Source organism: Styela clava, chromosome 2 (assembly GCF_964204865.1).
Source record: "Styela clava chromosome 2, kaStyClav1.hap1.2, whole genome shotgun sequence".
Lineage (NCBI taxonomy): Eukaryota > Metazoa > Chordata > Ascidiacea > Stolidobranchia > Styelidae > Styela > Styela clava.
Window position 1 is genome coordinate 6,967,467 of NC_135251.1, and position 252,616 is coordinate 7,220,082.

The window sequence follows — 252,616 nt, forward strand, 5'->3', positions numbered from 1 at the left end:
TTCTGAAAATGACTAAAACTAATGTTTTATAAGCATCGTTTTGTTTTAGTTTTAGGTTTATGATATTTCATTTTTAATAAAAAACCATCCTTTCATCTTATCACTGTAAAATCTTCTATTACAGCATGGCTTTAATTGTAACGCTTAATTTGTGTCATGACATTTTGTTATTCAATATAAGGAAACAAATTATATAAACAAATAAGGAACAAAAAGCGGTCCACATTTCAAAACCCAGGTAGCAACACTGTAGGTAGCAACTGTGCTATTGTTTTAGTATGACATCAGTGTCATGAACTATGACATTTTGTTTTTTGAGTACTCCCGTAGTATGTGTACCAGATAACAATAGGCCATAATTTTATTGCAATTCCTCCTCATTTTAGGTCTATTACAATTGGAGACTGTCTGTGTTAGCCAAGTGAATATATCCCTTACCCATAGATTTCTGTCCCTTTAGACAACTTAATGCACAACAGGCAACAAAATTAGTTACCTCTATATTGAAGTTACATTTTCTGGAGCGCCATCTTTTGAATATATTTGAAGTAGATAAAATTGTTCGCTTATACCATTTTCCCCCTTTTGTTGATAGTTATTTTGTAAGGTAGATGCTTAGATCTCACATAAACTTCGACCTGTAGGTATTTACTATGGAGATCAACTCTCCCCATTGCTCATTGAACATACACCACCTATCCCATGGGATCCAGTGCTTGGTTTAGTTATAGGATAGAATTCCACACAATAATGAATATTTTGCAATTTTTTGCAGTGAAATAAAATTAAAAATAAAGCCTAAAATGGAATTTTATGGCAAAACTGTGGCTCAAAAAATTCGCAAACAAGTCATCAAAAAAACGGATGCTTTTGCTATTAATTTAAAAAATGTGCCAGAAGATTGGGAAAACGAGGAGATTAAGAACACGTTAGAAAAATATTTGAATCCAAAAACCGATCCTATTAGATCAGCAGACCCTTCAAACGAAAATGAATCAGAATCATGTCTGCATCAAACCCAGTTTGTAGCATCAACTTATAAAGGATGGATCTACTTCATTATGCTTTTGACACCATATACTGCTGGGATTATACTATTGTTCACTGGATATTGGTGGGGGATAATAGGAGTCTTGGCTTCTATTGTACTGTTGATTAAAGAGATAGTTAACCCCAGTACGACCAATGATATGAACGGTTACTCGTTTAAATTGAAACTTTATTTTGCATTGATGCAAGTTCCACCACGTGATAACAATTGCTCAAACATTAAATTTATTATAATTCAGCATCAAATTAATAAAGACCAGAAAGTGGAAGAATTTTTCAACCGAATTATTTTGAATAAATTTCAAAGCTCTATAGAAATCGGCAATGTTGAAAAACTTGTCAAATGGAGCAAAATTTCCCAGAGAAGTGAGGCAACATATGACGACTACTCTTACATGATGCATTCTCGAAAGGTCATTTATGAACAAGTTCCGATTTGGGTCATTGTTTTGTTCATAATACTGGGCATTATCGCAAGTCTTGTGGGTGCCTTTTATTATCGGAGCATTATAATGGCAGCTATTTCAACATCTTCAATAACAGCTTTTCTAGCATACATTTATAGATTCTTGACAATTAAGGATAAAAATATCAGCATCAAAGATAAAGCAGAGTGTTTGGAAAATATTCGCCTTTTTCATCGTTTCATTAAAAATGAAAATGTTTACTTTGTAATATTGCTCGATCAAGCCTCTGCTTCCTGGGACCAATGCTGCATCTTTTTAAAACATCTGAAAGACTTGGAACTAAATAATTTAGTGTTGGTTGTCAACGAGGCACCAGCAACATTTCCTTATGAACTTCAAAGTTTGGATCCTGGATTAACTATATACACGCCTGTACATTCCCATACTATATTAGTACATAGACAAACATACATGGATTACCTGAGACACCTGAGGGAAGTGGAATTGGAAATTATCAGATTACTCCTCAGTTTAAAAACAAAATATCAAACGAACAACCACCGAAGTCGTCTCATTTCGATCATTTCGAAGTTCCCTAAAAATAGTTCTTTTTCCTTTGGAGATCTTTAATGTCAGAAAGTAAGTTTTGGCTGTGAGTAAAATAATTTCAGGGTCGTGTATTGTAAAAGAATAATTTTATTCGTGAAAAGGGTCATGCTTATTGAGAGTAGTAATATTTTATTATATGGCATTGAAAATGCAACATACATTTTAACATAAAATTATTCAACGTTGTGAACTAAGAGATTCTCTGCTTGATAAATGTTATCTTCATATTTTCCCTACATAGTCATTAATAGTGTAATTGTGCTTAGTGGTCTGATCTATTAGTCAATACATTCGTTAGCAGTCTTGGATTAGCCGGTAAATAAACTTGGGATTGAACCTACGGAATCTCTCTTCGGACTCGGAATAAAATTAATTATTACCATAGTAAAATAAAGTCGAAGATTTTGAACATAATGAAATAAAGAGTTCAAACGCAATAGTAAGTGTCATAATCTATTCCTGAATAAGTCAAAGCCCTCTGAATTTTATATTTCAGTAATTACAGCCCGTAAAGCAAGACAGATATATTATCCCCAAAAATGGGAAGTCGATAACACGGCAAATATATTTTGACCTATGTATTTTACATCTCCCAATGTTTGGTAGGCTGTATTGTTATCCACTAATCCCACGGGTTGCTCAACGGATAGGTTTAATGCTGATTGTTTTTTGTCTGGAATTGTTTTGTTTTTCCATCATAAAAGCACAAGTGCTTATTTTATAAGATTTGATTAGGTTCAAGTGTTTTCAATATACCCCATTAAAATCTAGATAAAATCATTTTTTCTCACATCTTCTGATTACTGTTTTATGATCCTTTTTTTCCATCCTAGCTTTCCATCACTTGTATAACCATATATGGCTTTATTTTAATCGAACGTTATTTGCTTAAACTTTCCGTGTTTTTCACGAGCCATGTCTTTATCTATACTTTGTAGAATATTGTGCTATAGTTTCATCATATGCTATGCTTTAATAAAAAATCAGCAAGATACGATTACATCATGTTTTTATTTGCTCTTTTAACATCTCAAGATATCTACAACTACTAGGATCTTAGATAAACTCAGGTTGTATCAGGAAAAAATGCAAAAACAGACATGTAACTATATTTTAGCTAGTCGTGTAAATGGGCAAAATCTGTACGATTTTTGACCGCAAAATCGTTTTGAGTGCGAGTATAATAAATACTTTTTTTTCTCTATTTTTTCATTCTACTTTGTATCGGGGATTTAAGGACATTATAGAAAAAAAAATTGTCAACACTTATCAACAGAACTACATACAACTTATTTTTTGTATTATTTTCTAACAGTATTGACAACGATGAATAAACAACAAACCTACTATCCACAGTAGTAAAGTATACCGAAAAATAAAACAACAACACAAATAAAAAATGAACTCTAAAAGGAATCAAAACTATAAAACCTATGATAGTATGATAATATCACATGCTTTTCACTTTATATGAAATAATTATATAATCTTTTGAATAACTTATATAAAATGAATAACTGTGTCGCGATTCAAAAAATTATAAAACAAATTTAAATTCACCGGGAAGAATGCAATCAATATAAAACAGGTTATAAATAATTCATAAAAGGAAAACCCCGCTGGTGGGATTTAAAAGTATGAGACCTTGCAGCTGCTACAATTGCTTACGTCGAAGTTTGAAGTATCCGAACTTGACCCTACAAGATATTTTTAATCTTGCAAACCCGGGTTAGTATGAGCTCTCACTCGTTTACTCGTATCAATAAAAAAACATGTCCAAAATTTTGGTCCCGTAGTATGTGAATCAAGATGACGGACACCGGAACGTAGTATATGTACCAGGTTAGGGTTAGGCCATAATTTCAGGTACAAATACTACGAGAGTCACTTGGCTAGTCCTTGAACTCGTAATAGAACTAAAATAAGTAAAATTGAAATAAACTTATGACCTAACCCTAACTTGGTACACACATACTACGTTCCCGTGTCCGCCAACTTGGTTCACATACTACAAGAGTACCGAAATTTTTCCAAATACTTCAGCAATGTGGAATTCGCCGCCTCATAGTCTTTTTCCATATTCTATTGACAAAATATCCTTCAGGTCTCTAATTCAATTGTCTTTACGGACGGGGAATTTTAGGTCATACTCCTTCATTGGCCCAGTAGCTTTTGGCACTTAAATGGTTGCCCGAATCTAAACGGCTCAATCCTGATTTTGAGCAAATTACTCCAGAAAAAAGATTATAAATTTAAAGATTATAAACAAACGATTGACTAAAAACAAGAATTTTGTCTGAAATGAAATTTGTTGTGCCTGATTATGATATTGAATATTGCAATAGACTCGAACAATATACGGCATAATAACTCATGAAAAACTAACCACTGGGAAAAAAAAGTTCAGTATTTATTTGATTTACGGCACAAAAGGACTGACTTTTGTCTTATTAGAACTACGAGAAAATAAAGTGCGAATCTAATCATACATAAGTGAGGCGGATAAAAAGCTTTTGGACACGTGGGGGATTCTCAAATTACCTTCATTGAAAAAATGAAATTACCAAAGATCACGGTATAAAACGAAAGTTGTAACAAACAACAATACAAGAACAACAACTATATTACAACATCACATCCATGTATGCCCACTTTACCGTAAGGCATTTTAGTGTATTCATCCGCATAGTATTCTTCCTCCAGCAAAGATTCATTGTCAATACTATTTAACCCAGAATCATAACTCATTGGTATCTTGTACGTTTCTTGTACGTTTCTTCCTCATCTAAAACATCTTCAATCCGAAGATCGTTGTGGTCATCCTTCTCGTTTACATGGCCAGGAGAAAAGTCTATGACACTTTGACCAAGTGATGTTTTCATTGTACTGTTTGTATTATCTTCTTCGTTCCGCTTTTCACTTTCAGCACTGAATGCCAGTGTTAGAGATTTAGGTAAAGATTCGTTCATTTCGTTTTGACTTCTTCGGTATTTGTTCAACATGTTCCGATTCCATTGCTTCGTTTTCATTTGCTTCCAGATTGATTTCATGTTGCAAACTTGGATCCAATGGAATCTAAAAAATAAAAAAATAATAAATCTGACGAATAAAGAATAATAATGGTAATTTAAAAGTAAAGAGACCTTTAATAAGAGACCATGCGAAACAGGAACTAAAGGGAATAAAAAAAGACTAGAAAAAAAAATATACAAAAAGGTAACAAATAAGAAATATGACAAAACATTGAAGCAGATTTATGGAGCATATTCGAAAGGCAGAAAATATCAAGAGATCGCAGAGTAATCAGAAGTAATTCAAGTAGATCCAATCATCTTTAACTTAAAAAGATTAATCTGATGAGTTTTAAAAAAAAACTTTTTTTCCATCGAACAACAACAAAAATTTTTTTTTTTCAAAATGATCTATAAGTTTGTTTTTTGCTAGATAACCACTGAACATTTTAAAACAATTGGTTCAGCAGTTTTGAATTGTGATGACGTCATCACACAAAACTTCAAAGTGAAAAACGATCTTCACTGAGCCTACAGAAATTTCTTAAATACATAGAGGTAATGGACTATCAAAAAATATAATCTTCGACCACCCAAATTTTTAAAACAATTTGTCCGGTAGTTAATGAGAAGAGCATAACAACAAAACAACGAGAATATCGGTCAGAGACCGAAACTTATTGATTGAAAGTTAGGGGATCCCCCAAAACATCGCTCTTACTCCATAGTGACACCTTGTGTCCCATCACTAATTAATTAATAACTCGCTAATCATACGACATAATTATTCCAAAATCAATAGGCTTCTGGTCCGACATATGATGAATGCACATGCGAAATCTGGAGCAGATTCGATCTCGCTTTCGTGAGATATCGCGTGCATCTAACAGACAGACAGACAGACAGACAGACAAACAGACAAATACTTATCAACATACTTACCGATTAAAATAGATAAGTAATAACAGTAATAACAACAGCAACAATTTAGAAAAACGATACATAGTTCTAATCAGTTATTGCTTACTTGCTGATGCCTTGTCATTGGACTGTGTGAAATTTTATTTGTTCTCGTAATATGAATCGTGTCATTCTTGACCGGCATTCTCAGGATTAGAGGAAGGAGATGAGTTTTCTTGAACACCGAACCTAGATATTATAAACACAGAATCGTATTGATATTAATTATATGGTTACAAAAGGATTTGAATGAAATACGTGGATAAAATTAAAATGTAATAAAATAGTTTTTAAACAAAAATAAAAATCTGACTGGACTGGTATTTATTTTTGGAAATCAACCTATGATAATATGATAATATCACATGCTTTTTATTTTATAGGAAATAATTATATAATCTTTTGAATAACTTATATAAAATGAATAACTGTGTCGCGATTCAAAAAATTATTTGCTCTACGTTGATTTTCAATCCACTCAAACATAAAAAAAATGAACCGGGGAATATACTGTATAATAACAAATCAATCAAGTTATCAAATACATGATTCAGATTGGATGAACAATCTCTAAATTTTACCTAATCCCACTATCATTAACCTAAAACACAAATAAATTGGCGAAAAAACTTTTAATCTGAACCACAGCAATGTTTGTAAAAAACAACTCACCGATTTGTTTATTGTCCTCCGTATTAGGAGTTATTGAAATTGTATCAGAATTATCACTCGTCATGTCATCAGTGCCATTCATGTGTTCAACCTGATTTGATTCGGATATTTCAGTTATAATCTGATTCAGACCAATGGCATCGACCTTCAGTGAAGTAGTCTTTTGCTTTTCATTTTGCCCGAGACTTGTTTTCTCTCATCTAGTAAATTTATTGTTAATCTTTTTATTAGTATTCGGTGCAGTCAATGATTTGCTCGTCTTGGTTCGTTCTAATCGTGGAACTTTTGGCTTAGCAACACTTTCGTCTGCGTCAGGAATCGTTGCAGAGGTTTCGAATCCTAATTACGTACAAAAATATAAGTAATTCAAAATCATCAGATATGTTTCTGTTGAAAGTAGTGCAGACAAATTAATTTCTCCAGAACTGCGGATTAGCCTGAATATCATCAAGATTCAAAAGCTTATGTTCAACCCAAGCAAATATTCAAAACTTTAAAAGTAGGACGAGTTGAAAAGGACCCAATAAAGGTCGATATATAAAGTGTCAATAACATCTAAAAATAATTAAAACTGCTAATGGGATTTATCGATACCATATATTGTTTTGGTCCACACAGATGTATTAAATGAAGTAAAAATAATTGAACAATTACTGATTCAAAAACAGAAACCTAGTCAAGATTTATTGAGAATTGACTTCATAACAAAATGAAATCGTAAAGGGACTTTATGAGTAGTATCAGTCAAAGATGTCGTTCACAAGCGAGTAAGAGTTACATTACTGGTATCAGTCATGCTGAGAATAGTTTATTCATTCCATCGGATTAATCATTCGCATTTTTGAATTTCAGAGTTACCTTATTGTTATACTTTAGTTAACTGAGTTATATCGAATACACATAGAAGCATTTCAATGCTGTTGACTTTCAGCTCATAATGCTGAAGGGTAAATAGCCGGGAGAGCACTTAGATGGTTTAAAAAATAGGGCTCTAATGTGATTGGTGAGTAAGAGTTAATATCCTTTGCGTATTCGTCTTATCGTGGACTAAGTCAAAACAAAAGCAATAAGAAACTTTTGCGTCGTTTTCAAGCATGATATGTGCTTGTCCGATTTTTGGTGTTCCCGGTAGCACGTCATTTTTCTGTAGCATATTTTCAATTCTCCGAGTTTGATGTCAAAAAGTATTTGAAAGCTAAGAAAAATACAAAGAATCTGTTATTACTTGAAAGAAACTAGTTTGAGCTAGAAATCGTTTTCTGCGCGTAAACATGCTATCATTCAAACAATGATTGCGCTTGCTTGAAACTGATAGCGATGTATCTCGAATATCTAGTGCTCCACTGCGCTTCAAAAAGCTAGTCTGGGCTTGTGGGAAAGGTGACGTAATTCTCCTTTTTCTTGTCGATTTCGCTTGTATTTATCACAGCGATTTCAAGACAAAACTTTATTCGCATCTCGAGAAACAGCTGGTATAAAGCATGAATAAGCTTACCAACAAAATCTAAGTGAAGTTTCTCGCACGTTTTAACGAAAAGTTATGACATTTTTGTGCAGCGGTTTACAATAGGCTCAGAGGGAGGGCGTTTGAATTGGACTAATCACTATTTTCTGCAGGCTTTGCTTCTGAAAAATATGAAAAACTGGAAATTCATTTAATGGTTGTGTTTCGTATTCTCATACGATCATATATCAGATAGAGTAATTCAAATTCATATTACGTTATGAAATAAATTGTCATTGTATTATGAAATACATAAAAACAATTTTCTAAAATTACCAACAACATTTTGTCATGCTTCAATTTTTAAATTTTCTACATGTTAGCATTCTGATAGTTAAAAATATTCTTCATTGTAGTTAGGAAAACGTGTTTGGTGTTCTGCTACATATTGGTTAAAATATAAAAAATACAATTATCTAAAAATATCTTATCTCTGAATTAAATAAGCAATGGAAAACAAATGAAAAGAATATTTTGTTTTTATACCTAACAAGAGATATATGCTTAAATATATACAGAAAATTCAAAACGAAATGTTTTACCATCATTTTCCTTAAAACTAAACCTTATTTCGTGTCCCATGGAGAATACAAATGTATGCTGTCTCATCCCAGCCCATGACACCATTCCAATTTCAACGGAAAAGCCTGGATATTCGGGAAATATATATTCATCCGTTTTCAAAATTCTACTATTTCGATAAATTAGATATAAACTATATTCTCTGGATTGGTTAACTTAGGTTGAGTTTCCACATAGTTCAGATGTGTAAGCTTTCAAGCATTTTTTTTTCTGTATTTCTTTACCAAGAAAAGCACAAAAACAAAAAATAGTTTGCTCAAGTACCGTTAACTCAATCTTGGCTAGCGAAAATTCCGTTATCCAATAATTTGAACTTGCTGAATTTTCATGGTTTTGGTAGCAAATTATACGGCTGAGTGGCCAATCAATTGGATTTCAATGCAATTCATGACATAGGGAAAGAACATCGACCAATTTTAGAGAAATATAATTTCTGGAATATAAAAATTATATTAAATAACATTTGAATTTTGTATAGTCTTTGATTTATCAAGCTGTACTATTAATCACTTGGTGAAAACAATTGGCTAAATGTAAATCTTTTTTTTTTTTGTGCCATTCTATTGTGTCTTTTTAAAAAAACACTTTAATTTTGAAGTTTCACTTTGTTTGCTATTTTTATATAATACAAATTACTACAACTATTGATATACGACATACATTATAACTAACAATGATTGATGCAGCTTCATAAGCTATATTAAATGAGTAACAAATGTACAAGTGATTTTCTGCTGGAAATGCTTTTTTATATTTTATTTGCTTGCATAGCCAATGTAGTTTTAACAATAAAGTCTTTCAGTTTGTTTAAGCTTTTTCTGTTGAATCTTTCTCTAAGTTTCCCAAGACTAATGTACATATCTTGTAGCTTGCTTTGTTAACCTACCATACCCCTAAATTAATATTTACAATGCAATGTCTTAAATTTAATTTAGCATTTTTCTGTTGAATTCAAATCTGATGTAAATATCTTGCAGTTTGTTGTGCATAGCATTTTACCATATTCATACACTAATTGCTATGCCTAGATAAAAATCAGCAGATACTTTTACAATTTGTTTTTTATTTGCTCTATTAACATCTCAGGACACGTACAACTACTAAGATCTTAGGTAAACTTAGGCTCGTATCAAAGAAAAAAAAACGGTAATAAAAAATACATCGAACTAAAGAATGCAATCCTATTTTAGACCGCAAAATCGCCTTGAATGGGAGTATAATAAATATTTAGAACTCCAAAAGTATGCGCACCAATATGGCGCACAACCTGACATAATATGTGTGTACCGATTAGAATTCAGTTTCTGCGACATCTTGGTGCGCATACTTCTGGAGCACCAATTAGTTACCTTCAGCTATTTTTTCATTCTCAATCCCATGGGTTACTTTGGGAACATTCTAGGGAACGAAACTTATTAATCAAACTACTACAAATTGTTAGTATTATTTTCTAACAGTATTGACAACGATGAATACACAACTAACCTAATATCCACAGTAGTAAAGTATACCGAAAAACAGAACAACAAAAATAAAAAAAGAAATAAAAAGGATCACAATTATAAAATAAAGATTCGAATATTCGAATGATGCATTTAGTATAGAACAGGTTCTAAATGATTAACAAAAGTCAAATTTTATTTGTGGAATTCGAAAACTCGGTACCCTGGGTTGAATACTTAAGATTTTTCCCAACTTGTCCTTACAAAGAAGTTTTGTGTTATCAAATAGGGTTGGATTTTAGCTTTTATCTGTTTACTGGCAGTGTACAAGACAAACAAATTGTAAACCCATCTTTTTACGAAGAACTCCAGTAAAGTGGAATTGACCTCAAAGCTATTTATCGATCATATTAGCATGAACTACTTCAAGCATTGCGTCAATCTGTATGTAGTAACGCGGAATTCTGCACCATAGTTCTTTATAGTCTTGGCACTTTGGTGTTCGCCTGTAACTTTGTTTAGAAATCAATCTTCTATACATTCGAATGAGTATTCGTAACTTGCTTTTTGAGCAAATTTCTTCAGAAACAAGTGGGAATGTGAGTTTCTACATGCAGATAATGTACAAACAATAAAGAAAAAAACAAGACAGAAAATTAAGAATAAAATCTTCAGATAGGTAACAAATATAAAAACGCAAAACAACAGCGAAACCTTTGAAAAATTCCATAATTTTTTTTTTCAAATATGCAAGTTTTAAAAAAACATACGAAAGAGCTAAACAGTCGACAATTCCATTTAGTCTGAAATGAGATTTATTGGGCCTTTGGTTACTGCTTTTGATATACCTTGAGTGTAATAATAGTAATATGCTTATAGCAATTTTAATCTTTTCTTGCAAGACTAAGCACATAAGGACTAACATTTGTTATACTCAAACTACAAGAAAGTGAAGAGCGAATTTGATCATACATAAAGTAGACAGATGAAAAACTTTATATGTTAAGGTGGACTCGTAGTAATGTCACAAATTTACACCTCTTAAAAACGAAATTGCCATTGATCGCGGTATAAAACAAAAGTTGTAACGAACATAACAATACAAGAACAACTATATTACAACATCACATCCATGTATGCCTACTTTGAATCTGCCGTAAGGCATTTCAATGTATTCATCCGCATAGTATTCTTCCTCCAGCAAAGATTCATTGTCAATACTATTCAACCCAGAATCATAACTCATTGGTATCTTGTACGCTTCTTTCTCATCTTCATCTAAAACATCTTCGATCTGGAGATCCGTTTGCGTTTTGTTCGTATCGACCTCGTTTACATGGCCAGGAGAAGATTTTATATTGTCTCCTGATTCCGGACAACTGTCGTTTGTCTGTTCACTTTCTTCACTGAATGCCAATGTTGGAGATTTAGGTAAAGAGTCGTTCATTGCGTTTGATTCTTTTGGTATCTGATCAACATATTCCGAGTTCATTGCTTCGTTTTCATTTTCTTTCTGGTCACTCACATGTTGCAGCATTGAATCCAATGCAAGCTACAAAATAAAAAAGTAATAAATCTGACGAATAAAGAGTAAGAATGTTAATTTAAAAGTAAAAAGACATATAATAGGAGACCATGCAAAACAAGAACAATATGGAGTAAAAAAAGACAAGAAAAAATATATATACAAAAAGGGTAACAAAAAAGAAATATGACAAAAACAATGAAACAGATGTATGGCACATATTCCAGAAGCACAAAATATCAAGGGATCGCAGAGTAATTAGAAGTAATTAAAGAAGGCCCAATCATTTCTAGCTAAAAAAAAATTTGTCGACTAACAACAACAAAAAAACACTGAAAATTTTAAAACGATTGGACCGACAGTTTTGAATTTTGAAGACGTCATCACACAAAACTTCAAAGTAAAGAGTGAATCATACTGAGCCCGCAGAATAGCCGCACAGCCCACAGGTAATATAATAATAGACTTTAAGCGAAAAACACAATATTTAACCACTGAAAATTTCAAAACAATTGGTCCGATACTTCATGAAAAAAGTATCACAACAACACAACAACAATAAGATTACTAACAACAACAACAATTTGACAAAACGATTCATAGATCTAATAGTCAGTTAATGCTTACTTGCTGATGCCTTGTCATTGGACTTGGTGAAATCTTATTTGTTCTCGTAATATGAATCGTGTCGTTTTTGACTGGCATTCCCAGGATTGGAGGAAGAAGATGAGTTTTCTTGAACACCGAACCTGAATATTATATTATTACAAAATTACATGACCTAATTGGTGAGTTTTTGTAAGAAATAAAATATGCTAATAACACATGGTTTTGATTTTATGTCTGATATAGCATGTGGCACGAATATACTACTAAACAGTTTGAATGAGTTGACAAATTCTTTCATGGTTTGAAAAATTACTGCTTGTCATGTTATTCAATCCACTCAGCCATAAAAACTTGAGCCATGAAAAGTACTGTGTTTTAACGAATCAATCAAGTTAATAACTACAAGCTTTGAAAGAATAATAATTGTAATCAGATTGAATAATCTGATCATCCTCATTCTCAAAAATCAATGAATAATCCTTTCAATCTATCTAAAACGCAGCAATATTTGTGAGTAATAAGTAACCTACCGACTTGTTTGCTGTCCTCTGTATCAGGAGTTATTGAATTTGTATCAGAATCATCACTCGTTATCTTATCTGTGCCATTATTGTCTTCAACCTGATCTGATTTGAATGTTTCAGTCGTGAATTGTTCCAAACCAATTGTATCGACCTTAGCCGAAGTAGTTTTCTGCTTTTCATTGTGCCCGAGACTTGTTTTCTCTCTTCTAGTAAATTTACTGCTGATCTTCTTATTTGTATTCGGCGCAGTCAATGATTTGCTTGTCCTCGTTCGTTTTAGTCGTGGAATTTTTGACTCGGTAATGATTTCGTCTGCGTCAGGAATTGTTGAAAGTTTTCGTTTCGAGTCCTGATACCAAACACAAAAATAAGTAGTTTAAAATCATCAGATATATGTTTCTGTTGAATACACAGTAATACAGTCTAAATTAATTTGTCCTCATCTGCGGATTAGTCTTAATAGATGTCATCGAATATTTGAAATTTCATGTTCAACCCAAGTCAATATTAGAAGCTTTAAAAGTAGGACAATTTAAAAAAGGGCCCAATAGAGGTCGATATATAAAGTATCAATAACGTCTTAGAAATGTTTAAAATTGCAAGGGGAATTTATCGATACCATATACTGTTTTGGTCCACACAGATGTATTAAATGAAGTAAAAGTACTTGAACAATTACTGATTGAAAAACGGAAACTTAATTGAGAACTGACTTCATAACAAAAATGAAATTGTAAAATATCTTTATGAGTAGTATCAATCAAAGATAGCGTTTACAAGCTGCATTGCATGGCTAAAAGTTCAAAATACTACATAACTATTTACAATCTTGTACGGAACTATTTAACCAATTTATATTCAATAATCGAGAAAGCAATTTTCTACTTTGGATGCTAAACGGCCATATTCAATATCGTACCTTTGGTGATTCCTTTACAGCTTCCCCTCCAGTAGAATGTTCCGAGTTTGAACTTGGATGAGAAGAACTAGCGAAGTCAAAACTTATGCTGTCTCGGAACTTCCGTAGTCCAGAAGCCACATTCAGACCGAACACACCAGAAAACCAGGGAGGGGATTTCCCCCCGTGAGATGATGACTTCAAATTGTGACGACGAGCAAAATCAGCTCTCACCTAATCAAAATTAGAAGCATATTACATTATTAGAATTAATCGCACTGAGAATAAAATATTCATCTCGTAGGATTAATCATTCATATTTTTGAATTTCTGAATTACGTTTCTTCGCTTTGTACTTTAGTTAGTTAACTGAGTTATATCGAATATATGTAGACGTATTTCAATGTTATTGACTTTTACCTCATAATGACATTATGGGTTTTTTATCTCCATTTTCCGCTCCTAAATTAAATGACCTATGCTTCGTAGTACCCGAAAACAATACAAAACCGAACATTCATTAAATGATCGCCCATCGTATCAAAAATTATATATCAGATAGAGTAATTCGAAGTCAGATTACTTCAGAAAATAAATTGGCAGTTGAATACGCAATACACCAAAACAATTTTTTAAAATTAAGAGCAACATGTTGTCATGTTCCAATTTTTAAATTTTATACATTTTAGCATTTTGATAGTAAAAATATTCTCCATTGTTGGACGAAAATGTTTGGAGTGTTGCTACATATTTGTTAGGGACAGGATAGAATAGGATTTACATATTTATCCCCGGGGAGACCGCTTAATCATATGGAAAACTACGATGGTGGAGGAATCCGTAACCCACCAGCGGTAACGTGAACCACCCTACGGCAGGGGTCACCAAACTTTTTTGACCGCGGGCCGGGTATGACTCAAACTGTGTTGAAACGGGCCGGACAAATATTTTTGTCAATGTAATACAATAAATTCACAAAAGTTGGGAAATTCATTCAATTTATTCAACAATATGTATTCTACATTTCTGAAGACTTGAATATTAAATTCTATCTATATCGCAGAATATAGATCGAGAACATCCTAGGAGAACAAATATACAAGATTTCTATATCTAGACAACTATCCTGAGTTTAGCTGTTATCAAAACGTTGCAGTCATGGATTAGGAATGTTACAAAATTCGCCTTTTCGCGCCAAAAAATGTACGCATTACGTACCATACGTACGTAAGTGCCGTTACGCCGTGTCGGAATACTGCTCATAAAAAACGACTGCGGACTGCCTGCTGTAGCTTTGAATTCCACGAAATATTGACATAATTAGATAAAATAAACAACTATTATCTGGTATTTGATTTTATAAATTCCCCAACATTCGGAGCTTTTAAAAATTACGCTCAAGTTATACGTAGTGCAAACTAATGATATTGTCCATGGGCACCAATAAAATTTATGTCGACGTGTGTATTTCTTTCCTAACTTGATACTTACCAATTTTTATGAAGTTTGTACTATCAGAACATTGTTAATTATTACCCCCAATGAATCACTGTCAAACTGTCATGCACAACTCCAGCGTTTATTTGCACGATCTTTCGGCGGTGTCAAGACCGTTGCCAGAATAAAATCCTGAAATAGTCTCAATATTCCATAGTGACGCAATCGAAAGGTTAGTGATTGATATATATGTACATTCATATTTATTACAGTTCTTATCAAAAAAGTAATAGAATCTTTATGGAAAAAATTGGCCTGTCGGGCGGTTCTAAAATTCCGATATCTCCGTAAACTTGGTATTGTTTTTTCTTTTCACTCAGATCTATCCAATGACGCAGTTTTTATTTAAATCGGATGAACTTTAATTTTTTTGTAACATACCTACATGAATATCCGCATTTAGGCAGTACAAAAGTTAGTGTGACTTGTGAAATTGGAGCAGTACGCGAGGGATTACAGTTACTGTTAGCGCGACGTGCACATTCGGCATTAATTTCAGCACAAGAAACGTAAACAGTTTCGCCCCACGAGTGCATCTTTCACAGAAACGTTGCGTACCCGGTAGAGAATTTTAGCCTATTTTGTCACAGCTATTTCTACACTAATTTTTCATTACTACTATTAAAACTACAATCCCTAAGGAGGCAAATGATGATTGACTTATTTGATTCATACTTAAATTTCCCAAACCCAACCAAAAACTAACGAATAGCATTCAAAATCGCAAAAACGAATTATTGTTTACAACCACGACTGAAAATATGTCAGGGTGACAAAAGTCTCTGAGCGGATGCGGAAAAGAACGACGATGCTCGGGAAAATTTCTCTTGGAAAAAAATTTCGCTATTTTTTACGTGTTATTGCGGGCCGGATAAAATGACGCAGCGGGCCGGATCCGGCCCGCGGGCCGTAGTTTGGTGACCCCTGCCCTACGGCGTCGGGGAGTCCAGCAATCCCCTCACACATAATTGAAATATAATGAAAACGAATTTAAAATATATTTACCTCTGAATTACATAAGCAGTGGAAAACAAATAAAAAGAATCCTTGGAGAGAGTTCGTCGTCGCAAAAAGGTACTGGAACAGTAAAGTATCATGGCTCAGAGACAAGAGGCCAAATAACCACGTCGTACCAAGAAGTGGAGACAGAAAGATACTCCCTTTTACCGCGTTTCTGGATGTAATGGGGAACAAGATTAACAATTTACAAAAGTATGTCGCAGAAAATTTATTTTTGTTCTATGATAGTAGTCAAATTAGCCTATTTATCAGATGACAAAAAGCCTCAAATTTTCCCGTTTGAGTCATTAATACAATAAATTTGAATATTGAAATTATCATAAATCTCAACATTCAAAAATATTTGTTTATTTAATCAATCAACGTTATTGGACACGAAGTGGACATAACGATCGTTTCTATAATATGTTTTGTTCTTGTTCTTGTTGAACCAATTGCTTTGAAATTTTCAGTGGTTAAAGATAAAAATTTTCTTCAGAAGGCTATTATTTTTTTGTGTGTGCTATGACGTCATCAAAATTATTGCCATTAGGTGGCGCTACGTGTCCATATATTTGAGCGTGGCTCTCCTGTTTAGATTTGAGATCATTTCACAAAGTTTTGAAACTCAAGTTTCTAAACTAGGATTATTTAGGATTTAAAAATTCTCGTTTTTCAAGGGACTCACAAATTTGTAAAAAAAACACTTGGTATTTAACTGGGTATCATAAAATTTGAATCTCAAAAATTTGAATTGTTTCACAATAAAAGAACATTATTATCTAGTACTGCTCTTGTAGCATCATATGCATCTTGTTACTCACTTGACTTTGCTGATTCTGACATTATTAGTTTGGTCAGGTTGGATTCCCACAATGACTCGAACAACAGAGACCAGGATAACAAAATTGATAAAGATCACAAGTATTGCAGGCGCAGCAAATGCCCAAATAGAATTGTCAGATGGTGATAACCAGCAGCTGCAAGAAAGTATAAGTTTTTAAAAAAAAACGTAGTTTCAAATCTCGCGCATTTTGAAAGGGCAGACAACATGACAACGTGATGAAACCAATGTCCAAAAGAGATCGTACATTTTAGTTCTTACTTTTGAACTTAGGTGCAGTGCAGTCTGGCATATGGTGTGTTAGTAAATTTCTTTGATATACAGTCAATATCCAATCTTTCAATGAATTTGATACTTACATCTTATTTGTTCCCAGCTGTACGTTCAAAATTCCCATGGAAATCCCCATGACAATAGCGGGGATTCCCCAACCAGCAAATACATAATACTTCACCCAACGTCGAGCGGAGACGAATACAACAACAACTTGGGAATAAAGAAACAAGCCTGAAAAAAAAAATTATTTTAAATAGGCTATAATGATTCTTCCAAATTAACCGATATTCTTCCCAAAACATTGTTTTTTAATTTAATTCATCTAAATACTCTCCTCTGTGACATATGGGAACACTTTACTGATGCCAGTCAATCCATCAAGTATTTACTAAACTAAGGGTGTTCTGCAAAGGCAATATTACGCGACCTTTATGTCTGTATTTTTGAGTATCGCTCCTTTGTTTATAAGACTTACTCATGTTCACATCTGATTACAACAAGTAACGGAACTGGCTACAATCAGGTCCGGTTACCACTCCGTAACGTTCAAAACTATAAAAGTTTTTGATATTATTAAATTGCTCAGTTTTATTTCTATCACGATTATCTAAAAATCATTCCAAAGTATATTTTAGCATTCTGTTAAACGTAAACCATTTCTCCTTAGCCATACTATTACCTTCAATCAGCATCCAAGACAAAACTGCCATATTGAAGTAATACAGCAACACTGTAACTAATATACAGCTGTATTGTTGCCCTTGTGCAAGTTCTTCAAACATAAACACTAGATCAGCTGCACCTACTGCAACTCCAAGATTAAAATGAATCTTCATGTTCTCTGTGTGAAATCTGAAACGATGTTTTGTATATGATGTGATCATCAGTAATCAGTAATTCATTTTTCCATCATACTAAAGTACCTATTGTGAACAAACTATACAAAAAGGGTGCTCCGGAGTATGTGTAACAAGATGGCGCACAACCTGAACATAATATGTGTACCAGGTTAGTTTTCCGGTTGTGCGCCATCTTGGTACACATACTTCCGGTGAGCCCAAAAAAAGTAAAATGGTACCACAGGGTAAAGGAAGGCGCGAGACACCAAGACTGATTATCGAGCAGCGGCAGCGTAAATGTAGAGATAACAAACATAAAGTTCAATAATTTTAAATGACCCCAAAGTAAAGTAATATAGATAGAACAAGAGAGCATTGTTCTAATATATAGGGACACGAAAGCCAAAACGAAACGGTAATAAATCCTTTACAGCGATAGTCTGGCCAACGGATCTTTGATATGCGGATTGGATCGTGAAACCGTCAGAGTGTGTGGAGTTTTTCATTTTGATGACGTCATCACACAAATTTCATAAAGCCCATAGAAATTTTGAAAATAAATTAAAATGTTAGCCTTCTAATGTTAATCCAAACCACTAAAAACTTCAACCAATTGGCCCAGTAGCTAAAGAAAAAAGTGTTTCTTCTAATAACAACAACAAAATGAAGAAGAATGCTCAAAAATAGCAGAATAATAATAACAAAACGATAGGTCCAGGTCCATTTTGTGCCCAACTATCTAAATCTATCTTATCAGATTCTCACCCTAGACACTGATTTTGAATGGCATCGTTAAATGAAGGAATTTTGATTTAGAATTGTACAATACGTTCCTAACTGATTTTGAAGTCACATGTAAACATTTAAAAAAGGGAGAAGTTAACTATAAATTCAATGCCCAGGACAGCAAATTATGTTTTATAATATGTATAATTAGAGTGTTCGATATGTTCCATTTACAGAAAATGGGTTTCCTGGATCTAAAAAAGGATTTATGCTTTTCAATGAAGGTTCGCCGAAGACTTTTAAGCCGGATATTTAAAATATTGGTTTAGAATAATTATATAAATAATAATAAAAACTCCCGAATGTAAAATCATACTTCAACATGATGAAAGCTCCACACATGACTAGGACTCCTCCTAGAGACAGAGCACATCCAATGTATGAAATCCAGCTCAACGCTAAGTTATGTAAAAGATAGGAATCGTCTTCCACACTGGTATCAACCATCTGAACGGAATGAATCTAGTTAATTCAAATGACTATCAAAGCTTCCATTCGTTGCTATATCATTATATCATAAATAAATCAATTTCAATCTCAATCTTCCATTTTTAAATGAACACAAATTCCTATTCGAATGATATTGAGTGAGACGAAGTAAAATAGATCACGAGTTGAAAAGACTATAAAGCATTGTTACTTATCGATTGTAATCGGTAAGTATGTTGGTAGGTATTTGTCTGTCTGTCTGTATGTCTGTTTGTCTGTTAGATACACGCGATATCACACGAAAGCAAGTTAATTTTGGGCGAATTATGTCGTATAATTAGCGAGTTATTAATTAATTAGTGATTGGACACAATGTGTCACTATGGAGTAAGAGCGCTGTTTTGGGGATCCCCTAACTTTCGATTGATAAGTCTTCGGTCTCCGACCGATATTCTCGTTTTATATTTCGTCTATATTTTATCAACATATGCTTGAGAAGTAACTATCAGTAGAGGTTACGCGAGACTTACTCCCAATTCTTCCCCAATGCCTTAGCGCTGGTGAATCCGTACGCGTATATTGCAAATGCTGTAGCAGGAATGAACATGACCATGCGATGCAATTCAACAGTCCTGCTGCACACTGTGACAACGGTATTTCTGTAATGTTTCGCCTGATTAAAATCAGACTTCCTCAGACAAACAGTTTATAGGACTCTTGAATTGCAAAGAATCTGATGTGATGGGAATGTGGTAAAAAATCGTCCAACACAAACAAGCTCTGTTATTCACCTTCAGAAGAACCGCAAAGCTAGTCAAATGAACGCATTTACAGATGGTATGAGTTTCATTCGTCAATTCTAGCTCGCATCCTTCTTTCGACCAGCCACCAGGTGACGAACCATCTCTGAAATTAAAAAAGCAGATGTTAAAAATTTCAATGCTTAATTTTTATTCAATAATTTAGCAGATGCCAGTATTGACTAAAATAGCCAGTATTGACTAAAAGTATTTACTGGTGTCTGTATTTAAGTTTTTTTGTAATAAAAAGGCAATGCTAAAATATATGGACACAAATACCAAAACAAAGTATTACAGGTATCCAATCTTTCGCAGTACTGGTACTATAGGCTTCTGGATTTGGAATGGACACCATATCGCAACGAACGCAAACACAATAAATAGAGAAGGTCATTTTTAATTTTGATGACCTCATCAAACACAAAGAGCGAATTTTAGACCCCACAGAAACTTTAGAAATAAACAAAGGTAACGACAACAACAATTAATAATAACTAAAAATTCCAAAGAAATTGGTTGAGGTAATTGAAAAAAAGACGATCCTTTCACAACAAGGACAACATAAAAAAGAACATTAAAGATACCAACAACAACAACAAAATTACAAAACTATCCATAAGTTCATGTTGTGTCCAATAAAGAACAGTTGCTTTATTCATCTTCCCAATTAACACATAACTCTATATAGACAAAAACTACTATTTACCCTTCTTCCCAATATACACAATGCAGAGACTCTTCTATCGTATTAGGTGCGGTCGTTCCTTCAATTGGTGAGCCCGAAGAATTATCAGCATTTTCCGGGGATGTCGTGCTTTCTGTAACCGCCAGATCCTCCCCATTTTCTCCGCCTTGGGTGAAAATAATAACTACGGGATCGTCTTTGAAAACGTGCTTTGCCGGTTTGGGATGAACACTAGTGGTCAGTACAGCGCTATTCACACGGTGCGTTGTTCCTTTTCTGGGATATTTTCTAAATTAAAAATAATACAAGTTCAATATATATTGTAAAGACAAAATATAATAGATAAGCAAATAATATATAGGCAATAATACGGCCATAGCGTAGACTCAAATGCTCTTTGAATTTAGGGATTCCTGGTGACTCCTGATAGGAGTGCTACTTTTTGGATAGAACACTTTTGATCAGGTGGCTAGCAAATATTCAATTTCGTATGAGTGAAATATATCAAAAGAAGCTAGTTTGATCTGGCCCTTTGAATATGATTGCAGTTTCAGTTTAACAACAAACGGGCATCGTTCCAAACCGAAATCTGTCACCTGCCTTTGACATTAGTCCATGGATAATGGATTTTTTCACTGCTAATGCACGGCGAAATTAATTCTATATAAAAAATAAGATCATCTGTGATAAATAGCTTACACGTCAGCATCACGTGATGGTATGACGTCACTTAAGCCTTTGTATCTGACATGCGTCACAACTGATCTGTTCCGTAATGCACTCCTTGGAACCATGATGATATCACCAGCGAGTACGTCATCTCTTTGTTGTGGCGAAACTAAAACATAAAAAAGAGAATCGAAGCATGTTTCAATATGCATATCGTCAGATATCAGTGGCTCCCACCCCGCACAGGGCCTTGTAGCGAAAGACGTCAACAATTGTTGTATAGTAATACCTATGCCTCCTAATGAATCTGTTATGGTTACAATGATTTTAAAGATTCTTTTCTGAAAAAAAATCCGGTTACCCAGGTAAGATGAACCATTGGAGCAAAAACTGGGGATAGCCGGCGTCAGTATTTTCTTATATGTATTAACACTGGTTTTAGCAGTAATTTTCTTCCTATTTTATGTTTTGTTAGTATCTCTGGACTTTTATGTAAGCGTTATTCATATCGTTTCGTGTATATTTCGTTATGAGTGATGGCAGATGGGTAAGTTGAGAGAAAGAAAATTATTACAGTCATTTTTAGTGTCAAGATAATATGAGGATGAAAGAGATAATATAAGTTTCCACAATGAGTCTTGTTTACAAGGGCATTCTGAAACCAAATATTAAACGAGTACTTTCTCACCAGTAGTTACGACTCGCCCTTCAACACTTTTCTTTTGGGTTGTTTTCGACGGAAAGATATACATAGTATCTGTGTCGATTCCAAACGTCCCCTTGTCGGATTCTTCGTCTCCTTTTTTGTCCGTTTTTGTTTCAGTTTTTTTGAGAGATGCCATCAACAAAGCCTTCGAAATTGCTGGATTGATTACAGGAAATTCGACAATGTCCATCCACATTCCTAAAAATAATTTCAGTTTCATGTTCTCAATCATCTAGTGTAGTGGTTTACGATTGTAAACAAAAATTTGAAAATCTCTTTTTCACAATGTCAGCTGATTCACTGCGCCTAGCACGTCGTGTTAACTTGCGACTATATTTTAACACATGTACTTTAATAATTGAAGGGCAGAAATATATGTACATGAGGTGAATATTGATTTTATGAGTACTTCCCCACGGTTCGTTCACGATATGGTACTCAAAACTAATTTTCGAAATTCCATAAAGTGGTGCATTTATTTTTATAATTGTTTCAGAACAACGGACCCATAATGTACGGAAAGGTAGGAAAAATATAAAATAGGCTTCGTGAACGTGATTGGTTCAGTATCTAATGAGAAAGCGATAATCCTTTTCAGAAATAAAACACAGAAATCACGACAATAGCAGCATAATGAACAACATCAGCTTAGTAAAACGATTCATAAGTCCAAAAATGTCCTGGTACATTAGCAGAGTATTAATATATTCGATATCATGACGTAAAAAAAATTGTTATCGGTTGCCGAATATACAAAACTCCTACCTATGTTTTCGGATTCCGCTACTATTGAAGTTGAATTGTCGTAAAATAAAAGTCTCTCGCTGACGTCACGTGTGACCACTTCAGATGACGTCACTATACCAGCGATTCCGGTGACATTTGGGTCCTTGTAAAATGAAATATGAAATTATATAATACAACTAACTATGCGAGGATTTATAAAATTAAAATTTATTGCTTTATTGTTTTAGAACAGTCGGAAACGTGTTTATCAGTCAATCTATTATGACGTCACGGATTCGGGAGAATTGTTCCTTATACATCGATTTTGTTATCATTCCATGAGTCAAAGATCAAAAATAGGTATCTAATGTGACCGACGTATGTTAACTTTCGTTATAATTTTGTTTTGGTTACTTCAATGGAACATTATTCCCTTTTTATAAACAGCAAGTCCTTATGCATTTTTTTATATATCCTTAATAACATGGCTATAGACGAGCGAATTCAAATAAACTGAGACGTACTATTGTGGGAGCATTGGAATCTTTTTCGTTCGGCATCACCAATAACTAATGAAGTAGGCCCTTGCTAAATTTTTTGTTCATGGGGTATCATTATGTTTGATTTACTTCTTTTATATATCAAACTAATTACGGCGAATTTAGCAGATTTAAACTTGGAGGGAATTTGTGAAAACCACTGGAGTGAACCTTTTAAATACTTGTCGTAATATGGCACGTCAAGCTTGAGTTAGTTCAGTTAGAGCTGTCAGAGGAATAGCGCGATTCGATATGAAGAATTCGAAATAGAATAGAAACTCGATATGATACATGAAGATACATTGAGCTTTAGAAATGACCAGGAAATGGAATAATTTCACAACAAGAAGTGTTACACTATACGTGTTTTGTTAGAAATTCATTTCATTGCTTCTCAAGTGCGGATGACATAGTCATAGACAGATTGCTAAGTTTTCAAGTCGAGAGGACAAGATAGTGTATGACGTACTGCTCTTGTTACAATCGTATTTAAGTAAAGTATATACTAGCAAAGTACAAAATTATTCAAAATTATCCGAATTATCAATGAATAATCAATGTGCTTTCGAGTATCCACGACCTTAGAAAGTGTCTGAAGTGATGCCGTGATGCTCATGTCGCATTGGTATTTCAGTGTGTCTTATTAAAGAACAATAAACGAGAATATCGGTCGGAGACCGAGGACTTATCGATCTAATCTGCGGTTTTTATTTCATGACTCTATAGTGACACCACGTGCCCAAACACTGATTAATTAATAACCCGCTAATCATACGACATATTTTATCCAAAATCAATAGGCTTCTGGTCCGAAATATGATGAATTCACATGCAAACTTTGGAGCAGATTCAATCTTGCTTTCTTGAGATATCGCGTTCATCTAACATACAGACAGAGAAATACCTATCAACATACTTACCGATCTTAAGATCGATAAGTAATAAATTATCCTGGATTAGAAATGTATTACTCACTCTTTGCAAGGATTTCCATGATTGCTTGTGCGTCGGTTTCATCATTGAATCACTGACGTTGACAAGAACTTTGGCGAAGTTTTCACTGATTTCTGCGGTTGCATTGACTATCGGATTCAGATTCACTACAAGCTGTAAACGGGTTTTTTGAAAATAGCTAAGTATGGCGCTGCGTAATTGAGAATTAAACGAGAATATCGGTCGGAGACCGAAGACTTATAGATCGAAATTGCGGTTTCGGTTCATGACTCTATAGTGACACCGCGTGTTCCATCACTAATTAATAATAACTCGCTAATTATACGACATAATTCATCCAAAATCAATGGGTTTCTGGTCCGAGATATGATGAATGCACATGCAAAATTTGGGTTCAACCACGTCTTCGTGAGATATTGCGTGCATCTAACAGACAAACAGACAAATACCTATCAACATCCCTACCGATCCAAAGATCGATAAGTAACAAAACTTGGCAGTATTGTATTGTTCGGCTCACATACTCTAAGACACAGCAATGCCTTTAGGTGAAGTCGCTAAAAATTTCGAAGCGAAATTTATATGCAGCTGTGAAATCTAAGTCTGTTTTTGGACCCATTTTTGTTTCTGCGGGCCCAACATTTTGGTATCGATCTTCTGGTTATCTGAATTCAACATTCGAGATTATTTTTCTATTTGGAGCCAAGATGATTCAGTTACCCGAACCCAATGATTGTTTTTTTGCGTATCCAAGAATAGTATTTAATGTTTTTATACGCAGATTTTGAGTAATATGAAATTCTTTTACGGACCCAAAATCTAATTTTATTTCATGGTATCATATGCGACTTAAGAAAATGTCCATCTCGTGGGAAACGAAGGCCTATAAGATGCTGAATCACGCGATAGACGATGGCTTCACTCCCGGTTACCAACCTACCTCCATCATTTGACTCATGAGATCCAACTCTCCAGGTGATACCGGAAATTCTTTTCCACTCCCATCGTCTTCCGGTTCAGAGTTCAACGAGTTACCAAAATCAGAAAGTACCTCGGTCGCTTCATCAACGCTAATTTCTGTAAGATTTTGTATACGATGCATCTGTACATAAAAAACAGCAAAATATTGTGACCGCTAGGTGTCAATAAAGAATCGCTTGAATGGTATTTCAAATGCTACGCTTGAGTGGAATGGAGTACCAAGATTTTTATATTTATCCCAGGCAAGAAGGGCTTAATCATATAACACACTGCGGGCTACTGTCGGCTTACTAGTTCAGGTCAAGTGAGAAAATAGCTGCGAGAGGTAATTGTTTCAAAGGGTGGGGAAAGCCGTAACTGACCTGGAGATGGCGGAAGCGTAGGCTAACTGACCCATAACCTGCGGCGTTGAAGAGTACGACAATCTTCTCGCACATAGTTACTCCTACATGGAATTCAAACTTGCTGAGCGGTGTATCAAACAAGTTTGTGAAAATAGGTTTTGGACGGTTATACGGTCCCGATCGCTAACTGAATACCCTCATCAGTAGAGTAGAGCATTTTGGCTACCATATTTAATTTTCCAAGATACACTACATCGAGCATAATGGGTATCCCCGTAGGGTGTGTACCAGGTTAGGGTTCAACCATAATTTTATTATTTTTCTTATTTCAATTTTATTACTATTTCGGGGACTGTCTGTGTTAGCCAAGTGAATATACCCCCTGCCCATAGGTTTCAGTCCCTTTACACAACTTGATGTAGAGTAAGCGAACAAAATTAGTTATCTCCATATTGGTACAAACACTACTGGAGCGCCGCATAATATATGATCAAACAAAAAAACGAGAATATCGGTTGGAAACCGAAGACTTATCGATCGATAGTTAGGGGATCCCCCAAAACAGAAACTGCAGTTTCGATTCATCCACTCTTGTAACTTGCGCACTGCGCATCACACACACACACTCGGCGGGTCTCAAAATTCTCTCGCTTTACAAAAATCTAGATCACTATATCAATAATCGATTGATAACTCGCTAATTATACGACATAATTCGCCCAAAATCAATGGGCTTCTGGTCCGAGATAAGATGAATGCACATGCAAAATCTGGAGCAGATTCAATCTCGCTTTCGTGAGATATCGCGTGCATCTAACAGACAAACATACAGACATACAGACAAATACCTATCAACATACTTGCCGATTAAAATCGATAAGTAATAATTGAACCTTACCTTGTGTTCTAAAATCTTATATTCCAAGGTTTTTCGTTCATAATATCCCCAATTCGGGTAGACGCCAGCTTCGGTTAGGGGAGCAGTCGGCGTTCCGTACTTTCCAGGAGGCGCGTCTTCCCGTGCGTTCTCGTACGTTCCACATCCTGGTTTGCTCTTACGAAAACTGAAACTTTTGCAATAGATTCTCGTCTCGTCTACGCAATGTTTGGCGCACTCTTCCACGTCATTTGTTTGCAACCAGAAGTTATATTCAGCTAAAAAAAAAAGGATTTTATTTTAAAAATACGGAATTCAAGCCGGTTTTGTTAATTTTTGTTGTAAACCTTTTTCGAAGGATACCAAAATATTTGATGTTTTGTTTCAATAATCTCTCGAATGAAATGAAATCAAAATGAACTACAATTTTCGCATGTACCATCTATTTTTCTAGTTTTCTTCAATATGAAAACGTAAAGCGAATATTTTGAAAACTTTTAATTCATCCACATTCAATTATGAGCTAAAATGATGTCATATATTTGCACAAAAGACGTTTTGTGGTGTAGTTACACCAAGAGACTGCATAAATTCATTTGTTTATTTGAACTACAGACAAACTACGGATTTGTAACTCGAAAATGATGTTATTTAAAAAGGGACTATCATATATTTATTGGACACGTTTAGTGGACATAACGATCGTTTTGTAATTATGTTGTTCTTGTTGTTCTTTGACACGTTTTGAAGAAATCGCTCTTCTCTTTGATTACTGGACCAATTGCTTTGAAATTTTAAGTGGTTAAAAATAAAAATTTTCTTGAGAAAACTATTACTTTTTTTTTTGCTATGACGTCATCAAAATTATTGCCATTAGGTGGCGCTACGTTTTCATATATTTGAGCATAGCTCTCTTGTTGTAAAGATGAAATTAATTTTAATATTGCAATTATTTATGATCATAATACTTACACATTCTCATTCCAGGAATGTAGATGAAGTCGCCCAGAACTGAAAACAGAATTATAGATCAGTTCGAGTTAGATACTTTGATGAGTTCACTATTTATTTATTTCATTTTAGAGTGTTTTCATTTCTACAAAACAAGGTCTTGAACAGCAGATGGCACTCTAAAGATTAACCGACTTTATATATATATATATATATATATATACAGTACTGAGTTTTAGCCGGTTCGCACCGGTTCTATAGAACCGTCTCACGGAATTTTATGAGATCAGCGAACCGGTTAGAATTACTGGTTTATTTGCCTAAGAAATATAACTTTTTGTAAAAGAACCGGCTGAAAATTATGACTTTTGTGATGGAACCGGCCGACAAAAAATTTGAATCCCACCACTGTATATATATATAGAGTGTCTATGAAGTCTTAAAATTTTTTAAAATTGCAAAGGGATTTATCGATACCATACATTGTTTTTGCCCCACAGACGTCTTGAATTAAAAGAAAACACTTACAAAAATACTGATTAAAAAACAACAAACATGATCAAGATATATTGAAAACTGAATTCGCAACAAAATTGAAATTGTAAAGGGATTTATGGACACCATGGTATATTTTATATATCCCTCTGGCATTGCCTCAAGTGAATTAGGTTCTCAAACAAAAGAATATTCCTGTGATCGGGAAGTAAAGAATCATTCTACTCAAATTGTGTCATTTTGAGTGGAAATTGTAGCTGGCTGGGTAGCTGCTCGGCGAATTACAGCCAAAATATAGTCGCAAAAACCGAGATTTAACGACAGTTCCTGATGATTTTTACTTTTACTAAGAGAGTCATATGCTTGGATATTTTGAAATTGAATGGTACCTCTAGAGCAGTGGATCTCAACCACTGATACACGACAACCTTCCTACCGGTCCGCGCAATATATTCTAATATTATATCTCCATTGCACAATACAAAGCATTGGTGGCCTTCCCTTTTTTTTTTTTGTGAGTTATAACTTCTATTGATGCGTAAATCAAACTTGATCAGAGCTTCTGCGCCTTTTTCAAGCCCTGAATGCCTGGGTATTTCGATAAAATAAATTATTATTAAATTGAATTGTGTGCTTTTGAATTGCATTTCCTTGTTGTAATTATATTCGTTTTATTATTTTTTGTATGATTTTGAAGGTTCACCAGTCCGAGAAATTAGTTTCGAAATTTTACTATTCCGCAAACTGAAAAAGATTGAGAACCACTGCTTTAAATATGAACAAGTGAGTTGTAAGCGCCAGTAACTTAACAATCAGTAATCAGTAATTTATTTTCCCACCATACTAAAGTACACTTTATGAATAAGCAATACCTAAAAGATGAAAAATGGTCATTCAGGATGAATGGAGGCGCGAGACACCATTATCGAGCAGCGACACCCATGATTTCTAACAGTATTAGATAAATGAAACAATGATAAAAGAAGTTTTCGGCAAAATAAGTCAAGGCGATCTGGATACCCAGAACACGCTAGAGAAACGGATGACGCCTCCGAGCACCGTCTTGTGAGTGATGAACGGACGTAACAATCACATTATTGCTGATTGGCAAGTAAAGAATGTACATTGTGCAACCTTTGATGCCGACGCAACACGATGCCAAGAGTCAAGAGATTTTTGACTTTGGTGACAACAGGAATAAAACAAAATTGTAAGTAAGTAATTGTAAGTAAGAGCCAAATTTGAAGTCGGGGCTTGGAATGGAATGTCACACCGCGGATGAACTTAAATATAAAGTTTTTATTCTCTTGGGCTTTTAGCATTGGTTACTTAGAAATTAGAACAAAGCATGTTGCCAAGTTCTTATCGATATTGAGACCGTGCTTGATATTGCAGATCTGCTCAAATTGGGAGCCGTAATCGGAGTTTAAATTTATGTCATTCGCGGAGTTGGGATTCAGAATAAGTGCCGATTTTAAACTGTTTGTAATCGGATTTAAGTTTTTTAAACACCATAGAACTGGTCGAATGTTACTAATAATCTATTATATTTCCAAGAAATTTTGGAAAACAAACCAATCATTTCAGCTGCCATTATGTTTTTGAAAGAGTTTTAATATCTGTTCTGATAAAAAACGGCCCAGCAAAAAATACAACCGACTGGTCTAAGCTAGTTAGTAGTCCGTAGAGAAATGGGATATGCCTGGAACTTTTGAAACAAAATGACGAAAAAGAAAGTACAACCGGCATTTCACAAACTCGCCCTGTGCAGCAGTAAAGTTTTACACGCCCTCGGCCATGAGTTGGATACTGAAGTCGGGTGTTTGGGTTTTACCACGAGTTTAGTGCCTAAGATTTTCAATTCAACACTTCTAAAATGACACCAGGAGACCAAAAAAGATACTCCCCAAGTATGTGAACCAAGATGACGGGCACCAAACGTAGTATGTGTACCTGGTTAAGGTTAGGCGATCTTTTCTGGTACAAATACTACGGGAGTCACTTGGTCCCCAAACTCGTAATAGCACTGAAATAAGAAAATTGGAATAAAATGTTGGCCTAACTCTAACCTGCTACACATTCTACGTTCCGTTGTCTGCCTTCTTGGTTCACATACTTCGGGAGTACCCGAATAAGTTGGTAAATGACTTTTCAAATCTGATGGGCAACTTTGAATTCCAGAATAAAAAGAGAGCGAGTTATCCTTGCTACAAACGAGAACACTGAACTAAAGAGCGCATTTTTCTATAACGTCATCACACAAAAAAACGAGGCAACCATAGAGGCAACAGAAAATTTCTGAAATAAGTGACAGTAATCTAGCGAAACATCCAATCTTCGACTAAATGTTTGGAAGTAAAAAAATTATGAATTTTTTGTACAAAGCCTCCGCCAAAAATAAAACACCGAAGTCAACGCTTAAAATAGGAAAATTAGTAATTTGTTCAGTTAGGATTCGGAATGCAGATTTCGCTGGAAATCCAAATTCCAAATCATATTTTCCCAAATTTCACATTTTTGCATTAGTGCATTAGTAGCACAGGCTTTGAACAAAAGATCCTAAACAAATTCTCAATTTTTCCAAAAATAAAATCGAGAGCCTCACTCAGGGTGTAATAAATTGGGTAGGCAATTGTCAAACCGAGAAAATTCCGAACTTTCCAAAATAAAGTAGCTTATTATATAGCTGTGGTACATGGCTAAGTATAAAAGACGTTGCATAAAAATGAGATATGAACACCCTCAGTATCTTGAAGTCTTTTTCAAAATTAGCAGTTTTTTTACTCTAATTAAGATCTATCGCCATCGTTTCGTGCGGTGTCGTACACACTTTTGAGAGAATCGTAAGGGCACTTGAGCCATTCGCTAAAAAGTTACCAATCAGCGCTTTTATCTAATCCAATACTTACGATTTTCTAAAGTACTTTTCGCTACCACAGAACATTCCCGCCAATCAAAGAAATGGACGATTGTTGCGTAAGGTTCCTACTTTATTACGTGGAAAATGATATTTACACAGCCGTGGTTTCTCTTTGTTAGGTCATCAGTATGTCACAATCAATCTATCTCACATTTGTTATGCTGTCACAATGAGTCACTACTTTGACATTTTGTTTTTCATCTTGTGAGGATTGTTTATATTTTTACGAAATTTGATCTTTCTGGACGATGCTCCCAGTTCACATTAAAATCTCCCTTAGTATGATTTAATTTACGAGTGAATAAAAATGGAAGCTGAGCTACCAGACAACAAAGTTCAAAAGCTGGAGTGCTCGGAGCAACATTTACAGTTTGGCACATCTTGCATGTTTTATGTTGTAAATTGTATAAACTATAAATTAAAGTGAAGCAAGTTTAATTTTATTCAAACACTATACACATAATAATATGCACTCTCGTATTTGAATTTAAAATTCCTGAACTCTACTGGCGGAAACCTACGACGGCAACTTTTCCAGGTGGTACAATTCTAAAGATTTGCAAATTTAACTAACAAAATACTGTAATAACAGAAGTTACACAGACTAATTTCAATTATTTGTCTGTGATGTTTTAGCGTGCAAAACTGTGATAATTAAATTTTAAAAAAATTTTAATTCATCCTCTACCGGCACACTAACAACATTGTCAACTGTCCTGGCCCCGGGAGCTATTCGTTTACTTTTTAAAATACTGAATATTTTTAAATACAAAGCAGCAAATACTTCTGAATCATTAAACAAAGTAATTTCAGTTTACATAGGAACAATAATCAGTCAGTAACAATGTGTTTTTTTGTTTTTATTTTCATAAATTCGTCGTGGGGCTCCGTAAATAATAGTCGATCTCTTCACGCGCTCCATAACACCATAAGTTTGAGAACTCCTAATCTACAATATTGTCAGTAAGTTGGCCAAGACAAGTAAATCGATCAGGTATTGCCACAGTTTATCGAGACATTTATATTGACACTCATTTGACATGGAAATTCACTCATTTGAAGGTTTTATCATTCCTTGGGTGAAAAGAGCCATTAATGAATTATGCTTAGACTGAAGAAGATTTTGTGCCATTTCCCAAATCAATCTACATTCAAATTATTGGCTTATTTTGAGTCTCGCACGAAGCTATATCGTCAGCAGTTATACCAGATCCACGCGGATATTTGCTCATTATACCTTCATGTTCAGCGCTTTGACACTTGCCCAATCCCGGAAACCGGAAGTTGCCCACGTTGCGTTTGTTCAACACGAAAACTTTCATAAAAACTAATCTATTAATAATTCAACTCACCATTTGTGTCTTCTACTGCTTCCGCGAACGATAAATCCGGACAGACGATCACGATGAATATCTGAATAACAAGCGAACAGATGACTGAATGCAGCGTTTCAAATCTGGGAGAAATTCGTTTTCTGGAGGAATTTAATTGTTTATGGGGGTAGATACAGAAACATTACTTTGTATTCGAATAGTCTTAATAATATTGTTCAGTTATTATTAAAGTAATAATAAATGACATTGTATAAGCAATTCAAGCCGTTCAAACACACACGTAACACTAACTGATGGCGCACTAAAGATTGATAAAATAACGGAGTTGTTATGCATAGTGACAAATGATGGAGAAAACGAGATCTGAAATAACTAATGAAAGAAAACATCGAAAAGGTTTGGAAACCATTGACGGGGGTAATAAAGAACCAATAGTCTATTTCGAGATACGTATTCCAAATATACCCGACGTTCGCAAATGCGCCGGCGGTGATTTTCCCATGATATTTCCTACAGTGAAATTTCCTGTGGCGAATTTTGCTAGAACCGGTCAAGTCTACTTGAGTAATATGCGACGAACAAACCATTTAACAACGAATCTTTATGCAGTGCTCTTTTTTCATTCTCGTAAAAGTAATTGAGAAATTTATGGATTATGTTATTTGGTTTCACTCAGCATTTTCACTTGGAATAAATAGAACTTCTCTAGAAAACTGTACCGGAATTTGTATGAATTAATTGTTAACTTTAAATATAGGTTTCTTACCATGATCGGGAGCCATTTCTTGTCGGTTTTACGTCCAGATTCCATTCAGGCACGGTTCAATGATTAGAATATGACGTCAGAAGTAATGATAATTCTACATGACTTTAATTTAGATTTCAAGCATTCTTTTAACTATATCTGATGCAAAAGAATCAGTTTGCTATCAGTAAGGGTTATGTAGTAATAATACCTTTCTTCAGTGCTTTTGCACCAGAGTTGATGGCTATTCCATGTCAGAGGTGTGTTCAGGAAGGTCAGATACAAATAACTTGGTGAAACCGTGGGCCGCACCTACATAACCCTTCTACTAGTTGCATGCACAAAAATAGACATTGGTGACAAATTCGGGATTGAAAATACTCGCAGTTACCCTATTACACCAAATTAAAAACTGTTTCGCGGGACGCACAATTTTTCCCTAATGGGCCTCATTTGGCCCCAGGATGCACACCCCTGTTCTAATTAATTCAAGAGACTTGATTCATGCTTTAGGAATGTATTTCATCACCTGATTGAGACCAGGCAACAAGTGTATATATATTTTAACTGTGGAGGAATTCTGAACTTTGTAAGATGAAGCATTACATATAAGATTCGTGTTAATAATGAGCGACAACTCAGATGGAGCTAGTCATTTGCCGATTGGCGCTACCTACAACATTTAGTGATCAAGCTAATCTTTGGGCGAGTCGCTATAATAATATTAATAATTATAAGTATAATATAAGTTTATTTTACTCCATAATCAGCATAAAAGACGATCAAATAATTGATAAGAGCAAAATAAATAAATCTGATTGCAGAATCGGGAAAGCGAACGAAAACTTAAATGCGGTTCAAAAGGTACTTGTGTTAGATTGAAAGGTGTTGTCGTTCCTGGAAAATGGTTGAAAATAATTCAATTACTTTCGTCGCGATTCCCAGAAACTGCAAGCGAGATTCACAAGACGAGCCCCGGGGAAAGTTTGATGAGCTCTAAATTCTTAAACAAAAGTCAACTTCTTTTGCTCGATAACCATTACTTGTTTATTGCGTCTCCTTTCACGCTGAAATAAATTATTTTTATTTTAACCCACTGTTTTTTGACTTTCGTATTTCCGGTATGTGGAAAAAGTAAACTACTGACTGACTGACTTCCTTGTCTAATATAAATAAATAATAACTCTTTAGGTACCACACCTAGTACAACTTCAAAATCTACAATATCGCTTGAAATTCCAAGTTTACTTCACATGCGCACAGTTTCTCAGAACTAAAATTTCCACTGTATCATTCATTCATCGTAAACAATTATAACTAAGTCACCTTCAAAAATTGTGAAACACTTCCAAACCTCGCCAGCACTTTTCCTAATTATCCGTGCCAAGTGGGGAGAGAGGCCAACCCAAATTCTTGAAGAAATTTTCAAGTGTCTGTCGCGAACGCCTGAAACTACTTGTCCAACGTCGTCAATGGCTCTTACGCTTTTTAGTGTGAATATGTTAATCTATCGACTATTCCAGTGGTAAGAATGAGAAGTGGTCCAATTACGTGCGTTGGAAGGCCATTGCATGGACCCTGCCCAGGTGTGGGCAAATTACGGTTCGCGGACGGGTCTGGCCCACAGAAGAATTTGAACCGGCCCACTCGTGCCGGCTGAAACTACTACTATAGTTTTTAATGATATGAATTTGCGTTGGAAATATCGATGGAAATATTGAAAAGCCTGAATTGATTAGAAAAATTGAATAGCCTGCCTTTAAACACAGAAAACGAATATGCAAGTTCATTATTTTCTTCGTACAGTAGCTTATAATTATGCTCGTTTTACCGTCCGATCTTTATTAAGGGCCCGTTTGAATAGCCGCCCGTGTGAACAGAACATAAAAATAAATAAGGGCCGGTGCTTGAATACCCGCCCGATGTAAAAGCTGATTTTTCAGTGGTAGAGAACAATAGGAAATAAGAAGCGCTTTTGTCACAACGCAGTTAAATTTTAAGCGCCGGTAGATAACACTCATACCTTAGGCGTCCAAGTACATAACAGATAGCATTGATTAGGTAACACCATGGTTCTCATACTAGGCGTTGCGACGCCCAAGTGCGTCGTTTCAATATTGATAGGGTGTCGCAAAACTTTTCTTCTTTTGCGGATTTGTACCTGCGAGGCGTAGAAAAAGTCAAAATTTTCGTTATTCTCGTTTAAATCATACTTGAGAACTGGAAATAACAATATATTAATTATTGTAACGATCGAAAATAACAAGCGCTCGTGCTTGAATAAGGGCCGGTTTGAATAAGGGCCCGGTTTGTGAGTTGGTTGAAAAAATATGAGCCCGGGCTACAAAACGAGCAAATACGATATGTGTAAATTTTACAAAGTTGTTTTATTAATAAAGCTACCAAATTTAGGCCAAGGAAAGGAAAATGAAGTTTGTTAATTTTGTTTTGCCATATATATATAGATCCTTCAAATTGTGGGTGTTTTGTTTCATAGTTAGAACATAAAAAGTCTATATTCCGCACACAGTCGTTGCTAAAGGAAAAATACAGTCTGGTATTACGTTTCGCTAGACTTTTCTCAAATCATATATTGTTTTATATTTAGTCAAGGTAGTAGTTGACTTAAGGCCGGTATACACGACAGTGTGCAAACTCACCGCACCGTATTTTCTTTGTTTGTTTTATTTTATTCGTCTGCGGTGGTCTGCGCTGAGTTTATCTACGTTGGCGAACGCTCGAGTAGCGTTTTCTGAACGCAGTTCGCCGTACTGACAGTCTTGCTCCGCTCGTCTTGGTGGTTTCCGAAGGGAAACTGGTTGTTTTTCATGTGATAAGTGAAAGTTTTGAACTATTTTCCTGGTTTTCGAGTTGGCTTTTATAACTATAGGCTTCAGAGTGTAGAGTTCAGAATTACTAGTCTTAGATGACCGTATCACTTCGTTCTATCGATACCAAGATAATATTGATTATTGTTTTTTATTGCTTCGATAACTGCGTTTCGTTAGTAGGGCTGGACATTTCGAATCGAATAGTAAATTATTCGAATCGGTTCAGAGCAATATTTCAAATCGTCGCCATCTTGTTTTTTTCCTAGCGCCAATGGTCGACGTGAATTCCTCCTTTTTTTTATTGAAGTCATATTTTTTCAATGCAATTATGACATATGACTATTTTCTGGAGTGAGTTAATGATAAAAACGTGTTTCTTATTGTGTGTAAACGCTCAGCAAACTGTCTGAGTGATGTATTTTACGTTGCCAGTAATTCATATGTTGAAAGGACCAATTACAATAAAAAAATCGCATATAAATATATATGCGATATATATATATATATAAATAATCGCATATATATATCTCTCAAGTATTCGAGATTCGATTCGAAAAAAATATTCGATTTTGAAATCATCAGGTATCCGAAAATGCCCAGCCCTATTCGCTACACAAAATAGAAATCCCTCTTCTGTCTGCGTTTCAGAACTTTTTGGCGTCCCCAGGTGGTGAACTTTTTAAAATATCATATTTGTGAGGTGAGGTACCACTTCTTCTTGGCAAAACCTTCCATCTTGTATACATTCTGCACGTCTTAAACCTTATCTAAAGTTTTGTTTGCTCTCCTGATTTCATAATCAGTTTTTATTTATTTTTTTTATCATCATTTTATTGCTATGCTGATCATGGAGTCGAAATAAACTTATGTCAGTGACTAAATGACCCCGTTAACCAGAGGAGAGGCTGTGGTTCGCCCGGGATAAATCCTATTCTATATACCTGAAACAAATAACGAACGTGTTCTCGAGATTTGCGAGACAATCTGAATCATCGGTGCGAGCCATTCGTGAAGTGAGATTGGAAATAAACCAGGTAAACATGTCGCGATCTAGCTAAGCTTCATTTGGCTCGGCGGCTTTGTGCATCGTTCTCAGCGTTAGGAACACACTCGCCACCTCACCTCTGAAAACCCTACTTGGGTTCGCATGTTCATACTCCGAAGAGGGGGTAGTTATGTGCAAGAAGATTGCTGCACTCATCACCATCGAAGGAGGTGTTGACATAACCGTCGTTCGCCTTTCTCCGACACGAAGTCCACGCTTTTTGAAAACAAATAACTGGCTAACTAGTCCAGTACAAGGCTTTAACTGGTAACCGATTAACTGACCGTGGTTCGCCATATATATTTACGCAGTCTAGTTGACTTTCCTCCAGAATGAATATGTAGCAATTTCTTCTATCCTGATCACACAAACGAACTGTATGTCAGTCTGTTGGATTAAGTCATGCCCGCATATTGCAAGGTAACTTTATCACTGAACTATACAAGGAACAAGAACACTGCACAAAGATAGGCAAACTGGGCCCAGGGTCAAGAAAGTCAGAGATGCAGAACAAAAACCACTAAATTTAGAACAAAGAGCAACTGGTGAATGTCAAAATGCGCTGGATGAAAACAGATTTGATCGTTATTCTATTTAAATTCATTGACGAGGGCCTACATGATAGATGAACACATTACTTATTAAATTCAAGGTCCAACCTTTGAGAACATTGAACAAAATTTATGATATAAGTTAATCCTAGAATTATTGCATTAAATTTTGTTTGCTTAAGCATCCTAATTGGCCTTTGCCCCCTTAATTGACCCTTGACCCCTTATTCCACAACCATATCCTCTTCCTCATCTTTCTTAGAATCTGATGATTTTGCTTCGCTCTCTTGCATTGCTTTGGCAAACCCTTCAACATCTAAAAAGGTTGAGAATATATTTACAGTTACAGTATTTGGAAACTGAGAAAAATAAACAGGATGAAGGGGCTCAGCTGTTGCCACTCTGTAGTGTTAGGAACATGTTTGTCATTAAAACTGTGATGCATAATTATATGTGAAAAGATTTCTGGAAAGCAGTTAGTTTTGCATGATTCCCTTTCATCCCATGCGGGAATGGGTATGTGCGAGAGGATTGCCGGACTCCACGTCGCCGCAGGGTGGTATTGCGAGACGGGGGACGGTTGGCTGTTAGCACATTGTAGTGATGAAAACACGCTTGCCACTACCGGTACCACGTGAAAAAAAGGTACCAGTGATTACTTATCGATTTTAATCGGTAAGTATGTTGATAGATATTTGTCTGTCTGTATGTCTGTTTGTCTGTTAGATGCACGCGATATCTCACGAAAGCGAGATTGAATCTACTCAAAATTTTGCATGTGCATTCATCTTATCTCGGACCAGAAGCCTATTGAATTTGGGCGAGTTGATAAATAATTAGTGATGAGACACACAGGTGTCACTATGGAGTAAGAGCACTGTTTTAAGGGATCCCCTAACTTTCGATCGATAAGTCTTCGGTCTCTGACCGATATTCTCGTTTGTTATTTGGGCCTAATTTTATTATAGTTTAAAATCTCGGTTGAAATATCAACCTTCAACACAACTAAATGTGTAGTAACTTCATGCTATATTTAATTTGATCACAGTAATTGATCTAAACACAGTAATTCCTTACTGAGACTGCTTGTCATGAGTAGGGCTGGGCATTTTCGAATACTTTGTGATTTCAGAATCTAATCGAATAATTTTTTCGAATCGAATCTCGAATACAGAATAAATCACTCAGATAGATTACTAAGCATTCACACACAGAATAACAAACACGTTTTATCAATAACTCACTACAGAAAATATTCATATGTTAGAATTTTGTTGAAAAAATATGACTCCAATGAAAAAAAAAATCAGGGAATTCACCTAGAGCAGAGGTTCTCAAACTTTTGATGTTGCGGAGCCCTTGAAAAGGTTGACCATTATCCACGGAGCCCCAAAATAAATGTTAAAATTGTTACTTTCCAATTAATATTCCTGGGTAAGTTAAAAGTACTTTACTTAATTTGAATGCAACACCTTTTTAATAGGGTTAATACAAGTCATAAATGAATCTAAATTTCAAAGATAAATTATATATACTAAAGCTATAAATTTGACACTTGACAAACATATTAATAAATTAGGGGTCGAATCTTTTCCCTTTTGACATTTTTGGAAGACTTAAAAGGCGCTAAAAACGCGCGCGATTGCATTTTGTTACAATCGCCGATTGTTTTCGTCAGTATGGCGTGTTTTAAACCTTAAACATCTTTACGCCGATGTTTATTCTTCCTAAATCAAAAATTTCCATTGACATATACGTGTATTGTTCCACAATGACAACGATAATTGCTTTTTTGTTCTCGTGGGGAATTATGAGTTCAATGTAAAAAAACATGTTATCATATTATAGTCATCGGCGACGAAATACTAAAAATAATAACTAATAAAGAGGTAAATCCGCAACTCGAATTTCTTGATTGGAAAGCGGCATTCTAAAATATTAAAACTGAAACTTAAATGGGAGATAACACTATAAGTGTTGTTTCAGCAGACTTTTATAGACATTGTGAATCACAAAATTTAGTTTTATGTTTACTTTGGTTATTCATCATAGTAACTGCGAAATCGAAACACAGTCAATTGTGCATGCGTTGTACCTTTTACCGCATGCAATAAAATAAATTACAATCGTTCATATTTTGCCCAGACCTTGGGTATTTTATGTTATTGGACACGTTTAGTGGCCATAACGATCGTTTCAATATTATGTTGTTGTTGTTCTTTGACACGTTTTTAAAAAATCGCTTTTCTCTTCGAATACTGGACCAATTGCTTTGAAATTTTCAGTGGTTGAAGATTAATTTCTTCGCTAGAAGGCTATTACTTTTATTGATTTCAAAATTTTGCGTGAATTCTATGGAATTTGATATTTCGTCTAAAATTTTGCTGTATTATTTTTTATCCATGGGAACACGGATTTTAGTCAGTGTCATGACTGGCTGTACGTTTTGATTCGGCAAAATTCTTGCTACTGGAAATTCAGAACTTTTTTGAGGGTACCGGCTCTGGTCTAACGTGTCCATATATTTGTGCGTAGCTCTCTTGTTTTAGAATAGTATTCTTTCATTTTAGTATTCCTAATAGTAATCTCGAATCAAACGTGAGTGACGATGAGCACAATTAGAATTATTACGACAAGGCACTTTAAATGCAATTTAAATGAAGAATGTTGCGTAGAAATTTCCAATTCCAACTTTGAACCCCTCCCTCTTAAGAATCCTGGCTGTGCTCCTACTTATAAATAATGTCATTTTTTAATTCCGCCTTTTTGCCATATTTCGAGGCTATATTGTTGTCCAATTTTATCAAAGCTGTTATTGCTTCTTTGAACAGTTACAAAATTAGCCAAGTCAGTATTTTGAAAAGTAACCGAATAGCTCGCGGAGCCCCTGGGTTTCTCTCGCGGAGCCCTGGGGCTCCGTACGGAGCACTTTGAGAACCTATGACCTAGAGCATTAGCGGAAAGATAAAAACAAGACGGAGGCGATTCGAAATTTAGCTCTGAACCGATTCGAATAATTTACTATTCGATCCAAATATTCGATTCGAAATGCCCAGCCCTAGTCATGAGTAAGAGCCTTGCTCAAACTTCTTTAGCAGCTTCGTACAATACAGTTTAAAGTGGTCGTATATCACGTCCATATATTTACCCTGGGTGTTAAATATTGTCTCATTGTCTTATGACTTGTTAAGGATAAGATAAGGCGACTTATCATATGGTGAACTGCAGCCTCTTGTCTAGTTACCATTCCATGTCGCGTATGGGATTAGTTATTTGTTTTTTGGAAGCATGGACTTGATTATGGTGGAAGCCGTAACAGACCAGCGGATACGTTAACCACCCTACAGAAACGAAGAGTTCAATCCTTTCGCAAATAATTATCACCCACAAGATTCAGAGTAAAGGAAATTAGAGGTGCAATGGCAATGGTATTCCTAACACATAGTTTGACGCGTCACACTGCCAAATTGTAAAAAAACAAACCTCCTTTAGCAGCCGCATCCAATGCAGTCTGGGGCAATCCAAATTGTTTCAATACAGGACCAAGTTGTCCAGTGGCCAGTGCTTCACTGAATGAAGACATAGCCTGTCTGAATTGTGGTGATTTCACTGTTGCTTTTAACTCATCTGCAGTAGAAGGAATGGATTCTCCTTGAGGTAAGAACGGCTTCAGTCTTTCTTGAACCTGTCAAAAAGAGAATGATATAATGATGACCCTAAAATACGTACAATATTTATAGTGTTACAAAAGAGAAAGTTGAAAACAATAAGCCATGTGTCGAAACTAAATTTAACTACAATCTCAACAAATCCCTTGGGCTATTTTTAGCAAAAACATCAAAATTTTTTTTTTTTTGGTTGTAGCAGCATCAGGAGGGCCGAATTGAAGTACCCGATGGGCTGGATTTGGCCTGTGGGCTGTAGTTTACCCATGTCAGGTATAAATCTTACCTCAGGATTGGCAAGTATTGGAACCATAACATCAGTTGTTATTGCCTTTGACAAGTCGACCGGTTCTGGAAAACAAGAGATGTGAAAAATTAGTCGACTTAATCTATTTTTGACGTACAAGCGAAGATGCAATTGTTTGGATTAGAAGTCTCCAATAAGTGCGCCATGTTGATTAAAAGAATTGTCTTAAACTAAGTAAAATATGATTGAATAATTTAAATAATGTGTATATTAATCAATAGTTCCATTTAACCGTTCTATCTTGTTTGCTTCCTGTTTTGCAGTGTCTGCTTTTATTGTTACGAAACAACAGAGATAGACACTACTTGCAGAAATTTCGTGAGCTGCAGTTTATTCATCTGCTGAACAGAGTTTAGCGAACATGAGTGATTTTCTTAGCATTTTAAAGGAGAATCAAGCAGAGATGGGAAAGAAGGATCTACTTTTTGCCTTTATTCCCTAGGACCACGTGTTTCCAAACTAAAGTACACATTAACGATCAAAAAATAAAGTTTTATTCAAAAACAGCATTTTATTCATATGAGCGCGCCGTGACTTTTTTTCCCTGATAATTTTGTGCCACTTGAACGAGAAGTTTAGGAAACGCAATTCCAAATCACGAAATTTTTGTTGACAAGTTGACAAATCAGTACCTTCCATCGCCATTGCCTGTTGTTGGACTCCCATCTGTGATAAGATATTCTGCAGCTGGCTCAGTTGTACTCCAGATGCCGCGGCATCACTGACAGGAGTTGCCGGTGTTGCAGGTGATGGTGTCACTGCCGCTGGAGTTGTTGAACTAGAGATAGTATTGGTAATAGGTACAGTGATTTTGAATTAGTTCATAAACAAAAAACACTGCTTCAAAAACAAGTAAGTTGCCAAGCACTACTCCATTACACTGTTAAGAACCCAACCCTTCCTGGTTCCAATCCTGCCAAAAATTATACGCGAGAAGCTACATGTAACTCCTTATTGAAAGACTACTAAGTGCGAGAGAATTGCCGCTGTCCATATTGAAGAGGGTTCATATAACCGTTGCTACTTTAACCATCAAGCTAAGCCTGACTTTGGTTAGGTATTGTGATTGATTGAACTTATCCCTCCAAGTCGGCTTTGGTTGTCAAACTTTTGTGCAGAACGTCCTAGATTACCAAAACTCTCTGGTACAATTAAAAACAAACAGAAGTTTAAGTGTCGAATATATTGTCTTGATTTTCAGGAAATTTATAGGTATCTGTTTTTTTCGGGTTACCCTGTGTTATATTGTTTATGGAGGCACTCTATACGAGGAGCAGAAAATTTAAGACTAGCCAGTCCATCGAAATATTTAAGCCAGCCAACTCGTGTCTGCTGAAATTATGAGTTTTTATGGATATAAATTTCTGTTGAAAATAACTTCATGATGCCCCTGATTGTTACATTGTGCTTCTTATTATTATATAAACGTTAGCCTAGCTGTTGGAGTAGCTAAATAAAACTGTTTTTCATTTAGAGTTTTTCATATTGAGTTTTGGGTCTCCGACCCAGAAACCAAGTCTATTATCTGTAACTGGCCCACTCAGTAAATTATTTGCCCACCCATGCTCTACACTAAGCCTTCTCACTTTATCCAAGAATACACTACAAAAACATATTCAAGAGACCTAACGTTTGTGTGAAGCATCCTGGATTAGTGAAACTTTTGGGTAAGATCTTACACAAACAGACGTTCAAGCGAAAACAAAATATAAATATTGTATTTAATTTTCGTAGAAGTAATCAAGAAATTAATGGGTTCTGTTTAAGTAAGCCTTCTCACCTTATCCTATCTGTAGTTACAGACGTAGTAGTAGCAGGCCTTGCAGTTGTTCTAGCAGTTGTCGGTGTGGTGGAGGCCTGAGTCCGGGTCGTTCTGTTGCTCCTACCACCACTACCCCCACCGGCTAAAATGGAGGGATTTCATTAAAAAAAATGAAAATTTGTCAAAATTTTATTTCATAAATTGGCAAAAGTTTTATTTCATAAATTGGCAAAAGTTTTATTAAGAGAGAAAACTTGATTTCTAACCAGCTTGATAGTTATACTTCACTAAGAATTTTGAATGTGAAAAATCGTCAGAATTTTATTTCGGAAAAAGAAATGTATGCCAGGTATAGCTATCCCACATAATTGAATGACTGTTTAGGAATGCTCGCCGGCTATAATAGGAAGATTTAATCAAAGAATCAAAGTGTGAAAAATCTGTCTAAATTTCAATTCTGAAATGAGGCGATACTGTGTATTTTATGTTTATTAAATAACTTAATGTTGTAATGTTGTAAAAAAGAGAACATAAGTTAGGATTTACATTCAATAAAATGGCCATTTGGGGCATGCCTGCTATTGTACCCAGAAGTTATGCAAATAATATTCATATGCAAAATCTACACAGTGTGTGCCAAAGTACAACAAAAAAATACTATTACTGTTTTACACAATTCAAGACGGGTTATTATTTATTTAAGATGACAAGATCATATGGTAAAACACTGCTATGGTTCTGTTCAAGTGATTATCCTGGTCAAATTGTACAAGAGTTTTATTTGTATATTTCATGTCTGTTGTCCTAATATAATGCAGCTGTCCTAAACTGCAGTTATACTTGTTGGGGTGCATGTCGCACATCTGTTTTTCAGGCCAGAAAGGTCTTGAACATGTATGCGTCTCCGTTATACCGTTTAATTATTATGCATATACTGTTACACTCTTTGAAGCAAATAAACATACATACATACAAATATATAGATAGTGAAGAGTTAATCACCCCAAACATATGAATATAATGGTGCAGGAAGCTGCAACTGACCTTGGGCTCTTTCACCCACATATGACATAAAGGAATGTAACTCACCTCCGCCTGCACCAAGTAGGCTGCTGAATCCACCCAGGTTACCCATTCCCCCTCCCGCAGCCATCAGTTGCAGAAGCTGATTGTTGTCCATGTTTTGAAGAAGATCCTGAAATAAAATAAAAACGAATAAACATTCTTTGTTTGGCTAAATCAGGGTTTTCTAAACTAGAGGTCTGTGATGACTGCACAGGGGGTCTGCAACGATATGAAAAGAGTATAAAACATATACAAATAGATCATAATCTTATCAAATTGCTGTTAGCCTGCCAGTATTTAACTTCAGTATGTATTCATACTTTCATTGATTCAGTCGAAGGAAACATTATCCTTCCTCGTAGGATAGGCACAGTCACAGATATTAATTATTATAGAATGTATTCGAAATACTGAATTATTCAGTTTTGGCAATCTAAAGGTATCAAAGATACATCATAGCTTCAAAGGTAACAAAAATTTATAAAGATTAAACCATTTCAAACCTGAAATCCTCCTTGTCCAAGTTGATCAATTCCTGATAGATCCGATCCACCACTGGACTGACCAGGAGTCGGGGGGTTGTTCAAACTATCGTTCACTTTCTTACTGTGCTCTTCATCCTTGTCAGTTTTCGGTTCCTTGAAAAAAAATTTAACAGCTCCGGTTAAAAACAAAGTGCGGGAATACGGATGCACTAAAGCAGTTGTTCCAGACTTTTTGACACCTTCCTTCGGTTATTTTAGAATTCTTTATTCCTCCCATACTATGCATAGAAACTCTGTCCCCATTATTTGTTCTATGTTAAATGGATCCTTAGCTAGTAGCTAAGTGGCTCCATTATTTTTGAAACTCACTTTGCCCATTTTATAACTTTTCATTTCTAAGTATGAAATCTGTTTTATCACCTTTATTAATGGAAATGAGCTAGAGATATATGCAACTCGATTTCTTGCTTTTTCACAATTTGAATAACTTATAATTAGTGCATGAAGGATTATTAACGTTTGCTGTTACAAATATTTACGAAGCCTCACAATGAATTATAAGAAAACACATTGATACACTCTTATTAATGTAATTTATTGCATTTAACGTCTCTGATGTATTTTCTGCTCGTCAAATTTTATTAATGCTTTTTTTGCTTCCTGGACAGTTACAAAATTAGCCAAGTCAGTATTTTAATGAGTAAACGAATCACTCGCAAAGCCCCTACGCAGGGATGGCCATTTCCGAATACTCAACTATTCCGAATACATTCTAAAATAATGTTTTCGAATCTGGAATTCCAAATACATTCTAAAATCGAAAATAACACATTTTTGTTTTAGTTGATTAAAACCCAGTAAATTAGGAAATAAGCTTTAATAGAAATATCAGAATGAAGCCACAAACCAACAGTATATGTACACAAAGTAATTGATAGTTTATAGCTATCAATACAAAATAATAGCAACTTGTGACACAGTCAGTTTATTAACATTATTCCCTTTGTACAAATGACCATATGAAAAGATAGCCAAGGAGTTGTCTGACGCTTTCTATCATTGGTACCATGACATTACGATAATAGTCGAGTCTATTGACAAAAATACTACTTGTATTCAGATAATTGTGTATATTTTCTGAGAGTAATAAAATTTATTGGCACTACAGGCAACAACAATCGAAAATCCATTATGCCTTTAAAAATTCTAATATTTAGGCCTGAGGTATTCTACTACCTACCAGTATATTGTTATTATGTGTAACATAATGTTGTGTTTGGAATTAGAAATAAATTAGTAAAGAATAGATGACCACCACTGCCAGCGCGCAGCCAAGATTTTTCGAAATCGGAAATTCCCATTGCCGCAGGTAACACCCACCTCGATTTTGCGCTCGGTAAAAGAGCCGTCTTTTAAGCGAATAATGATCATTCTGTTACGTAAAATATTCAATCCATGACAACTACGAGATTCTAAAATATCTTTATATATTAATTTAATGTGTCCAACGTAACTCGCGGTTGCTTCTTCTTACGCCAAAAAAAACAAAACATTACTATTTGGTCCACGGCAATCTGTGACCTAAAATTACGAGATAAACTGCCTGATGTATTTAATTTTAATACGTATTTTTGCAATCTTGCCAACTCGTTATCGCCGTTAGAAAAATCTCAAATAATGATATAAAATCCTGTTAAGTGTAGAGTATAATTCATTTCATACAATGAATATACATATAAAGTTTAGCAGTAAATTAAAAATACATATTCATCGCCACGATTATGCCACCTCGACTTTTACAACAAATAATATAACAACGAATATATATTTTTCTGTTGTGCAAAGTGATGAATTCGTGACCGACACGGGCATATTTAAAATGTCTTGCTTTATTAATTTAATTGTCTTCAATTTAACCTGCGGTTGCGTCGACAAAATAAAATCCTCACCATTCTTATATACCATTGCAATCCGCGGTCATAAAAATGAAAACGTGAGGTAAACTGTCCGATTAAATATTGATTTGATCCGTATTTTGCGAATTCGGCAAATATTTAGATGTACTTGTTAACAGTGACTCCGCTCAATCGAAATGCTGCCACTCTGATTATTTTTAGATCAAACTGTTCGAGAAATCCATAAATATGCCTTAATATCTCAGGGTAAAATTTATTTCATCACAATAAAATTGATTGAATATACTTTAGATTAATTATATTATATACATCCTCACATCCCGGGAAAAAGTCGCGTTTCAAACCCTATTATCGTATCGTGTTTTGCGATTTTCACTGCCTAGAAAAGAGTTTTTTAAATTTTCGCAGCCTCAATAAAACTTACATTGTTTACGGTTTTATTTTCAGTATTCTAAATTGCCGCTTTTCAATCAAAAAGTTGCGTTGTCTTTAGAAACTCGCCGCCGATGAACGTATTTACCAGATTCACAATTCCGTGCGCGTACAAAAGTAAAATAAATGTTATCGTTATCGTGGAACAAATTTGTGGAAAATTTCCGTTTTAGAGTAAATAACACAATCTTAAAGGCGTTTAGTAAATAACACAATCGTAAAGGCGTTTACGGGCCTAAATAACACGTTACGCTGATGAGTGATGAAAACAATCACGCGCAACTTTCTATCGAGAATGTGTTCATTCAACGGAAACGTCTTGAAAGCGGCGTCGAAAATGTGTGACGTCACACAAATATCCGATATTCTTATGAACGTGAATTCCGATATTCGAATGACGAAATATTCGAATACATTCGAATACTTTATTCGAATTGGCCATCCCTGCCCCTACGTTTTTCTCACAGAGCCCCGGGCTGCAAATGGAGCACCTAAACCATCTTGGTTTGCACCAGAGTTACAAAATGGGGTGGTTTAGAAAACCAAACAAAAACTACCTGCATCCAGAAGAAAAACTTTCGTGATGAAGCCTTGAATTTGAGAATGTACACACGTCCAGTCGTACATTGAGAAACTCTTTTGAATTCACAATCATCTGTAAAAATACAATGAATTGAATTGATGGCGTTCAAACTGAAGCTCCAAATAAGCAGTCTATGAGTTATGGGCAGCATAATTGTTTCACATAAATAGGAATTTAAACAGAATGTTCAAATCACTGGAGGGTGGGGGGGGGGGGGTGATTGCTGGACACATCATCGCTGTAGTTGGTACTGCTGGGATGTTACAATTTCCTCCAGCCTTGATTCCCTGAAAGACCCTCACTATTTGTGATTTCAAATGAAATGATTTAAATGGGCTGAACTTTTATTCCACCATTCGATTTCTCTAAGCGGGGGAAATAACTTTTCACAATATGTGACAGGATACTTCAGTACAATTGACTCTAAAGATTTCATTACATGATTTTTTATACGCAATGCTTATTCACACCTTTCCCGTTGAATACAATTCTGTATATGCATCTATGAATAACTAACAATAAGTAAGGCGCTATTTTTGAAAACATCTCAATCCTTTGACCAAAAAGAGAAATATCAGCGAGATTATCCTAATAAAATAAACAATAAAAAATGACAGTAAAATAACTATTTTTTGACATGTCAATCATAACCCCAACCTGACTACGCCATTTAAAAATTACATCACTACACCATCACAATCACATCATAGTGCTTGCCAAATATACATACGATCGCCCGGAATGGCATTGGTGACATCGATAAAGAACTGGCTAATGTCAGCACTCTCTCTCACACTTGGGAATGTCACAACGAAAAAAACAGAAAAATAGCTGTTCCATTTCAGGTGCTTGTCTGCTCGTCTTGGATGACAGTTCGTACAGTTTGAAGGGCTCTATGACTACAATGTCACTGTGACGTAATTTTTGGATGGCGTAGTCAGGTGGGTTTAGGATTGATACCAGAAAAAGTTTTCATGCTACGCCCATTAGAAGTACGAAGGTTAAGTACGAAACAGTGCGTTACGTATGAAACTACATGAGACTCGTCATCTTACCAGGGAAAATGATGAGATCATCTTCTACTTTTCCACTTGTTCGATCCTTCCAGCAGAAATGAATCAAATTGTCATCAGACTGGTGAACGTAAACAAGACCTTTTCTTTTGTCTGGATTCACCATGGTGCCCTGAAGTTGTTTGTAAAAAAAATTTGTGGTGATCTATAAACTTTTGACTAATTATGTTGTAATAACATACAGACATATTTTCAAGTTTGGTCAACATAGTTAGTAAAAAATAGCATTCCAAGGAAAATGATGGTGACGTTTTTAGATTGCACTTCTTTGTAGTTTTTTTGTGCAACCTTATTTTACAGCAGTTTTACCGATATTGAGGGACGACAATGTCCAGGCGACCCCGAAAGGAAAGGGTATTTGTTCATCGACAAGGATAGGATAGGATTTACAGATTTATCCCGGGGGAGAGGAAAGCCGATAGGACGGCTTATCCATATGGCGAACCACGGCCTCTCGTCCGGTTACCATTCCAAGTCGGGTATAGGATTAGTTTTTACTGTATTGTTTGTTTTCGGAAGCATGGACTTGGTGGTGGAGGAAGCCGTAACCGACCAGCGGTTACGTGAACCACCCAACGACGGCGAGGAGTCCAGCAATCCTCTCGCACATAACCATCCCTGCATGGGATTCGAACCTGCGAACCCACGCAGAGTAATTAGAGGTGCGGTGGCGAGCGTATTCCTAACGCTTAGCCCGTTGAGCCACACCGCCGCGCCAAAATGCAGAAATGGGATTCGGTTTGTTGGTTAGTGTCGATATAGAGTGTGTCTCGTAAAGGAGGGGTTGATAATCCCTGATATAATTGATGTGTTTTAATGTGGGGCTATACATCAGTATCGAAGAACTGTGCATACTAAATGACATTTACAGATTTAAAAGAACAGAATTTTTTTTATGCATTGATTGACACACAGTCTACTGAAACTTTGAAAAGCATGACCCAAACTTGGCACTCAAAATTAATATTAGCCTAGTCTAAACCGTTTTATCCACTTTGAAAGAAAAAAACTAAAACACACCTTCATAAACATCTTTCCAGCTCTGAATTCCACCAAATTCTTGGAAGAGGAACGACCTCCTGCAGATGATGTGTTCGCGAATAAAGCCATATCTTTGTTGTCACTTTATATTTTCAAAATTATCGCAAGATTTTAAACGAATATAGAGACCGAAACTCTTAACAAAAGTCAAATAAATCGCCAAGAACTGAAGACCGCGTAATCAAAGTTGCTTATTCATGAAGTGATAAATGCTGTTTAATGTTATAGTGAAGTTACGATGCAATAGATGTTACTCGACTTTTGACCTAAGAAAATTCTTTCACACTTCGCCATTACAAAATTTTTGATTCTTATTTTAACTGTGTTCTTAGGAATTAACACGCTTTTCTCTATTTATTTTTTACTAATTGAGGTATCTAGTAATATTTTTACACCATACTCTTTATTAAGGAGTCTTCGATTATAATATCTTCTCGTTTCTGTTTTCCATTTTTGGTCAGGGTACGCGTCCAAAGATTTATTTTATTCGATTATTCAATGAAAAAAAATTTAAAACTCTTTTTGATGTTGCAATTTTACATTGAACATGTTATGTTCCTAAAAACTACATTATCTCTAAAATAGGAAAATTATTCTTAATAACTTTAGATTTTAATTTTATTACGTGCCAGATATTTTTTATACAAATGTAAACTTCGTAATAAAAGGCCTCAATTTTGTCAATTTTCATGCGTGATAAAAAATATCATCAACTGTGAAAAAACTATTGCAACTAAAAATGGTAAACTGTCAACCCATAAGAAGAAGTGGAAAACTATTATAAGCTCGTTTTAAAGTGTTATTGTGTCTATTCTGTGTGAATGTGATGTTTATATTAATAATAAAAAAATTGAATTCGAACCGAATATTTAATTTGAAAAATGGTGATGAGCTTATATGCAGATAAGCTTTCAATAACTCAAACCTACCTGAAAAGCACTATAATATCGCCTTATACAACTACAAATGACAAAGTTTTTAATTTTATTCCAGGATATACAAATGTGAAATGAAAGCAATACCGGCAAGTTAAATTTAACAAAACATGCACTTTTAGTGATATCTAGCACAAAAGGAACGACTAAAACATGCAAGTCCATAGAAATGTTTCCAGTCCTGATTCACAAAGAAATATATTCAGTTTTGCAGAGCCTCATGCTGTTTTTTAACTTCTATTTTACGTCACAAGATGAGATTGCTATTTATGAAAAACAAAGATGTCGATAGAAATTTTTCCAGCCCTGATTCACAAAGAAATATATTCAGTTTTGCAGAGCCTCATGCTGTTTTTTAACTTCTATTTTACGTCACAAGATGAGATTGCTATTTATGAAAAACAAAGATGTCCATAGAAATATTTCCAGCCGATTCACATAGAAATATATTCAGTTTTGCAGAGCCTCATGCGTTTTTTTACCTTCTATTTTATGTCACAAGATGAGATTGCTATATATAAAACAGAGATGTAGGGCTACCAGGGATTACAGTAGGGATAGGACATACCTATTTATCTCGCAGAAGACTGAGAGCCGATGAGGCGGCTTAAAATCATAGAACTAATATTTAGTATTTCAAGAGATATTAAAACAAGAAAATTTTTCAACCATTCTTTCATTTTATTGAATATAGATTTTCCCCAGATTACAATAATTATAGTAACAAATTAATTATCAAGCATGTTTGCTAATAAGTTTGTAAAAACATTAAATGTAAATCAAAGCACACATAAAAAAATGGAACAGAGCTAATGAGTGAAGCTGCAAAAAAAATCTACGCTATGCAAAAAGTCTGTCACTTCTATATGGAACAATATTAATACATGAAATGGGAAAATTGATTGTTCGTTCTGTTCGGTACTGGTATTTATGATTCTTCAATTGGATGGATGCTTGAACAGTCAGAGAGAGAGAGAAAAGAAAAATTATTGACATATGTTTTTCAAAATCTCTAGCAAGTGCGGATGGGGGATAGAGATTTCATTTTTATTCAGGGTAGAGAAAAAATGGCTCAATAAGAATCACAGGAAGCTGACTGGCCAGTTCAATTAATCATATGGGGAGCAGGTGGGTTATAAAACTCAAAATTGCCAAGATCATAACAGCTAGCAGTTCCGATGGGTTTTCAACACTCTTGATGTTCTAAAAAGCATTCAAGCAAGAATTGCTTTGTACGATACAAAACATGCTTTTTTTATATTTAAAAAAAAAGGGGGTTGGGGTCGGGGGGTCACACACAGGAACCCAGGCTACGCTCTTGATAGTGACTCACAGATAACGTCTTGCCAATCTATTGAGGGAATGGGGATATTAAACTAGTTATTTATTCCATCTGTATGGATTAAGAATTGCTGGTGAGCATTGTCAAGTCAACATTATGTAAAAATACCACAAACAAGTAAAAAAAGATTTTCTAAAAAATCTTTCAAAAGATTGTGAAAAAGAATTATTTAGAATAGAGAAATGACAAAAGCCATCGTGATCTGCACTCACAGACGAGGAAATTGAACAACAGAATAATGCAGAAATAAATAAGAAGTCTGGAGGTTATCAAGTGCGAGGCACTGTTCGATGAAAATCACCATAAGCTTGAAGCCCAATTAAAGAGCATCTCAGAATGTATGTGTCACGAACAGCTGCAAATTATTATGGATTGAGCGTGGAACGATTACCATGTATAACGTAAATCATTCTATATGAAATGAGTCATTCTGAAAATTGTAAAACTAAATCTTTTTCTGTCAGATTGACGCAAAAATATTAAATAATGACACTTGAGTAGGGAAAAAGCGTTACAAGAAATGAGATATGAATTAATCGAAAAGATTATGAAGATAACTCGATCAAAATTGAAAAATTGTCAAACTAAATCATTTTCTGTCAGATTGACACAAAAATATTAAATAACGACACTTGAGTGGGGAAAAAGCAAGATTTAAATCTGATATATATTAATCAAAAAAATTATGGAGATAACTCGATTAAAATTGTCAAACTAAATCATTTTCTGTCAGATTGACACAAAAATATTAAATAACGACACTTGAGTGGGGAAAAAGCAAGATATAAATTCGATATATATTAATCAAAAAATTTTTGGAGATAACTCGATTAAAATTGTCCAACTAAATCATTTTCTGTCAGATCGACACAAAAATATAAAATAACGACACTTGAGTGGGGAAAAAGCAAGATATAAATTCGATATATATTAATCAAAAAAATTATGGAGATAACTCGATTAAAATTGAAAAATTGTCCGAGAGAAACTACCGTAATCCATACTTTATGGCAAAATCCAAATATTGTCAAACTGAATCATTTTCCGATTGATGCAAATATATCAAAGAACTACAATTGAGAATAAATTGGGAAAAAAGAATTACAAAATACAAGATATAATTTCGAAGTATATTAATTAAACAATTATGAACATAACTCAATTGAAATCCGAAAATTGTCAAACTAAATTATTTTCTGACAGTTTGATCAGAAATATCAAATAATGACAATTGAGAATAAATTGGAAAAGCATTACAAAAAATGAGATATAAGATTTTCTATTAAAGCGAAACTGGATTAATTGGAATTGAAAAATTGTCTGTAGAGAAACAGATCTATGCTTTTACAAAATCTTTATAGGCCGTGCAATTTATTATATCAGGGTTTCTCTGAGAGCCATGGCTTTCACTGTGTGTACAGTAATTGAAAGTGAATTGCAATTGATTTGATTCATTTTTTATTTATAAAACTTGATATTTAAAATGACTGATGGGAATGTAATAAAAATAGAATAATGTATTTCCATATATAAGAAGGGTCTCTTATGTATTGAGAGTTATTGGGGGGGGCATGAGTCGTGCAAGTGAGAGAATCCCGGTATCAAATCATCCATGTTTGAATTGGTCATTCCTGAGAGGCCACCACTAGGTGGCTTTCTTCTGTTATAGATAAATCTGATGAGAATTGATTTGGTCCATGAAGGGTCGCGTTACATAATCAGTGCTGAAATACAAAAATAAAGTTATTTTAAAGCAGGGGTCTCAAACTTAATTTACCCAGGGCCCCTGGAAGCAGAGACTGGGTGGGTGGGCCGCATCAGCTTAGTTTAAAAATTCAAACCTTTTTTTCTCTTCATTTGTTTCCACCAAGTGTTTTACCGATGGACAGTGATGTCTCACCACATGGAAACATGGTTACAATGTAACAACATAAATTTGAGCGTTAGTGATTGTGACGTCAAAATTTCGAGAACTCATATTAAATGTATCAATCATGCGAACTGAGCTAAGTGACTTGCGGGCCACACTAATACAAACTTTCATACTAAGGCAGATGCCACAAACTATCGTCCTGCAGGCCGCAATTGGCCCCGAGCTGCGAGTTTGAGACCCCTGTTTTAAAGAATTATTGAACACACAACCATGTAATAAAAATTGCTAACCACTACCTCACCTGAAATAAAAGATAAGGCCAAATGCGATAGAGATTGGTAAAGCAGGTAGGGCTTGTCTGAATATAGCAAGGAGTATCAGCGTAAAACATAACCCGATAAGAATTGCAACGAAACAAGCCAACGTTGTGTTCCAATCTCCTGATGCTGAGGCTTTTCCAACAAGTACACTGAAAATATTAATAATATGTTATAGATTTTCAAATTTTTATTAAGATAGCGATCCTCACTCATAGGTCATGTGCACTCACTCTCAAGTTAAAAAGACTCGTCTCTGAGCAAAGATACATGTAATCACTCCGCAGTAAAGAAGACTAATCTCTGAGCAAAATTACAGGCACTCACTCACTCACTCAGAAGTAAAGGAGACTCATCTCTGGGTAAATCTATCCGCACTCATGCAGAAGTAAAGAAGACTCGTCTCTGAGCTAAGTTATAGGCACTCAATCAGAAGTATGGGAGACTCATATCTGAGAAAAGTTACGGGCACTCACTAGTAAGTAAAGAAGACTGATCTCTGAGCAAAGTTACGGGCACTCACTCAGAAGTAAAGAAGACTCATCTCTTAGCAAAGTTACGGGCACTCACTCAGAAGTGAAGGAGACTCATCTCTGAGCTAAGTTACGGGCACTCACTCAGAAGTAAAGAAGACTCATCTCTTAGCAAAGTTACGGGCACTCACTCAGAAGTGAAGGAGACTCATCTCTGAGCAAAGTTACGGGCACTCACTCAGAAGTAAAGAAGACTCATCTCTTAGCAAAGTTACAGGCACTCACTCGGAAGTAAAGGAAACTCATATCTGAGCAAAGTTACGGGCAATCACTCGAAAGTAAAGGAGACTCATCTCAGAGCAAAGTTATGGGCACTCATTCAGAAGTAGAGGAGATTCATCTCTCAGCAAAGATATGGGCACTCAATCAGAAGTAAAGGAAACTCATCTCAGAGCAAAGTTATGGGCACTCACTCAGAAGTAAAGGAAACTCATCTCAGAGCAAAGTTATGGGCACTCACTCAGAAGTAAAGGAAACTCATCTCAGAGCAAAGTTATGGGCACTCACTCAGAAGTAAAGGAAACTCATCTCAGAGCAAAGTTATGGGCACTCACTCAGAAGTAAAGGAGATTCATCTCAGAGCAAAGTTATGGGCACTCACTCAGAAGTAAAGGATACTCATCTCTGAGCAAAGATATGGGCACTCACTCAGAAGTAAAGGATACTCATCTCTGAGCAAAGATATGGGCACTCACTCAGAAGTAAAGGAAACTCATCTCAGAGCAAAGTTATGGGCACTCACTCAGAAGTAAAGGAAACTCATCTCAGAGCAAAGTTATGGGCACTCACTCAGAAGTAAAGGAGATTCATCTCAGAGCAAAGTTATGGGCACTCACTCAGAAGTAAAGGAGATTCATCTCAGAGCAAAGATATGAGCACTCACTCAGAAGTAAAGGAGATTCATCTCAGAGCAAAGTTATGGGCACTCACTCAGAAGTAAAGGAGATTCATCTCAGAGCAAAGATATGAGCACTCACTCAGAAGTAAAGAAAACTCGTCTCTCAGCAAAGATATGGGCACTCACTCAGAAGTAAAGGAGATTCATCTCAGAGCAAAGATATGGGCACTCACTCAGAAGTAAAGGATACTCATCTCTGAGCAAAGTTATGGGCACTCACTCAGAAGTAAAGGAAACTCATCTCAGAGCAAAGTTATGGGCACTCACTCAGAAGTAAAGGAAACTCATCTCAGAGCAAAGTTATGGGCACTCACTCAGAAGTAAAGGAAACTCATCTCAGAGCAAAGTTATGGGCACTCACTCAGAAGTAAAGGAAACTCATCTCAGAGCAAAGTTATGGGCACTCACTCAGAAGTAAAGGAAACTCGTCTCTCAGCAAAGATATGGGCACTCACTCAGAAGTAAAGGAGATTCATCTCAGAGCAAAGTTATGGGCACTCACTCAGAAGTAAAGGAAACTCGTCTCTCAGCAAAGATATGGGCACTCACTCAGAAGTAAAGGAAACTCATCTCAGAGCAAAGATATGGGCACCTACTCAGGAGTAAAGAAGACTCATCTTGGAGCAAAGTTACGGGCACTCACTCGTAAGTAAAGGAGACTCATCTCTGAGCAAAGTTACGGGCAATCACCCAGAAGTGAAGGAGACTCATCTCTAATCAAAGTTACAGGCACTCACTCGAAAGTAAAGGAAACTCATATCTGAGCAAAGTTACGGGCACTTACTCGGAAGTAAAGGAGACTCGTCGCTAAGCAAAGTCATAGGCACTCACTCAGAGGTATGGAGACCCATCTCTGGGCAAAGTTATGGGCACTCACACAGAAGTACAGGAAAAAACTGCGATAAAATACAATTTACTACTTCAATAATGTTGCCCTAAATAATATAATTTAAACCCAAACAAAGTTTAAATTGCTAATACAGCTAATTAATGTGAACCAAACCCTGACTTCCAGATTTAACGGTAAAAAATCATTTTACCTGTAAAATATAAAATCTCCAAGTCCGAGCTTTACTCCCTTGTCTTCTTCTTCTGGGACTGGGGGTGGAGTTCCTTGGGCTGCTCTCGCTTGTTCACGACTCTCGTGGGATGTGGCTACTTCAACCTCCTGTAGGAAGATTGAAATTTATGAAATAGGGAATGGAAAACTGTTGAATTAGATCCAAAAACTGGAATTTACTGAAGTAAACACAGAGAAGTAAAGTTGGAAAACATATGAATAGCTTTAATGAGTTGCTACACCACCATGTTATTGAAGAGAGGTAAGAATGAATGGAATGGAGACTGAGGAACTACTGAATAGTACTGAAAAACTGAATATTATTGAAGAAATTAATAAATTTAAATGGAATAAGTTGTAAGTTGTGACTCTTATATCAAGTCGTGTTTTCCTTTGTAGATCCCCAGTTCTTTAAGAAATCGTATGGAGCAATGAATCAATGAAGATTACAATCAATAAAGAAAGAGACTTTGATAATGAATCCCTTCTTTCGAATAGGAGATTTGATACATGGTAGAGATGAAAAAAAAATAAAAACACGAGAAGCGAAATACTAATCACCTGATCAGTTCTTGTTCTGCTCCATCGAGCATCGAATCCACCGCTTTCATCCGGATTTTCATCATCAGATGGTGATTGGTCACGATTTTGCTTAAAGAGGAAAAAGAGAAATCATGCAAATGATGTGACAATAAAAGAATTGTCTGAGATAGCCTAGTGCGAAGTTTCCCAAACTTTTCGGGCCGCAGACCCAGTGGTGGGATTCAAATTTTTCGTCAGCCGGTTCCATCATACAAATGTCATATTTTCAAGCGGTTCAGTTACCAAGGTTACACAGGTTACCCTGTGAGACGGTTCTATGGAACCGGTGCGAACCGGCTGAATCCCACTACTGCGCAGACCCCTGTTTGTGAATCTTTTTTTTTTGACGCACCCCCATCCTAGACCATATCAATTTCTATGCCTAACCAACGAGGAAGGATAACGTTTCCTTTGACGAAATAAAACTCATGAAAGTCGGATTCAATACATACTAACGTAAAATATTGGCTGGATAACCGCAATTGGATAAGATTAGGATTTATTTATATATGTTTCAGGACTATTTTCATATCGTTGCAGACCCCCTGTGCAGTCATCACCGACCCCTATGGGTCCAGGAGTCCCAGTTTGGGAAACCCTGGCCTAGTGCATGGCTTCTTGGACTGGGTCCTTGAACCCCTGTGAGGGCCACAAACACAGACCCTTACTAGGTATACCATTCTTGATAACTATATTAATTTAAATTAACTTGACTGTGATTTATTTGATTCTTTGACTGAAATGCATTTATTATTTTGCTTCCTACATTGCTATTGAACATGATGAGCAAAATAACTTATGGAAACATGTTAAAAGCAAAACTAGGTAATTTTATTGAAGTGCAGGGGACAGGGGAAATGTTGAGTCTTTGAATAGGGGATACGAATCATGGGACTATGTTAGCATCGCAGGATAAAGATATCCGGCACATACCCACGCCCCCCAAGGGTGCAATAAACTGGCCGATAAAGACAAGCCAAACAGAGTTCCGCATAAGTAGACTTACATATGGAACAGGCTTTTCAGATTTAAATATCTCTGGCAAAAGCTCAATTCCCACCATATCACCAAGAGTGCAACAAATTAGCTGGGCAATTTTTAACCTAAAATAGTGACATGTTACTTGTACAAAAGCTTGTTTGAACTGAAAGCTCATGAAGAAAAAAACGAAAAAAAAAATGTAGCAAAGAAGTCATGCAAAATTGATATATATTTTATGAATAAGAAGCAATAAAGGCTTTAAGAATTTTGCTGTCACAAGCGACTCATTATATACCAGAGTAGTTCCAGATAGTGAACACAGTTCATTTCATTAAACCATACCTGATGACTGTTTTCTTCACCATTCTGGGCCATGGATATCGTCGGCCACATCATTGCAGATGAATAAATCAATGCTGGAAATATTGGTTCGTCTCGCTCTTGTGCCAGCTCAACGAGAACTCGGAGTGGGCCTAAAAGATAATAATGCACAAATCGAAACCACGATAATTCTTTAGTTTGAGTCCTTTTCGCCACACTAGTGTTTACATTAATACTTCTGACTAATATTTGTGCAAAAACCAATGAAAAAATTTTGGGGTTCTAACCGGGTAATGGGTGGGCCAACAACAAACTTTCTCAACCTGCCAATCGAGAACATTGTTTTATTACATCGAAATACGTCTGTGCGCAGTAAATCTATGCGTGTGTGCAGCCACTGAAAGCTGTGTGCGCGCGCACACCTTAGAGGGAACACTGCCTATGTGTAATATTTGCAAGCATGTTAATAAAATCAAGTGCCATGAAAATAACCTTTTCTGGCACACTCGATTCATTTATTGGAGATAGTACTGTAAATTTGAATACACTGCACATGATTATGGTATGGAATGTCAAGGTAAGGAATGTTATGGTAAGGAATGTCACGCTTGTTTCATTTATTTGGAAAGACGTAGGCAGTTTCCATCTGTGAACTGCACAATCTGTATACCACACAAGCTTATGGTGTACTTGCCAAAAGAAAAATCCTTTGGCTCACCGTGTCATACGTTTCCAGGTCCAGCCTCTGTATTAGAGGATACTTGGTTAACAAAAAAGCATGAAATCGAACCCACCTCTAGGGCACAGCACGGCCATAATATCATAAACAGCAACAACAGCAAGAATCAACCACGCTGTCCATTCCGGTAAATATTTTATGAAAACCAGAGCCATCAATGCTGAGACGATAATCAAATATGCTTGCTGGAGCAAGAGAGGACCTGTGGATGGATATTAAAGCAAATGTTATAGACGAGGTAAAGTAGCGACCAATCAGATTTCTGTGAGATTAACAACTTGTCTTTCTGTTACTTTGCGACGGCGGATCTGTATAATGCAAGGATGCTCTAGTAAGAATAAAGATAACTATTCTAAGTGATTCAAAATCCTTGCTTTAAACTAATACAAATATATTCTATAACTATCAGTTAAGGCTATGTGAGGCATCCTCCCCCTATGCCAGTGGTTCCAAACCTTTATAGCTCATGGCCCCCTTCCAAATGCTTTCACAAAGGTACTCATGAGCCCCTCTGTTTGTCATTGCAGTACTATTTAAGGTGTTACTTTTGTTGGTAGATCCTGCATCCCATTAGGTCCAAACGATTCATGCTCATTAAAGGGAAAAGGTCCTGTGAAATAACCTTGTCAAGCAATAAACTAGAAAGAACTGCGAGTTTTCTTGTGAAGAGAAAAGTAGAATCAGCTTTGCCCCTGGCATTGTGGCCCACTTTAACCCCCCTGGGGGGACCCCCGATTGGGAAACGCTGCTCGATGCATTAGTGCAAGGATTCTGCGGAAGAAATAAATATGTAATTCAAGAGCCTTGCTATTTGCTTTGCACTAACACAAATTCATTTGCACGTTTACATTGTAACGTTTCGCAATTGTTACAAAAATACATTTCTGTTAGCGTACAGCAAGAGTCTTGAAAAACATTGTATAATCATGTTCATTCCATTATTTGCAATAAACGATATCCAAACAGACTTTGGTTTGGTTTCAGACTAAAGATATAAAAAAATTAATCAGTGTTCATCGCCTCCAAATTTGCAATAAAGATCTAACCTTTCCAATGTATGCAGGCCATCCCAACGACTCCAAAATTCCAGAGTACAATTGATATAGTTATGTAATCCATTGCGACATTGTACGCTCTGAAAACTTCTCCGAAATATAAGTAAGCGAATAGAAACAGCATCAAAAGAGATGACACGACCAGCCAACCGTGAATTACCTTGTAGCATCTGAAACAAATTATTATAGAAAAAAATAATGAAGGAGACTTTTAAAATAGCGTTATCTATTTGGCAGCACCCTAGAATTACAATCTTTCCACTTTTAGTTGAGGGTCATTGAACCTTACTTTGAGCAAACTTCCAAATATTCCATCAGTACTCTTTTCACTTTTAGTTGAGACCTCAGGGTCTAGCTTTGAGAAAACTCGCAAATTTTCTTCAGCACTCTTTTTATTAATTGAGGGCGTTGCTCTGAGTAAACTATAAAAACCTTACCTGTACTTATACAGCAGAACCAGTACAACAGTCATCACGAAAATCACTCCGATCATTATCAAAGAATTTAGAATGGTTTCCCAAACAACTTGTCCTGTGTCTGCATCCTCGGTATGAAATGGAGTGTAAGCGAGGTAGATATTGTCACTTTGGTCGGTGTAGTACGAAACAGAGCTGAAAATGAACAATTTACAATGGAATTATTTTTGTGCATTGGTCAGTGTAGCGCAATACAGAGCTGAACTCAACAAATTGTTGATATCATATGTGATATTATATTTCACCAGCTATTGTAATTGATTGTTCAGTGCACTGTGAAACAGAACTAGAAATGAACAAGTTGTTTGTTAAATTATGTTTTCATCAACATTACAAATACTTTTATCAAACCTACCCAGATTATGAAATTATGCTCCCAATTAGACATTAGTATATTATACTGATGGAAATTTTAAGCAGATAGTGAATTACGTATACCTAAAGTTTCTGGAAAAAAAACTCTGGGCATAAAATATTTCGTCTGCCAACTACCCTGACAGTAAACGGGTGAAAGCTAACCAAATTTGACACAGAAAATGATTTTACCATATTATCAACTTTCGTCTCCCAAATACCTAGTCAGATACTTACCTAATTGTAGCCACAACGACCGCCATACATAAAGTGACAGGCACGAATAGTGAGATGACGGTACTAGCTCCGTATTTCATCGCCATTTCTTCTTCTTGTTCCTCTAAAATTGAAAAATTTTATTCAAGTTAATAAATAGAACAGTTCTCAACTTGTTCGGTAGGGCAGAACCTTAATGGCTCATCCCAAGGGCTTGAGAAACCTCTGTACAATACTTATGGCACTGTAATATAGGCCAGGGGTGGGCACAATTTTTTAGTATAAGAGCCGCATGCTGCAAGTCAGAACTTCAAAAGAGCCACAGAATTTGTGAATTCATCATTATTAAAATACCATAAACAGAAAAAAAATTCACACAAGAGTCTAATAACAATAAATAGATAAACAAGGCAGCTATGCTCAAATATATGTACAATTTGAGCTCATTTAATTTGTGTTTCCTTATAGCTGATTTACGAGGGTAGTCTTGTAAGAAGTTTTCATGATTCCTTTCATGGTGCCGTTTAACATTGATGACTTTATTCTGACTTAGTAGCTTATGGCAGTTTAAGCACAAAGGTTTATTCTCCTGACTGGTAAATGCGTATTCTTCTTCCCATTCTGACTTGACAACTCTGTTTTCATCTTCGTACTTTCGTTTTTTAATTGAAGACATATCGCACAGTAACTTAGACTCACTAACCGCAATCAAGCTGCAATACCGCCGACGCATCAATAAACATTGACGATTGTGACGAAAGATTTGCCGACTTGAATCCAAATGCAACGCTACAGCGAATTTCATATTTGAACATAATTTGTCTTAATCATTGACGAAAACTTTTTTACGACTTAAAATTAAAAGAGTTTACATCAAAGTTTTTCTTTTAGTTAAAATTAGGATAATAATTTGTTAGCGAGAAGAGCCACACAAAAAGTATGGCGAGCCGCAGTGTGCCCACCCCTGATATAGACTGTATGAACTATAAAATATACGTGAAAGCAAACTAATACTGACAAAACAAAATGATCTTGAAATTTGATTATATATATATATATATATCAATATCGACTCTACGATTAGAATGGAAACTTGCAGAACATCTGGGGTGCCACAGAAACTCGGTTGACAACTTCTGATATAGAAGATCAACAATGTGACAAATACGTCTTTCTACTTGTTAGACACCTCGTACCAGTGCTACATGCAGAGCAGACAGTCGCTCAAAAAAGGGAAACCACAACTTTGGAATAAATCATTTTGTCCAAATGATGAATATGAATAATATTAAATCTCTTTAAAATTGTTTATATTCAATATCTAAAATAATTGATTTAAGCATATTTCAGAAGAGTCACATTTGAAAATTAAACATCTGAAATCTGATGCTTAAACATACTAAACAAAACAGACAAAAATTAGAAAGTCTCTTCTAAATCAAACAATGCTACTAAGACAAGGCGCTACTAAAACAAGGCGCTACTAAAACTACGATGCTCCATGAAACATGCAATTTTTTTTTTCCCTACACGAAGTTCCTCACGACTCTGGATTCAGCTCTGCTCGACGATGCTAACCAATCATGCTCTTTTATTTCCAATAGAAAATATTCAAACCATTGAAATTTACAAAAATCACTGCACTGACCTTCTTCCTGCGTCCTTTCCCTTCTTCTTCGTCTTTGTCGTGGTTGAGTGCTTTCATGCTGACCTTCTTGTTGTGATGCTGAATCTGATTGTCTTGAAGTTGACGGCCGTGGGCGACTGTGACAAAATATGATAATATAAATATTTAATAAATAACCGGATACATAGGAGTATAGCTGGGCAGGTTTAAACCAAAAAATTGAGGGTTTAGTATAGTACCACATGTAGGCCTACATCCAGACATCTGGCAGTCTTGCAGGTGTGGCGAATATCATTGCATATCAGCAATTTCATAAATATCACGAAGTGAAATTTCACTCATTTATTCAATTTTACTATATCGAGGTCTTGATGGTTTGCTGTTGTTATTATGCTAGTTGATAGCAGTAACACCTATATATTCACCATAATTCACTTTTCACTTTCAACTAAACATTTTTCAAGCAATGAGATGAAACAAGTGATGTCATGGAGTTGACAACAAAAAGTTGAATGCATAATATAACTGCAAAATTTCAACCAAATTTCATCAAAAACTTCATGGCATATTGTCTTGCTAACTTCTCTCTGTATTCTAGAGATATTGATCTCCACATTCATGCAAAATTGATTGTACAACGAACTTCAGAACTTTTTTCAGGAAGCAGCCAAATTATACAGCTTGACTGGTTACCGGTACGGTACATCAGTTCATGTCAGTCATAATGTATAGACGTCACAGAGTAACAAAAATTCCTTACTATTAAAATGTTATAAAGAATAATGAACAATTAGTTGTACCGTATTACCGGTAGCCCACAATTATGAAATTTGTTACATCTTTCTGTCTTTGAAATTACAAAACACTGAAACATAAAATTAGGAAACAAGACTATAAGACTGTAAGAATGAATATAAAAAGCATTACCGGTACCGGTAGATATAAAGTTTACTGGATAACACTAACCGTACCGGTATAAAGGTGTAAAATTTAAAATTTAACTCACACTTCCACATTCGCGCTATCCACATTATTATCCATATTGACGTTGATTAAACGTGTCCTTTCGTTCAGCAAAGCAGTGTCCGAGTCATCGCTGGCGTTACTCATGTAATACAGCCAATGAGGGCTCCTTGAAAACCTAGAATTTCGTCTCGGAAACCTTTTAGAATCAGTGAATCGGAAACACCCCCACAAAATAGACAGAAACAAAAAGAATTAAATGGATAAAAAAAAGGTGGTTGGAGTCAAGATTTAGTGCCAGATTTCTCGAAACGAGCATAAACCTTTGATAATACGCAATCACAATGATTTAATTCTTAAAATTGAATCAATTTTAAATATCTCATCAAATCAAATTGTTTTGTTATCAGCCATTAAGGTGAATATATTCAATAAAAATATCACTTAATACCAAAAACACAATACCAAGTTTCGGGACTCAAAAGCAGTTGGCACGTTAGTTGCGAAGTAACCATTATTCTATCTTACAAATTAGACAATATGATGTTGAAAACAAATTGCCAAGAATACTTAAATGTATGAATAAACTCTTTATAGGGAGGAACAAACGCATGTTAGTAAACCATAAACCCGCCTGGAACAAAATATCGTATATGTTTGTGACGTCATAACGCAATGTAAAAAATCGTTAGAAACGCGTTAAAATATAACATTTGCATAAAAGACGTTTTCTGATATGGACTAGACGGCGGCATGCATTGGTCAAGGAAGTGTACCGGATGAAAAAATATTACTTACGGAGAAAATTCATCAACTTTTGAGGCCTTCGCCAAGGCCGCAAGATGGCTTCTCAAAGCGAGAGGTTCAGCCTTGATTTTGAATACGACGAGGTAAGAATAGAGCCAGGATGAGTCACTACGGATATTTTTCTGTCGCGAAGTAAATACCATCAATCGCTTATTGCAAAGTAGACTTATTAATTCTTTCGCCAAATTCTTGGTGAGCAGTGAACAGTGTAGGATTTAATATTTTTGCAGGTTCTCTTATGTATTGAGCCCATTAACAATATATATATTCCCCCATTTTAGAAAACGTATGTATCTCACTACGTAAGCTGCATCAACATAACACGCTTTACATAAATCTAATAATATAACTTTGGAAACCCATTTGCTGCGGTCGTTTAATATCTAATATCTGAAAAAAAACAAGAACGGGCCCCATGACTTTCCCACATTTCAGGGACGACTTCGCGCGAACACCTTGAATCCCCCTATTGGTTGTAAGTCTTGTTGTTAAAGGGATTGCCATTGAGAAAAACGTTTTTTTCTCAACCAACCGGTTTTCAAAATATCTGCACTTGAAGACGGTTAGGAGAGCTACATAGGACTGTTTCCATTATTTTTGAGTCTAATGGGACCCGGTATTTCACCAAACAGTTTGCTGTTTTCTTTTTTATTGACGGGAGACGTTTTATTCCATATTTCTCTACCCCGTCGGATCTCTTCCAGCAAACTTGGTAAACTCAAGACTAAAAGGAAACGCGACTTTCGTGTCTATATATTTGAGCAATGCTAGTTTATTGATATTGAAGTTTTTATAGTTCTTATTTGAAAATAGAACATAAAAGACTCAAACAACACCATCTTTTGTGTACGTCATTAACTGCTGAACCTTCCAACGAGAATTCACTGAATCTTCATTAAGTTAGGACAGTGATTTTCAACCTTTTTTCCGTAGGCGTAAATCGAAAGAACCCCTGTGCCCTCGATAGTTCATTTGTATTTTATTGTCTGAACTGTAAATTTTAAGTATATACAAAAGCAAACCTAATAAACAAAATAACTTTTTATGTTTAGGAAGTTCAATAATAGTGACCTATCAGTTTTAGTCAAACAATCAATATAATATAATAATATAAGCTCTCGGATTTGAATGGAAACTTGCAGAACCACTGGTCTGTATTGGCGGGACCATAGGTTTCCGTGAACACCGATTTTCAAACTCGGCGAAATGGGGTGCTAACTTAGACAGCATTTTTATGGGAGTTGCTGAAAATGAAACGCCTTAAGACGTGAAGAATGTCTTTGTTTTTAAATATATGTTGGAAAACTTCAAAGTTTTTTTGTGATTTTTTTCGCCAGTTTTGTTGATAAACGTGCTAAATAAGTTATGTTTATTCTTAGGGTCCAACGATTGAATGGGACCTCTATGAAAATGACGCGGAAGAAATTATGGTAAGTGTTGACTTTGACTAAAATTAAGCACTATAGCCTTTGGTTTAGCATTTTAGCTAACATCCTGTTGGTATACCAGTGCAAACGCGGATTCCCCAGTTATTCGCTGGTCTTTTGCCTCATTTAATGCACGGTAATTTCTAGTAATAATCGATGTTAGTTGGCTAATTTCAGAGTTCATATGGTAATCACCATTAATATCAGTAATTTATAAACTCTCTTTCTCAATCTGTTTAATTAGGTGTTGGAACCTTGGGCGTCGCTACTTGATAACCAGTTTTGATTTCCCGCGGCTTCCCTTTCCCAGTAATGTAAATATTATATGTATATATATAGATATTGCATGATTTTTTTCTTTTTACTTGTTGGAATAAATAACTGTGACTTTACCTGACTTACCCGGCACAAACATAGGGATCGAACATAGGTGACTTGCTTCAGTCTGTCAAGACGCTTCCTGGGGTATTTCCTTTGTACGTTTGGTTGTTACAATCGTCGTGTTTTATCAGACCGTGTTATTATATTGAATACTAAAAATCCTATCTTCATTTCCCAACTGCGCGATACCTAGGATTCAGGGTTAAAGTAGCAATGTGTCTTTAGCGACGTATCTGACTTGATCCGTTTCTAACATATACGATGTATTTGTCATAGATCATCACGTCTGAAGATACCACTGCACAGACAGAGCTCACTGAGATCCCAGAAAGCGACCATACTTCATATGGGTTCGCGCTAGATGTCTGCAGGGCACTGGTCGTCGTATATTGCTTAGTATACTTTACTGTTGTGGGTTTTATAACATGGAAATCGTACCAATTGGAACCAGAGGCGGATTTTTCGTCGGACAAAGAAAATAAAAGGAAAATATAAATTGACTTGTTTTTGATTTTAAGGCTTGTCGTGGGAATACGCGGTGCATTGTGATAGGTGTTGAGAACGGTTCCATTACATTTGAACCCATGACAATTGCACCTGTATGCTATTGCACCTATGGAATTTTTTTTGTTTTTCGGATAGTTGAACTCATACTAACCCTAACCCATGGGTTTTAGCACCCGCATATAGATTGAACCCGTGGATATACACATGGGTTCAAATGTACGGTCACCGTTGAGAACATGCTTGCCATTGTTAGCTGGGTTTCTTGTGTGGTTTCGCAGGTGTCACAATTTGGTGATTTTACCGTGGTTGTTTGATCAGAGGTCTCCAGATTCCGGATTGGTTATTTAACAGCAACAAGACACTTGGAATAGCAGAAGCAGTAGGAGTCTCATGATGTAAAACGGTTACTAGACCCGGCTAAAACAGCCTCGTTCAAGGTTCTGCACGATAAGGCGGCGGCACACATCCGCACAACTTGCAATTTGAGTCGCTTTCTTTCAAGCCTACTTTCACTGGCCTTTATTAGCGCTGAATGCGAAGTATAGTGGCGTCGCCTGCTATCTTCCATGCGTAAACTATTGTGGTGGTGTGTTGCAATGCGGTAACTGTTAATTACCCCACACGGCATGTAGAATCAAATTCCAGGGTCATTCTGTATTCGGAAGAGGTTCAATTTAGTATTGGCAGTCATAAAAGCAGAAATAGACAATGGTAAAATTAGTTACCATTACTTTTACAGTTGCTTCGATATTCGTCAAAAAATTGTCAATTTGAAGATTTTTACACTTGTTTCCAAGCTCTAATGCGGCAATACACTTGAAATAAGCATCGAAAATTTTGTAAAGGTAAAATATAGGAAGAATTTTTACGACGTCAAAAGGCGGGAAACATCCATCAAGAACCAGGGTTAATATTTTTAATCGAAGCGATGCATAGTTTGCAAGCCTGAAGTCCTTTCGTAATAATTATTGATATTAAAAATGTCCTACATAGCTTTTCTACAACACTGGCTGAAAGTACAGGGCGAGCCCCCAACAGGGCGTTCCAGAAGTGTGTGTACCAATGTGGAGGTAACTAATTTTGTTCGCCTACTTTACGCCAAGTTGTGGAAAGGGACTAAAACCTATGGGCAGGGGGTATATTCAGTTGGGCTAACACAGACAGTCCCCGAACTCGTAATAGAACTAAAATAAGGAAAATTGGAATAAAATTACGGCCTAACCTAACCTGCTACATGGGAGTATCGAAAATTGAATGGATTTAAGAGAACACTGGAGCGCTACCTTTAGATTTAGTTAGTTATAATTTTATTACAAGAAAAAAATAACAATAAGTCAGCAATAGTGTAGAATAGAATGAAAAAACGAGAAAAATTTGCGCCAAAAAAACAAAGAACTCGTGAGTCGAGTGTGAGAGGCGGGTACCAGCAACGGTGATTTATTGTAACAGATGACCAATCAGGGAAGAGGTTGAGATCCAATGAGTTAATGAAAAGTTGACTGATAAATCAGGGAAAGATCGTATATATAGGAAAGTATAAGCCATCTCAACAAGCTGATATTGCTGACCCCATGTCCCGGAATCAAGTATGCTAAGAGTCGGAATCAAGGAATTTCTGGTGCTCATAATGGTTTGACAATCAGATGAAAATTTTGACACGGTTAACCAATGTTTGCTGATTAGGGAGAATTGTGAAGCAAAGAAAGCGACTTGAAAAAGCAAAGGGACATCATAAGTTAGGAACTTGAGTTGGGATAAATGTATAAAATTGTTGTAAAAACGTATGAATTGGTATACAAAGCAAAACTGTTGCCAAACTACTTAAAAATGCGCAAATTTCGCACGAATTGTAGAAAATTTTACGAGTTTATTAACAGTAATAAAATGAGAAATAAAATCAAAGCATTGTAGTTAGGAGTTTATCTCCTCTGCCAGCACAAAGTAAAATAACATTCTGTAGCTTTTCCTCGGCGGCTGTTCGTCGCAAATATAGTTTATATTCTTCCATTGAAACTGAGTCGTTAAGTTTAACTTCAACTTTTTTAGGATATTTGATGGGAGGGAATGTGATAAATTCCTCTTCATCGCCGCTAGTGGTGGTCGATTCATCTGATTTTGGTGGAGCGACTAAAATAGATAAAATGAATTGATTCATTGAGCGCTTTTACACTTACAACCAGAACAAAATCTCTACTCTTAAAGACCTAGTCCATAAAAACGCGTTATTTCTAGGTAAATGGATATCGGTTTTCATATTTTGTATATTCGAAAATCTCGCATTCCAGTTTTTAATAAATAAAAGGGGGCTCCCGAAGTATGCGAACCAAGGTGGCGGACATCGGAATGTAATATGTGTACTAGGTTAGGGTTAGGCCATAATTTTAGGTATAAATACTACGGGAGGCTCTTGGCTAGTCTTCGAATAAAATAAGGAAAATCGGAAAAAAATTATCGCCTAACCCTAACCTGTTACCCATGTTACGTTCCAATGTCCGCCATCTTGGTTCGCATACTTCGGGAGCACCAATAGAAGGTTATTAAAATGAGAACCTGTCTTGTTTTGGGTGAACACGGTATATAAGTTGCTACTACCCAATTTACTATACTCCGGGGTGAGTTGGTACCCATGGGCCAGGGTGGTCCAAACTCAGGCCCGCGGGCCCTATGTGGCCCGCCGCTTCATTATCTGTGGCCCGCATCACATTCGGAGAGTAATCAAAAAATCGCATTTCGTGTTCTTTCGTCATAAAATTAATCAGAAAAATCTTTTGACATATTGTCATCACTAATGTCACTGAATTAAATAGTGTTATGGCTAGCTGAGGCAACTAGCGAAGTTGAATGATGTGATTGTCGGTCGAAATTGTTATCTGGCTTTCTAACTTTTTGGTCGGGAATATATGCTAACAATATGGGCATCGTAGAAAACTAAAAATCAAATGCGGATTCTATTAGCCTGGGATGGCTATGTCTGATAACTACGTGTTTGTACAATAAAAGTGCTTGTTTTGTATTGCACTGTTTACCTATTCTTGGTACTATTGTGGCCCGTGAACAATGCAAAAGTAATTTTGTGGCCCGCGGAGCCGACAACCTTGGACCACTTTGCATAGGTGTTGGAAATCTTTCCTGTTTTTTTTTTTTTTTATAAAAATAGCTAGTTTTGATTTTATCGCGCTTCCTTCAGTTATTTTAAGCGCACCGTTCAATATAATAAAAAGCCAACTTCAAGCTTATTGGAAACGTAGTGGACATACCGATCGTTTCAATATTAGGTTGTTCTTGTTCCTGTTCTTTGACACGTTTTGAAGAAATCGCTTTTCTATTTTATTTCTGGACCAATTGCTTTGAAATTTTAGTGAGTAAAGAATATATTTTTTGCTAGAGGGCTATTACCCTCATTTTTTGCTATGACGTCACCAAAATTATTTGGTGCTACGTGTCCATATATTTGAGCATAGCTCTCTTGTTTTAAATGGCATGCAGTCATCGTGAATGATGCCTAGTGCTAATAGTCATTGAAAACCTTTCCCCCTTGGGCCCAGTTTGAGAAACGCTGAACAATGCCTAGGTATACTCACGTATTTTCAAATCGACCAATGAATGTTTCTCAGGGCAGTCAATCGCCAATCCGTTCTTTATTAGGAGATTACGAGTCGCAAAATCACGGAGTTCTATCAGCCATCTGAGAAAAAGAAAATTCGATGAATCTACAAACCAAATAATCGAGACGATTCGCGAACATGGGGTAATCCATTTCTGACCAGCTAAAGCAGGGGGTGCCAACCTTTATTCTATCATTTGCCGGTTGTGCAATGAACTAACTGTATTTTCCACCATGTAGGATGTCCATAAAGTCTTTTTTTCAATTGCAAAGGGAATTTATCGATGCCATGTATTGGTTGGCCCTCACAGATGTATTAAATGAAGTAAATATACTTGAATAATTACCGATTAAAAAACAAAAAAACCTGGAAATATATATTGAAAACTGACTTCGTAACAAAATTAAAATTGCAAAATGACTTTATGGACACCCTGTAGATCAAGGGTTCTCAACCTGGGGTTCGCGAACCCCCAGAGGTTCACGGAAAGATTTCTAGGGGTACTTGAGTGGCAGTTGAGTTTTTGAGTATTTCATTTTTAATATCCGTTAACAGAGGAAAACGCATGCCAATTGAAACTCAGCGTAGATTTTCCCTGATCTTGCGTTGTTGTGATTGTGACGCAACAATGTGAAACACACGGCTTTACAGCCAAACTGTAAAATCTAAAAAGATAATGTGTTGCGACCACTGTAGAAAGTGAAATGCTTATTGAAACTTGAGAGAGATATCAAGAATTTATTAGTTAAGCGGAGGACAAGGGAAATAACATCAACACGAATATTTAAGTTTGTTACAGCAGTTGATCAATAAATTGTTGTTGCAGCAAATTGTTAGTGAATATATCACAACTTTGTTTGGTGTCTAATTACCGGGGGTTCGCGTTGAATTTTTTGTGACTCGGGAGGTACTTAACAGAAAAAAGGTTGAGAACCTCCTCTGTAGATAGACAAACACAAAGACCAAGAGACTAATGTTGCCACTGTGTAGTGTCAGCAAAATTGCAGCCAAATGTTGAAAACATTTCATTTCTTCTTTTACTTTTTTATAATTTAATGTTAGACTATTTCACAGGTGTCGCTACTCGATAATCACTTCTGGTTTATCGCGACGCCTTTCATCGCGGATTGTAATTTTTTTTCCTCATTTTGTATGTAAAATGTGTATTTCCAATGTGGTGTTAAAATATACTACTGATTACCGATAACTGAATCAGTCCGCGCATTAGTTGCAGAGGAGAGTAATTTTCCTAACATGAACAACGACAATATATACTTTTGACACGGACCTCCTGATCACGGTTGAAAGCACATGAAGGTTCAACAAGAAATCTTGCAATGGCAGTGCGTAATACTACGCCGAGTAAAGGAACCATAAAATTATAAACGCAGCTGTTTAACAACACGATCCATAGTTCCATCATATGCGCACCGCGCTAAGCGTTAAAAATACTCTCGCCATCGCAACGCACCTCTGATTAACCTGCTTAGGTTCGCAGGTTCGAAATCTGCAAGATACAATAATGTGCGATATGATGGGCGGTTCACGTAACAGCTGGTCGGTTACGACTTCCTCCGTCATCAAGTTCAATCAAATCCAGGGCTACTCATCTGTCGGACCGCGGTCCAAATTTGGACCTTTTGACCATTTATTTGGACCGCGTCTGCTTGTTTATTTTGGCAGCATAAGCATCGTTTGGTAATTTTAGATGATTTTGATACAGATTAAATACACAGCTATACAGTTTGTCGTACTGGTATCGATGTGCGACATTTGTGTCCATATTTGCAAGCCATTCATTGCTCTTGTATTTAATTGAAAATTGCATTTGAAGTGTCGTTTATTTAATGAAATAAATTTTCTGTAATGTCCTGACCCCAGTAATTTTGAAGTTTCGTAAACGGACCTTTGGGGTGAAAATAGTTGATTAGCCCTGAATTCTAATCCACTGGTCGACTAATACCGTACCGGACATGGAATGGCAACCAGACAAAAAACATGGCACGGCATATAATTAAGCCATATTATCAACTTATTATACACTTACTATTCTACTACATGCTTACCTGTTGTCTAATCCTCCTGTTGCGAGTTTCACGTTTACGTTTTCGAACTGAACAGAAACAACTTTGCCGGATTCGAACGCGCCAGGAATCGCCTTCTCTATCGCCCGTTTCACGTCCATGTGTGTCAGATCGACACCCTGGATGAAAAATATTAAAGTAGGATAGGATTTTTATATCAATCAGGGGAGAGGAAATCGTTTTGTCGTCACAGAAAAATATATTCCGATCAATCTAATAGTATCAACCCATTATTTACCAGTAGTTACCTTGTTCGTTGCAAAAACGCCTAAAAATAGAATCAAGATTCAGGCCAGATTTGATAAAGTCTACTTACTGGGTAGTCGAAACAAACAACTTTCGGTCGACTTGGAGGCATTTTTAGGAACTTCCGGATAACCGGTAAATCTTGTAACTCCTGCATGTCTTCTTCAGTGGGAACCGGAGGCGACTCTGGACGCGGAGGAACCTGAAATACAAAACAAATGTTTACTTTATTGTTTAGAGGAAAATCCAAGTGCGCATTATCCTCATTAACTTTGGATATGTGAAAGTTCATTTTTGACAAATAATTTTTATTCATACTTTTAGAGGTTACTTTATTATTACAAAGGGTGTTTAGGATGTCAAAATCTTTGCAGGTATTTAGTTTTCCACGAGACGCTTTTGCGTTAAAATGAAAGTTCCAGACACTGAATATATTTAAGCAAAATGTGAAATATATTTTTTTTAAAAACCGGGTCTCAGTAATTTTGAAGTTATGTACACGGATCGCGAGGCGCGGCGGTGTGGCTCAACGGGTTAAGAGTTAGGAATACGCTCGCCACCGCACCTCTAATTACTCTGCGTGGGATCGCAGGTTCAAATCCCATGCGGAGACGATCATGTGCGAGAAGATTGCTGGACTCCTCGCAGCCGTAGGGTGGTTCACGTAACCGCTGGTCGGTTACGGCTTCCTCCACTATCAAGTCCATGCATCCGAAAACAATACCTGGCTAACTAATCTCTGACCTGGGCTGGTAACCGGACGAGAGGCCGTGGTTCGCCATATGATTAAGCCGTCTTATCGGCTTTTCTCTCCCCCGGAATAAACATTTAAATCTTATCCTATTGGTCTATCCTACCCAACAAACGCACCTTCTTAGGTTTCATATTCATGTCAGATTTTCGTAGAGTGCTCGATCGTTTCCCGCCCAGCATTCGACTGCTTCGTTTCTGCAGCATCCTTGTTGCAGACCCTGTCTTACTCGTTGTTGCTTCCACTGAAAGGCGACGACCGCCAGAACTATCTCCTGATGGAATAAGAACTCCGCGTTTCTGAATAATAGTCGAGAAGTATGTGAATGTAAAAATCATTTAAATTTGGGTGAATTTGAACGCAAATGTGATAAATAACAGCTGGCTGCATTATTTTAACAGAACGCTAGGATAATTAAAAAATAAGTAGATGAAAAGGCGCTCCCGAAGTATGTGAACCAAGATGGCGGACACCGGAACGTAGTATGTGTACCAGGTAAGGATTAGGCAATAACTTTATTCCAATTTTTCTTATTTTAGTTTTATTACGAGTTCGGGGACTAGCCAAGTGACTCCCGTAGTATTTGTATCTGAAATTACGGCCTAATCCTAATCTGGTACACATACTACGTTCCGGTGTCTTCCTCCTCGGTATATAAACTTCGGGAGCACCAAATATGGTAAATTGCTAATCAAATTACCTTGATATAAATTTATCAACAGTTTCCCTAGTAACCAATTACGTCATGACTTGTGAGATCATCAAACAGTTGAAGCTGATTTTCCTATCGTCAGCACATTCCTATATACTTACGTTTCTGAATAGATTCATATTCGTTGTTTGCCTCCGATTCGGTTTTGGTTTTCCGGTTATAGAAGCGTTCGGTAAACCATTGGACCGCGACCTCGATTTTGAAAACAGTTCTCCGATACCGTTATCTCTCGCCACCTGATTTGAATGAAAATATTCTGCTCCTCTTTGAGAGTTGCTAAAAAGTAATACAATATTGATAAATTCGCTGTATTGGAGAATAAGCCAGCCTTTTGGTACTGCCGTAGTGTATGTACCAGGTTAGGGTTAGGCCAAAATTGTATTCAGATTTTCCTCATTTTAGTTCTATTACGAGTTCGGGGACTGTTTGTGTTAGCCAAGTGAATATACCCCCTGTCCATAGGTTTCAGTCCCTTTACACAACTTAATGTAAAGTAGGCGAACAAAATGAGTTACCTCCATATTGTTTTTTCCGTATAATTCAGGGGTTACTCATTGAATTATCATAGTTTTTGAGAGTCAATATTTAAAAAAGTCCGCAATGTGGAGCGGGAATTCTTTAGTTAGAAATTTAACCTGCTGAGGCAACGCATAAGCCCTGAATCACTAGGTCAACGCGTCCACCGATGCGCATAGTTCCGGCGAAAAGTTAAAAATCAGGTAAAAAATAATATTTCTAGTCCAACTCACATTGACGCAATAAACCTTCCTTCGCCGTTGTTCGTTATTCCTGTCTTTCTAGTTTCGTGTAGTTCCGGAATTCCGTCTTTTCTTTTAGCGAATTCTTTGTATTCCTGCAGTAACTCATCCGCATTCTGTGTAATGCAAGCCGTGTCCGACTTGACTAAATTCTGTAGAATATATTAGGGTTATTCGAATTTTCAATTTCAAAGAGACGCAGGATTAGACCAGAAATTTATGTTTATTTCGACGCAGAGAATAAAGCGATAAGGATTTTTGTATCGGGCCTGGTTCGGGGTGCAAGATGTGAAATAGCTTGGTAAAAAAAAATACGCAGCAATCATAACACAAAAAGACTAATAAATTTACTGATTTTCTTCACTTGAAGGCGGTTGCAATATTGTGGCAAGTTCAAGGTTACAGAGATAGTTCGAAATCTCCGTGTTCAGTTGGCGTCGTAAGATGCATTAGCATCGGCAAATAAAGCTGAATTGGATGGTGATATAGCGAATCTAGTTTAGGGTTACCATACCGTCCGGAAAATTCCGGACATGTCCGGAATCTAGGGTTAAATTTTGCGTCCGAGAAGAATTTAAAAAATGCTTAAATGTCCGGAATCAGGAATTTCACTGCATCTGCAATCGTACTGTGCATACTGCTAATACAGAACATTGTTGTTTCGTACCGTGCGCATATTTTACCTTACCGTACCGAGGTCAGGAACTGTCCGGAATTTTGCTTTTCCAAATATGCTGAACCTAATCTAGTTCAGATATTTGTCTAAAAGCAAATATTTTTGTAAGGCTCCACGACTTCATCGTGTCAGCTTCTACTTATACTTAAAAAACTGTCATATTTAGCAAGAATTGAAATTATTCTGGTTCGGCATTGTTCACCCACCCAACTTACGGTTCTCAAGCGAGGGGGCGCGCCCCACATTGGGGTCGTAGACAATTTTTTTAGGGGGGGGGGAAGCTGATTAAAAATAAAAATATTTGTTAGCTTCTATCTTGCCCGCTTTATTTTAAATATTTACATTCCTTTATTTTAAATATTTACGTTCCGTCCCCGTATTTTTTTCAAAAAACTATCTATAAACTTACTATCTGTTATTTGTAGTGTTAGATAGTTATTTTCGAAATGGGCGAGAGACTTGACAAATTCTGAAAAGAGGCGAGGCTTAAAAAGTTTGAGAACCCACGTGACCTAGATGAAATAGTAAGCAGACTACAATTCTAACACATACCATTGGTCGTTGCTGAAGTCCCAACGTTCTTCCCCGCTCCTGATTGGTTCGCACTTGTCCCGACTGTAACACACCCCCTTCCACACCTGCCAATTGTCCTGCTGCACTGTCCGACCATCTTCTCCTACCAACCCCACTAGGGGCAGTTCTTAGGCTTGTGCCTTCGGTTCCACAACTGTTTCTTCTGTTTTCAAATTCGACTTTTTGGAAGGAAATTTCGGTTATGACGTCATCCATGTCTCGCCCAGCAGTGCATGCTGGAATATTAGTTGAGATGTGGAGGTCATCTGAAATGAAATACATTTCATTTTATTTATAAACAAGAGTGCTATGCTCAAATATATGAACACGTGGCGCCATATAGAGGCAAATTTTAATGACGTCTAGCACACAAAAAAAACGAATGTCATGCAGCTCACAGGAATATTTGGAATAAATAAAAGTAATAGCCTTCTAGAAAAAATTTAATCTTTAATCACTGAAAATTTCAAACCATTTGGTCCAGTAAACGAATAGAAGAGCGATTTTTTTCATAATGATACCAAAAAGAATACAAAAAAAAAGAGTGCCAGCATAAAATGCAAAAAATTCAATAAAAGTGATGTCTCTATGAATGGAGACTCAGTTTGACTTCAATTCGTCACCATTGATGTAGCCATGTGTAAGAGGGTCTGGGGAGCATACAGCATTCGCAGCGAGACACAAACGTCTTTCGCAACACAATTTTACTATATTCGTGAATGATTCACGTATAACTTGACGTTCTTTATCTCACTATCAATTTTAGCTTCGGTCGAACCAAAGGAAAACAACTGAGAACATCAACCGCCAGTGCCGGAACCTTTTTAACCGAAGATCAACAAGAGAGCTGTGCTCAAATATATGGTCAGGTCACGAGGTGCTGCTATTTTTTATTCTGACACATAAAAAACGAATCTCTTCAAGACATAAATTTTTGAAATAAGTAAAAGTAATAGCCTTCTGGCAAAAAAATCAATCTTTTACCACTGAAAATTTCAAAGCAATTGGTCCAGTATTCGAAGAGAAAAGCGATTTTATAATGACGAAGGAGAAGAATAAATACAAACAAAAACAACAACATAATATTGAAACGATCGTTATGTACACTGACGTGTCCAATTATAATGAGATTTAATTATGAGGCTTCAGATAACTTACCGACTGAACGTGCTAGACTGTTGAATGCCATGAATGATATTCTTTCCTTTTTCCCGTTCGTTAGCTGGCGTTTGTGAGTAGTGACGTCACGAGATATCTGAGGTAATCTCATAAATGTGTTCTGGAATAAAACAAGTGAACATGAAAATTAAAAATATATCGTCCCTCTTGTAGGACGTAACAGTGACGTCATATTATCAATGACGTAATCGGAATAAGTAATCCAAGTGCGTTTGTGAGTGGAGACGTCACAAGGGCTGATAAGAGGCAACCTAGAAAGTTTGTTTTGAAATGATACAATAAAATTAACAGCATGAAAACAAAAAATATATTCTTGCACGACGTAACTACGACGTCATATCGTTAGTCATGTCATCGGTAATAAATAATCCAACAAGTACCATATTCATCATTTTTCCTTTTACAATCCATTTATCGTCAATGATGTCATAATCTCCTTTATAACTCGACCAATGGGGTCCAAACCTCACCCTCATGACCCAGTTTCGTCGTTTTTCTACCATTTGGTTCTTAATCGGGGGTAACACGTTACCGTACCCCATTTTAATAAATAGTCTTGCAGTGTAAATAAATATGTTAAAAAATTTTCTAAAACAATGTAATAAGTATGAATAACAAAGTTTCAAAAAAGTAAGTCCACAAACATCAAAAAACTTTTACAAAATCCACCCGCATAAAGGCGATCTACCCGCATAAAGGCGATTAAAACAATTGGTCTAGTCACCTCTAGTGGTTAATGAAGAAAGCGATTTTCACAACAAAAAGAAGAAAAAAATACCAACAAAGTCTACAACAACATAATAACAAAACTATCCATGTGTACACTTTGTGTCCAATAATTTTGTTTATTGCTCTTATTATATTAAATTATCTGATTCACACATCTTCACTTAGTGCTGGTCAGGGCGTTGAAAAATTAGTTTACACGCTTGAGAAGCAGTCACAAAAATCGAATTCAGCAGACATAAAAATTAAACTTTGCGACTCTCTAGTTACGAAGAAACCGCCGAACATTTTATAATTGTTCCGTTATAACTTTTCCTATTGTAGTATCTTCCATAACTATTATGAATTTGCCGTCTAATCTCTAAATTATTCCTTAGGTTAAATCAAACCTACTGCTGACGGGAAATAGCAGTAAACAGAAATCCAGGTGCACAAAACTTCGTCAGTTACAAACACCAATAAATTATAGTAATAATAATACTAATATATATAACTGCATCCTACAACCTCCATCTGTAACCTCAAATATAAACTTTAAAACCATAGTCTCGTAAATTTGTTTCCGAGAACGGCTGCGCCTATTTTGTTTGTTGTCAAAACGCACGATTACAATATGACGCACCCGATTCACAAACAGATAGACACCGCGTAAATAATAATATTGACGGAAATCACTGTTAGAAATGGACGAAATTACGCAGGTGCTTTGGTTTTTTTCCAATCTAAATTTATATTCCCCACTCATAAGTATGACAATCAATAACAGTTCTATAACATGATTAATCACTAAAGTACGCAAGAAACTGACACTCACTTCCCATTTAAAAGCTTCATAAGTCGATTCCGAACACGATTGGACGGATAATAATTTTCCGAACCGGCGGTTCCTGTCAATTAAAAACATTTTGGGATGGGAGGAGAGGGACGTTTCATATTTTCTTTTTTAATTCGGCTCTGTACGAGCGGCCGCTGATACGTAAAAAGTCACTATTACCGGAAAAATCGAAATCTAAAAGGGTCAGCACTGCCAACACAATTCATTACGTTCTAGGAAAATTCGCCTAGGTCAAAAAAAGGTCATTTTGCTATAAAACAAGTATTTCTGATAAAAACTGTTCGGTTTCTGAAGTACCTTTTTATCAACAAAAAAGTCATTTAAGAGCATACCCTTTAAACCTAACTGTTTTTATCAAAACTACTTGTTTTACAGCAAAATGCTCTTGCGGCAATTTTTCATGCGGCGACTTCTTCAATGTGGCGAAATTTCCCGCGGCGAATTTTTCGGACACAATTAATTACACCCTGAACGAGATGGTGATCAGAATATCCCAAGCCAGCCCGAGACCATAGTCAGGTTTTTCACTCCAAGCTAAATTGATTTCGATATTTCTAATCACAGCAATCAACCGCATTACTAAAGCATGATTAATTACAGAAGTACGTGCGAATTTAACGCTAACCTTCAATTTAAACATTGGGAGCGGCCTAATGGTACTTCACCACGTATTCAAGTAATATAAAAAGATGTCAAAACAGTAATAAAACTTTCAGAATACTGTCTAAATCCAAATAGCTGTGAAACATTCACAAAAATAAATAATATTCAACATAGACTACTCAATCTTGGCCTAACAAAAGCGATTAATTTGGTTCTCCCGAAATCTGTGATAGCGGACACCGAAACCTACCTATATGTACCAGGTTAAGGTTAGACCATGATTTCAGATACAAATACTACGGGAGTCACTTGGCTAGTCCCCGAACTCGTAATGAAACTAAACTAAGGAAAATCGGAATAAAACTATGACCTAACCCTAACCAGGTACAGATGTTATGTTTCGGTGTCCGCCATCTTGGCTCTATCACTGAATTACCATTATATACCACTGAATATCTGTCTAGTTGTGTTTAATTCTGTTAATATTAGATCGTCGTCCTTTTCCAGAAAAATATAAGATTGTTTTATAACCTAATCCGAGAAACTTGAAAATGGTGTCAAAATAGCAATAAACCTTCCAGGGTACTCCCGTGGTGTGTGTACCAGGTTAGGGTTAGCTATAATTTTATTCCGATTTTCCTTACTTTAGTTCTATTACGAGTTCGGGAACTGTCTGTGTTAGCCATCTCTCTGTCCATAGGTTTTAGTACCTTTACGCAACTTGATGTAAAGTAGGCGAACAAAATTAGTTACCTCCATATTAGTACACATACTTCTGGAGCGCCCCTTTCAAAGCGTTGTCTAAATAAGTGTGTAAACAAAGACAAACAATATTTCCCTGCTAATACAGATGATTGATTGCTGTACTGGTGAATTAAAGCCAGCTCAAACAATTCGCCACGTTCTCATCAAAGGCTCGCTTACTAAAACATATTTTAACATTGAATACACGATTCTGTCCTTTAAAATACACTGTTATAAAAATCCAGTAATGTTACTATTATTTTTAGATAAATAATATTAAATTTGAACAGGTATTTAATACCAGACCTCTGTTTTTATTTATAGCTACGAGCATATCCAGTGTTTTGTAATAGACTCGGTTTGAATTCGACTCGGGGCATTATTGATTAAAAAATTGATATGAACCGTATTATCTACATCAGGAGTTCTCAAAATTTTGTTGTTATGAATCCCGTGAGGAGATTGACTATTATTTACGTAACCCCGCAACAATAAATTTATAAAAATTATCTATTGGAGATTCGATAATGTCATATTTGAAAACCGTATTGTTTTCACATTTCGACGTTACCACTGATAAATTTTATTAATGCCGTTATTTATTCTTTGGACAGTGACAAAATCAATATTTTGATAATTCACTAAATAGCTCGCGAAATACCAAGGTTTCTTTTACGGAGTCCTAAAGAAAACCAAGCAAAAAACGTAAAAAAACACGAAAAGTCTTGTAAAAACGTGCAAAAAAACGTGAAAAACCTAAAAAACTTATTCATTTAAGCTTCTCATTCTCTGAAATTTGACTACTTTTTGTCTCAAATTATCTTGAATTGACTACAGCTTTGGGTGAGAGAATAAAAATCAAAAACCGTGAAAAACCATCAAAAACGTGCAAAGCTCCTCTTGTCTTGGTTCACCTCGAGAATCTACATGATGTAGCTAGATGACTCAGACTCACTTTAAACCAACACTCAATGATCGAATCGACCTCGGACTCGAGGCTAGAATGTCACGTGACTCGACTTTACGCGCGACCTCGGGGACTTCTACCCAACACAGAATTAATTACTACGAAATTATACAAAATTTTACTATTTTTTTTAAAGTATAACCTCCAATCTAAACTCTTCTATTGATAAGAACAGTCGTGATGTTCGTTTTACAAGGCAAATATTGAATGACAAGCTTCATACAATACCTAACACGCCTAATTATTGTTTGACGTCCAATATATTAAAGTTCAACACCCGTATTAAAGAACTTCGTTGCCGAAGATTTGATAAATTCATGTAGGAGATATTTTATATGTTTTATACCTTCACTCATAGCGAGGCTCTGTCCAAGCAAATTACGGTATATTAGGACTCAGGAGCCAATGTTTTAGAATAGACTAAATTTTTCCATTTTGGTATTACTTATTACATGGGTGTGTGTGTCATCATTTTTTGTCCGTGCGCCATAGTTATAACCAACTTCCGACCATGTAGTTGGCCACACAAATAATTGAATGATAATCGACGGAAATCGACGGAAGAATTTAAGCAGCGACAAGAACAAACAAAAAACATACATTAGTATTCACGTGAGCGTCTTTTCGAACATAAACTATCGAATTGGGATTTCATGCTTGATGGGGAAAAACCCAAGTGTTGACAAGGGCCACACTAAATTCCTCAGAAGGCCGGTTTGTGGCCCGCGGGCCGCCTGTTGCACACCCTTGGCTTATCCCATTTATTACACTCTGGGTTGTGTGAGTATGGTTTGAAAGCTCTGTTTGGGGTATTCATTCCTTGAGATTTAATAACTACCTTTCTTCTCAATTATTATATTATACTAACATCCTTCAAAGGTCAAAATAACTATAATATAGAACAGGGAGGAGCAAAGTACGGCTTGCGGGCCAAATCCGCCACGTTGGGTGATTCGATCTTGCCCGCCTGATGCTGCCACAACCAAACTGAAACCAAATTTTGATGTTTTAGCTAAAAAATAGCTCAAGAAATTTGTTGAGATTGCGATTAAATTTTGTTTTTGTAAAACTGTAAATATTGTTCTTAAAATGTAGCATTTTACGTTATACTTACATGGCCCGCCAGTATGTGTATAGGCTGAATTTTTGGCCTCTGTTACAAAAACCTTGCCAACCCCTGATATAGAACATGACACTTTATCTTGAGTTATCTTAAGATCATAATGATTCATTTTATACTCCTAAATCACTCGGAAATATTTTCAAGAAGACCATCAATATGCTAGTCTGTACAGAAGTCAGGTAATGAAATATAGTTCGTACGACATGGCGTTTTATGGGTTATTGTAATTGTAATAAGAAGCCTGTCATCCCATATAAATATAGATAATAAATTTCTGATTTATGTTTGCCATGCGGTTTTGTCGAGACCTACGACTTCGTAAGATAAAGTTCTGCAACAATTTCAACGCCCTAAAAAACTTGTGGAGAATATTTAGAGCACAAACGGTGTGCGAAAAAGGGTATAATTTGCCGACGTTTCTTATTTCTATTTAGAAAGACTCGGTCGGTCTCTCAAATTAAAGCAATGCGTGTATATGCGCGTTTCAGCAAGTACCTGCCGGCATATTGTCACATAAAGTAACAGTTTAACAGGTTAATTTAGAGTTTTCTTTCCGACAACAAATAATCTGAAATATCTGAACAGTTAAAACTTAAAAATGCTTGATGCGACGGAAAAACGCTCGATGCTGTGTTCGCCCCACCAAGTTCATATAACCTATCATAAATGCAAGTTGAGAACTTGCCTGGAAAGTTTTTCAATTGATTACAATACAATTAAAACGTGCCGTGTGTCGCATACACAAAAAAGTTTGGAAACAGTTGCGCACACTATTCGACCCGCTAAACAAGTAAGGTACTTTCCAAAAATTGTGCAAAGTGTCTACAACTGAATTTTGCGAAAATTCACAGGTAGAAAACTTTTAGTAATTCGAATAAAACCATTATGCACCGAGTTCTATATCCTGGCGCTAAATCTCACAATTTCCTGGTAGAAAACTTTTGATAATTCGACATTTCGAGAATTATATCTCGAGAAGGCGACGAAACATCAAAGTAACTGACGAACAAGTTTTCGGATCATTTTTCTTGGCCATTATGACGCAAATATTTACTTACATTATGACGACAATAATATTATTTACTCAATCACTATATAAAGGCCATACATGTTCCTCGCTTGAAAAGATCGATCGGAGGGATATTTATCATCTTTTTAAACATGGTCCAGGCTCAAAAATCAAACAATAGCATAAACAATGTTTACGATTGGTTGACCTGTATTTACAATCGTTTTTCAATTATTTATCGGACATTATGGAACCGTTTACTCGAAATTTTTCAAGATTTGCCAGAACCATTAAATAAATAGATTTATCCTCCCCTTACACCAACGATTTTATTAGATTCTGTAAATTGTGACTGGTCCTTTAAACATTCCCATATAATCGCCGGATGAGAACAGAAGGGGCCTAAGTCACATTTTTGCAAAATTCACTTTTTTCTATATTTTGGGGTTTTGAGCCACGCTCTACAAGGTGGTGGTCTTGAAATCCTGAATTTCTCAATAATAAAATTTTTAGCTGGACTTAGGACTGTAGAAGTTAAGAACAGAATGGGCCTAAGTCCAGCAAAAAACGTTAATATTATGAAATTCAGAATTTCAAGACCACCACCTTGTAGAGCATGGCTCAAAACCCCAAAATACTGAAACAAGATAGTCCCAAGTTCCAATATGATGGGCATGAACATCAGAAATGAAATGTCCGGAACTTACATCCCTAAAAATTTCTTCAATGCAACTTAGGCCTAAGTCACCTTGTTTTACCTTGCCTCCCATACGAAAAAATTCAAAAGTTGTTGAGAACAGAATGGGCCAAAGTCCATTATGGGGTTAAAAAAGCAGGAAGGAATTGAAGCTGAAGTGCCAAAAAAAGTTGATTACAAAGATATTCACATCCGCATTAAAATCCCCAGAGCTCAGGTCTTTACTAAGTGTGAATATCTAAAAATTCAAAAATAAAAAAATTCAAAATTGTTTTTTGCGTTTTTCTCAAAACTCAAAATTGTGACTTAGGCCTGTTCTGTTCTCATCCGGCGATATATTCAATGTTCTTGTTCAAAAATATGGATCTTTCGTACCACGTTTTAAAATACCAAATTACCAATGATCATTCGTAAGGCCTCCGACACTAATGCAAGAATGCGAAATTTGAAAAAATCATCCCGCCACGTTTTAAAATAACAAATTAGTAATTAACGAGTTAGGGTTAGAGTTGTTCGTGTCAGAAATGATTTGAAAATTTTAATTTCCAGCACAATTTGCATTCCCAGCCCTCACCCTCTAACTAACTGAATGGTAACTAATTTTTTAAGTTCAAGTCAAGTCGACTCGCCAATGCTTCAAGTTGCAAGTCGATACCGAGTCACACTCTGGTAGAAACTGTTGATGACTATTTTGCGAGTTGGCACTCACAAACTTGTGTTTGAATGTTTCATAATCACCATTTGCCGATAGATAAATTTGAACGGCAGCTTTTTCGGGACATATTTTCGATCGCTGAAACGAAGTCAAATCTCCGCGTACGACAAAATGATCACAGAATTTGTTTCATTTGTACCTGAACTTCAAAAACACAACTAAAAACTGACAACCAGGCTTGAAAATGTTTGCATGAACGTGGTGAAATTATGCTTATTCTTAATAAGAAATAAATCTTCACCGCAATTTAACAGCGTGAAATGCGAGTTACATAGATCGCCCTTACGTTTCCAATGCAGTTTTATCATCCTTGCGCAGGGGCCCTCCATAGTGGTACACATACTTCTGGAGCGCCCTATAACTACTAAAATAGATCTGGCTTACAATCATGCTTGGAAATTCCGGCGTAAAAATGTGTCAGAGCCACTGTACAAAAAATAATAGTCGGAATCAAGTCCATGATTATGAAAACTAATACCTGGCTAACTAATCCCATACCCGACATGGACTGGTAACCGGACGAGAGGCCGTGGTTTGTCATATAATAAAAATGTTTCATCGACTTTCCTCCCCCACGGGATAAATATGTGAATCCTATCCTAAATAGACATGTCCTTATCTAAGAAATTTTCAGTATTGCCATCTATGATCAGTGAATGAACAGCTTTTCTTTACAATTCGGCCAGAGTTGTTAATACAGTTTTACGACGTTATTTACTTCTGACAAGAACAATACCTTTACAGTTATATAAACTTGTTAAAACACGGAAACGTACAAACACATTATTCACTAACCAAATACTTGAACAAACTATGGACCCTTTAACAAGGGTGCTGACTCACAATAAGACATATTTTCCCAACTCAGGAAATTGAGCGCATTTGAAGGATAATTTTTTGTACAATCGGATGAGATCGGATATTAGACTTTGGGTTTGATTGCTTTAATAATGGGTTTCCCAAACTTGGTGTCGCGTCCCCGCAGATGGGCGCGCGATGGATAGCGCAAAACATAAATCTCACGATATCGAGAGAATACATAGTATCAGAGAAGCTTGAATAACAATGCCGGATAATTCACTGATGTTAATCTGAATAAATTTGTGTTTGTTCTCGAATAGGCCCAAACAAGAAGTTAATTGCGGCAATAAAACATCAGAAATGCATTTTTCAAATTGTTTAGCATTTTAAACGTGAACAGGGCTCGCGGAAAATTTTGATCTATTGCAAGGGGTGGCGACGCGCGGGATTTGAAGTTTGGGAAACACTGGCCCTAGTTACTACCGTGTCGAATTAACTATGTCGGCGTCTTATATCTCAGATACCTTGACCAGGATAACATGGACTCTATTTTATATCCGACGAATAATATATGCGGTCTGTGCGGTGTTGATTCGCCCATTGAATTGCCGTATTTTTTTCTTCTCGTGAAAAAATATGAAAAAATTCCTCTATGAAAATTTTCGACATAACAGCGTAATCTAATACTTCTAAATCTCTTGGACATGTTTTTCTGAATTTTGATAAAATGTTAGTTTGTACAGAAGTCAGATAATGAAATATATAGTTCGTTCAACATGGCGTTTTATGGGTTATTATAATAAGAAGTCTGACATTTTATATGAATGTTTATAATGAAGCCTCAAATTATATTTGCCATGGTTGCTTTAAGACCGAAGACTTCATAATATAAAGTCCCAATTTCAATTTTATTACGAAATCAGAAGTTATACATGCAAAGAAAAGCCGTTTTTTGTATATAAATGGTATTAATAAATTTCTGATTTATAATGCCATGCGGTTTTTGTCCAGAACTGAGACTTCATAAGATAAAGTCCCTTTACAATTTCAATTCAGTTATGAAACCAGTAATTGTACATGCAATGAGAAGCCGTCATTTGTATATAAATGTTAATAATAAATTTATGATTTATGTTCGCCATGCGGTTTTGTCACGACATATGACCTCATAAGATATTGTTCCGTTACAATTTTAATTTTGTTACTAAATCAGAGGTTATACCAAGCAGTATTGTTCCATAAGATGTTCATAAAGTCTTAAAAAATTTAAAATTGCAAAAGGAATTTATCGGTACCATATATTGTTTCGGCTCTCACAGATGTATTAAATTAAGTAAAAATACTTAAACAATTACTGATTAAAAATCAACAAACTTAGTTAAGATATATTGAGAACTGACTTCATAACAAAACTAAATTGTAAAGTGTATTGAAGTGATTAATCATAAATTCTTGAATTGTGTTTGCCATGCGGTTTTGTCGAGACCCTAGATATCATAAGATATTATATCCTTACGCAAATTAACAGTGGTGACAATACACAATATGGACAACGCGGGGGTTGATGGTTTTAAAGACAAACGGGTGATTGTTTAAAATTCGAAAGAAATTTCATTTGAAAACTAGGAAATGTAAAAAAAAAGCATCATAAATAGCAATTTTCCGTAGCGTAAAACGCTTTTTAGACGCTCAAGACAATTAAAAACGTTTTCCGGTCCCCGGCCGAACCGACGAGGTCTAACTCGCCAATAACAAGTTTCAGAACCCCTCTTGAAAATTCTTGGCAACGCCCTGGCTTATCGCTTCACAGTGACATCAAATCGAGGAACATTTTGGTCATCAAATAGTTTCAAACAATACGCTTATGGGCCACATAAAAACACATCACTGCCGGAATAGATCACCCTGTGACCCCGTGTTACATTTAATTATGGGCAAACCACACATTTCCCACAACACCGACGCGTTGGTCTTACAAGTTATAATAGTAAAACCAACTACGAAAAAGATCCGCAAAAGTTACCTAGAAGTTAGACTTCTCTGTAAATAAAATGGCGGAATAGAATAGTCACCCACGGCAGGATAACAATGACAAGCAAGTATGAGTATTAGTTAAGGATAATTTATCGGTCGTTCTCAAATGGGGAGGGGAGGGGGGGTGGGAATTGTGGGGGGTTTTACAGCTGTAGGCGATTTTTTTTTCAGGGGGTGTGAAGCTAATTTAAAATTAAAAATATTTGCAATATACATTTGTGTTGATGCGCAGCAAGAATTAAATAAATTAAGTTTATCGCTAAATTAAATGTAAATTATTCCAAATGACAGTTTATGCTAATTTTAATAATTTACGCACAAACAGAAAACGAGAATATCGGTCAGAGACCGAAGACTTATCGATCAAAGGTTAGGGGATCCCCCAAAACAGCGCTCTTACTCCACAGTGACTCCTTGTGTCCCATCACTAATTAATTAAAAACTCGCTAATTATACGACATAATTCGCCAAAAATCAATAGGCTTCTGGTCCGAGATAAGATGAATGCACATGCAAAATCTAGAGCAGATTCAATCTCGCTTTCGTGAGATATCGCGTGCATATAACAGACAAACAGACATACAAATACCTATCAACATACTTACCGATTAAAATCGTTAAGTAACAATCGGTAATAGTCACGAGAGATAGAAAATACAGCTTGAATCCAACGATTAGATGTAGTGCCACGATACTCGTGGCACGTGAATAGCCACAGTAACAAAACAAGTGTAAATTACTGCAGAAATTCAGTTATATTTATGCCTATTTTTAATAATTTACAAACAAACAGAGATCCATGGGCGACACCCAATATAAATAGAAATCCAGCGGTAGACCTAACGATAGCTATAGTGGCACCTATTTGTGACACGGCAACCGACAATCGTAAATTACTGCAAAATAAAAATTACATTTCTGCGCATTTTCGATAATTTACACACACACAGAAGTCAATAATTCGACAATGTTTTCATGTAATAAAGCGAAGATTGGAAAGTAAACAGAATATAATTTACTACTTTATTTACTGTCCTGAGAAATGCTTTCATCCGCGCGTTGTCAACGGGGTCTATTTAAACACATAAGTCGTATTAAATCAAATAATTATTACCCGCATGTGATAAAACAACCGACGGTCACTTCGCGAAAATAAGCCCAAGATCCGTTAACATGAGGTCGTGGATTGCTACAAGTTATTACTTATCGATTTTCAATCGAAAGCGAGATTGAATCTGCTCCAGATTTTGCATGTGCATTCATCATATGTCGGACCAGAAGCCTATTGATTTTGGATGAATTATTTCGTATAATTAGCGAGTTATTAATTAATTAGTGATGGGACACAAGGTGTCACTATGGAGTAAGAGCGCTGTTTTGGGGTTCCCCTAACTTTCGATCGATAAGTCTTCGGTCTCTGTCCGATATTCTCGTTTTAATTTTAAATTTTGTTGACACAAAACGTTTAATAGAAAAACGAATCCCACAGAGCTCCAGGGAACAACGAATAACAATAATTCTTACATATCACTCAAATACAATTTCGATAAAGCAAAATCCCCATCGCCCAGCGGTTCCCAAAATTTTTGTTCGTGTAGCGCCAAACTATCAGGCGCACTCACGCAATAAAATGCTGCTTTTATATAAAACTCAATTTTGTGATTGTTAATTAATGTGTACTTCAAATTTCGGTCAGTCCATTGTACCCGAAGAAAGGTTTCCAAAGCTAATTGCACATTCACTTTGCATACCTGCGATTTTTGGCAGTTCTTATATTTTATATAGATCAAATCTTCTTTCTCATCTTTGCACTATTTTCCTTTAAAAAATCGCTATTGTTCGCTAAACTCAGTTCAGCAGGTGAATAAACTGCAACTCACGGTATTGCAGCTAGTAATGTCTGTTTCTATTGTTACGTAACAATTGACGCACACACTACGTAACAGGAAGTAAACGATATAGCAGGGCTACTCAACTATTTTTACCGAAGATCCGCATACAAAACTTCAAAACTATTTGGGTCCGGTCTTTCCAGAATTTATATTTCGGCATCCTCAAACGCACACTTCCTCGACCGGCTGATGATTATTAGCTAATCAAAATTGCTTATCATGGTGTTATAGTTCTTTTCATATATATTCAAAACTATAAAAGTCATTTTATGAACAGAAACTTCAAAAGTGGGGCTAATGATCTAAAATAAAGAATTAGTGCGGTCCGAATTAAATACTCGAAAGGTCCGGATTCGGACCGCGGTCCGCCATTTGTGTAGAATTCATTGATACACAGCATTTAAAATAAGAAACAACAAAACATTTATAATAAATTCACTATGTAGAATATTCAATGATATTGCCATAGCCTCACGGCTGCCGGAGACAAGCGTTCCATGAACTACATCTTTCGTACAACTCACCACCCCCTATCACAGTAACATTGACTTGATAAGCAGACGACCATAAAAATATCAAACCGCGGTTACCCTGACATTAAACAATGGCTTTAATAATCCAAGCTCGTAATATTTTTAATATCGGTACCTTATTTTATGACTGTGAGTTTATTAAAGCCGATGTTACTGTGTTGTAAGTTAGTGGATGGCAGTAAAAAAAGCATTTCTTAGCGCGAAACCATCGGAAGTAGTGGGACTATTGGATATTTTAGGATTTGGCGAGAGTGTAGGATCTCACTCTGTTCGCATCGCAGCTCACGTCTCGTCTTCAAATCGCATGCCCATAGTATTCGGGGATGTGCAACATTTTTCATAACCAACAACCATATAACCGAGAATGTCGGTCGGAGACCGAAGACTTATCGATCGAAACTGCGGTTTCGATTCATGACTCTTTAGTGACAGCGCGTGTCCCATCACTAATTAATTGATAAACTCGCTAAATATACGACATATTTCATCCAAAATCAATAGGCTTCTGGTCCGAGATATGATGAATGCACATGCAAAATTTGGAGCAGATTCAACCTCGCTTTCGTGAGATATAGTGTTCATCTTACAGACAAACAAACAGACAGACAAATAAATACCTATCAACATACTTACCGATCTTAAGATCGATAAGTAACAACTTCAGACATCTAGCTGGGCCACACATAAAAATTGTCCATGTGGGAAAGGCAAGAGAATGCGCCTATTGAAGCTAAGCCTTGCAGTAATAAAGACATCGATCAAATTAGCGAAAGATTTAACGTAGCGACAAGAAATAAAATCATTATGTATTTTCACCAGGTGAGAGACTTTTTAAGCATAAACTGTCGAGTCCGGAAAGTTGAAAGTAGTCTGCATTGCTAACTTACATTGGAACACAGACGTTATACCTGCAATGCCAATTTCTATGAACTCATTAGTTGCTTGTCCGTGCCCTTATTTAGAGCGAATACAGAACAAAAATATCCATAGATTTTCAAAACTACGACAAACAAAAACTAAAATCTGTAATAATGTTCAGGCTACATTACATACGGACAGATTACTACTAAATTACCACAAACAACACTTTCAAATATTTAAAAATATCATCTCAAAATATAATGACAACTTACCATAATTTTTATCTATTTCTCCCGAAGTGGACAATGTGTAACCAATGTCCAGATATTACTAATATTTACAAGCGATAAGGATTATTTATTGTCGCCATATTTTCCCATGTGAAGCGCAAACATTGGCAATTTATCCGCGTGTAAATTGTTTGTTTTAAATAAATTTTTAAACGGAATGATTTAGGGAATGACACAGTAATTTCCTGTAAGTAGGAATCGTTTACGTCGTACATTTCATTTATACAGTGATTAATACGAAATAAATTACGGTAATACGTAATTCTTATCTCGAAACTTCACGTCTATAATATTTTCTTAGGAACTCCATTATATTAATATGCATGTATGTATATATTTAATTATTTACCTGGTAGACGAAACGGATAACAGATTTCGGTGTAAGTCGCACAGTAGGCAACCTGTACTGCAGATGGTCAATTGGCCAACGTAACGATATATCGACCATTTCCCTATTGTTTGGTGGCCTTTAATTATTGAATAACATAATCCTATTTTGTGACAACACGCAATACACTGCGTACGTGGCAGGTTCTTAACTTGCCTACCGGTAAAAAAAATCGAAAAAATTCAAGTTTGAAAAACTGTTCAGTGCCATATTTCCCAACCAAAGAGGAATCCTTTCCTGGGAAAGTTAGTGGAAAGAAATTTTGCTTTGTATTCGCTTCAACTAATGATATTCTTTGGTTTTATATTATTAATATAAGTCAATACTTATTTATGTCATGAACTACTTAAATTTGTAAAAAATGGAGGTTATTTATCATACATGGCAATTTCTCGTAACTTAAAACGCTTTTTAGACTTTTATTTATTGAAAAATAAATCTACGGACTAGGTAACGTTAGCTGTTACGGTCTAAATCAGGGGTTCCCAAACCAAGGGTCGCGACCCCGAATTGGGTCGAAGTGATAAGTAGGTAGGGTCGCCAACAGGTCATGGGGTCGCTGAGATATCGTAGAGGATGGAGGTACAACTCATCTAAGATTTGACAAACCATGTTAAATTTAGCAGTTTGTACCATGGCTTAATGTAAAACAGGCCCATAGGCATCGCTCTATATGCTTATGCTATAAAAAATGTAAGATGCTTATTGTGACATCACTGTTTGGTTTTAGCTTATTTTACTTAATACCACCACATGACCAAACTCAAGAGTTCAGTGAAAGAAGCTTCGGAAGTTGCATTAAAAATATATATATCGACCTGGGGTCGCAGTGGATACTTGAAAGTTGTCTTTGGGGTCGTCCTGAAAAAAAGCTTGGGAACCCTTGGTCTAAATCGACAATTAGAAATTTTAGCTGCTTGTATCGGGCCTTACCGCGATTGACGGCGTCAAAACGTGAATAAAAAATATCAATTTATCGATAATGATTTCGCAATACAACACCAACAAAGACCGAGAAATAATTACAATTTTAAGAGTTATAGTCAATTCATAGACGATAAAAAAATCAATTTATTATAATTCCCTCGTTTTAAAACATAATAAAACGTACCATTGTTTGGCCCACTATCACAAAATTATTTCCTATATCGGATCCAAATCTGAACGGCGATTTTCTTTCTTCTTTCGGTTTTCCGGTCGCCGAAACCTCTCCACACCGGACTCGGAGTATCCGGTTTCGTCTCTCTTCCGGAGTCTCCGGAGTTGCACCTCTACCACAAGTATGCATGACGTATTAAATGACGTCACACAGCGTCATGACAACTACCTATCACACCTAATGTACTACTACAGCATATTATCTGCAATTTTTACAATGTAAGTTCATATTTTAACAGTTGAAAATTAGTATCAAAATTACTGTGTGACGTCACAATTATATTTATATTTGCGAATACTAAACTCCAAAATGGATTGCTCAAAGCAAGGTCCCGAGCCTTCGAGTAAAAGTGGAAAGAGTACTTATAGAAGAGTTGCAAGTTTACTCAAATCTAGCCATAAACCATTAATTGTGGCTTAATTTTCACGCCGTATACTTAACTTCAATACTGTGATTGAATACTTCGTTAATTGTTACCCACAATAACCCAGAAGGTGCTCCCGAAGTATGTGCACCAAGATGGCGCACAACCTGATAACTCTTAACTGGTATACCCACTATGTTCAGGTTGTGCGCCATCTTGGTGTTCAACTTATAGCCATGCGTCAAAGTAGGTCATTCCGTGAAAGATTTTGGCGCTTAATTAATTTTTCCACAAGAGAGACGACAGTTAAATAAATGAAACAATGAATAAAACAATAAATTGAATATATAGGCAATAAGTGCAATTGCTTCGCTAACGTAAATCCCAAATGTGTTTCGCGACATAGATGACTCAAAAATCATTCATGTATACCGTTCTAACTTGACATTTACTGACGAAATTTAACATAGTAAGTAAGTGATTAAATAAGTTAATTTCGACTCCATAATCAGCATAATAGACGATAAAATAATTGATAGAAACAAAATAAATAAAACTGATTACAAAATCGGGAGAGCAAATAAAACCTAAATTAAGGTTTAAAGCGTACAAATTTTAGATTGAAAGGTGTTGTTGAAAGAAGTAGTACGTGTTCGCTCACCAACACATAATAGTCTGGCATAAACTGCCTAAATTGCAAACTAAGAAGCTCCCACTAAGAAAGAATTTTATTTCGATATTAATTTGTATCCGTTGTATATTTACTGATATTGTTTGAATATGTTTTATTACTGTGATACATATTTATATACACAATATAAGGACCTCCCGAAGTATGCGCACCAAGATGGCGCACAACCCGAACTCAGGTTGCGTACCAGGTTAGGGTTCAGGTTATGCGACATCTTGGTGCGCATACTTCGGGAGTACCCAATATAAACTATTCGAATTCGCGCAAAAGTCAGAGTGCAAGGTGCGCGTAGCAACAGCTGGTGATCCTTTAAAGATTATACAAAAAAAAGGGAACAGATTTTTTATGCATAGTGAGGGAAGAATAAAAATATCCAAAATAGGAAAAAGGAGGAATAAATCTAAGGTTGGGGAGAGTTGCCCCGGGCCCGGAAACGCTGCACTAGAGCAATAGTTCTTAACCCCATCTTTGTTAAACTCTTCCTTTCGCATATTTTGGAACTCTCTATTCCTATTCATAAAAGCTCCGATATGTTTGATGTTTAATCAATGAATCCCTAGCGAGTGTTATGCACAAGTCAAACCCCCGCTTTTGTTGAGTTTAAGCAGTTAACAATGTGTGCATAAATAGGTATTATATAGGGAACTAAAGAATATCACTAAATACTACAACGAATACAAACTTTAAAGAGATTAGAATATCTATTGATACGGGTGCTAGCATTGGCCTCATTCAACCAATCCAAAACTTATCCAATTCCGACAAACGAGAACAATAAAATAAAAACAACATAAACATTCATGTTTTTTCCGATACTTGTGAGCGGTTACTATAAGCATAGCTATGCTTGAAACTTGCAGAGATAGATAGTCAAATGAGAATTATCTCAAAGACTCGAATGGACTCAAGACTTGGCTCAGCTGGGATTTATTCGAGTATAACCTTTTTCTGGTAAAACGTCAGTGAAATCAATTTTTGGACGATGATTTAGTGCAGTGATTCCCAACATTTTTTCAAGCGACCCAAATTTTCTAAAAAATAAATTTTGTAGAATCTCGCGACCCAAGGATATGCTCAAATACGAAATGGCATGTGGTACTTTTATAACCACGAAATTGAATGAATAAAATGAAATAATATGGGAAATTGATATTTCCCACGTATTACTACTGAGCCACTCTTCAATAACAGATATAAAATAAAATAATTTACTGGAAAATAAAATTAGTAACTTGCTGAAAAAACAAGCGACCCGAGAAAATTTTCAGGCGATTGGGTCGCGACTCATAGGTTGAGAAACACTGATCCAGTGTTTAGAATATTTGAATTCCCCGTAGACACCCTACTCCTGTACTCAGAATAAACTCTCAAAATAAAGTGTGTATGCAACGCCAAACTGTAAGTATTACGGTACTTCAAATAAAAAAGCTGATGATGTAACGCATTTCTCAGGGCTGCGTTCCGAAATACCGCATGCACAAAGCAGATGTTTCGTTAAAACTTGACCTAAAGTAAAAAAAACGTAACGTAATAATCGCTTAATCTCACAGCGCTACGACCAGAGACAATGCTACGACTGTCTGTACTTAACAGCATCATCCTAACATTATAATAAAACTTTTGAACACTAATCCTGTCATCTGCTTCAAGTTGGTGTATAAACGACAAAAAAAAATAGTAAAATTATTTAAAAACAGGAATATTGAGCTCTATCAGGTCCTAGAATGCTGTTTTTCGCATTAAAATAAATTATCTAATAAAACCAACCAAGGAGAGAATAGTACCAGGGTCAATTCGTTATCGCAAGCTGACGAACGGTATCCACCGTTTTAATACTAGTTTTATAACGTTATTTGAGAATTATTTTACTCGATTTTGCGGGCCAAAATTCTCCATTTAGCCATTTTATTAACGCTGCAACTACACTAACAATGTAGCAATCCAAATGAAACAAAATTCAGCGTTACTGACCTGAAGTGAGGCAGCTGTGATGATTTGTTCCCGTCTTTATCAGTATATTTTCCGCTCAATCGAGATAGCAAACAACGCAATATGGTTACTTGTGGTTTGAAAAGGGAGTATCAACAATATTAAATTCGATTCTCGTTATCATTACAGACAAATTTCCAATAAATCGCCACGTATCAGTCATCACGAAAACTAATATTAGCTGAGAGACTACGTTGGGCTTCATTTTATTGCCTCCAAAAATATGCTTATGACGTCACTATTGTGAAAGAAATAGATATTTGACCTAACAAATCCCATTGAACCCTAACGATTTGTTATTTTTTCCGCATCATTAAAATCCTCCCATGCCCTCGATTTCACCAAACAAAATAAAGCAATGAACTTTTTTTTATATATTAGACATTGACATTCAATATTTTATTTAAAACCTTTTCTTTTTAGTATGTGCCAACAAATCATTCATCGCCGGGAAAGCATACGGACAGGAGAGCCGGAATCAAGTTTTTGATCTTCTCTATCGGTTATCTTACCAGGAATGTATCGCAGTAAGTGTCATCGCATTTCTTTGCCTCCCCCCCCCCCTCAAGTATCTCCGAATTTGCCCTTCTCGCAATATTTAGTTTTATTGCTCACCATTGAAGGCGCTGGTTGCCCACTCGCTCACTAGGTTCCGACCCTAAAAATGGTTTCGCGCACGATCTACCACCTGGTTGTGAATCTCGAAAAGTACTCGCTTAGACCTCGATTAATATGTACGTTCATTTTTCGGTATAAGTATGTGAACCAAGATTGTTGACACCGGAACGTAGTATGTGTACCAGGTTAGGGTTAGGCCATAATTTCCGGTAGGCCTACAAATACTACGGGAGTCATCTTGAGGAGGAGCATTTTTTATACATACACAATAGTTTGGATTTCATGGGCCATTTGTGCCGACATCTATGTCTCGGGATAAGGAAGCGCAATCAAATTTATACAATACTGTCTTAGTATCCCTCGTGGCCATATTACTCATAAACAATGACGCAGTCAGACTATAACTTCAAGGTAGGCGACAAATTTATATTTAACACGAGACTTGCACTCCGAACCATGGCAGGTACAAGCAGCCATAATCCAGGATAATAAAAGCCCTATACAAACCGAGTTGAATATATTTCATGCCTTGTATGATTACTGACGACTATTTGAATTGCTTGCTATTTCCATTTGAGTCCGGGTAACAAGAAGGTATATTTTCATGAAGTTCCCAATACCATCTTGTGCACATCACTGTCTACTTTTATCCCCCAAAATGCTGTTTTTGGCTTTTATGAAGGGCTACAACTTCTACATTTGTGTGAATGCCATCTTATTCATATAGTGTGTCGCTTTTATCCTGAAATTTCCTTGGTATGTCTAGAACTTGAATGTCAAGTTCGTCGACATTCTGTTCGATAACATTGTTAATCTGACTAACCTCTATGTTCTTTTTCTTGAGATTTTACAGAGTACATCTTCAATACAATATACAGTTATGGCAGATCGATTAGCACTTTTTAATATATTTTCTACTTAATGTACCTTTCCCCGACCTTTGACCCCCGAAAAATTCTTCCTATACTTTACCATTGCAAAATTTTCGGGGCTTATTTTACGAGTGCTTTTGCGAGTTGGTGCCTGTAAAATGGGGTATGTGTTTCAAACCATCATTATGATTCATTGCATACAACAATCTGATTTTTAAAAGTATCGGTGAAGAATTTTAGCCTAGTCTATCACAGCTATTTCTTCACTATTTTTTTATTACTTCAATTAAATTAAAACTCCTAAGAAGACAGAATGATCATTGAATTATCTGATTTATATTTAAGTTTCCGAAACACAACTGAAAACTAACGAATAGAGTTCAAAAACGCGAAAACGAGGTAATGTTTACGACCACGCTTGAAAATCTGTCTGAGTGAAAACAGTGTCTGAGCGGATGCGAAATGGGAGCTTTGTTACGTCACTTCCGTTTCAATACATATTTTATTCGCCATTAGAGGCGCTAGTGGTACATACCTTCACCTATTTTACTTATTGTGACTTCATAAAAAAATAAAATAAACAAATAGTGACTTTATGATACCCTTGCACGCTTTCGCAAAGCGTGACGTCACTGACGCTTTGAAGACCTTGATTCGACCTTCCAAAATTCTGGGCTCGTGGTGCAAGGTTTTATTTGTCATTTTGATATTTAGAATTAATACCAATAAGAACATTTTGCCATACTGTTCCAAACCAACTGTCAAGTGTTTTGTAAGTTGAAAGCGGCACCGGCAAGTACGATACGTATTTCAGTTTATTGTTTTTGTATTAGGGAGTACCGGTACCGGTATTTCATTTGAGTGTTTTGCAAATGCCTGCTTTTGTAATTAGGCATAACTGTTATTTCAATGAGTTGGATCTGTGCGGGTTTATTTGAGATCAGTTCTAATTTGCGTAATTTTGCTAAGTTATTGATTTCAATTGTCGACATGTTTCTTGTCGACACATTAACTATTGTAAATATTATTCGTTTGTTTTGTTCTTTTCCACACGCGTGAACTTTGTTTTCTATTTGGGTGGTGTGATTCTTTGTGAGGGTTGTAGACAGTAGAATTAAACTCCTGTACCTAATATTGTAATTAGGTGACCAGTCGAGGTATATTTGGATTCTCCCCTATTGTTATTGTTTCTGAGATTACTAATTAATTTTGAACAAGCAGTTGAGCTCTCTCCATCTGTTTTGCATTCTAGTTGGCCATTTATTTTGTTCTATAGCATAAGATTTTCCTTAATATGGCTGTTCACATTCTGATATCTGCATGCGCATGTTTCCTTTTTTTCAATGTCGGGTTTCTGATATTCCACATGCGTGAACTTGGTTTTCTGTTTGGGTGGTGTGATTTTTTGTGAGGGTTGTAGACGGTATAATTTAACTCCTGTACCTAATATTGTAATTAGGTGACCAGTCGAGGTATATTTGGATTCTCCCCTACATTTTAACTTGCTGTAGTACTATATGCTGTGACCTGCGTGTGAACAAAGTTTTTATCCTTGGTCGAATTTATGCTGTGTATAGCATGCAAATGTGTAAGGGTTAGTGTGATGTTAATGACTAATGAAGATAATGGCATACATGTGTGTGGTTTGACCGACATCGGAAGGTTTTTGCATGGTTTGTGAACAATTTCTCTTGTGTCCCAACCACAATCTCTTCTTACTCAGGTCTTTCAACTAGCAGTCTAATGATATTTGATTAATATTAATCAATATTTACACAATTCAACAACTTCCACTCAAAGGTGTACTGTAGGGTAGTTTTCTATTGATTCCTTATATGCAGTCATTGAATATTGTACTCGCAGATATATTTTTCGTTTTTCAGGAGTCATGATGATCAATTTAAATGCTATCTATGTCAACATGAAAGGTGTATACATCAACAAAACTTGCAGACTGATGAATCATCCGTGACGAATTTGAACTGACCGCAGGGATCAACAACCTCAATTAAAGTTACTTGCCTATAATCCATGACCCTAGAAACCTTATTTGAACCAAACACCATATATATTCCCTTAACCAATTTTCCTACCTCTGTATCATACCGCCCTAATTAATTTTAATTATGATTACCGGTACTGTTATTGATTAATAGTATTTAAAATAATTTGGACGTTATTTGGCTTGTTGTGGCTTCTATTTGATGAGTGAAGCAGGTCTAGCCCACCTCTTCATACATCCAACTTGGCAATTCTGATTGGGCAATTTGGCATTAGGTGACTCCAATTATAATCAGCTTGACGATATACTTCGAGGAATACTTTTCTATCCACAATACATTACTCTTGTTGACTAATTCGGTATCCAATTTGGCAATTCGGTATCCAATTTGGCTCTTAAAATTATTAATTTGGTGTGGCAAAATAATTTATTCATTTTTTATTTGTTTGTATATTTTCCTTCCTTTTTACTTTCAAGTCTCGCTTTTTTCGCTTCCGACAGTATCATGTCTCGATGATTGTGTGTGTGTGTGCGTGCGTGCCTTATTAGTTTTTTTTTTTACCTTTGGGTGAGCGAACACGTACTACTTCTTTTATCAATACCTTTCCATCTAAAATCTGTACGTTTCAAACCTTACTCTAGGTTTTGTTCGCTTTCCCGATTCTATAATCAGTTACTTTTGTTTTTATCTATTTTTTTATCGTCTGTTGCTGATTATGGAGTCGAAATAAACTTATACTTATACTTATTATACTTTGTTTAGAAAAATGTGCTGTCGTCCCTTCGCTCGTTCGTACACCCGTACTCTCCTGACGTACCGACGATACCCTATACCGGTACCGTATTTGTTGTACACATAATAACTGACGACACCAACAACTTGTACGCATCTTTTTGCATTAGAGTGATGAAAATCAGCTTACTATAACCAATGACATTAAACAACATGATGCGCAACTCCGGCATTTTTGTCCGAAGATCGTATTCGATAGCACGCTCCAATGCACATACTTGACGAGACGAAAACGAGCGGATGTGTGCTGCTTTCAAGGCGTAGCACGAATGGTGTTCGTGCCTGCTTTGACAGTTGTTGTCGATTTTAATGATATTTTTGAAAGTTGGGGTAAAAAGAAATCGGTAAAAGGTAAGGTGAATACTATTGTTGTATATCACACCCGGGCATCGCACTGTTAAGTACATGTGGGAAAGCCAGCCTTTGTCAAATACTACGAAGTTATTAATTCAGTACGGTACGTAGTTGCCCATTTGCCGAAATTACATATTTACTTACCCCTTATGGTTTCAAATAGTTCATGCACCTCTAGTTAGATTTTTTTAATCAGTGAGGATATATACTCATTGTTGATTGCTGCTCATTGTAACATACTATTACGTATTCACTTTTATTTGCGTATTGAATCAAAGTGTTAACAAGTTCACCTAACATTTCACTCATACCGGTCTATATTGTATAGTCTGATTTCTCAAGTATTTGGAGCCACGAATGCTTGTAATTTTCCGACTAAACCCTTTTATTAGTTGGTTTATATACCAAATTCAGTAAAATATTTTTTAAATAAAACATGAGATATTGGATTTATTAGCTTTTCCATTCTGAATCATATAGACTGCTTTATTTATTCTTAACGAAAATTAATAAATCTCCTCTCTTTCTTCAGATGTGAAAGTTGTGGACAAACCTGTCTAAGCATTGTGAGACTCTTGCAGCACAAGAGGCAATAGCAGAAATAGTAAGTATATCAATCAAGAAATTAAGCCGACATAAAGCAAAACTTTCAACTATTCGTCTAATCTCAATTTCCTATTATTTATTCACAGGACAACTATAGCAGACGGGGAGATATCAGAAGTCTGGCGACATATCAGTGACAGTGTGATTCCAAGAAATATAATGCAATTGAAAATAGAAAATTGCAATAGAAAAACAACCTATGGAGGCATGCAAAGACATTTGACCCTCCGGTAGAGTTGTGTATGGCCCCCACATCCTGCAGGGCTTGAGGAAAATAACTAAAAATTCCAAAGCGTAAGATTGCATAAGCGGTCTTATTTGTAAAAAGGCACACTGCACCTGTGTTATATTTGGTTCATCAACTTTTGGTAGTACTATAGAAGAAATTCCGGAAGGGGTATAATCATCATTCATGATAAAATACTATCATATATTTTTTGAACAACTTCAATCTAGACCAGGGATCTCAAACTCGCGGCCCCAGAGAACTTCCAGTGCGGCCCTCGAACGCTTAACAATAATTGTAATAGTATTTTTGAAGTTTTTTTTTTATCTAAATGTAATAGATTTTTCAAACCTTCTAAAGTGAAATTGAATATTCACACAGAAAACAATTTACTGAAAGTAGTTTTGGAATATTAATTTTTTTGTCCACATTTTGACCCAATTAAGAATACACATCAAGCTAGCAAAAGATTACTTGAATAAAACACTTGAGTAATTAAATTAAACGCAAAGTACATGAAGAAGGTGGCATTTTCGAAGAAAATGGGAGTTGTAACATTTCTGCTCTTCACAAAATTCTGAAGCACATTGTTTAATTTGTCATATTTCCGTCAATACAATCAAAAAACACAATAAGCTCAGCAGTCAATATGACAAATTCGAAGACCAACTTCGAACAGAAAATTTCCATGTGTTTGTATATTAATATAATTATACAACGACTTAGTTACTAAAAATCAATATTAATTCAAGCAATCCTATGCCACGCAATGTAGTGCGAAATGTCTTGTCGAAAAAATCTGTCATTTGTTTTTTTACTGATCTATACATGAAATGATAAGAGTAACTTTTTTGCATTACTGGAATTAATTAAACATTCGTAAAGATCCAGATAAACCCATGATCATGTGGCCTCGTTAGTTAGAGTTGGTACTATAAAATCATTTCAGACTGGCCTTAGTATGCTGGTGACACAAAAAAGATGCCAAACGCCAGGACAAATGTAATTATTAAAACATTGAGTTTATACTGTAGTATTTTTGTTAATTTTAGGTTCATAAATTTAGATTAAGTTATTTTTAGTGTGTGTATTATTCTTTCCTTATTCAAAGCTTGTTCAAAAATGATTTTGATGGTTGTACATAGAATTTTACGATTTTTTATAATAAATACTGTAACTTGCAAATGTTGCAATAATAGTGGAATGCAAATATTAATATGTAATTGCATTTGAAATTGAAGAAAATAATAAAACTTAATCCAACTGTTTAGTTGCATCACAATATATGTCACAAACTAAAACTATCTTAAAAATATCTTTTAAGTATACATTATCAAAAACTGTTTGCGGCTCTTTTTACAATTTTCAAAATGCAATGCGGCTCTCGAAAACCCATGAGTTTGACACCACTGATCCATTCTAGACGATTCAAGCATTGCTTTGGGAAATTATATCACTTCAATTAAATTGAAATAATCTCGCTATATTAAATACGAAATCGTTGCTATCATAAAGGTAAACCAATTCAGCCACTCGAAATATATTGGCCTTCACAAAGTAATGGAGGCAAAATTGATAGTTCATGAGCTATGAACATTTGTTCTTTTCTTTGTCTTGAACTTTCCATACTCCACAGCCCCTATTAATTTTTTTTAATTTTAATTACCATGTGATGGTCATACATATCTTTAACTTGTATTTTCTGTCATGATGTATTATCTCAATTTGCCAAACTATTAATTAATGTGCATATTTTGCTTCCAGATGACATAAATGTATTGTCATGTTTATTACCTCAGCTTGGAGTGTTGACAAGAAAAAGGTGCCAGTAAATTAGGTAAAAAAATTTTCAACTCATTGTTATAATCAGAATTCACAATCAATAGGAATTATAAACAGCCAACAATCAGTGAGAATTATATGCGAAATCCCTCAGAATAAATTTGTCTAAAATCGGAGGAAGGCAAAAAATATAGGTAGTTTCATCCACACAAGCATTTCAAGAAGACTTGCTCGAGCCAAACTAAATGAGCATCGTCAGGTGATCGGTAAGGCTGCAAGTTGAATTCAGCCCTGCAACCTCCTGCATAGAAGATAATATTAATTAGTGGGCTATGAGCTAAATTTAAACAAACCTATCTACGATGCATTATGTACCAGCAATGTTACCTACGATTAACTGAATATGTAATATGTCTAATAAATTCACCTACAAAAGCAAGTTCGATAGGTGCAAACTTTGTGTTATGGAATTGTATCGCAGCACAGTTTTGTATGACACCCTCTTTAAATGAAATTTCAATGATTAAGCGCAAACATTAAAATTACTAACTTTGAACTTTGTCATTATCTGCAAAATGTTCCACACAAATCTTTCCGCTATCTCGTTTGTAATCTTCTCTGATAAAAAAAACGTCTATGATGTCCAGAATTGCTCTTTACAGCTTGCCTGTTATTCCAGCTTTCCAAGTAAGCAAAACTTCTTAGATATAGAGATTATTTTGTTTCGCTACAGGCGCAAAAAGGCAGGTACTACATGTAAAAAAGACGCCGAGTAGCAAATGCGAGCGGAAAACGGACGCGAAAGGCGACGAGAAATATGTGCATTGGAGCGTATCATGAAATACAATGTTTTGCCTGTAGTCTTATGGAGTGACGTCAGAGTTGCCTATCATGTTGTTTAATGTCATTGCTATAACAGATCGACCATCTAAGAAATATCCCGGCTGTGGGCGCTAAACAGCCACTCCAAATTTGGCGCCTACAGCGCGGAATGAAAGTTTGCTAGGGATGGCTGAATATTTTTTGAATGGATTAATTTTGACGTTAAAACTATATTTGTATAGTTTTTATCTACAGTCGGAAGCGATGCCTGAGTACTGAGAATACAGACTCTATTACGCTGGAAACGACTGAAAGAGTTTTAAACAGCGCAACGTATTTTTGGCGCCGTGACTATTTCGGTGCAGTCTTTCAACTGAGTTATCTTTGCGTAGATTCTACCTATGTCACCAGCATTACTAATTCTTGCGCCAAAGCGAACATCGAAGTTTATTTTTATTTTTTGCGAAGCTATGCTTGGATAGTTATGGCATGTCATCATAGAAAGCCAATATCTGAATATGCAGAGAATTGATTAAATAATACAAAGATGCTACCGTACCGGTACCAAAAAAATTAAGGATAGGATAGGATTTACATATTTATCCCGGGGGAGAGGGAAGCCGATAAGACGGCTTATCCATATGGCGAACCACGGCCTCTCGTCCGGGTACCATTCCAAGTCGGGTATGGGATTAGTTTTACTGTATTATTTGTTTTCAGAAGCATGGATTTGGTGGTGGAGGAAGCCGTAACCAGGTAACCGACCAGCGGTTACGTGAACCACCCAACGACAGCGAGGAGTCCAGCAATCCTCTCGCACATAACCATCCCTTCATGGGATTCGAACCTGCGAACCCACGCAGAGTAATTAGGTGCGGTGGCGAGCGTATTCCTAACGCTTAGCCCGTTAAGCCACACCGCCGCGCCGCGCCAGGCAAAAACGTACATTTGATTCTTAGTTTTAGATGTGGGGATCGCGACAAAAAGAATTATCGGTTTAGAACAGAGACACATTGTTGGTGATTTCCAGAAGCAGATAGGCCTATAACAATTTAAATGTGATTTGATGTGTGCAGTTGTACTGATACTGAAGGCGCCGTGGCAGGCGGCAATGAAGTGGTCTAGCTCACCTCTTCATGCACCCAATTTTGGCAACTTTGGTTGGGCATTTTGGCATTTGACTCCATCTATAATCAGCTTGACAATATATTTTTTTTATAAAAGTTTATCTTTACTGTTCACTCCCATTTATAAAATTGATCAATTTGGCAGTGGCAATCATCATAAATTTATTAATATGGTGTGCTGGTGTGGCAAGTAATTTTTATTTATTTATTTTTCATTAACTACCAGTATGTAATTTTTCATGTTCCCTTTACTTAATAACTTCTATATGGTTGTGTGTGTGGGTGCGTGTTTGAAATATTTCAATTATTTTAGGTGAGTGAACACGTACCACATCTTCTTGGCAAAACCTTACATCTTATATACATTCTGTACGTTTTAAACCTTATCTAAGGTTTTGTTCGCTCTCCTGATTTCATAATCAGTTTTTATTTATTTATTTTTACCATTCATTTTATTGTTTTGCTGATTATGGAGTCGAAATAAACCTATACTTATTATACTGAAAGCAACAAAGGGTGTGGAATATTCTACGGAAAGGGGTAGGGGGCTTGATTTTTTATTGAATTTACAGAAAATAAAACAATATTGCAGTAAACGAATTAAACAAACAATATACATTCACGCACACGGTACTAGTATCCACTAGTTCGTGATTTTTTTTTCAAATAAAACAATCTTAATCAAAAACCATACACCAATAACTTTAAGGTTTTAATATATTTAAAGGTGCTCATTCAAAACAATTAATTCCAATAAAGTTCAAAAATTCAAACTCACACAGTACTATAAGTTAACAGTCTAACTTCGCTAATGTTACTCCAATTTCGTCTGTAGACTGTATTTGTATTCATATAACATGAGCAAAATAAGTCACTTATACAAATAAAAATGCTTTCTAGAGAATATTTATGTATTTTTCTCAACATTTCAGCTCTAAAAATATCAAAATTACATTTCTATAATTCTAAAACACCGACGTAGAAAATGCGAAAAGACGGACAACTCACCAGGCCTCTCTGTAGTCGAGTGAGTTGTCCGTCACCCTGACAGTGCACTGTGACTTTGTAAGGAATCGTGGACTGGTACCGGTACCGCACCTACTGAACTACGTGCCTGTTAGGACCAGATTTAGGGACAAATGTCAGAATGTCGATTTTTAACATTTGAGGAAAATATGCGGGGAAACGGTGAAAACAATGCTCTAAGTTAAGGTGAGTCATGCTTAAATCTGCAAAATAATTTTTGTTTTGACTGGTATTGGTGTATTACCGGTTCTATCGCGCAGTGACTGTTTGCCGATCTGGGGGTCAGACTGTCTCGTAAAAGGGGGGTTTGCACTCAATGTTATAATTAATGTCTTTCAATGTGGGGGCTATTCGGATTCTTGAAATCTGAAGAGTGTGCTGGTAGCAGCAGCCTAGCAGGAGACACCAACCGCTGATTATTAAATTTATTGTTTGATGGAAATGTTATCCGATGAAACTGAACAGAGTGCTGAATTGAAATTTTCATACTGCAGTGCTCGAATCAAGTAATGTTAGTTTTCCGATGGATTTCTAGCAATTTCATTGAAAAAAGTACTTCTGACGACACTCTTTGCTTGGGCAATCAAATAAGCATCGAGAATGAAACCTGGAAATTTGTTTTCTACAAATCGCATGATTTCACTCCTAATTTCTTCATCCTGCTCTGATTCTTCAACGCGACCTAAAATTTCGAGCATACAGCAGTTACTGTCCATCTTCTTGGTTATTTCAGCAAGTCTGGTAGGTGTTACATTCCCCCCATCTAATGCTTGCCTCCACATCGGCATGTTGTATTTGGTCAATAATTTGGAATCTTCGAACTTTTGCTTGCCAGTTTTGAGTGACCTTGACAAATGTCTAATAAAGTCAAACTTTCTTTCGGAACTCCAAAAAAGTGGATGGCACAGCACTTCTTTTGCCGAAGGTCTGGGCAAGTTGTCGAAAATCAAATCTTCCTTTGTCATCTCGCTCCAGTATTCCTTATGTTTCTTTGTTAGTTTGTTATAATCCTTTGCTTCCAACGTTTTATTATATGGATTCCCTCTCGTCATAGATAAGATCAGGTGTTTCGCAAGTTTGCGATCAGGGCCAACAATAAGCTCCAGGCTTTTCTTCTTGACTGACAATCTGTTCCTTGAAGTATAATGCTCCCAGGATTCACTTTCTGTCCCAAAAAGATGGCAACCTTTTGATAAGATGTAATAAAAATTTAGGCCCAACTGGTATATGTCGGATCGGTTGGTTAGAAGTGGTTCGTCAAGATAGGACTCTGGTGTTCTGTATCCTTTTGTCCCTACATGCTCTGGAGTTAGTGCGTTGGAACTTTCCAATATTTCTTTGTTGAACCCGAAATCCGCCAATTTGAAGTGTTTGCCACAGATTGATTGTAGAATGTTTGCCGGTTTTATGTCTCTGTGTTGCATTTTGTATTCAGAGTGCATGTAATACAGGCCATGAGCAATTTGCAACAATATATTCTTCCTCTCGTCCCAAGTCAGGTTTTCTTTTGCGGTTTGCTCTAATGTTTTTACATTACAACATTCCATTACTATAAACCAGTACTTTCCAAGTGAGGACAAGTTGCATTCCCCACTGTCCCTGTATCTGACTATATTAGAGTGTTGCATCTTTTCTATTGCAATGAGCTCTAATGGTTGTTTGCCGTTCTCATATGGAATGAATTTGATAACGACTTTATGTTCCTTATTCCCGACCTCGAGATTCCCATAGTATATTAGTTTTCTATAGCTTACTCTTTTGTTTTCATTGTACCTTAGATTTTTCTTCAATTTTATCCAGCCTGAATCTTTAATACCCAAATGTTCTATTCCATGGGTGATGTTGGCGGCGTCTGATGAATTTTCACTTGTTTCATCCTGAAATTATTAAAAATTAGGAAGTTTGTTTGAAGGAGGTAAATTTTGTAAATGTATTGCCATGGCTTGCACAAACTGATGTACACACGAACAAGGACCTCTTCCATAAACTTCACGACGCTTCGGAAGTATGTGTACCAAGATGGGGCACAACCTGAACCTGGTACACATACTATGTTCAGGTTGTTCGCCATCTTGGTACACATACTTCGGGAGCACGAACTTCAGTGTATGAAAGATTTTTTATGGTTTGTTTATTAAAATCAAAGTTGCATCGACTGATGTTCACAAGATTGTATGGCATTCATAACATTGACACAAAATTTTTAAATTTATTCTGGATATACTTACTGGTACTTCTGGTGCATCTTGATTGCCATTTGACTCAGGATATTCCCTGATTCCGTATGCGGTTGCTTGATTGCCGATTGGTTCAGGATTCTCACTGATGACTGAAAAACATAAAATGGATGTGTTGTTCCCTGCTGGGTTACTGCCTGAATAAATGTTAAATACAGTATATGCTAGTTTTACCGCCCGATCTTGATTAAGAGCCCGTTTGAATAGCCGCTTGTGTGAACAGAACATAAGAAATAAGTAAGGGCCAGTGCTTGAATACCCGCCCGATGTAACAGCTGATTTTTCAGTGGTAGAGAACAATAGGAAATAAGAACGCACTCACGCCTTAGGCGTCCAATTACATAACAGATAGCATTAATTACGTAACACCGTGGTTCTCAAACTGGGCGTCGCGACACCCAGGGTTGTCCAAAACGAATCGAATATTCGAATGTATTCGAATATCAAAGTATTCGAATACCTTTTCGGCTGATTTTTGAATAGTTGTCACTTTTCGCTGTAAACGTGGTGTTTCGTTTTACGAGAATCTTTAAACGACTTTTTACGCTGTCTCACGTAATGACGATGAAATAGAATCGGCACTTTGATTGTTTATATTCTTTGCGACAGTACGTCGCATAGTGTTGCGACACATTTGCACGAGGACATTGCCGACATTCGTGTACGAAGCTTTTAATTTACAAATTCATTTCCATTACGTCGAAAAATTGAGAAAGTATGTTTATTTTATTTCTATGTGGCCTAATTATTATTCGCATGAGTCTTCTCAAGCATGATTTGGGTAACCTTATATTTGGGTCTTAGGGTCTGCCAATCATGATATTTATTCGCAGGCCGGTTATCGTTACTTTAAAGAGAAACACGGCCACCGAGATAAAGTGATTTGTGACCCTTTCGTTTTGCTGATTCAGCAAAACATGACAGGGACAGGAAAACACAGCTGTGAATTAACCCGTGGACGTACAGTGTAGTACTTATCATCACATTCCAAAATTATTTCAACATTCGGGTTAATAGGTTGTCCAAAATGATTGTCGCTTTACAACTTAAATTTACCGCTCAATTGTTAAAAATAGTTAATTCTGTGAGTATGATTCTACCAAACTAACATGATCTGGTTCTGAACATATAAAATTATTAGCGAATTTTTCGACCCGTCTTATTGGAGGCCTATATGGAAAAAACCCTTTTTTGAGTGCTAAAAATAGACATCGTCCCATTTGCCATGTGGACTTATTAGCCGGGAAATACGGTATTTATAGCCGTCATTGTTACGATATCCAATAAATTGTCACAAGTTGGAAAAACAAGTCGATTTATTAGAAAATAATTGCTGGCAAATAATTCTGTTAACGATAGTTAAAAGTATTCATCCTTTACCAGGATGATTTTTTGTTGCGCAAAATAATCCAATCCATGACTGGTACCAGCATTTAAAATGTCATGCCGTATTAATTTAATTCTGTTCAACGTAACTCATGGTTGTATCGACAATCTGTGGACATAAAATGTGTAGTAAACTGACCGATATTATTAAATATTGATTCCTATTTTTATATTGATAAAATATTGAAAGTATTAATGCCAAATACAACGAGTATTTGTGGACATCAAATACGTGGTAAACTACCCAATTATAATTAATTTCGGACTCGTGTTTTCAAAATAATAAAACTAATAATATTAAAATGCAACGGCAATCTGTGGCCTTCAAATATGTGGTAAACTGCCCGATTTACCAACATTTGAGTTATGATAATAGAATTAAATTAACACGGTAAGGCATTTTAAGTAGTGGTATCGGTCATGGATTCGGATATTTTGCGCAGCACAAAATCATCCTAGTAAAAAGTCCATACTTTTAAATACAAACCAATGGGAACCATTATCCAAATTAGTTCCCAAGAGCGGGATAAAATATAAACTTGTGACAATTTTTCGTGAGTACTAAAATAAGAATCAAAACTAATTATATTCGGCACAATATCACGACAATCTGTGGACATAAATTGTGTGGCAAACTCGCGATTAATATTAATTTTTGATTCCTATTTTCGTATTTACAAAATACAACGGCGATCTGTGGACTTACAATGTGTGGTAAACTACCCGATTGTAAATAGTTTTTGATTCCTATTTTCATATTTATAAAATAATAAAAGTATTATTACTCAAACATACAACGGCGATCTGCGGACTTAAAATGTGTGATGAAGTTCCCGAATATAATTAATTTTTGATTCGTATTTTTGTACTCACAAAAAAATTGTCACAAGCCGGAAAAATACCTCATACTTTATCCCGCTTTTCGACAAATAATTTGGATAATGGTTGGTATTTAAAAGTATGGGCGTTTTACTAGGATGATTTTGTGTTGCGCAAATATTCAAATCCATCATCGATACCACTATTGTCGTATTAATTTATTTCTGTTAACATGACTCATGGCATATAAAATATATACTGCAATTATCTGCAAATATGAAATGCCTGGTAATATAGCTAGGTTGTAACTTGTAGATAGCAGTTATTCCATTGCTTATTGAATGGAAATTCCTACATACATTTAGATAAGCTTTAATTAGTGGATTTTATTTTCGAAGTATTCGAAATTTCATATTCGAAAAAAATAATTTCGAATGTATTCGAAATAGTGAACTATTCGGTATTGGCCATCCCTGGCGACACCCAAGTGCGTCGTTCCAATATTGATTGGGTTTCGCAAAACTATTCTTCTTTTGCGGATTTGTACCTGTGGTGCGTAGAAAAAGTCAAAATTTTCAATATTCTCGTTTAAAAATAACAAGCACCCGTGCTTGAATAGGGGCCGGTTTGAATAAGGGCCCGGTTAGTGAGTTTGGTTAAAAAAAAATGGGCCCGGGCTACAAAACGCGCAAATACGGTAATTAGATATCACAGTTTATTTATTGGCTTGTATGTAAAAGATAGGTTTGAAATCTTGTTTATTGAATTTCAATGTTTGTTTTCAGCATTTCTTGGATTTATTAATGAAATTATGGAATCATTATACTTAGTGGTTTTCAAACGATTATGCAGTAGGCCTATTGGACATTTAACCTTGCAATGGTGGTTCATGCGCACAAAAAAACACCATTGTTAATTTTATTGATCAAATATGCACGCATTGTAAGACTTTTTTTTACTTACCGGTAAGTGATTTTTTTCTATTGGATCGCGATTTATATCACAGAAAATAAATGGAAGAATTCATCATATTTTCATTCGAAATTTAGCAAAATGGTCTAACATAAAATAGACTTTTGACACTGTAAATAAGATTTTAAACAGATTTTTTTTTGAATGCATAAACATACCGTTGAATGGCTCTAAACCTTTGTGATTTTTTGCATCTGAAAATGTGAGTTTTCTTTTTTTTTCTGGTGTGTTTTGATCTGATCCATTTGAGCTTGTGCCGGATGCTAAAATATAGACATTGCAGTTTTATATTCAGGACTGAATCCTTCGACTATGCCAAGGGTTGTAAATGCCGGCAGGAATTATTATGTTAATAATAATAATCAAATATGGAGTAAGTGAATAAAAATCCATTGTCTTTCAAAAACAATTCATTGCCCTTGTTTTTCTCTAAAAAAATTTTTGCAATTCCCATGCATTAGCTGCTAGATTTCTATCCATGCACTGCAGAGCACACATTATTAACAAAATATTTTTGCAGAATTTTTTCCATGAATTTCACATTTGTGGAATTTTTTTAATCTAACTATTCCTCAATCAGTATTGCCTTAAAATAATTCAAATCCATTACATCCAGCAGTCTCTTGACATCTTTATCATATGGATAAACTTATATAGCCTCCATATTAGCATGTCAGTGACTGCTTTTTTACTTTACATAAGGGTTCAGATTCTTACTTTCAAGAAACTTGTTTAAAAAATTGATTGGAAATTGACGAAACTGTGGTTTATTATAGATATTGTTGTTCTTCTGGAATATAACTAAAAACCATCCAACTATTTTTTTCTAGATAAATTAATTGGTTATGGTTGCGTATATTTCATATATATGGTCCCGTATATTTCTTTTGGCTTTGAAAATGTTGATAAACTGGTAAGATCAGGCACATATAAATACTGACTTACCTGCAAGAGTCTGCTTTGCTTGGAGCCCATCGTTTTCAATAACAATATTAGCTGATCCAGCGAGAGATACTGAAAATATGAAGTATATATATTTATATGTATGATATATTGTACAACTTCTGAGCAACAACTAAACATTAAGCATGCAGATAACGGTCACATTCAGCAGGTTTTGCGTTATTAAGTTTGAGGACTTTTCAATGAATAGTAGAAACCGTAAAATGTTTTGTGATTATTAAGAATAATATATAATAACTATTGTCTGTAATTCTATATCAGGTTTAAGTATTTTCCAAAATTTGGTGCCACAATCTAAAAAAGGCAAGATTGATTGGATCTTAGTTGGATCGAGTGACACATAACTTCATAAAATACAAACATTAAGGTTGATGTTATTTTGGTTGGTCAAATATATATTACAGGTATCTAAACTTGAATGAAATTATCTGACTGTCAGATGTTTAAAAATAATGACAATCAATCGAATAAAAATATTCTAAATACAGTGATACCTCAGTAGTCGGGATTTGTGTTCGGCTATTGATTTGTTCAAGTAGTGAACTGTTTTTGCCATAAGAAACGGTGGTATATGCTTTTACACATTCCAAAATGCGAAAAATATTAATAAAAGTGGGCCTAAACCTTATTTGTCAAAAGTGGAAATGATAGATTTCGCCACGGGTGCAGACACTCTAGACACCATTCTCGTATTTCACAATAAATTATTTTTTCAACTCGGAGATTTGCGGTTCGGGCAACATTATCTCACTTGGGCGCATGCCCGTTTTGGCTCTGGTGTTTGCCGAGACGCTAGACTACTGAGGGATCACTGTACTTAAATTGTAACTAATGTTTTTTTGTATTCCCATGTTTCTTTCATAATGGACAAGAAACAAAACTCACTATTAATGGTTGTCCCGGTTATGCCTGTCACCTGTGCATTACCTAGAAAAGATAAAACATTTGAAAATAATTGAGACTCTTTGTAATTTGCAAGGAAATATAAAAATTTTGAAAGCTTGTCATTCACTTACTAGTTAAATTACTTTCTGTCATCTCCCCTCTCTCTTTGTTGATTTGGATTAAATCACCAAACGTCTTCCATCTATATGGTTCTTGACCCAACAAATCCATCTGATTTGCTTTAGAAGTAATATTTTTGTTAGTAATTCATAGATTACCTAATATATTACGCCGTGGGTAAGATCGTGGACATCATATTCCAACCCAAGCATGTAAACTTGGAACGAAAATCAAAATTTGTGGTTTTCAGATATGACCTGTTGTATCAATCCGGATAAATAAAATACCATTTTAGTTCGGTAGTATCAGACATTTTTGTTGTTATATACTTGTATACTGTATATGAAAATGAAACATTTAAAATATTTTAAAGTTGTTGTGGTTTCAGAAGCAGTACTTTGAAATATTATGTGCTTCCATTCACTTACCAAAGAAATTGCTGAAACGACCTATTGTTCCTCCTGTCTGTGGGTCTGGAACTCCAATTGTTCTCCCCCCGCTCGTAAGTTGCTTAGTTGGTTCTTGGTGTGGCAAATCCATACTCTCTGTATTGAAAATGATATTTATGTTAGTTAGTGCTCGCGAAATATAGATTACATGTTTGAATCCTGGTTGTTAGATAAAGTTTCTTCAACAATGCAGCCAACTTTTAAATTTCCACTAGATGGAACTGTGAGGCGTTCACATACCTACCTTTCACATATTGTCTCGTGTGCCTGTTGCCCAGTGCTTTAGCTACATTTCAAAATCAGACATTCAATATTGAAAATTTGTGAATGGGCAACATTCTTATTCGCAGCTAACATTTATTCTTTATTTGTTAGCTTGAGCAAGAATTAATACTGACTGGAGATGTATACAGAATTTTTATATCACGCTCCTTGACGACTTTTGCTCCGAACAAGGCTATGTGCATGCTGCCACAGATCACTAACTATACAAAATGATCTACTATTTATTCGGGATTGCTTGAGCATGTAAATTTTCATAAATCAAAATTATAAATAAATACGGATAAATGAAACACCTTTCCTTCTTTAGAATCTGACAGGTAATATGCATCGGAAGCAATACTTTAATATATTATAAGCTTTTCATTCACTTACCAGACAAATCCTCTGTTTTCGTCCTTTTAAGTAGTTTAAGAGGAGGTCCCGTTGCTTCCTCTTCACTTGTAGATGACTCTATTGATTTTTGATTCTGCAAATCTGTTTTGGAAATGATGTTTGTATTAGTAATTTATAGATTGGTGCTCGCAAAATAAAACTTTCCCTCATTCTTTTCAATGTGACACAGTTCCATGTGTGCTTTCAAACATTTTCATGTCTTTGTTGTTTTTCTAGCTATTTGTCAATTTGTGAAATTTATGTATAACCAAGTAACTTTATTTTCATTTTCTCGTTGAGTTTTCTGAAATTAAAATTTAGTCTCAACAAAGTTTCGATAAACATGGCTGAAATCAACTCAGCTGTCAATACTTTCAAATAGCAGGTGGTTAAAAATTAGGAATCAAATTGATGTATATGATAAATGTTGTAAGCACCCACTTGCAATTCTCATAATAGGCATGCAGAATTTTGCAATGGTTGAAGTGTAGGAAGAATTTTTACGGGCCAAGGTTGGAGAAACTTCCAACGTCCTGTAGAATTGACATATTTGCTGTGATATAGCAGTATAATATGAAGATGAAATATGACTTATCATGGTTTGGAAGCAATACTTAAATAAAACTTATTATGATATCAGAGGCAATACTTTAAATATTATATATTTTCATTCACTTACCAATTAGGGCTTCATCTATCGTTTCTCTTGTCTGTTCGGCAGGAACTCCAATTGTTCTCCCCTCGCTTATAAATGGCTCAATTGGTTCTTGGTGTAACAAATCCATCTCCGCTGTATTCGAAATGATATTTATGTTAGTTAGTGCTCGCAAAATATAGATTACATGTTTGAATCCTGGTTGTTAGGTAAAGTTTCTTCAACAATGCAGCCAACTTTGAGAACTATGAGACTTTTCTTTTATGTTTTTGCATATTCTTTGTTCTGCCTGTTGCCCATTGCTTGGTACTCCATAGTATGTTAACCAAGATGACGGGCACTGGGGCCTGGTATGTGTACCAGGTTAGGGGTAGGCATAAATTTATTCAAAATTTCCCTTTTTTAGTTCTATTAAGAGTTCGGGGACTAGTGAAATGACTCCCGTAGTATTTGTACCTGGAATTATGGCCTAACCCCAACCTGATACACATACTACATTCCGGTGTCCGCCATCTTGGTTTACATACTTTGGGAGTACCCATTGCTTTACCCAAATTTTAAAATTAGTTACCGTATATTCGATGATTGGAAATTCTTGATTTTATGTCATTTTTATTTGAAGTCGATACTCATTTTTTCTCTATTTGTTAGGTTAAGCAAGACGTAACACTAAGGATGTCTGAGGAATTGGACATTACTGCTCTATCAACATATAAACAAACCTTGGTCACGTGGTGTCAAATTATTATCTTCTGCTTTTCTTTCAGGAGATCTCGGCCCAGGATTTTTTTCAATCCCGTGCATAGCAAGCAGAGCAAAAAAGACGATTCTTATTGCCAGCGCCATTCGTGATGAATGAGGAAGTAATTGGAGAATGAAGGAGGAAGAAGCATTTGCCTTTGACCTCATCCCACCCCGGAACATGCCAATTCTAATTCGGTAGGTGCACAAATTAACATTGGTCATTATTTTTTGTTTTTTTTAACTGTATAATAAAACAAAGAAGAAAATATGTTACATTTTACACTTATTAGACTAACAGATAAAAATATTTCAATTCAATAAAGATATTTCACTTTTGTAAATGTGCAACCCCTACATCAGTTTTTACCTAACTTTAAGAGATATAGTTCAACAAACTAATATATGTTCTTCCTGGGTCATTTACTATGCTAGAGGCCTAATAACCAGCTTAAAATCTCTTTGAAAATTATCAAAACTGGTACATAAATTAGAGAAAAATAGTTGAGTTGCGAGGTTGCACATTTCTGGTTAACACAAGGGAAAGGTTTGGAGCAACGGTATAGTAAATATAAAGTTTGAACAAATGCAACACATTGATAAAGCTATAAACAGAATATGAAACTCAATATATTGAAATTAGAATCAATGTCAAAGCTGAATTCCCAAATAAGGGACTGTTTGAAAATGATTAAAGACTAAAAAGATATTATTATTACTATAAGGGATTACATAGCTACATCCCTAAAACCTAAATTATATTCAATGAAAATCATTGTAAATTGATAGCTTCACAAACAATAAAATTGTTTTATATAGTCAACGTTTTTATCCTGGGACTTTGTAACTCTTTCGATCAAAATGGAAAGGAATTTGGGGAATCTTTTTACAACAAAATCCCACAAGTATTTGTCATTCGCCGAAATTATTTTCACCAAAGCATTATCTGTGTGAATTATTCTGTGTCTGATAAAACGGAGTAATGAGTATGTGGAATTGCCATCGTAGCTATTTGATCCCCCATAATTCAGGAGGCCTTTCATGCAACCAGCTTGGTCCTCTGGTATGCCGTACAGATTGCATTCATCGGTGGACAGTTGCAATTCCTCACACCAATTGTTTTTGAAATCTTTCTCATTATTATTGCGTTCAGCTCCAGACATTGGGTTGATGTGATGCAATTCGCCTTTTATGCCATCTTTATTAGGCAATTTTTCTGTCGCTTTATATAACTTTGTGTAAAAATTAAGCTTTTTTGTGTTGCTCCAGAAGAAGGGATGATTTTTCACTATTTCCATTGTTGGTCTTTGACTTGCTTTGTTATTTATCATTCTTCGAATGAGATTTTCTGCAATTTCAGCTTCACTGCATTTCAATTTGGTTAAATCTGGCTTATCGTTCGCGATATTATGGGATCTGGAACTCACCTCATCCCCAAAAGCATGTTTTCTTTCGGATAGAATGAAATAAAAAATCCCTCCAAGTGAGAAAACATCTGTAGATTCAGTGACATCCAATTTGGAGTCTGGTTGCATCTCTGGTGAACTGTAATCTGTGGTTTTATCTATTGTGAAACTGCTATTATATAGCGGCGCATGCAGGATTTCCTTGCTGAGTCCAAATCCATAAATTACAACTGTGGTCTTTCCGTTATCCACTTTGTAGAACACATTCTCGGGCCGGAGATCTCTATGAATTATTTTTTTGTCGTGAATGAAACTCAATCCATCTGTCAATTGTTTCAAAATATCTTTTACATTTTCCTCACCTAATGTAGAAAGGTCAACATCATTGAGTGTTTTATCACCGTAGTATGGCATGACTGTATAGATACATTTTTCACCATTGTGAATTTGACCGTTCTCAAAGAAACCAGAGTCTAGACGAGTAGCCACATTGGGAAAAGGGACTTCTAGTTTGTCTAAATTGCATGCTTCTCTTTTATCTCTTTCTTCAATATAGCAATTGACCTTGATAAGAACTTTACTGTCTTCCACAATTTCATCTGTCTTTGTTCCTTCATATAGCCCATCAATTTTAGTTTTTCCTGTTATTTTCATATTTTCTTTTAAATCTATTGGTTCCATCATTCTGTCTTCAGTCTATACTGTTCACAAATATCGTTTCCCAGTGTTGTGAAATAAATACCATTTATGACCGCCAGTCCTCAACCGAAACTTTTTTCTCAGTATTGTGAAATAATACAGTGATATTTGTTTTATTACGTCAATTACACATCTTTGCTGGGGTCTGTCTCATTTGGTACGTCATTATAAAATTGGAATTCTCTTTTTGATATTTTTACATTTCAGGTACTTTTGTTTGGTGACCTCAGGTGGCTACATATCTTACATACGTGTACCATGCATTGTAAGTTTCATTACATTATTCTTAGTTGATAAAATTTCCTATATTTAGGGCTTTGTCATGCCCGGCCTATCTTTAATCAAGTTCTGATTTCTGTGTTATGAAAACCACTCTTGTGTTTTGGTGACTTTTAAATACCAATCGTATAGTGTTACAAAAGATCCCTTTTGTTATAATTTTTAATAAATGTTTCACATGATTGGGATTGAATTGATTAAAAGCTTTCTATAAACAATGTCTGTCTGGCCTATTATTATGCTTTTTACATTTTTCTAAGAACATTGGGTATTGTATAGAACAGAGGCCACCAACCTGTTGTTGCGGGCACTAAGTCCCCCTAATGTCTGTTCTGAATTTATTTCAAATAACGGCGCTTATCATTAAGCTACAACTATTAATTTTATTCTTGTTGAAACCTTATATGAGAAATGGAAATGACAATATGCTAATTATTGTAACGTTCAACATTTTCTATATGTAATCTCCAGAATGTCACAGGTCATTTAATACTGTTCCAATTATGACATCACACACACAATGTTAAGCCTTGATGCTTTACAGATGGAGCTTGAAATTGCAACACTTCTAAATGAGCTCCTCCTCAAAGCCAATCAGGGCTTGTAAAACTTTAGGATCCTAGTTGATACAGAAAGTGCCATGGTGAATGAACAGAGGCTTTGAAGGTCCTAAGCTTGTTTGGTTCAACCTATCTTTGTGAATTAGCTTTTTAAGACATGAACCTCATCAAGAACAAACACTGAACATGCCTCACCCATGAACATCTGCAAGACTCACTCAGAGTTGTAGTGTCTAGTTACAAAGCAGAGCATAAAACGCAGTTGGAGATAATGCAATACCAGGTTTCCCATGTAGGCTTCTGTCTAGATTTGGCCAGGTTGTGAATATGATCGTCATGATTTGTTAAATGTGTTTGTAAAATATAACATTTGATAGCACAACTGCTTAGTGGATAATTTCTTGAATATTTCAAATTATCAGTGTCTCTATGGCTAAATACCATTAATATCGAATTGGTTTTTTAGAAGCGTACTCTCAGCTTAATTGGTACCCAGAAAGTAGCCCGCTGCTTAAAAAAGTTTGGTGACCCCCGAATAGAATTTCCTTTTTGTAAAAATATTAGATTTAACATTATCAAGCTAATTTGGAATTTACAATTCTCAAAAGGTATTAGATCAAGTTCAATTAACCTATAAATTACAGTAAATTTTTCTTGTTATGAAATTTTTTTAATAGCATAGGTGCCTATTATTCTGATGAATTGTTCAAGTATTTTTGCTCTAATGCAGGAGTCCTAAACTTTTGGTTCGTATTCGAAACTTTTTTTTTCCCGTATTGGGAAATATTACACTGATATTTGTTTTATTACGTCAATTACACTTCTTTGCTGGGGTCTGTCTCATTTGGTACGTCATTATAAAATTGGAATTCTCTTTTTGATATTTTAATTCAGAACAGGTGCCTTGGTTTGGTGACCTCAGGTGGCTATATATCTTATATACGGGTATCATGCGATGTAAATTTCATTACATGATTCTTATTTGGTAAAATTTTCTTCATTTAGGGCTTCGTTATGCTCGGCCCATCTTTGATCAAGTTCTGTGTTATGAAAACCACTCTTGTGTTTCGGTGATTTTTGAATAACAATCGTATAGTGTTACAAAAGTGAGCCCTTTTGTTCTAATCTTTAATAAATGTTTCATGTGATTTTATTTGAATTGTTTAAAAATTTCTATAAACAATGTCTGTCTGGCCTATTATGCTGTTTGAATTTTTTAAAATCATTGTGTATGGTATAGCACATCGGTTGGCAAATTACGGCCCGTGGGCCAGATCCATCTCAACGAAGTTTTTCATCCGGCCCACTTGTGCCTGTAGAAATTATGACTATAGTCTTTATGGATATTAATTCCCGTTGAAATTTCAATGAAAATGACGAATAAACCGTAATTCACGTATTATCTGCACCTGTATATGATGTGCCACTCGGCTGTTTCTGTTAATGAACTGTTTTTCATACTGAGTTATGAGTCTGTAACTGACCCACTCAGCAAAGTGATTGCCCCTGGTACAGAATCTTCCTTTTTGTACTTGTCCTGTGCAGTTGTTAAAAATATTTCACCACTTCAACATTATTAAGCAAATTTGGAATTTTAAAAGGTCAAGTTCAATTAACCTATGGATTACACTAAATTTTTCTTCATATGAAATATTTTTAATAGCGTAGGTGCCCATTATTCTGATGAATTGTTCAGGTATTTTTGCTCTAATGCTAGGGTTCTCAAACTTTTGGTGTTATGGAGCTCGTGAAAAGGTTGACTATATTTACAGAGCCCCACAATAAATTTATAAAAATAAAATCAAAACGCATTGTTCCTTAGCGATTAAACCGATTACTTTATTTAATGCTGCTTTGTATTTGAAAAATTCGCTTGAAACTTATTTTAAAGTAGTGTCGAAATGTGGAAAGAAAGTGGGGTATTGAAATATGGCATTATCTAATGGAACTTAAATTTATCTATTGTAACTTATGGTTTGTCGTATTCAAATTACGGCCTTTTTGCCACATTTTGATACTACCTTTGTTAAACTTTATTATTGCCGTTATTGCTTCTATGGACACTTCGTTCACTTTTGTGAGAGAAATTTTTTTCCCCACTGTGTGGTTAGTATTTGTTTTGAAGCTTTCATTAAGTTTGATGTCATGACCGCCATACTCGTTTTCTTTGCTGTGTTTTCCATTGCTAGTTCTTTTCACTTTTTGTCAATTCACTTTCTATATTCTTCACCATCATTGATTACACATTTTAATTCCTATTTTTAATAGACCCATCTTCCATTTTGTCATAAAAATGTACATTATTTTGTTGTTTCACAAATAATTCACTGGCTCATTATATTGTGCATTTCGAATTTCCTTCACCATCAAGTCCATGTATCTAGATTAAATAACTGGCTAACTGACCTCGTACTCGACATAAACTGTCCGTCCGTACTCGAGGTAAACTGGTGGCCCGATGATAGAGCTAAGATCTGAAGCCCGAGCCCTCAAATGTCATTATATTCGGGTCGGGCTTCTCCATCGCTAACTTTTTTTTTTAACAAAGTCTTTTCATGCTAGAATATTGCCCAAATATTGTGTGGAATCCATGATGTGAAAAATCCAACTTAGTTTAAAGTTTAAGTAGGATATTCCTGAACTATGGGTCCCCGACTTTTTAAGTTTTTTTAATGATATTGTTAGTAATAGCAATTGATAATTTGTCATTTTGTTTCAGTTATGGTCAAGCCAAAACATTCCTGATAAAGATTGGTGGAGAAGGTTATCGTAGGTGAGGAGAGATTTCTTTTGCACAAACATGTGATCTGCGACAAAGTACTTGGAGGTAATTGAGATTTAATGATATCTTCCAGGTAATTATAGATGTATTGCCATGACTGGTTAGTATACTTGTCAGTTGACACCCATCATCCTCTGAACAACACCATCCTATCAAACTATCTGTGCGTAATGTACACCACAATGGCTCCAAAAAAACTTTTCAAAATCTCCCCCCACTTTCTATTATATGATGTTGGAATCTGGTCATATTGTCAATGACTTGAGTCTTCAATTGGAGTCGTTGTAATCTGAAGATATGCCTTTATCAAGATGTAGTAAGTTCCAGTCTAATCATTGACCTAAGTTTCACTGATTTTAAACTTTAGTACAAATCATTTCATTTAAGTCAAACCTATGAACTAATCAAAATGTAGTATTATAGTCCAGTATTAGGTAGGAGTTCCTGAACCTCCATGTTATGGGTTATCCAAGCTTGAGCCCGAAATCTAGTTGAATCACTTAGTCAAGTCCCAAAAGCAGTTGGTTCGTGACCAGACCATGTCATACAGTTTAGATGACTTGGTTCCCTTAGAGCAGTGGTCTCAAACTTTTTGAGACACGACCCCATCTACAATATTATTACGTATGATAAGCACTCGCGACCCCAAGTTATATATATATGTTCACCTACAGACACGAAAAAAATATTTATTAAATTAGGAAATTTATTAGAAGAACCCAACAACAACCATATTTAATCAGTGTGAAGAATGCGACTGCTTCCTTCCAACGAGATCTTGCATTCGTGGCTTAATGTTGCTTAAGCTCAAACGCAAATCGTGTTCTACGTTTAATCAATTTCGGTGCTTTGAATTTAGCAGACTCATAGCACTAAAAGTCAAGCTTTCAAAAAGATTGATCATACGATATTTTTCTTTTACGTTTATCAGCCATTTAATAAATTGTAATTATCAATATGACGGTAGCCTGGAAAATGAGGCTTCGCAGTAAAAGCAACGGCCACTGTACAGTACATTTAATGACACAATAGCGATTTACTTTAAAATATAAATTACTGTCGTTACGCAATAGCCTTATTATAAAAGAAGTCGCTCCAATTTGAAATATCGAAACCGGCTAGCCTATGTAGCGTTATTCAACTTAACAGTGCAGACTACACGCTGTTGTGTATTTGTGTCATAGAACGCTGTTTTTCACACAAACTAAATTTGTGATTATGATGTCATAATTGATTGATTGTAATTGCTCTTGATATTACCTGTCTGCGTGCTTGTTATTCATTCTTTTGTTTGAAATATCTAGCGTTAAGCCGAGAAGTCACACACATAATAAAAATAATAAAAGAAAAGACGACGATGGGCACTCGGCGACCCCAGAAATATTTAAGGCGACTCCACGTGGGGTCGCGACCCACACTTTGGTGACCACTGACTTAGAGCATTGGTTCCCGAAAATAAATAAAAATAGTTCAACACTTAATGTTTACCGACCCGAGAATATCTCTCCGCTTCAAAACTGGAATTGGATTGATGAAAAACTTTCTATAAACAATGTCTGCCTGGCCTGCTATTCTTTTTAAATTATTCTACGAACATTGTGTAAGAACATGGGTGGGCAAATTATGGCCCGTGGGCCGGATCCGACTCATCGAAGTGTTTCATCCGGCCCACTCTGGTCTTTGTTTAAGGGTGACCAGAGTGAATGACTCCAACCCCCTATTCTGTTTGGTTCACCTATAATGTGTGACAAATTTTCTTCTGTCTTGCAGAATTGTCTTCATGTTTTGTTCACAGGGTCCAACCAACACTTAAGGTGCTCACTGGGCATTACTAATTATATTCAACGAAAGTCTGAAAGGTAAGAAGATAAGATGGCTTTCCGCAGTCTCTCCTCTAGTTACCAGTCGACTTTGGGTGTGCCAATAATTGAGCAGATTTTTCGTCACTCCAGAAGTGTGTGTACCAATATGGAGGTAACTAATTTTGTTCGCCTTTTTACATCAAGTTGCGTAAAGGGACTGAAACCTATGGACAGGGGATATATTCACATGGCTAACACAGACAGTCCCCGAACTCGTTATAGAACTAAAATAAGGAAAATCGGAATAAAATTATGGCCTAACCTGGTACACACACTACGGGAGTGCCGATTTTTCTTCAGAACATGAACTCTGGTGAATATGTGGAGGAAGCAATGTTTGACCAGCAGTTTAATGAAATTTCATATGACAAAAATCATTTGTGTATATTCACCCTTAATAGTTTCTCAATGTAATTTTTCGTCTTATTTTTTGCTTTTCGCATGCGCATCTACCTAAGAGTGGGTTTGCCTAAAAATATTTCGTGTTGTAGTGCCAATCCCACCCTGTGGGAGGAACTCCTTAAATTGACTATGACCTAGTCTTTCTTAAATTTCTATCTTGTTTCTAAGAAGGCCTCCTCAATGAGCTATACAATCATTCTGAAAAATGTTATCCAGGGGGATCAAATAGGCTTTAATCATTCACATAAGGCTGATGCTTGTTAAAAACCTACTCTACCATAATGTCTATCCTTCTTCTATTAGCACTATTCGTTTGCCTAAAAGCCATCCAATTTTAAATTACGTAAATAAGTCAATCTTGAGTGGGACATTTATGTCTATCTTTTTTTTAAGGAGGCCTCCACAAGGATCTATACCGTCATTCTGGAAAAAGCTCGTTACCCTACCTTTTTCTACCTAACTTTTACTTTCCGTACCAAAATGTCTATCCTTCTTCCATTAGCACTATCCGTTTTCCATCTAATTTTAAATAAGGCAATATTTTAACAAAAAGGGCATTTCCATTTCTAATTGTCTATCCTTAACTAACGAAAGTCATCCCTCTCTAATATGTGTGTCCTATTCAGAAAGATCTTTTTAAACAAAACTTTGTTTCTCTCAAATGAATGCTATTACTATATTTTGAGGGGATTTTTTTGAACTTCAATACTAACCCCACTTTTTAAATTTCAAAGCGCTTCAAATAAAAACTGCTATTGCGAACACTGATTGGTGGGAGCTCCCGAAGTATGTGCACGAAGATGGCGCACAACACATAGATGTGTACCAGGTTAGGGTTAAGGTTGTTCGCCATCTTGGTGCACATATTACGGGAGCACCCATTGGTAAGCCAGATGTTTTCAGTTAGCTGCAGGAGTGGTTATATGGTCCAACTTGCCATTTGAATGACCTTCTTCGAAGAGAATATTGGGCTGCTATTTGGAGACAGGTTTCATTTTAGGTCATCTACTCAAGACATGTGCTATCAAAGAACTGTAAAGTTTTGTCATAAAAATTCTCAAACACGATAAATTAAGCCATGGTAATACAGGGTGTCCTGAAATATATGAAACCCACAAAATTGCTAATGAATACGTTAGTTTTAACCCTATATTTGATATGTTTCATATTTGATAGCAGTTATAATTAACAATTATAATTTTAAAACCTGTGGCATGAAAATTAGAAGAAGCAAAAATAAATATTATTTTAAAACACCCTGTCTTGGTAATAAGAAAACTTATATAGAGACTAAATCTTCTATACGACCTCTCTCAACACGTTTCTGCATATCAGTTGATGTGAGTTTACGCTCAATCTAAAATAAGGATACAGATGAGAGTCTTGAGTAAGGATTATATGCAGCGAGGACCACTGAATGCTAAGCACACTACTCCATCGTCGAATGGACTTTTAATTTGGCTGAGGTCAATAGAAACTTAGGGCTGCCACATTCTCTTCAGGCCTTGAACTCAAAATTCAATTGGAATAAAATTATGGCCTAACCACGACCTGGTATACATATTACAGGAGTATTATTATTATCCTCAGACGTTGCTATCAATTTCCTGCTACATTTATTCAAAGTTTCATAAATTTGAACATATTCATTAGCATTTTTGGGGGCTTCAGTTATTTTGGGACACCCTGTATTACTAAAAGTGTAAGAATACAACATTTTCACTTTGTCTAACCATAATTTGTATCTTTGCATGTTATGACAACTTTGATTGTCAGTGAGTTAGCAAATGAATGATAAAAACTAAACGAATGGACACCATGTATTACTAAAATGTAAGAATACTGCATTTCCACTTTGTCTACCCATATTTTGTATCTTTGTATGTTATGACAACTTTGATTTTCAGTGAGTTAGCATATGATTTAAAAAATAAACGTATCTATTAATATATTGCATTAAATAAATATTGAATTTAGCTTGCATTTATGTGTGGATGTAGACAGTAATATGTACAGGATGGTTTTGGTACTTAATTATTATTATTGCTTGAATGGAAGCAATGATAAAAATCGGCAAATACTCAACACGGAGGCTTTTAACATCCTGGATTATGGCTGATTATACATGGCCTTGTCCGGACCGTAAGCTCAGCATTAAATAAAAATTTGTCGCCCGCCCCCGGAATTTAGTCAGACTTTGCCATTGTTCATTGGTAATATGGTAAGGCGGTAGCGGATTACGCTTTCTTATCCCGTGGCATACATGTCTGCACAAATGACGCAGGAATTCCGAACTATCGTGTCTGTATAAAAACATATATATCTACTCAATAATGTGCAATTTAGGATAGGATATGGGGGAAAAGGAAGCCAAGGTTTAAGGAACGTCGTGCACCCGGTGGTAGTAGTAAAGCGCTGGCGAAACCATTTTATGGGGATGGGAGTCACTGAACTCGTGAACCACCAGCGCCTCCAGTGGTGAGCAACAAAACGCAATGAGCGAGATCAGCCGATTCGGCGATGACACTTATAGGCCGCGAGCCGAGGCCATTCATCTTTCAGTTTCGTAGCGCACATAAGGTAACTACCTGAAAATGATATTAAAATGTTCCTTAGAAATTTAGTAACAAATATTGCCTTGTTCCCACTTCCAAAAGTTGCACGTTTTACAGAAAAGACGCTTTTACTACAATAAATATGTGTTACCATCTGTCCTATTTTCTCTGCTTTTCCGGTATCATGGGCCAATGAACGCAGACTTCTGCATGACGTAACAATCAAATTAGTCAGCTGTAGGTGGATCCCCAGTGGTCGGATGAATATCAGATGTACTACTACTGCTCGTTTTTACATTAAGTAGCCTTTCCGTAGTTTTTTTCAGTTATTATTAGTTCAGTTATTCTAAGGAGGTGTTGAAAAGTATAAGTAAGATATTAAACACTTGTATATCCTTACCATAAATAGAAATTTTAGTTGAGCACTAGCTCATAAGACGTTGTTAATAGGTACGGTGCGGTAACTCCAAGGAAGGCTAGACCTAGAATAATATGTCACAAACAACGATATTTTCTGGCTTGCATGAAATGTTTATGATTAATTTAATGACTCTTCTTGACTATTCAGCAGACTTATACTACTATATTCCCCGTTTAAAAAATTATTCCCCGTTTAAGATGATAGTTTAATCTTTGGTTAACTCAAGTACTAAAGCCTGCTACCTTCGATTATATCAACAAACGGAATATACCTTTCTAATTATAATATTACATTGGATTCTGCTGTTCAGCTCGAAACTCCACGGAAAATCAATATGAATACCGAAGTTCATAACCAGATTCTGGCTGCTGTTACATCCCTCCAGGCCAACCAAAAAACGCTCATGCAACGCCCAGATGAACTGTCTGCCACTGAAGACCATGGCAGCAAGTCTGAAGCTGTTAAGAAGTTCCAGCATGATGTGGCTCAAATCTCTCTTAAGATCGAGGAGATTATAAAAAGACTGGAGTTATGTGAAAAACAGCAAGATGATCAGGAACAGTACAGCCGGAGGAACTGTGTTGTTCTTCATGGCTGCAAATTGGTCCCAGAATCTGAGTACTACAAGTTTGAAGACTTTGTTGTTAACACCCTGAACAATAACTTCAATCTTGACCAGCCTATTGTTAACACGAATATTGATATAACCCATAAATTGCGATCCAAGTCCCCGAAGAACCCCATCATTATTAAATTTGTCCGAAGATCGACAAAAAATTTAATATATGGTAGGAAGAAAGATCTAAAAGGCAGCGGTTTGTCCATCACGGAGTCCTTGACCAGGAATAGGCTCAAGCTCCGCTGCCAAGGAAGCATTCGGGAAGCATAAGGTGTCGACAATGAATGGGACTATATACGCTTACTTGGACAGAAGGCGAGTTATATCTTGTTTAAATGATATCACTACTCTCTCTCGTCCCCTGTACTCCAGGGCTGCTGCTCGCCGAATGGGACCTAGCAAATAGGCACACTGTTTGCAACTTGGTCTCATTGGTATAGTGGTGGCCTTTAGCACAGTGGGATAATTTAATTTAACTCAATTTATTTTCACCCTTTTTTTCCTTATGCTAATTAGGCTAGTACTTATTTAACCATAAGTTCTGCACCTGGAAACTTTGTATTCGAGCTTTGTATTTTAGATTTTGTCTTACTTCACTATACTTTTTTTATTTTATTTTTTTATTTCTTCACTTTGCCACCACCATGAAACATAATTAAAAAAAACCTGTAGAAATTGCCACAAATCAGTCCGAACTAATCAGAAAGCTATTTTTTGCAACATTTGCTCACATTTAAAATGCACCAATATCTCTAACCAGCAGTATGAAAACCTGCAATCTGAATCTGATGATATGCCTTGGTGCTGTTTCTTTTGTGAAAAAGATTGCATACCATTCTCTATTCTCTCTGATTCTGAATTATTAGAATTATGTACTTCCCTTCATTCAGAAAAAGCTGAAGCGCAGGCACTTACTAAAATTCTTGATCCTGAATACCTAAACCAAATGTTTCTTGAGTCAGCCAATACTGACAATGATGAATTCAACAACATAAACAGTGTTTTCATGTACAACAGCTCAAATCAGTATATTTGCTCTAGTGATGTCAATGACCTCAAATTCAAGGATAGTTTTAAACTATGTGGTTTCATGACTCTTTCAATCAATATCAGATCTTTAGCCTCTTTCAAAAACTACACAAAATTTGAAGCACTAGTGAATTCACTGAATTGTAATCAGTAATCAGTAGTTTATTTTTTCACCACACATGAAATACACTAAATGCATACGGAATGTAAAAGGAAGCAAAAACGGATAATTCGAGGTGAAAGGAGTCGCGAAAACCAAAATTGGTTATCGAGCGGCGACACCTGAGCTAAAGTCTAATAAATGAATCATAAAACAATGAAAAAAGTCAAACAATAAATAAAAGAATATAAAGAAGTGAAAAATCGAGACGACCTGAATCCAAGAGACGCTCGAGACACAGAAAAGCAAAACCAAAAACGACTCCAAGCACATATGTGCGAGTAACTATGGGAACGGCAGCAGGAATGCAGTACAGTGCGATGACAGGATACCGAACCGATATCGCAGCGTTATGGAATTGATAGTTATTTAACAGATTTTAAATATATCCCGGTAGGGATATTATGCCGATAACACGGCGTAATCATAGTTATAAATGTTTGCCAAGAGTTCGAATAAGATTGCATGAAGATTGCAAGTGCTGGGGTGCAAGAAGATTGCAAGTGCTGGGGTAAGTCGAATCGTCATTAGTACATTAAAGATAAAAATTATTCTAATCTGTGAAAAACAGGTTAACTCAACAAAGTAGATGGGGGTAACAATAAATAGCGTTGTAAATTAGTAAGCATACCGCTTGGAATCGTTGAGAATATAGAATGAACACAATATGTGTATGAACAGATGGATGAAATACCCACTGCAGCACTGAGTATCAACAGTGCTATATATATACAAATTTCGAAAATGCAACAAAGCACAATAATAATAAAGTGGTAAATATGATAGCTTTTTACAAAAATATATACGAGATAGTTATTAAATTGTATTTGGTGAGAGACCAATATCAAGGATCATGAGTGTAGAACTGTTGAAAGATACTGCTAACACTATACGATTAGGCTATGAGCAAAATTGAATTACCATTGTATGACAAATGGCCATACAGTATAATATAGTGCAGAGCATGCACTATGGAAGTAGATGATAATAAAGAAGCAACTTAAAATTTACATGAAACATTCAGATTCACTTATTACAGGTACTGTCGACTCTGGGAGGTTGTGGACCTAGTCAAGTATTCTGCTGGCAGTGCCGAGGGAAAGTCAGTAAGCACATCAAACAGATGTGCTGGAGAAAGACAGGTAGGATGAAAGCATGAATTTTTTATATTTTATTTTGAAAGTAGCATATGTGGAGTCACGTAAACTTTGGGGAATGTTATTCCAAATTATTACGCCTTTGTATTTCAGGGAATTTTGAGATTTGCTCAGCGAAAAGCGAGGTACAAAAAGATTGGATTTGGTCGAAGAGCGTGTGTTGTGTTCATGCACAGAGGTAAGCGAAACAAAATAATTGTCGAACGCTGTGGGCAAGTAATTATTCTGAAATTGGTGCATAACTTTGGCAATCTCTAGAGTATAAATGTCGGATAGTTTCAACACCCTGGTTTTATGGTAAAGGGTGTTTAAGTTTGTACGAATAGACGCTCTGGAGAGAGTTCTAACAGCTTTATTCTGTAAGACCTCCAATTTGTGAATGTTGGTTTGTGCTGCAGAGCCCCATGCAGTTATAGCATATTGGATGTGGGATTGAAAAAGAGCAAAATAAATGGTTCGCAGGGTAGCATCCTGCACATAATGCCTAAGTTTTCCCAAAATCCCAACAGACCTTGACAATTTCTTGTGCATCTCGGTAATATGAGTGTTCCATTTTAAGTTACTATCTATATAGAGCCCGAGATATTTAAAGGATTGAACAACTTCCAAAGCAAGCCTCATGTAATTGCTGTAAATGAAACATGGATTGTATCTGGTACAAATGGCCATTTCAATACATTGGATGGCTATATTTTTATCATTAATAGTAGATCTCATCACCGAGGTGGTGGTGTTGGTCTCTACATTCGAAATGATTTGAAATACATTGTCCGCAAGGATATTACTATAATGTGTGAAAAGGTTTTCGAATCTATATTTATTGACATATTATTGGAAAATAAAACAATAACCTGCGGTACTATTTATAGATCACCACTAACTGATGAATTGAACAATGCTAACTTTCGGAATCTCTTGTCCCAAGTTCTCTCAAAGACGAACAAGTTGAATTATAATTATATAATGGGTGACTTCAACTATAATCTTATTGATGAGTCCAATATGAATACCAGCCTATTTGTTGATATTATGCACAACCTGGCCTATTATTCTCTGATAAACTGCCCCACCAGGATAACTTCAAGTTCTGCTACCTGTATAGACCACATCTGGACAAACGTATATGATAAAAAAGTTAATAGTGCTGTTTTAGCAGAATGTGTTTCTGATCATCTGCCAATTGTACAATGCTCTCTTCTAGAAAAGCAAATTCAGAACGGAATTGAAACGCTTTACCGCCAGTTTACTTCGTCCAACTTGAATACTTTTATGAACGAACTGAATTCTATTGATATTGATGACTTCAGCAGCATCCAGGATCCCAACACTTGCTTTGAAAATTTTTTTGAAAAATTCTCTACTGCTTACTCTCAATCTTTTCCTTACAAAAACAAACAAACAGATCAAACAAACCTAGTATGATACTGAGTTACGCAAACTCAACAAAGTCAAACAAAAACTTTATAAGAAATTAATGAACAATAAAAACATAAATGACAAGCACAAATTACAGTTCAATGAATGCAGGAACCTTTATACTCGATTGCTCTACAAAAAGAAATCAAATTATTACAAATCTAAATTTGCCTCTCACAAAGGCAACATCAAGGCAGTGTGGAAAACAATTAATGAACTTATTGGTAAAAATAAAACAGGTTCCTGTCCTTTGATTGGACTCGATTGCAGTAATACACAAATTGCAAATAAATTTAATGAACACTTTTCCCAAGTGGCACAAAGCCTGCTCGACTGTATGCCACAACCAGCTGGCTGTGACAAGAATCACAATACATATCTTGGGAAGCAAGAATCCCCATCCATGTTTTTACGGCCAACTACATCATTAGAAATAAAAAATATTATACGCGAAATGAAGCCCAAGTCAAGTTTTGGAATCGATGGTATTCCATTCAAAGTATTGAAACATGTTCCAGAACATATCATTGATATCCTGACATATATATTTAATCTTTCACTATCTAGTGGATTATTCATTGAAAGCTTCAAGACATCTAAAGTTCTTCCTCTATTTAAAAAGGGTAGTGTTTCAGATCTTGGAAATTATAGACCTATTAGTCTTTTACCATCATTTTCTAAGATTCTTGAAAAAATAATGTATAGTAGAATGTCAAACTTCTTTGAAACTAACAATGTTTTCCACTCTCATCAATTTGGTTTCCGCAAGCATCACTCCACTGCTATGGCTGCTAATGGTTTGGTACATAAACTGACCAAGGCCTTTGAAGGCAAACAACATGCAATTGGAATATTTCTTGATATTTCAAAAGCTTTCGACACCATTGACCATTCCATCCTTTTAAGTAAGCTCTATCACTATGGAATTAGAGGCGTCCCATTCAATTGGATCAGGAGCTACCTGCAAGACAGGAAACAAATTGTGCAATATGACAACTCATTCTCTACAAATATTTGTGTCATGAAGCACGGAGTTCCACAAGGATCTTTACTTGGCCCATTATTTTTTCTAGCTTACATTAATGACATGTCCAGGTGTCTGAAATCCTCTGAGTCGATCATGTTTGCTGATGACACTGACTTGATTCTTCATGGGAAAAACTTTGAAGATCTACTCACAGTTGCAAACTAAGAACTAACCAACATTCATAGCTGGATGTTGGTTAACAAATTATCTCTTAATGCTAACAAAACTAAATTTGTATTATTCCACCCAAGCAAGCATAAAAGTGTGAATTGTTCAAAACCACTACTGCTCAATGACAATGAAATTGAAAGAGTGAAAGAAATAAAATTTCTAGGAGTTATCTTTGATGAAAATCTGTCATGGAAATCACAAATGTCGCATGTTATTGGTAAAACAAAAAGGAACTTGGCTGTTGCTGCCAAAGTATCCCAGTGCGTTAATCAATCAGCTTTACTAGCAATGTTTCAATCTCTACTACTAAGTCATATCCAATATTGTAGCTCAGTCTGGCTCATGGTAATAAAACACTTGTCTCGAAATTGCAAAGCATTTGTAATAATTTTTTAAGAATTGTCTTTAGGAAAAGTAAACGTGAAAGCGTAAATCATTTCTATAAATCGGTAAATATACTCAACGTTGAAGACATAATGAAATTTGAAGTATTATCATTAGTTTATGATTTTCATGACAATTCATTGTCAAACTGCTTTGACGACATACTAACCAAAACCACTTCCAATCGAAGAAGTAATTCCAATTTATTTATTCCGTTTATGAGTAAATCTGTGAGCCAGCATGCCCTATGCTATAATGGACCTATGAATTTGAAGTCATTAAAATCCAAAAAATCATTTCAGAAACAAGTTAAGTCGTACTTGGTATCCAAATACTAAAAGTTATTTTCCCATAACCACACTGATATATATACTCTTTCGTATGTAATTAGCTACAACGTTTTGATAGCTCGGACACAAAAAATATTGAACCTTCATGAATGACCATGATAGAAAGTTGGGACGCACTTCACTTGCACATACTCATTTTCATGAAAATATTAAACAACTATAATATTGCTATTGCCCATACAGCTGCTGATTGCTGTTGAGCCGGCAGTTAATCTCTCTCCACCTGTGGTGTGTCGGGTTCTGTAGCTTGCACAGCAAATTATTTTATTTATTTATTTTTCAAATGGCTGTTTACACTCTGACATCTGCATGCGCATGTTCCCTTTTTGCTTAATGTTGGATTTTTGACATTACACATGAATGGTCTTTGTTTCTATATGGGTGGTGTGATACCTTATGAGGGTTGTAGACCGTATAGTTCAGCTCCTGTACCTATTATTGTAATTAGGCGACCAGTGGAGATATATTGGATTCTCCCCTTCGTTTTAATTTGTTGTGGTATTCTATGATTTGTTTTGTGTGTATGCAAAATTTTATCCTAGGTTGAGGTTCTGCTGTGAAGTTAATGTGAAGGCCAACATACGAATGGTCAGTGTGGTTTGAGAGTTTCTGCATGGTTTGCGAGGAATTCACCCGGTGTCCCAGCCATATTTCAACTCTGGTCTTTGAACTAGCGTTTTAAAGATAGATAACTAATAATCAATATCTACTCGAAATAATAATTAATTCTAAACAAAAGTGTAGGGTAGTGCTGTTTCCAAATATGTAACCCTTGAATATCCTACTCGCAGATTTATTTTCCTTTTTTTCAGGTCGTTCCGTGATGATCAATACAATGGCTAGTTTATTGAATATAAATGGTGTCTACAACAACAAAATTCGCAGGCTGATGTCTCATCCACGATAAACTTGAATTGACATCTATTACGCCACAATAATTAAATGAAGAAATGATCCTGTAAAATAACAATACTAATTCCTTTATTCCTAATTCCTTTATCCTTGCAGAAGTCAATATCTAAGAATGAAAAAAAAACTTATAACCTTAACAACCAACATATTCCTATACCCTGTCTTTCTACCTTAATTAATTATAATTACTCATACTTATAAAGTTACTGATAGATTTAAATACTTATTACAATCTGGACTATAATTTGGCAATAATAGGCTCTAGTTTGGGCAATGAAGTGGTCTAGCCCACCTCTTCATGCACCCAATTCTGGCAACTTTGGTTGGGCATTTTGGCATTTGACTCCATCTATAATCAGCTTGACAATATATTTTTTTTAAAAAGTTTATCTTTACTGTTCACTCCCATTTATAAAATTGATCAATTTGGCAGTGGCAAGCATCATAAATTAATAATATGGTGTGGCAAATAATTTTTATTTATTTATCAACTACCAGTATGTAATTTTTCATGTTCCCTTTACTTAATAACTTCTATATGGTTGTGTGTGTGGGTGCGTGTGAGCGTGTGAGCGTGTGTGAAATATTTCAATTATTTTAGGTGAGTGAACACGTACCAAATCTTCTTGGCAAAACCTTCCATCTTATATACATTCTGTACGTTTTAAACCTTATCTAAGGTTTCGTTCGCTGTCCTGATTTCATAATCAGTTTTTATGTATTTATTTTTACCATTCATTTTATTGTTTTGCTGATTATGGAGTCGAAATAAACTTATTAATATTATATTATTATTATATAGGCCACAGCATATTTGGAAATAGAAATTAATGTCTGTTTCTGACATGCACGGTTGTGTGAAAGAGAAGAAAATAATCAATTTTACTAATGTCGGTTGGTCTAAATCTGAATTCATAGAGTCTAAAAGAACCTGGGAAGCAATGATAAGGTATGCCGGAGTGGAAAAAAAACGACGGGAAATTGCAAAAACTAAAATGCGGGAATGACGGAAACTACGGGAAATTCCACTAAAAAGCGGGAAATTTCACAAAAAGCGGGAATGACGGGAAATCGCTTTAAGGTACGGGAAATATTCATATTGGGGTATGTTTAGGGGAAATTGTTCTAGAAAGCGAAAGCAACGGTAAATATACGCTTGGGGGGGGTATGTACGTGAAAATTTATCTAAAATGCGGAAACGACGGCAAATCGCGTTAAATTACGGGAAATACTCATTTCAGAGTATGTTTAGAAGAAATTGCACTAGAAAACGGAAGCAACGGGAAATATACGCTTGGGTTGTGTGGATACGGAAATTTCACTAAGAAGCGGAAAATTTCACAAAGAGTGGGAGCGACGGGAAATTGCTCTAAGATACGGACAATATGTATTTTAGTACAATTACCCCGTACATGTCCACTCAAGTATAAACGGCACTTCGGAAGTATGTGCAACAAGATGACGCACAACCTGAACCCTTATCTGGTATACATACTATGTTCAGGTTGTGCACCATCTTGTTGCACATACTTCGGGAGCACCGTATAAACTTGCCGTCGCTTTCGCTATTCAGTGCATATTTAGCCCACACATACTCTAAAATACATATTTCCCATACCCTAAAGCAAATTCCCGTCTTTGTGAAATTTCCCGTAGTTCCCGCAATTTGAAATTGGCTATTTCCCGTCGTTGGTTGGCCATCAATTCCGCACCTATCAAACACCAATATGACGGCGGAAGAGAGATTCATAATAAACCAACGTTTAGTTCCTTATTTCGCATATTTCGGAACTTTTCATTCCTATTCATAAAAGCTTCGATATTGTTTAATCAATGAATTCTTAGTGAGTGTTATGCGCTCAGTGTTATTGCAGTCATTTGTTCACAAAATAAAGTCTGGCGATAATTTAGGTTATTTGATAACATAAGTCATAACCCATTTTTTGCACTAAATCAATTCTGCCACGATAGAGGCAAAAGTAAATAGTCAAAATTTCATTGCCAAAGTGAGCAGAAACTCCAAAGATGAGAAATGCGCTTTCAACAATCAGCCATTAGTAGATAATATTTTTCAAGTTTTCGACTCGGCTCGAGCCACTATTTACCACAGACTTGAGTCACACCAACAAAATGATTTGAACCTAAACTCAACTGAGCACAAATGAGGATTATCTCAGAGACTCGAATAGACTCAAGACTTAGACCACTTCTCTTATACCTCGGCGTCTGAGTTATCCTATCTAATTTAATATTACACTCTGGATGAAATGGTCGACATAAAGCTCGGATCTTTTAACTTGCGATCCGATAATAATAAGACCAAAGCGATAAACACTACTAGTGTACTGAACCACAAACTCCGCCAGCTATCTATCTACCAAGAAAAATCGTAAGCATGAAAATACTCTCACGGTTACACAAATTGGCTCAACTGAGATCTATCCGAGCCTTTTTCTGGTAAAACGTCAGTGAAATCAATCTCTGGACAATGATTTAGTGCAGTGATTTTCAACATTTTTCTCAAGCGAACCAAATTTTTTAAACAATAAATTTTGTAGAATCTCGCAACTCAAGGATATGCTCAAATACGAAATGACATGTGGTACTTTTAAAACCACGAAATTGAACGAATAAAATGAAATAATATGGGAAATTGATATTTCCCACGTATTACTACTGAGCCACTCTTCAATAGCAGATATAAAATAAAATAATTTACTGGAAAATAAAATTAGTAACTTGCTGAAAAAACAAGCGACCCGAGAAAATTTTTAAGCGATTGGGTCGCGACTCATAGGTTGAGAAACACTGATCCAGTGTTTAGTATATTTGAATCCCCCGTAGACACCCTACTCAGAATAAACTCTCAAAATAAAGTGTGTATGGAACGCCGAACTGTAAGTATTCCGGTACTTCAAATAAAAAAGATGATGATGTAACGCATTTCTCAGGGCTGCGTTCCGAAATATCGCATGCACAAAGCAGATGTTTCGTTAAAACTTGACCTAAAGTAAAAAAACGTAACGTAATAATCGCTTAATCTCACAGCGCTACGACCAGAGACAATGCTACGACTGTCTGTACTTAACAGCATCACCCTAAAATTATAATAAAACTTTTGAACACTAATCCTGTCATCTGCTTCAAGTTGGTGTATAAACGACAAAAAAAAATAGTAAAATTATTTAAAAACAGGAATATTGAGCTCTATCAAGTCCTAGAATACTGTTTTTCGCATTAAAATAAATTATCTAATAAAACCAACCAAGGAGAGAATAGTACCAGGGTCAATTCGTTATCGCAAGCTGACGAACGGTATCCACCGTTTTAATACTAGTTTTATAACGTTATTTGAGAATTATTTTACTTGATTTTGCGGGCCAAAATTCTCCATTTAGCCATTTTATTAACGCTGCAACTACACTAACAATGTAGCAATCCAAATGAAACAAAGTTCAGCGTTACTGACCTGAAGTGAGGCAGCTGTGATGATTTGTTCCCGTCTTTATCAGTATATTTTCCGCTCACTCGAGATAGCAAACAACGCAATATGGTTACTTGTGGTTTGAAAAGGGAGTATCAACAATATTAAATTCGATTCTCGTTATCATTACAGACAAATTTCCAATAAATCGCCACGTATCAGTCATCACGAAAACTAATATTAGCTGAGAGACTACGTTGACTTCATTTTAATGGCTCCAAAAATATGCTTATGACGTCACTATCCCTATAGAAAAGGGATATTTGACCTAACAAATCCCATTGACCCCTAGCGATTTGTTATTTTTTCCGCATCATTAAAATCCTCCCATGCCCTCGATTTCACCAAACAAAATAAAGCAATGAACTTTTTTTTATATATTAGACATTGACATTCAATATTTTATTTAAAACCTTTTCTTTTTAGTATGTGTCAACAAATCATTCATTGCCAGGAAAGCATACGAACAGAAGAGCCGGAATCAAGCTTTTGATCTTTCTCTATCGGTTGTCTTACCAGGAATGTATCGCAGTAAGTGTCATTGCATTTCTTTGCCCACTCGCTCACTAGGTTCCGAACCTAAAATGGTTTTGCGCACGATTTACCACCTGGTTGTGAATCTTGAAAAGTACTTGCTTAGACCTCGATTAATATGTACGTTCATTTTTCGGTAGAGGTATGTGAACCAAGATTGTTGACACAGGAACGTAGTATGTGTACCAGGTTAGGCCATAATTTCAGGTACAAATACTACGTGAGGCATCTTGGTTCACATATTCCGGGAGTACCCATTTTTATACATACACAATAGTTTGGATTCAATGGGTCATTTGTGCCGACATCTATGTCTCGGGGTAAAAAAGCGCAATCCAATACAATACTATCTTAGTATTCGAACCATGACACGTACAAGCAGCCACAATCCAGAATGTTAAATGCCCTATACAACCCGTGTTGAGTATATTTCACGACTTGTAGGATTACTGACGAATTTCTGAATTGCTTGCTATTTCCATTTGAGTCCGGGTAACAAGAAGGTATATTTTCATGAAGTTCCCAATACCATCTTGTGCACATCACTGTCTACTTTTATCCCCCAAAATGCTGTTTTTGGCTTTTATGAAGGGCTACAACTTCTACATTTATGTGAATGCCATCTTTTTCATATAGTGTGTCGTTTTTATCCTACTACTTAATGTACTTTTTCTTTTCTTACTACTTTTCTACTTAATGGACCTTTCCCCGACCTTTGACCCCCGAAAAATTCTTCCTATACTTTACCATTGCAAAATTTTCGGGGCTTATTGGACACGTTTAGGGGCCATAACGATCGTTTCAATATTATGCTGTTGTTGTTGTTGTTGTTCTTTGACACGTTTTTAAAAAGTCGCTTTTCTCTTCGAATACTGGACCAATTGCTTTGAAATTTTCAGTGGTTAAAGATTAATTTTTTCGCTAGAAGGCTATTACTTTTATTTATTTCAAAATTTTGCGTGAATTCTATGAAATTTGATATTTCGTTTAAAATTTTGCTGTGTTATTTTTTATCCATGGGAACACGGATTTTAGTCAGTGTCGTGACTGGCTGTATGTTTTGATTCTGCAAAATTCTTGCTACTGGAAATTCAGAACTTTTTTGAGGGTACCGGTAGCGTCAAAGGTACCGGTAAGGACTGATTCGCTCTGGTCTAACGTGTCCATATATTTGTGCGTAGCTCTCTTGTTTTACGAGTGCTTTTGCGAGTTGGTGCCTGTAAAATGGGGTATGTGTTTCAAACCATCATTATGATTCATCGCATACAACAATCTGATTTTTAAAAGTATCGGTGAAGAATTTTAGCCTAGTCTATCCAATGACATTAAACAACATGATAGGCAACTCTGACGTCACTCCATAAGACTACAGGCGAAAGATTGTATTTCATGATACGCTCCAATGCACATATTTCTCGTCGTCTTTCGCGTCCGTTTTCCGCTCGCTTTTGCTACTCGGCGTCTTTTTTACGTGTAGTACCTGCATTTTTGCACCTGTAACGAAACAAAATAATCTCTATATCTAAGAAGTTTTGCTCACTTGGAAAGCTGGAATGGCGGGCAAGCTGTAAAGAGCAATTCTGGACATCATAGACGTTTTTTTTATCAGAGAAGATTACAAACGCGATAGCGGAAAGATTTGTGTGGAACATTTTGCAGATAATGACAAAGTTCAAAGTTAGTAATTTTGATGTTTGCGCTTAATCATTGAAATTTCATTTAAAGAGGGTGTCATACAAAACTGTGCTGTGATACAATTCCATAACACAAAGTTTGTACCTATCGAACTTGCTTTTGTAGGTGAATTTATTAGACATATTACATATTCAGTTAATCGTAGGTAACACTGCTGGTACATAATGCATCGTAGATAGGTTTGTTTAAATTTAGGAATTTAGCTCATAGCCCACTAATTAATATTATCTTCTATGCAGGAGGTTGCAGGGCGGCTGAATTCAACTTGCAGCCTTACCGATCACCTGACGATGCTCATTTAGTTTGGCTCGAGCAAGTCTTCTTGAAATGCTTGTGTGGATGGAAAGTGGAAACTACCTATATTTTTTGCCTTCCTTCGATTTTAGACAAATTTATTCTGAGGGATTTCGCATATAATTCTCATTGATTGTTGGCTGTTTATAATTCCTATTGATTGTGAATTCTGATTATAACAAAGAGTTAAAAAATTTTTTACCTAATTTACTGGCACCTTTTCTTGTCAATACTCCAAGCTGAGGTAATAAACAAGACAATACATTTATGTCATCTGGAAGCAAAATATGCACACTAATTAATAGTTTGGCACATTGAGATAATACAACATGACAGAAAATACAAGTTAAAGATATGTATGACCATTACATGGTAATTAAAATTATAAAAAATTAATAGGGGCTGTGGAGTATGAAAAGTTCAAGACAAAGAAAAGAACAAATGTTCATAGCTCATGAACTCTCAATTTTGCCTCCATTGCTTTGTGTAGGCCAATATATTTCGAGTGGCTGAATTGGTTTACCTTTATGATAGCAACGATTTTGTATTTAATATAGCGAGATTATTTCAATTTAATTGAAGTGATATTATTTCCCAAAGCAATGCTTGAATCGTCTAGAATAGATCAGTGGTGTCAAACTAATGGGTTTTCGAGAGCCGCATTGCATTTTGGAAATTGTAAAAAGGGCCGCAAACAGTTTTTGATAATGTATACTTGAAAGATATTTTTAAGATAGTTTTAGTTTGTGACATATATTGTGATGCAACTAAACAGTTGGATTAAGTTTTATTATTTTCTTCAATTTCAAATGCAATTACATATTAATATTTGCATTCCACTATTATTGCAACATTTGCAAGTTACTGTATTTATTATAAAAAATCATAAAATTCTATGTACAACCATCAAAATCATTTTTGAACAAGCTTTGGATAAGGAAAGAATAATACATACACTAAAAATAACTTAATCTAAATATATGAACTTAAAATTAACAAAAATACTACAGTATAAACTCAACGTTTTAATAATTACATTTGTCCTGACGTTTGGCATCTTTTTTTTTTGTGTCACCATCATACTAAGGCCAGGCTGAAATGATTTTATAGTACCAACTCTAACTAACGAGGCCACATGATCATGGGTTAATCTGGATCTTTGCGAATGTTTAATTAATTCCAGTAATGCAAAAAAGTTACTTTTATCATTTCATGTATAGATCAGTAAAAAAACAAATGACAGATTTTTTCGACAAGACAATTCGCACCACATTGCGTGGCATAGGATTGCTTGAATTATTATTGATATTGATTTTTAGTAACCAAGTCGTTGTATAATTATATTAATATACAAACACATGGAAATTTTCTGTTCGAAGTTGGTCTTCGAATTTGTCATATTGACCTCTGAGCTTATTGTGTTTTTTCATTGTATTGATGGAAATATGACAAATTAAACAATGTGCTTCAAAATTTTGTGGAAAGCAGAAATATTTCAACTCCCATTTTCTTCGAAAATGCCACCTTCTTCATGTACTTTGCGTTTAATTTAATCACTCAAGTGTTTTATTCAAGTATTCTTTTGCTAGCTTGATGTGTATTCTTAATTGGGTCAAAATGTGGACAAAAAAAAATTAATATTCCAAAACTACTTTCAGTAAACTGTTTTCTGTGTGGATAATCAATCTCACTTTAAAAGGTTTGAAAAATCTATTACATTTAGATAAAAAAAAAACTTCCAAAATACTATTACAAATATTGTTAAGCGTTCGAGGGCCGCGAGTTTGAGATCCCTGGTCTAGATTGAAGTTAATGTAAATATATGATAGTATTTTATCATGAATGATGATTATACCCCTTCCGTAATTTCTTCTATAGTACTACCAAAAGTTGATGAACCAAATATAACACAGGTGCAGTGCGTTACCCGTAATCCTCATTTTCTAAAGCTGTTTTAAGTATGTCTGGCGTGTTTTGTGCCTTTTTACAAATAAGACCGCTTATGCAATCTTACGCTTTAGAATTTTTAGTTCTTTTCCCCAAGCCCTGCAGGATGTGGGGGCCATACACAACTCTACCGGAGGGTCAAATGTCTTTGCATGCCTCCATAGGTTGTTTTTCTGTTGCAAACATTTATGGAGTACTCTAATTATATTTCTTGGAATCACACTGTCACTGATATGTCGCCAGACTTCTGATATCTCCCCTTCTGCTATAGTTGTCCTGTGAATAAATAATAGGAAATTAAGATTAGGCGAATAGTTGAAAGTTTTGCTTTATGTCGGCTTAATTTCTTGATTGATATACTTACTATTTCTGCTATTGCCTCCTGTGCTGCAGGAGTCTCACAATGCTTAGACAGGTTTGTCCACAACTTTCACATCTGAAGAAAGAGAGGAGATTTATTAATTTTCGTTAAGAATAAATAAAGCAGTCTATATGATTTAGAATGGAAAAGCTAATAAATCCAATATCTCATATTTTACTGAATTTGGTATATAAACCAACTATTAAAAGGCTTTAGTCAGGAAATTACAAGCATTCGCGGCTCCAAATACTTGAGAGATCAGACTATACAAGATAGACCGGTATGAGTGAAATGTTAGGTGAACTTGTTAACACTTTGATTCAATACGCAAATATAAGTGAATGCGCAATAGTATGTTACAATGAGCAGCAATCAACAATGAGTAAATATCCTCACCGAATAAAAAAATCTAACTGGAGGTGCATGAACTTTTTGAAACCAGGCATAAGGGGTAAGTAAATATGTAATTTGGCAAATGGGCAACTACGTACCGTACTGAATTAATAACTTCGTAGTATTTGACAAAGGCTGGCATTCCCACATGTACTTAACAGTGCGATGCCCGGGTGTGATATACCACAATAGTATTTACCTTACCTTTTTCCGATTTCTTTTTACCTTAACTTTCCAAAATATCATTAAAATAGACAACGACTGTCGAAGCAGGCACGAACACCATTCGTGCTACGCCTTGAATACAGCACACATCCGCTCGTTTTCGTCTCGTCAAGTATGTGCATTGGAGCGTGCTATCGAATACGATCTTCGGACAAAAATGCCGGAGTTGCGCATCATGTTGTTTAATGTCATTGGTCTATCACAGCTATTTCTTCACTATTTTTTTATTACCTCAATTAAATTTAAACTCCTAAGAAGACAGAATGATCATTGAATTATCTGATTTATATTTAAGTTTCCGAAACACAACTGAAAACTAACGAATAGAGTTCAAAAACGCGAAAACGAGGTAATGTTTACGACCACGCTTGAAAATCTGTCTGAGTGAAAACAGTGTCTGAGCGGATGCGAAAAGGGAGCTTTGTTACGTCACTTTCGTTTCAATACATATATTATTCGCCATTAGAGGCGCTAGTGGTACATACCTTCACCTATTTTACTTATTGTGACTTCATAAAAAAATAAAATAAACAAATAGTGACTTTATGATACCCTTGCACGCTTTCGCAAAGCGTGACGTCACTGACGCTTTGAAGACCTTGATTCGACCTTCCAAAATTCTGGGCTCGTGGTGCAAGGTTTTATTTGTCATTTTGATATTTAGAATTAATACCAATAAGAACATTTTGCCATACTGTTCCAAACCAACTGTCAAGTGTTTTGTAAGTTGAAAGCGGCACCGGCAAGTACGATACGTATTTCAGTTTATTGTTTTTGTATTAGGGAGTACCGGTACCGGTATTTCATTTGAGTGTTTTGCAAATGCCTGCTTTTGTAATTAGGCATAACTGTTATTTCAATGAGTTGGATCTGTGTGGGTTTATTTGAGATCAGTTCTAATTTGCGTAATTTTGCTAAGTTATTGATTTCAATTGTCGACATGTTTCTTGTCGACACATTAACTATTGTAAATATTGTTCGTTTGTTTTGTTTTGTTCGTTTCCACACGCGTGAACTTTGTTTTCTATTTGGGTGGTGTGATTCTTTGTGAGGGTTGTAGACAGTAGAATTAAACTCCTGTACCTAATATTGTAATTAGGTGACCAGTCGAGGTATATTTGGATTCTCCCCTATTGTTATTGTTTCTGAGATTACTAATTAATATTGAACAAGCAGTTGAGCTCTCTCCATCTGTTTTGCATTCTAGTTGGCCATTTATTTTGTTCTATAGCATAAGATTTTCCTTAATATGGCTGTTCACATTCTGATATCTGCATGCGCATGTTTCTTTTTTTTCAATGTCGGGTTTCTGATATTCCACATGCGTGAACTTGGTTTTCTGTTTGGGTGGTGTGATTCTTTGTGAGGGTTGTAGACGGTATAATTTAACTCCTGTACCTAATATTGTAATTAGGTGACCAGTCGAGGTATATTTGGATTCTCCCCTACATTTTAACTTGCTGTAGTACTATATGCTGTGTCCTGCGTGTGAACAAAGTTTTTATCCTTGGTCGAATTTATGCTGTGTATAGCATGCAAATGTGTAAGGGTTAGTGTGATGTTAATGACTAATGAAGATAATGGCATACATGTGTGTGGTTTGACCGACATCGAAAGGTTTTTGCATGGTTTGTGAACAATTTCTCTTGTGTCCCAACCACAATCTCTTCTTACTCAGGTCTTTCAACTAGCAGTCAAATGATATTTAATTAATATTAATCAATATTTACACAATTCAACAACTTCCACTCAAAGGTGTAGGGTAGTTTTCTATTGATTCCTTATTTGCAATCATTGAATATTGTACTCGCAGATATATTTTTCGTTTTTCAGGAGTCATGATGATCAATTTGAATGCTATCTATGTCAACATGAAAGGTGTATACATCAACAAAACTTGCAGACTGATGAATCATCCGTGATGAATTTGAACTGACCGCAGGGATCAACAACCTCAATTAAAGTTACTTGCCTATAATCCATGACCCTAGAAACCTTATTTGAACCTTAAACACCATATATATTCCCTTAACCAATTTTCCTACCTCTGTATCATACCGCCCTAATTAATTTTAATTATGATTACCGGTACTGTTATTGATTAATAGTATTTAAAATAATTTGGACGTTATTTGGCTTGTTGTGGCTTCTATTTGATGAGTGAAGCAGGTCTAGCCCACCTCTTCATACATCCAACTTGGCAATTCTGATTGGACAATTTGGCATTAGGTGACTCCAATTATAATCAGCTTGACGATATACTTTGAGGAATACTTTTCTATCCACAATACATTACTCTTGTTGACTAATTCGGTATCCAATTTGGCAATCCTCATAAAATTATTAATTTGGTGTGGCAAAAGAATTTATTCATTTTTTATTTGTTTGTATATTTTCCTTCCTTTTTACTTTCAAGTCTCGCTTTTTTCGCTTCCGACAGTATCATGTCTCGATGATTGTGTGTGTGTGTGCGTGCCTTAATTAGTTTTTTTTTTTTTACCTTTGGGTGAGCGAACACGTACTACTTCTTTTATCAATACCTTTCCATCTAAAATCTGTACGTTTCAAACCTTACTCTAGGTTTTGTTCGCTTTCCCGATTCTATAATCAGTTACTTTTGTTTTTATCTATTTTTTTATCGTCTATTGCTGATTATGGAGTCGAAATAAACTTATACTTATTATACTTTGTTTAGAAAAATGTGCTGTCGTCCCTTCGCTCGTTCGTACACCCGTACTCTCCTGACGTACCGACGGTACCCTATACCGGTACCGTATTCGTTGTACACATAATAACTGACGACACCAACAACTTGTACGCATCTTTTATCAATACCTTTCCATCTAAAATCTGTACGTTTCAAACCTTACTCTAGGTTTTGTTCGCTTTCCCGATTCTATAATCAGTTACTTTTACATTTGTTTTTATCTATTTTTTTATCGTCTATTGCTGATTATGGAGTCGAAATAAACTTATACTTTTTGCATTAGAGTGATGAAAATCAGCTTACTATAACAGATCGACCATCTAAGAAATATCCCGGCTGTGGGCGCTAAACAGCCACTCCAAATTTGGCGCCTACAGCGCGGAATGAAAGTTTGCTAGGGATGGCTGAATATTTTTTAAAAGTGTTAATTTTGACGTTAAAACTATATTTGTATAGTTTTTATCTACAGTTGGAAGCGATGCCTGAGTACTGAGAATACAGACCCTATTACGCTGGAAATGACTGAAACAGTTTTAAACAACGCAACATATTTTTGGCGGCGTCACTATTTCGATGCAGTCTTTCAACTAGTTATCATGTATAGATTCTACCTAGGCCTATGTCACCAGCATTACTAATTCTTGCGCCAAAGCGAACATCGAAGTTTAATTTTTTTTTAATTTTTGCAAAGCTATGCTTGGATAGTTATGGCATGTCATCATAGACAGAGAATTGATTAAATATTACAAAGATGCTACCAAAAAAATTAAGGCAAAAATGTACATTTGATTCTTAGTTATAGATGTGGGGATTGCGACAAAATAAATTATCGGTTTAGAACAGAGACACATTGTTGGTGATTTCCAGAAGCAGATAGGCCTATAACAATTTAAATGTGATTTGATGTGTGCAGTTGTACTGATAGTCTACTGAAAGCAACAAAGGGTGTGGAATATTTTACGGAAAGGGGTAGGGGGCTTGATTTTTCATTGAATTTACAGAAAATAAAACAATATTGCATTAAACAAACACTATACATTCACGCACACGATACTACAGTACTAGTATCCACTAGTTCGTGATTTTTTTTTCAAATAAAACAATCTTAATCAAAAACCATACACCAATACAGCAATAACTTTAAGGTTTTATTAGACTATATTTAAATGTGCTCATTCAAAACAATTAATTCCAATAAAGTTCAAAAATTTAAACTTACACAGTACTATAAGTTAACAGTCTAACTTCGCTAACGTTACTCCAATTTCGTCTGTAGACTGTATTTGTATTCATATAACATGAGCAAAATAAGCCACTTATACAAATAAGAATGCTTTCTAGAGAATATTTATGTATTTTTCTCAACATTTCAGCTCTACAAATATCAAAATTACATTTCTGCATTTCTAAAACATCGTCGTAGAAAATGCGAAAAGACGGACAACTCACCAGGCCTCTCTGTAGTCAAGTGAGTTGTCCGTCACCCTGACAGTGCACTGTGACTTTGTAAGGAATAGTGGACCGGTACCGTACCTACTGAACTATGTGCCTGTTAGGCACCGGTACCACCAGTACCGTATCGGTACCAGCTGACCGGTACGGTACCATACTCCATCTACAGATTTAAGGACAAATGTCAGAATGTCGATTTTCAACATTTGAGGAAAATATGCAGGGAAACGGTGAAAACAATGCTCTAAGTTAGGGTGAGTCATGCTTGAATCTGCAGATTATTTTTTTTGTTTTGACTAGTACCGATATATTACCGGTATGGTATATTGCGCAGTGACTGTTTGCCGATCTGGGGGTCAGACTGTCTCGTAAAAGGGGGGTTTGCACTCAATGTTATAATTAATGTCTTTCAATGTGGGGGCTATTCTGATTCTTGAAATCTGAGAAGTGTGCTGGTAGCAGAAGACACCAACCGCTGATTATTAAATTTATTGTTTGATGGAAATGTTATCCGCTGAAACTGAACGAGAGTGCTGAATTGAAATTTTCATACTGCAGTGTTCGAATCAAGTAATGTTAGTTTTCCGATGGATTTCTAGCAATTTCGTTGAAAAAAGTACTTCTGCCGACACTCTTTGCTTGGGCAATCAAATAAGCATCGAGAATGAAACCTGGAAATTTGTTTTCTACAAATCGCATGATTTCACTCCTAATTTCTTCATCCTGCTCTGATTCTTCAACGCGACCTAAAATTTCGAGCATACAGCAGTTACTGTCCATCTTCTTGGTTATTTCAGCAAGTCTGGTAGGTGTTTCATTCTCCCCATCTAATGCTTGCCTCCACATCGGCATGTTGTATTTGGTCAATAATTTGGAATCTTCGAACTTTTGCTTGCCAGTTTTGAGTGACCTTGACAAATGTCTAATAAAGTCAAACTTTCTTTCGGAACTCCAAAAAAGTGGATGGCACAGCACTTCTTTTGCCGAAGGTCTGGGCAAGTTGTCGAAAATTAATTCTTCTGTGCTCATCTTGTCCCTGTATTTTTGATGTTCGTTTCTTAGTTTTGAATAATCCTTTTCTTCCAAGGTTTTAGTATATGGATTTCCTCTCGTCATAGACAACATCAGGTGTTTAGCAAGTTCGCGATCCGGGCCGTCAATGATCTCCAGGCTTTTCTTCTTGACTGACAATTTGTTCCTTATAGCATAATGCGGCAAGGAATCACTTACTGGTCCTAAAATATGCCGACCTTTGGATAAGATGTAAAAAAAATTTAGGCCCAATTGGTATATGTCAGATCGGTTAGTTAGGAGTGGTTTTTTAAGGTAGGACTCCGGTGTTCTGTAACCTCTTGTCCCCACATGCTCTGGGGTGAGTGCGTTGGAACTTTCCAATATTTCTTTGTTGAACCCGAAATCAGCCAGTTTAAAGTGTTTACCACAGATTGATTGTAGAATGTTTGCCGGTTTTATGTCTCTGTGTTGCATATTGTATTTAGTGTGCATGTAACGTAGGCCATGAGCGAGTTGCAACATTATATTCTTCATCTCATCCCAAGTCAGGTTTTGTGTTGCAATTTGCTCTAATGTGTTTTCATTACAACATTCCATTACTATAAACCAGTGCCTTCCACGAGGGGTTAACCCGCTGTCCCTGTATCTGACTATATTGGGGTGTTGCATCTTTTCCAATGCACTGAGCTCTTTTGGATCCATGTTGTCTTCATATGGAATGAGTTTTATAACGACTTTATGATTCTCATTCCCGACCTTGTGAATCCCATAGTATATTGGTTTTCTATGGCATAATCTTTTGTTTTTATAGTACCCTAGATTTTCCTTCAATTTTATCCAACCCGAATCTTTATTAATATCTAAATGTTCTATTCCATGGGTGATGTTGGCGTCGTCTGATGACGTTCCACTTGTTTCATCCTGAAAGTATTAAAAATTATGAAGTTTGTTTGAAGGAGGTAAATTTGGTAAATGTATTGCCATGGCTTGCACAAACTGATGTACACATGAACGAGAACCTCTTTCATGAACTTCAGGAAGCTCCTGAACAGGGGCGGACACCCGAGGGGGCGAGGGGGGGCGGTCGCCCCCCCCAATAATTTAGTAAAAAAATTTAATATATGTTGTTTCCGCCTTACAAAATTATCATTTCCGAAAAGTGCGATAGTCAAACGCAATTAAACGGTTGATAGTTACCGATATTATAACTGTTTTCTTACAATAATGTGGACCAGAGCGCCTTGGAGCACCTCACATTTTCGTAAAACATGCGCGCCCGCACGGGTAATACTCCGTCTTCAAACGCACCGCCGATCACGCGCCACGGTTTTGCACAACTAATTCATTTTTGTACAATTTAATATGATTTTCTCATTGTCAAAATCTTTCAATAGTGTTATTGTTGGCACTTGCGAGAGAAGTGAAAGAGGCAAACTGTGTTTCATTACAACAATTAATTATTATCGCTAAAAAATTAACTAGATCTAAAGTTGTTAAGTACAATTTTCACCGCTGGACGTATCTTTTCACGTTATGGATTTCGTGCAAGGCCCAGCATAATTTGCGGGCAAAGATCAAAGCATTTACTATGTCGAAAAGTTGAGAAGCGGCATTATAAAATACTAAAAATAAAACTGTAAACAATATAAGTTTTGCTGAGGCCCGCGACAGTCTAAAAACGCTTTTCTAGGCATCGAAAATCGCAAAATTTCGTGTGCTTACGGCACAAATTATGTTTGCTTGGCCTTTAAAAACATTTCGTCACTAAAATCGAAACACGGTCAATTGTGAGCGGGATTTGCCTTTTTACTCATTACTTTTAAATTGACGTAGAAAATTTTCGTGTCAACAAACAAAGCTGGGAACGCGACTTTTCCCCGGTTTGTGTTCATATATAAGATAATTAAAGTATATTCGAACCCTTTTTGTATTTTTTTATGTATTTTTATTGTACTGAAATAACTTTTACTGCGTGAGAATTGACAGAAAATTTACGGATTTTTCGGAAGGTTTCATCTTTAAAAATAATCGGAGTGACAACATTACGATTGAGCGGAGCCAGTGTGACAAGTACATCTCAAATTTATCGAATTCGCAAAATAGCAAAAATACGGATCAAAACAATATATAAACGGGCAGTTTACCACACATTTTTATGTCCGCGGATTGCCGTTGTGTTTTAGAGTGGCTCTTGTTTTGTCGACTCAACCGCAGTTTAAATTGAAGACAATTAAATTAATAAATCAAGACATTTTGAATTTGCCCTCTCTGATTGATTACTTTGCACAAGTGATTACTTTGCACATTTTTCGTTGATAAAGTCGGCTCTTTTAACAAGTGACGTAGTCGCGGCGACTGTTCCGCGTGGATTTCGAGGCGGTGAATTTGTATTTTTGATTTACTAATATACTTTATAATTATTTTCATTGTATAAATTAAAATTGTACTATATGGGATTTTATATCAGATATCGAGATTTTTGTAACGGCGATAACGAGTTCGGAAGATTGCAAAAATAGGTATCAAAATTAAATACATCAGGCAGCTTATCTCATATTTTTATGTCCACATATCGCCGCAGTACTTTAGTTTAGTAATATTTTCATTTTGACGTAAGAAGTCGCAACCGCGAGTTACGTTGCACACTATTAAATTAATATGTAAGAACATTTTAGAATCTCGTGGCTCTCATGGATCGACAGAAAAATCATTACGCTTAAATAGGCGTCTCTTTTAACGAGCGCGTAATCGCGGTGCTTGTTGCAGACGGCAATGGGAAGTTCCGACGTTCCGAAGTTCCGGCGCGGTGTTTTTTAGTAGGCGATCCAAGTTCGCCCCCCCAAAATTATGGAAAGTGTCCGCCCCTGCTCCTGAAGTAGGCGAACAACCTGAACATAGTATGTGTACCAGGTTAGGGTTTAGGTTGTGCCCCATCTTGGTACACATAATTTGGGAGCACGAACTTCAGTGTATGAAAGATTTTTTATGGTTTGTTTATTAAAATCAAAGTTGCATCGACTGATGTTCACAAGATTGTATGGCATTCATAACATTGACACAAAATTTTTAAATTTAATCTGGATATACTTACTGGTACTTCAGGTGCAGCTTGACTGCCATTTGACCCAGGATATTCCCTGATTCCATGTGGGGTTGATTGATTGCCGATCGGTTCAGGATTCTCACTGATGACTGGAAAACATAAAATGGGTGTGTCGTTCCCTGCTGGGTGACTGCCTGAATAAATGTTAAATAATTATATATCACAGACTCACAGTTTATCTATTACCTAGCTTTACTATGTAAAAGATGTGTTTGAAATTATGTTTAGTGAATTTCAATGTTTGTTTTCAGCATTTCTTGGATTTATTTATGAAATTATGGAATCATTATACTTCATTGGTTTTAAAACGATTATGCAGTATTGGACATTTAACCTTGCAATGGTGGTTCATGGGCACCAAAACAGCATTGTTAATTTTATTCTTCAAATATGCATGCATTGTAAGACTTTTTTTTACTGAAGTGTTTTTTTTTTCCAGTGCATCGCGATTTATATCACAGAATATAAAAAAGAAAGAATTCATCATATTTTCTTTTGAAAATAATAAATAATAATAATAAAAAAAACTGAATAACTTAAAGCAGATTTTTTTTGCTTTTTTCTAACTTTTATTTGAATGCATAAACATACCATTGAATTGCTGTAAACCTTTGTGATTTTTTGCATCTGAAAATATGAGTTTTCTTTTTTTTTCTAGTGTGTTTTGATCTGATCCATTTGAGCTTGTGTCGGATGCTAAAATATAGACATTGCAGTTTTATATTCAGGACTGAATCCTTCGACTATGCCAAGGGTTGTAAATCCCGGCAGGAATTATTATGTTAATAATAATAATCAAATATGGAGTAAGTGAATAAAAATCCATCGTCTTTATAAATTCATTGCCCTTGTTTTTCTCTAAAAAAAAATTTGCAATTCCAATGCATTGGCTGCACACATTAACAAAATATTTTTGCAGAATTTTTTCCATGAATTTCACATTTGTGGATTTTTTTCTTCATCTTAACATTTCTCAATCAGTATTGCCTTGAACTAATTCAAATCCATTACATCAGCCGTCTTTTGACATCTTTGTTATTTGGATAAACTTATATAGCCTGCATATCAGCATGTCAGTGACAGCTTTTCTTAGTTTACATAAGGATTCAGATTCTTACTTTCAACAAACTTGTTTAATAAATTGATTGGATGGCAATTCCACGAAATGTGGTTTATTATAGATTTGTGGTTTAATATAGATATTGTTGTTCTTCAGGAATATAACTAAAAACTGGTTAGGGTTCTGTATATTCCGTACATATGGTTTCGTATATTTATTTTGGCTTTGAAAATGTTGATAAACTGGGTAAGATCAGGCTCATATAAATACTGACTTACCTGCAAGAGTCTGCTTTGCCTGGAGCCCATCGTTTCCAATAACAATATTAGAGAATCCAGCGAGAGATACTGAAAATATGAAGTATATATATTTATATGTATGATATATTGTACAACTTCTGTGCAACAACTAAACATTAATCATGCAGATAACTGTCTCATTCAGCAGTTTTTGGGTTATTAAGTTTGAGGACTTTTCAATGAAAAGTAGAAACTGTAAAATGTTTTGTGATTATTAAAAATAATATATATTACCGATTATTGTCTGTAATTCCATATCAGGTTTATGTATTTTCCAAAATTTGGTGCCACAATTTAAATATGGCAAGATTGATTGGATCGAGTGACACATAACTTTATAATATAGAAACATTAAGGTTGATGTATTTTTTGGTTGGTCAGATATATATTACAGGTATCTAAACTTGAATGAAATTATCTGACTGTCAGATGTTTAAAATTACAATCAATCGAATAAAAATATTCTAAATACAGTGATACCTCAGTAGTCGGGATTTGTGTTCGGCTATTGATTTGTTCAAGTAGTGAACTGTTTTTGCCATAAGAAACGGTTGTATATGCTTTCACACATTCCAAAATGCGAAAAATATTAATAAAAGTGGGCCTAAACCTTCCTTATTTGTCAAAAATGGAAATGGTAGACTTCGCCACGGGTGAGATCAGACACTCTAACACCATTCTCGTATTTCACAATAAATTATTTTTTCAACTCATTAGTTGCTTTCAACGTCTCCTTCCCTTTATCACTACTTTTCTTTGGAGCTATGATCAAAGACAAAAAAGTCAAGAAAAAGCACACAAAAACTTCTCAACATGTGTTATCCCGGTTACTTGAACTGCTAACCGACTGATCCTTATTGGATGGTCGAGAGGGAGCCGAAAATTGCGGTTCGAGCGGCATCATCTCACTTGGGCGCATGCCCGGTTTGGTTCTGGTGTTTGGACTTCGAATTTTCGCCCAAATTTTTTCACCGAATTGTTTGAGTGTCGAGTCGCTAGACTACTAAGGGATCACTGTACTTAAATTGTAACTAATGTTTTTTTGTATTCCCATGTTTCTTCCTTAATGGACAAGAAACAAAACTCACTATTAATGGCTGGCCCGGATATGCCTGTCACATGTGCATCACCTAAAAAAGATAAAACATTTGAAAATAATTGAGACTCCTTGTTATTTGCAAAGCAATATAAAAAATTTGAAAGCTTCTAATTCACTTACTAGTTAAATTACTTTCTGTCATCTCCCCTCTCTCTTTGTTGATTTGGATAAAATCATCAAACGTCTTCCATCCATCTGTAACTGTTCCGATTGGTTCCTGACGCCGCAAATCCATCATTTTTGCTTTGGAAATAATATTTGTGTTAGTAATTCATAGATTACCTAATTTATTACGCCTTGGGTAAGATGGTGGACATAGGATTCCAACCCAAGCATGTAAACTTGGAACGGACATCAAAATTTGTGGTTTTCAGAAATGACCTGTTGTATCAATCCAGATAAATGAAATACCATTTTAGTTAGGTAGAATTAGACATTTTTGCTGTTATATACCGGTATATATGAAAATGAAACATTTAAAATGATTAAAATATTGTGGTTTCGTAAGCAGTACTTTAAAATATGCTTTCGATCACTTACGAGATAAGTTACAGACATCATCTATCGTTCCTTTTGTCTGTTGATCTGAAACTCCAATTGTTCTCCCCTCGCTTGTAGATGGCTCAGTTGGTTCTCGAGGCAGCAAATCTCTAATATCTGCTTTGGAAATAATATTTGTGTTAGTAATTCATAGATTAGTGCAAAATATAGAATTGGTTTGAATCCTGCATGTTCTGAAATTTTTTCATCAATGAAGAAACCAATCATTTTAAAATTTCCAGTGAGGCTTTCTTTTACCTTTCACATATTCTCTGGTGTGCCTGTTGCCCATCTTTCAATCCAGCATGATTACCTAATTTATTACGCCTTGGGTAAGATGGTGGACATAGGAGTCCTACCCAAGTATGTAAACTTGAAAATTCAAATTCGTGGTTTTCAGAAATGACCAGTTATATCAATCCAGATAAATGAAATACCATTTTAGTTCGGTAGAATTAGACATTTTTGCTGTTATATACCGGTATATATGAAAATGAAACATTTAAAATAATTTAAAGTTGTTGTGGTTTTGGAAGCAGTACTTTGAAATATTATATGCTTCCATTCACTTACCAGATAAGTCACCGAAACCGTCTATCGTTCCTTCTGTCTGTTGGTCTGGAACTCCAATTGTTCTCCCCCCGCTCGTAAGTTGCTCAGTTGGTTCTTGGTGTGGCAAATCCGGCCTCGCTGTATTCGAAATGATATTTATGTTAGTTAAATGTTTGAATCCTGGTTGTTAGGTAAAGTTTCTTCAACAATGCAACCAACTTTTAATTTCTTACTAGATGGAACTGAGAGACTTTTCTTTTATATTTTTGCATATTCTCTGTTCTGCCTGTTGCCCATTGCCTGGTACTCCGAAGTATGTGAAACAAGATAGCGGACACCGGAACGTAGTATGTGTACCAGGTTAGGGTGAGATTGCGAGTTCGGGGACTAGTCAAATGACTCCCGTAGTATTTGTATCTTGAAATTATGGCCTAACCCTAACCTAGTAGACTGGTACACATACTACCGGTACGTTCCGGTGTCCACCATCTTGGTTCACATACTTCGGGAGTACCCATTGCTTTACCTAAATTCCAAAATTAGCTATTCGATGATTGAAATTTCTCGATTTCACAACATTTTTATTTGAAGTCGATACTCATTTTTTCCTCCATTTGTTAGGTTGATCTAAGACGTAACACTAAGGATGTCTTGAGGAATTGGAATTACTGCTCTATCAACATATAAACAAACCTTGGTCATGTGGTGTCAAGTTATTATCTTCTGCTTTTCTTTCAGGAGATCTCGGCCCAGGATTTTTTTCAATCCCGTGCATAGCAAGAAGAGCAAAAAAGACGATTCTTATTGCCAGCGTCATTTGTGATGAATGAGGAAGTACCGGTAATTGGAGAATGAAGGAGGAAGAAGCATTTGCCTTTGACCTCATCCCACCCCGGAACATGCCAATTCTAATTCGGTAGGTGCACAAATTAACATTGGTCATTATGTTTTTTTAAATAAGTCAACTGTATAATAAAACAAAGAAAAAATATATTCAATTTTATTCTAATTAGACCAACAGATAAAAATTCTTTCACTTCAATAAAGATATTTCACTTTTTTAAATGTGGTACCCATATATCATTGATTACCTAACTTTAAGAGATATAGTTCAACAAACTAATTATGTTCCTCCTGGGTTGTTTACTAAGCCAGAGGCTTGATAACCAGCTTAAAATCTCTTTGAAAGTTATCAAAAACAGATGAATTCAGTAAAGATAATCTGTGAAATTGGATTTGGAACATCAGCTTAGTAAATACAAAGTTTAAACAAATGTAAAAAAGCTATAATCAGATGAAAAACAATATATTGAAATCATATCATTCACAAAGCTGAATATATCTTCGAACATTTGGAAATGATTAACGCTTATTAATAAATGTACATCAATCAGCTCAGAATAATTACCGTATATGCTTGTTTTACCGCCCGATCTTGATTAAGGGCCCGTTTGAATAGCCGCCCGTGTGAACAGAACAAAAAATAAATAAGGGCCGGTGCTTGAATACCCGCCCAATGTAAAAGCTGCCTTTTCAGTGGTAGAAAACAATGAGAAATAAGAAGCGCTGTTGTCACAACGCTGTTGAATTTTAAGCGCTGGTAGATGACACTCACGCCTTAGGCGTCCAATTACATAACAGATAGCATTGATTACGTAACACCGTAAATATAACAAGCGCCCATGCTTGAATAAGGGCCGGTTTGAATAGGGGCCCGGTTAGTGAGTTTAGTTAAAAAAATATGGGCCCGGGCTACAAAACGAGCAAATACGGTACCTATTTTAGCTCCTCAAAACTGAAACTACCTTGCTAGAGATATGGGATACTAAGAACTTTTGGTTCAAAAAGTTCCCATTCTTAACTGCATGACCTTCTAGACCAGGGTGGGCAATTACCTTTCTGAGTGGGCCAGTTACAGGTAATAAACTTGGTTACTGGGCCGGATGCCGAATATGGAACCGGCCGGAACTCAATATGAAAAACTGAATAAAAAAACAGCTCGTCCAACAAATACCCGCTAACGTTTATATAATAACAAGAAGCACAATGTAACAATCACAGTCATTATAACGTTAGTTTTATCAGTATTTTCAACGGAAATTTAGGTCCATAAAAACTTGCCCACCCCTGTTCTAGACCCTAATTGTATCCAGTAAAATCATAATAAAGAATATCTTCATTTTCAATAAAAATATTTTACTTCGATGAGGCTCATATCTTTGGACTCTCTAACTGTCACGGTCAAAATGGAAAGGAATTTGGGGAATCTTTCTTTAACAAAATCCCACAAGTAATTGTCATTCAGGGAAATTTTTTTCACAAACTCATTATCGCTGTGACTTTTTCTGTGTCTAATAAAACAGAGTAATGAGTATGTAGAATTGCCATTGTAGTTTACTTCACTCTGATTCAGAAGGTTCTTTATGCAGCCGGCTTGATTCTTTGGTATGTCGTACAGCTTGCATTCATTGGTGGACAGTTGCAATCTCTCACACCAATTGTTTTTGGAATCATTCATCTTGTAGTCTCTACGCTTAGCTCCAGTTATTGGGTTGATGAGATTCAAATCGCCTTTTAAGCCTCTTTTAAAATTCCATTCTTCCGTCGCTCTATATAACATTGTGCAAAAATTAAGCCTGTCTGTGTTGCTCCAGAAGAAGGGATGATTTTTCACTTCTTCCATTGTTGGTCTATCACTTGCTTTATTATTTATCATTCTTTGAATGAGATTTTTTGCAATTTCAGCTTCACTGCATTTCAGTTTGGATAAATTTGGCTTATCATTCACGATATGATGTGATCTGGAACTCACCTCATCCCCAAAAGCATGTTTACCTTCGGATAGAATAAAATAAAAAATTCCTCCGAGTGAGAAAACATCTGTAGATTCAGTGACATCCAATTCAGAGTCTGGTTGCATCTCTGGTGAACTGTAATCTGTGGTTTTATCTTCTGTGAAACTGCTATTATATAGCGGTGCGTGCAGGATTTCCTTGCTGAGTCCAAATCCATAAATTACAACTGTGGTCTTTCCGTTATCCACTTTGTAGAACACATTCTCGGGCCGGAGATCTCTATGAATTATTTTTTTGTCGTGAATGAAACTCAATCCATCTGTCAATTGTTTCAAAATATCTTTTACATTTTCCTCACCTAATGTAGAAAGGTCAACATCATTGAGTGTTTTATCACTGTAGTATGGCATGACTGTATATATACATTTTTCACCATTGTGAATTTGATCGTTCTCAAAGAAACCAGAGTCTAGACGAGTAGCCACATTGGGAAAAGGGACTTCTAGTTTGTCTAAATTGCATGCTTCTCTTTTATTTCTTTCTTCAATATAGCAATTGACCTTGATAAGAACTTTTCTGTCTTCGACAACTTCATCTGGCTTTGTTCCTTCATATAGCCCATCAATTTTAGTTTCGCTTGTTATTTTCGTACTTGTTTTTGAATCTATTTCCACCAACATTCTGTCTTCGATCTGTACTGTTTACAAATTATCGCTTCCCAGTGTTGTGGAATATAGCTCCTTATGACTACTAGTCCATATTCGTAACTTTTTTTTTTTCAGTATTGGGAAATATGACAGTGATATTCGTTTTATTGTGTAAATTACACTCCTTTGCTGGGGTCTGTCTCATTTGGTACGTCATTATAAAATTGGAATTCTCTTTTTGATATTTTTACATTTCAGGTACTTTTGTTTGGTGACCTCAGGTGGCTACATATCTTACATACGTGTACCATGCATTGTAAGTTTCATTACATTATTCTTAGTTGATAAAATTTCCTATATTTAGGGCTTTGTCATGCCCGGCCTATCTTTAATCAAGTTCTGATTTCTGTGCTATGGAAACCACTCTTGTGTTTTGGTGACTTTTAAATACCAATCGTATAGTGTTACAAAAGATCCCTTTTGTTATAATTTTTAATAAATGTTTCACATGATTGGGATTGAATTGATTAAAAGCTTTCTATAAACAATGTCTGTCTGGCCTATTATTATGCTTTTTACATTTTTCTAAGAACATTGGGTATTGTATAGAACAGAGGCCACCAACCTGTTGTTGCGGGCACTAAGTCCCCCTAATGTCTGTTCTGAATTTATTTCAAATAACGGCGCTTATCATTAAGCTACAACTATTAATTTTATTCTTGTTGAAACCTTATATGAGAAATGGAAATGACAATATGCTAATTATTGTAACGTTCAACATTTTCTATATGTAATCTCCAGAATGTCACAGGTCATTTAATACTGTTCCAATTATGACATCACACACACAATGTTAAGCCTTGATGCTTTACAGATGGAGCTTGAAATTGCAACACTTCTAAATGAGCTCCTCCTCAAAGCCAATCAGGGCTTGTAAAACTTTAGGATCCTAGTTGATACAGAAAGTGCCATGGTGAATGAACAGAGGCTTTGAAGGTCCTAAGCTTGTTTGGTTCAACCTATCTTTGTGAATTAGCTTTTTAAGACATGAACCTCATCAAGAACAAACACTGAACATGCCTCACCCATGAACATCTGCAAGACTCACTCAGAGTTGTAGTGTCTAGTTACAAAGCAGAGCATAAAACGCAGTTGGAGATAATGCAATACCAGGTTTCCCATGTAGGCTTCTGTCTAGATTTGGCCAGGTTGTGAATATGATCGTCATGATTTGTTAAATGTGTTTGTAAAATACAACATTTGATAGCACAACTGCTTAGTGGATAATTTCTTGAATATTTCAAATTATCAGTGTCTCTATGGCTAAATACCATTAATATCGAATTGGTTTTTTAGAAGCGTACTCTCAGCTTAATTGGTACCCAGAAAGTAGCCCGCTGCTTAAAAAAGTTTGGTGACCCCCGAATAGAATTTCCTTTTTGTAAAAATATTAGATTTAACATTATCAAGCTAATTTGGAATTTACAATTCTCAAAAGGTATTAGATCAAGTTCAATTAACCTATAAATTACAGTAAATTTTTCTTGTTATGAAATTTTTTTAATAGCATAGGTGCCTATTAGTCTGATGAATTGTTCAAGTATTTTTGCTCTAATGCAGGAGTCCTAAACTTTTGGTTCGTATTCGAAACTTTTTTTTCCCGTATTGGGAAATATTACACTGATATTTGTTTTATTACGTCAATTACACTTCTTTGCTGGGGTCTGTCTCATTTGGTACGTCATTATAAAATTGGAATTCTCTTTTTGATATTTTAATTCAGAACAGGTGCCTTGGTTTGGTGACCTCAGGTGGCTATATATCTTATATACGGGTATCATGCGATGTAAATTTCATTACATGATTCTTATTTGGTAAAATTTTCTTCATTTAGGGCTTCGTTATGCTCGGCCCATCTTTGATCAAGTTCTGTGTTATGGAAACCACTCTTGTGTTTCGGTGATTTTTGACTAACAATCGTATAGTGTTACAAAAGTGAACCCTTTTGTTCTAATCTTTAATAAATGTTTCATGTGATTTTAATTGAATTGTTTAAAAATTTCTATAAACAATGTCTGTCTGGCCTATTATGCTGTTTGAATTTTTTAAAATCATTGTGTATGGTATAGCACATCGGTTGGCAAATTACGGCCCGTGGGCCAGATCCATCTCAACGAAGTTTTTCATCCGGCCCACTTGTGCCTGTAGAAATTATGACTATAGTCTTTATGGATATTAATTCCCGTTGAAATTTCAATGAAAATGACAAATAAACCGTAATTCCTGTATTATCTGCACCTGTATATAATGTGCCACTCGGCTGTTCGCTGTTAATGAACTGTTTTTCATACTGAGTTATGAGTCTGTAACTGACCCACTCAGCAAAGTGATTGCCCCTGGTACAGAATCTTCCTTTTTGTACTTGTCCTGTGCAGTTGTTAAAAATATTTCACCACTTCAACATTATTAAGCAAATTTGGAATTTTAAAAGGTCAAGTTCAATTAACCTATGGATTACACTAAATTTTTCTTGATACGAAATATTTTTAATAGCGTAGGTGCCCATTTTTCTGATGAATTGTTCAGGTATTTTTGCTCTAATGCTAGGGTTCTCAAACTTTTGGTGTTATGGAGCTCGTGAAAAGGTTGACTATATTTACAGAGCCCCACAATAAATTTATAAAAATAAAATCAAAACGCATTGTTCCTTAGCGATTAAACCGATTACTTTATTTAATGCTGCTTTGTATTTGAAAAATTCGCTTGAAACTTATTTTAAAGTAGTGTCGAAATGTGGAAAGAAAGTGGGTATTGAAATATGGCATTATCTAATGGAACTTAAATTTATCTATTGTAACTTATGGTTTGTCGTATTCAAATTACGGCCTTTTTGCCACATTTTGATACTACCTTTGTTAAACTTTATTATTGCCGTTATTGCTTCTATGGACACTTCGTTCACTTTTGTGAGAGAAATTTTTTTCCCCACTGTGTGGTTAGTATTTGTTTTGAAGCTTTCATTAAGTTTGATGTCATGACCGCCATACTCGTTTTCTTTGCTGTGTTTTCCGTTGCTAGTTCTTTTCACTTTTTGACAATTCACTTTCTATATTCTTCACCATTATTGATCACACATTTTAATTCCTATTTTTGATAGACCCATCTTCCATTTTGTCATAAAAATGTACATTATTTTGTTGTTTCACAAATAATTCACTGGCTCGTTATATTGTGCATTTCGAATTTCCTCCACCATCAAGTCCATGTATCTGGATTAAATAACTGGCTAACTGACCTCGTACTTGAGGTAAACTGGTGGCCCGATGATAGAGCTAAGATCTGAAGCCCGAGCCCTCAAATTTTCGGGTGGGGTCGGGCTTCTCTATCGCTGACTTTTTTTCAAATGAGGCGTTTCGGCCGTGGCCACATATTGTACTAAACTCTTGCAATGACAATTCAAGAACTCCTAAATAAAATTTGAAATTTCGGGTTTGCTTCCGGCTCGGTGCTTTGATTTTAACAGACTCATAGCACTAAAAGTCAAGCTTTCAAAAAGATTGATCATACGATATTTTTCTTTTATGTTTATCAGCCATTTAATAAATTGTAATTATCAATATGACGGTAGCCTGGAAAATGAGGCTTTGCAGTAAAAGCAACGGCCACTGTACAGTACATTTAACGACACAATAACGATTCACTTTAAAATATAAATTACTGTCGTTACGCAATAGCCTTATTATAAAAGAAGTCACTCCAATTTGAAATATCGAAACCGGCTAGCCTATGTAGCGTTATTCAACTTAACAGTGCAGACTACACGCTGTTGTGTATTTGTGTCATAGAACGCTGTTTTTCACACGAACTAAATTTGTGATTATGATGTCATAATTGATTGTAATTGCTCTTGATATTACCTGTCTGCGTGCTTGTTATTCATTCTTTTGTTTGAAATATCTAGCGTTAAGCCGAGAAGTCACACACAAAATAAAAATAATAAAAGAAAAGACAACGATGGGCACTCGGCGCCCCCAGAAATATTTAAGGCGACTCCACGTGGGGTCGCGACCCACACTTTGGTGACCACTGACTTAGAGCATTGGTTCCCAAAAATAAATAAAAATAGTTCAACACTTAATGTTTTCCGACCCGCGAATATCTCTCCGCTTCAAAACTGGAATTGGATTGATGAAAAACTTTCTATAAACAATGTCTGCCTGGCCTGCTATTCTTTTTAAATTATTCTACGAACATTGTGTAAGAACATGGGTGGGCAAATTATGACCCGTGGGCCGGATCCGACTCATCGAAGTGTTTCATCCGGCCCACTCTGGTCTTTGTTTAAGGGTGACCAGAGTGAATGACTCCAACCCCCTATTCTGTTTGGTTCACCTATAATGTGTGACAAATTTTCTTCTGTCTTGCAGAATTGTCTTCATGTTTTGTTCACAGGGTCCAACCAACACTTAAGGTGCTCACTGGGCATTACTAATTATATTCAACGAAAGTCTGAAAGGTAAGAAGATAAGATGGCTTTCCGCAGTCTCTCCTCTAGTTACCAGTCGACTTTGGGTGTGCCAATAATTGAGCAGATTTTTCGTCACTCCAGAAGTGTGTGTACCAATATGGAGGTAACTAATTTTGTTCGCCTTTTTACATCAAGTTGTGTAAAGGGACTGAAACCTATGGGCAGGGGTATATTCACATGGCTAACACAGACAGTCCCCGAACTCGTTATATAACTAAAATAAGGAAAATCGGAATAAAATTATGGCCTAACCCTAACCTGGTACACACACTACGGGAGTGCTGATTTTTCTTCAGAACATGAACTCTGGTGAATATGTGGAGGGAGCAATGTTTGACCAGCAGTTTAATGAAATTTCATATGACAAAAATCATTTGTGTATATTCACTCTTAATAGTTTTTCAATGTAATTTTTCGTCTTATTTTTTGCTTTTTGCATGCGCATCTACCTAAGAGTGGGTTTGCCTAAAAATATTTTGTGTTGTTGTGCCAATCCCACCCTGTGGGAGGAACTCCCTAAATTGACTATGACCTAGTCTTTCTTAAATTTCTATCTTGTTTCTAAGAAGGCCTCCTCAATGAGCTATACAATCATTCTGAAAAATGTTATCCTTCTTCTATTAGCACTATTCGTTTGCCTAAAAGTCATCCAATTTTAAACAAGTCAATCTTGAGTGGGACATTCATGTCTATCTTTTTTTTAAGAAGGCCTCCACAAGGATCTATAACGTCATTCTGGAAACTGCTCGTTACCCTACCTTTTTCTACCTCACTTTTACTTTCCGTACCAAAATGTCTATCCTTCTTCCATTAGCGCTATCCGTTTTCCATCTAATTTTAAATAAGGCAATCTTTTAACAAAAAGGCATTTCCATTTCTAATTGTCTATTCTTAACTGACGAAAAGTCATCCCTTTCTAATATGTGTGTCCTATTCAGAAAGATCTTTTTAAACAAAACTTTGTTTCTCTTAAATGAATGCTATTACTATATTTTGAGGGGATTTTTTTGAACTTCAATACTAACCCCACTTTTTAAATTTCAAAGCGCTTCAAATAAAAACTGCTATTGCGAACACTGATTGGTGGGTGCTCCCGAAGTATGTGCACGAAGATGGCGCACAACACATAGATGTGTACCAGGTTAGGGTTAAGGTTGTTCGCCATCTTGGTGCACATATTACGGGAGCACCCATTGGTAAGCCAGATGTTTTCAGTTAGCTGCAGGAGTGGTTATATGGTCCAACTTGCCATTTGAATGACCTTCTTCGAAGAGAATATTGGGCTGCTATTTGGAGACAGGTTTTATTTTAGGTCATCTACTCAAGACATGTGCTATCAAAGAACTGTAAAGTTTTGTCATAAAAATTCTCAAACACGATAAATTAAGCCATGGTAATACAGGGTGTCCTGAAATATATGAAACCCACAAAATTGCTAATGAATATGTTAGTTTTAACCCTATATTTTATATGTTTCATATTTGATAGCAGTTATAATTAACAATTATAATTTTAAAACCTGTGGCATGAAAATCAGAAGAAGCAAAAATAAATATTATTTTAAAACACCCTGTCTTGGTAATAAGAAAACTTAGATAGAGACTAAATCTTCTATACGACCTCTCTCAACATGTTTCTGCATATCAGTTGATGTGAGTTTACGCTCAATCTAAAATAAGGATACAGATGAGAGTCTTGAGTAAGGATTATATGCAGCGAGGACCACTGAATGCTAAGCACACTACTCCATCGTCGAATGGACTTTTAATTTGGCTGAGGTCAATAGAAACTTAGGGCTGCCACATTCTCTTCAGGCCTTGAACTCAAAATTCAATTGGAATAAAATTATGGCCTAACCACGACCTGGTATACATATTACAGGAGTATTATTATTATCCTCAGACGTTGCTATCAATTTCCTGCTACATTTATTCAAAGTTTCATAAGTTTGAACATATTCATTAGCATTTTTGGGGGCTTCAGTTATTTTGGGACACCCTGTATTACTAAAAGTGTAAGAATACAACATTTTCACTTTGTCTAACCATAATTTGTATCTTTGCATGTTATGACAACTTTGATTTTCAGTGAGTTAGCAAATGAATGATAAAAACTAAACGAATGGACACCATGTATTACTAAAATGTAAGAATACTGCATTTCCACTTTGTCTACCCATATTTTGTATGTTATGACAACTTTGATTTTCAGTGAGTTAGCATATGATTTAAAAAATAAACGTATCTATTAATATATTGCATTAAATAAATATTGAATTTAGCTTGCATTTATGTGTGGATGTAGACAGTAATATGTACAGGATGGTTTTGGTACTTAATTATTATTATTGCTTGAATGGAAGCAATGATAAAAATCGGCAAATACTCAACACGGAGGCTTTTAACATCCTGGATTATGGCTGATTATACATGGCCTTGTCCGGACCGTAAGCTCAGCATTAAATAAAAATTTGTCGCCCGCCCCCGGAATTTAGTCAGACTTTGCCATTGTTCATTGGTAATATGGTAAGGCGGTAGCGGATTACGCTTTCTTATCCCGTGACATACATGTCTGCACAAATGACGCAGGAATTCCGAACTATCGTGTCTGTATAAAAACATATATATCTACTCAATAATGTGCAATTTAGGATAGGATATGGGGGAAAAGGAAGCCGAGGTTTAAGGAACGTCGTGCACCCGGTGGTAGTAGTAAAGCGCTGGCGAAACCATTTTATGGGGATGGGAGTCACTGAACTCGTGAACCACCAGCGCCTTCAGTGGTGAGCAACAAAACGGAATGAGCGAGATCAGCCGATTCGGCGATGACACTTATAGGCCGCGAGCCGAGGCCATTCATCTTTCAGTTTCGTAGCGCACATAAGGTAACTACCTGAAAATGATATTAAAATGTTCCTTAGAAATTTAGTAACAAATATTGCCTTGTTCCCACTTCCAAAAGTTGCACGTTTTACAGAAAAGACGCTTTTACTACAATAAATATGTGTTACCATCTGTCCTATTTTCTCTGCTTTTCCGGTATCATGGGCCAATGAACGCAGACTTCTGCATGACGTAACAATCAAATTAGTCAGCTGTAGGTGGATCCCCAGTGGTCGGATGAATATCAGATGTACTACTACTGCTCGCTTTTACGTTAAGTAGCCTTTCCGTAGTTTTTTTCAGTTCTTATTAGTTCAGTTATTCTAAGGAGGTGTTGAAAAGTATAAGTAAGATATTAAACACTTGTATATCCTTACCATAAATAGCAATTTTAGTTGAGCACTAGCTCATAAGACGTTGTTAATAGGTACGGTGCGGTAACTCCAAGGAAGGATAGACCTAGAATAATATGTCACAAACAACGATATTTTCTGGCTTGCATGAAATGTTTATGATTAATTTAATGACTCTTCTTGACTATTCAGCAGACTTATACTACTATATTCCCCGTTTAAGGTGATAGTTTAATCTTTGGTTAACTTAAGTACTAAAGCCTGCTACCTTCGATTATATCAACAAACGGAATATACCTTTCTAATTATAATATTACATTGGATTCTGCTGTTCAACTCGAAACTCCACGGAAAATCAATATGAATACCGAAGTTCTTAACCAGATTCTGGCTGCTGTTACATCCCTCCAGGCCAACCAAAAAGCGCTCATGCAACGCTCAGATGAACTGTCTGCCACTGAAGACCATGGCAGCAAGTCTGAAGCTGTTAAGAAGTTCCAGCATGATGTGGCTCAAATCTCTCTTAAGATCGAGGAGATTATAAAAAGACTGGAGTTATGTGAAAAACAGCAAGATGATCAGGAACAGTACAGCCGGAGGAACTGTGTTGTTCTTCATGGCTGCAAATTGGTCCCAGAATCTGAGTACTACAAGTTTGAAGACTTTGTTGTTAACACCCTGAACAATAACTTCAATCTTGACCAGCCTATTGTTAACACGAATATTGATATAACCCATAAATTGCGATCCAAGTCCCCGAAGAACCCCATCATTATTAAATTTGTCCGAAGATCGACAAAAAATTTAATATATGGTAGGAAGAAAGATCTAAAAGGCAGCGGTTTGTCCATCACGGAGTCCTTGACCAGGAATAGGCTCAAGCTCCTCGCCGCTGCCAAGGAAGCATTCGGGAAGCATAAGGTGTCGACAATGAATGGGACTATATACGCTTACTTGGACAGAAGGCGAGTTATATCTTATTTAAATGATATCACTACTCTCTCTCGTCCCCTGTACTCCAGGGCTGCTGCTCGCCCAATGGGACCTAGCAAATAGGCACACTGTTTGCAACTTGGTCTCATTGGTATAGTGGTGGCCTTTAGCACAGTGGGATAATATAATTTAACTCAATTTATTTTCACCCTTTTTTTCCTTATGCTAATTAGGCTAGTACTTATTTAACCATAAGTTCTGCACCTGGAAACTTTGTATTCAAGCTTTGTATTTTAGATTTTGTCTTACTTCACTATACTTTTTTTATTTTATTTTTTTATTTCTTTACTTTGCCACCACCATGAAACATAATTAAAAAAAAAACTGTAGAAATTGCCACAAATCAGTCCGAACTAATCAGAAAGCTATTTTTTGCAACATTTGCTCACATTTAAAATGCACCAATATCTCTAACCAGCAGTATGAAAACCTGCAATCTGAATCTGATGATATGCCTTGGTGCTGTTTCTTTTGTGAAAAAGATTGCATACCATTCTCTTCTCTCTCTGATTCTGAATTATTAGAATTATGTACTTCCCTTCATTCAGAAAAAGCTGAAGCCCAGGCACTTACTAAAATTCTTGATCCTGAATACCTAAACCAAATGTTTCTTGAGTCAGCCAATACTGACAATGATGAATTCAACAACATAAACAGTGTTTTCATGTACAACAGCTCAAATCAGTATATTTGCTTTAGTGATGTCAATGACCTCAAATTCAAGGATAGTTTTAAACTATGTGGTTTCATGACTCTTTCAATCAATATCAGATCTTTAGCCTCTTTCAAAAACTACACAAAATTTGAAGCACTAGTGAATTCACTGAATTGCAAGCCTCATGTAATTGCTGTAAATGAAACATGGATCGTATCTGGTACAAATGGCCATTTCAATACATTGGATGGCTATGTTTTTATCATTAATAGTAGATCTCATCACCGAGGTGGTGGTGTTGGTCTCTACATTCGAAATGATTTGAAATACATTGTCCGCAAGGATATTACTATAATGTGTGAAAAGGTTTTCGAATCTATATTTATTGACATATTATTGGAAAATAAAACAATAACCTGTGGTACTATTTATAGATCACCACTAACTGATGAATTGAACAATGCTAACTTTCGGAATCTCTTGTCCCAAGTTCTCTCAAAGACGAACAAGTTGAATTATAATTATATAATGGGTGACTTCAACTATAATCTTATTGATGAGTCCAATATGAATACCAACCTATTTGTTGATATTATGCACAACCTGGCCTATTATTCTCTGATAAACTGCCCCACCAGGATAACTTCAAGTTCTGCTACCTGTATAGACCACATCTGGACAAACGTATATGATAAAAAAGTTAATAGTGCTGTTTTAGCAGAATGTGTTTCTGATCATCTGCCAATTGTACAATGCTCTCTTCTAGAAAAGCAAATTCAGAACAGAATTGAAACGCTTTACCGCCAGTTTACTTCGTCCAACTTGAATACTTTTATGAACGAACTGAATTCTATTGATATTGATGACTTCAGCAGCATCCAGGATCCCAACACTTGCTTTGAAAATTTTTTTGAAAAATTCTCTACTGCTTACTCTCAATCTTTTCCTTACAAAAAACAAACAAACAGATCAAACAAACCTTGGTATGATACTGAGTTACGCAAACTCAACAAAGTCAAACAAAAACTTTATAAGAAATTAATAAACAATAAAAACATAAATGACAAGCACAAATTACAGTTCAATGAATGCAGGAACCTTTATACTCGATTGCTCTACAAAAAGAAATCAAATTATTACAAATCTAAATTTGCCTCTCACAAAGGCAACATCAAGGCAGTGTGGAAAACAATTAATGAACTTATTGGTAAAAATAAAACAGGTTCATGTCCTTTGATTGGACTCGATTGCAGTAATACACAAATTGCAAATAAATTTAATGAACACTTTTCCCAAGTGGCACAAAGCCTGCTCGACTGTATGCCACAACCAGCTGGCTGTGACAAGAATCACAACACATATCTTGGGAAGCAAGAATCCCCATCCATGTTTTTACGGCCAACTACATCATTAGAAATAAAAAATATTATACGCGAAATGAAGCCCAAGTCAAGTTTTGGAATCGATGGTATTCCATTCAAAGTATTGAAACATGTTCCAGAACATATCATTGATATCCTGACATATATATTTGATCTTTCACTATCTAGTGGATTATTCATTGAAAGCTTCAAGACATCTAAAGTTCTTCCTCTATTTAAAAAGGGTAGTGTTTCAGATCTTGGAAATTATAGACCTATTAGTCTTTTACCATCATTTTCTGAGATTCTTGAAAAAATAATGTATAGTAGAATGTCAAACTACTTTGAGACTAACAATGTTTTCTACTCTCATCAATTTGGTTTCCGCAACCATCACTCCACTGCTATGGCTGCTAATGTTTTGGTACATAAACTGACCAAGGCCTTTGAAGGCAAACAACATGCAATTGGAATATTTCTTGATATTTCAAAAGCTTTCGACACCATTGACCATTCCATCCTTTTAAGTAAGCTCTATCACTATGGAATTAGAGGCGTCCCATTCAATTGGATCAGGAGCTACCTGCAAGACAGGAAACAAATTGTGCAATATGACAACTCATTCTCTACAAATATTTGTGTCATGAAGCACGGAGTTCCACAAGGATCTTTACTTGGCCCATTATTTTTTCTAGCTTACATTAATGACATGTCCAGGTGTCTGAAATCCTCTGAGTCGATCATGTTTGCTGATGACACTGACTTGATTCTTCATGGGAAAAACCTTGAAGATCTACTCACAGTTGCAAACCAAGAACTAACCAACATTCATAGCTGGATGTTGGTTAACAAATTATCTCTTAATGCTAACAAAACTAAATTTGTATTATTCCACCCAAGCAAGCATAAAAGTGTGAATTGTTCAAAACCACTACTGCTCAATGACAATGAAATTGAAAGAGTGAAAGAAATAAAATTTCTAGGAGTTATCTTTGATGAAAATCTGTCATGGAAATCACAAATGTCGCATGTTATTGGTAAAACAAAAAGAAACTTGGCAGTTGCTGCCAAAGTATCCCAGTGCGTTAATCAATCAGCTTTACTAGCAATGTTTCAATCTCTACTACTAAGTCATATCCGATATTGTAGCTCAGTCTGGCTCATGGTAATAAAACACTTGTCTCGAAATTGCAAAGCATTTGTAATAATTTTTTAAGAATTGTCTTTAGGAAAAGTAAACGTGAAAGCGTAAATCATTTCTATAAATCGGTAAATATATTCAAGGTTGAAGACATAATGAAATTTGAAGTATTATCATTAGTTTATGATTTTCATGACAATTCATTGTCAAACTGCTTTGACGACATACTAACCAAAACCACTTCCAATCGAAGAAGTAATTCCAATTTATTTATTCCGTTTATGAGTAAATCTGTGAGCCAGCATGCCCTATGCTATAATGGACCTATGAATTTGAAGTCATTAAAACCAAAAAAATCATTTCAGAAACAAGTTGAGTCGTACTTGGTATCCAAATACTAAAAGTTATTTTCCCATAACCACACGGATATATATACTCTTTCGTATGTAATTAGCTACAACGTTTTGATAGCTCGGACACAAAAAATATTGAACCTTCATGAATGACCATGATAGAAAGTTGGGACGCACTTCACTTGCACATACTCATTTTCATGAAAATATTAAACAGCTACAATATTGCTATTGCCCCTACAGCTGCTGATTGCTGTTGAGCCGGCAGTTAATCTCTCTCCACCTGTTCTACATCTAATGTTGGTGTGTCGGGTTCTGTAGCTTGCACAGCAAATTATTTTATTTATTTATTTTTCAAATGGCTGTTTACACTCTGACATCTGCATGCGCATGTTCCCTTTTTGCTTAATGTTGGATTTTTGACATCACACATGAATGGTCTTTGTTTCTATATGGGTGGTGTGATACCTTATGAGGGTTGTAGACCGTATAGTTCAGCTCCTGTACCTATTATTGTAATTAGGCGACCAGTGGAGATATATTGGATTCTCCCCTTCGTTATTGTTTGGTGTGGTATTCTATGATTTGTTTTGTGTGTATGCAAAATTTTATCCTAGGATGATGTTCTGCTGTGAAGTTAATGTGAAGGCCAACATACGAATGGTCAGTGTGGTTTGAGAGTTTCTGCATGGTTTGCGAGGAATTCACCCGGTGTCCCAGCCATATTTCAACTCTGGTCTTTGAACTAGCGTTTTAAAGATAGATAACTAATAATCAATATCTACTCGAAATAATAATTAATTCTAAACAAAAGTGTAGGGTAGTGCTGTTTCCAAATATGTAACCCTTGAATATCCTACTCGCAGATTTATTTTCTGTTTTCCAGGTCGTTCCATGATGATCAATACAATGGCTAGTTTATTGAATATAAATGGTGTCTACAACAACAAAATTCGCAGGCTGATGTCTCATCCACGATAAACTTGAATTGACATCTATTACGCCACAATAATTAAATTAAGAAATGATCCTGTGAAATAACAATACTAATTCCTTTATTCCTAATTCCTTTATCCTTGCAGAAGTCAATATCTAAGAATGAAAAAAAAAACTTATAACCTTAACAACCAACATATTCCTATACCCCGTCTTTCTACCATAATTAATTATAATTACTCATACTTATAAAGTTACTGATAGATTTAAATACTTATTACAATCTGGACTATAATTTGGCAATAATAGGCTCTAGTTTGGGCAATGAAGTGGTCTAGCCCACCTCTTCATGCATCCAATTCTGGCAACTTTGGTTGGGCATTTTGGCATTTGACTCCATCTATAATCAGCTTGACAATATATTTTTTTTAAAAAGTTTATCTTTACTGTTCACTCCCATTTATAAAATTGATCAATTTGGCAGTGGCAAGCATCATAAATTAATAATATGGTGTGGCAAATAATTTTTATTTATTTATTAACTACCAGTATGTAATTTTTCATGTTCCCTTTACTTAATAACTTCTATATGGTTGTGTGTGTGGGTGCGTGTGAGCGTGTGTGAAATATTTCAATTATTTTAGGTGAGTGAACACGTACCACATCTTCTTGGCAGAACCTTCCATCTTATATACATGCTGTACGTTTTAAACCTTATCTAAGGTTTCGTTCGCTGTCCTGATTTCATAATCAGTTTTTATGTATTTATTTTTACCATTCATTTTATTGTTTTGCTGATTATGGAGTCGAAATAAACTTATTATTATTATATTATTATTATTATTATTATATAGGCCACAGCATATTTGGAAATAGAAATTAATGTCTGTTTCTGACATGCACGGTTGTGTGAAAGAGAAGAAAATAATCAATTTTACTAATGTCGGTTGGTCTAAATCTGAATTCATAGAGTCGAAAAGAACCTGGGAAGCAATGATAAGGTATGCCGGAGTGGAAAAAAAGCATTGGAAACGATTGAGAGGTGAGAAATCAAGTTGTAGACAGACGGTTGATGTTTTAAAATTTAGTCTATAGTTCATACTCATACTGTCATAGGGCATTTCAGACTGTGATATATCAAAATTTAGGACAACCCTAAAATACGGGAACTACGGGAAATGCACTAAAATGCGGGAACGACGGGAAATTGCAAAAACTAAAATGCGGGAATGACGGAAACTACGGGAAATTCCACTAAAAAGCGGGAAATTTCACAAAAAGCGGGAATGACGGGAAATCGCTTTAAGGTACGGGAAATATTCATATTGGGGTATGTTTAGGGGAAATTGTTCTAGAAAGCGAAAGCAACGGTAAATATACGCTTGGGGGTGTATGTACGTGAAAATTTATCTAAAATGCGGAAACGACGGCAAATCGCGTTAAATTACGGGAAATACTCATTTCAGAGTATGTTTAGAAGAAATTGCACTAGAAAACGGAAGCAACGGGAAATATACGCTTGGGTTGTGTGGATACGGAAATTTCACTAAGAAGCGGAAAATTTCACAAAGAGTGGGAGCGACGGGAAATTGCTCTAAGATACGGACAATATGTATTTTAGTACAATTACCCCGTACATGTCCACTCAAGTATAAACGGCACTTCGGAAGTATGTGCAACAAGATGACGCACAACCTGAACCCTAATCTGGTATACATACTATGTTCAGGTTGTGCACCATCTTGTTGCACATACTTCGGGAGCACCGTATAAACTTGCCGTCGCTTTCGCTATTCAGTGCATATTTAGCCCACACATACTCTAAAATACATATTTCCCATACCCTAAAGCAAATTCCCGTCTTTGTGAAATTTCCCGTAGTTCCCGCAATTTGAAATTGGCTATTTCCCGTCGTTCCCGCTTTTTAGTGCATTAGGGCCCTAAAATGCGGGAAACGGGAAAAGTTACTAACAAGCGGGAAAATGTTACAAAAAGCGGGAAAGACGGAAAATCGCTCGAAGATACGTATAATATGTATTTTAGTACAATTACTAAGGATGGGCCGGGATTCGGATCCGGACTCGGATTCGAGTCGAATCCAGGTATTTTTTGGACTCGATTTCGAGTCCGCGTCATTTTTACCGAGTCCATAATCAATTCTGTTTTTACTAATTTACGCCTATATTTGTACTTTTGCCTCTATAAATCCCACTACATACCTTAACAAGGTAAAATTCAAGGTTAGATCTGTAACAATATCCCTCGTGTGCATTATAAACACTCCTAATAAAACGACGACAGATATCCAGATAATATAACGCAAGTTAAAAACTATTGATCGCTTATAACAATGATGTTGCACCAGTCGCCTTCAAATTATCTATTCCTTTTGGTATACATGTGGTACACAATAAAATATGTGTTATTGCAATATTTTTGAGTTTTTGATTCACGTAAAAATGAAACATGCTCTGGATCAACCCAATGTGGAATCTCATCAATACCTCTTTTAAATCGAGTTTATTGCATGCAATCCTTTCGCTAAAAAGGCAATGGAAAGCATGGAGAGTTTTAGAACGTTTACATGAACTACTAAATTGCAAGCAGACGTAACACGTTGTATTAACGACGAGTGACATTTCTCTACCATATGCGCACATGACATAATAAATTTACGGCTAGAAATTTTTGGAATTATGGGAAAGCATTGTAGTCGAAAGCTTTTTTTTGTTATATTGACATTTAAGAATTTCTGACTAGCCGCCCAGATTTGACGCAAGGTGGGCTGAAAATCCAGTTCACAGCCTAGGCGCACATTGATCCAAAGAAAATATATATATTTAAAATAATTCAACAGCTATCTGCGAAACCATTAGGCAAAACATATGAACTACGACGTATGTTTGTGAGCGCACGATGCTGTAGCATGGTCAAAAACACGTTTTTCTGCTTTTCATTATGACGTCACGGACTCGGCAGATTCGATTCGAGTCCTTGACCTATTACTCGGATTCGTCAAATCTCTGTAATGCCGGACTCGTCCCATCCCTAACAATTACCCCGTACATGTACACTCAAGTATAAACGGCACTTCGGAAATATGTGCAACAAGATGACGCACAACCTGAACCCTAACCTGGTATTACATACATACTGTACAGGTTGTGCACCATCTTGTTCCACATACTTCGGGAGCGCCGATTAGATTGGCCAATTTACTTCGGGAGCAACTCGGAACCGGTATACTTGTTTTTAAAGACAATTTAATGTACTATAAATAAAATTTGGCCAACATGAAAGGATATAAGCATGTACGGCTAAGATTCTACTTCAAAACGCGACCTCCATTATTATATATATACGCTTTGGGTATGCCTACAACTGCGCGAAGGCTCCTCTTGTAATGGGAGATGGAAAGGTGGCTGTTTTACTTACAACTTCAATAGCGAGGATAAATATATTAAATTGAATGTGTTTGGTTAGAATACTTGCAATTGCAAGGAATAACAAAGTGACAAGAAAATGTGCTCATATACCGGTACCGTACGGTACTCAACACGCAAAAGATGTCTCAACTTATCATTTTCATCTAAGCATGCTAAATATATCACCATATTAATTGATCGTGTGAGCACTAAATCAACAGTACCGGTATACAATCTAATCTAGTTAGTTACAACGTTTTACTTCGCTACCGGCAGTCTCATTTTATTCTAAACAGCCGTTGGAAGCGAGCTCGAGAGAGAGAGAGCTAACTCGCCATGTCTATTTTCTCTATATTTGTTGATCGACATCGCGAGAGAGAGAGGGATAACTCGCCATGTCTATTTTCTTTATATTTGTTGATCGCCCAGATGCCGGCTGATATTAGTGTTAAGCCAACTCACCACGACAAGGTTTCAGCCTTCGAGTCAGAATTTCTTTTTATCAGAACAAACCCAAGCACAGATAGGCATCATAGCTGTACATGGGGAAAAAATGGGAAAGCGGACAAATACTTACACTAGGTTACTTACTTTTTACAATTACTCTTTACATTCCGTCAAATTTCCTCACCCGAGTACCTAAACAATTTAAACGCAGTATAGTTTTGATGGCCCTGGAAACATTTTCTTAATCACACTTACGTCGCCTTGACATTAAAACAAAAACGAAGCGCGATTGAATAAAAAATCTATAGGTAAATAATCTATTTTCAACTCATCGTTAATGTCTGATGGATCTGTTTCCCTATTGCAGAACCTCTTCAATGTTCCTTCCTGAAAGGGAAAAGTTGGAAAAAATGAAAATTAGGTACACTGAAAATTACTACTAAAATTAGTCGATTAATTACAAGGATACTTACATTAGTGAATCTTGTAGAAGGCGAAAGGGAAATTCATTTAAATTGTTATATCTGTTCCTGAAAATCAGCAACGATGTGTCTCTGATCTGACCTGATAATTCAGTTTTCACTAACTCACATCTATGTACGTTTTTCCATTTCTTAAAGGTCATTTTTCTTCGTAGCTTGTTTATAGCGATAATGTTACTTGATGCATATTTGTAATATTTATCCAATAGTGTGCAACCTTTAATACAGGAGGGCCAGATACAAATAACAGGGGAAACCGCGGGTCGCAGTTTGCACACTCATGATTTAAGTTCAGGCCGTCTAATGCTTGCTTTGTTGCTCACGTAAAATTGCAATTCAAATATAACAAGCTTTGTTAGTGAGGTACTAAGTTGTTTACTCACAGCAGGGTCTTTATTGGCGGCTACAAGAGGGGTTTTCTGGTACCATGTCGCCTTATCGAAGCCTTGAGTATGTTTAAAATCAACTCGCTCTCCAGGCTACTTTGACGATTACTCATTTGCGTGAGTATCGAACTAAATTTCATATTGCGTGCAATGTCAAAATTTATTTAGAAGGTCATAAGGCCGATATTTTACCCGAAATCCGAACAAAACAATCACAAACACTTTATAGCATGTTTTATTGACTAAAATGCAGAAAACATAAGTTGTATGAAGCAAAAAAGAATATGCTGAATATTTGTGTGTGATTGTACCCAAAAGGGTACTCCTGAAGTATGCGTACCAGGTGAGGGCTATAATTTTAGGTACAAATACTACGGGAGTAACTCCCAGTCAATGCAGAGCCGGAGATGTTTTTTTAATGACTCGGAGTTTAGAGTCAAGCTCTGATATTTATTTACCCGGCTTCATAAACCGGGCCACAGTATGCTTTCCTAGCTTTTCATTTTAAAGAGGGGGTTCATTCCAAATTTAGGAGGTGGTAGATATTTTGCTATTAGCCACACAACTACTTGTAGTTTGAAAATGTGTCTTTGACTAATCAACTGCACTGGAATGTGTGCTGCTTTCTGAATATTCAAATACAACAAAATTCATGTAGAAAATTATAGTGTGATGTCAACATTCTAAAATAGGTAAGGGGGACACCCTGTAGGTAAGCACTGGTGATATGAAATAGTGAAAGACTGTGATTGAATTATGGGGTTCTATGCGGTCCCGTTCTTGAATTCCGTAGCAATTAACCAACCCCGATGTTAATTTCAGAGTTACAAAAAATGGGGGACGAGTTGTTAGTGAGTACAAAGAGAACCCGTTCTAAAGATTTTGAATCCAATCACTGGTCAAAGAGAATATGTTATTATTATTTCTGATCGTAATTATGGACATACTAAAACAAACTGTATAAGTAAATAAATACAGGAATGTTACGATAATTGTAAAGAAGTCGAAAAAAGGGGGGAAAAGTTATATATTATTCCCACAAACGTAACTTTTTCAGTTTAACATTAGAAAAAAATTCACGCAATTTTTCCACTAATGGCACAAACTGATTCTAATTTTTTATGCACAATGTAGTGATAAAGCATTCAGGCTATATTCTCCACAAAATGGACCGTTTGCGTGTTTTTTCGCGCAAATGTAGCATTTCAATTTAACATCTCAAATACAGTACGTCGCGATTTCCCCACAAATGGTACCCATAAGCAATGGCGCAGTCAGACTAAAATTTCAAGGTAGACGACAAATTTATATTTAATACGAGGCTTACACTCCGAACCATGGCAGGTACAAGCAGCCATAATCCAGAATGTTAAAAGCCCTATACAAACCGAGTTGAATATATTTCATGCCTTGTATGATTACTGACAACTATTTGAATTGCTTGCTATTTCCATATGAGCCTGGGCGCGGCGGTGTGGCTCATCGTGCTATGCGTTAGGAATACGCTCGCCACCGCACCTCTGATTACTCTGCGTTGGTTGGCAAGTTAGAATCCCATGCGAGGATGGTTATGTGCGAGAGGATTGCTGGACTCCTCGCCGTCGTTGGGTGGTTCACTTAACCGCTGGTCGGTTACGGCTTCCCCCACCATCAAGTCCATGCTTCCAAAAAAAAAATAATCAACTAATCCCATACCCGACATGGAATGGTAACCGGACAAGAGGCCGTAGTTCGCTATATGGTTGAGCCGTCTTATCGGCTTTCTTCTCCTCCGGGATAAATATGTAAATTCTATCCTAATAATAAGCTATATTTTTATGAAGTTACCAATACCATCTTGTGCATATCACTGTCTACTTTTATCCCACAAAATGCTTCTTTTGGTTCTTATGAAGGGCTACAACTTCTACATTTATGTGAATGCCATCTTTTTCATATAGTGTGTCGTTTTTATTTCGAAACATAGTACAACTTCAATAAAATATATAGTTATTGCAGATCGATTAGCACTTTCTAACAGCACTGCCTTTCGTTTCAGTACATATTTTCTTCACCATTGGAGGCGCTGGTGGTACATACGTTCCCAATTTTACTGATTGTGACTTCATATAAAAATTTAAAAAAATGGTGACTTCATAATACCCTTGCATGTTTTCGCAAAGCGTGAAGCTTCGAAGACCTTGATTTGACCTTTTAAAATTTTGGGCTTATAGATTTGTGGTGCAAGGTTCTATTTGTCATTTTGATATATTTAGAATTAATACCAATAACCAAATTTTACTATACTGTTTCCAATCAACTGTCAAGTGTTTTGTAAGCTGGAAGCGACACTGTCAAGTACGTATTTCAGTTTATTGTTTTTCACTCGTTCGTACACCCGTACGCTCCTGACGTACCGATGGGACCCTATACCAGGGGTGGGCAACCCCTGGCACGCGTGCCGAACTTGGCTCGCGAGCCCATTTATTCGGCACGCGAGCGAGACCTAGGAAACGAGATCATTCTCCTTCAGGTAGAAAATTTCAAGAATTATCTGATAAAACTAGGTGTTCATTTATTCATATTCGTTCGTTATCAATCCGTCATTTATTTAAACCCCTTTCATTCTTTCATGACCTATGGCTACAAACAAATATAATGTGACGTAACAAATGAGTGAGCTCTTCAGAAATTTTGTCGACAAGGGCGCGGCATTTCTTCGGCTACATTCTTACCTAATAAAGTTCGTCTGTGCCACCCTTTTTCTTCATTTTCTGCTTGATTTATGAAGTTGTACAGTTCATGTTGGTTAGAATTACTTGCTTACTTGGTGTTATAAATTGATTTCAGAAGAAATATAATCGGTTAGGGAAGCGAATATAAGAGAGAAGTGCAGAAAGCAAACTATTGCGTAATTGGGATGCCATTCCAGAAAATTCTTTGTGTCCTAAAAACTTTGCAACTGCATTACTCTCCATGTTTTCATTTATATATGCTTGTGAATCTATGTTCTCAGTTGGGAACTTTATTAAGTATCATAACAGGAGTAGCCTGAAAGATGAAGCCAGTAGTTCGTGTATTTATCCACAAGTTACAAAATATAAGACCAACGTAAAATCTCCATCAACTGTAATGCAGCAGCGAAGTCTCACGTATATAGAATAAAAAAAAAGTAATTAAATCAATTTGTCGGACTAATATTTTCCTGAATAGTGAATCAGTCTGTGCACATTTAACAGGTTTACTCTTGTGTAGTTTTACTTAGTAGCAAAACATTGTTTTTTATTTTGGTCGGCACGCGGAAGAATTTCGTCGTTAAATTTAGCCGATTTTGGCACGCGAGCCGTAAAAGGTTGCCCACCCCTGCCCTATACGGTACCGTACTCGTTGTACACATAATAACTGACGATACCAACAATTTGTACGCGTCTTTTTGCATTGGAGCAGAAGTTCTTAAACTTTTTGAGCCGCGCCCCTCTTTGAAAAATTTTACAAACTTCGCGCTCCCCCCCCCCCCTCTTTTTTCTTTTTTGATGGACAAGTTGTTATATAGTAAGATCGCTCTGTCTCTTTTTGCTTTTTTGATGGAAAAGTTGTTATATACTAAGATGGCGCTGTAACTGAGTAATAGTCTCATAGCGTCATTGCTCAGATTGTTTAGGAATAAAACGCTTCGGAGTACAACTTCGCCATTCACTGTCGTATGTAAAAAGCCAAATAGTGGTTGGTCATCATAGATTCTCGTTTTACCGCTTAGTTTGCAATACTTGGCAAAGTCAAACTGATTATTAAGTAAAACTAAACCAGCAATAAACCTATGCTTTAATGTATTTTCTGTTTAAACGTTTACATAAGACACGTAAATTTTCAATCAATTGTTGTCGCTAAGGCGTTTGCGATTGCGAAAAATTTCTTTATTGTAAAAGTGGTATTATAAAATACCAAAAATAAAACGGAAAACGCCATGAGTTTTGTTTTGGGGTGGACCGCGACAGATTAAAAACACTTTCTTAGACATTGAAAATCTCATAAATTCCTTGTGCCTGCAGCACACCAGTAGTGTTCTAAAACTACAGACTTGATATAAAATTCAATCCTTGGGATTGCAGACTTAGGATTATCTGTAACGGTGATATCTTGAAATTAATCGAGTGGCGACATTGCGATACAGCGGAGTACGAGTTGCAGGAACAGCTCATGTTGGTGAAATTGGCAAGAATACAAATCAAAACAAAATGTAATCGACATTTTTAGGGTTGCGGCTTGCGGATTACCGTGTTATTTTGGAGTACTGGTGCTTTTATTTTATCGACGCAATCGCAGATTTAATTTATCACAATAAATGAATAAAGAAACCATTTTAAATACGTATATCAATCATGGATTGAATATTTGATTCAACAGAAAAACCATTACATATCCGTTGAAATAGTCGGCACTTTTAACGACTGGCGTAATCTCGAGGACTGACTCAGAAGCCGTACCACGGGGATTTCGTTTCGATGAATATGTATTTTTCATCTACTAATATACTTTACATGTATTTTAATTGTACTAAATTAGATTTGATTTACATATTTATCCCGGGGGAGAGAAAAGCGGATAAGACGGCTTATTCATATGGCGAACCACGGCCTCTCGTCCGGTTACCATTCCAAGTCGGGTATAGGATTAGTTAGTTATACTGTATTGTTTGTTTTCGGAAGCATGGACTTGGTGGTGGGGGAAGCAGTAACCGACCAGCGGTTACGTGAACCACCTAACGACGGCGAGGAGTCCAGCAATCCTCTCGCACATAACCATCCCTGCATGGGAATCGAACCTGCGAACCCACGCAGAGTAATTAGAGGTGCGGTGGCGAGCGTATTCCTAACGCTTAACCCGTTGAGCCACACCACGTGGCGGTGGTATACTTTCTGGGATATTATACCAGGTATTTCTAATGACGGCAACGAATTCGCATGAGTGCAATATATATAAAAACTAAATATAATCGGGCAGTTGATCACACTTTATTATGTCCGCGGATTGGCGTGGTATTTTAGATAGGTAATGACTTTATTTTGTCGTGAGTCGCCGCAACCGCGAGTTACCTTGAACACAAATGAATTAAAATAGAGAGACATTTTGAATTATTGTAGTTATTACGAGACGGAAAAATTTATTATAATCCAAAAAACCGGTATTTCTAACGAACGCGGAGACCGTTTCAGGAGCCGTTACATGTATATTTCCGATTCCATCTTGTGACCTCTCGCGCCCAGCCCCCCAGTTTATGAAGCACTGCATTGGAGTGATGAAAATCAGCTTACTATAACAGATCGACCAGCTAAGAAATATCCCGGCTGTGGGCGCTAAACAGCCACTCCAAATTTGGCGCCTACAGCGCGGAATGAAAGTTTGCTAGGGATGGCTGAATATTTTTTAAAAGGATACTATTATATTTGTATAGTTTTAATCTACAGTTGGAAGCGATGCCTGAGTACTGAGAATACAGACTCTATTATGCTAGAAATGACCGAAACAGTTTTTTTTTGGCGGCGTCACTATTTCGGTGCAGTCTTTCAACTAGTTATCTTTGCATAGATTCTACCTACCGTATGTCACCAGCATTACTAATTCTTGCGCCAAAGCGAACATCGAAGTTTAATTTTTTTTTAATTTTTGCAAAGCTATGCTTGGATAGTTATGGCATGTCATCATAGACAGACAATATGCAGAGAATTGATTAAATATTACAAAGATGCTACCAAAAAAATTAAGGCAAAAATGTACATTTGATTCTTAGTTATAGATGTGGGGATTGCGACAAAATGAATTATCGGTTTAGAACAGAGACACATTGTTGGTGATTTCCAGAAGCAGATAGGCCTATAACAATTTAAATGTGATTTGATGTGTGCATGTGCAGTTGTACTGATAGTCTATTGAAAGCAACAAAGAGTGTGGAATATTCTACGGAAAGGGGTAGGGGGCTTGATTTTTCATTGAATTTACAGAAAATAAAACAATATTGCATTAAACAAATTAAACAAACAATATACATTCACGCACACGGTATTAGTATCCACTAGTTCGTGATTTTTTTTTTCAAATAAAACAATCTTAATCAAAAACCATACACCAATAACTTTAAGGTTTTAATATATTTAAAGGTGCTCATTCAAAACAATTCCAATAAAGTTCAAAAATTTAAACTTACACAGTACTATAAGTTAACAGTCTAACTTCGCTAACGTTACTCCAATTTCGTCTGTAGACTGTATTTGTATTCATATAACATGAGCAAAATAAGCCACTTATACAAATAAAAATGCTTTCTAGAGAATATTTATGTATTTTTCTCAACATTTCAGCTCTAAAAATATCAAAATTACATTTCTATAATTCTAAAACACCGTCGTAGAAAATGCGAAAAGACGGACAACTCACCAGGCCTCTCTGTAGTCGAGTGAGTTGTCCGTCACCCTGACAGTGCACTGTGACTTTGTAAGGAATAGTGGACCGGTACTGGTACCGGGTACCGCACCTACTGAACTACGTGCCTGTTAGGACCAGATTTAAGGACAAATGTCAGAATGTCGATTTTTAACATTTGAGGAAAATATGCCGGGAAACTGTGAAAACAATGCTCTAAGTTAAGGTGAGTCATGCCTAAATCTGCAGAATAATTTTTTTTGTTTTGGCTGGTATCGGTATACCGGTACCGACATATTGCGCAGTGACTGTTTGCCGATCTGGGGGTCAGACTGTCTCGTAAAAGGGGGGTTTGCACTCAATGTTATAATTAATGTCTTTCAATGTGGGGGCTATTCGGATTCTTGAAATCTGAAAAGTGTGCTGGTAGCAGCAGCCTAGCAGGAGACACCAACCGCTGATTATTAAATTTATTGTTTGATGGAAATGTTATCCGCTGAAACTGAACAGAGTGCTGAATTGAAATTTTCATACTGCAGTGCTCGAATCAAGTAATGTTAGTTTTCCGATGGATTTCTAGCAGTTTCTTTGAAATAAGTACTTCTGACGACACTCTTTGCTTGGGCAATCAAATAAGCATCGAGAATGAAACCTGGAAATTTGTTTTCTACAAATCGCATGATTTTACTCCTGATTTCTTCATCCTGCACTGATTCTTCAACGCGGCCTAAAATTTTGAGCATACGGCAGTTACTGTCCATGTCCATAGTTATTTCAGTAAGTTGGGTAGGTGTTTCAATCCCCCGATTTAATGCTTCCATCCACATCGTCATGTTGTATTTATTTGGTCAATAATTTGGAATCTTCGAACTTTTGCTTGCTAGTTTTAAGTGACTTTGACAAATGTCTAATAAAGTCAAACTTTCTTTCGGAGCTCCAAAAAAGTGGATGGCACAGCACTTCTTGTATGTAAGGTCTGGGCATGTTGTCTAAAATCCTTTGTTTTGGTGTCATCTTGCCCCTGCATTTGTAATGTTCTTCTCTCAATTTTATATAATCATTCTGTTTCAAGGTTTTGCTCTATGGATTTCCTCTTGCCATCGACAAGATCAAGTGTTTTGCGAGTTTTCGATCCGGGCCGTCAATTAGACTTTCAATTACTTTCTTCTAAACTGACAATTTGTTCTTTAAAGTATAATGCTCCCAGGATGCACTTACTTGCCCAAAAAGATGACAACCTTGTGATGAGATGTAAAAAAAAATTTAGGCCCAACTGGTATATGTCGGATTAGTTGGTTAGGCATGGTTCTTCAAGATGGGACTCTGGTGTTCTGTAACCTCTAGTCCCTACATGCTCTGGAGTCAGTGCATTGGAACTTTCCAATATTTCTTTGTTGAACCCGAAATCCGCCAATTTGAAGTGTTTACCACAGATTGATTGTAGAATGTTTGCCGGTTTTATGTCTCTGTGTTGCATTTTGTATTCAATGTGCATGTAATGTAGGCCATGAGCAAGTTGCAACATTATATTCTTCATCTCGTCCCAAGTCAGGTTTTGTTTGTCAGTTTGCTCTAATGTTTTTACATTACAACATTCCATCCGAAATTTGCAGGGAATGTTAAGTACCGCATGAATGTTTTACCGACTGATTATGGCGATGTTTGGACAATAAATGGTCGAGTTATTGATGAAAGTAAGGTCATTTTGTCTGAATTTAGGCGCTTTTATGGTAGGTACGGTACAGGTACCACTGTCTGACTGTACCAATACCGGTATATTGCGCAGTGCCTGTTTGGGGTCAGACGGTCTCGTAAAGGGGGGGTTTGCACTCAATGTCATTATTAATGTCTTTCCATGTGGGGGCTATTCAGCTACTGTATTCTTGAAATCTGAAAACTGTGCTGTACGGTAGCAGGAGACACCAACCGCTGATTATTAAATTCAATGTTTGATGGAAATGTTATCCGCATAATTCTATAATTGGAGGAACTGAATGAGAGTTCTGGATTGAAATTTTCATACTGCAGTGCTCGAATCAAGATTAAAAATAAGACTCTAATGTTAGTTTTCCGATGGATTTCGAGCAGTTTCTTCGAAAAAACTATTTTTGACAAGACTTTTTTTTTTGGCAATCAAATAAGCATCGAGAATGAAACCTGGAAATTTCTTTTCTACAAACTGCATGATTTCACTCCTAGTTTTTTCTTCTGGAAATAATTCTTCAACGCAACCTAAAATTTTGAGCATACAGCAGTTACTGTCCATGCTCCTAGTTATTTCAGCAAGTTGGGTAGGTGTTTCATTCTCCCCATCTAATGCTTCCTTCCACTTGTATTCAGTCAATAATTTGGAATCTTCGAACTTTTGCTTGCCAGTTTTGAGTGACCTTGACAAATGCCTGATTAAGTCAAACTTTCTTTCGTAGCTCCAGAAAAGTGGATGGCACAGCACTTCTTGTACAGAAGGTCTGGGCATGTTGTCGAAAATTAATTCTTCTGTGCTCATCTTGTCCCTGTATTTTTGATGTTCGTTTCTTAGTTTTGAATAATCCTTTTCTTCCAAGGTTTTAGTATATGGATTTCCTCTCGTCATAGACAACATCAGGTGTTTTGCAAGTTCGCGATCCGGGCCGTCAATGATCTCCAGGCTTTTCTTCTTGACTGACAATTTGTTCCTTATAGCATAATGCGGCAAGGAATCACTTACTGGTCCTAAAATATGCCGACCTTTGGATAAGATGTAAAAAAAATTTAGGCCCAACTGGTATATGTCAGATCGGTTGGTTAGGAGTGGTTTTTTAAGGTAGGACTCTGGTGTTCTGTAACCTCTTGTCCCCACATGCTCTGGGGTGAGTGCGTTGGAACTTTCCAATATTTCTTTGTTGAACCCGAAATCCGCCAGTTTAAAGTGTTTACCACAGATTGATTGTAGAATGTTTGCCGGTTTTATGTCTCTGTGTTGCATATTGTATTTAGTGTGCATGTAACGTAGGCCATGAGCGAGTTGCAACATTATATTCTTCATCTCATCCCAAGTCAGGTTTTGTGTTGCAATTTGCTCTAATGTGTTTTCATTACAACATTCCATTACTATAAACCAGTGCCTTCCACGAGGGGTTAACCCGCTGTCCCTGTATCTGACTATATTGGGGTGTTGCATCTTTTCCAATGCACTGAGCTCTTTTGGATCCATGTTGTCTTCATATGGAATGAGTTTTATAACGACTTTATGATTCTCATTCCCGACCTTGTGAATCCCATAGTATATTGGTTTTCTATGGCATAATCTTTTGTTTTTATAGTACCCTAGATTTTCCTTCAATTTTATCCAACCCGAATCTTTATTAATATCTAAATGTTCTATTCCATGGGTGATGTTGGCGTCGTCTGATGACGTTCCACTTGTTTCATCCTGAAAGTATTAAAAATTATGAAGTTTGTTTGAAGGAGGTAAATTTGGTAAATGTATTGCCATGGCTTGCACAAACTGATGTACACATGAACGAGAACCTCTTTCATGAACTTCAGGAAGCTCCTGAAGTAGGCGAACAACCTGAACATAGTATGTGTACCAGGTTAGGGTTTAGATTGTGCCCCATCTTGGTACACATAATTCGGGAGCACGAACTTCAGTGTATGAAAGATTTTTTATGGTTTGTTTATTAAAATCAAAGTTGCATCGACTGATGTTCACAAGATTGTATGGCATTCATAACATTGACACAAAATTTTCAAATTTAACCTGGATATACTTACTGGTACTTCAGGTGCAGCTTGACTGCCATTTGACCCAGGATATTCCCTGATTCCGAATGCGGTTGATTGATTGCCGATCGGTTCAGGATTCTCACTGATGACTGGAAAACATAAAATGGGTGTGTCGTTCCCTGCTGGGTGACTGCCTGAATAAATGTTAAATAATTATATATCACAGACTCACAGTTTATCTATTACCTAGCTTTACTATGTAAAAGATGTGTTTGAAATTATGTTTAGTGAATTTCAATGTTTGTTTTCAGCATTTCTTGGATTTATTTATGAAATTATGGAATCATTATACTTCATTGGTTTTAAAACGATTATGCAGTATTGGACATTTAACCTTGCAATGGTGGTTCATGGGCACCAAAACAGCATTGTTAATTTTATTCTTCAAATATGCATGCATTGTAAGACTTTTTTTTTATTGAAGTGTTTTTTTTCCAGTGCATCGCGATTTATATCACAGAATATAAAAAAGAAAGAATTCATCATATTTTCTTTTGAAAATAATAAATAATAATAATAAAAAAAACTGAATAACTTAAAGCAGATTTTTTTTGCTTTTTTCTAACTTTTATTTGAATGCATAAACATACCATTGAATTGCTGTAAACCTTTATAATTTTTTGCATCTGAAAATATGAGTTTTCTTTTTTTTTCTAGTGTGTTTTGATCTGATCCATTTGAGCTTGTGTCGGATGCTAAAATATAGACATTGCAGTTTTATATTCAGGACTGAATCCTTCGACTATGCCAAGGGTTGTGAATCCCGGCAGGAATTATTATGTTAATAATAATAATCAAATTTATCAGTTGGAGTGAGTGAATAAAAATCCATCGTCTTTATAAATTCATTGCCCTTGTTTTTCTCCAAAAAAAAAATTTGCAATTCCAATGCATTGGCTGCACACATTAACAAAATATTTTTGCAGAATTTTTTCCATGAATTTCACATTTGTGGATTTTTTTCTTCATCTTAACATTTCTCAATCAGTATTGCCTTGAACTAATTCAAATCCATTACATCAGCCGTCTTTTGACATCTTTGTTATTTGGATAAACTTATATAGCCTGCATATCAGCATGTCAGTGACAGCTTTTCTTAGTTTACATAAGGATTCAGATTCTTACTTTCAACAAACTTGTTTAAAAAATTGATTGGATGGCAATTCCACGAAATGTGGTTTATTATAGATTTGTGGTTTAATATAGATATTGTTGTTCTTCAGGAATATAACTAAAAACTGGTTAGGGTTCTGTATATTCCATACATATGGTTTCGTATATTTATTTTGGCTTTGAAAATGTTGATAAACTGGGTAAGATCAGGCACATATAAATACTGACTTACCTGCAAGAGTCTGCTTTGCCTGGAGCCCATCGTTTCCAATAACAATATTAGAGAATCCAGCGAGAGATACTGAAAATATGAAGTATATATATTTATATGTATGATATATTGTACAACTTCTGTGCAACAACTAAACATTAATCATGCAGATAACTGTCTCATTCAGCAGTTTTTGGGTTATTAAGTTTGAGGACTTTTCAATGAAAAGTAGAAACTGTAAAATGTTTTGTGATTATTAAAAATAATATATATTACCGATTATTGTCTGTAATTCCATATCAGGTTTATGTATTTTCCAAAATTTGGTGCCACAATTTAAATATGGCAAGATTGATTGGATCGAGTGACACATAACTTTATAATATGGAAACATTAAGGTTGATGTTATTTTGGTTGGTCAGATATATATTACAGGTATCTAAACTTGAATGAAATTATCTGACTGTCAGATGTTTAAAATTACAATCAATCGAATAAAAATATTCTAAATACAGTGATACCTCAGTAGTCGAACATAATTTGTTCGGGATTGGTGTTCGGCTATTGATTTGTTCAAGTAGTGAACTGTTTTTGCCATAAGAAACGGTTGTATATGCTTTCACACATTCCAAAATGCGAAAAATATTAATAAAAGTGGGCCTAAACCTTCCTTATTTGTCAAAAATGGAAATGGTAGACTTCGCCACGGGTGAGATCAGACACTCTAACACCATTCTCGTATTTCACAATAAATTATTTTTTCAACTCATTAGTTGCTTTCAACATCTCCTTCCCTTTATCACTACTTTTCTTTGGAGCTATGATCAAAGACAAAAAAGTCAAGAAAAAGCACACAAAAACTTCTCAACATGTGTTATCCCGGTTACTTGAACTGCTAACCGACTGATCCTTATTGGATGGTCGAGAGGGAGCCGAAAATTGCGGTTCGAGCAGCATCATCTCACTTGGGCGCATGCCCGGTTTGGTTCTGGTGTTTGGACTTCGAATTTTCGCCCAAATTTTTTCACCGAATTGTTTGAGTGTCGAGTCGCTAGACTACTAAGGGATCACTGTACTTAAATTGTAACTAATGTTTTTTTGTATTCTCATGTTTCTTCCTTAATGGACAAGAAACAAAACTCACTATTAATGGCTGGCCCGGATATGCCTGTCACATGTGCATCACCTAAAAAAGATAAAACATTTGAAAATAATTGAGACTCCTTGTTATTTGCAAAGCAATATAAAAAATTTGAAAGCTTCTAATTCACTTACTAGTTAAATTACTTTCTGTCATCTCCCCTCTCTCTTTGTTGATTTGGATAAAATCATCAAACGTCTTCCATCCATCTGTAACTGTTCCGATTGGTTCCTGACGCGGCAAATCCATCATTTTTGCTTTGGAAATAATATTTGTGTTAGTAATTCATAGATTACCTAATTTATTACGCCTTGGGTAAGATGGTGGACATAGGATTCCAACCCAAGCATGTAAACTTGGAACGGACATCAAAATTTGTGGTTTTCAGAAATGACCTGTTGTATCAATCCAGATAAATGAAATACCATTTTAGTTCGGTAGAATTAGACATTTTTGCTGTTATATACCGGTATATATGAAAATGAAACATTTAAAATGATTAAATTATTGTGGTTTCGTAAGCAGTACTTTAAAATATGCTTTCGATCACTTACAAGATAAGTTACAGACATCATCTATCGTTCCTTCTGTCTGTTGGTCTGAAACTCCAATTGTTCTCCCCTCGCTTGTAGATGGCTCAGTTGGTTCTCGAGGCAGCAAATCTCTAATATCTGCTTTGGAAATAATATTTGTGTTAGTAATTCATAGATTAGTGCAAAATATAGATTTTGTTTGAATCCTGCATGTTCTGAAATTTTTTCATCAATGAAGATACCAATCATTTTAAAATTTCCAGTGAGGCTTTCTTTTACCTTTCACATATTCTCTGGTGTGCCTGTTGCCCATCTTTCAATCCAGCATGATTACCTAATTTATTACGCCTTGGGTAAGATGGTGGACATAGGAGTCCTACCCAAGTATGTAAACTTGAAAATTCAAATTCGTGGTTTTCAGAAATGACCAGTTATATCAATCCAGATAAATGAAATATCATTTTAGTTCGGTAGAATTAGACATTTTTGCTGTTATATACCGGTATATATGAAAATGAAACATTTAAAATAATTTAAAGTTGTTGTGGTTTTGGAAGCAGTACTTTGAAATATTATATGCTTCCATTCACTTACCAGATAAGTCGCCGAAACCGTCTATCGTTCCTTCTGTCTGTTGGTCTGGAACTCCAATTGTTCTCCCCCCGCTCGTAAATTGCTCAGTTGGTTCTTGGTGTGGCAAATCTGGCCTCGCTGTATTCGAAATGATATTTATGTTAGTTACATGTTTGAATCCTGGTTGTTAGGTAAAGTTTCTTCAACAATGCAACCAACTTTTAATTTCTTACTAGATGGAACTGAGAGACTTTTCTTTTATATTTTTGCATATTCTCTGTTCTGCCTGTTGCCCATTGCTTGGTACTCCGAAGTATGTGAAACAAGATGGCAGACACCGGAACGTAATATGTGTACCGGTTAGGGTTAGGCCATAATTATATTCCAATTTGCCTTCTTTTAATTCTATTGCAAGTTTGGGGACTAGTCAAATGACTCCTGAAGTATTTGTACCTAAAATTATGACCTAACTCTAACCTTGTGGGCTGGTACACATACTACGTTCCGGTGTCCACCATCTTGGTTCACATACTTCGGGAGTACCCATTGCTATACCAAAATTTCAAAATTAGTTATTCGATGATTGAAAGTTCTTGATTTTATGACATTTTTATTTGAAGTCGATACTCATTTTTTCTCTATTTGTTAGGTTAAGCAAGACGTAACATTAAGGATGTCTGAGGAATCGGAATTACTGCTCTATCAACATATAAACAAACCTTGGTCATGTAGTGTCAAATTATTATCTTCTGCTTTTCTTTCAGGAGATCTCGGCCCAGGATTTTTTTCAATCCCGTGCATAGCAAGCAGAGCAAAAAAGAGCATTCTTATTGCCAGCGTCATTCGTGATGAATGAGGAAGTAATTGGAGAATGAAGGAGGAAGAAGCATTTGCCTTTGACCTCATCCCACCCCGAAACATGCCAATTCTAATTCGGTAGGTGCACAAATTAACATTGGTCATTATTTTTTTTTCTACTAAGTCAACTGTATAATAAAACACAAGAAAAAAAATAAATTACATTTCATTCTAATTAGACTACTAGATACAGATAAAGAATATTCCACTTCTATAAGGATATTTCACTTTTTTAAATTTGCAACTCATATATCATTTATTAACTAACTTTAAGAGATATAGTTCAACAAACTAATATATTTTCTTCCTGGGTCATTTACTAAGCTAGAGGCCTAATAATCAGCTTAAAATCTCTTTGAATTTATCAAATTAAGTAAAAATTTCACATTCCTGCACTTTGCACATTTCTGGTTAATACAATAGAAAGATTCAAAACACCAGTGTAGTTAAAGCAAGCGTGAAAAAGCTATAAACAGATGAGAAATGATATATTGAAATCAGAATCATTCAATATTATCAGAAGGTTTGGAAATGATTAGCGCTTATTAATAAATGTACATCAGATAAAAGCCTATTCTCACTCTTAACTGCGTTACAACCCAAATTGTATCCAGCAAAATTATAATAAACCATATCTTCATTTTCAATAAAAATATTTTAGTTCGGTGAGGCTCATATCTTTGGACTCTCTAACTGTCACGGTCAAAATGGAAAGGAATTTGGGGAATCTTTCTTTAACAAAATCCCACAAGTAATTGTCATTCATAGAAATTTTTTTCACCAAATCATTATCGCCGTGACTTTTTCTGTGTCTAATAAAACAGAGTAATGAGTATGTAGAATTGCCATTGTATTTCACTTCACTCTGATTCAGAAGGTTCTTTATGCAGCCGGCTTGATTCTTTGGTATGTCGTACAGCTTGCATTCATTGGTGGACAGTTGCAATCTCTCACACCAATTGTTTTTGGAATCATTCATCTTGTAGTCTCTACGCTTAGCTCCAGTTATTGGGTTGATGAGATTCAAATCGCCTTTTAAGCCTCTTTTAAAATTCCATTCTTCCATCGCTCTATATAACATTGTGCAAAAATTAAGCCTGTCTGTGTTGCTCCAGAAGAAGGGATGATTTTTCACTTTTTTTATTTTTGGTCTATCACTTGCTTTGGTATTTATCATTCTTCGAATGAGATTTTCTGCAATTTCAGCTTCACTGCATTTCAATTTGGTTAAATCTGGCTTATCGTTCGCGATATTATGGGATCTGGAACTCACCTCATCCCCAAAAGCATGTTTTCTTTCGGATAGAATGAAATAAAAAATCCCTCCAAGTGAGAAAACATCTGTAGATTCAGTGACATCCAATTTGGAGTCTGGTTGCATCTCTGGTGAACTGTAATCTGTGGTTTTATCTATTGTGAAACTGCTATTATATAGCGGTGCATGCAGGATTTCCTTGCTGAGTCCAAATCCATAAATTACAACTGTGGTCTTTCCGTTATCCACTTTGTAGAACACATTCTCGGGCCGGAGATCTCTATGAATTATTTTTTTGTCGTGAATGAAACTCAATCCATCTGTCAATTGTTTCAAAATATCTTTTACATTTTCCTCACCTAATGTAGAAAGGTCAACATCATTGAGTGTTTTATCACCGTAGTATGGCATGACTGTATAGATACATTTTTCACCATTGTGAATTTGACCGTTCTCAAAGAAACCAGAGTCTAGACGAGTAGCTACATTGCAATGTTCTTCTACTTTGTCTAAATTGAATGCTTCTCTTTTATCTCTTTCTTCAATATAACAATCGACCTTGATAAGAACTTTTCTGTCTCCTACAATTCCATCTGTCATTGTTCCTTCATATAGCCCAGGTATTTTAGTTTTTCCTGTTATTTTCGTATTTTCTTTTAAATCTATTGGTTCAATCATTCTGTCTTCAGTCTATACTGTTCACAAATATCGTTTCCCAGTGTTGTGGAATAAATACCATTTATGACCGCCAGTCCGCATCCGAAACTTTTTTCTCAGTATTGTGAAGTAATACAGTGATATTATTTTTTTCACGGTTAACTACACTTCTTTGTGGAGCGTGTCTTACTGGGTACGTCAGTATGCGATGGGTAGATTTTCTTCTTTCAATATTTATATGCCGCAACATGTGTTAATCTATACCATTAAAATCATCCTTGGTTGATTATATATTGCTGTTAATGAACAATAAAGCTCATGTTTTCCAAAGGTGTCTTTAATAATGCTTCATTTATCTTGTTTGTGCATGTGTATGTGCTATTAATTGCCAAGCATTTTGCTTTACTTTGAAGCAAATTTACATTGTCCAAGTGTTTTCTATACTCCAGTTGTATGTTGGTAAATTTTTATTTGCGTGAAATCACAACCATTCAAAACCACACATTTAAGAAATGAATTGATGGTATTGGCGTAGCACAAAGGCTAATGTTAACAATTCCCAGCCCTACTTATTGAACAAAATACTTTATAAATTTGCAACTAGCCAACTCCTGTTAAAAAAATCTTCCAATGCTTGGATGGAGCCAGCCTAAATATTGTCTAATTCTTGGTGACCCGTGAATTCCATTCCTTGAAAAACCTACCCTTTTTTGAAAATTACAAGTTTTGTCTATGGGTTATCAATTTGTGTAGTTTTTTTCTAAGAATATTCGGTCAAAGCAGGGTCGATTGATTTGAGACTCGAAGCAGTTCAATACAATCTGGAAAACAGCAATGAGTCAAATTTGAAAAGATATGACATGATCAAAATTTATGTATCATTATAGTGTTGGGTAAATCCCAAGTACTGAGTTGACCAACAAGACATCACAGCCTCGATTCATGTTTGATCCCGATGTCAAGTGCTGTGATAAGCCTCATTGACGGTTAGTGGGGCATGAGTCTGAATCCTTTAATTCAATTAAGTAATCTTTGGTAAAAGGTTACTTGAGTTCAAATGAAGCTTGTGAACACTTCTATAATCCCATCCTATCCCTGAATGTGTCTTGTACGTGCCAGCCTGAATATCATCCAAGACAATCTAAGAATGTCAGGCTCCATACTTGGAAAAATCAAGCTTATTGTAGAATTTTATACGATGTAGGGTAGTTTAAACATTTGACTGATTTACCTTGATATTATTTACTTTTATTGTGTTTATGGATGGCACACTTACGTCTTGATATGGCTAACTGTCGTGTATTCCAGTCTATGTTAAGATATGTTTTATGAAGGTATTTAATGGTGCTATAGTCATTGGGTTTGAATTATATATTTTTTAAGCTCCTAAAATAAATACAGTATTTGGGATTTTCTTTTCTGACAAAGTCATTTAAATGTAACTGGTATTTTTGCTATGTATTATGCTTGCTTGCTTGTAACACTTATTTCAATGGTTACATTTTATTGTTTGTCAGATCACTTTGTCTGACTGATATTTGGATTTAATCAATTTTAGAGAAATTGTTCGTTATATATCGGGATATTAGAAACATAGAACACAGAGGGGATTTGTCAACCCAAACTATATGAACCTTTGCCATATCTATGCCATCCTAACTTGTAATAAATAATTTGTCGTTATGTTTCAGTTGACGGTCAAACCAAAACATTTCTGATGGATAGGTCATGAAGAGAGGTGAGGAGATACATCATTTACACAAGCGAGAAATTAGTGGCATTATACGAAGAGGTAAGATTCTATAATGCAGGAATGGTTCTTCTACTCTGACTGTGTCGCAGCCAAAGTGAACGGACGTTGCTATGCTGTTCGTTGCCCATGGTTACCCCTCCCGTACTTGACGGTGCCCGGGGTCTTTTTTCTGTAACAAATTTGGTTTTTGGACTTAATATTCTTAATTTATATATTGTCCGACTCATTTCTTTTAAACCTGCTCGATCACCAACTTTGGTTTTTCGTGTCACCTTTCACCGTGAAATGTCATTTTGAACTTTTTTTTCTAATTTTTGTTCACAGTAAGTGCTAGGGTTGCCACTTCTGGATACATTTTTTTTCGAATCAAAAGTTTTCGAATCGAATCTTTCCGAATCTGATTCCATTAAGCTTTTTTTTTATTTGAGTGTGTATGTTTGCTCAATGTCACAAAAAAGCTCAAATCTAGAAGAGAAAAACTTGAAAATGGAATACGCTATATAGCAAGGATGATAAGGGTTTTTCAGTAAATGAGCCACACTTATTTCCATCATGATGAAAAAGATGTAGGTCATAGATATCACCAATAAACGCATTGATGTAAAACTCACTGTTGCAACTTATCTGTGAGTCTTACAATACACTTATTATTGTGTTATACTTGTATCAGGACTGAGGCAATTTGATGAAATTCATATGAGAAAATAAGCTGGGAACAGTTGTACTGTTATGTCATAAACACAGTAACAGCACTGCTTTCCCTAGTCTGTTCCCACTGCCACAGTGGTATTTCACTTCTTGTTATATTGAATTGAGACCGGCCTCATTACAGATTTTTTATCTTCAAAATTTTAGTACAATATTCTATATTTATGCCAGCAGCATGGAGTAATACGACAAAAACATTCTAATTGCCTCTGAATTACTACAAATGGGAAAATGCTTACAAGAATATGATTGAAGAATATGATAAAATTAATCACGATTAAATTAATTTCGAGAAAAACAATCGTTCACCCGACTACGATTGCGAACAAAAATTTCCATAAAAATTCTTCATTATTATCGTGGACTACGTTTAATTTCGTAATTCAGAAAATCCAAATGTGCATAACGGACGCCGCGCTGACGAGCAATAATTGGTCGACGCTTTATCTCGATCAAACATGGTCGATGGGGCTAAAGTAAGACGACATTCGCACAATATGCTTGGTCTGGTATGAAATCTGGCACGTGTTGATGTAAAACAGTGCACAAGTTGCCATTCCTCAAGTATTATTTACTCCCACCTGTCCGTTATGACATTTGCTAGAAATAATCTGAAATGTTTTATTCCCGCTTGTATCGCGCTAAAAAAAATAAAAGTAAATACTACTTTATTTTGTAACAGATGAAAAAAGACGTGTATGTACGTGTACGTGTATATATTACATTATGTCCCCCTGATTTCGTTTACCGCCACTCTAGTGGAAGCCTGACAAACGCAAACAAAATAAATATATATTTTCGAATGAGAAACATGATTATCAATTAACATTGCCGGCCGATGAACTCATTCAGTAATAGTTCAAATGTACGCAAAATATGTCACTCAGAACAAAGTTTGACTTAAATTTCAATCAAAATTAAATATTATCTAGACGTCGGTAGCTGATTCTTTATCTAATCATGACAGGGCGCACAATTACTTAGTCGCAGCGCAGGTGTGCTGTTGAAAATTTTCATCAAAATTATCACGAATTTTCAGGTATACGATTCATATGAATTCGCGCATAATAGAAACTTATGCTATTCAGTCGAAAACTGAACTCGCAGTTTGGTGGAAATTAGGCCACACATCATCTCGAGTGATGCGTAAAAGAGTGTGTTGTGCCGAACTTAAAACTAAAGATGGCAGATAAGTGAAAAAGTCAATCACGAAAAATTCATTTTCATTTATTTCGGTCCCGTAATTTGGTGTTATTTGAAGTGCCGCATAAACGCATTCGGCAGATTGAAAACCGCCGAAAACAACGATTAACAAACGTTCAATGTTTTTCTTTCGATCCCGTAATTTGGTGTTATTTGAAGTGCCGCATAAACGCATTCGGCAAATTGAAAGCCGCCGAAAACAACGATTTAACAAACGTTCAATGTTTTTTTCTCTCGGTAAATCGCTCTCTTCTTCCGAATCGCGTAAATCTGATTCGAATCGATTCGGAAAAGATGCGATTCGAATCGATCCGATTCGTAAATCCAAAAGTGGCATCCCTAGTAAGTGCATTTTTATTTTGGTGAAAAATAAACTACCGACTGACTGACTGATAACTGCAAAACACAGACTCCATATCATTTGGAACTTATTCTAAAAATAACATACTTTTGTGCAAATCATCCTAGATTACTCGAAACTTTGGCATTCCCGAAGTATGTGAACCAAGATGTCGGACACCGGAACGTAGTATGTGTACCAGGTTAGGGTTAGGCCATATTTTTAATCCAATTTTTCTTATTTTAGTCTTTATTACGAGTTCGGGGACTAGCCAAGTGACTCCCGTAGCATTTGTACCTGAAATTATGGCCTAACCTGGTGGACATTATACGTTCCGTTGTCCGTCATCTTGGTTCACATACTTCGGGAGTTCCGAAACTTTTAGGTACACTCCTACATGAAGAGAAGTTCAAGTGTTAAATAAATTTTCTTTGTTATAATATAAGTAATCAAGAAATTTATCATACCTATTTGTTTTATGGCCACCCTGTTTATTCTAGATTAGGTCATACGAGTCATTTCATTTTTGGACGACTTCAATCCCTTCGAACCTTTGATAAAAGTAAAGTAAATAACTCTTGCCCCCAACGCTGGTGACAAATTTTCTTTTGCACCAACTGAATTGTCTTCTTTCTTTGTTCACAGGTCACAACCTACACTTCTAGTGCTCACTGAACATTATTTCAAATCTTCATGGATTCGGATTCAAATGTCTTCCTAGTGAAGTATTGCCTATTGATAAGGAGGCTACATTTCCCTGAATCCCTCAAGGGCTATAGTTATCTAAAAAATCTATACCCTTGACAAAAGACTATTATGCCTGTCTTATACGAACATGACCTACAGGTTCTTTAAAAATTAAATTCCAAATGAAAATATTCAAAATTGATGCTGGTATCAAAAAAAATTAATTTTACCATTTTTGAAGGGGCTCGATCATTCTAAAAATGGCGCGTTGACGTCTTTATCTCTGAACACGGCCATGGACAAGCAGTCACGTATGTGGGTGAAACTACTTTACCTGCAAACGACCCAAAATATTCCATCCCGCCTATCCAATTTTTTGTATACACATTGATAGCTTGTAAAACATGGGATTTTAATCTGTGATTGCATCATATTTAGGTATATCGCCTTTTCTTACTGGGTTCCCTGGTTGCAAATGAGATTTAGTTTGCTAGTTTTGTAACTTATTCTATATTACTGTTTGTATATTCAACATGTGCATTTGTATAATAAATACATGTTAACATTTTTTTTTTCTTTTTTTCAAATTTTGTTTTACTGTTAACTAATGAGCACAAACTTGGAAGGAGCTGACTCCGATGACTGCATGGTCGTACAGCTCCCTCCAGTCTATACTGAAAAAAAAAATTTTTTTTGTAGCCTTCTTTTTACTTATCGATTTTAATCGGTAAGTATGTTGATAGGTATTTGTCTGTCTGTCTGTTAGATGCACGCGATATTCCACAAAAGCGAGTTGAATCTGCTCCAGATTTTGCATGTGCATTCATCATATCTCGGACCAGAAGCCTATTGATTTTGGATGAATTATGTCGTATAATTAGCGAGTTATTAATTAATTAGTGATGGGACACACGGTGCCACTATGGAGTTAGAGCGCTGTTCTGGGGATCCCCTAACTTTCGATCGATAAGTCTTCGGTCTCTGACCGATATTCTCGTTTTATTGTTGTGGTTGTATTTTTTTTCTGGTTGACTACGGAGTCGTCGTATATTTTCAGTCTTGAAAGTTTGGTGCCCTTTCATGGAGGAAATCCATCCAACTTTTTATATCTCATGGGCCCCCTTCCGGAGGTTTTCAAGCACTCCCCCCTTCTGTTTATAATTTCAGAGGTATTTAGTTAGAGTGTTATTATAATTGATAGATTCATGAATCTGAAGTCTATTGTTTTTTATCTTCAACGATGACGAAGGCATAAGGGACTGTGATTACGTGAGACATCTTGCGACTGGATTCATGAATGATTTATGACGTCTACACAAATTTTACAGTCACGTGAAGCTCCTATTGTGGCCTCATAATTGATACACGGTCCGTATGACGACATTGTTAAAGATAGGCCTCGCATCGTCTAAATCCGGTGTTGGTTACAGTATGCCGGTATTTGTATCTATCAAGTGATTGCGCCGAAATGTACTAGTATTATTTTAAATAACTAGAGGGACTGAAAATTAAACTCGTTGACGTACACCGTCTGTGCGGTAGTCTGTAGATAACTGACAGGCGAGGAACGGTGAGTATTCATATGCATTTGACCAACTATAGAACATGCATCAGTAGCTGTGGCATATGGCTGGTATGTGTCAGCAACTTGTTGTAAACGAAGTTATGAAGAGTTTTGCTGAAATTAATTGTTGTAACCAGGCCACGGCGGGTCCCGCACTTCCGTAGACCCGAGCCAAGTCTAGTTGTGAAAATTATTAATAAATTCAATCATTAACGTTATAAATTGTGATCATACGAGTCGGCGTGTTCTGTACAGGCAAAACTTTAAGTTACTTTAATAGCGAATTAGTACTTGGTTAAAATGTATAAATTGTAAAGACGAATACATTCCCTATACGAAATCTTAATTTTTGGTCATATTATTTCCTCTACCCAGACTAGGGCCCGCGCATTCATTTTTACATAGGCCTTTTTGTTAGCAGATAATCGCATCTGCAACCAATTAATTTCCAGTACCTAGAGATGGAAACGCAGCTAGAATCGTATAAGCGACTGGAAGCGGGAAATCTTGAGTATTTTTGAAGTCAACTCGAAATTCGAGGAGGTGATTTGCGTAAGTATTTAGCTGAATTTCATATTGCATGCAATGTCAAACTATATTTATGAGGTTACAATTGTAATTGTGTAATTAATATTCCAGACTATTTCAAGTAATGACCTCGTTATATTGTAAAACCCACTATGTAACAAGTGAATTGTATATTTAATTGTTAATCATATACAGTATTAATATTCCAGTTCATTTTCAAGTATAGTAGGCCCGTCAAATACGGACACCACTATAGCAAAATCTCAATTTCTCGTAATCTTTACCATATAGAAGCGTGACTTAAAATAACCAATTTGAATGTGCCCTACAGCCCACTGTCGCTTTCGGCAATCCGACTAATATTTTGATAGATATGAGCATTTTTCCCCAAAAAATTTATTCGGGTAAAACGGACACATGGATGGGTAAAACGAACATTGAACAAAATTAATTGAAGACACTACTAAATTATTTGAATGCGTATAAAACGCCTAAAAAATCATAAATAACAAGCCTCGAGAAAAACAGTGGAGGCAAGCAATGATGCTCATATTACCCCACCAGACATGAAAACTTATTAATCATCCAGGCATGTACTTGCAACCGAACAAAAGCTTTGCTAATGCATGCACAAACCTTAGTTGATCAACTGAATGTACTTTACCATAAATAACATAACGAAATTAACCTAATGAAACAGGCAAGTTATTTATATGTAAATTATTACTGGCATTCCTCACATGTGAAAGCTTGAACGTTTCTTCCATAAACACCAGCACAAATGTCATGAAACCATCTGAGGCATTGCTGACATTGTATCCACCCCTCATCATCGTAAAAATTGTCTTCACAAAACCTACAAACATCACTATTTCTAACAGCCTTGTCAGATTTTTACCTGTTTATAATTCTTCCTACTTTGACCTTGCTCACATGAGGTTTATTCAAACTGCTGGCCTCTATTTTCTTGGACCCTGCTTTTGCTTTTTTTCTTAGTTATAATACCAGATTCCTTTTTATTTTCTAGAACTGCTAGTTCTTTCCTATATCCTTCACTGGTGAGTATTCTTGTACCAGTTATGATCGCTTTCTCACGAGGTGGTTTTAGTCGAGGTGGGGCCTTCGAAAAGGGCAGAATCTCTTCAAATGAAGTGTCACTCAAATGCAATAAACTATCCTCTGGAGATGCTACTCTGTTGTTCTGTAGAGATTTGCTGCCTAAACTTGGGACCTGATGTTTGCTGAATAGTTTTACTGCAACAAGGTGAACCATTATCAGCTTGCTGCAAACCACATGCAACAAAATTATTACTTGTCGACGAGCTAGTAATGTTGAGCGGTGGTTGGGAAGTGATGTTGCTACTTGCTAGGCTCTCCTAAATCGAGGTTTACTAAAGTTTGACAGGGGCAAGTTTCCGTATCGTTCCCGAACGCCACTCCACCAGTCTTTTCCAGCCATTTTAGCAGATTCTGAAAATTTATTAGAAATTTTGTTCACCATTGCAAATTCATAAGCCAACTTTCGAATGTCTTTAACCATTAATGGGAAGCCTCTAATTTCAAATTCGAGTATATGTTGCAAAAGATCCTTTTCGTTCTGGCCCAAGGTAGGAGACAACCAAGACTCCGTGATCCCGGGGCATGCTTCAGTGTTCGATAAACATGACAGCGAAGTGTAGCCCTTGGAACCGATTATGTACGTGCTTCAGTCGGGAGTTTTCCTCCGCTTTGTACCATTTCAATTGCTTTTTTCATGTTTTTTCCATCCATTGACATCTTTTACTACTTCTCTTCCATTTACGAAGCATAATTCCTGAACAACAATTCAAAATCTGAGACAATGTCCCTTTTGGGGTGAAATGGACACTAAAAACAAGAAAGCATATTGTTTTGGACTGGTAGACTGAAATGAAACAACTTATATCCCAAATAAACACAACTCAGATAGTGTATAAATCTGACTACTTTTTATTTTGTAATTGCATAACAACAGAGCCTAAGATGAAAATTTAAAAAAATCACCCCCCTAATTGTCATGACGTCATGAAGTTTATTTCGAGCTCCCACAAGCAATCATCTGCGCAGTCAGACTATGCAAACGCCTTTAAAACCTCATGACGTAAAGTAAAAAAGAAATAAAATTGTTTATTACCTTATAGTTGGTGGTTTGGTCCCACAACTGACGTTGAAACTCAATATGATAGTAAATACCTACTTTTTCGCCCCTCCAAAATCGAACCCGTCAGAAAATCGCAAGCATGTTGACGAGATTTGCGCAATGGCGACGTATTCGCTTCAGCGAAACTACGCTTAGTTACGTAGCAAACGAGCAGTGAAACCGCGGCCGTAGCTCTTATGGTGTCGCTGTGAGATCAAATCGAAAAAATGTGTCCGCATTACCCCGCCTGTCCGTTCTCCCCCGACCTACTATATGTATAGATACTTACAGTGGCGGCGCGTGGTCATTTTGACAACCGGGGCAAGCTACTGCGGGACCAAGTCACCCCCATCTACGGGGACAGGATGAGCGCTGTAAGTTCTCCCATCAACCATTCCATCGGTAACAACCAATCGGCAAAAGCGACAATTTTTTACGATAAGAAAGTGTCTTTAAAACCGGTCCAAGTCAAGGGATTAATAAATATAGACATAGTTTATTTTGAAACCTCTTTCAAAATATTTACCCAGATAAATACAATGACATATTAACAGAAACTTCGGGAAAGCAGACAATACCTAAAATAAGGTTCAAAACGTTACTATGAAGAAAGGAAAGTTAATGCAAAGATAAGTACATGCGTTGCTCACTCATATTCATATATATGCTGCTAGACTTCTACTGCTTGAACATATAGGCAACACGCCGCGGTTTCTTGGAAGCAAAATGCTCAATAACGCGCTGATTAAAGTCATGCATCCCAGAAATAACGTCTCTGTGAATGGATAAAACAGCCAAGGAATTTAATCTATCTCGCTCATGGGATTGTTCCAGTGAACAATTTTTTGGTTGATAAGGCCCAAGACGCTGTACCTCTAATAGTTGTTCCAGCGGCAGCTGCGAAAACGGAGTGCGAAGTAGTGCATCAACCTTATTCATTATGAGGTCTAAGGCTAAGAAATGCGAAGCCGGAAAGAAGTGAGGAGCTCAAAAGGAATGTGGAAAATCGAAAGCAAATGGACTAAAGGTTTCTAACTGATTCGAATAGCGAAACAAGCAACAAAAACGAAGGCGAGGAAACTATCAACTCTTCAAGCAACCAATGAATGAGAAGGAATGCGTGAATATGTCAACACGTTGTTGTAAGAAACGTCGGCATTGTGTCGTCATAATTTCGGGGCTAGCCCCGATGATTTAGTAAAAGAAACAGAAAACAAACGCGGCGAGTGGAAGATAAAAGAGAGAATACGATATACAATGAGCAACCGGGGCAAAATCGGCGTCGCCCCGTCGACGTTCGGCGAAGGCTTTGCGAGCGAAAAATGAACCATGTCGGGAGAATATGGCTAGTGTAACTGTAGACAGTCTGTGCAACCGATATTGAGGTATTTTTCGAATATTTTTTATTATACCGAAGCCCTATTGACGCGCCGCCACTGGATACTTATGAATGTTGGTAGCAACTATACAATATTCAGTGGCGGCGCGTAGTCATTTTGACAACCGGGGCAAGCTGCTGCGGGACCAAGTCACCCCCATCTACGGGGACAGGATGAGCGCTGTAAGTTCTCCCATCATTTTATGAGTATAAAAACCATTCCATCGGTAACAACCAATCGGCAAAAGCGACAATTTTTAACGATAAGAAAGTGTCTTTAAAACTGGTCCAAGTCAAGGGATTAAAAAATATAGACATAGTTTATTTTGAAACCTCTTTCAAAAGGAAAGGCAATATTTACCCAGATAAATACAATGACATATTAACAGAAACTTCGGGAAAGCAGACAAAACCTAAAATAAGGTTTAAAACGTTACTATGAAGAAAGGAAAGTTAATGCAAAGATAAGGACATGCGTCGCTCACTCATAGATATATATGCTGCTAGACTTCTACTGCTTGAACATATATGCAACACGCCGCGGTTTCTTGGAAGCAAAATGCTCAATAACGCGTTGATTAAAGTCATGCAACCCAGAAATAACGTCTCTGTGAATGGATAAAACAGCCAAGGAATTTAATCTATCTTGCTTCATTGTGTTTCATTGCTCAAAAGGAATGTGGAAAATCGAAAGCGAATGGACTAAAGGTCTCTAACTGATTCAAATAGCGAAACAAGCGACAAAAACGAAGGCGAGGAAACTATCAACTCTTCAAGCAACCAACGAACGAGAAGGAATGCGTGAATATGTCAACACGTTGTTGTAAGAAACGTCGGCATTGTGTCGTCATAATTTCGGGGCTAGCCCCGATCGGCCCCGATGATTTAGTAAAAGAAACAGAAAACAAACGAGACAAACGCGGCGAGTGGAAGATAAAAGAGAGAATACGATATACAATAAGCAACCGGGGCAAAATCGGCGTCGCCCCGTCGACGTTCGGCGAAGGCTTTGCGAGCGAAAAATTAACCATGTCGGGAGAATATGGCTAGTGTAGACAGTCTGTGCAACCGATATTGAGGTGTTTTTCGAATATTTTTCATTATACCGGAAAAACAACCGGGGCATTGGCCCTATTGACGCGCCGCCGCTGCAATATTCAGTGATTATTACAATTTTTCCCCCTGTATTCTTCTCGTGAACTAATTAAGGTGTCAAATGATACTTTTACATCACGCGCTCGCTATATTGCTGAATCTGTGATGAAATTATTTCTCGTCCCTATTATTTCATTTTGACCTCTCAAAATCCTAAATTGCCCTTAATAATAATAACTTCCATAATACCATTAAATTGTCGACTCATTTCTTTATCTTATTTATATGTTATATTTTTAAATTTATACTCGTTTGCATCCACCTATGGCAGTGTTTAACCGGGGTGCCGCGGCACACTGGTGTGCCGTAAGATAATGTCAGGGATGCCGTGGGAAATTCTCCAGTTTGTGTCTCCAAGGCGGATGTCCATGTTACCAAGGAATTATTGTTTGACCAGTAGAATTGCCATTATTGCCGACTTATTTAATCATCATTTGAACTCAAAATAGCATTCAGAATTCACGCAATGACTTTGCAGAGTTTTTATTCACTATTTAATACGAAAATAAAACAGCCACAATAGAAAAGTAAAATCTAAAAATCAAGAAGTTCAACTATCGTCTTCATAAATATCCGCATTCCGGCATCAGAAATGATAATATTTTTAGTTTAAAATTGGGACAGTTAATTTACAAACGGCGACAAAAAAGATCAAAGCCCATCCAAAAGATAAAAATCGGAATAAAATCCCGAATTCAACCCGATATTCGACAATTCGTTAAAATTATTCGATTCGATGAAAAGATACTATTTTGCCCACCCTTGCCATCTGCAATCACGCCATCTGGCGTAATTGGTAAGCTGGCGAAACGCGTGGTAGTCCAAACACTGATGCAATGGAACTTGATAAAACCTCCATGAATATAGTAAATTGCACTACTTCACGAAAGTGTGGTGGAATTGACGATTATTTACGGTAATATCTCGAACACAAAAACGGTTATCTTTTTCGGATAGTTTCTGCAGTCCGAAAAGTCGAATAAGTGTTTCTACATAGTAAATGCTATGAACTTTGCCATCAAATTATGCTCGGGCCTTGCACGAAATTCATAACGCGAAAAGATACGTCCAGTGGTAAAAATTGTTTATAACAACTTTGAACCTATTTAGTGTTTTTAGCGATAATATTTAATTGTTGTAATGAATTACAGTTTGTCTGCCTCTTTCATTTCTCTCGATGGTGCCGACAATAACACTATTGAATGATTTTAGCAATGGGAGAAACATATTGAATTGTAACAAAAATGAATTAGGTTGTGAAAAAGTGAGAATACATGAGATAATAATAAAGCCTAACGTGGAACGGAGAAGGGCGAGCAAAACCGAAGCGCGTGATCGGTGGTGCGTTTGAAGACCACGTATTACCCGTGCGGCCACGCAACTATTAACATAATGTGAAGTGCTCCGAAGACTCTCTCGTTTACATTAATGTGAGAAAACAGTTGTAATCTCGGTAACTATTAACTATTTGTTCGCGTTCTTTATGAGTGGAAAATGTTCGTGTTTTATAATAGGTGTGCCGCGAATATTTAAAGATCTAAATACGGTGCCGCGACATAAAAAAGGTTGGGAACCACTGACCTATGGTACTATTTTATGCCATGATAGGCTTATATACAGCATATGCACAAGCGTCGAGAGCATAGATGACTTTAATCGGTCTTGCACACTGACCCGCACAAAGCAATAATCAACCACTGTTATTACTGCTGAAATATTTTCGTTATTATATTATGTTTATAATAGTGTTGACTTTGTTTTGTGGCAATAAATCTCTCTCTCTCTCTCTACAAGGCCGATATTTTACACGGAAGTCGAACAAAACAATAGTCGCAAACAATTTATAGCATGTTTCATTGACTAAAATGCAGAAAACATAAATTGTATGAAGCAAAAAAGAATATGCTGAATAATAAGAATAGTATGATATCTAGATTTTCTTTAAAAAAAATCTCCAAACTTGGATTTAGAATACATTTCAAAGCTATTGATCAGAGCAGGAATATTTTGATCTCCCATAAAACGTAATCAAACTAAAATACAAAACATGACGGGAATAGTGATGAAACTTTAAGATGAAATAGCCACAATGGATACGAATCTTCATAAATTCATGCCAAGGGGCCTAGGGCAGTTTGATTTTCAATACCCCCAATACAAATACAGAGTGAAGCCCAAAACACAGAACTCATATATTTCTTATTCACGCCAACGATAATGGAGAAAATATGTGTTTGACACTTGAATTCCTGTTTGTGTGTGATTGTACTCAAAAGTGTACTCCTGAAGTATGCGTACCAAGATGGCGGACATCGAAACGTAGTGTGTGTACCAGGTTAGGCAATAATTTTAGATACGAATACTACGGGAGTCACTTGGCTAGTACTCGAACTCGTAATAGAACTAAAATAAGGAAAATCGGAAAAAAATGAAGGCCTATCTTGATACACATACTACGTTCCGGCGTCCGCCATCTTGGTTCACATACTTCAGGGGTACCCCCAAAAGTTCCAGTGATTTAGGACACTTTTTTTGCCTTTCAGAATATGTTTTAAATAAACTTGGTTCTGTGTTTAGCCAACCCGTACAGCGAATAGACTTGGAATTGGGCGATGAACTCGTCGCCGGGGTTATCATCCAAAGTTCAAGACCTGGTTAATCCATCGGTCCCTACAAACAAATTGATCTTCAATTGTAAGCATGTGTGTAGAGTGCGCAGTAATAATCCTAGTCTACGCGTTAGAAACCTGGTATATTAAAATTACGTTTTTATTATCAAATTTTATTTTTCTTATTGTTCGGATCTGAAATCAAAATTTCCTCTGAACGGGATGCGGATTTACAATAAATAATTTTGTTAATCCGGTCAAAGAAAATGTGTTAGTATTATTTCTGATCGTGAATATGGGAGTATCAGACACAAAACAAACTTATATATATATATATACTGGAATGTTACGATAATTGTAAAGATGGCGAAAAAGGGGTGGAAAAGTCAATTTTATTCTCACAAACGTAACTTTTTCAATTAACATCTCAAAAACAATTCACGCAATTTTCCCACAAATGGCACAAACTGATTCCATTTTTTTTACGCACAATGTACGAATAAAGCAATCAGGCTATATTCTTCACAAAATGGACCGTTTGCGTGTTTTTTCGCGCAAATGTAGCATTTCGGTTTAACATCTCAAATACAGTTGTCGCGATTTCCCCACAAATGGTACAAACTGATACAATTCTATTCCCACAAATATACGTTTTCTCAGTTTTATACCTCGAAGACTACTAGCGCGATTTTTCCACAAACGCACATACTGATTTATGTTAATAGGCCCATTTCTGCGATTTTATTCTCACAAATATACGTTTTCTATAATATCTCGCATAAAATTCGTGCGATTTTCTCACAAACTGGTTTCAGTTTTACAAACAGAAGAAGTTCCTTATTTGCTCTATAAAGGGTAAACCAAATAACCGCTAAAAGTAATGTAGTTCCCAAGGTTGCTGTACACGGCATAGTTTTTCTCGTTGTAACTTCGGAGCCATATTTTATCCCCTTCTTTCAAGCTGAGCATTAAACTTTGACCTTGGATTTCACGAGCACGTGACTTGCTATCGTTGTAGATAATTGACTGAAAATGTTAAAAATATTGGCATTAGGTTATGTAAGTAATTATACGATATGGTTTCAATTGTTTTCAAACTTTTTGGTGAAGTCGAATAAAACATTCCACAGACTCAAGGAACTTCTATGCAATACTTGTAAGGCTGTGAAAACCACCTTACTAACGTGTTTCCCCGAAATAAGACGGTGTCTTCGAAAAATAACAATAGGGCTTATTTTCGGGGGATGTCTTCTATTTTCATTTATCAAAAACAAAATTACAAAGGAGAGATTCACGAGATTTTTAAATATGGAAACCGATATCCATTTACTTAAATAACACGTTTTCCCCTCTCACACATTTTAGATTAATCATTCAAAACGTGTACGAGAGACAAACCTGGACTTCGTTGAAATTTTTCATCAGCATAACTGAAAGCTTCTTTCGAGGAAATTTACCAACATTGTACGCGAAAAAATAAGCACCGTTAGCGGGCGCTATAAATTCTGCTTCTTCCACATCGAACCCTCCCCCAATGTTTACAAGAATTTTATCGAAAGCGATTCTCCCATTGGGGGCAGCTTCAGGGCTCATAACGCCATCTAGCGATAAGGTGGTATCCGCCATATGTCCCCCAATCATGCTTTTAGTGCACGTCGCTGAAAACGCTATCCTTGGATGCTGCACCACTTCTTTCTCGGTTGTGACGTCATCCAAAGTCCCGGATGGTCCCATCCCGCGTTTTTCAACCAAACTGACAGGTGAATACTCGATTCCACGAGTTGCACGCTGGAATGCTTCACGCCGATGTCGTCGGTGAGTTTGAGTGCGGAACACTGGATTAGGATCTAGATGTGAATATGTAGGGTGTCAATGAAGTCTTGAAAAAAATTTTAAATTGCGAAGGGAATTTATCGATATCACATATTGTTTTGGTCCACACAGATGTATTAAATGAAGTAAAAATACTTGAACAATTACGGATTAAAAAAACAACAAACCTGGTTAAAATATATTGAGAACCGACTTTAAAACAAAATTGCAATTGTAAAGAGACTTTATGGACACCCTGTATACGTTGTCAATAACAGGGGATTTATCGATACCATATATTGTTATGGCCCTCACAGATTTTAAATGAAGTAATTATAATTCAAGTAAACATACTTAAACAATAACTGATTAAAAAGCAGCAAACCTGGTTAAGATATATTGAGAACTGTCTTCATAACAAAATAACAATTGTAAAGAGACTTTATGAACACCCTGTATATTGAGAACTGACTTCATAACAAAATTACAATTTTAAAGAGACTTTATGGACACCCTGTATACGACAATTTTTCTGATCATTTTTAAAACTAAAGTTGTTTGGTAAATCCGCCTTAACACTTTATAAGGGCAGCAAATCCGAATGCGCATTGTTGACTGATTATTTTGTCCTAATTTGTAGTCATAGACGACTTAATAAGAGGGCTCAATCATATGGCGAACCATGGCCTCTGTCCCGGCCACCAGTCAATGCTGGGTACCGGTATTGGATAACTTAGTCAGGTATTTGTTTTAGATGCATGGCATTGACTCTCTGGGAATTTTCATGCATCTAACACACGGATGGGCGAGGTATTTGGACCAGGGCCAAAAATTTTGCCCACCAAGACAGGCGGCCATGTAAGTGTTACGTAAAAAGTTACATTTTATGAACAATACTCGCAGTGTTACAAAAGCAAAAGTGAAAACAATAAGTCTCGTGACAAAACGAAATTCAATTGCAAGCTCAGCAAATTCCTCGAGCTTTTATCAAGATAAAACATCAAATTTCAGTTTGGTTGTGACAGCTCCAGGCGGGCCAGATTGAATTACGCAATGGGCCGGGGATTTGACCAAGTCAGATCTAACATAATAAAGTAGTTAAATAACACCACTCGTCTGAAGCCTCGTTATGAGCGAACACCAATTAAGAAAACTACCATGGTTTAGTTCCGTTGTAAGAAGCTTGCCAGAAAATGTTGTCAGTGTGTTGTTCGTAGCGTGGATCACTATATTCGTATTCCGCCGATGTCCAAGTCGAAGCCAAACCCTTTGAAAAAGAAAAATTGAGATAATGAAGAACCCGTATGTATTATAATTGATAACAAAAAACAAGCACTCAAAATTGAAATGTTGGGGTTATGGTATTTGATGCTTCTGGACCAGTGGTTCTCAACCTTTAGTCGTTGCCCATTTATGTTGCACAAAAATTATGTGGCCCTGTAACGTTCACATGCAAGAGAAAAACTACAGGAAAAACAAAAAAAAAAGATTTTTCCCGCGCAAATAGACACTTTTAATTCAATAATTAAACGATATTACCACTCTGCAGCAAAAACAGCATCATTCATTCATTGCCACTACAATCAATGGGACATCCAGAAATATGTGCACCAAGATGGCGCACAACCTGAACATAGTAAGTGTGTACCGGTCAGGATTCAGGTTGTGCGACATCTTGGTACGCATACTTCTGGAGCACTAATCGATGTTTAACTAATTTCTTAATAACTCTACCAATTTTTAATAGGTCAGAGGCCCACCTGAATATGTTTCTGTGGGCTATGGCCCACTGGTTAAGAACCGATGGCCCAGAGATGAGTGAGTTAGACCAAACTATACTGATGTTGTATTTCAGGGGTGGGCAACCCCTAGCACGCGTGCCAAACTTGGCACGCGAGCTTATGTATTCGACACGCGAGCGAATCATTCAAGAGACAAGATCATTCTCCTTCAGATAAAAAGTTTCAAGACTCTGAATTATCTGATGGAACTAGGTGTTCATTACTTCATTATCGTTCGTTAACAATCCGTTTTTCATTTAATCTCTTTTTTTCCTTTCATACATATGGCCACACCCACACAGATATATATTTTGGCACGCGAGCCGAAAAAGGTTGCCCACCCCTGTCGTAGGTAAAAGATCTCTAGACCGACACCATTTGCATCACGGTGTGTAGGTTACGGCCAAATGGGTAGACAATATCGTGCCGTGAATATTCCACACTGCGCTAGCATTAATAAAATATGGACGATTAATACAAGGGTGTGCAACTATTATTACTCGAGGGCCAGATACAAATAACTGGGCGAAACCCCGCGGGCCGCACCTTTACTTAACATAGGCTTTCTAGTAGTTACAAATACCATTTTTACCAAAGTTTGTGACTGTGACATTCTTGTGCACAAGCTCAGATATGGGCATTGCAACGCAAGAAATTGAAATTACTCGCACATACTAGATTAAATTAAGAACTCGTTTCGCGGGCCGCACATGTTTTCCTTGTGGGCCGCGTTTTGCCCGCGGGTCGCAGGTTGCACACCCCTGTGTTAATATAAGCTATCGTCAAATGGGTACCCGTAACACCCAAGAAGATGGAAGACTGTACTGTACTCTCAACAAAACATAGGATGAATTTTATGACAAATATTTTGAGTCTATTTTACAGTAATAACATGAATTCACTTCGAATATTCTGATTTTGAATATTCGGAAGATCGAAAATTCCCTTTATTGAATTCGTTCTTCGAGTCACTCTTTAGGAACATCTCAATTCTCAGGTTTATGTTTTAATCCCCCAAAAACTATCTCAATTTCACTGATTTTGGGAAAATTTCATGACAACGAATTGAAAAACATATAAAAAAAAACTGCCCTATTCACAATGAGATTATTCATGAAAACTACAATAGATGGATTGTATAAGAATTCTCCACAAAAATGTAGTAATTTGCTATTTTCGTAATTTCACCATCATTTTATATGGTTTCGGTATCTATTAGCGTTTCAGTATAGTCGCCGTATGCGTGTGTCATCCTGAAGTTGCTTTGTGCGAATTCTCTAAAAAACCTCCAACAGTTTGGCAACGGATATACAGGCTGTCCGTAAAGTATCTTTACAATTTCAATTTTGTTGCAAAGTCAGTTCTCAATATATCTTAACAAGGTTTGTTGTTATTTTAGTATTTTTACGTTACATCTGTGACGGCCAAAACAATACTTTATATATTATAACGTCTTGCTTCTTATTCATATAGTTTTTTTTCCGTAACCTTTCGTCTTTAGGAATTCAAAAAATTAAAAGTCCAAGTCAATCTTTGTTGTCCACGAAACCGCTTCGCCACAAAAAATTTTATTCCAATATTTTCATAATTTCACCACCATATGGTTTCGATATCTATATCAGTATTCGCCGTAATCTTGCTCAGAGATGAATTTCTTTTACTTCTGAGTGAGTCAGTGTGGCTTTGCTTTGTGCAAAAAAAAAAGTCAGTTATCAAAATATTTTAACCCGGTTTGTTGTTTTTTAATCAGTAATTGTTCAATTATTTTTACTTAATTTATTACATCTGTGAGGGCCAAAACAATATATGGCATCAAAAAAATTCCCTTGCAACTGCAATTTTATGAGACTTTGTGGACACCATATATATTATAACGTCTTGCTTCATATTCATATAGATTTAAATCTGTAAGCTTTCGTCTTTTTTAAAATTCACGACATAGAAATTTCGTTGTACACGTTCATCGCTTCCGATAGTCATTTACTTACAACGAGATTATCTTTAAATACTACAAAAGGTTGATTGTGTACTAAATCTGATTCGCCGCAAAAATGTAAAATTTTGCTATTTTCGCGTTTGAGAATTTCACAATAAGGCTTGGCCTTGATTGTACTGTTAAAAAAATTCGTAAATAAACTTAATTTCTATACAGTGACAAGAATTCGAAAAATGTTGTATGAAAGATTTCGAATATAAATATTGAGCAATATGACGTCATTTACGCGATTGCGATTTGTATTCACAGTCGTGATTTGATTAACGACCACACAAACGATTTGAATAAACTTACATTTTGGACACGTAGTGGACATAACGATCGTTTCAAAATTTTGTTGTTATTGTTATTATTTGTCTCCGTCAACACGTTTTGAAGAAATCGCTTTTCTCTTCGAATACTGGACCAATTGCTTTGAAATTTTCAGTGGTTACAGGTAAAAAATTCCTCCAGAAGGCTATTACTTTTTTTCGCTATGACGTCATCAAAATTATGTGACTCTACGTGTCCATATATTTGAGCATAGCTCTCTTGTTTTACTTATGTTTATTTCATTATAGTAAGCTATGTTCGGTGGCGTATCTACTAAAATGGCGCCCATGGCAAAGTTTTTGAATGCGCCCCCTTGATCGTTAACTGATTATTTCTAGTTGTTGAATTGAGGTACTTGTACGTTGTTATTCTAGTAAAAATACGAGTTTTAATTATTTCCAATTTGAAATTATTTTATTGAAACATTTTACCTTTCCCCTCTTTTTGCGGCCCCATCCGAAAGGCGCCCATGGCATGAGCCATGCCTGCCACACCCTCGATACGCCACTGGCTATAGTACAATACAACAACACCGCGATATAAAGCTCAACATTCCGCGGCTCCCCAGAATAATTAATATTTATTTGTTATTAAATTCCGCAAGTCAGCAGGCGGTTTATTGCAAAATAAACTATTGGTAAACACTGTAAAAAATAGGTAAATTTAACTTCGAAAGAAGTGTATTTTCGGTCGTGTGACAAACTGCCTATTTATCTTTTGATATTTTGTAAAAACAAATTTGAATTCACTAATGCAAAAATGGGAGATTTGTGGAAATACACCCCCACAATGCTTTTAATAACACATTAGTGATTATCCGCGTGGGGTTAGAAATTATTTAATAATTTGAACTTCCCTTTTCTAATTTGCTTTAGATGTCAAGGACTCAAACTGTCTAGAATTTTATTATTGGACACGTCAGTGACATAACGATCGTTTTGCATTATTTTCAGACACCTAGTGGAAAATTTAAAAAGTCGCTTTTCTCTCTGATTACTGGACCAAAATTTTCAGTTGTTAAAGATGAAATTTTTCTCCAGTAGGCTATTACTTTATTTATTTCAAATATTTCTGTTAGCTCTGTGGAATTCGTTTTTTGCTTGCTATGACGTCACCGAACGTTCTGCGAACGCACATCAGCTGATTCCGCGCTCGGCGTTTGCCGGTGGACCTAGTGCTTAGCGTAAGTGGGAAGTTTTTTATGCCGAACGGTGGACTATGGTATATGATTTTCGGAAATTGGCGAAATGCTCTACTCTACATGCCTATGTATTTGAGCATAGCTCTCTTGTTTCATGAAAGTATAATAAAACATACCACTAAATGAAGAATTTCGAATGATTGAATTGAAAAAAAATTGAACTTACAACTAGGGCTGGGCATTTCGAATCGAATAATCGATCGAATAGTAAATTATTCGAATCGGTTCAGAGCTAAATTTCGAATCGCCGCCATCTTGTTTTTATCTTTCCGCTAATCTTCAAGGTGAATTCCTCATTTTTTTTTTCATTGGAGTCGTATTTTTTTAACGAAATTCTAACATACGACTATTTTCTTATTGATATAACGTGTTTGTTATTCTGTGTGAACGCTCAGTAATCTATCTGAGTGATTTGTTCTATGTCTTCAGTAATTCATTTGTTGAGAGGACCAATTACTATAATAAAATCGCTTACAATTATATATTTTCAAGTATTCGATTCGATTCGAAAAAATTATTCGATTCGATTCTGAAATCACAAGGTCTTCGAAAATGCGCAGCCCTACTTACAACGCAATCTGCATTTCTGACCCCAACTGGATAATTATTAATTTGTTATTTAAGATAAGAAAATTAGTAATGATCAGTTACAGCAGCTGTGAATATTATTAGGAATTTATTTGAAAATTTGCATTTACAACGCAATCTGCAGTTCAAGTTTCCATCTTTTATTCCAAGTTTTTTGTACTGCTGGATCCGTATATGGCCTACATCAGGGGGTTCTTGAATAGGATAAATTTGAGATTTTACAGCAAACTTGCACGTAATAGACTAAAATGAATTCTGTAATTGCGGCGAAGTCGCTACGTAATGACCGCGTAATTGTGATAGTTTTACTTACATTACACTCGCCGGTTTTCCCGGTCATAAAGGTATGGGAATCTGACAAAACGTGTTGCAAGCATCGCGTTATATTTAAGGTACTCCCGTAGTGTGTGTACCAGGTTGGGGTTAGGACATAATTTTATTCCGATTTTCTTTATTTTAGTTCTATTACGAGTTCGGGGACTGTCTGTGTTAGCCAAGTCAATATACCCTCTGTCCATAGGTTTTAGTTCCTTTACATAACTTGATGTAAAGTAGGCGAACAAAATTAGTTACCTCCATATTGGCACATACTTCTGGAGCGCCTTTAAATAAGCTGCTTCTGGACGAACAAAACGAAAAGACAATGGTAAGTGGATAAGCAACATTGGTTTGCAGCAACAAATAAGAATATCATTCAATGTAAAACAGGTTTTGCCAATATTTCGCTCGAATCTAGCTTCGCCGGGTATAATGGTTCCATCTGACGTGTATATAGTACTGTATATACAATAACTCAACTATTGTAAAAACTACTTATCTTACATATATACCGGGCTTTTCAAAACAGGAACCTTGTCCTAATTTTTTTAAAGGGGTGGGGGTTGGGGGGGGGGGGGGGGCACGGAGCACGAGGAAATATACCTTAACTATTCAGCCTTGCAGGCAGAGGATGAAAATTAAACTTTTAAAATCAAAGGAAGCCAATGCAAATACTCCAAAAACTGACTTATCCAATGTGAACTTTTTAGAAATCTCAAATTAAGTTTTTAAATTTGACACAAATGTGACAAACTTTTGAATGAACTTCGGACATTGATCGATATGTGCTAGATATTATTAAAATTTAAATAAAAAAAGAACAAAAGCGTGCTTTCCCGACATAACAAACACCAAACACGGACGAAACAAAATTCCTGGATGATTTCCGGCTTTATAAGGTCACGACCTTTCAACACGCGCGACATTCTTTACTCAGATTAAACAAAAACATAAAAACCAAAAACCAGATCTCGCTTACTGTTAAAAACAAGGCTAAATTTTATTGGCATTTTAGCGTAATTCAAATTACGAGATGTTTTAAAAATATCCAAACCAATCGACGATCAATTATGAAAAGCGATGTAAAAAGATATGTTTCATTTCTGAACATACAAATTCAACGAATTACATCAAAATTTGGGTAAATTTACTCTCTTTTTGAAATTACTTTACGTACGACTTCCTTAATGCGAATCTAAAATCAGGTGAAGTATGTTTTTGACGCTGCAAAATAGGCCAATACGTTTTGATGGCTTGAAAGTACCCGATTTAAGACATGAAAACGTGCTAAGATTGCAAAATAGCATTTCAAAGGGGCCATATGCAGCAGTAACCAATTTCCCGCGCAACGAGTTTTTATTGCAAGTTTTGACGCTTTCTCGCCGAAAATGGCTTTTTATAAGCAGAAACTAATAAGTATATGTGAATATCTCTCACACAAAGCTTTTTATTAGTCATGTAGGATGCGAAGAGGGCTATTCACAAGCAAACAATAATAAGTTAAAAGATAGTGTTAACTAAAATGTGCTAACGACTGCAATCTAGCATATTGAAGAGCGCCATATTTAGATGCTGGTTAAGCAGCAACTAAATACCCGCGCAAATCTTTTTTTGGGGTCGTTTTCGCAGATTAGAAATTTCATTTTTCATGTGCATTACCCAGCGATTTTCCTACATCCCTCCTAAAATTGTAAACACTCCCTCAAATTTAATTACATTTGAATATCCTGAAAGTTGCGTGCAACAGCCCAGATCAGGGTGGTCCAAGGTTGTTGGCACCGCGGGCCACAAAATTATTTTTGCATTGTTCGCGGGCCACAATAGTGCCAAGAATAGGTAAACAGTGCAATACAAAACAAACACTTTTATTGTACAAACACATAGTTATCAGGTATATCCATTCTAGGCTAATAGAATCCGCATTCGATTTTCAGTTTTCTATGATGCCTATATTGTTAGCATATATTCCCGACCACAAAGTAGAAAGCCATATAACAATTTAGACTGCCAATCACATCATTCAACTTTGCTAGTTTCCCCAGCTAGCCATAAAATTATTTAATGACAGTAGTGATGACAATATGTCAAAAGATTTTTCTGATTAATTTTATGACGAAACAACTCGAAATGCGATTTTTTGATCACTCTTCGAATGTGACGCGGGCCACAGATAATGAAGCGGCGGGCCACATGTGGCCCGCGGGCCTGGGTTTGGACCACCCTGGTCCAGATGGTCAGTTACACAACATATTTCCATAAGTTACCAATAGAACGGTAACCCTAATAGCCAAATATTTACCACCCTCCTAATTTTTCTATAATGCCGTATGGATAATTTAAAGTTAAACCACGACGCCGCCATATGTAGGCTAAAAATGCCCGTAAAACTATACCGCAACCATCGACCACACATACATTCGTCTCAATCACCCGGCTGCTTTATCTAAGACAGCAATGATCATTAATTATAATTATATCCCACATGCATAATAAGTGTTCACTTAAACTTAAATTTTCATTTTATGAAGGGTGACACAAAAATCAAAACCCATAATTTTCTTAATTACATCTACCGGAATAAAAAATTATCTTTAACACTTGAACTTCTGTTTTAGAATGATTGTACCCACAAGGGGGTCGAAAACAATTTTCTGAGAGAGCGTGAAGCTAATTACAGATCTTGCCCGCCTTATTTGTTTTTAAAACTAATTTCATCATTTACGTTTCATCCACGTATTTTCAACGTGGTTTTTGAATAAAACATACTTTCGCCTTACTATCTGTTATTTGTAGCCTATTGCTAACACGTTAATTTTGAGGTGGGTTGCGAGACTTGATAATCCTAAAAATGAGGCGCGATTTGAAACTTTTGATAACCACTGATCTAGAATATGTTCCAAATGACCGTTTTTTTGCGGTTTACCCTGCACATATCTAAACTTTTTGAAATCCACTTATTGTTAACTTTGAAATTCCGGTACTCCCGTAGTGTGTGTGCCAACTACCAGGTTAGGGTTAGGCCATAATATTATTCCGATTTTCCTTATTTTAGTTCTACGAGTTCGGGGCCTGTCTGTGTTAGCCAAGTGAATATAACCCCTGCTCATAGGCCTTGGTACCTTTACACAACTTGATGTAAAATAGGCGAACAAAATTAGTTACCTCCATATTGATACACACACCTCTGGAGCGTCGAAATGCCAGTAATATTTACCGTAAATGCGAGGTGTAAATTAAATGTAAAGTGTAAAATTACAACTAAAAAGTAAATTTATTCTTATATTTCAAAACTTACAAATTTATCGAGTGCACACTGAAAATCAATTTCTGTGTGGAATATGATACATGCACGGGGATTATATCCGTTTGTCGAAGTAAGACTTTAATTAGAATGAATCGTTAATAAGGAGATAAAGTATATTACTATGCTATTAAAAAGACGAGCAAAATTAACATGAGTTTCACAGTCCAATAATAGAAGCTGCAAAAATGCTCGAATCGTTAGTGCAAAGTCCCCGCCAATGCTCAAAATAAGGAAATTAGTAATTTTTCAGTTTGGGCGTTGTGGCACTAGCCCCCCCCCCCTAAATCTCGTATTTGTGTATTAGTGTTGGGGGTTCTGCACAAAAGATCAAAAGTCTCTTTGATTAGGGCTCTGCGTCACTCACTAATTCATGAACTGCTTCAACAAGTCTCGCACTTCTGCGCAATTATTTCCTTAAATATCAAGGACACGTATGATTTCTGGCTAAAACCGTTATTACCAAACTCTGGGCTTTATTATTGTACTGGACTAGGTTTAATTTCGTAATTCAGAAAGTCCAAATAGACGCGGCGCTGATGAGCGATAATTGGTTGATAATGTATCTCGACCAAACATGGTCGTTGGAGCTAAAGTAAGACGAAATTCGCATAGTGTGAATTCCATTGGTCTGGTATGAAATCTGGCTCGTGTTATTGTAAAACAGTGCACAAGTTGCCATTCCTCAAGTATTATCTAACGCAATTCTACGCTAAATTATACGCTATATTCCCAGAAGCGCTTATGAAATTAAATTAAAATTGACATGAGGTGTTCTCGCAAGAAAGGGAGTGTCGTGTGTATACCACCCACATATCAAGATAATAAGCGTTTGTGCAATTGTATTTGTAAACATTACATATGATCGCTGTGGCTTTATAAACAAAGTTATATTGATAACCAAGGTCACGCGAACTCAGTACTTATTGGCCGCCGTCCGCCGCTATATTGGGTGTGGTGATGAAAATAAAATTTGTTTTCTGCTAGATATATAATCAGGTGTATAAATTTACATGTATGTAGTAGTCCCATCCGCCAAAGATCTTTTTCTCGAGAAAGCCTTTCGGGCGGGCAATCCGGTTTACCATTGACCGCACTTTACATGCTCGCCCCGACCCATTTATCTACGTCAGTGTTTCCCAAACTTTTTGGGCCACGTACACCTGCTGATCTATACCCCAATCTATACAGTATGAATTCCTGTATCTAACAATGAAGAAGTATACGGCTTCATTTGCATGGCAACAACAGATACAATATTAATGTGTTGGTTGAGATTGCTTTCGACTAGCAATTTGTGACAAAAAAATTCGTAGCGCCGATTCTACGCAAGCCTGAGCCTGTTTTTTGTTCATAAAATTGGTGCTGAAAATACCGTCTCACACATATAAATATTTCTAATTACTCTTCATGAAAAAATAATATTCGTCCGCAACGCACCAACAAGAAGATGTAACGGCTAGAAATAATCATAAAAATCGATCAGACTCTTTTCATTTCGTCGCGCACCCCAGTTTGGGAAACCCTGATCTACGTTATATATATCTATTTGACATAGAATACACCACCATTTTTCATTCCCGAAATGTTTGAACGCAATTGGATTCATTTGCCCTCTCTTCCACTAGAGATGCATGATATATATCTCGGAATGGTGTTTTCAACTTTTATGTTATGACGTCACGGATTCAGAGGATTCGAGTCCATGGCCTATTACTCTGATTCGTCGAATCCCCGTAATATCAGACTACCCCATCCCTACTAGCATAGCTCGGTTCCGTTACATTTGAACCCACGTACATTTGAACCCACGTACATTTGAACCCATGACAATTGCACCTGTATGCTATTGCACCAATGGAATTTTTTTTGTTTTTCGCATAGTTGAACCCGCACTAACCCTAACCCATGGGTTTTAGCACCCGCATATAGATTGAACCCGTGGATATACACATGGGTTCAAATGTACGTGGGTTCAAATGTACGGTCACCGCATAGCTCATATACTATAGGTTAGATCGGGCCCAAAATTCCAGCCTGACCCGCGGGTATTTAACCCGACCCGTCTCGAGCCCGACTAATAAACTGGATTTGCAGATACGTGTCCGAAGCAAACCCGAAATTTTGTATTTTATTTAGGGTGTTTTGAATTGTCATTGCACGAGTTTACAACATATGTATCGTGTTGATGAGGCAACTTCTGTTTTTTGCAAACCACTGTCTCTCGCGGCCAGAACCTCTCATTTAAAAAAAAGTCAGCGATAGTGAAGCCCGACCCGGCCTGAATTTCAGATCTTAGCTTTATCATATACGACAAATATAGCGATGGCTTCTTCTGTTATTATTTGCTCTTGGCAAGACTAGACATTGAGTAAGCATTTACACAATGAGCAATATCTAACTAATGCAGATAAGGCTTAAAATTACTTCCTAAACCCATTAAGCTCTAACATCTTAGACTTTACCTTGTCTATGAATCACAAGATAAGGGCTTTAAAATTTGAGCGCTATGGAAGTGTGTGTACCAAATACTACCAATATGAAGTGAACTAATTTTGTTCGCCTACTTTACATCAAGTTGTGTAAATGGACTAAAACCAATGGACAGTGGTGAGATTCAGCCGGTTCGCACCGGTTATATAGAACCGTCTAGCGGAATTTAATGATATCAGCGGAGCGGTTAGCATTACTGGTTACTGTCAATGTTTTGTTTGTAACAGAACCGCTGAAAAATATGACTTTTGTGAAGGAACCGGCTGACAAAAAATTTGGATCCCACCACTAAATATTATATTCACTTGGCTAACACAGACAGTCCCCGACCCCGTAATAGAACTAGAATAAAGAAATCGGAATAAAACTATGACCTAACTCTAACCGGTTACACACACCACGGGAGTATCTAAATTTGTGCTCAGGACTGACATTCTCAATCGCCGTAATGCATTTGCTTCATTATATTCGGATTTTTTCACGCTTACTCGTGACCGTCGCTCCGAACAAGGTCATGTACAAGCATGTACATGACCAGCAGGCGCTTTTACTATTTAGAAATAACTGGTATCTCTCGATACGTAAGGCGCTTTTACTATTTAGAAATAACTAGAATCGTTTTCCTTATCTCTTCCTAGAATCTCCTTCCTTCCCTTTGCTTACAATTGATTACACCCTGAGTATTCCGGAGTATAACCGGAAGTATTCCAGTCCTATGCATGCTTTCACGCTAGTTTATAAATTGCATTTTTAGAAGGAGCGCGATTTTCGTTTTTAGGCTCATTGGACACGTCAGTGGACATAACGACCGTTTCAATATTATGTTGTTGTTCTTGTTTGTATTTATTCTTCTCCTTCGTCATGATAAAATCGCTTTCCTCTTCGAATACTGGACCAATTGCTTTGAAATTTTCAGTGGTTAAAAACTGATTTTTTCGCAAGTAAGCTATTACTTTTACTTATTTGAAATATTTCTGTGGACTTCAAGAGATTCGTTTTTTATGTGTCAGAATAAAAAATAGCGATACCTTGTGAGTCGTGACGTGTCCATATATTTGAGCATAGATCTCTTGTATTTTAAATCAGATCACATAAATCTTACAATTCCGATTTTCCGTATTTTAGAAGAAATCCAGACATCTCAATATTGAGTCACAGAGCCAAATATGTTTTGAATTATTACCGAACAAAGGGAGTCATAAACCATAATCTTATTATTTATCAACCCGTGTATTTTCCCGTCGTGACATTTAGGAATTGTTGAACGGACCATGTCTGATCGTAGATATATCACGCGTCCAGGCATGGGACAGGCTAATCCAACAATAACTTAATCGCACTACAAAAAATTTCCGTTAAAATGAGTAATATTTTGAAGTAAAGAAAATAGCAAACATGCACTAGGAGTTTATCAAAAATAGGAAAATTTCACAAGTTTTTTAACAGTACAGACTGGAAAAATATTGCTTTCAAGGTCGCAGACGAATTACGCGGTAAATTGGCGAACGATTCGGAAATAATGTCGCGAATAGAAAACAGTTTTAATATTTGTGTGGTCGGGCAACGCCCACCTGAGTCAGACCCATTTTGATCGAACAAGATTTTTATATCAATTGGGAAAGGAGATAACAGCGGATATATCCTCGGCGGTCGGCGGCCATTGTGTTAGGAATACGTTCGCCACCCCCCTCAAATTATTCTGCATGGGTTCTCAGGTTCGAATCCCGTGGGAGTTAATTATGTGCGAGAGAATTACTGGACTCCTCATCATAAGTGTTTAACGCAAACTTTAGTTTGTTACGGTTTCCTCCACCACCAAATCCATGCATTTAAAAACAAATTTAAATATAAATAAGGGGGCAACATTTAAAAACAAATGCATGGCTAACTATAATCAAACCGACAAAGGCTGGTAACCAGACCAGAGACCGTGGTTCGTCATATGATTAAGTCGTCTTATCGGGTTTTCTCTCTCGGGATGAATATGAAGATTCTATCCTAACTAATAACATAACTATAACATAAACTGTTTCGATACAAAAACTACCGTACGATAGAAGGGGATCCAGTTTGGAATAGGGATGGATATATGACCTTAACCAAAATTTCGATGGCCTCTTCCACAACGGGATGATATTTGGCTGCCATGCAGACAGCATGTATGATTCCAAAGCAGTAACACAAGATATATACCGCCAATCGAGTATAACGTAAAGCCTTTTAGTTCGAAGAAAATAAATTCCAAGAAAATATGTTAAATGGGTATAAGCATACCTGTCATCCTTAGCCAATTGCAGTAATATATTCGTCGTTGTGCTTTTTAAATTCTTGATTTTCCCGCCTTTTCCATCCTTCGATATCACTATGACGTCATAATTATTCTTCATTAATCTCAGACGATCAATTATAGCGGCATAACTCGTGAAATTAAATACGTACAATCCAGGAAACGGGGCAATAAAATACCCCGTTTTGGGGTTGAAACCACCCCCAGAATTAGTCTTTCCCGCCTCGAATATCAAAGGCTTATGCGTAGTGTGTGAATATTCGAAATACGAGTGACTGTAGACCGAGAATTCTATAATATTTTGCGGATCTGTCGTGTCCTTTATTCCGGCGAAATTCTGTTTGATACCGGGGATGTCTTCGGCTGAAGAAACTCCGAGCAGAATAGCCAGATATATAGGAACAAGCTTCATATTGCTCTAATATTATGAATAACACTGATAGGTCCTGTATTTAAATATCCATAAATAAATATAAGAGGCGGTTATGAGAGTGGAGATTCATCTACCACGTTTCTTATTTTATATACAGGGTGTCTGAAATCTAAAAGAATTAGCCCGATTTCATAATAATAACAATTGTAAGTTTACCTAAACTTTCCTGTATGATAAATGAAAACTACCAGCACAATAAGACTTATTAATAAACAAAGAAAAAGAAATATTTAATTGTGAATACTATAAAATCGGGCGAAATTTTCTGGACACCGCATACTGTATCACGTGTCCCTACTCAACTCATGAAATTGCCTGAAGACCGATACGTTAGTCGCACTTCACTGTTTACAACTGTATCTATAACTACACCAACTTTAATCGTCTTTCGTACGAATTGCCACAATACTTGCCGAAATAATACTTCAAAGCAAAGCCCATATATGCGGTTAATTAAGCTGCATCCTTACGCGTCATAAACTGGTAACCGTACGAGATTATAAAAAAAAAACAGATTGAAAAAACAAGAACAAGTCTGAATCAAACACCTGTTTAACTGTTTCCATGCCTGACATGAACTGTAGGCCGGATGAAAAGCTGTGGTGCACCATATATAATTGATAAATATCATCGCCTTGTCTTTCTCTGAGATAAATATAAAAATCCCATACGATAAACATGTATTTCAAAATATCCGAAGAAACAAAACAACTTTTTATGGAGAGTCTCACCTTAAGCAAACACACAACTGCAATTTGACTGCATGTATTTCCATTTTATTCTCTCCGCAGTATGCAAACATTTTTTTCTTCCGCCGATTACGTCACTGGGAATTATTGCTTTGCATGTATGTTGCAATTCATTCCACGCATATTTTAAATGTTTTAATTCAATTATTTTATGTAGGACGGACGAATATGGCGAAGTTGTAAAAATGACGTCAGAATCATGACGTCATAAATTGTTCCGATTCAGTTCAACCAATTGATAATAATGCGAGATTAAATTAGGAGTCTTCGTATTTATATTCATTTCGGTGAGAACAAGTCGATAAAATGATATTTTTAACAACGCTTATTCACGCGTTTCGCTCCAAATAAGACCCTTTGCTGGCAGTCACTGATTGCTCATAGCAATGGTTTTCAAGGGGCCACAAAGCAGTTTAGAGAAGGCGCAATTCTATATGCAAAACTGATTTTACCCTTCGCTCTGCAAGAACACTCCCTGTTATTCGTAGTATCATTGCTGACAAGGTTATTTTACGGAGTGTTTTCACTTTATTGAGCATGAATTGCTGGAACCTAATGGGATTCAGAATCTACCAATCAAAATACCACTGTAATGATAAACATGGAGACCATGAGTGCTCGAAGCCTCCGGAAGAGGGCAACAAGCCATAAAAGGTAGAGAACCACTGGCCCATACCCAATTTATTGCACCCTGGGTGGGATGAGGGCACGGATTTTAACGTTTACGTCAGTAACACAGTTGAAGCAAGGGCACTCACCTCACCCGCCCCGCGAATATTCTTCCGCTTCTAAGTTTAGCCCTCGGAAATCAACGTTGGGAACCACTGTATTAATCGCTAAGCCAACTAGTTACCCTCAGTTACTGCTCAATTTTAGTCAAACATACGAACTTTTTATGAGTTTGCCTAGCTAATTGGTAGCTTGTTCTACTTGTGAAATAATATTTATTTTGCAACTTATGATTAGTTTGCGAACAGGAAGAGCAAACACACCTTCGAGTGACTTTTGATCCCATCTTACAAAAGCATTTGCTCCGTAAGTGAAAGTATTCAAGATTATGAAATCATAAAAATATAAATTTATTTACCACTCGAAATGATTCTTATGGTAAGGGATACACTGTCTGAAATATGAAAAGAACTCAAGTCGTCTCACGTACTTTCCTATCCTGCCAAAATGAAGTATCTGAGCTAGATATGACTTAAGTTCTCGTGGCGCCTGGTAAAGCGAGGTTATGTATAAAAATAAACACTGAGTGGGGCGCATCGTCTTTCATCTCCTCTCATATCGAAACGAAATGCATCATAATGTAATAATGAACAAAAAACATTACCCACATCGTTTTCGCTACCTAAGAAGCATATGTCCTTTTAAAAGAGTATCTGAACTATATTTGAGCTGATACACGAATATGCATGGTAAGGAAAGGTCGAGTGGGAATATAAATAAGCGATAAGTCATTCCATCCGCTCTCTTCTCCAACCAGACTGATATAAACCCAACACTAAAGTATAAATGATCCTAAAGGTGACGATTCTTAGGAGCGAACTATATCCGATAATCGTATCTCCTAAACAGCAACCTAAAAGGGCAAAAATAAAAATTCGTCTCATCAGCTTCCTTTTCCGGTAGCGTAGCCAGTTATTGTCAGAGAGGGCTAGAATTTCAAACGAGAATATCGGTCGGAGACCGAAGACTTCTCGATCGAAGGTTAGGGGATCCCCCAAAACAGCGCTCTTATTCCATAGTGACACCTATCACTAATTAATTTAATAACTCGCTAATTATACGACACAATTCATCGAAAATCAATAGGCTTCTGATCCGAGCTATGATGAATGCACATGCAAAATTTGGAGCAGATTCAACCTCGCTTTCGTGGGATATTGCGTTCATCTAACAGACAGACAAGCAAACAGATACCTATCAACATACTTACCGATCTCAAGATCGATAAGTTATAACCAAGCTAGATCGTAACGGCCAGCGGGTCGGGGTCCGCTTTTTTCCACTCAGAAGTAGAGGGAGTTCCGACCGTCAACCCTGGCAGGGCCGCTGTCTAAGACAAACTCGAGTCTAAAGCAGTGCTTTTCAACTGTATACAGTATACCCAAGTGTATACCGGACCATAAAATGGGTATACATTTAAGTGTAAGATATATAAAGTTTTTGGAAAATTGTAAAAAGTATACCACGGTAAAAAAGGTTGAAGGACACTGGTCTAAATTATAGGTAACTGTAATCCCGTCATCGCTTTACCGCACCTACGAAACACGTATATCTAATCTAATACTTGAATCTGTCTCATAAAAAGGGACTAAGTTGAAATCTAAACCGTCTCATCGGCTTTTCTCTCCCACCAGACTAAAAAAAAACGGGTCTCGAAAGTACAAGCAAACCTAATATGGCGCTACCCACAAAGCACGTATCCTCACGCATTTGTGTATTGTATAAACATTTATAATCTATGAAGATCAGTGCCTAAAGGCATGCGGAGAATGTCTGGCATAGATTAGAAATTTCTCCCATAAATCAAACACTCCCCTTAGATGTATAAGCCCAAATAAAATAGGCTCATATATGACACAAGCTTAAAAAATGTTATCGTTGACTATTATGTTCTTCTGAAACGTAGGAAATTAGTGGTAAAGATAAGAGACAAATTCGTCTTGTGATTTAGTCTTAGGAACAAAGCTATCTCGTCTAATATCATAAATATTAAAACTATAGCATAATTCTACGCTAAAGAATTTTCTAAGCGCGATCGCTTTGTGATTAGTGTGTTAGAAATGTCTGTACTGGCGTCGCTTGTTGACGATGTCCGGTTAACCATTTATCCATGTTCCACGGTGAAATAAATTTGGTCAGCTATTGTCTATACCGCAAAATCGCAATTTTCAAATATAACAGCCAAACCTAGAAATGGTCAGACTACAGGTATGGTGAAAGATTTTATACTACTAAGTGTTGACCTTCGTGTTGATAAAAAATTTCTCTCTTGTATAAAATTTATTTCAACATAAGCAACCACATTATTCTTCTCTAACGAGGTGCCTGACTATGCACAGCTTGAATCCTGTTATACTTTCATTGGACACAAAATGGACCTATGGATTGTTTTGATATTGTTGTTCTTGTTTGTATTTTCTTTTCGTTGTTACCGTATGAAAAAATCGCTTTTCTCATTAACCCCTTGTTAATTGCTTCGAAATTATCGGTGGTTAAAGATTGGATTTTTCGCTGGAAGGCTATTACTTTTGTTTATTTCAAACCTTCTGTGGGATCTATATGTAATTCGTTTTTCACTTTGATATTTTGTGTGATGAGCTGGAAAATGAATACAAATTATTTGTATGGGTTCTTCGACCTCTCTCGTGCTCTCTTTCTACGCGAAAATCGGAAGTTCTTTGATGGCTCCGTAAGCTTAGAAGGTAAAGTAGACTACTGCGTCGCTTTTGTCTTCGTGTTCATATATTTAAGCATCGCTGAGTTGTTTTAGGTCGAATTATTCCGTTAATATTGAGACCTCCTATGGCAAGTCCTATATCAAAATCGAAGTCATCCACAAACCCACATTACGGTACTGTATAAACACTGTAAATTATGAATTGTTACTATAGGAACTGAGCTAACGACCTTAAAACCGTAATCTATAGGTTGTAGTAATTAACATTTTGCCCGTGGCCACCCTTCCACCTTAGACTTTCAATCCCCACTTCCGTCCAGTACTACAAACAATAATATAGTATCAGTCATATATGAACGAATCAACGAATTATGCGCTAACTATCAACTTCAACCAGTGGATTATTTGGTATGAATTGAGAATGTAATCGTATTGTTACGAAACAAACATGTGGTTGTCTGTTACTAGGGTCAACGACCAGATTTCGCAATAATATGTCAATAGACTTTTACTATGTCGAATTGTGGAATTTTGCGTTCGGTAAACATTTATTTTGTTGCTAATTTAATAGGTTAAAGTTTGCCGTACACTAAAATGGATATTCTCATGTTTTTTTTCTCATATATACTTTTTAGGCAAAATTGTTGTAAAAAATTATATACCGGTACAATTATGTTTTGAAGTATACATTATGGGGTTGTAGAAAATTTATTCACAGAAAATCTAGCGAAGCAAGTTTTAAACCTGCCGTGGTAACCAAACTGATGGGTGCCATCCATATGGCGTGGGGAAGAATATCCCCATTTTATTCCCAACAAAACCATTTCTAGATTATTTAGGTGCGATACACGTTACACACTAACTCAAAACAATTTGCCCTGGTTGGGGTGAATGTCAAAACAGTATGATGATCTGAGAATTTCTACAACAATGAATCTACCAACAGCTGCACAGCAAACAGAAACTTTGTTAGGATTACAAGGTCTTCTGGTGCGCAATACACATCAATACATTTTCACTATCAGGAGACTGTCTAGCCTAGCGCCACTTTTCATATTTCTTTCACGGCGCCACAGAGGAAAAGCAGTTAAGATGGGGGTAAATTTCCCTTTTGAAATATCTCGAAAGGTAAACGCTAGAATAAAGATTCAGAACCCGGGGCTATAACCAGAAAACGGTTTACTTTTCCCTACTTCCCTGCCTGATATCACACTTACCCTAAAACTATAACGTATCTACTTCGCCTATAAGTCACAATACACAACCCTCACTGCGATGTTCAAACATTCCAAACTTTATGTGCTGGAATGTCGCGGTCCGTCATTTCGCGAACGACACTTGAATTCCACTTTGTGGCAGCTTTATGACGTGATAATATTTTCTTTTTATGTGGTATTACGTCACAATAGGTTAAAAAGGCACCCATTCCGAAACAACGAAGACACGCCTTGTTGAAACGGATATTTGCTTTGAGGGAATTATGAAATAAAATAAATAAAATTCCCCTTCATACCTGTAATGGCAAATACAGTAATCATAATCGCCACGGTATAATTTTTCGAATGAGGTGTTGATTATTCGTGACGTCATACATTATGACGTTTTAATTTTACGCTACAAAAATATTCCGGGTATATTAGATCATGTTTCTTTCTGGTTTCAATTCATCGTCTTAAAGTTACCGACCATTTTCTCAAAACCCGTTTGAAAGTACGGGAGAATTGGTCGATGGCAGTCTCTAAACTCTTTCTCTCACAAATCACAATACACACAAGTTTGGTATCAATTGCAAGTCGCAGTTCACTATCTACATACTGCGAAACTGAGCCAAGGCATTCTCGTCATATGGCGGTCCATGGACTCCCATGCAATTACCAGGCAAGATCGGGTATGTGGATTAGGGTTGCCATACCGTCCGGAAAATTCCGGACATGTCCGGAATTTAGGGTTAAATTTTGCGTACGGGAAGAATTAAAAAAAATGCTCAAATGTTCGGAATCTGGAATTTTACTGCATCTGCAATCGTATTGTGCACACTGCTAATACAGAACATTGTTATTCCGTGCCGTGCACATATTTTTTTACTACGAGGTCATGAAAATAGTCATGCACTGTCCGGAATTTCGTTTTTTCAAATATGGTGACCCTAATGTGGATGGTCTGTCTTTCAGTCAACTGTTTCATATACGCTGAGAGAAACATATGTTGTGTGGTATGGCTCAAAAAAATTCATATTCATATATTTTTTATAAGAAGGAACAATAAACTAGTAAAAAGTTTTGGATCTTTTGTACAAAAACCCGCAACTAATGCAAAATTGTGATATTTGGGAAAAACACCCGTTTTAAAATAAAAAATTAGTTTCTAATAATCGGTGACCGTACATTTGAACCCATGTGTATATCCGCGGATTCAATCCATATGCGGATGCTAAAACCCATGGGTTAGGGTTAGTAGGGTCTTGTGCATACATGACGTCTTCATTATTTATAATTACTAATTATTTTATATTGATTTTACGTGACGAATAAACATACATGGGTTCAAATATCTGTAAAACAAAAAAAATGGTGCTCCTGAAGTATGCGCACCAAGATGTCGCATAACCTGAACCCTAAGCTGGTACACAACCTGATTTCAGGTTGTGCGTCATCTTGGTGCGCATACTTCAGGAGGTTCAAAAAAATTCCATAGGTGCAATTGTATGTAGTGTAATGTAATGAAACCTAATAATCCTTTTAAAATTAATGTTGTAAAACCGTAGCGTGGTGGCAAGTTGTGATGCCACAGATTTTTGAAAAAGATTTATAATAAAATGTAGACGTGTTTCAAGTTTTCATCGATGTTTTCGCATTCCCATCTCGACCAAGGATCAGTATAAGTAGACACTGATAAGTAACGACCAGTGGTGAGATTCAAAATTTTTGTCAGCTGGTTCCATCATACAAATGTCATATTTTCAGGCGGTTCTGTTACAAAAAGACATGTAATGCTAACCGGTTCGCTGATCTCATAAAATTCCGTAAGACGATTTAATAAAACCGGTGCGAACCGGCTGAATCCCACTACCGGTAAAAACATATTATTTTGGGTCGGAATATTTATGGTCCAGCATTACCAACCATGATTATTTTCCATCCACCGTGAGGCGGTGTACAAGAGTTTGATGCGAGGATCAACACTAACACAGCTCTAAGGCTTTAGCTATTATAAATAGTAATTACAGTCAAGTGACGTAATAACCCGCTCAAAAATATTTAAATTAGCCTTAAACTTCACGTTGGCGACGACCTACGGTTTGTCTATTCAGTCCGTTGATTGCGGTTTATGACGTAATTATACGACAGACTGTAAAACGTTTCACTCAGCAAGGATATCATTGTGTGGTAACAATGTAACAAAAGAAAATTCTTATGACTCACAATAATAATATTATCATTGAATTAGAAGCTATTTTCACTTTATTTGTACTACACCAGAATAACGAAGTTTAATAAAAACCAGGCCATCTTAAACCTAATAAGAAAAGTACTCCTGAAGTATGCGTACCAAGATGGCGGACACCGAAGCGTAGTATATGTACCAGGTTAGGCTATGATTTTAAGTACAGATACTACAGCAGTCACTTGGCTAGTCCCCGTACTCGTAATAGAACTAAAATGAAGAAAATTGGAATAAAATTATGACCAAACCCCAACATGGTACACATACTACGTTCCGTTGTCCGCCGTTATGGTACGCAAACTTCAGGAGCACCATAGGAAATTCACTTCTAGGTAAATTTGTGCAATTTCTCAATTATGTATTATGCAAGTAGCACGTTACCTCTGACTCGATACGCCTATGTTCGGAACAAGCAAACATTACTTCACTTGATTTATTATTTACATTTCCTCTATGAAAGTCTGACTTTGTACAAGAATTTCAGTTATGTGGAATTGTCGTGAGTTGCCTCGGTGATGCGTCAACCGGTATATGCAAGCGTGCAATGCATCAACATAATTTTATCCAACAATGGTTTTCAACATTTTTGACGGAGTGGAACCCCAATGAAACATTACAGAGACTAGAGCAGAAGTAGGCTAGGTTGTCCGACCAGGGGCCGAAAATTATTTTTTGCCCAACTAGACTGGTGGACCATGTAAGTGTGACGTAAAAAATTACATTTTATGAACAGAATTTTCTTTACAGTGTTACAAAAGCAAAAGTGGAGAACAATAAGACTCGTTTGCAAACTAAATTTAAATCTCAACAAATTCCCTGAGCCATTTAGCCAAAGCATCAAAATTTGGTTTGCTTGTGGTGTCGACCCAAAATACAACTTACGCAGTCTACGATAATAAATTAACAAGCCTATTGTGCCACACAGATTTCAATAACAACGACTATGTAGTGGATGCAAAACTCGTTAGAAGCTGAAATTTATGGCAGCATCCGGCGGGCCATATTGAATCACCCAACGGGCCGTATTTGGCCCGCTGGCCGTAGTTTGACAATGTCAGAACGGACCCCTGTGGAATAATTTAATCGTCCGAATTGTACAAGCTACAAATATATATAAAGCAAATATAATATTGACAAAGCAGAATAATCTTAAAAGTGTGGCAAGTTCATTAATTAACCGTTGAGGTTACGTGAAACTAACTACCTTCCCTTGCTCTCTATGCCTTTGCGCAGGTGGATCCGTATGCGTATTACGCAAGGATGCTGTAGAAAGAGTGTAAATGGCTATTCTATTCAATTCAAGAGTCTGACCTCGGTCAGACGAAACGTTACAGAAATATATTTGTGTTCGTGTGCAGCAAGACTCATGAATTGAATAGAAGTTCATTAATATTGCCAAACCTAATCGATAATTGATGATATTCAAACAATATATATATACATATAATAACAATATATACCAGAGGTATGCACAACTCAAATAAAGATACGTGCCAAAATTATCATGTTGCATGCCACGCTACGTTCGAATAATTGTTGGTATTGTAAACGAATTTCCGTAAAACACATAAAAACAAACTTAGTAAACAAGAGTTAACGAATAACTATTCACTCAAACAGTTTAATGTGCTTTAAAAACTAATGCTTTGATAATGTTTTTGGTGGTAATTTAAGTTTATTTCGATATAAAAGAGATATTACTATTTTTATCATAGATACAAGAATATATTTTTACCAAACCGTTAGCGTACCACGTTCGAACATGTGGCGTGCCACATTGAGCACGCATGCCCCGTGTTGTGCACCCCTGATATAGACTCTCTAATTTGGATGCAAACTTACGGAACCCTAGGGTGTCGCGGTACCTCGGTTGAAAACCACTGTCATGAGCGCTCGGCATTCCATTGGTTGCATGGTACTTTTCTTAGAAATGAGTAGGTTTCCTTTACTCTTGAGAGAAGGCGCGTAACTTGCTTTAGGAAACATAAAACTGTTTGAATTCGCCGAATCTACTGTAAAAAAAACTTTGGATACTTTGTACAAATCCCCCACCAACGCACCAAATAAGAAAATTAGGATTCGGTTGGAAACCGAGGACATATCGATCGAAGGTTAGGGGATCCCCCAAAACAGTGGTCTTACTCCATAGTGACACCGTGTGTCCCATCACTAATTAATTAATAACTCGCTAATTATACGACATAATCCATCCAAAATCAATAGGCTTCTGATCCGAGCTATGATGAATGCACATGCTAAATCTGCAGCAGATCGAATCTCACTTTCGTGAGATATCGCGTGCATCCAACAGACATACAGACAAACAGACAAATACCTATCAACATACTTACCGATCAAGATCGATAAGTAATTAGTAATCATCCGATTAATCATTTTGGTTAGGAAGGCATATTGCGATGGAAATTCTAAGTTTTATATCATTCCTAACCCTGACTGGATAATTACTAATTTGTTATTTTACAACGCGGTGGGTGTGTTTTTCTCAAATCTCACATTTTTACATTGTTTGCCGGGGCTTTGTACAAAAGATTCAAAACTTTTTACTAGTTTTTTTCCCTTCTTATAAAAAATATAGGAATATGAATTTATTTTAAGCAATAGCACACAACATATGTTTCGCAGCGTATATGGAACAGTTGACTGAAAGGCGTACCATCCTATCTGGTCTGGTAATTGCACGGGAGTCTATGGACCGCCATATGACTTTCCGTCTTCTTGGGTTTCCTTTCTCCCACCAAAAATTTGAAAATTTCATCCCTACAATTATCAAAGAATTCAATATACATGGTGTCCATAAAGTCCCTTTACAATTTCAATTTTGTTATGAAGTCAGTTCACAATATATCTTAACCAAGTTCATTGTTTTTTCAATTAGTAATTGTTTGAGTATTTTTTGTACATTCGATACATCCATGATGACCAATACAATATGTGGTATCGATAAATTCCCTCTGCAATTTTGGATTTTTTCAAGACTTCATGGACATCCTATACTATCCTATACATCCAAAAATTTTGCATTTTTTAAATCTTTCCACGACAATCTGCGACTGCCAATCTTTGTCTATTGCTAAACCTGCCACACCCATTCGAGCTGCTGTTGATCGGTTAAATGTTTGATCATAAAGTATACATGAGAAACCAAAATACAGGCGCGTCTGGAAATCATGACCTCAATAATTTACCAATAATATTACTAAGGCATTTGCGTTTTTTTTTTGTCTTTTTCAGATTTCATCTAAAGTTGCATCTGGATAAACCGAGCTTGAATGCCGTTTGTTTAGAGAGCTGGAGCTGGTACTCCTGAAGTATGCGCACCAAGATGTCGCACAACCTGAACCACCAACCTAGTACACAACCTGAGTTCAGGTTGTGCGTCATCTTGGTGCGCATACTTCAGGAGGTACGAGCTGGATCTAATTGCCGGTATATTGTCGTCGAGGCGCTCCAAAAGTGTGTGTACCAATATGGAGGTAACTAATTTGGTTCGCCTACTTTACATCAAGTTATGTAAAGGAACTAAAAAAAAAAATAAATAAAAATAAAATTTTGGTCTAGCCCTAATCTGGTATATATACTACGGGAGTACCCAAGTTTATAATCCTAATAATATGTATATTTATTCTGGTGTATGTGGTATTTTTTGTCGTAATTTCAAAATGCAATATTTCATTGTCAATTCAAAAATCATTTGTGACTCAACAATGATGTTCACACGTCATAAAGATCTAAGTGTCAAGATATATTATGACTCAATAAACCACATCCGATAACATGAAAATATATAAATAAACAAAACGTGTACGTTGTTACAATATAAACAAACTGAACATCAATGGCTATCTGATTCTCATCTGCGCAAGAACAAGGACCTAAAAATTTGGAAATGCCGGTAATTTTACGTAAATTCGTGAAATAACCAGCATAAGCCAGTTGTTTGATTTAACGTGCGTAAATTACACGTTAAAGATATGTAAATACTACATTTGTTTTTATGCTGAGGAGACATTGAAACTTGGTAGAAATAGCTACTTGAAAATGATCAACTCAATAATCAAATTTAGATTAAACAATTAAAATTTACAGAGCGCGAAGAGTAACCATGAGTGAAGATGAATGGGCCGAACTTATTTGAAACTTTTACTTTTTTACGTTCTTGATACTGCCAATTGTTACGTCATTATCACAATTAAGCAGTAGCCTATTTTTGCAACAATTCAATTGTACCAGTAGTACCTTGATTATGCGCATCCGGTATCGGGAGCTTCCCTCCCCTGGCCCGCGAATATCCTTCCGCTGGTAATTTAGACACCTGCTCAATCAAACCTGGAAACCACTGATCTATTGCATAATTTTCGACGCCAAATAAAACACTGGTCGACGTCGACAGCTGAAGAACGGGTTCGTTGAATATCACAATATTCCAATAACGGGTTCGCTACCTCTAGCGGTGACCCAACCCAACTCACAAATTGCACGTCGCGACACATAGTTAAAAAATGCACGCGTCTATATGTATTAATGCACACGGACCATCTGATAAGCCGGTAACTCTATATTACAGCGCAGATAGAATTTCATTCCCAAAATTTTCTCTTTTCACGGCAATAAAGACTTAAATTGAGTTCGAAAAATATTTAGAGACTTTTTTCAACAAAATGATTGAAAATCGACGACTCATTGAAGTACCTGAACTAAGGAGGGTGAATTCATTTTTCAAACAAACAGAATTGTGGAATGCGGGAAACCCTGGCCAGTTGCTATTGGATACAATGAACATCGAACTGTCACTGATTGCAGCCAAATATTTTTTAGTCGGTGGTTCATTTGTGGCAAGGTATATTCATTTTCTGTTTTACAGTATGTTTACCGGTAATATTATGGTTTTCGCGCCCTCACACTTCCAACAGGGCTGCGCGCGCAAGTAACTAAGGATACGAAAGGAGACACTATTTATGGAGACCAGACTATTTCTGGTCCCGCATTGGCAAACCCGATTTATGACAACCTTGGTGTGGCGGTAAACCCAAGACACCTTTCTGTGATGCCAGTATAGTTTAAGCCAGGGGTCGGCAACCTACGGCCCGCGACGCTTCACTAAATTATAGTAACAAAACATCCGTTTTGACGAATATATTCTTTAGACTAAATTATATTATAACTTAACAATTATATATTTCACAATTACTCGTTTAATGAGCATATAATTTAGTTATAATTAAGCAAATGGCAACAAAACGCAGAAAAGTTGATGCTAAGTACAAAGCGTTCAATGGCGCTGAAAATATTCAAATGGAATTTTATGAGATGCAATGAGGAAATAAATCTATATTCTATTCGAGAGATGTATCACTGCTTGATTTTTATTATAAAAAGTATCATCCGTTCGGTTTTTCATCTTTCTAAAAATATGTAGGGGCCGCCAATGACAAAAGGTTGCCGCCCCCTGGTTTAGGCTTTAGCGACATCAATGTAGACAGGCTCAACATTCTATTTGCCTCTACAGACCAAAAGCGGAAGCTGGCAATAGATGTTCCCTCGAGCATCGACTTCCATGTTTACTTTCGTAACAATGGCTACTCAACAAGTGACGTAACAATAGATATTTCAGTAGCCGCTCAGACACTGTCGTCACTCGGACAGATTTTCGTGCATGGTTGTAAAAGTTACCTGGTTATCGCTGTTCTGCATGTCATTTGTAAGTTTTTAGTTGTGCTTCGTAAATTTAGTTATGAATCAATCATATATAACTCAATAAACATTTTGTCTTATTAACAGTTTAAGTTTAATTGCAGTAATCCGGGGATCAAAGGTCGGAGAAACACCCATAATAATAGTTACTCCTGCGTATTGCTAGCTACCTGTCTATATGCTTAAAAAAAATGATGGAAATTTATCATATGGTAGGGTTATCTACGAGCTACCGACCCCAATTAACATTCCGAAATGTGCTGCGCATGCGAGATGTTTACTAAACATGGCAACAAGAGTTTCTGCACGATATAATAAAAAATAAGCGTAATTGGTGCGTAATCGAGCATATACGTCATTCATAAACGGAGCTGGGTAAGCAATATACTAGATGATTAAGTTACTAGATTAGTGGGAGCAAGGTGGCAAACCGAACTCACATTTTCGTCGCTGCAAAAATCAAATTGATACAATAGCGGGCGAGTACCCCACAATTCAAGTATTAATATGAATAATACGATTTATATACTTACACTTTCTTCACTCACTATTAATGCAATGACTTGGCCAATTTTGTAAATGTAATAACAGCATTAAAAACTTGACCACAGTAACGTTAATTTAAATGTGACATTATCTATAAGTTAGTTCTAATGACAATGCCATATTTCAATTGACGCCTAATTGCCGCATTTCAACACTACTTTATTAATATGTTTTTCAAATTTGTGAGGAAAATTTATTCTGGGGCTCTTTGGGTTGTAGCCAACGTCTTCACGGGCTCCATAACAATAAAAGTTCGGGAACTCCATGCCCTGATTCATTGTTGTTTTCCTTGTTCGCATCACATGAACTGCTGCAAGTCTCACGTAAATTAGTATTTTAGACTAACGCACAATTCCCAAATATAATTATTTATACTTCTGCCTCGTTTCCCCGAAAATAAGACCTAACCTGTATTTTAAAAATGATTTTAATATAAGCCCTCCCCTTTAAAATAAGACCGAGTCGATAGCGCGAGTTTTTTGTTGACCCATTCGATAGCGATACATCTCGCAATTCGCTACTTTGTAATTTTGTTTTTGATAAATGAAAATAAAGGACACCCCCCCCCCCCTCCCTAAAAAAATAAGCCTTATTGGTACTTTTCGGTAGAAATGGAAATAAAACCCTGTCTTATTTCCAGGCAAACACGGTAGTAGCTATTAGCATTCAGTGGTCCTCTGTACTTCTTATCAAAGATCATTCTCTTGAATTTCCGAGTGAGTTCCCGTGACCTCGCTTTTAAGAAAATATTCATAAAAAGATCGGCATAAAAATCATAATAATGACGTTTTGTAATTGATGTTATAGCCTACCACTAACTCATTGAACAAACCTCATCTTCAATTTATCATAATGGAATCAATTAAAAACGTTTTCAGATTGTTTCGTAAACAATGCTTGATTGCAATCGCTGTCGTCTGCGAAATACTGTTAAAAAACACGTTATATTATCTGAAATTTTGAAGAACCTTTTTGATATGTAATTAACACGGGCAGGGTCATAGAGGTTATATACCGGTAGTTTTAAGTGCCCTTACCTCAGCTCAGCTTGCTTCCTCGGAAAATACTGTATGCCCGCTTGCCAAGGATCGGGCAGTCAGCGAAAATTAAAGCACAACCGGTGTCAGCAGAACGATGGTTGTGCCTGTTGTACCAGGACTTCTCAAACCAGTTGGCCGCTCAATTTTAGTGGTCGCAAAGAATACACCTATTTCACATATAGTACTATATTTGTTTTACTTGTTCAAACTATAATGGCTCGAGACGCAATTATTTAAACTAGTGCAAAACGTAAATCTCGCGATTTCAAGAGAATACATGGGATTAGAGAAGCAGCGCACTTGCATAACAACGCTGACTTCGATCGTGACACCCGCGAAACTGCGCGCTTCCATCGAATTGTTTAGTATTTTAAATGTAAACAGGGGTAGCGGGAAATTTTAATATATTGAATCGGGTTCGAGCCTAAAATTTCGAAAAGCCCTGCGTTTTACTGTATTTATTGTCAACATGAATATACCTGTTAGCAATCATGCGCAATCGGTGGTTTATTTGCCATAACAAAAAAAAATGCACAGAATTTGATACAGAAAATAAATATGCTATTAATTAACGTTATTTGTGACAGCGCCAGGGATCTCGAGATTTGAGTTCAGAGTTGAGTATGCCTGTTTGCGTAATTCTTTACATTTAACCGTGACGAGTTGAATTATCTTATTCAAATATAGTCGAAGCCGAATATTATGAATTCCTGCTATTACGAGTTTGTAATAATCAGACATCAGTCGTTTATTTGTCATACCAACACACAAGTGCACAGAAAATAATTATGCTATCAACGTTATTTGTGTGACAGAACCTTGAGATTAAAGTTCTCAGTTGATTATGCATGTTTGCGTAATTTTTTACACACGTTTCGAACCGAATCGAGTTGAATAACATTATTCAAATGGAGAAGAAAACGAATAATATGAACTACTCTTATTACGATACCACATCGCACATGAATGATAAAGTCAAGTAAAAACCTACTAGACAGGCATATTACTATTCATTTATTTGCGTTTAAATTATAAAGGCATTAAATTACAAAGTCTACTCAAGTCTATCTTTAAACTGACCAAATATGGAAATTGTCATTCATCATTCGGGTGTCAGTGCTGAAACAATTTTTAAGTCTGATGTCATAACCACATGTATGGCGTATGCACCTATTACTTATCCATAATACATACTTGTGTGACGCTTCGTAATGCATTGGGAACTAAATGATTTACGTATTGCTTTTACGTTTCTCTCTCTTTTTAGTTTCTACGCATTCGTCCTGAACCAGCCGTCACTTTTTATGAAGTATTTACTAACGCCCATTGACATGTATAATATAAAGTAATTATTTCAAAAGACCAGAAATCAGTCGGCTCGGCATTGTCTACGCAATTTTTTACCCCCAAAGTTAGGGGATTGGTATTTGGTTAAGCAAGGTGTGAAACAGGCGGCCCGCGGGCCACAATCCAGCCCGCCGAGCTATTTAGTGCGGCCCTTTTCGACAGTCAAATTATCCCATTAATCATAAAATGCTACGACAGTTTACGTTTTAAAGGTGCTTAAGTGGGTGAATATACTTAATGTTCTTTTGCTTTTGTCGCTACGTTAAATCTTTCGTCGTTTTTCATCATGCCTTCATTACTAGAAGAGTAAGCGATAGCTGCATTTCTTTCTATTGCCTTTCTCGCTGCGCTCTGATTGTCGTTAACATTTTAGGCTGTAACATTTCATTTATAACCTTCGAGCAATGTAAGATATTGAGCAACAATACTCTTATGATAATGTAAGATGTAGACATGACACTTGTCCGGGAAGAATCAACTAGAATCCTTGTCAAATTATCGTTGCGATCGCCTAGTTGTTAGTACGTTGGACCTGTGACTACGCTGGCATCGTAGGTTAATTATCTTGTAAAAACTCGATACCCGCCATCTTGACCAATATTCAGTATTTCATTTTTTCACGATACTGAAAATACAGTTTGTACGACCGATATAACGAAAACAACGTAAAAATGGCTTTCCAGGTTGAAGCGAAAAACCAATCTGTGCTGCGACGCCCGTAATTAGGTGTAAATGTAATTAGGAGAAATAGAAAAGTCAAACAATGTATCATTAAACAAAGTTCATAGCAAAAAAACATACAAAAGTACGACTCCGAGCACCGCCAAGTTAAGGTATGAACCAGGATATAGCAATTTGGGTACTTCCGTAGTGAGTGTACCAGGTTAGGGATAGGCCAAGTGAATATACCCTGTTATAAGATTTAGTCTCTTTATACAGCTTGATGTAAAGTAGGCGAACAAAATTAGTTACCTCCATATTGATGATACACACACTTCTGCAGCGCCGCAATTTGACTAACCAATGGCGAACCTGAACGATCCGGGTCTTTTCATATTAGTAATCCCAGCCTATCAGTAACTGCTAGTCCAATGACTTATTCTGGGTAAAGACGCCGTATATAAAAAATTATTGCGTCATTAAAAAAGTTTACAGCAAATAAAACTGTCACATACAAAAATAACACTAGTAAGGTAACCGTAGAAACAGCCTTCTGAAGACAATACAGCACTGGTATGAGCCGGGTAATAACAATTTGACTAGTCAATAACGAGCGTAAACAATCCGGGTTTTTTCATATTAGTAATCCCTCGCATATCAGTGTGAAGACGTCGTATAATAAAAATCACATATACGGCGCAAACATTCAGTCAAAAAATACAACAGAATTCAAGTGAAATTTTCGGATTCTTTTTACTATATATATATTCATAACTTTATCGCGTAGTTGTAAAAGTTAAACACGCAACACATATGATCTGTGGTTGCCCAGCTTATATTATCAATGTGCCACGCTTGGCATTGTGTAAATTTAAAGTCCTTATAACAAGCTCATAACCTATATGTTCATGCGACCACAACGTCTGGCTTGGAAACCGCAAGGGTTTACGATTCCCCTAAAATTGCGATATAGTTGCGCAAAAATTTCTCGAAGTCGTCTAGACTTGAACTGACTCTTAGACGTTTAATATAAGATCTAACCTGTTATAATCAGTACATTGAACACGGCACAGGTGTTGGACATTTTTTATGGAAAGTTTCTACATTTTCGCTCTGAGCTAGGCTCAGAACAATCGGACACGAAAATTTAGGACCCAAAATTTACAATTCGGTCAACTATTTCCCAAGGTTCTAAACCAGGGGTGTGCAACAGGCGGCCCGCAGGCCACAACCCGGCCCGCGAAGCCATTTAGTATGGCCCTTGTCAATATTCAGATTTTTTTTCATAAAGCATAAAACTCTAATTTGTGTTTAAATAAAAGTTTAAAATACGCTTTTTCTCTTCTCTCTGCGTTAAATCATTCTCTTTCTCTTGCCATTTCTGCAACGCACTGACTGTCGCTAATTTCTCAATACAGGACAGATTTTGACTATTTAGCGCACGAACAAAATTTGGGGTTAAACGTTATGACGGTTTATAATTTTAAGAAATCTGACTTGACTGGTTTTACGACGATTCATATTATTAATTCTAAAAATACCAGTAAAATGTTACCAAAATAACAAGGTTATTCCTATAAAACAACATGCCAAATCGGGACCAACATTAAAAAATTAAGGTAATCTATAGCTGACAATGAAGTACATATTATAAATTTACTGATTGAAAATGTGAATTTTTCAATTGGTTGTAATAAAAGCAAATAAATTCATCAACCATAAATACTAGATTTCTCCTGTACGTATTTAGTCTATGTTGGGCGCACGCTTGACCTACAATACTACTTGGTCGATGCACACTACATATGTGATACACAGAAGATATTTGACCAAATTGACGAACAACCGTATTTTTTTCGATAAGAATGCTGAATTCTATTATTAACTTCCGTTATAACGATGATTCTAATTTGAATTACTGAATCTACAAAATCATGAATTAAATCGTGTAGGGCAGGGCTACTCAACTGGCGGACCGCGGTCCGAATCCGAACCTTTCGAGTATTGGATTTGGACCGCACCTAATTATTTATTTTGGATCATTAGCCCCACTTTTTGAATTTCCTATTATAAAATGACTTTCATAGTTTTGAATATATACGAAAAGAACTATAACACCATAATAAACAATTTTAATTAGCTAATAATCATTAGCTGGTCGAGGAAGTGCTCGTTTAAGGATGCCGAAATATCATTTCTGGAAAGACCGGACCCAAATAATTTTGAAGTTTTGTTTGCGGACCTTCGATAAAAATAGTTGAGTAACCTTGGTGTAGGGTGGTCCAAACCGCGCCCACAGAACAATTTTAGCGTGCACTACTAAACCATTGGCAGATATTTGTATTTATTGGCAGAACGTTTTCGAATTATTTTCAAACTATTCAAACTGGAAATAGCCCTTTTCCTAATCCCGACGTCTAGATTGATTTTTGCTAAAATCACGGAATTCTAATGTTGTATCTATAAACCTCAAGAAGGGGTCAATATGGGAATGACGTCCTGTGATCAGCACAAGAAGAATGAATTGTCTTGTGCAGACAGGACCAAGCCGACGAGATGAGTCGCGCAAGTAACTCCATCTTTGGAGAGACGTTTTGTGTCTTTATTTAGTATAACGCCTGTCAAACGTTTGTCATATAACAGCAGTGACGAACCGCACAGCTGACTTATTGCCGCGCGATCCCTTTTTAGCTGGGTCCGGAGTCCCAACTTAGACGGACATGGTTGGTCTTTTGCGATAACATCATGCCCGGTCACGCTACAAATAATAAAATTAGTCAAATATAACAATTCATCATACAATGACTGCTGTAATGAAAAAGGTGACCGAGGTGAACTGTGAAGAAACTTATTTTCTTACCCACAAAAACGTTAAACCTCAGTGTCTGGTGTGTTTTCAAGTAATATCTGTCACGAGAGAATGTAATTTTGAGCGAAATTACAAAACCGAACACGAGAAAAGATATCGAAAATACCACGGTTTTTCTCTGGGAGCCATTTTGAAATAACTAAAGGCTTTATACAGCTTCCTTAAAAAACTTATCATAACCGTAAACTATACTTTTAAATATATATAAAGTAAGTAAACTAGCGATGTTTTTATCACTTTTGAGTTTTATCCGACTGCGGCCCGCGAGGCATCTTCAAAAGTTTTTGCGGCCCGCCAACCTCGCAACCTTAGATCAACCTGGTGTGAATGTAGTGCAGTGGTTCTCAAATGAAGGGCGCGCCCCGCAAGAAAAGGTACTTGGAGGGGGAAAGCTGATTTAAAATCAAAATCTTTGTTAGATTTTATCTTGCCCGCCTACTCTTGGATATTTACATTTTTTCATTTCAGATATTTACGTCCCATCCACGTATTTCCAACGTGCTTTTTGAATAAAACATACTTTCGCCTTACTATCTGTTATTTGTAGCTTATTGTTAGCTTTTTGAGGTGAGGCGCGAGGCTTGACAAATCTAAAATGGAGCGCGGCCCTTTCGACAACCAATGACGACTGGTGTGATAATATTTGGATCTTTTAAACAAAGCCCTCGTCAAAAAAACACCCTAACACCGCTTAAAATCACAAAAATTAGTAATTATCCTGTAGGGTGGGGGCTAGGAATGCAGATGGCGATGGAAATTCAAATTTTCAAATCATTCCTAACCCGAACCCTAAAGCTGGATAATTACTAAGTTATTATTTTAAAACGTGGCGGAGACGTTTTTCTTAAATCTCACTTTTTTGCATCAGTGCGGGGGTTTTGTACAATAGAATCTGATATATTTCAAAATCACAAGGTCTCTGAAGTTAGGCAATAATAAAAATCAGGCGAACATGACCGTCCGTCACCCGCATATGACTCGATCAGTGGCGTATCTACGTAAAATGGCGCCCATGGCAAAATTTGAAATAAATGCGCCCCATTGATCGTTGACTGGCAATTTTCATCGGCTGCTGTTTAATTGAGATACTTGTACGTTATTATGTTAGCCAAAATACGAGTTCCAAATATTTTCGATTTGAAATTTTTTTTATCATATTTTACGATTAAAACTTTTCGCCCTTTTTGCGCTCCTGTTCATACGGCGCCCATTGCACGAGCCATGGCTGCCACACCTTAGATACGCCACTGGACGCGATATGCTGTTTTGATTACTTACAGTCATAAAAGACTGTCGACAAGCTTGCACGCTTCATATATTTGACCTTCACTGCCCAATGTGTTTGCGTGAAGTAGTTGACTTATAAACTGACAAAAGTTGAGTGCAAGTGCTCTACTTTACAAATATTCTATTATATCTCATATTCTGTGGGGCACTATCACACGTTCGCTCCGGAAATATAATTTTGCTCCATTCTTGAACGATTTATTGAAAACCGAACGTTTTCTGACTTGCTACAATAATGCTAAATGAAAATGCGCGCTTATATGCCTTGGATGACTTCGACAGCGAATTACGTCTGTACAGCAATTCTTCAAGATATTGTTAGATCACAGTGGCTACTTTTATCTGGCTTTGTTCGGAGCAAAAGGCATGAGTGAGCCTTGTATCCAGAGGCGTATCTAGGGTGTGGCAGCCATGGCTCGTGCCATGGGCGCCGTTTAAACAGGGGCGCAAAAACGGCAAAAAGTATTAATAATAAAACGTTTCAATGAAATAATTTTAAATTGGGAATAACTGAAACTCGTATTTTTACTCAAATGATAACATAGAAGTATCCTAATTCATTAATAATCATTATAAAATTTCAAACATCTTTCAACGGGGCGCAATTTTAGACTTTGCCATGGGCGCCACCCCCTAACCCCAGACCCCCCCCCCCCCCCCCCCCAACAATATTTTGAGCTGGTTATGGTCTTGTCCAGGCTAGCCTAATCTGACAGAATTATCACATTTTGGTTCGCTCAAACTCGCTTAGTTTAAATTAAACATTTGTTTAAAGTTTCATATCCTAACCCAGAACATTTATCAAATCCAATTTACCTACGATCATTCTTAAACAAATAAGAATGAAGTTTTCGCGAAAAGGTAGTACTCCCACGGCATAAACGCTCCAGATACGTTTCTTTGGTTATCTGACTAATTTATTTTGTACTGTAATTACGGTACTCGCGTAGTATGTGTACCAGGTTAGGCCATAATTTTATTCGATTTTATTTTTATTTTAGTTCTATTTCGAGCTCGGGGACTGTCTGCGTTATCCAAGTGAATATCCCACTGCCCATAGGCTCCAGTCTCTTTACACAATTTGATGTAAAGTAGGCGAACAAAATTAGTTACCTCTATATTGGTGCACACACTTCTGCAGCGCCGTAATTTCTATCCTTCGAATACATTCGAAATGTCGAGATCACTATGCTTGAATTAAGCTATCTGCGCAAAAGTGCTGACGCATCCTTGATATTTCTTCTGTTATCTAGAGTTTATTTTACATTCTAATTTTCATCCTTCTCTCATCTCTTTCTCTAAACTTTCGAAATATCAAGTTCACACCGGCCGCGAACCGTTTCACCGCACTGTCTGGCTCTGATACCGCAGTATTTGACATTATAAAGTTGTACCGGTACCTGTTCTCGTTTTCTCCTTTTTATTTACTGTTTATGACGCAACAAGTGAGAGTATTGGTGTCGTCCGCTGTACTGAAATTCGTAAAACGTGTCAGATTTTGACAGTTAGGTTTACCTTGGGGGAAAGTTAGGTTAGGTGTTGTTACATATATCTTCCATTAACCATAGTAGTCATAGTCATTTTCAATCCAGTAAAAAATAACATACGAAATTGACAAAATACAAAATTGAAAACACATTTTTACTGGGGAAGGGAAGTCGCGGGGAACCAGGATTGGTTAACCCAGCCTATCCTAACCCTAAGTAAACAGAATCAAAGAAAAATATCGGAAAATTATCGGTGAGGTGATAACACATCAATGCGTACGCAAAGTCAGTCGTTATCGCAATTAAAGAGTATTTGTACAAAGCCGCGGCCACTAATACAAAAATATGAGAATTGAAAAAAAACATCCCGCCGCGTTTTAGTATAAAAACTTAGGGTGCTCCCGAAGTATGCGAACCAAGATGGCGGACATTGGAACGTAACATGGGTAACAGGTTAGGGTTAGGCGATAATTTTTTTCCAATTTTCCTTATTTTAGTCCTGTTATCAGTTCGAAGACTAGCCAAGGGCCTCCCGTAGTATTTATACCTAAAATTATGGCCTAACCCCAACCTAGTACACATATTACATTCCGATGTCCGCCATCTTGGTTCGCATACTTCGGGAGCCCCAAACTTAGTAATTATCCAGTTAGGGTTAGGAATGATTTGAAAATCCAGCGCAATGTGCATTCTCAACCCCTGACCCAAATCCTGTAATTAATATTGTTCTCTTATTTTGAGCGTTGGTGGGAGTGTTTTTTGAGGGGGGCTTGTACAAAAGATCAAGAAAATTTTCATAGGACGTATTGAAACGACTTTAACTACGAACAAGCCTTTGTACAGGCGGCCATTGGTAAATCAGAAGCTACCACGGTTTGGAAGCTTTCTGGTTCGACATTGAATACCCAACTCTTGGGCCCAGGACGTAGTCAAGGAGAAGGTTTGAGGATCGAATTTTGAAATGCAAAAAAAGCTTTCTTCTGTTTCATATATAGCAATTTTCCGTATCTTGAAACGCTTTTTTGACCCTCAAAAGACTCTTGAAAACCAACGTTTTCGAACCGCTAGCTGTTACGATCTAACTTGGCAATTAGAAATTCTCTTCTTTTTTGAAAATTCCGGAGTAGGGGGTTGTGGGTCGGTTTTCTGTGTCCCACATAGTCATTTTCGTAGCTTAAAACGCTTTTTAGACCCTCAAAACCGAACCCGCTAGCTATCACGGTCTAAATTGACAATTAGAAACTTCAGAACCACGCTACTTTATAAATGTTTCCTGTCTGTATTGACTTCTCGTGCTTCAAGTCTCACAGAAATCGGCATTGACTGGCGATTTTCTTGTTAAAAAGTAAGAATATCATTTCCTCATGGCAACCCATTCCCTAATTTTCAACTGATATTTAGTTAGAAAGCTTATGAGTATTTCAGTTGATAATACGATGCCAGTTTTGGAGCTCAATGCGCTGGTTAGTGGCCAGGACGTCAAACCCAAATATGTCAGCAGGGACTACGCTTCAACCCCTATTTTCACCACCTCACCGGTATGAAATAATTTAGGTGCATGGTAATTTAGTGGCTGACTCAACGTATCAATGGCACCCGTACAAAGCCCCTTCGGAATGATACTTATAACAATCAACTAGTCTGTTGGATCATTTTGTTGTTGGTAATGTGATAGTATGGGGGGGCAACAGACTCTGATGACCCCAAAAGGTGGTATCGTTGCCCCCAATCATGCAGCGGAGCATCTGTCTATTTATTGTTGTTTACATGTGTTTGCATTAATTGTGTGTTTTGTAGTTTGACGAATGGAATAAACTCTGTCTGGTTCATAAATCTTTGGTAAAAAAGGATTAACCTGTTATATGCACACGTTTCTTTGCTTATGTCTGAGCTCATTTAACTAGCCCCAACGTCGCAACAAAAGGCAATGTCACTTACAATTAAAAACGAAAGCCAGAAATTGGTGGTCGCGGAAGCATTTTCCCATTTCATTTTATGGTACAATCGATATTTAACGTCATAATAAAATACTTTATTTGGTAACAATCAAACTTCGGGTTGCAATTATGTACTCATAATGACACGCTATACCGATGTTTCCGTGTTATCATATGTTACGGGTCAAAACATAGGTCACGGGTCACTGAACTACACGCTTTATGACCGCATAATACCTATCATGTACTTGAAATGTCACAAAATATTACGGAAGTTCAAGTATTGTCACTTTCTTCCGCTATAGGTTACCAGAAGTATGCATTATGTCATCATAATATTGCTGAAAGCAAAATCTAAAATAGCGTGAGGTTTCTTTATTACACTTGAGTGGAACTAGTTTTTGCTAGATCAGCGTTGTCGCAAAAAAAAACACTTTTCTCTGAAATTCATGGATCAATCTTTTAGTATTAACAGAGGGGTGTGTAACCTTCAACACAAGAGAGCTGGATACAAATAACGGTACTCCTGAAGTATGCATACCAATTTTAGGTACAAATACTACTGAAGTCACTTTGCTAGTCCCCGAACTCGTAATAGAACTAAAATAAGGAAAAAAATTAGAATAAAATTATGACCTAACCCGGATCTGGTACACATACTACGTTCCGATGTGCGCCATCTTGGTACGCTCGGCGGTGTGACGCATCGTGCTAAGCGTTAGGAATACGCTTGCCACCGCATCTCTGATTACTCTTCGTGGGATCGCAGGTTAGAATCCCATGCGGGAATGATCATGTGCGTGAGGATTTCTGGACTCCTCGCCGCCGCAGGTGTCGGTTACGGCTTCCACTACCATCAAGTCCATGCTTCCGAAAACAAATAACTGGCTAACTAATCCCATACCCGACTAGAACTGGTAACCGGACGAGAGGCCGTGGTTCGCCATATGATTAAACCGTCTTATCGTCTTATCCTCTCCCCCGGGATAAATATGTAAATACAATCCTATTCTACCTCAGGAGCACCCAAATAACGGAACCCCGGGCCGCACTTTTATTTAACAAAAGAGCTACGCCCAATTATATGGACACGTCTGTTCGCAGTACAGTACGGTTTAACGTACCGTCAGATCACAGTCTACAAATATATTCACACCAAGCGAAGCAGTACAGTAGGACACAAAATGGCGTCCGATTCCACAGAACATTTAATGACGTCATAGCAAACAAAAACAAATCTCACAGAGCTAACAGAAATATTTAAAATGAATAAAAGTAATGGCCTTCTGGGGAAAAATTTCATCTTCAACCACTGAAAATTTCAAAAGCAATTGGTCCAGTATTCGAAGAGAAAAGCTGTTTTTTAATATTTCCACTAGGTGTGTTATTCTGTGTCAAACAACAAGAACAACATAATATTGAAACGATGGTTATGTCCACTACGTGTCCAATAACATAGACTTCCTGGTAGTCGCACACACAAAAATTGTGGTCATTGATCTTATGACATACGTTGTCGCTTTGCACAAGCTAGCTGTCGGGGCATTGTGAGGGATTGGAATTAATGTATTTGCTCGTTTTGTAGCCCGTGCCCATATTTTTTTCAACCGACTCCCTAACCGGGCTCGTATTCAAACACGGGCGCTTGTTATTTCCGATCGTTACAATAGGTAATATTTTGTTATTTTCAGTTCAACAGCGTTGTGACAAAAGCGCTTCTTATTTCCTATTGTTCCCTACCACTGAAAAATCAGCTTTTACATCGGGCGGGTATTCAAGCACGGGCCCTTATTTATTATTATGTTCTGATCACACGGGCGGCTATTTAAACGGGCCCTTAATCAAGATCGGGCGGTAAAACGAGAATATACGGTACTCACATGTACCAGACTAAACTAAGTTGAAAACTCGTTTCGCGGTCCGTACACGATTTAAAATTGTCATTTCTTCACGGACCGCACCGTTTTTCCTTTTGGGCCTCAGGTTGCACCCCCATGTACTAACTAAAAGATGGAAGAAGTTAAGATAGAAGGTCAAATATCTTAATATTCTTTGTTTTGATCATAAATTTTGTAAATACATTGCCGTTGCAATGTGATTTTAGCACTTTGGAACTAACCTACATGTATATAGCGATCATCAATTTATATCTGATATTAACGTTGAAGATTGATAGTTAGTATTAAATTTGTCAAAACTTGCGAAAACTTGTTTAGACCTTGCTTAAAAACAAATATAAAAGGACGGTAATTGAGGGCCTTGAATACAGGTAGGGCTGGGAATTTTCGAATACCTGATGATTTCAGAATCGAATCGAATAATTTTTTCGAATCGAATCTCGAATACTTGAAAGGTATGAAATTGTATGTAACTTTCTTATTATTTCAGGTCCTCCAGACACATAAATTACTGGAAACATAGTATACATCACTGACAATAAAAAAAAACACGTTTCCATCAATACCTCAATACAGAAAAGAGTCGTATGTCAGAATTGTGTTAAAAAAATATGGCTTCAATGAAAATAATTTGAGAAATTTACCTCGACCATTGGCGGAAAGAGTAAAACAAGATGGCGGCGATTCGAAAATTTGCTTTCAACCGATTCGAATAATTTACTATTCGATTCGAATCGAAATGCTCAGCCCTAAATACAGGGACGTACCAAACTTTTCCGATGCTCAGGACGAGTTTATGATAATTATGCCCTTTATACTTGACTTCAAAAATTATTCGGGGAATATACAATTTATAGATGTTGCTATACATGAGGATGAATAAATTACAGATCAAGTAAGAGTTAAATGTTTGAATTATCAATAATTAAATTATCAAATTAACCAACAGACTCACATGTTAAAGCGAAACATGTGCAATACCTCGCTCCACTATGGCCCTCCCCTGCTTGAATACAAGCAAAAAATAGCTTTGATGAAAGCATGTGTATATACAAGTGATTAATTAGAAGCAGGAATAAGACTGAGTAGTCGCGCAGATTAAATGGTTATTTTGTCGAAAGTAGTTTACAATAGGCTTACCATACGTCCCGCTTTTCAGCGTTTTGTCCCGCCGTCCCGATAAGTCAGCCAAAAATCCCGCTTTTCCAGCATAATGCACAAACATGTTCTCGTTACTGTTGTTTCTGTGTAGCGCAGCGCTAGCCTACTTACTGAAGGTGAATGCGTTCGTTTCCCGCTGATTCCCATTGATGGCATACGTATCGCATGTAAAACCAATACTAATTAGTCTAAATTCAAATTATTTGTACCGGTATCGTTAACGTCAATTCCTTCTATTTTTCGAACTGAACCCGATATTTGGACAGAGAATATGCGCATGAAATTTCGATAACAATATGGTCAATAAAGACAGCCGAGACAGCTTTAAATGTAGGCCTATGTAGTAAAATCGGAAAATGTGAAGAAAATCACAGCTAAGGGGTCGTTGTCTTTCGAGGCGTCCCGATTTGAAGTCACAAAAATATGGTAACCCTAGTTTACAATGTCCTACGCCCGGCGAGGAATTTTCCTAAAAAAAGAAAGAAACTTGATTTCAGTATCAAGCATTTTTATGGGTTGAGAATTTTATATCTTTGTTGATAGATAATGAATGCATATCCTCGTTGATTTAGTCCGTTCGCAGGGTATCAACATTGTTTCAGGGTTTTGTATGTGGCAATCCTGGAACGTGGCGCAGCGGGAATTTACCTGATGTGACCTCCGCCGTTGGCTATTTTCAACTCGCTAGAAAGTCCCCAACGGGACTGCAGGGAACAATGCTCTCAAGCTAAAGCGCGATTAATTTCCTGATTTATTCCCTGTGCGTGTCGTTGCTTTCCTTTTACCTTGTTGTTTGTCAAAGCCCTAGCAGATAGCAAGTTTGTTTACGCGGTAGATTTGAATCTCAAGGTCCCACCTAACACAAGCTAAGTCACCATGCATCTGGAACAAATCAATTGACAATTAAGCACACGCGAGAGGCCATGCGATTGAGCCTTCATATGTCTTTCCTCTGCCCCAAGATAAAATGAGTTCAGCACAGAGCTCTAGAATGGCTCGACGGCGTGGCGCATCGTGCTAACCGGTAGGAACACGCTCGCCACCGCATCTCTGATTACTCTGCGTGGGTTGCAGGTTCAAATCCCACGCGGTTATAGTTATGTGCGAGAGGATTGCTGGACTCCTCGCCGCCGCAGGGTGGTTCACGTAACCGCTGGTCGCTTACGGCTTCCT

General features: G+C 36.3%; 12 protein-coding genes and 4 long non-coding RNA genes across 23 annotated transcripts; 6 read left to right on the forward strand and 10 right to left on the reverse strand.

Moving 5' to 3' along the window:
- Window positions 1-4,979: 4,979 nt before the first annotated feature.
- Window positions 4,980-6,982, reverse strand: LOC120336623 (uncharacterized). The gene is made up of 3 exons (XM_039404346.2): window positions 6,710-6,982; window positions 6,105-6,226; window positions 4,980-5,141 (listed from the first exon to the last, which is right to left on the reverse strand). Exons 1-3 carry the CDS (start codon window positions 6,789-6,791, stop codon window positions 5,016-5,018), a joined length of 330 nt encoding a protein of 109 aa, XP_039260280.2. The 5' UTR covers window positions 6,792-6,982; the 3' UTR covers window positions 4,980-5,015.
- A 2,856-nt stretch (window positions 6,983-9,838) lies between these two features.
- Window positions 9,839-33,350, reverse strand: LOC120331774 (uncharacterized). Its single transcript, XM_078110006.1, has 20 exons — window positions 33,211-33,350; window positions 32,463-32,523; window positions 27,717-27,755; window positions 26,766-27,022; window positions 25,483-25,644; window positions 24,564-24,695; window positions 23,089-23,212; window positions 22,306-22,521; window positions 21,648-21,786; window positions 20,970-21,236; window positions 20,255-20,369; window positions 19,351-19,481; window positions 18,089-18,261; window positions 17,493-17,640; window positions 17,114-17,269; window positions 16,296-16,464; window positions 13,815-14,027; window positions 12,902-13,244; window positions 12,390-12,511; window positions 9,839-11,789 (listed from the first exon to the last, which is right to left on the reverse strand). The coding sequence occupies exons 1-20, from the start codon at window positions 33,253-33,255 to the stop codon at window positions 11,349-11,351; spliced, it is 3,453 nt and encodes a 1,150-aa protein (XP_077966132.1). The 5' UTR covers window positions 33,256-33,350; the 3' UTR covers window positions 9,839-11,348.
- A 4,099-nt stretch (window positions 33,351-37,449) lies between these two features.
- On the reverse strand, window positions 37,450-50,141 carry LOC120331814 (proteasomal ubiquitin receptor ADRM1-like). The gene is made up of 10 exons (XM_078109930.1): window positions 49,925-50,141; window positions 48,887-49,016; window positions 47,806-47,903; window positions 44,919-45,053; window positions 44,440-44,545; window positions 43,369-43,492; window positions 42,221-42,366; window positions 41,568-41,632; window positions 41,100-41,301; window positions 37,450-37,932 (listed from the first exon to the last, which is right to left on the reverse strand). The coding sequence occupies exons 1-10, from the start codon at window positions 50,012-50,014 to the stop codon at window positions 37,841-37,843; spliced, it is 1,188 nt and encodes a 395-aa protein (XP_077966056.1). The 5' UTR covers window positions 50,015-50,141; the 3' UTR covers window positions 37,450-37,840.
- A 771-nt stretch (window positions 50,142-50,912) lies between these two features.
- Window positions 50,913-64,469, reverse strand: LOC120336598 (presenilin-1-like). The gene is made up of 11 exons (XM_078109628.1): window positions 64,261-64,469; window positions 63,276-63,391; window positions 61,649-61,751; window positions 61,019-61,192; window positions 60,573-60,751; window positions 59,582-59,728; window positions 58,809-58,939; window positions 57,465-57,554; window positions 56,884-57,011; window positions 54,397-54,564; window positions 50,913-53,946 (listed from the first exon to the last, which is right to left on the reverse strand). Exons 1-11 carry the CDS (start codon window positions 64,362-64,364, stop codon window positions 53,886-53,888), a joined length of 1,401 nt encoding a protein of 466 aa, XP_077965754.1. The 5' UTR covers window positions 64,365-64,469; the 3' UTR covers window positions 50,913-53,885.
- Window positions 64,470-64,935: 466 nt separating this feature from the next.
- On the forward strand, window positions 64,936-67,332 carry LOC120331870 (uncharacterized). Its single transcript, XM_039399038.2, has 3 exons — window positions 64,936-65,107; window positions 66,404-66,454; window positions 67,109-67,332. The coding sequence occupies exons 1-3, from the start codon at window positions 65,060-65,062 to the stop codon at window positions 67,325-67,327; spliced, it is 318 nt and encodes a 105-aa protein (XP_039254972.1). The 5' UTR covers window positions 64,936-65,059; the 3' UTR covers window positions 67,328-67,332.
- Window positions 67,333-68,824: 1,492 nt separating this feature from the next.
- On the reverse strand, window positions 68,825-96,514 carry LOC120331833 (uncharacterized). Of its 3 annotated transcripts, none has more exons than XM_078109726.1 (10): window positions 78,304-78,485; window positions 77,903-78,023; window positions 76,724-77,010; window positions 75,487-75,647; window positions 74,839-75,013; window positions 74,145-74,324; window positions 73,345-73,476; window positions 73,011-73,147; window positions 70,921-71,024; window positions 68,825-69,466 (listed from the first exon to the last, which is right to left on the reverse strand). In XM_078109726.1, the coding sequence occupies exons 1-10, from the start codon at window positions 78,463-78,465 to the stop codon at window positions 69,237-69,239; spliced, it is 1,689 nt and encodes a 562-aa protein (XP_077965852.1). In that variant the 5' UTR covers window positions 78,466-78,485; the 3' UTR covers window positions 68,825-69,236. The 3 variants fall into 3 exon arrangements, with proteins under 3 accessions (XP_077965852.1, XP_077965853.1, XP_077965851.1); XM_078109727.1 differs by lacking the exon at window positions 78,304-78,485 and adding an exon at window positions 96,327-96,514 and having other exon boundaries at window positions 68,845-69,466; XM_078109725.1 differs by lacking the exon at window positions 78,304-78,485 and adding an exon at window positions 93,253-93,514 and having other exon boundaries at window positions 68,846-69,466.
- A 4,244-nt stretch (window positions 96,515-100,758) lies between these two features.
- Window positions 100,759-101,916, forward strand: LOC144419861 (uncharacterized). Its single transcript, XR_013474325.1, has 3 exons — window positions 100,759-100,980; window positions 101,516-101,587; window positions 101,676-101,916. It is a non-coding gene; the product is annotated as an uncharacterized LOC144419861 (long non-coding RNA).
- A 4,707-nt stretch (window positions 101,917-106,623) lies between these two features.
- On the forward strand, window positions 106,624-126,413 carry LOC120331805 (uncharacterized). Of its 2 annotated transcripts, XR_013474296.1 has the most exons (5): window positions 106,624-106,758; window positions 116,483-116,654; window positions 120,406-120,506; window positions 122,120-122,227; window positions 123,978-126,413. It is a non-coding gene; the product is annotated as an uncharacterized LOC120331805 (long non-coding RNA). The 2 variants fall into 2 exon arrangements; XR_013474297.1 differs by lacking the exon at window positions 120,406-120,506.
- LOC120336616 (uncharacterized) lies at window positions 106,700-116,681 on the reverse strand. The gene is made up of 10 exons (XM_078109932.1): window positions 116,438-116,681; window positions 115,740-115,850; window positions 115,061-115,162; window positions 114,383-114,499; window positions 113,966-114,073; window positions 113,835-113,876; window positions 112,932-113,000; window positions 112,145-112,249; window positions 108,801-108,901; window positions 106,700-108,449 (listed from the first exon to the last, which is right to left on the reverse strand). Exons 1-10 carry the CDS (start codon window positions 116,679-116,681, stop codon window positions 107,085-107,087), a joined length of 2,364 nt encoding a protein of 787 aa, XP_077966058.1. The 3' UTR covers window positions 106,700-107,084.
- A 2,806-nt stretch (window positions 126,414-129,219) lies between the features above and the next one.
- LOC144419812 (uncharacterized) lies at window positions 129,220-130,991 on the forward strand. 2 transcript variants are annotated; one of them, XM_078109860.1, is made up of 4 exons: window positions 129,220-129,741; window positions 130,270-130,372; window positions 130,481-130,565; window positions 130,786-130,991. In XM_078109860.1, the coding sequence occupies exons 1-4, from the start codon at window positions 129,635-129,637 to the stop codon at window positions 130,821-130,823; spliced, it is 333 nt and encodes a 110-aa protein (XP_077965986.1). In that variant the 5' UTR covers window positions 129,220-129,634; the 3' UTR covers window positions 130,824-130,991. The 2 variants fall into 2 exon arrangements, with proteins under 2 accessions (XP_077965986.1, XP_077965985.1); XM_078109859.1 differs by lacking the exon at window positions 130,786-130,991 and having other exon boundaries at window positions 130,481-130,744.
- A 16,862-nt stretch (window positions 130,992-147,853) lies between these two features.
- LOC144419840 (uncharacterized) lies at window positions 147,854-164,886 on the forward strand. Its single transcript, XR_013474298.1, has 3 exons — window positions 147,854-147,993; window positions 156,145-156,322; window positions 159,107-164,886. It is a non-coding gene; the product is annotated as an uncharacterized LOC144419840 (long non-coding RNA).
- On the reverse strand, window positions 147,953-156,367 carry LOC144419838 (uncharacterized). 2 transcript variants are annotated; one of them, XM_078109934.1, is made up of 9 exons: window positions 156,100-156,367; window positions 155,428-155,544; window positions 154,855-154,971; window positions 154,435-154,557; window positions 154,304-154,345; window positions 153,195-153,263; window positions 152,448-152,552; window positions 151,845-151,990; window positions 147,953-149,674 (listed from the first exon to the last, which is right to left on the reverse strand). In XM_078109934.1, the coding sequence occupies exons 1-9, from the start codon at window positions 156,347-156,349 to the stop codon at window positions 148,316-148,318; spliced, it is 2,328 nt and encodes a 775-aa protein (XP_077966060.1). In that variant the 5' UTR covers window positions 156,350-156,367; the 3' UTR covers window positions 147,953-148,315. The 2 variants fall into 2 exon arrangements, with proteins under 2 accessions (XP_077966060.1, XP_077966059.1); XM_078109933.1 differs by having other exon boundaries at window positions 154,855-154,974.
- On the reverse strand, window positions 157,589-158,948 carry LOC144419839 (serine/threonine-protein kinase/endoribonuclease IRE1-like). Its single transcript, XM_078109938.1, has one exon. It carries the CDS (start codon window positions 158,879-158,881, stop codon window positions 157,589-157,591), a length of 1,293 nt encoding a protein of 430 aa, XP_077966064.1. The 5' UTR covers window positions 158,882-158,948.
- An 18,386-nt stretch (window positions 164,887-183,272) lies between the features above and the next one.
- On the forward strand, window positions 183,273-198,554 carry LOC120336628 (uncharacterized). Its single transcript, XR_013474295.1, has 4 exons — window positions 183,273-183,412; window positions 191,290-191,461; window positions 194,987-195,087; window positions 197,945-198,554. It is a non-coding gene; the product is annotated as an uncharacterized LOC120336628 (long non-coding RNA).
- LOC120331792 (uncharacterized) lies at window positions 183,407-193,606 on the reverse strand. 3 transcript variants are annotated; one of them, XM_078109937.1, is made up of 9 exons: window positions 191,245-193,606; window positions 190,547-190,663; window positions 189,974-190,093; window positions 189,554-189,676; window positions 189,423-189,464; window positions 188,300-188,368; window positions 187,545-187,649; window positions 186,943-187,043; window positions 183,407-186,598 (listed from the first exon to the last, which is right to left on the reverse strand). In XM_078109937.1, exons 1-9 carry the CDS (start codon window positions 191,486-191,488, stop codon window positions 185,249-185,251), a joined length of 2,271 nt encoding a protein of 756 aa, XP_077966063.1. In that variant the 5' UTR covers window positions 191,489-193,606; the 3' UTR covers window positions 183,407-185,248. The 3 variants fall into 3 exon arrangements, with proteins under 3 accessions (XP_077966063.1, XP_077966062.1, XP_077966061.1); XM_078109936.1 differs by having other exon boundaries at window positions 186,943-187,088; window positions 189,974-190,090; window positions 191,245-193,605; XM_078109935.1 differs by having other exon boundaries at window positions 186,943-187,088; window positions 191,245-193,604.
- An 8,053-nt stretch (window positions 198,555-206,607) lies between the features above and the next one.
- On the reverse strand, window positions 206,608-223,940 carry LOC120336607 (complement C1q tumor necrosis factor-related protein 4-like). The gene is made up of 4 exons (XM_078109949.1): window positions 223,455-223,940; window positions 210,348-210,457; window positions 208,777-209,225; window positions 206,608-208,404 (listed from the first exon to the last, which is right to left on the reverse strand). The coding sequence occupies exons 1-4, from the start codon at window positions 223,877-223,879 to the stop codon at window positions 208,225-208,227; spliced, it is 1,164 nt and encodes a 387-aa protein (XP_077966075.1). The 5' UTR covers window positions 223,880-223,940; the 3' UTR covers window positions 206,608-208,224.
- Between the last annotated feature and the right edge of the window lie 28,676 nt (window positions 223,941-252,616).

Excerpts from the sequence above, each read along its gene's own strand:
- LOC120331870 (XM_039399038.2), top strand. The coding sequence starts at position 65,060 with ATGGCTTCTCAAAGCGAGAGGTTCAGCCTTGATTTTGAATACGACGAG. Across the intron at positions 65,108-66,403 it reads TTGATTTTGAATACGACGAG|GGTCCAACGATTGAATGGGA; the intron begins GTAAGAATAGAG and ends GTTTATTCTTAG. Across the intron at positions 66,455-67,108 it reads ATGACGCGGAAGAAATTATG|ATCATCACGTCTGAAGATAC; the intron begins GTAAGTGTTGAC and ends TATTTGTCATAG.
- LOC120336616 (XM_078109932.1), bottom strand. The coding sequence starts at position 116,681 with ATGACCAATGTTAATTTGTGCACCTACCGAATTAGAATTGGCATGTTC. Across the intron at positions 112,250-112,931 it reads AGCAAAGCAGACTCTTGCAG|CATCCGGCACAAGCTCAAAT; the intron begins GTAAGTCAGTAT and ends TCTATATTTTAG. Across the intron at positions 108,450-108,800 it reads AAGATGCACCAGAAGTACCA|GATGAAACAAGTGAAAATTC; the intron begins GTAAGTATATCC and ends TAATAATTTCAG.
- LOC144419812 (XM_078109859.1), top strand. The coding sequence starts at position 129,635 with ATGCCGATAACACGGCGTAATCATAGTTATAAATGTTTGCCAAGAGTT. Across the intron at positions 129,742-130,269 it reads AGAAGATTGCAAGTGCTGGG|GTACTGTCGACTCTGGGAGG; the intron begins GTAAGTCGAATC and ends CACTTATTACAG. Across the intron at positions 130,373-130,480 it reads GATGTGCTGGAGAAAGACAG|GGAATTTTGAGATTTGCTCA; the intron begins GTAGGATGAAAG and ends TTTGTATTTCAG.
- LOC144419839 (XM_078109938.1), bottom strand. The coding sequence starts at position 158,881 with ATGTTGGTGGAAATAGATTCAAAAACAAGTACGAAAATAACAAGCGAA.
- LOC120331814 (XM_078109930.1), bottom strand. The coding sequence starts at position 50,014 with ATGGCTTTATTCGCGAACACATCATCTGCAGGAGGTCGTTCCTCTTCC. Across the intron at positions 45,054-47,805 it reads AGTTTTTCTTCTGGATGCAG|GAACCGAAAACTGACAAGGA; the intron begins GTAGTTTTTGTT and ends TTTTTTTTCAAG. Across the intron at positions 37,933-41,099 it reads GGATGCGGCTGCTAAAGGAG|ATGTTGAAGGGTTTGCCAAA; the intron begins GTTTGTTTTTTT and ends CAACCTTTTTAG.
- LOC120336623 (XM_039404346.2), bottom strand. The coding sequence starts at position 6,791 with ATGAATGGCACTGATGACATGACGAGTGATAATTCTGATACAATTTCA. Across the intron at positions 6,227-6,709 it reads GGAGGACAATAAACAAATCG|GTTCGGTGTTCAAGAAAACT; the intron begins GTGAGTTGTTTT and ends TATAATATCTAG. Across the intron at positions 5,142-6,104 it reads CAATGACAAGGCATCAGCAA|ATTCCATTGGATCCAAGTTT; the intron begins GTAAGCAATAAC and ends TTTATTTTTTAG.
- LOC120331792 (XM_078109935.1), bottom strand. The coding sequence starts at position 191,488 with ATGACCAATGTTAATTTGTGCACCTACCGAATTAGAATTGGCATGTTT. Across the intron at positions 189,677-189,973 it reads TGATGTCTGTAACTTATCTT|CAAAAATGATGGATTTGCCG; the intron begins GTAAGTGATCGA and ends TTATTTCCAAAG. Across the intron at positions 186,599-186,942 it reads AAGCTGCACCTGAAGTACCA|GATGAAACAAGTGGAACGTC; the intron begins GTAAGTATATCC and ends TAATACTTTCAG.
- LOC144419838 (XM_078109933.1), bottom strand. The coding sequence starts at position 156,349 with ATGACCAATGTTAATTTGTGCACCTACCGAATTAGAATTGGCATGTTC. Across the intron at positions 155,545-156,099 it reads CTTGACACCACATGACCAAG|CGAGGCCGGATTTGCCACAC; the intron begins GTTTGTTTATAT and ends TTTCGAATACAG. Across the intron at positions 154,558-154,854 it reads TGATGTCTGTAACTTATCTC|CAAAAATGATGGATTTGCGG; the intron begins GTAAGTGATCGA and ends TTATTTCCAAAG.
- LOC120336607 (XM_078109949.1), bottom strand. The coding sequence starts at position 223,879 with ATGAAGCTTGTTCCTATATATCTGGCTATTCTGCTCGGAGTTTCTTCA. Across the intron at positions 210,458-223,454 it reads CAATTGGCTAAGGATGACAG|GGTTTGGCTTCGACTTGGAC; the intron begins GTATGCTTATAC and ends TCTTTTTCAAAG. Across the intron at positions 208,405-208,776 it reads AAAATTTCAACGAAGTCCAG|TCAATTATCTACAACGATAG; the intron begins GTTTGTCTCTCG and ends TAACATTTTCAG.
- LOC120331833 (XM_078109725.1), bottom strand. The coding sequence starts at position 93,429 with ATGCATACTTGTGGTAGAGGTGCAACTCCGGAGACTCCGGAAGAGAGA. Across the intron at positions 75,648-76,723 it reads GACTTCAGCAACGACCAATG|AATTTAGTCAAGTCGGACAC; the intron begins GTATGTGTTAGA and ends TATATTCTACAG. Across the intron at positions 69,467-70,920 it reads ATTGGTCGATTTGAAAATAC|TCGCTCCACCAAAATCAGAT; the intron begins GTGAGTATACCT and ends TATCTATTTTAG.
- LOC120336598 (XM_078109628.1), bottom strand. The coding sequence starts at position 64,364 with ATGAGTAACGCCAGCGATGACTCGGACACTGCTTTGCTGAACGAAAGG. Across the intron at positions 63,392-64,260 it reads GATAGCGCGAATGTGGAAGT|TCGCCCACGGCCGTCAACTT; the intron begins GTGAGTTAAATT and ends ATTTTGTCACAG. Across the intron at positions 58,940-59,581 it reads GGCCGTGCTGTGCCCTAGAG|GCCCACTCCGAGTTCTCGTT; the intron begins GTGGGTTCGATT and ends ATTATCTTTTAG.
- LOC120331774 (XM_078110006.1), bottom strand. The coding sequence starts at position 33,255 with ATGGAATCTGGACGTAAAACCGACAAGAAATGGCTCCCGATCATG. Across the intron at positions 32,524-33,210 it reads AGAAATGGCTCCCGATCATG|ATATTCATCGTGATCGTCTG; the intron begins GTAAGAAACCTA and ends CTTGTTATTCAG. Across the intron at positions 16,465-17,113 it reads GTCAGAATCAGCAAAGTCAA|AAACGCGGTAAAAGGGAGTA; the intron begins GTGAGTAACAAG and ends CATTACATCCAG.